Source organism: Acinonyx jubatus, chromosome B1, assembly GCF_027475565.1.
Source record: "Acinonyx jubatus isolate Ajub_Pintada_27869175 chromosome B1, VMU_Ajub_asm_v1.0, whole genome shotgun sequence".
NCBI lineage: Eukaryota > Metazoa > Chordata > Mammalia > Carnivora > Felidae > Acinonyx > Acinonyx jubatus.
The window spans coordinates 150149897-150438254 of record NC_069382.1 but is presented as its reverse complement, the minus strand read 5'-3'; the positions used below and the strand labels follow the sequence as shown (position 1 = coordinate 150438254).

Genomic DNA, 288358 nt, shown 5'->3' with positions numbered 1-288358 from the left:
TATATTGATAACATCATGGTTGAGAAATAAAAATATTAAAATAATAAAATATCATGCAATAAATGGGGAGTCTTATGCTGAACAGTGATAATAGTGTGTTATGAACTGAGATATTAAATAAACTTAATTCTGTGTACCTGAAGACACCGACAAAGAAGAAAAACAATCTATTTAGAGTAATGTCGTGGCCTAGGCTATATAGTCAAATCAAAGGTTCTTATGAAAGGAAAATCTACGTATTATCATCATATGAAGTACATAAGCTTAGTTTTCCCTTTAAAAATATATTAGCATACTTCTTCATTTAAAACATATTCAAATGACAACCAGATTCACAAACATTAAGAAATCATGAGATATTAAAATCAAAGCAGATGTTCTGCAAATGCCATCTGCAGAGGTATCACTGACAGAAAAATGGAAAGTATTCACAAAATGTCTAGCATCTAAAAATTTATATAAAAAAGTTTGTCCTCTTCTAATTTAAAGAGAAAAGAAACAAGAATGTATGTCTATGTGCACAAACAACTCTTGATGGCATATAATAACAATATGGAACTAACAATAGACATATAAGAAAATAAAACACTATTATTATTACTGGATATAAATACATTCAGTCATTAAAACTTATTTAGAAAATCTACTCCTAAATATAACAATCAATAATAAATTCTTTCAGTGTTTCCAGAATAATATAATCTAAATTTTTGGTATAATCAAATCAATGTAGATTAAGAAATGAATACCTCCCCTAACAGTTTATTCCCAACATAAATTCTATCATTTACAAACCAACCTGAAATTACACTGTGATTTCTTCTACCCATCCAAGTTCTTGTTGGTTCTGGCAAGGATAAACCTTTGACATAATCATCATTTAATGGACGTTTTTATAAGACCCTTTCCTATCAGTATTACATTTCACCCTCTTCAATATTCCTAATACTATAATATGAACTATATAAAGTTTAGAATCCCAATTCCAAACTTTCTAGATTTTTCCCCTCACAATAATCATTCATTCATCCACCTCCCCCCCAAAAAATCCAGACTTACTAAACAAAAACACAACATAAAACACACATTCCCAAAATACCTTGAGAGAACTGTCTTAAAATATTTACAATATGTATATTTAAACTGTGGGACAGTAAGTAATTTTCTTTTTGTTTTTATTATTTGTCTACCTTTGCTCTCATGATCATGTATAGTTTCACAGTAAAGAAAAATGTATTAAAATAGGTGATATTTCATTTCCTTTCAGGGAAAAAAAAACACATTAAATCAGTAGTGTTTAGAAGACTTTATTGGTTAAAGCAGTGATTTACAAACTTTTTGTATAATGGCACACAGAAGAATATATTTTTAGGGGACACGAAGTTAATAAGAAGACTGTTTAAGGCTAATGGCTGTCAGCCTAGTTAACTGGTGTTCTGAATGCTGAGGCCACTAATACTTTAGCACGATAGGTAACTTCTAATCTGTACACCAATTTGCCACACTTTGAGGACATCTCTGGGTTATTTTAAGACACACCATTATACAAATATTTCAATTACTCTTCAGAACATTGACATTACATTTTTGACAGTACAATTTCCATTACTGGTTTTTGTTTGTTAGTTTTCTTGTTTGATGATTAGGTTTTCAGAATCAACTAAAAAAAGGTGAAATAGCAGTTAAGTATTTGTCTTTAATTTTTTTAAGTTTATTTATTTATTTTGAAGAAGAAAGAGAGCACAAGCAAGGGAGGGTCAGAGAGAGAGGGAGAGATAGTGCTGGAAAACAGAATGGAGGTTCCTCAAAAATTTAATAATAGAACTACCCTATGATCTAGCAACTGTACTACCAGGTATATACCCAAGGAATACAAAAATACTAATTCAAAAGGATACATGCAGCTCAATGATTATAGCAGCATTATCTACCAAAGCCAAATTAAGGAAACAGCCTAAGTATCCAATGACTGATTAATGAATTAGGAAGATGTGGTTGTGTATACAGGTGTGTGTGTGTGTGTGTGTGTGTGTGTGTGTGTGTGTGTGTATAATGGAATATTTTTCAGCCATAAAAAAGAATGAAATCTTGCCATTTGCAATGACACGGATGGGCCTAGGGAGTATAATGCTAAGCAAAAGAAGTCAGTTAAAGAAAGATGAATACCGTATAATTTTACTCATATGTGGTATTTAAGAACCAAAACAATGAGCAAAGGGGAAAAAAGAGTGAGCGAACAAGAGGAAAAGAGAAAGAGTGAGAGAGAGATTGAGAGAGAGAGAGAGAGAGAGAGAGAGAGAGAGAGAGACAGAAAACAAGAAACAGACTCTTTAGTATAGAGGACAAGCTTATGGTTACCAGAAGGGAATTGGGTGGGGGATGGGTTAAATAGGTGATGGGGATTAAGGATGACACTTGTGATGAGCACTGGTAATGATACTACCTGGAGCATCAGTATAAGTGGGCACTACTTGCTGCCAATACACCTGGGCTCCTAATGTTACCAAGCCATTATTTCTCAATTTTTATGTAAATTTTTCTTTCTTTCATGTTTTTATTTAAATTCCAGTTCACTAACATACAGTGTCTTATTAGTCTCAGGTGTAAAATTTAGCGTTTCATCATTTACATACAACACGCAGTGCTCACCACTACAAGTGCCCTCCTACGAGATTTGCAGAATCCCCTTAAGGTTCAGATTCTTGGCAGTAGCACTTTTTTGACATATTGTGGGACACAAAATTCTAAGGATGCCCAAACGAAGGGCAACCTTTGGTTGTCCAGTGCATGATGGGTAACCAACAAAAAGAAAATGTCCACTATGGAAAGAGACTGAGTCTCAAAAAATAAACTGATACAATGTTGATAAGAAAGTTTTATACCATTACCCAAAGCTTATATTTTAAGCTTATCCATAACTGTATTTTAAGCATAGTAATCTTGTCAGAATTACATTTGAGAAATAACTTTAGTATCAAAATGGGTGCTATTACTGTAGCTCTGAGAGTCTCTTGATAGGGAATTTAGGTGTCTTATATCTGAAAATTGGTAAGTGTCTCAACCAACAAAATGGTGGTGGGGTTGGGGAGATTGGAAAATAAAGAATGGGTATAATAGCTTCTTTTGAAGTAGAATTTAGAGTTTAATAACCTACTGGATATGACAGATAATGGAGAGAAATAAGCCAGGGATATCTTATAGATTCTTAAGTTGGCTAACTGGTTAATTGGGATTCTAGCAAAAGATAATTAATTCAGTTTTGGACCCACTGTTTTTGAAGCAAATTGATCATTCAAGAATTGTAAACTATTGGTCTAGAGTCTGGATACATAGTTTTGAGAGTTTTTAACATAGGGAAAACTAATACTCCAGGGATATACACAGAAAGATAAACTAGTAAGAAGCATAGCAAAAACCAAGGTGAGAATTTTGATAGAGGACAAGAAAATAGACTTCCAAGAATTAATGGGAAGCTGGCAGGAGATGAATTATGGGAATCTACTCCCAAAGCCAAGAGCACACTGTATACACTGTATTTTAGCTAACTTGACAATAAATTATATTTAAAAAATAAAAAGAATAAAATAAAATAAAAACCAGTTAAAATCTGACTTTAAATTTGGAACTAAACATCAATCAATCAATCAATCAAAGAAAAAAAAGGTGAAGTGCTAGAGGTTCAGATACTAAGTAGTTACTAATACCTTTGATAACAATAGTTTCTTCATAGGGGTAAGGAAAAATCATGATCATAAAAATTAAAGAATGAATTTGTATTTATAAGGCTAAAAGATATTGTTTAACAATATTTGCCAGAATGAGGAAGGGTAAATAGGATATTATCTTGAAAAAGGGCGTAAGGATGAGGGAAGAGTTATTTTAAATATAATTTTATTTTTTAAGTTTTTATTTAAATTCCAATTAGTTAACATAAAGTGTGTAAAACCCTGTCACATACAACCACAAGGTACATTAAGACACATTATGAAATAGCATACCAAACTATTACACTGTTCTGATTTCCAGGAGTTATTTTCTCATTCCTATTTTAACTTAAAATGTTTCTATTCATTATCCATGAAATATTTCTTTTATTTTTATACTGTAACAACCTGCATGTGACCAAAGGCTGAATTAATCAATTACTTATTGTTATCTGTATCCTAAGTCTTATATACCATGTGTTATATCTTATTTCTATATACCTATACATTTCATGATACTTATTTGGGACTTTTACTTTCCCTACCTTTTAAACTGTACACTTTGATGGGGTGCCTGGGTGGCTCAGTCGGTTAAGCGTCTGACTTTGGCTCAGGTCATGATCTAGCAGTCCATGAGTTCGAGCCCCGCGTCGGGCTCTGGGCTGACTGCTCAGAGCCTGGAGCCTGTTTCAGACTCTGTGTCTCCCTCTCTCTTTGATCCTCCCCCGTTCATGCTCTGTCTCTCTCTGTCTCAAAAATAAATAAACGTTAAAAAAAATAAACTGTACACTTTGGTAGACAGAACTACAGGTCATTGGTGTGTGTGTGTGTGTGTGTGTGTGTGTGTGTCTGAAGATATACCAGGGCACTTATTTCAATGTAGGGATTTGATTGAATTACACAATAAAGAATTTTGTAACTTAATTCCCAAAATATTTACTGAAAAGCCACTGACATGATTACATTTAAGGAAATTATTTTATAGAATTTGAAAATTAAAGTTTTATGCATTTATTGATCATAAACTCAGGATAATATAATGTGATAATGATCATAATTATGATATCAAATTCTCCTTGCTTCATATTTCACATCTAGCCTATTGGCTAAACTATGGTAAATCTTTCTTAAGATTACTAAAAGATAATTCTTCTCTTTTTTTAAAATTTTTTTTAACGTTTATTTTTGGGACAGAGAGAGACAGAGCATGAACGGGGGAGGGGCAGAGAGAGAGGGAGACACAGAATCGGAAGCAGGCTCCAGGCTCTGAGCCATCAGCCCAGAGCCCGACGCGGGGCTCGAACTCATGGACCGTGAGATCGTGACCCGAGCTGAAGTCGGACGCTTAACCGACTGAGCCACCCAGGTGCCCCAGATAATTCTTCTCTTAAAAAATATTTCAAATATTTTGTGTACTCAACTGTTCCATAAGTTAATCAATCATATATAGGTGGGGCTTATTTCTAGGTTCCCTATTCTGTTCCATTGATCTATGTTTTATGCCAGTATCATACTATTTTGGTTACTATGCTTCATAATATAGCTTGTGAACACCTAAACAAGAATTCATTATAATCGGAGACAATAGCTAGTGAAAAAATTCCCTGTGTTGGATTGTGCCTTGAGTTTTAAGAAATATTAAAGAGTCTGGTAAGTATGACTGGAACAAAGTGGTCAAGAGAAAATGTTAATGATGAGATAAGAGATGTAACCAGGATGTCAGGACACAGGACTTTAAAAAGCAGGTAAGGGCTTGGTTTTTACTCTGTCAAAAGGAGGAGAGACTTTAAAGGATTTTGAACCTAGAGAAAACTTGATAGGATTTATGTTTTATAATGTTATTCTGGCTGAAGTATTGAGCCTAGATTTTATAAGATACACAGGAAATTGGAATATTGAGGCATTAGTTGGTTTTTGGTTTAAAAAAAATGTGTGGTCTCAGCAGTCTCTGAATGGGTGAAGTTTCTCTTGTTTTTTAAGTTTATTCATTTATTTTGAGAGAGAGAGATAGAGAGAGAGGCAGAGAGAAAATCCAAAGCAGACTCTGCACAGTCAGCATGGAGCCTGACGCAGGACTTGAGCCCACAAACCATGAGGTCATGACCTGAGCCAAAGTTGGACACTTAACCAACTGAGTCACCTGAGTTATTCACTTTTAGAGAAAGCCTCTTGCTTTCATTAAAAGCAGTTCCTAAAACCACTGATTTTTTTTTCTTTGAGAAAAGTCCATATCTTTGCAGGTGAAGGAGTCAGTTCCTAACAATGTCACAAGGAATATATTTGTCCCAAGAAATAAATAAACCATTTCTACAGTGTCTTGTTCCTGTTAAAGATAAATTGTCTTCTGATAAGATGTGTTCAGCTCCAACTATGCAGTGGGAGTCAAAAGCAACTATCAAGAGTTCTTATATACCAAGGCTAATCAACCCACTTCACAGAAAAAAGGTCTTGGTCTGGTAGACGACTTGGTGCATCTAACTCTATCCTACCTGCTGCATGCATAACATGCCAGTATTCTTTCAGACTTAATGGCATAATAAGGTAGAAATTGGCCTAGATTCCCTTATTATAAAGACAACACTAGGATTTTGAAGTTTATCTTTTTATATCTGCATTCAATTTCTAAATAAAAAAGCAATAAAAACAGTAATTTAAAAAATAATTTTCTGTAGAAAATAAAAAACAAAACAAAGGAAATGGAAGAAAATATGGAGAAATTTTAACACTATATATAAAATTTCACCCATTCAACATTCAGTTAAGCTTCAGCAACTCTGGGATTGTTAATTCAAACTTTTCATACTCTGATCAGATATTCATATATCTCCATGCCTCTGTTCTTGCCATTGCACATGTTTATGATCTCATAAGTATTTCTATATTTTGTGAATTATTTAATTTATTCCTTTTAATTTTTTTAATGTTTATTTTTGAAAGGGAGGGAGAGATGGAGAGTGAAACAAAGCATGAGTGATGGAGGGGCAGAGAGAAAGAGAGATACAGAATCCAAAGCAGGCTCCAGGCTCTGAGCTGTCAGCACAGAGCCCAAGGCGGGGCTCCAACTCAGCAGCTCTGAGATCATGACCCGAGCTGAAGTAGGACCCTTAATCAACTGAGCCACCGAGGTGCCCCTTTAGTTTATTCTATAAAAAGAAACCCTGCCCTTTCTCTTCTCCCTCTAAGCTAGAATCCATGTTTTTACTAATACTCACAACACTGCCCTATTGTTATCTTATTATTGTTCTAGCACAGACATACCTAGATCTTGGCTCAATTAAATTGTTGCCATTCATTGCAACTACGCAATTATTTATGAATTCAGTTGCACAGATTTTACAAATATTTTGTCTTGCTCCTGAAAGGGGTCTTTAAACCTGGCCCCAGGTGTTTCATTTCCCTATCAACATTCTTTCCCATTAACAAATATGAGTTTCCAATATGTTTACATTTGGCTCATCTCCTGATTAGAACTCCAATCATTGTCAACAGACTCCTTAATATTTTGCCTCAGCGAAAAAATATGGACTTCTTAATTTCTTACACACCATTAATAAATATCAACATCTGTCATTCCTTTTTATTTTCTGTTATTATGACACAGGTGTTCTTATGTAAAGTTAAGGAGTCAACTTTACTTCTGGATCTCATTCCTAACTTCTTCAAAGAAATATTCCTTCATTGAATATCCTCACTTTTCTAAATCTCTCAGCAACACTCACCAAAAAACAAACAAACAAACAAACAAACATATGGAATTTCTATCTTTGACCAGACAGTTATCTACACATTATTATCATCAAACTAAAAGTCAAATTTGGCTTGTGAATCATATTCTCTAGTTTGATGAGTTATGTAATATTCAAATAATCACGCTTAACATGAACAATTTAAAAATGTAAATTTCTATGAAAAATTTAGTTTTCCGAGATAATTTGATAAATAATTTAATAACATAGGATCTTAGGGAGACTTCCTAAAGAAGTGATTATTTAGCTCTGATAACAAAGGAGAATCAGCAATTTTGAAATGGTTTGTAAAGAAGTGGATTTCCAAGCAAGAAATAATCCTACACATTAAAGGAGCATGACACTTTAATAAAAAAGGAAAAATAATAAACAGCTCAAGATAACTGAAATGTACAAAATTAAGAGATACACGGATGTTGGAACTGGAGAAGTAGATGCAAATGTATCAAATGCCAGGTTATTTGTATAATCAAGTTTCAGTGCATCATTCTAGGTATTTTGAAACATGAAGAGAGTTAATACAAAAAAATTAAGATCTTTAAAAATTCTTGGAGTCGCTAAAGAAATATTAGTTATGCTGCCATATAGTGATACAGCTTATCTGCCCAGCAACTTTTACAAGGGCCAGAAGATTGCCACTGCCTCCAAGAGTACAACTGCCTCGATCAAACGTGTCTAGACACGAAACGCCACCACACCAGTCATCGCAAACACTGAAGTCTCTTCAAACTCATATATCAACATCATAGCATCGAGCCATTTTAAAGCACTTTACCTTACAATTCCCTTCCTTTTTCATGGATGCACATCTCAATGATAGCATATAGTTCCTATCTTAAGCCCACATTGCTAATTAACCTAGGAAATGTAACATTTAGATTCATTCATTGCAGTTCAGGAAAGTGCTTGGAACTGGGGAAGAATGGATGCTAAGTGATAATATACCATAATCTGGACAATACGTAAAGTACGTTAGCTTTTAATACTAAAGCCATAAAATCCATTATATACTTTTAGTAAATTATCTTTGCATTTTGGAAATATCACGGTTTATTGTATGGAGAGTGGTTTCAACAGATGCAAAATGGATTCTGGAAAGAAGTTTGGAAGGTATTGAAGTGTTGGTCAAGCCAAGAAATTATAGCAAACTGTATTTATGGTATCACCACAAATAAAAGAATGCACTGATTATTAAAACACTAAGGGAATAAAATTGGTAAGACTTGTACATTCATTAGTTTCCTCTTCTCTGAAGTAGATACATGGGCAAAGACTTACGTGGAAGAGCTTTTTTGATGTGATTCAAAGAAACCCTGGTCAGTAAGAAAGGGAGTGAGATGAGAAAGGGATGGAAGCCAGTTTCAGTGTGTTATTAAAAAAAATACTCCTCTATAGACATCTGGAGCCCATTGTTGCTGGTTCTCTAAGAGACAATGTTGATAATTCCTCATCATGGTCCCATGCAATGGTAAAGGTTGCTGAAGAATTAATATTCCAAATCTCATCCATATTGTCTAAAGAATGTTTCTAAATTATTCACTTTCTAGCCCTTCTAGACTGCCCCACATGTGATCTGAGTGTGTCAGAAAAAGACCTTGGATTAAAAGTCACAAGCACTTGCAATAGGTAGCCAAGAACATGGATAGGAATGGTGAGAACTATGGGACTATGGATATGGACAAGGAAGTAACAGCATTTACTGCAAGAATAGATTGGACATGAATGTTGGAGGAGAGAGTGATAGCAAAGATGACTTCAAGATTTATATTTTGAACAACTGAATAGGTATATGTACCTTTTACTAGCAAAAACGATAGAAAACTGTTTATCAAGAGAGATTAAGAGCGTAATATTAGAAATAGTGGGTTTGAGGTGCCATTGATAGAGCTGCAAAAATATGTCAAGTATGCACTTAATATATAAATATCAGAGAGGAGATATAAGCTGGAAATTTATATTTTGCAGATTTTAAAGCCATAAATATGTTCAGGAGTCATTATTGCTGCTGTCACTGTCTTCCTCAGATTTTCACAGCCAGGCCTTCACACTCCTTCCTCAGTTGTTATTGTTTTTTACAGCTAAGAGATCACAAAGGTTCCCCCTCCATAGAATGTTCCTCAGCTAGAATCAGTCTGTTCGCTACAGAATTAATGCAATGCCACAAGGATGGCCCACAACATATCTACATGGCTGCAATGTTCAGTTTGTCTAGCCATAGTTAGATTTTATTTGAGACAAAATTCTTGCTATTTTTCTTCTTCTTCACATTTCTACATTATTTTCCAATCATTTACATGAGTACTTTGTGAACAATCTCTCAGTAAATTATGTGCACTTAATCTTTGTCCCATATGAGTAAAATGAATAAGCAGGTGGCACAGAACCCATTGTCACCTACCATTATTGTACTCATACTTCAAACTCAGACAACACCTCTGGTTACATGCAGAGTTTATTTTGAATTACTGACAGACAAGGAAATATCACAGGTTTAGTTTATTCATGTGTTACCTGGGGATGTAGGAGAGGTAAGGATGGTCTGTTGCTAAAACGTAGCCACACACAAAGAATGACATGGAAAACAGTTTTGAAAGGTAATCCCTTGTGTTATCAGAGCATTAGACATTCACCTCCTCCATTTACTTTATGTGGGGAAAGAAGTAACCCAAGTTAGAGGCATACACGGAGTCATGAGCAATGGAAACTGGTCTGAAGTATGAAAGGGTAAAGATTGGAAGATTGAAGGTAATGAATCTTGGAGAATAGATAAAAGGATCATCCCACCAAAGGTGACAGAATGTATAAGGATCTTTTTCATGGTACTTTATTCCTCACTGGAGATCAGACACCACAGAAAAAAAAATAACAAAATGAACATAATGACTCACTCATATCATACCAGTTGGCTGTATCATTGGCTACATCAGTGCTTTCAAAAAGACAAAGAGCCATAGGAGAGATGGATGCTACAGATAGAAGATGGAAGAAAATACACATACTGAGTTCTGACCCTGCTCCACTAGAAATGGTCACAAAAGTCACTGATGACATCCTTGTCATATAATCCAATAATGATCCATTCTAATCATATAATCCCACATAACTACATTTCTGTTCCAGTGAGCTTACAGTCAATTTGAGAATATTTAGCACTCTGCCTTTGTTGAGTACTTCACTTTTGACATTTAATGAACTGTACAAGTTTTCTTTCTTCTTCTCTAGAACTACTTAGTTTTTTTTGAAGATGGATATTGACAATCTTTTCTAGTTTTGTTGTTGCTGTTGTTGTTGTTGTTGTCATTGTTGTTGTTGTTGTTTATTTTACTCTCCCTCTTCTGAAGGTTATTGATGGCCAAGATTTTAGTCAGATTTAATAAGATTTAATAAAATTGTAATAAGCTTTATTATTCAATATTGAGAGACTGATATGGGATAGGAAGTAGGTATAATAATTGCCATAGGAAGATAGAAGAGAGGGAATGTATTTGTGACTTCTGGAGTGGGGGTGGGTAGGGAGGTGGAGAAGTGGTTGTAGAGGTGGGGAGGTTGTGGAGGTGGTGATGCATTACTATTAAAATTTAAAAAGAAAAACATTTTGAAAATTTGAAATGAATTAAACAATAAAAAATGTATACAGGTAAATCTATTTGTTTATAAATGACTGGTTATTGTGTTAAGCAACTGAAAATTTGGAACCATTTTCATTGTGAAATATGGTACATATACAGAACATTCTGCAATCTAGAAATGCAAAGACCAATAATTTTTACAAAAATAAGTCCATTCATGCAACCCTCATCCTAAAAGGAAAAAGAACTCTACTACTTTCCAAGATGGTACTTCTCAGTCCTTTCTTAATCACTGTCTTCTCTTTTTTTCCCCAAAATTAACAAATATCTAGATTTTACGGTAATCCATTTCTTGCCCTTACATATTTAGATCTATTGACATGTATACCTAGACATTGCTTTTATTAGTATATGAATATAATCAAATAACGTTACTGTTTTATATCTGCATTACCCTCCTCAACATTACTGAGATTGATTCTTGTTGCATGCAGTCATAATTCATCCACTTCCATCTCTGCATAATACTCCATTTTGTGAATCATCATAACACTTCTATCCCCTATATGGATAGGTAATTGGGTTTTTTTCCTAATGTTTACTATTATAAATAATACTACTTTTAACATTTTCTTACATTTGTTCATATACACATGCCAATATTTCTCATAAGCATACAGTGGAAGTAGAAATTTTGGGTTACGAAGTATGTACATTTTAACTATTGCAAATAATGCCAAGTATTTCCAAAATGGGTGTATAATTTATGCTTCAACCAGCATGTGTAATTCTTATCCCTCCATATGCCTACCAAGACTTCATTATTTTTTGCTACTCTCTTACAATTCATGAAGAAGGCCCATTTTCAAATACTGTTTGGTCTTATCCAAATCACTAGTTTGGAATGCCTATTTATATGCATTTTCCCATTTTATATTGAACTTTACTATTTATATTGAATTTTTACCTTTACTTATTGATTTGTAGTGTAATTCTATGTTCTGGGTACGGATCAGTTATATTTGTTAAAAATACTGCCTGCCACTTTGCAACTTGAATGTTCACTTTCAAATGATATCTTGTGATAAACAGAAGTTATTTGTTTTTCTGTTATAAAATCTGATATGTTTGTTACATTTATATTCTATTTAAGAATTTTTATTCCATTTCACAAATAATGAAAAATTATATAATGTTTACTGGGAACCATATAATTTTGCCTTTTGAATTTAGCTCTATAATCTACATGAAATACATTTTTGATTTATAGTATGATGATAGAAGTCAAATAACCAATGTTGTATCTATCAAATTATTCTATTATAACTTGTTGAAAATATTACCCTTTCCACCTGATCTCTAGTATAATTTGTAATTTTCCTTAATTTACAACTGTATATATGCATATGTTTATATAAATATATATAAAATGTTTGTGTATATATATGCATACACACACAAATACATGCTTGTGTGCATACATGTGTGTGCGTGTGTGTGTGTGTATGTGTGTGTGTGTGTGTGTGTGTGTGTGTAATAACTAACACTTTACTTTCCTTTTTTTTCCTCCCAGGAGAATGTAAGATTAAGAATCCAAAGTCTCAACACAGCATTTATATCCTTGGGAAAATTTACTGCAGATAAAAAGAAAATGTTCATGATAATATGAAAGCCGTTAGTTCAGATTTAGTTTAGATTCTTGTGCTACCTTGAGAGGTTCCTAAACTTTAATATATTTACATAATGCTTTAAAATACCTAAATTTAAACTAACCAGATTAACTGTTTAATTATTGAGTCGATGTTCTGTTTAATTTTATTTCCTGCAGAAAAATGTTATAGAACATGTACATAAAAAGTACAAATTATTTGTCCTCTTTAAAATTCGTTATATCTTTGTCTATGCAGTACTACCTAATTGAATTAGACATTTAATTTTGACTTATTTGAAATTCTAATATGAAACATGTTAGTTCATTTGTCTTAGTATAAGTTTCTATAGGTTTATTCTGCTTTATAATAGAAAGATACCTAGTACAGAGGTTTTGAGGCACAGTGTATGTTCAATAAATTGAATTTGAGAATGCCAATAGTTCTTTATGCAAGTGTTTATATTATTAGGTTTTAGAAAAATGGAACACTCAACTTGTCAGGAAGTAATAGAGAAGAGGCTTTACTCTATAATGGACATTCATTTATTCATTCATTTGTTTATATGTTTATTGAATAAAAATTGTATTTTTAATATAAAAATAATTTATTATAAGTTACACTATACTATCTATAAATTTGTTGATATTTATTAATAATTTGTGGTATGACAATTAACTACACATTCCTATTAACATAAATACTATAGCAATATGAACTGGAATTCTCTCCCCACTCTATATTTAAGCCAATATCATTCCTCTCAAGAGTGCATAAAATAAAATAGAATAAATATAAATTTAGCTAATTAAATGTTTATTGAACATATACTATGTTCAAAGTACATATATGTACACATATATTAATGTACACATATATACACACATGAATATATATGCATATATACATATACATGTATGTGTGGGTTGTGGTGTTTGTGTATGTGATAAAGCAGAGTGTACACATAAAGGAAGGTTTTAAGGTATAAAATTGGAGTGCATTGAATGCATTAAAGCATTTGTGTTTTTCCATTAGGCATGAAAAACCATTAATCCCAGTTATATAACAGCAGAAAAAACATGATCAAAGTTCTGGATTGCTTAGCTAACTGTAGTGTATGATATCACTAATTATACCAATGATTATGTCAAAGGTACCTTTCGACTCTAACACATTGGCATGTAAAAGTTTTCTATAATAATTTACATAGAACAGTCACCAATCTACCTATTGTTGGAATGTCCTGACTGTGATAATCACTAAAACAAATACTAAAATGATTCCCTAAGGGATGGATTACTTAAGTAAGTAGGGTGAGCAGTGCTCCTCTGAAGAGCCAGGCTGAATGCATATTGTTAAAGAAAAAAAAAAAACAACCTATTCTATCACTTGTTAATGATGGTAAGGAAGACTTTATCCAAGGAACTTGTAATGGGTTGTTTTAGTACAGAGAAGATTGGGGTCAACTGAAATGTGGAGACTTATAGCCAAGGAACAGGGTGCAAGTCAGTAAATAGAAATTACTAAGAGAAAACATCAAGGGAAAGGGAGATTGTAGCTAAACCAATCTGACAGGATTCTTGTTGAAATCAGTCCAGAGTGATCAGATATCACCTAGGGGGTGAAATGTAGAGAGGGATTTGATTAGATATCTACTGAGGGTGAATCAGATATCTATAGTTGGGATCTCTTTACACTGATTTAACAAAGTTCCTGCTGAAACTGGGTGTTGCAAGGTGGAACAAGGAAAGATAACAAGGTTGAGGCCTAGATTAAATAAAAAGGAGCCTGATTAATACGTACTATTTTGGCAGCAGCTATGGCTAGAAATAAACTTATGTTGCATTAAGTCACTAGCATTTGGGAGTCCCGTTGTTAGAGATAGCATAGCCTGTCCTAGTCTGACTGAAATATTTATTGATTTATTTGCTATTTCTAAGAATATATGCTTCATGAAGTCATGGTATTTTATCTGTGGGATCACTGTTTATAGTATTATATCTGACACAATATGCATGCCATAAATATGTGTTGAATGAATAAATAAATGAAGATAAGATCAGGAATTTCCTTCACTGCAAGAAGAGCAAAGCCAAATTAGATAATAATTTCAAGGAAAGTTGTAGATTTGGAGACAGTAAATAAAATTTTTTGTTTTCAATAAAAGAAAGAACAAGAACCATATGATCCTCTCAATAGATGCAGAGAAAGCATTTAACAAAATACAGCATCCTTTCTTGATAAAATCCATTAAATATAGGGATAGAAGGATCATACCTCAAGACCATAAAAGCCATATATGAAAGACCCAATGCTAATATCATCCTCAATGGGGAAAAACTGAGAGCTCTCCCCCTAAGGTCAGGAAGGAGACAGGGATATCCACTCTCTCCACTGTTATTCAACATACTATTGGAAGTCTTATCATCTGCAATCAGACAACACAAAGAAATAAAAGGCATCCAAATAGGCCAGAAGGAGGTCAAACTTTCACTCTTCACAGATGACATGATAATCTATACGGAAAACCCAAAAGATTCAGCAAAGTGGCAGGATATAAAATCAATGCACAGAAATTGGTTGCATTGCTATTCACCAACAATGAAGCAACAGAAAGAGAAATCAAGGAATCGATCCCATTTACAATTGCACTAAAAAACATAAAATACCTAGGAATAAATCTAGCCAAAGAGGCAAAAAAATCTATACACTGAAAACTATAGAAAGCTTATGAAAGAAATCGAAGAAGACACAAAAAAATGGGAAAGGATTCCATGCTCCTGGATAGGAAGAACAAATATTGTTAAAATGTCAATATTACCCAAAGCAATCTACATATTCAATGCAATCGCTATCAAAATAACACCAGCATTCTTCACAGAGCTAGAACAAATAATCCTAAAATTTATATGGAACCAGAAAAGACCCTGAATACCCAAAGCAATCTTGAAAAAGAAAACCAAAGCAGGAGGCATCACAATCCCCGACCTCAAGCTATACTATAAAGCTGTAATCATCAAGACAGTATGGTACTGGCATAAAAACAGACACTCAGATCAATGAAATAAAAAGAAAGTTTTTCTAAATAAGGAGTTCAGTAAATGCTTGTTAATTCCATTAATAAATTAATAAAACAGAAATAAATATTTACTCATGTTTTAATGCTGAAAAATACCTAGGATTTAGTAATGTACAGATTAGGGCTTAAAACTACTTAATAATGAAGGACTCCTGGGTAGCTCAGTCAGTTAAGCATCTGACTCTTGATTTTGGGTCATGTCACGATCTCATGCAGAGACTGCTTGGGCTTCTCTTTCTGCCTCTCTCTCTCTATCCCTCCACTGCTCTCTTTCTCTCTCAAAATAAATAAACATTTTTAAAAAACTATTTAAAATTAATAAAACACAATATGAATATGCAATTTATACTTAAATGAAGTATCCATTTTCATTTTAAATATGTGATGAAACATAAAAAAGCTATAAAAATTTGTGTTTCCTAGAATCATCTCTCAAAACATGAAATATATATTTGCTTTCTGTTTGTTTTGTTTTTGTTTGTTTTTGCTTTTGTTTTTGCAAACAATGATTTAGTAAAATAGACTATTCATCTAATCCACTTCCTAAGTCATCATTCATTCTCTCTGAAGGGACAGAGTAGTTTCATTAATGGAACATCTGTTCTTTTAGAAGTAAATGAGTTCCCTGAAGGACAATTAATAAAAAAATATTGGCACTAAATGCAGCTGTTAAAGTGTTAATAAAAATGTGACAAAGGGAAAAATAACTGTGGGATTCAATAAACATGAAAATCATAAAATATATAAGTATTTTATTTGTTATAAAGTCAATTAAACTAGAATTTTCAATTTTTAACATAGATATAACAACATACATTTCAATAACAGTATTTGAGGGGCCCCTGGCTGGTTCAGTCCAGTGTAGCCAGCAACTCTTGACCTTGGGGTTGTGGGCTCGAGCCAATGAGTGTAGAGATTAGTTAAAAATAAAAATAAAACACCTTAAACAATTGCATTTTGAATACTGAAACCAGAAATACTCATTATCATTTTATAATTACAAAATGTAAATTGTTGGATTTAATAAACTAAACACTGAGGGAGTAGAAACCTGTTTAATTGAAATGATGTTTCATGTATTAGAAGAAAAATATCAGTTGAGATCCTTTTAGGTACACTCTGGTAAGTGGTAGCATAAAGCATGATTAGCTGAACAAATACAGGCCATTTATCTCTCGATTTACTTATTTGCTATCTATCTATTAATGTAAACATTGGAGTGGAAAGTAAATTTGGCTAGATAGTATGTGAAAGGCTTGAATATTAGACTAAAATATTAGAATTAATTTGTTAGTCTACTACAGTCACTGAAGATTTTGAAGAATGTAAAGCAATTAAGAAAAGTACTGGAGGAAACTAATTGGTAGCACTATGTAGAAAGAACTGGGCAGACTAGAAGAATGGAAAGAACTGAGGCCAGCTATTTTATTAAACTTAAATTTTCATTTTCAGCATCATTAAGTAACTTTAAGGCGGTGTTTTTTAGCCTCAGTACTCTTAACATTTCTACCAGTGAATTCTTTGTGGGAGAAGAATGTGACCCCCGTAAATTGCCAAATGTCCCCTTGAGTTCCCAGCCTAAGTGGGTTGGGGAGTGCCAAGTTGTCCATGGTTTGAATCACTGCTTTACAGGAAGAAAATTGTTGGATATATGTACTTATACAATTTCTAAATTTCAATTTTTCGGAACATGTATATAAGAAGGAAATGCCACCTTTCAACTCATGCTTTTTATTTGTAGCATATCTTAACTGCTACGGATTTTTTGGAAGCCTTCTGAAAATTTCACAGTTGAGTAAATTGCCTCTCATGTGCTCCCATGTAAAATAGCTTTCTGCAGATTTTCTAACTCTTACTTTCAGTTTTAAGAGTTGTAACTCATGACAAATTTTAACGTTTAAGGATTATACTGTATTCATCTACCTTGAAATTGTATTTAACACAGTGTCTGAAAATAGTAGTTGATAAATATATTCATTTGCTGAATTGAGCAATAATAGACATTTGGAAAAACAGAGAATCATATTTATCATTTTGTCCCATTGCCTAATTTTTTGATAAGTTCACTGATGACCAGAGATGTTATTTTTTTGTTTTTTTGGTTGAACATATCTGGTGACCGAAGCAACAACATATAGGGCAATGTCCATACTGCACCTTTTGTGTTCTCAAGACAGAAACTTCTTTCTTGATTCCTTTATGCTTTTTTATCTTCCACATTCAAATGAGAATCTTATGTCTGTTTCTAGCGTATAGATGAAATTCATTCATCTGTTTCTCTTAATTTTCATTGTGAGTGCTCTAATCCTGGGCATTGCCGGCTCCCACACAGATTACTGCAAGCGCATCCTGATGCGCACCCTTCCCTCCAGGCTTTCCACACTCCTTACTGTATCCAAGTGGACACTGTGCTTAAAATCATCCTCTAGCTTTTCAGAGAGTATAAGATAAAATACAAACTCTTCTATATGACTTATAATGTGCCAATTTACTTCTTTATCTCTATAATTCATGCCTACCATTCCCCATCTAAAATTCTATTTTTTTTAATGTTTACTTATTTTTGAGAGAGAGAGAGACAGGGAAAGAGCGAACAGGGGAGGGGCAGAGAGGAAGACACACACAGAATCCGAATCAGACTCCAGGTTCTGCGCTATCAGCACAGACCCCGATGCAGGGCTCAAACTCATGAACCCGTGCAATCGTGGGACTTGAGCCTAACCGACTGAGCCATCCAGATACACACCCCCACACCCCCATCTAACATTCCATGTTCCATTTTGAAATAAATTTATACGTTCTAATATTATTGCCACCTTTGCAAAAGTTAGCACCTCTATCACGTCATAGAATTATCCTTTCCTTTATGATGGAATAATGAAGATCTAGTAACTTAGCAAGTGTGATGATTATAATACAACACTATTGTCTATATTCACTATAGTGTGTGCTAGATCTCTAGGACTTACTTGTTTACTAGTTGCAAGTTTTTACCTTTAAACAACATCTCTCCTATCCCCCTACCCTGGCCCCTGGTAACCACCATTTTACTCTATGTTTTTATGAGTTTGGCTTTTTTAAATGCCACCTATAAGCAATATCATGTATTTGTGTTCTTTTGCCTGACTTATCTCACTTAGCATAATGCTCTCAAATTCCATCCATTTTGGTGCAAATGGAAGGATTTTATTCTTTCTCACAGCTGAATAACACTCTTTTATGTGTATATACTGTGTATACTGTATCTTCTTTATCCATTCATCTGTTGACAGACCCATGTTGTTTCCATGTCTTCGTTGATTGTAAATAACGCTTTAATAAACATGGATTTTGTGTATATATATTTGAAACCTTGTTTTCATTTCCTTTAGTTATATAAAAATGGAATGGATCAATTATATAGTAGTACTAATTTAACGTTTTGAGGAACTTACATACTGTTTTCTATAATGCCTGAATCAGTTCACATTCTCACCACCAATGTATAAGAATACCCTTTTCTTCACATCCTCACCAACATTTGTTATCTCTTATCTTCTTGATGATAGCCATTCTAACAGGTGTGAAGTAATATCTCATTATAGTTTTGAGTTGCATTTCCCTTATGATTAGTGATGTTAAGCATCTTTTCATTTGTCTGTTGGCCATCCGTGTGTCTTCTTTGGAAAAATGCCTATTTAGTTTCTCTGCCCATTTTTAAATAGATTTTTTTATTGATTTGTATGAGCTATTTATATATTTTTGATTTTAGACATTTGGAAAAAGAGAATCATATTTATTGATTCATCCCTCATCCAATATATGGTTTGCAATTATATTCTCCCATTCTGTAGTTGCTTCTTCATTTTGTTGGATACTTCTTTGTTTTATAGAAGCTTTTGGTTTGATGTAGTCCTACTTGTTGATTTTTGGTTTTTCTGTTTAATATCATTTTTTTGGATCTTCAGGCTTATATATTATATATAACTTCAGCTTGAATCACCCTTTTCTCTGACAACTGCTTCTTCTAGATACCTCCAACCTACCTCATGACCTCAACTTAGATATTAGTTTTTGAAGAAAGCTTTCCTCAATACACTATTACCAGGCCAACTTCCATTGCTCATTACTTAAAAACATTTGACAAACTGGTAAAATTTATAGTTAATTGTTAATCTTGTTGCATCATAACTCAGAGGGCGAGCTTATGTCTGTCTTATTATTTTTTTTAAGTCCAGTTACCTGGCATCTATTCAATTCCCATTCACTTATAAATGGGTAACATTTACAGATAACCATAAACAGTCACTTGTCCTTTGCCACAGGCTAAGTCCTGTGCTTCATTTTCCTGGGAAGAAATTGTTTTAAAAAAGTGAGTAAATTATCCAAGTCCCAGAGTTTTTAAGTGGTAAAGGCTAAACAGAAAAACAGGATCACATGGCCAGTATTGATACTCCTTACCACTGCAACAATTCTGAAATAATACTAAGCCCTAGGAATGGGTTTATTTTGGATTGAATTAAATGCTTTCAAATTTGCTTTTTCCTAAGAGGAATTTTAATTACTTCTAAATGGCATCTTTATACATTTTCCAACTTTTCCAGTGGACCCTTTTGTTCAAAAGATACAATCAAGTGATAATGATGCTTTTGTGCTCCATCTTTTGACATGCTATGTTACCAAATGATGAGCTCTGTCTCCCTCTTTACTCTGACCATACCATTAAAAATAACATTTTGTTGTGCTTATTATAGTCCATGAATCAATATATCCTTAATTGTCTTTCTAGGAACTCTCTTTCAGGTTCAAACCACAGATTTTTAAAACTGCAAATCAAATCATCTTACTTTCAACTATTCTCTGTGTCTAATCTAAGTAACACCATTAAATTCTGTAAATGCTGACAAACTTTTAACTCATATAGGTCTTTTTTTATGTTACTACAGTTCTATTTTTAGACTCTACTACCTTTATTGATATATTTTTTCCTAATCATTTTACTGTTTTATTATTTATGACGTCTTCATTTATGTCTTTGAGGATATGTCCATTGTATCTATCTGGTGAAAATACACTGTAATAGTGTGCTATTGTGCATGTTTTCACAACTTCATGTTCAGTGACGTCATGTTGGTAACTTGAGATCAGCTACTACTACCTAGTGCAATTGCTAGAACATGGAGTAGTTCTATTTATTCCTTGGGTTTCAAGGATGGTTTAATATTCACAAATAAATCAATGTGATACACCACATTAATAAAAGAAAGGATAAGTATGACATAATCATTTCAATTGATGCAGAAAACCCATTTGACAAAGCACAACATCCATTCATGTTAAAAATCCTCAAAAAACTATAGGGAACAATCTCATATATGAAAAACCCACAGCTAATATTATTCTCAATGGGGAAAATTGAGAGCTTTTCCTCTACAGTCAAAAATAAGACAGGGCGTCTACTCTCACTAATTTTATTTAACATAGTACTGAAAGTCCTAGCATCAGCAATCAGATAAGAAAAACAAAAGTATCCAAATTGGCAATAAAGAAGTTAAACTTTTCCTATTAACATATGATATGATACTTTATATATAAAAACCTGAAAAAAATGCTGCTAGATGTGGTACACCAACTCAGTAAAGCCACAGGATACAAAATCAACATACAGAAAACTGCTGCATTTCTATACAATAATAAGGCAGTGGAAAGAGAAATTAAAGAATTAATTCCATCTCCAACTGCATCAAAAGCAATAATATACCTAGGAGTGAACATAACTAAAGAGGTAAAGCAATAATATACCTAGGAGTGAACCTAACTAAAGAGGTAAAATACTTATACTCTGAAAACTATAAAACACTGATAAAATAAATTGAAGATTTCACAAATAAGTGAAAAAAATTCTACACTCATGGATTAGAAGAACAAATATTGTTAAAATATCTATACTACCCAAAGCAATCTATACATTTGATGCAATCCCTATGAAAACACCACAAGCATTTTTCTTAGAGCTAGAACAAACAATACTAAAACTTGTATGGAACCACAAAAGAACACAAATAGCCAAAACAACTTTGAAAAAGGAAAACAAAGCTGGAGGCATCACAATTCTGGACTTCAAGTGATTTTACAAAGTGGCAGTGATCAAAACAGTATGGTGCTGGTACAAAAATAGACATATAGATCACTAGAACAGAATAGAAAACCCAGAAATGAACCCACAAGTATATGGTCAATCTTTGATAAATCAAGAAAGAATATTCAATGGAAAAAAGACAGTCTCTTCAGCAAATGGTGTTGGGAAAACTGGACAGCAACATTCAAAAGAATGGAACTGGACTACTTTCTTACAACCAAACATAAAAATAAGTCCAAAATGGATGAAAGACCTAAATGTAAGACATGAAACCATTAAACTTCTAGAGGAAAACACAGGCATTAACCTCCTTGACAATGGCCATAACAACTCTTACTAGCTATGTCTCCTGAGGCAAGGGAAACAAGCAAACACAAAACTATTGGGATTTCATCAAGATAAAAAGTTTCTGAATCAGCGAAGGAAACAATCAACAAAGCTAAAACGTAATATTCAAATTGGAGAAGATATTTATAAATGACAATCAGAAAAAGGGTTAGTATCCAAAATATATAGAGAATTTATAAAACCCAAACCTCCCAAAAATGAATAATCCAATTAAAAATGGGCAGAAGACATGAATATGCATTTTTCCAAAGAAGACATACAGATGGCCAACAGACACATGACAACATGTTCAGCATCACTCATCATCTGGGAAATACAAATCAAAACTACAATTAGATATCACCTCACACCTGTCATAATGGCTACAATGAATGACACAAGACACAACAGGTGTTGGTGAGGGTAAAGAGAAAAGGGAACCCTCTTGCACTGTTGGTGGGAATGCAAACTGGTGTAGCCACTCTGAAAAACAGTGTGGAGGCTTCTCAAATGTTAAAAATATAATTATCTTGGGATGCCTGGGTGGCTCAGTTGGTTAAACGCCCAACTCTTGATTTGGGCTAAGGTCATGATTTCATGTTTTGGGCGATTAAGTCCCACGCCAGGATCTGCACTACCAGAGCAGAGCCTGCTTGAGATTCTCTCTCTCTCATTCTCTCTCTGTCTCTCCTCCCACAAATAAATAAACATTAAAAAAATAGAACTATCATACAATCCAGCAATTCCACTACTTGGTACTACCCAAAGGATATTAAAATACTCACTTGAAGGGACACAGGCACACCGATGTTTATAGCAGCATTATCAATAATAGCCAAATTATAAAAACAGCCCAAATGTCCATGGACTGATGAATGGTTAAGGAAGATGCAGCATATATATGCCATGGAATATTACTCAGCCACAAAAAGAATGAAATCTTACCATTTGCAACAACATGGTTGGAGCCAGAGTGTATAAGTGAAATAAGTCAGTCAGAGATAGACAAATACCATGTAATTTCACTCATATATGGAAGTTAAGAAATATTACACTGTATGTTAACTAACTATAATTTAAATAAAACCTTGAAGAAAAAGCAAAGTTGTGGGAGAAACAGCGGGGTAGAGGGTGGAAGTAGGTGTTTTCTTATTTTTAGATCACAAAACCAGTGATGTTATTTTGAAGTAAAAAATCCAGTGAGTCTTCTCCCAACCCTGAATTCTCCTCATCCAAACCTTTTAATAATTTGCTACTTACTTTATTATATTAAATTATTTCTCTTTGAACATCTAGATTTTTCTATTTCCTGCTCTGGGCCCTAACTGCTATACTGAGAATATAGTATTTTTAATTACAAATGATATAGTTTTAGAGAATGCACCTTGTAGAGCTAATACATTTTTTAATTCTGAATTATTCATATATAAAATTAAATAACTTTGATCTCTAAAAACTTGTACTACATTCTAGTATCTCCTCCTACAGATATAGGCTTACATCAGGGGTCAGTAATAAACCATGATGAAAGGTTTCCAGGAAACACTAATGATAAAGGAACACTTATATATGGTGGGAAGAGAATTCCTTTAGGGAAAGGTAAACAATTATTTTTTTAAAAAAGGGGAAAAAGTGAAGAGGAATAAGACTTAACTGGAATGTTAAGGGAACCATTGAGAATCTAGAATACTGAATACTGGAAGATATCAGTGTTTATAACAAAAGAAATTAAGAATTAAGGGAGATGAAAGTGTACAGATATTGGAAGCTGAAAGTGTTCATTTTCCACATGTCTGGACTATCATTAAAATGTCCTGAAATCAGTAAGGTTTAAATAAATAGCCCTTAAACTCAGAAAATCCTGAAAATATATCATTGAACCTCAATCTGAGTAATGCAGATGATTGTAAATTCAGTATACAAGATATCTGTTATATGTCATGTAACAGAGCATCTAGGGAGCATTCATTGCTCCTATTAATCACTTCCAAGTTTATATTGTGGAAACCAGCCCCTGCCCTCCTCAGCCCATGTGAATAAAAGAGGGATGAACTCACATACTTAGTACAGGACCAGACATGTGACCTGGCCTTTTAAGAGAAATTACTCAATTCTCTTGGCCATACAGAAGCAGCTGGAGATTGTCCCATGACATAATGAAATCTGTATGTCTTTTGTATTGCTTCTGTTAATTTTACACGTAACAAGTTTGGGACTTCAGGTTTTAACATGTGGAGAAACCCAAACTAGAATAAACGATAATTCAGGATGAAGTACATTAACTGCTTGGCTCTGTCATGATATTAAGCCATTTAAGGTACTAGATCTCCCCTGATGTATAGGTTTTTTTGCTTGTTTGTTTGTTTTGTTTTCTTAAGTCCATTTGAGCAGACTATTTATTCCACATAACCCAGAAATCCTGACTAATCCATTCAGTTTTAAATGATTATAGGCAACAGGGAAAGCAACAGACTCTGATTATAATTGGACACAAGAATGGATGTTGCAAACAAATTGAAACCAGGGAAGTGAATGGGAAAAATATTTCTGAACAACAAATTCATGTCAGTCACTGAAATCAGAAAACATTGTTTTCACAACATTCCCATAAGAAAGATAGCATCAGTCATTTTTTCCTCAATGTAATTATTATGGCTCAGAAAATGTATATGAAAATATAATTCAAAATTGGGTCTTTCAGATTTCAAATGCCTCATGGTCTCAACATTGACATTTATTGACTAAATCTGTCTAGTAATTCTATACAAAGCCTGAACAGATTTTTCTGCTTCAAAGTTGGCTGGCATAAAGTTCCTTTTTGTTTGATGACTTCCACTGAGAATAAAGGTCACCCCTCAGTATCAACTCAGTATTAATTTGTATCAACAATAACAGGTTAACAGTAATAGAACCCATGGAACTTTATTAGCAGTCTGCAGGATATTTTACGTAATGATCATGCTAATTATAATTTGCATCATGTTTAAACTTTACAGTATAGGTTCTGAACTATTACTTCATTTGAATTAAACTCAAGGAATATAGTTATTATTTACACACAAAATTTATATAAAAAGAACCTATAGCTCCAGTTTCTCTATGGTGAGCCCATTTCCTTTCTCACTTATCTTGTTATAATGAGTGGAAAATGAAAAAAAAATTTAAGCTTGTACAGGTACACTCCAAATAAGCCAACAGGAGGGAATTATATTGGTATTTAAAGAGAGACTCTTGATTTGAGATATTATTCATTATAAATGTAAAACATACTATTAAATATGTTTTAGAAAAATAATTTATTTTTGTTTATTTATTTTAAAGAGAGAGAGAGTGCAAGCAGGAAGAGGGGCAGAGGGAAGGAGAAAGAGAGAGAGAAAGAAGGGAAAAAGAAAAAATAGTTCTTCCTGTAAAAGGAAATCGAAGAGGAGATCAGAGTAAATCCCATTCCTAAATCATCTAACTCAAGTTATAGATTAGATGACTGTGCAGAATTATTTGAGGTATTTTAAAATATGGGACAAACAGGAATGACAGATTCAGGTAAAATTCTGTTGACAGGTAATGCGTTGGAGAAAATCAAGAAAGGAATAGTTAGAAGTATATTTTAAGCCTAATATTCTCCATTGTTGGAGGCAAATAAATAAATCTCTTCTGCTTTAATTAAGAGAACTGTGGTATTTAATACAAAATACCACACTAAATAGCTAAATAACTGTTTTTATTTAGAGCCAAAATCCCTCACAGGTCTCTCCAGGGTCTATGCTAATTTATAGGACCAGGAGGAACCAAAGCAATCTGTTAAAAGTACAAAGTTCAAGATTTATCTGACCTCAATTCTTCTTGTTATAAAATCAGAGACATCAGGGCGCCTGCGTGCCTCGGCCAGCTGAACATCAGACTTCTGCTCAGGTCATGATCTCACAGTTCATGGGCTCGAGACCCACGTCAGGCTTTGTTTGCATTGACAGCACAGAGCCTGCCTCAGATTCTCTGTCTCCCTTTCTCTCTGCTCCTCCCCTGCTTTATGCTCTCTCTTTCCCTCTCTCATTCTCTCTCTCTCTCTCTCAAAAATAAATAATTTTTAAAAAATCATACACATCAATGCCGTACAGTATTTGGAAAATTTGAAAAAAACAATAGATCAATGTAACATAATAAAGAGTCCATGAATAAAACTGCCCTGATGTGATAAATTGATCAATTGATTTTCAAAAAACCTACCCAAGTAATTCAATGTGGAAAAGAGAAACTATTCAAGTAAGGGATATGGAGGTCATGTATTAATTTAAAACAATGCAAAAGAAATGAAATGTCTTTCATTTCAAATTTGATATCATATTTGATATCATGCCCTCACATAAATGCTTTCAAGGTAGCATATACAGAAATTTGTATGTTAAATCTATAGGTTTCTAGAATAAAATCTACAAGAATATTTTTTCAGCCTGGAATAGGAAATTCTTTCTAATACTATGTGTAAAGCACATAAGAAAAATCAAATAATGTATTATAATTCATTAAATTAAAGGCTTCTTTAACTGGTAAGAAAATACACAATTCACACACTGAGTAAATACATTTGCCAAATATGTATCTGACAAAGATCTGTTTTAAAAAACTTACAAAGGACTCCCACACTCAATTCAAAGGCAGAATTCCCTCAAAAGTAAGACAACAACATTTAAAAAGGAATGAACATAGGGGGCACCTGGGTGGGTCAGTCAGTCAAGCGACCAACTTTGGCTCAGGTCATGATCTCACAGTTCCTGAGTTTGAGCCCCACCCTGGGCTCTGTGCTGACAGCTCAGAGCCTGGAGCCCGCTTCAGATTCTGTGTCTCCTGCTCTCTCTGCTCTTCCCCTGCTCACATGCTGTCTCTCTCTCAAAAATAAATAAAGATTAAAAAAAAAGAACATAAACTTTTCAAACGAATTCATATAAATAGTAAGGATATTTAAAAAGTGATCAACATTAGTCATATGAAATGCAAATGATGATGAGATATCACTATATATACAGCTTCTAGAGTGGATAAAATTTTAAAACGTGTCACCAATAAAATATTGGTGAGGAGATGAATCAGCTGAAACTCTACATTGCTGATAAGAAAACTCATGGTAGTTTGAACTGTGACAAAATATTGAGAGCTTTTAGTTAGACACACCCTAACACCTAAAGATCTATTTTTCTGTGGAAAGCACCATAAATATCTAGAAAATGTATGTATATAATTAATTTTGTGGTACTAATTTAATGTCCTTTTTTCTAAGGTTTTTCTTATGTCTTGTTAATGTTTTTTTAGCGATTGAAGTCAAGTGGTTGGCAATTCTGCATTAAAAAGTTCATTTTTAATAAGATTTGGTGTATGTAAATGACGGACTTTTTTATTATTTTAAGTTTATTATAATTACATGACTATGTCTCACTGAAACAAGTTTTTATCTATTTGTGTAAATATACAGACATATATGCAGTATCTTTCTGATTTTCGTCATGTTATTCTTTTTGATCCTATACTTGTTTTCATAATGTTAATTGTTGTTATATAGCAAGCATATTTTAATGTGAGAACCCATTTATTAAACTGTATTTTCTAAGTATATATTTTAAGGGGCACCTGGATGGCTCTGTTGGTTGGGCGTCCGACTTCAGCTCAGGTCCTGATCATGGTTTGTGGGTTTGAGCCCCACATCGGGCTCTGTGCTGACAGCTCAGAACCTGGAGCCTGCCTCAGATCCTGTGTCTCCCTCTCTCTCTGCCCCTCCCTCCGCTCACACTCTCTCTCTCTCTCTCTCTCTCAAAAATAAATAAATGTTAAAAAAATTAAATACATATTTTAATATTGTCCTCTTTTTATTTTTGATTAAGTTATATACTGATTTCTATATGTCAAATGGTTTAAATATGCTTAAGCAAATTAGTATTTGTTGCTAACCATTCATTAGTCTTTTCATGAAGCATCTCAAATTTCAGGTGTTTAATTAGAATGCAATTATATGATTTTTGCAGATTGTAATTATAATTTCTAGAGAAAAGATTAGTATTTTTAAATGAGTTAGTGGCTACACTGAAAGTTACATGGAAAAAGGAGTGTTATTGCTAATTTATTTTTCTAATAGGTATTATTACTTATCCAATTTTTTATTTTATAATAAAAGTATAATTTATCATTATTTATAATATTATCTTAAAAATAACAATAACTAAATTTTAAAAATTCAAACACAATTCTAGACATTTTATGATTCTTGTATTCTAGAAACCATGTTCCATTAGGACAAGTGTCTTACCTTCTTATTCATCATGACAGTGCTGATAAGATCGGCTGGCTTGAAATACGAAATCGTTTTACATTTCTTGAATGAATTCTCCTTTTTTCTTTTATATTCCAGTTAGTATAAATTCTGATAACTCATATTAAGCTTGCACCTTATTCTCTTTATTTCAAAAGATTTTTGAATCATGTGTTTTAGTTGTTTGACTCAGTAATTTAATTTACAGGGCTCCCTGAAATACTACTAAGTCTAAATAAACATTTCTCATTGAGTTCATCCTCCACTTAAAATAAAAAATTGTGCATGAAAATATTTTAAAAATATATAAATTAAGTTAATAAGAGGGAGTTATCATTATCCAATTAAGTCAAATGTATTTTTGTGGATGATATCATTATTAATTAATGTATCTTTATATTTAATATATATGCAATATTATTATTTTACAACTTCAATTTCATTAAGTTTCAAATGTTCATCCCCTATTTTTTTATTGAAATATATTTGACATATAACATTGTGTAAATTTCAGGTGTACAACATGTTGGCTTGATACATTTTCATATTATAATATGGTTGTCATTGTAGCAACAGTTAGCTATCATGTCAACTAATTATCATTTTTTGTGGTGGAAATAATTAAGATCTAGCAAGTTTGATAATTATTACAATATTGTTATTTATATTCACTATATTCTCAAGACTTATTTGTCTACCACGTGCAAGTTTGAACCTTTACACAACATTTAGCAGGGCAACCAAAAGTAATGCTTATAATGCTATATCTGTTGGGCTGCCCTCTTTTCTTAGGTTATTTCTTGTGAATTTAATCTTTTTAAATTAATAATAAGATTATATCTTTTTTCCTGCCTGGCTATGTGCTCAAGCTATCAATTTTAAAAAGTCTTTGTTGCATTGTTTGCCACTTTATTGCTATTCTATCTTAGTATACTAGTTCATTATTATTAAATTTGTAGCTGTTAATCTGTTCTATATATCTATCCTCTAACTTCTTATCTAAATGAGATGAATTGTGCATCCTTCCATGATCAATGGGTAAAATATTTTCTATTCCTTCTTTAATTCCATGATATATCTTTAAATTCTACAATGACTGATTCTTAGATTTATTTTGCCATTTATTTTTTTTTCCTAAGAAAAGGTAAACAATTATAAAAAGAGATACATAGGGTTTTTGTTAATAGTTTTTTCTTGGTTTATTAAGAGTTTTGAATACCTAGAGTGAAAGTAATGGACATGAAAAAGAATTTCAGAATGCTACAAGTATCTTTATTGTTTAAAGAATTGCTTAATGTCTGATCATTGGTATTAATTGTCTCAGTACTTTTTAGGATATACATGAAACAGCATCTACAAAATTATGTAGCCTTTGAAGAGGATGACTTTATTTTCCTGGAAAATAGGAATAATCTATCATTTATAAAAAAGTCATTTGTGAATTTGGTGAGCAGGTTTTTGTATTATTGGAACTAATAGCTTATAGAAAAAATAGTGCAGGACCCAAGAAGAAAGTTAATTTTTATTACTGACATAAAAGACAGAAGGCAGTCTCTCTGTTGACAAGAGTAAACAATATAGTGAAATTTAAGGTAACTTTTTTTAAAGTTTACATCCACATTAGTCAGCATATAGTGCAACAGTGATTTCAGGAGTAGATTCCTTAATGCCCCTTACCCATTTAGCCCATCCACCCTCCCAGAACCCCTCCAGTAACCCTCTGTTCTCCATATTTAAGAGTCTCTTATGTTTTGTCCCCCTCCCTGTTTTTATATTATTTTTGTGTCCTTCCTTTGTTTCTTTCCCTTATGTTCATCTGTTTTGTCTTATAAAGTCCTCATATGAGTGAAGTCATATATTTGTCTTTCTCTGACTAATTTCGCCTAGCATAATACCCTCCAGTTCCATCCATCCACATTTGCAAATGGCAAGATTTCATTCTTTTTTATTGCTGAGTAATACTCTATTGTGCATATATAACACACCTTCTTTATCCATTCATCCATCGATGGACATTTGGGCTCTTTCCATACTTTGGCTATTGTTGATAGTGCTGCTATAAATATTGGAGTGCATCTGTCCCTTCGAAACAGTACACCTGTATCCCTTGAATAGGGTAACTTAACTTTTGAATTAGCACATAATTTAAATTTATAATTTGGATATTTTATAAATAATGTTTATGAAAAAAATAAAATAAAATTACTTTCATTAAAGACTTTGGAATATTCTGAAGTACCTCAGCATAAGCTTTGGGGAGTAGTCTGGTACATCAATACTTATTTTGAGTATTTGTGAATATTATATTTCTAAATATAGTTAGAACTCTTTAACAAGCTTTTCACATTATTTTATTTCCTCAACTTCATTTTTCTTTTTATTCCTCTAGGTCTCATTACTATAATAGAAAGCAAATATTCATAAAAAGTACAGTGGTATCCACTTTAGAAGTCCAGGTTTCATACAATGGATGCTTAATATATATTGCTGAGATCTTTCACAAATTTCTTGCTGTCCATGTATTTTTTTTTAATTCTGGAGAAAACCTTCACATCAAGAAAAGTGTAAGTTATATTGAAGAATTTTTAAAAAGGCAATATATGTGAAAAAATATCACACAAATGAGGGTAACCAACATAGCTTGGTTGACTATGTATCCATTGATTTATGTTTAAACGTTCATATGTATTAACTCCTTTGTTAATTAAAAACTGAACATTTTATAATGAGGTAGACATATGGATAAAAATATTTAAATATATTATGAGTATGCTTAGTAATATTATAATTTGAATTAACATAACTAAAATTTATCATTTTTTCACAGGCCTTATTTTTATTCAGGTGTACTCTAACTAGGGAAGGGCACCATTACTATTTTATGCATTAAAAATTAAGGAGTAGAAAATTTAACTGACTTAGATGATGTCTACCTAACATCTTCTCTTGAATATTTATGAACTGCTTCTCCTGTCTATTTAAATAAATGCGTAGAGTTTTATTCTATATTGAAAACGAATATGGTTTATCTCATAAGGATGGATCATGTCCCCATGATCTTAGCATACAGCTTACTTACTGAGATTTGAAAAATCTAACGTAGATGGATACTAACACAGGGGACTGAAATTAGCTGGCTAAATGCAGTTTGTATTAGACAGATGTGAACAAGCAGATAATAGAAAATATATCACAAACAAGAGCAACAGACAAATGACAGATAGCAAAAAAGGAAATGCAAAAAAAAAAAAAAGCCTTAAAAATTGAAAAGAAAATAATGTTAAGAACTAGAAAGGTATTGTGATCAGAGGCATTTAGTGTCCTAAATATAGTTTATAGCAATTATAATACTTATGAAACCCAGGAACTGGCTATATTTTTGGTATCTCCTCAATGCTTGCCACTTTAAATATATTTGGGACAAAATTATAATAACTTGCAATGTTTTGATCAACCACTATATATGATGGGTATTGTTACTTATTTTCTTTTTTTTCTTTTTCCTTTCCTTCCTTCCTTCCTTCCTCCCTTCCTCCCTCACTATCTTTCCCTTTGTCTTTTTTTCCTTCTTTCTTTCTTTCTTTCTTTCTTTCTTTCTTTCTTTCTTCCTTCCTTCCTTCCTTCCTTCCTTTCTTTCTTTCCTTTCTTTCTTTCTTTCTTTCTTTCTTTCTTTCTCTTTCAACAATTAAATAAGTAAATACAGTCTTTGCAATGATCTACTTCAGTTAGAGTGCCTGCTAATTAACTTAGTGGATGGAAATACCCTGAATAGTCTTGCATGTTTTGGTAGCTTTGAAAAGATATTTCATTCTTTACCTAATAGGGATGAATGACCTAAAAGTTACAATACATAATAAGTATTTTAATTTAGTATCTGTTTATTGATGTCTTCCCACCCATAGTTCCCTAACGTAAACTCTGCAGTGCATGTTTTCAGCTATTTATCATCAGCGGATAGGCAAGTACCTGACATATTAAGTACTTCTTTTTTTTTTTTTTAATGTTTATTTATTTTTGAGAGAGAGACAGATCGTGAACAGGAGAGGGGCAGAGAGAAAAGGAGACACACAATCTGAAGTAGGCTCCAGGCTTTGAGCTGTCTGCAGGGTCAGAAGCAATGCTCAAACTCGTGAACCCCGAGATCATGACCTGAACTGAAGTCCGATGTTTAACTGGCTGATCCACTCAACACTACTTAAGTAGTTCTTAAATATTGATTGAACTCATAGATACAATTTTAACTGAGATTTAAAACTACATTAAAATGAAAAAAAACACATTAAAATGAAATTGTAATGAATTATGCATTATTTCATAATGCTGTAAACCTACTCATGTGATTTATTTTTCTTATATTTTATGTCCTAAAGATCAATATCAGAATAACACCAAGTCATGTATGTAGTCTTGGGCTTCTATGGATACAGACTATCTACATTGAAAGAACTTGTTATAGTTTTAATTACTTATTTCTGGCAAAATCAAAGATCAGGTGTTTGGTTTCTTTTTGGCAATAATTGTGGGCATGCATATCTGGTATAAAAAATAAAGCACAATATTTGTTTAATATTTAAAATTTTCTATATTTATCAAATAATTAAATTAGTACAGAGCTAAGGTGTCTATTGTTATTTGTTAAGTGTGTGTCAATACCATAAGTGGCAACAAATGTAATAATAAAATCAAATGGATTTGTTTCACAAACCTTTTAAATTAACCTCCATTTTGATGTTTTATTAGGAATAGACAATACCAACTAGTCATATTATTTCTGAATACTCAGTGTTTGGGATAGTATAAATTCTATTTTTTTTACTAAAAATAGTTAAATTAATAGTTTATTCTTCTAAATACTCATTTTAGTGCTATGCTATAAAAGGTATCTATATTCCAAACATATTTAAAAACATTAAAATAAAGCAGAAACAGAAGAAATTATATTTATAAAAATACTGTATATTTTTAAAAGAGTTAACATATTATCTTTAAATGATCACAGCATTAGTAGTTTTACAGGTGAATAATGTGCAGTAGCAAATTCATCCAAGAGCAATTCATCATGTCATTGAAAAAAACATGAATTGTTGCCATGTCTCCTATTATTCTGATCCAGTGTGGGTCTTTCATATGAAGCAGAGTTATTGATTCATTCATTCACTAAAAACTTACTGAGTAACATCCTGGGTTAGAATGTGAATAAAACATATATGGATACTATTGTTCTGGGAAGACACATAATAAAATGCCTGCCTTCACAGTGTGATTTTAAGCTCCAAGTAAAATGTTAGCATGTCACACAAATTAGTACATTGATAGCATATTTTTTTAACTGTTTGAAGCCCAACAAAGTTGGGGTTAAATGATTGTCATTGTGGTTATAATATCTATTATCTTAATGAAACTGAGTTGAAATCATGGTTATACTACAAATATGTACCTAATACTACAATATACCTAATACCCTGTGAACTTGCAACAGTCAGCCTCATTTATGTGGTAAAATTAAGTGGGTTTAATCACTATTACTTTGACACCTTTAAAGCATAAAATAATTAATATGTGGGAAAACACACATGTACCCAGTATGTAATTAAAAAAACAAAACCAACCAACAAACAAACAAACAAACAAAAAAAACCCCACACAGCCTCAGGTCTACTCTCCAGCTATGTGATCCTGAGATAATCTATTTTCTTCCAGGTATTCTCTAGCTATGTGATCCTACGATATTTTATTTTCTTGAGTTTATGAATTTGTACATTTTCTAAAGTGCCTATACTACATGTTATTTCCTTTAAAAAGATTGAATACAGTTCTCCAGGGTGCGTGATGAGCACTGGGTGTTGTATGTAAGGGATGAATCACCGAATTCTACCTCTGAAATCAATATTGCACTGTAAATAAGCCAATTAAAATTTAAAGTAAAAAACAATAAAAATTAAAAGAATATTGAAAAAAAGGCTATTTGTAACAGAAATGATCAGTTAGGCCAATTTAAAATTAAGAATTTCAGGGCACCTGTGTGGCTCAGTCAGTTGTGTCAGACTTCGGCTCAGGTCATAATCTCACAGTTCGTGGGTTCGAGCCCCGTGTTACACTCTGTGCTGACAGCTCAGAGCCTGGAGCCTACTTCGGATTCTGTGTCTCCCTCTCTCTTTGACCCTTCCTTGCTCATTCTCTCTCTCTTTCTTTTTTACTCTTTCTCTCTCAAAAATAAATAAACAATTTAAAAATAAAATAAAATAAAATAAAATTAAATTAAATTAAATTAAATTAAAATGAAGAATTTCTGGAGGTGCCTGGGTGGCTTAGTCGGTTAAGCATCTGACTCTTGATTTAGGCTCAGGTCATGATCTCACCGTGAGAGCGAGCCCTGCATTGGGCTCCCTGCTAACAGTGCAGAGCCTGCTTAGGATTCTCTCTCTCCCTCTCTCTCTGCCCCTCCACCTCTCGTGCTCTATCTCAAAATAAATAAAATAAACTTTAAAAAATAAAATGAAGAATTTCTATTTGTCAAAGTTATTCATAGGAAGAAAATGTAATCCACAAAATGAAAAGATATAATTACCATATACATAACTGATGAAAGATTCATATCCAGAATTTATAAATGAATCATTCAAATCATTAATAAAAATGCATAAAGCCCAATATAGAAGTGGGCAAAAGACTTCCATATTTATCCCACAAAAAAGAAAAGATAAATGGTCGATGAATCATTGAAATACATAAAAATGTTCTCAATCCCATTAGTAATCAGAAAGGCAAATAAAAAATAGCTATCAGAGATTATTAGACACTGATTAGATGGCCAAAATTGAAATGTCTGCCAACATTGTTATAAAAATTGTTAATTCTCTTTAATTTTTAGAGTGCAAACTAGCAAAAACACTCATTTATAGTAAAATCAGATGAATTTATAACCTATTAACCCAGAATTGCACTTTCTTATGTAGCTTCAAATAATTCATGCATTTAGTGTACATGGATACACATAAAAGAGTATTCAGAGTAACACTGTAACTTACAGCTGGAATCCAGCTCTCCATCTGCAGCACAATGGCTAAACCGCAGTCAAAGCTAACCATTTAATGTTACCCAGCAAAGAAAGCAGCAGAATAGAGCTAGTTACAAAATATGGGCAAATCTAGCAAACAGATGTTTTTTACTGAAAAAGCAAGTCAAAAAATACATAGTGTAATTCCATTTATATAAATTCCAAAACAGGATAAAGTACTTTATTTAAGAATTTATACTTAGGTGATAAAATGTAAAAGAAAGCCAACAAAAAAATCAGGATATCAGTTTGCTCTAAATGGGGGAGAAAGGTCATGATCATGGCTTCTGGCAATGTTCTATTTCTTGACCTGGGTGGTGAATATATGCATGATCTTTTTGTTCGGTGTAGTATACATTTTAATGTTATGCATCTTTATGTATGTGTTACATTTCAAAACAAGTAAAAAATGTTTAAAACCTGATTCAGTAAATAAACTTCACGATAAATTTCTTAAAGACTTAAATCCTTTCAATTCAAAATAGCAATTAATACATCTTTTTCCCTCACTATATAACCACACCTAAACTTTTCAGTTTCATGTTTTGCTCACATTGATCAGGAGCTGTCCAGACCATGTCTTGTCTTGAACAAGCCAAGGCTTCCCTTGGGGCATCCTTCAGCCCCTCTCTTTACTAAATCTGATTCTTTCCTACAGTCTAACTTACCCCTCATAAACCTTATGAACTTCCAATTTTGTATATGCTCTAGTATCTCTTGCATTATTCACATTCAAAAAAGTCACTTACCTCTGTAGATCTATTCAATTATGAAGATTGCTGCCAAGAACTGTGACTTAATCATTATCTCCTCTGCCTAATTTGTAGCTGGCTTTTATAGCACTGGGTCCAGAAAAATCTGAAATCCTTTACCTAGCAAGGTTAGTTTGCTTTATCAAGAAAACAATATATTTTTCAAGAAAATAGATCAATATAGCTGTACAACTTTCTAGATAGTTGCATATCTGCCATACAGGGGAATGAGGTTTGGCTGTAGGTCTGTGATCCAAACTAGACTGACTTACCCTCCATTTGCCTAAGGAAGCAACATGAATTCTGTGACTCTGAACCATTCAGACTATTAACACTCCCCAATTTAAGGCAAAGGATTGAAAGAATTGGAATGATTTAGATATTATTTGGATTTAGAGTTAAATAGTAAATACGGATAATATGAAATTAGTTGCTTGTGTCTCTAGGCATTTTAAAACAGGAATCATAGGATAATTATAGGGATGAAAACATTGTCTTGGTTAGAAAGTAGAAGCATTACTAAGTCTAGAAGATTCTAAAACACCAGAAGTGTTTTCTTGTTAGAAAGGTGAAATCAGAAAAACAAGGGTAAGAAAAATTGTATGGATGGAAGGAGGGTACTTGTAAGCATAATATGACCTTTCAGACAAAAGGTGACTGAGTTACTTCCATATATTCAGGCACAGAGCGCACACTTATGAACAGCATATCAAAGAGAACTGGGAAAGCCTACAGCAAAAATTCATCAGCAGATGCCCTACTCTGTTCAAATCTTTAGATTTTTTTAGGTAGTATTATATTTATGTTTAACATATGTATTATTATACAGTATGCTATATGTTAAATATATATTATATTTATATAAAATGAATTTAGCAACAAAATAAAACAAAACAACAACAAAGAACCTTTTAGGTAGAGTTTACACATAAAGCTTATTTTCTGAGGTTGAGAAAAGAGAAGCTTGTAATACGAAATAATTACTAAATTATCCTATATAGATTGTTCCTTTATGATTTCAAGTTTAATAATAAATTTATTATTCATAATCATTTATTCCATATCTTTTTTCAAATTTTTATTTAAATTCCAGTTAGATAACATATACTATAATATTGGTTTCAGGAGTAGAATTTAGAGATCATCACTTACATACAACACCCAGTGCTTATCATAAAAAGTGCCCTCTTTAATATTCATCACCCATTTAGCCCATCCCCCACCTACCTCCCCTCCAGCAACCCTCAGTTTGTTCTCTATCTTTTAAGAGTCTCTTATGGTTTGCTTCCCTCTCTCGCTCCCTTTTTTTTCCCTTCCCGTATGTTCATCTGTTTTGTTTATTAAATTCCACATATGAGTAAAATCATTTGGTATTTGTCTTTCTCTGATTGATTTATTTCATTTAGCATAATATATTCTAGTTCTATCCATGTCATTGCAAATGGCAAGATTTCATTCTTTTTGATAACTGAGTATTATTCCATAGTAATATATGATGCCACATTTCTTTATCCATTCATCGATCAATGGACATTTGGGCTATTTCCATAGTTTGGCTATTGTTGATTATGAATAGAGAAAGAATGTGCCTTGAGGCTTAGCTGACATAATTTTAAGCTAAAGTATTCAAATATTAATTTAAAACTTGAGGAAAAATATTTGATTCCAAACATATTTATGTGAAATTATCTAAAGGGTATATATATAGTAAGGCATATTTCAATGAGATACATCTTGAAAAACCCTATCACACTGGGTCATTTATTCTAATAGATCTTTATCTTACAACTTGATTAAAAATACATACTTTGTGCCAGCTCCTTTGCCTAGTATTATAAATTTGATTTAATTTCCTTCAAATTAAAAAACATATCCTTTGACTTGACACCTCTCTCAAGCACCTTTCTTTCTATTCTCTTTTTGTTGCATCAGTCATTCAGAGTCGTTATATTTGCTGTCTTTGCTTGCTTCTTGCCATTCTCTCTTAAACCACTCCATTTGTTTCCTTCTATCCACTAACACTAAATATCTAGGCCATATTTGACCTCAACATAAGAAAACTTCTTTCTTTCCTTTTCTTTTCTTCTCTCTTTCTTCCGTTTTTCCTTCCTTCCTCTCCCTCTTTACCCTTCCTTCCTTCCTTCCTTCCTTCCTTCCTTCCTTCCTTCCATCTCTCCTGCCTCCCTCTCTCTCTCCCTTCCTCTCCTTCTCCCTCTGTCTTTCTTTTCTTTTCTTTCTTTCTTTCTTTCTTTCTTTCTTTCTTTCTTTCTTTCCTTCTTTCTTCCTTGTTATGAGAACACTTAGGGTTTACCTTCTAAGCAAATTTCAAATATACAATGCAATGTTATTAACTGTCATTACATTGCTGTATATTAGATCTCCAAAACTTATGCATCTTGCGTACGGAAACTTTGTACCCTTAGGATAAAATTTTCACATTTCCCCTTTTCCCCATCCCCAACTGGACTCTTACTTCACACGATACACAAAATCAACTCAAAATGTATTAAAGACTTACACATAAAACCTGAAACCATAAATTTTGTAGAAGAAAACATTGTTTTGGGCAATAATTTTTTGGATATAACACCAAAAGCACAAGCAACAAAAGTAAAAAAGGACAAAAAGGATTACATCAAACTAAAAAGCTTCGGTCCCCTAAATTGCTAAATCATATTATCTAGCCATCTAATCCTCCTCAATGTATTAGTCTATTAAGAATTTCAAACTAAAAATGTGTCTAAAAATTACCTTCTTGTTTCCAAAACCCTAAATTCTTCAGCTTTCATATGCTTTATCATCTTAGTAAATTTTTCTCTTTTTTCCCTGTAGCTCAAGACAAAAAAATCAGATAAATTTTACTTTTATTTATACTTATTCCCACATCCAGTACATCAGCAAACTCTATTGGCTTCACCTTCAAAATCTGTCAAAACTTCAATAGTTTCTTACATTTTTCCATTGGACTATTTGGCCCCATTTTCTCTATACCATTTTTAAATGAACATGCTATATCTTATAATTAGTGGTGACTCACACCTCCTGTATCTCAATTTTAGCTGGTTTGGAGGACAAGTTCCTATCTTTTGTGCTACCTACTGGGTTTTCAAAGCATGTGTAGTTTTCTATGTGCTGCCTTGATTATGTTTTATATCAGACCATCCCAAATATGGATTTTACTTTCAAAATCTGTCAGTTAAATCATTTTCATATTAAGCTGTTAAGAAAAATAAAACTAGAAAATATTAATTAGATTTTTTGTTTGCCCTAGAACAGTAGTTTATTATTTGGTACATCAATCATTGAGTAACTTGAAAAATAATGATGACATACAGGCAAAGTTTTATCTTGATGTTTGCTCTTTGTTTTTGCAAATTTACTTTCATTTGACACCTTACTTCAGCATCTGTTTCTCTATTATGCATATTTTCTACTTGTCCATATTCCTGAATTCCCATTTACCTACAGTGAGTATATCAATATTTATTTAAATGTTAATTATCTATTTTGCCATTTAAATGCATATTTTTAGCAGTGAATTTGGCCTAAATTTGAATTGTAGTCCAAACATGTGCTTCATTTTTAACATTTAACTTATGCAACTTCTTAATTAGCCACATAGTCTGGATAACTTTCAGATCCCTTAAAATTAGGTTTTTTCTAACCTAAAGTTTGGGCTTAAGATTTGATGAAATAGATTTTATTTTGTTTGAAATCAAGTTTAGCCAATTACACTTCAGTCACTTAAATATCAATACTTGCATTTTAAGAGAATCTATTTTTAATGTTTTAAACACAGAAATAAAGCTATTTTTGAGGTAGGAATTGCATGAAAAAAGAAGACTGGTGTTTATTGTACAGCCTACCCAAATCACATCAACTCTGAGTTTTGGAACAAATGGAAATATCAGAAGTAGAAACTACATTAAAGAATTCCATGAGGATTGGGTATCTGAATAACAGAAAATGCTATTTTGTGGTCCAGATGGCTTAATACATCATGTTTGGGGAAACGGGTTTTTGAGTTTCTATGGAAAATAAATTGTGGTTCTGACATATTTAATACTTATCTTAATGTCATATCATCATATTTATGATTCGTAGTTTTTTTTTTTATAAGAAGGAAATAACAACATGGACAGTGCTTTATACTTTGCATAGGCAGCACCAGCATTAGTGAAGCAGCATCCTTATGAACCTTTGAGTGTCGTAGTAGTTTGCTAGAACTGCCTTAAGAAAATATCACAAACTGAGTAGCTAAACAACAAAGATTTATTGCCTGACAGTTATGGAGGCTAGATGTCCAAAGTCAAGGTGTTCCCGCAGGCTTGGTTCCTTCTGTGGTTTGTGAGGGAGAATATGTTCTATGTCTTTCTCCTAGCTTCTGGTTTCCTGGCAGTCTTTGTGGCCCCTTGGCTTATTGATGCATCCCATCTCTGCCTTCACGTGCAAATTGTGTTCTTTTTGTGTGTGCATGTCTGTATCTAACTTTCCTTTCTATAAAGATGCCAGTAACATTGTATTAGGGGCCCATCCTCCTCCAGTATGGCCTTATCTTAACGAATTGCATCTGCAACAATGCTGTTTTCAAATAAGGTCACATTCTGAGTTACTGGGGATAAGGGTTTCAACATAGAAGTTTTAGAAGTGTACAATTTGTGATGCTAAATTTTACGTGTCAACTGACTGTGTTACAGAGTGCCCAAATATTTGGTTAAACATTATTCTGGGTGTTTTTTGTTTGTTTGTTTGGTTGGTTGGTTGGTTGTTTTTTAAATTATTTTTTTTAATTTTTTAATGTTTTATATTTATTTTTGAGACAGAGAGAGACAGAGCATGAGCGGGGGAGGGGCAGAGAGGGAGGGAGACACAGAATCGGAAACAGGCTCCAGGCTCTGAGCTGTCAGCACAGAGCCCCACACGGAGCTCGAACCTGTCAACCACAAGATCATGACCTGAGCCAAAGTTGACGACCAACCGACTGACCCACCCAGGCACCCCTTCTGGGTGTTTTTGAGAGGTTTTTTTGCTGATGAGATTAATATTTAATTGGTACACAATAAAGCAGATTGCTATCTGCAATGTAGGTGGCCCTTAATCCAATTCCACTGAAAGCCGGAATAGTATAAAATGTTGAGTAGGAAAGAATTGTTTCTCTTTGCTGATCTTTGGGTAGGTTATGTTACCTTTAGACTTAGACTAGGACTGGAACTACACCATCAGCAATTTTGGTTCTCAGACCTTCCTTTAGACTTGTGAATTGTACCATGGACTCTCCTTGGTACTCAGCTTGATAAGTACAAATACTGGGACTTGTTAGACTCCATAATCATGTAAGTCAATTTCTTAACAAGTAAATACGTGCGTGCATGGGTGTGTGGGCAAACATAGACATATATATCCTATTGGTTCTCTTTCTCTGGAGAACACAGACCAGTGCACAATTCAACCTATAACAAAGTGTCATGTACATAACATCTGTCCTCAGAGTTATGTCTTCCTGCTAAATTAGTAAAATCTCACAGACCCTGTGCCAGAGAGTAAATAAGAATCGTTAAGGACTCTTTTAGGTATTCTGAACAAAGGAAAATTAACTATAAAATTATGCTATGAGCTTTTGCTAGAATGCAGTTTATTCCTCATGTAGAAGCAGATGACTTCATAATTTGAGAAGATTTATGCTACTAATTATGGAAGTAGGTGTTGAACACAAAAGAAATTATGCAACAAAAAATGCTGAATAAATAAGTTTGAAATAAATAATAGTTTCAAGTTAAAAAACAGTTTTGTAAAATATTCCTAATTAGAAAGTCCAAGTTTATTGTGTGTTTAAGAAGACATCAGAATAATGATTAGCACTTTTGGAAAAGGCTGTGGAAGAAATAAGACCATACTACATCATCTTTTTAAATATCTATGACAAAGTCTGTGAGGATATTTATACACAAAAAAATCTGTAAATAGCTAAGGTATGTAAGGGTTTGCTTTTAATAGTTTTCATTTTTTTCTTTTTATACTGAGGCAATAATTTAGTTATATACACAAACAAAAAGTGTTATTTCCATATTACATCAAAATGGTGTTATTTTTTAATACTTGCATAACGCACCATTACCTGCCTTACTTCTCAGCTGTTTTTTACTTTGCACGTAATGATTGCATGTGATTGTTTACCATGATGGCCTTTCAGGATTCACTTTTCGTTACAGAATGCTGTAGCATAGCAGAACCATCTTTAATTGACTCAGTAAACACTAAGATTATTTTTATTGTTTTCTTAGGAGATATTTGGTGAATCCTGACAGAAATTTTATGATTGTCTGATACTTCCAGATGTAATTAAACAGCATTTGTTCTAATAAAGATCCAAATTCATCATAGATTATCTTGTCCATGTTAATTGTGGATACTTATTATATTTATAGAGTTTCTTAAATTCTCATTAAAAAAATATTGCTTCTCAACAGCAGCTAAATCAAAAGTAATAAAGAAAAGCACCATTTTTCTAAAATTGTGGAAAAATTGGGTAGGCATAAATAAAAAAAAAAAGCAAGCTAGAATGAGAGGTTTATTTGTACCCAAGAAATTGGGTACAATTTCTTGAAAAAGGTTAAAAACAAGTGGATAAAAGTGCCCTTTACCAAATGTTTCTCTTTACTGCTTTTAATGACAGCTATATTTTTGTCTCTTCATACCTTTGGTGTTTTTAATTGGCTGTCAGTGTTATTTCCGTACATCTGAAGAATGCAAGGAAGTGTCAAGCTCTCCTCCTTGAACTTAGAAATAAATTATTATTTTACATAGTAAAAATATTTAATAAATTCAGAATACAACAAAGCTTTCAATCTTCAGAAAAATGTTATATTGCTGCAGTCCTGTTGCAGAAGTACACAAGGGCAAGAAATACACTGGTTGTTGTCAAGAGGCAACCAATGAAAGCCATTGTAGGTATATTAATATTTTATTTAGTTCTATGCTTCTTTATTCTCCTCTTTTTGTTGGAGTCAATTATAATGCTATGATGTCTTTAACTCTTCTGTGGCTATCCGTTATTCAGTTCCACATACATCTGTTGCAGATAATGGGAATTAATATACTCAACTCTCATTTCCACACCCTTCTAGACTTTATTTCATTTAAAGATTATGCAGCCTGTACATGAATGTTCATAGCGGCTTTATTCACAATAGCTAAGAAGTGAAAACAACCCAAATGTCCTTCAATGGGTGAATGGTAAAACAAACTGTAGTACATTCATAACATGAAATACCACTCACCAATATAAAAAGCCAAAGTATTGATGCAACAACTCAGATGGATCACAAAAGTATTATGCTATGTAGAAAAAATGCCAATTCTCTAAGGTTACCTACTGTGTGATTCCATTTATATAATATTTTGAAATGACATAATTTTGGAAATGGAGATCAAATTAGTGGGTACCAAATTATGAACAGGGGGAGTGGGTGGGAGTAGCTGTACAAGGGTATAAAAGAGATCTTTGTGGTAACGAAATGTTTTGGGACATTGTATCAATGTCAGTATACTGGTCGTGTTATTGTAGTACAGTTTTGCAAGATGTTATTGTGGTAAATTATAAAGTGTACAAAGCATGTCTCTATTATTTTTACAACTGTATGTGAAAGGTTCTGGACCACAGTTCCAATGTGTGGGTGAAGGATCTCTCTCCCATACAACCAAGCACTGCCCCGGACACCAGCTAGGTGTCCTACAATACAACTCAATTCTGACACTACCTAGATATAGCATCAGATTCCACAGATAAAGGGCTCAGTCCTATAAGACTATCTCCCCGACCTCCACTTCAGATGCCAATCGTAAATCCAAATTGTCACCTGTGCTTCTGACAACTGGCTATAGATCAGAGATTCCAACATCCCCATCCTCAGTTTCAATTAATTTGCTAGAGAGGCTCACAGACCACAGAGAAACATTTTACTTACTAGATTGCTGGTTTATTATGGAAGGATATAACTTACAAACAGCCAGATGGAAAAGATGCAGGGGTGCCTGGGTGGGTTGGTGGGTCAAGTGGCCGGCTCTTGATTTCAGCTCAGGTCATGATCTCATCACAGTTTGTAGATTGAGCCCTGCATCAGGCTCTGCTCTGACAGTGGGGAGCCTGCTTGGGATTCTCAATCTCCCTCTCTGTCTCTCTGTCTCTCTCTCTCTCTCTGCCTCTCCCCCATTCACACATGCATGTGGGCTCTCTATGTCTCTCTCTCCAAATGAAAGAAAGAAAGAAAGAAAGAAAGAAAGAAAGAAAGAAAGAAAGAAGAAAGAAAAGATGCATGGAATAGGATATGGGGAAAGGATATGGAGCTTCCGTGTCCTTTCCAAGCATGCTACTCCTCCCCAATCTCCATGTGTTCACCGACCCAAACACTCTCCAAACCCTGTTCTTTTGGGTTTTTTATGGAGGCCTCCCTTCATAGCTTTGACAGGTAAAATCATTAGCCATTGGTGATTGATTCAACCTCCAGCCCCTCTCCCCTCTTTCCTCCCAGAAATCGGGGTGTAGGACTGAAAGTTCCAATCCTTTATTCATGATTGGCAACCAGCAACTGGCAACCAGCCCCTGTGTTCAGTTGCTTTCCAACGTCACATCATTAACATAAACCCACTTGTGGAGGAAAGGAGCTTGTTATGAATTACAAGATACCCATTCCACCTTTATGATTTCAGGATCTGAGAACAGAGACCAAATATTATGACAAAAGATGTCCCCATAGTTCAGGATGTACATACAGTTCAGGAAATTCCAAGGGTCTCTTATAAATCACAAGATCACAGATTGTTAGTGTAGGGTGCTGACAATACAGACTCCATGTTGGCCCTCCATCTTCTTAATGCCCACATAACGGCTTCCCTCCGGGCTGTACCCTCCAGGACTCCTGGAGGTTGATGCATGCCCAAGCTGCAATGCGGGAAGGTTTGACCTGTTCTTCCTTCAAGTGGAGCATAGAAGGACCCAGTTTAGATAACTAGCAGAGAGAACTGGCACACAGATGGTGTCCCTTTTCATAACTACCCTTCAACCTTGCCACAATGCTCCTCATTCTATGTAAGCTGTGAGTTAATGTCTGCACAGGGCAAAGAATAGCTGTGCAGCATCTGGATCATTGCCGGCCCGATTCCCCCCTCAGTAAATTATTCTCAATAAAACTCTGTGTAAACAGTGTGGAGTGGCTGGCCTTGTTTGGTTTCAAAGTGCCTTCTCAGTCTGGAGGATACTTCATTGTCCTTAATCCACATTTGACAGTTATGCTACAGTTATCTCAAAATGCATTATTATTTTCAAAATTTAAAAATTATTAAGAATTTTTACGTACAAGTATTTTATTTCCCAGACTATCTTACACTTTGAAGTGTCCATTTCTAGCAAATGGGTTATAGGTGAACATTCCTAGAAAAATATCCTTTCCACTTTGAACTTTTGTAGTTTTCTGTTTGCACCCTGAAATGGCTTAACCTTCAAAAAACCAAACTGGAGCCACCTTTAAGGTAAGAGGGCAGGAAAACAGGAAATGTATGATTTGCTAAATACAATAAACTCCTTGCTGTTCATATTGCTACAGGTTTTGTTTGTATTTTAAACCATACGCTTTGTTCTTTTTTCTTTTTTTTTATTTTAGAGAGTGTGCATGCAAGAGGAGAGGAGAAGAGGCAGAGAGAGAGAGAGAGAGAGAGAGAGAGAGAGAATCTTTTTTTTTTAATGTTTATTTATTTTTGAGACAGAGAGAGACAGAGCATGAATGGGGGAGGGTCAGAGAGAGAGGGAGACACAGAATCTGAAACAGGCTCCAGGCTCTGAGCTGTCAGCACAGAGCCCTATTCGGGGCTTGAACTCACAGACCGTGAGACCATGACCTGAGCCAAAGTTGGCTGCTTAATCGACTAAGCCACCCAGGTGCCCCGAGAGAGGGAGAATCTTAAGGAGGCTCCATGCTCACTTGCGGAGCCCAACGCAGAGTTTGATCCCACAACCGTGGGATCATGACCTGAGCCGAAATCAAGAGTCAGGCACTCAACTGACTGAGCCACTCAGGCGCCTCTGTAGGTTCTATTCTTATTCAGGTATGGTGAGACCAGAGATTAGGAGGTGATTGCCACTGCAAAGATAGTTCGGCATTCATAGTTCTTAGGGGAGCAGAGAGCATGCTACGCCACACAAGGGACAAGGAAGCACCAGCGTCAGTCAGGAGGCCTAGGAATTAGTGGAAAACATGGGAAAGGGCCTTTATTGTGGTTTTCAATAAAGGGTAAGTAAGTTTAGGATTGGTTAAGTTGGATAATTTTAGCAGGCTCTGGGGATAGGAGTTTTCCCCAGTTGCCTGGCACCTACCCCTGGGGTGATTAGGATGATAACGGGCAAGTAAAGAGCCTTATATATGAGGCAGTTGGAAGCATATGGGCTCTAACTGGTTAGTCTGAACATGAAAGGTATGCTCCAAGAGGAGTCACTTGTTACCTCTGGGAGTTAACTATCTCGGGGAGGAGCAATCCTTCAAGGTCATCAAAGCCTCGTATATCACAGTATCAGACACATGGTTAAAACAGTTTGTTTATTTTGTTTTTGTTATTGTTTTGTTATGTCTTTTTTTAATAGCCAAATATAATGTCTGTTTTTAACAATGGGGATATTAAGATAGGAAATGCTTTTTAATTGTTCTGAATTGTAATAGAATTACATTCCAGATTAGTTTATTTGGAAATCATAAACTGATAGAATTATATTCCAGAGCAGTTTGGATTATGATAATAGTTTGGGTCACTATAATCATCCTGATTCACATCTTTCATTGAAGGCATAGTATATGTAGAGTTGGGTCGGAGCAGAGCAATCAAATGTGCCAAAGTTTGAAAAGACTCCTTTATGTAAATATTATTATTAAGAGACAAATAAGAATTTAAGCAGAAGATGACAAACACAGTTTTGATAGTGTTTTTAAAATTTTTAAGGGGCGCCTGGGTGGCTCAGTCGGTTGAGCGTCCTACTTCGGCTCAGGTCATGATCTCACAGTTCGTGAGTTCGAGCCCCATGTTGGGCTCTGTGCTGACAGCATAGAGCCTGAAGCCTGCTTCAAATTCTATGTCTCCCTCTCTCTGCTCCTCCCCGCTCATGCTCTGTCTCTCTCTCTCCTTCAAAAAATAAATTAAAAAAGTATTTAAAAAAATTAAAAAAAATATTTTCAATAAAGATCAAAATAATTTATTTTTTTATGTTTATTTATTTTTGAGAAAGAGACAGAGTGTGAGTGGGGTAGGACCAGAGAGAGAGGGAGACACAGAATTTGAAGCAGGCTCCAGGCTCCGAGCTGTCAGCACAGAGCCTGATGAGGGACTTGAACTCATGAACTGTGAGATCATGACCTGAGCTGAAGTCGGACGCTTACCGACTAAGCCACCCAGGCGCCCCTAGATCAAAATAATTTAGACAAAAACTGAAAGGAGGAAATATTATAAATGTGAAAATTAAGGCAGTAATATAATTATTTTAATGATAATAATACAGTCACAACAGTGACACCTATTACTACATTTTGATGATTATCAGCTACTCCACTCAAGCTTTAAACACATTATCCTAACTTACAAAACAAAACTGCTTTTCTACAAATGAAAATATTCTTATCAGACTGTCCCCAGAATGAGATGCAAAATTCCAACATTCACTAGATCATATCTGGAATATAAATTCTCCATTAAACTCAGGAACATCTGAATATCTTGTTATCTAAATGCTACATTATTAATTTATTCCTCAGTCTAATACATATAAAATAAAGGAAGTAGGAGAGAGAATAAAAAATATTAAATACCAATAAACACCAATGTAAATATGGATAGACAGATAATGTAAGTTACCAACAGAAATTTGAATTGAAATACACACACATATACGTAAAAATCAAGGAAGATAAGATGCATACTACCACTGTCCTCATTGCTATAGCTGATTACAGGGTTGCTATCGTATAATTGGTACTTGTAACTTTCATTTTTCACTTAGGTTCCTTATTTTGTTTACCTTCGGCCATAATTTTCTGCCATGATCTTAGCAGGTTGGATTTTTGTTTTATTTTACTATTTATTTATTTGAGATTTATTTGGTGTGGCACAAAATTTCATTCTTGAATTTCTGCATTCTTTTGATTTGGTTGCTGTGATATTCTATTAATTTTGGTATTAGATAGACATCAGAAAATAAAAGGTGCCTTTCAAATCCCTTGGACTCTAGACACTGACCCAGCCCTATTTTTTTTAAGTTTATTTATTTATTTTGAGAGAGAGAAAGAGGGAGAGAGAGCGAAAGAGAGAGTGAAGAGAGCAGGGAAGGGTCAAAGAGAGAGAAATTCAAAGCAGGCTCTGGCTGTCAGGTGTAGGGCTCAATCATAAACCGTGAGATCATAACCTGAGCAGAAATCAAGAGTCACATGCTTAATCAACTAAGCCACCCAGGCACCCTGACCCAGCTCCTGTTTCTATGTGCAATCTGATTCTACCTTGTTAATCAAGATCTATGATCCCACTCAATTAAAAGAAAAAAAAAAAAAGAAAAAAGAAAAAAAAAAAAAGAAACACCCTTCTTTAACTCTCAGTTCATATTACAAGGAGCTCAAAATGTTCAAGTGTAAATAAATGTCATTTCTAATTCAACCTGACTACCATGTGTGTCCGTCCTGGTGAAAACACTGCTCTTTTGGTCAACAAGATCTCCTAGCAAGCAAAACTCAAAGTAGCAGACATAGAGAGCAAAAATTTTACCAATGACTCATTAGGTATAATAGTGAGAGGAACCATTTCCCAACTCTATCCCATGATTCCCAAATTCACGAATTCTGTCTACAGGAAAAATGCTCTTTATTGGTCTCTGATTCAGTATTGCATCTTGTGAGTTGAGATGCTCTCCTTTCATAGTTTGCTTCCAAACATGTGTTCTGAGTTGTCTGTGGGCTACACTGTAAGTTAAGCTGTTTCTTGGAAATGTATATAGTGAGAACAATTGATTCCATGGAGATAAGCTCATATTAAAACAAAGCCATTTAGGGGCACCTGGGTGGCTCAGTCGGTTGAGGGTCCGACTTCAGCTCTGGTCATGATCTCACGGTTCGTGGTTTTGAGCCCTGCATCGGGTTCTGTGCTGACAGCTCACAGCCTGGAGCCTGCTTCGGATTCTGTGTCTCCCTCTCACTCTGTCCCTCTCCCACTCGCGCTCTGTCTTTCTCTGCTTCTCAAAAATAAAGAAACATAATTTAAAAAATTAAAAAAAAACACAAAGCCATTTATTGTGAAGTAACTTCCTTGATCAGAAACAATGTTGTGCATAACACCATGACAGTGAATAAGACATTCTTTAAGTCCATAAATGGTGGTACTAGCAGAAATATTACAGGAAGAGAACAAATCCTTTCAGAATATCTGTCTACTGCATTGATGTCCAACCTCTGCTCTGTCCCAGACAGAAAGGATCTGAAATACCACTGAGTGGCTAGTGGGCCTCTCTAGGGAATCATGCCATATTGGAGTTCAATCTTTGTCTTTAGTTTTGGCAGGATGGATACTAAGCAGTATCTGTAGTCAAGTAACTTTCTTATGTTTTCAAATGGCAAATAAAATTTTTAATAGTTGTGCTTTTGTTTCACAATTTATTTTACGTGGTTTAAACAGTTGTCGCTCACTCAACATTTCTTTTTTCCATTTTGTGTCTCACTTCAATAGCTGCAAATATTCATGATAGAGCTATGTGAAGTCCTATGGGTTTTTAGTAAAAAATATCTGTTAAAACCACAAGTGTCATTTAAGGAATAAGGGAAAGTTAATGAGGAGGAGGAGAGGGGGGAGGCAGAAAAATAAGAGTTTACCTTTACTGAAATCTAAATGCTCTATTAACTAAACTCATTTATTTTTTGAAATAATTATACAACCAGGTATTATTGCAATTTCCCATTTGAGAAATTAGGAAAGTGTGGCAGAGAGAGACTGAGCAGCATGGCCAAGATCATGCTTCATTTTCCTGATGGTAACATGAATCTCATAAAATGTAAATAGTGGGGAGGTAGTAGAATAGATATAGAAACCAAAGCTCTTTTTAATCTACTATCTTTCAGCCTGACACCACTGAACCTGATCAGGAAAAAGCTGAATGTGGAGGGAAAATTCTCTTAGACTAGATTCTTTCTGACCAGTTTTTCCATTAAAAAATATTCTCCCCCAACTTAATATGCATACCTTCCATTTCATCTTGTAATTCAGTTGTAAAACCATTAATCGTGACAGATCTAAAGTGATCATACCTAGGGAAATATTTGCTATATACCATCTTGGCGGAAATCTTCCCAAATACACACCAAAAAATGAAGCAAAGTAAGACCCCCACCACACTTTATCCCATTTGCCACCATTATTCACCTGGAACAATCCTCATCATTCCTTTTATCTTATCTTGTGCTATTTCCTATATGAACCTTATTCTCTTAGCCGATCAGGGATGAACCCTTTTCCATATTGTACTATATGGTCCTGTACATATCTTTATTATACCAATAATCTCTTTTTATGTCTGTCTAGTAAACTAGACAGGAAAAATGTTTTGGAAGGCATAAAAATGTCTGATACGTTTAATTAACAAAATATTTAATGAATTAGACCATATCTATACCCATCAAATAAATAGGAGTATAATTTATTAATGTCTTCCTTATCACAAATCTTATTCTCAAAGAAAATTTCCATATACATTGAAAGGAAGAGAACACTATTGTGAAAATAGAGAACAAATGTGTGTAAACTCCTCCACACATACACACAAGATGGCATACAAAAAGAAAATACTTCTTGCATCTGGATTCTTTTCCAGTTTCTGCTTGATTATAGTCCTTTTTCTGAGACCTGCCTCCATTTCTGCTTTTGGGTTTTTACAATTAATATTTCTGGGTGATGGTAGTAGTCATTCTCCTCCTTCCTCTACCTTTTCTTGTCTTGTTCTAGTTATTGCTCCTATTTATTTATTTATTTATTTATTTAATTTTTTTTTAACATTTATTTTTCAGAGACAGAAAGTGAGCAGGGAGGGGCAGAGAGAGGGGGAGACACAGAATCCAAAGGAGACTCCAGGCTCTGAGCTGTCAGCACATAGCCCAACGCGGGGCTCGAACTCATGGACCATGAGATCATGACCTGAGCCGAGATCAGACACTTAACTGAGTTGTTACTCCTTTTTGGGCATCTGATTGTCAGTCAACTTTGTTCACATAATGTTTTACAATGGCAAAGACATTTCCTCTGTTCCAGTCTTTTTTACTTGCTTTTGTAAGCACCAGGTTAGTTCCACAGTGACATTTGAGAAGGGGCTTTTTACCTATAACAACAAAGTCTAAAAGAAATGTTTTTTTTAAGGGGTCCTGTCAGTTGCCCCTATTCTGTTCTTAAAGTGAGTGAACACTTGTAAGTAGCAGCTCAAGTAAATACCTGACTTTAGATATGGTTTCAGATAGCTGCTGTGGACTATAATTTACAGTAAACTGGTCCCAAAGCAAAGTAAATCTTTTTAGCTATTCTTTTATATTTGATGCTTTTCAGAAGGTTGGATATTATGTGAATCAAAAATAGACTGCCATTGCTATAGCTTACATTTCTGCTCTTTAGTAATTCTTTTTAAAAATTAACTTCCTGAATAGATTGATAACTTATAAAATTTCCCTTCTTTGTTGGTTACGTTTTATGCATCTCATGGACACCATGACATATTTTCACCCAAAGTGGGACTCGAACTCACGAACTGTGACATCATGACCTGAGTTGAAGGCAGATGCTTAATGACTGAGCCACCAGGTGCCCTATTCATTTTCTAACACACACACACATTTTGAAAGGACACAATCTGGCCATTGTTGGTATGATCTAAAGTTTTTTAGGATCTACCTTATATCATAAAATAAGTAATATATCACAATGTAAAAAACAAAAACAAAAGACCCAACTTTGCTCTATAGCTTTTCCCCCAAAATTCCTATTTTCTATTTCTATTTTCCCAAAAGTTTCTATATCTTCCTATTTTAGACCTAGGTCTGCAGGGAAATACCCAGGTGTTCTTGGACAAATGAAACAAGCTCTCAGTGTTTTACTTTCTTTAAATCTACAATAGGAAATTGGCTCAGATAATATTTAATAAGGCCTGTGAAGGTCTATCTGTCTTGAATTTAAAATAATTTATTTTAAAACATAATCTGTTAGGCTGAGTCCTTAACCAAATTAATAATTGGCATATCATGTTTCTTTTAAGAAACGGAGCATGATGATAAGAATTTAAAATAGTTCTTCTTTCAGGTCGTGCTGTTCCTTCATATAAATAGTTAACCAAAGTATATAATTTTATATAAACTTTTCTGTCTGTCATTAAACTTCTGAGACAACACATGACTTCAAACTGAAATCTTTGTACATAAAAAACATGCTTAAGTATAGGACTTCAGGCTGAATTCTCAGCATACCTCCATCCACTCAAGCCCCTGAAAGTTTACTTAAGAGTATAAAAACTGCATTCCTCTATTTAAAAAAATAATTAGAGGAGATCCACCCATGAAAATGAGGCTGGAACAAATTTCACAAACACAGTAAGGAGAGGGAGTATACAGATTCCAAAAAGGCAAGGAAAGCAACAGAAGAGGAAGTCAGTCAAAAGAGGGCTTCATTCCCACCAACAGTGCAAGAGGGTTCCCATTTCTCCACATCCTCACCAGCATTTTTAGTTTCCTGATTTGTGCATTTTAGCCACTCTGAGCAGTGTGAGGTGATATCTCAGTGTGGCTTTGATTTGTATTTCCTTGATGATGAGTGAGGTTGGGCATCTTTTCATGTGTCTGTTGGCCATCTGGATGTCTTCTTTGGAAAAGTGACTAATCATGTTTTCTGCCCATTTCTTCACTGGATTATTTGTTTTTCAGGTGTTGAGTCTGGTAAGTTCTTTATAGATTTTGGATACTAACTCTTTATCCAATATGTCATTTGCAAATATCTTTTCCCATTCCATAAGTTGGCAAACTGGTGCAGCCACTCTGGAAAACTGTGGAGGCTCCTCAAAAAATTAAAAATAGAACTACTCTATGACCTAGCAATAGCACTACTAAGAATTCACCCCAAGGAATACAGGAGTGCTGTTGCATTGGGGCACATGTAGCCCAATGTTTATAGCAGCACTTTCAACAATAGCCAAATTATGAAAAGAGCCTAAATGTCCATCAACTGATGAATGGATAAAGATGTGGTTTATATATACAATGGAATGCTACTTGGCAATGAGAAAGAATGAAATCTGGCCATTTGCAGCAATGTGGATGGAACTGGAGGGTATTATTCTAAGTGAAATAAGTCAGTCAGAGAAGGATACCATATGTTTTCACTCATATGTGGATCTTGAGAAACTTAACAGAAGATCATTGGGGGAGCAGAAGGGGAAAAAATGGTCACAAACAGAGAGGGAGGGAGGCAAACTACAAGAGACTCTTAAATACAGAGACCAAACTGAGGGTGGATGGGGGTTGAGGGAGGGGGAAAATGGGTTATGGGCATTGAGGAGGGCACTTGAGATGAGCACTGGGTGTTGTATGGAAGCCAATTTGAAAATAAATTATATTTAAAAAAAATAGGACCTCAAATGAGGCTGATGCATCGTTGTACACACCCATAGGAGCTCCAGACAGCGAGCATATCCATCAGAGATCATGGGCAATCACCTGGTGAATGAGACTCATGTTAATAAAAAAAGAATGACCAAGTCAGTCTGTCTCTGTCTCTGTCACACACACACACACACACACACACACACACACACACTCACATGCATGCATGCCTACTTATACCTACACACCCAAACACTAGGACACAAATAATTTAGAGAAAGGAAGAAAATATTAAAATGTGAAATTCCCAATTTGAATGAATTACTTTAGAATGATTTTCAGAAGCTGTTAAATGCATAGAACTAGAGACAAGTCCCGAAAATTTTCAAAAATGAAGAAATTGATTTTCCATAAGAAATATAACTTCTGGTTTTGTTGTTGTTTACATTGAAAACATGAGATGAAAAATAAAATCAAGAAACCAGCTAAAAACATAACCATAGAAAATAAACACAAGGAAGAACATAGATAATGCATACAGAGTTCACTAGGGAGTTAAGCATTGCCCACTAGAAGTACCAGAAGGATAAGACAGATAAGGGCAGCTGTATAACAACTGCAAGGGCATACCAAGTGCTAAACACAAAGAATGAAAAAAAAAGATGAAGACTCACATCTATGTTCTTTCTTAGTATCTGACTTGTTAATATACACATATATGACTTGATAAAAGTAAATTTCATTAAATAAATAATTAAATGTAGCAGGCTAACCTTCAAAAGCAAGGCAAAGCAATCTACAAGTTGCACATATGTAAATTAATTAGCTATATATTAAGTGTCACATAGGTGTTAGGGCTTTATCTGAAGTAATGAAGAAATATAAAAACAAATCTTTTCCACTGCCTTCAAATAGTTCTGGTTTTCATTACATGACTCTTAAAGTATTAATTTATCAAAAGGAAAAAAAAAACAGTAGCCATTAAACATGGAGAAAACAAGGGATATGAGAGAGGAAAGCTGAAGGGATTCCATTAGAAAGGCTCTGTCTCTGCTGGTTTTCTGTTAGACCCCATTTCCTCATGTTCCATATTTTGCCTCTGAATAAGCCAAATAAGCTATGTTCTGACATCAACAAGGAAGCAAGGAAGTTAATCATTCTCTGACTTTTGTCCTAGGCCCCAAACACCTGATAACACCTAAGAGCCAGATCTCAAATATGTTTCAAGACATTAGCTTCAAACAAAACTTGGTTAATAATGACATCCATACCCCTACTTTTGGTAATTTAAGGATTAACACCTATTGTTCACCTGACAGTCTCCTTTGATTGGACCCTACCCTGATTTTCTGGAGGAATGAGTACCCTAGACGTTTTCTAATATAAACCCCTAGCCTCAAGCAATAAAGAGACTCATTTTCCTTTCCTTTCTGAGTCTCCTAGACACTCTTTCTGCTATTCTCTATGCATCACTGACACTATTCAATAAACTCTGTTTTCACTTTCTCTGGCTTTTGCTTGATTTTTATCCTGCATGAAGTCAAAGACCCTCTTGGCTGGTCCTGTGGGATCCTCCCCTGAGTTCTTGGACTCTGCTTGCCTGCATCAGATATATTTTAGAAAGCCAACTGCCCTTTGAAAATATGATGCAGAAAATTTGTTGAAAATGTCACAATTTAATTATTACATTCATACTACAAACAAATAATTCAGAAACCACTTACACTGTTGAAAAGCCTTGAGAAAGAATGAAAATTTCTACAGAATTTACAGAGCCAGCATTCAATTAAAAAATCCTGTACGTTTAATTAACATGAACATAATCATTATAAATGAAGAAGAAAAGAATATATAATTGTAACTTGAAGAATCATGTACCTTGACACAGTGGGTTTTGCTCCAGGAAAAAAAGATGATTACTATAATTCACTATTTTAGTAAGTCAGTATGAAAATTCATGTAATTGTCTTAATTATTGTTGAAGTTAAACAAGTAAAAAATCAACATGTGCTATAACTTAAAACTAGTCATAAAAATCCAGAATTATTAAGAAAAATATTAACATATATTACTACATAAAATTAAACAAAAATAGCAAGACAAGAAGAGACTCCATACATAAAAGTAAAAAGCAGTAACCTGTGGCATAAAATATTGCCAAATATAAATGCAGAAATACTAATATCCATAGTATTTAAAAAGGCCCCATATATTAATAAGAAAAAAAATACATGTTAGAAAAATGAGGAATGAAAATGAATAGTTCATAGAAGAGGGTACACACTTTTCCCACAAATATAAGAATATATCCTCTACAAAGAATCAAATAAAAGGGAAAGTGAGCCATTTGGAAGATGTGTTTTCAAGCTGGTATCTGGTAAAGGCAATTAATCTCTAGATTTCTGGGACTGTACACTTGTGAAACTGTATACACTGTATCGTAATAGAAATAAGGGAACTATTACTCCTAATCTTATACTTTTCATTTTCCATTGGTCAAAGGTTTACCACAGAGGGTGGTGCAACTCTCCAGCACTTTGAACTTGTGAATGGGTGGTGGGCACACTGCACAGCCCAAGGTGTACTACAGCTTTCTGTCCACAGGTTCATTGTGAGCCAGTTAGCAAGATTCAGTTGTGATATATCTGTGGGGAACATGAGGGCCTGGGGACAGTTGCTGCTCTGGAAAGCTAGGCCTGAAGCAATGGCAGGTGGATCATCTGGCTTGTTTAGGGTATCCAGATTAAAAGAAAAAAACAAACAAGCAAACAAACAGAAAAGGTAATAATAAAAACTTTTCCATCAATAATAATAATAACAACAAAATAATGGCAATAGTGTTAAAAACCAAAATTCAATCAAATAAATCTAAAGATCTAATTGGCTTCATTAAAGGATTCATGAATGATCAGCATCCCATCTAGCAAGCAGCCCTGATGAGCTAAACAAAAGGAAAGTTTGAACAGGCAGAGAGAGAACATAAAAGAAAGAGAAGAAGGAGGGAAGGAAGGAAGGAAGGAAGGAAGGAAGGAAGGAAGGAAGGAAGGAAGGCAGGCAGGCAGGAAGGAAGGAAGGAAGGAAGGAAGGAAGGCAGGCAGGCAGGCAGGAAGGAAGGAAGGAAGGAAGGAAGGAAGGAAGGAAGGAAGGAGTTTAGTAATACAGAATGCATTATTTACACAAGATTGCCCTAAGGAGAATGGAGGAGTCTGTCAGTAAATTTCCTTGTATTGACCAGGAAGTTCCATGTTGACTAGTTAAAGGTTACATTACTGGAGAGTTGAAACTACAGTTAGGTGACTTGAACTAAGCTATGTCATTTTGTGCCTGTGGTTTTCTTTTTAATAACAGTAACAATAAAATAATAAGCATTTATGTAGTAATTACATTATGATCTAAGTAAGTGCTTTGCATTTAATCATTCTAATAGTCCTATACATAGGTAGAATAATTATCACTTTATAGGTGAGGCTGCTAAAACAACAAAACACATTCCTTCAACAAAAACACATTTCCATTCCTCATACCTTCTTTAACCCACAACACACATCGTACTTTCCTTAAACCTTAAACTCTTTAACCCATTTTCTCAGCAATCACCATAACATCCTCCTCTTCATTCTTAAGTCTTTTGCAGAGATTCCACCCTTTAGCATCCTAATCAAGCTTTGTCACAATTGCCCGGATCTTAATCCGTGGCATTTTGTGTCCTCCTAGCATTGTAAAATAACACACTAACATCTCTGATTTATCCTGCTTTCCCACCTGTTCTGCCAGTCCTGATAGTGGCAGAGAATTGTGGAGAACAGAATGGCCTTTTCTAATTTCAGCTCTTCTTCCTCGTAGTAATTGTGTGTGTGTGTGTGTGTGTGTGTGTGTGTGTGTGTAGTACAAAACACACTTACTAATAGACCTAAATATTTTTTTTCTCACTGTAGAAATTAAAAAGCCAAAAGTAGCTAAACATTTTTAGGATTTAATGTTTGTCTTATCTGGAAATAATTTAGATATTTAATGAATATCCATCATTTGGCTTAACTTAGTATGATGTAAGGATCCTTTTACCAGCTTCTAAAAGTTATTTTGTCTTTTAGAAGCTTCTGCACACTAATCAAAGAATGTATTCTGATGTCTCTGAGAGGTTTGGAATCCCCTACTTTAAGGGTGGACTTATCTAGGTTGAAGTTTCCCTTAAGTATCCACTACAATTCCAAAAGTTCACCCATTTTCCAAAAAGACACAAAATCCTCCTGGTCCACAGACCAGATGGCGCTCATCTTAGCCTTTAGGTTCCTAAGATGTTTTAACTGAGGGGACTTGTTATCCACCAACTGTTCCAAAACACCAGGAACCATATATTTTCTCCACTGTTGACTTACTGAGAAGCTTCAACAAAAGAACGGCACTCACTAGAAAAGGTGATGCCTTCATAAAAAGAGATCTCAAATAAATCTGGTGAGCTCAAAATGCAGACAGTAGAGCTCAAAATCAGTGGAGACTTACCTTTGAAATCCAGAGTCAGCAAGAAAGCAGTGAACTGAATAAGTTCTGTGGGTACCACACCTGTTTGCTCACCAGCCTCACTGGTGTTGGGGGTCTTCTCTAGATCCCACTTCTCTGACACCATGTGATGTCAACCTGAAAAATAAAATAGCCAGCTACTTTACTAGCAAATGAGTTTATTTGGGAACAGCAGAGGAATTGTAATGCGGGACAAGCAAACTATGGGAAATCATAGGGAAGTCCATTGAGAGTTTGGGGTAGGTTGTATTTATGGGGGATATAAAAAAGTGGAGAGCTCAATTGGAGTCAGTTAATTCAAAACCAAATTAAGACCAGCCTTGAAAATGTTCCCCTACACAATGAGTACAGTTACACAAACAAATCTCAAGTCAGCCCACTTTGTGGGCCCAACCTAACCTGGGTCATCTCCCAATCATGCCTTTGGCAAAACTTCTTAAGGTTAATATGAGACAACTTAGGATCAACCGCCCGTCCTTCAAGAAAATTCCAATATTATCAATTTTTTGTTAATCAGGCACTTAAGAGAAATCAGTCTCTTAGTCCTTAAGTTTTATCTTCTTGAGCACATGTGCATAAGATTCTACTTCCAGTTCTAGTTAAAGTTAAATTTTTTTCACACTTCCTTGTGCAAATAAGCTCCAGTTCATTGACTTTATTCTTCACCGAGCAACTTACTTGGCAACCTGTCTTCTTTCATTGCTAGATGTCTCAAATGAATAGTCTCTTCATTAGTTCCTCATACAACCTTCCCCTCTAATCCCTTTTTTATCAACCATCTTACTTTTGGTTCCATTATTCAACAGAATCTTTCCATTCAAATGTCACCAACCAACAATTTATGTCTCAATTCTACTATATCCATTCTTGAAATTCCATAAGAATTAGTCTTTCTTGGATATATAAAATGAGAATAATTTAAATTGTATGGATACAGACACCCCCTTGGAAAATTAAATTAAATATTTTAATAATATTGTCATACTGAAAAAATAAAACTCAATGTAATAAAAAGAATCTAAGATGTTACTAGAACATTTTCCTAGGGGAAAAAATAGTATGCCAAAAAAAAAATCCTTTGGTGACAATTTATTTGCTCTAAGAATTAATTTATGGCAACAATGGTGAGGTCATTATGTTTGTAAATCAGATTTTTCTGTGTGTTCTCAATTTTCCCAAATTTAATAGCCAACCTTGAACTTTCATCTTGCTTATGACCTTCTGAATCAAGCTGAATAGGAGACATAATCCTGTTGTAACTCTTCTATGATTTGGTGTTGTTCTAAGTATAATAAATAAAATCTTTAACATGCTTTACAAATTTGCTACAGTTACTCACCTCTCTACTTTATCTCACATCAGTATCTCCTTTAATCTGTGTGCACCAGCCCAACGTTTCTCCAGGTTTTCAAAAATACCATCTTCTTTCAAGGATTTGTTACAGAGGTTTCTTCCTCTGCTCTCCCCCATGCCTAAGTAACTTCTATTTGGCTTTCAGAATTCTGTTCAAATTTTATTTCCTTGGGATCATCTACTCTGACTTCCCTAGATTAAATCTCACTTACATATACCCTCAACATACTTGTATAGTTCATATGTTAAATTAACGAAATAACATTGTATTATTAGCTAAAGTCCATAGTTTATTCATATTTCCTCAATGTTTTACCTTTTTCTGTTCCAGAATTTCATCACAAATACCCCATTATATTTTTATACCATGTCTCCGTAGGCTCCTCTTGGCTGTGACAGTTTCTAAGATTTCCCTTATTTGTGATGACCTTGCCAATTTTGATGGCTTTGTCAATTTTGATGACCTTGAATAATCAAGTATTTTATAGAATGTCTGTTAGAATTTTTCTGATATTTTTCATGATTAGACTGAGGTTGTAGATTTTTCAAAGGACAACCAAAAACATAAAGTGCCATTGTCATCATATCACATCAAGGGTGCATATTATAAAAATGACTTATTACTATTGATATTGACCTTTGTCACCTGGCTGAGAATATATTTATCAGGCTTTTCCACTGTAAAATTAACCAGTCCTCAGCTTACACCTAAGGAGTGAGGATTAATGGTTTACTTCAACAGAAATTATTTGGAATTCTTCTATAAGGGAGGGTTGTTATTCATTTACTCATTCATTCAATTATTTGTTATTCAGTTATTCCCTTATTCAATCCTTAATCTATATCAGTATAGACTCATGGGCATTGTATACTTTGAGTTGTAATCCAATACTACTTCATTTTGTTGCTAACATTGTTCCAGTTTTGGTCATTGGGAGCTCCTTCATTTGCTCTTATGTCCCTTTGACATATCCCTTCAATTTAGATTATGTTTGCTTTTTGACCACTTCCTTATTTTCTGGCCTATGAAATGCTTCAAGCTCATGTTGCAATTTCCTACTGCAGCCCTGGAATCAACTTCTTAAAGGAACTGTCATTCTTTTTATTGGAAAAGAATATTTTAAAATGAAGGCTTAGGAATGAGTATGCTCATTTCATTTCTGGTATTAGTAATGCGTGTCTTCTCTCTTTTGCTCCCAGTTATTCTGGCTAGAGATTTATCTATTTTAGTAAACTTTTCAAGGATGATTTTGGTTTTATTGATTCTGTTTTAAATTTCATTGATTTAGTCTCTAGTTTTTGTTATTTACTTTTCTTCTTCTTGCTTTCTTACATTGTGCTTCTTCCTCTGGTTTCCTAAAGTGGATAGTTAAATTGTTGATTTTAGACATTCTTTCTTTTCTAATATATACATTAATTCTTAAATTTCCCTGTAAACACTGCTTCTGCTGCATACTACACATTTTAAGTTGTATTTTTATGTAGTTATTTCTTAAAACTTTCTCTTGAGCCCTCTATTTTGATTTATGTGTTATGAAGATGTGTGTTCAATATCCGAATATTTTAGGATTTTTTCAAACGCCTTTCTGTTAATAATTTACAGTTTAATTGTCCCCTGAGAACGTATTTTATATAATTTATATTTCTTTTTAAATATGTTAATGTGTATTATATGGCCCCTAATTTGGTATATCTTTGTGACTGTCTCACATAAGCCAGGGAAGAATGTGTATTTTGCTGTTTTTGAATAGAATACTCCAAAAATGTTGATTAAATCAAGTTGATTTATACTGTTTATTTATGCTCTTCAAGTTAACTATACTTTGCTGATTTTCTTCTTATGGACCAAGTAATTCCTAAAGAAGATACTGAAGTCTGCATATCTAATAGTGGATTTATATAAATCTCCTTTCTTTTTTTTTTCCTGTTTTATGCACACATTTTGATGCTCTGTTATTAAGAGCATACACTTTAAAGATTTAAGTCTTCTTGGGATCTCCTTAGGGACCTATTACATGAAGATCTTCATATAATGCCTTTCTTACCTCTGTTAAGTTTCCTTGTTCTGAATTCTGCGTTCTCTGAAATTAATACAGCTACTCCAGCTTTCTTTTAGAGCATGGTATAACTGCTACTTTACTGTTGATTTTCTGTGTCTTTAAATAAAGAGCAGGTTTCTTGTACACAAAATATAGTTAGAATTTCTATTTTCATCCACTCTTTAAAAACTGTTTATTTTAATTATTGTATTTAGACAATATTCAGTGATTATTGATACAGTTGGATTCTTATCTATCATATTTACACCATTTGCTGTTAACTGCCTGGCTACACTTGTTCTTTCTTTCTTTCCCATTTTTTTTTTTTTTTTGCTTTCTCAGGGTCTAATTGAGCATTTTATGAAATATAATCATATCTCTTCTATTAGTATGTCAATTATATTCTTTCTATTTTTTTATTTTTAGTATTTGCCATGGAGTTGGAAATGTACAATTACAGCAAATCTATTTTCAAATAACATTATACTAATTCATGTGTAGTACATGTGCCGTATAACAGATTATTTCTTTGTCTTCTCTTTGAGACTTTAAAGATTGTGTTCATTTATTTCAATTATTTGTATGCTATAATTACACAGTACATCATTACAATTATTTACCTATATTTATTATGATACAACACTTTTCCAATTTGTATATAGACCAGATTTTCTGAATGCTAGTATTATTTTCTCACTGAAGAAATCTTTTAATATTTCTTTCATTACATGTAATACATTTCCTCAGTTCTTGTTTGCCTGAAAATTTATTTTCCCTTCAGTTCTTTTTTTAATTTTTATTTGTTTTAAATAGGCTTTCCACCCAACTCAGAGCCCAATGCAGGGCTTGAACTCATAAGCCTAACTCATCAAAACTTGAGCTGAGATCAAAAGTTAGACACTTAACTGACTGAACCACTCAGATGCCCCTATTTTTCCTTCACTTCTGAAGAATAATTTCCCTGGATGTAGAATTCTATTTTTTTTCTGTCAACACTTTATATTTCACTCCACCCTCTTTTGCATGCTAGGATTCTGACAAATGCCCCACTATAATTTCTAACCTGTTCCTTTTATTGGCAAAGTTTTTCTTTACCTATTCCCCATTTTCTTTTAAGTTTCCCTCTGGTTTTATTTCACTGCAGTTTAAATAGGGTATATCTAAATTTAGATTTAGATATATAAATTCTCTGGGATTCCTAGATCTGTACTTTGGGGTTGGAGATTAATTTTCAAAGCTATTGGACTTATTACTTCAATATTTTTCCCTCTTCATCTTTTTTTTTCTTCTTTACTATTTCAATTGTGGATATCTAACACTTGTAAAATTACTCCATAGTTTTCAGATGTTCTTTTTTTCATTCATGTTTTCCTCTTTTGATATTTCAGTTTGTAATTTTCTACTGATACAACTTTAATATCATTGGTTCTTTGCTCTGGTATACCCTATCCATTGATGAGCCTATGAGAATAGTTTTCATTCCCCATCCAGTGTATATAATTTCATATATATATACATGTACATATATATATATACATACTATATATATATATATAATTTTAGTCTTTCTTACTGTTTCCATCTTGCTGCTTGCATGTCTCATTTGTTATCATTACGTGTTGTCTACCTCTTACGTTAGAGTCACAGTTATTTTAAATATTATGTCCAATAATTCAAAAATGTGTATCATATTCAAATTTGATTTTGATTCTTGCTTTGTCTCTGAGGCTTTTCTTCTTGTCTCTTAGCATGACTTATATTTTTTCTATCTTTAGTTAAAAAGCCTTCATGATATATAGGACAATAGGAACTGAAGTAAATAACTATTTGATGTTAGATTTTATGTTAATCCTGAGAAGAGTAGGGCTATAGATAATGAGGGCTTCAAACTCCTCTAGTGTCCTTGTTTCTGTCTTCCCTATCATCTTTGGTTTTCCTGAGAGAATCCTAAAAAGCCTCAGTATTATAGCTCTTCCAGCTGATCTTCTGTTATCATACAGTGCCCTGTTGTGGTTGTGGTAAGAAGTGGAGGAGAGGAAACATTCCTTAATATAATATAATGATTAAATGTCAGTCTTTTAGTGGGCCTGTGTTTCTGGGCTGTAATCTTTACAAGTATTTCTTATCTTCCCTATCCTAATATTCTTGTCAGATCCCTCCCCTTACATGAGACAGGAAAGCTAGAGACAGCTGGAGTTGGGTAATTTCTTTTTCAACTATGTGAGATAAGGCTACAGTAAAGTATTTGTTAAATTTTTTATTATTAAAATATAGTTGACATGCAATTTATATTATATATTAATATATATTAGTTATATATATAATGTATGCACACATACACACACACTCACCACACACTATATATATACACACACACTATGGTGCAATGTTATAAATTTTAGATATCATAATTAAAATACTAGAAAGAGAAGTAATATATATTTTGAAACTATATATGTATATATATGCTGAAACTATATATATATATATATATACACACACACACATATATATATATATATAAAATGTATACTTGACTTGATTTTATATATATAAAATGTATACACACACACACCACACACTAAAATATACACACACACTATGGTGCAATTTTATAAATTTTATATATTCATAATTAAAATACTATAAGTAACATATATTTTGAAACTATATATGTATATATATGCTTATATATGTATATATGCTTATATATATGTTGAAACTATATATATACACACACATATATGTGTGTGTGTGTTTACATGTATATGTATAGAAAAGTGAAATGGTCAAATGCAGTGAACTTTATATGCCTGCTTCAACATGAAAAGAGCTTGCAAATTGTCCCTCCCTTGCTTATAGCAAGAAAAAGAGCTGAAAACAAACTAAGAATCAACAACTTTTTGTACCTATCAGAGAACTGAGGTAGTAGGGAAATTCAGGATAAACAGATAAGTGCAAGAAACACAAATAGGATCAGCTTACATGGAAGAGAATGCTAGGGCCATAAACTGGTAGGAGCACATAAATGGCAATGCTGTCGAATAACTAGAGATTGAATGTGGACTAGCATGAAAGTGAGAAATTAGTGGCTATGTAATTTTACAAAGTTACCCACACTTTCCTAGGTTTTACTTTCAAGAATTTTATCAGGTTCTCATGATGAAAAAGTAATCAATAGTCCTGTCAAGTCTTTGACAGGGAAAGGGGAAAAGTAACCACTTTGGAACATGCCCAGCACATTCTCTATAACAAGGCTTACTCATGAAAAAGACATTATTAGAGTTTTGTTTGTTTGTTAGTCTTCTTTGGTAAATATCCAGTAGTGGAATTACTAGATCATATGGCAATTATATTTTTGATTTTTTGAAGAACACACACTGTTTTTCATTGTGGTAGCCCCAATTTACATTCCCACCACTATCAGTGCAAGGGGATTTCCTTTACTCCAATCCTCCTACCAACACTTTTTTCTTAGTGAAGTGATATCTCATTGTGGTTTTGAATTGCATTTCCCTGATAAGTGATGTTACTCATCTTTTCATGTGTCTGTTGGATATCTGTATGTCTTCTTTAGAAAAATGTCTATTCAGGTCTGTTCATTTTTAAATTTAAATTATTTTTTTGTGTGTTCAGTGGTATAAGTTTTTAAATATATTTTGCATATTAACCCCTTATCAGATACATCATTTGCAAATATCTTCTCATAAATACAGAGAACAAGCTGGTGGTTGCCAGACAGGAGGGGGTGAGAGGATGGGTGAAATTGGTGATGGGGACTCAGAGATACAAACTTCCAATTATAAAATAAATCACAGCTTTGAGAAGTACAGCATTGGGAATATACCCAATAATATTGTAAAAATATGTTTACATCTGTGTGCCAAGGTCATCTAGGCTTACTCCTATGTTCTCTCCAAGGAGTATTATAAAGTTGCTTACATTCATGTCTATGATCCATTTTGAGTTCGCTTTTGTGAAGAGTATAAGGTCTGTGTCTAGACTCATTTGTTTTGCAGGTGGATGTCTAGTTGTTCTTTCACTATTTGTTGAAAAGATCATTTTTGCTCCACTGTGTTGCTTTTACTCTTTTGTGAAAGACCTACTGACTATATTCACAGGGTTCTATTCTGGGTTCTCTATTCTGTTCTATTGATCTTTCTGTCTATTCTGTAGTTTTTGTAGATTATGCTTACTGAGTTGAAAAAGTTCCCCTCTGTTCCTAATTTACTGAGAGATTTTATCATGAATAAGTGTTGGATTTTGTCAAAGCTTTTTTTTTTTTTTTGTTTGCAACTACTGATATGATTATGTGACTTTTTTTTTTTTTTATCTGCTGATGGGGTGGATTACATTAATTGATTTTTTTTTTAATTTTTTTTTAACGTTTATTTATTTTTGAGACAGAGAGAGACAGAGCATGACCAGGGGAGGGGCAGAGAGAGAGGGAGACATAGAATCTGAAACAGGCTCCAGGCTCTGAGCAGTCAGCACAGAGCCCGACGCGGGGCTCGAACTCACAGACCGTGAGATCATAACCTGAGCCGAAGTCGGTTGCTTAACCGACTGAGCCACCCAGGCGCCCCCATTAATTGATTTTCTAATGGTGAACTAACCTTGAATACATGGGATAAATCCCAGTTTGTCATGGTGTGTGTATGGTATATGTATAACCATATAACTGTATATAATTAGTATAGCTAGCTAGCTAGCCAGTATTTGGATGTGTTTTGCTAAGATTTTGTTGATGATTTATATATCTATGTTCATGAAAGATATTAGTCTGTAGTTTTCTCTTTTTGCAAGCTCTTTGCCTGGTTGTGGTATTAGGCTAATGTTGGACTCATACAATGAGTAAAAAAAAAAAAATACTCATTTTGTTTCTATCCTCTGAAAGAGATTATAAGGACTTGGTACAGTTTTTCCTTAAATGTTTGGTAGAGTTCACCAGTGACCCCTTCTGGGCCCGGTGTTTTCTGTCTAATAACCTTATTAATATTGATTCAGTTTATTTAATTGATAAAAGCTTACTCAAATCATCTATTCCTATGTGAGTTTTGACAGATAGCATCTTTCAAGGAATAGGTCTGTTTTCTCTAGATTATCAAATTTGTGAGCATTAGAGTTGTTCATAATATTCCTTTCTTATGCTTTTAATGTTCATGGTATCTATACTGACGTCCTGTCTTTAATTTCTGATATTAGTAATTTGTGTCCTTTTTTTCTTAGTTTGCTTGGCTAGAGGTTAATCCATTCTATTGTACTTTTCAAAGAATCAGCTTTTGGTTTCTTTGATTTTCTTTATTTTTTTTTAATTTCATTGATTTCTTCTCCAATATTATTTCTTTTCTTCCAAATTGCTTTGAATTTAACTTTCTTTCTTTTTCTAGTTTCCTAAGGTGGAAACTTAGATTATTTACTTTAGATATTTTTGTTTTCTAACATATGTATTCAGTTCTATGAATTTCTCTTTAAGTACTATTTTCACTATATCTCACACATTTTGATAAGTTGTATTTTCATTTTCATTTCATTCAAAATATTTTAAAATTTGTCTTGAGATTTCTTCTTTGAACCCCATGTTACTTAGAAGTGTGTTATTTATTCTCCATTACTTTTGCCCATTTATTTTTCTGTTATTGATTGCTAGTTTAATTCAATTGTGATTGAAAATTATTTCCTACTCCATCTTTTATTCTACTCAGGCTTAAAAATATTAGATGAGGCCTGCCCACACTAGGGGAGTGGAATCTACTTGGTCTGCTGATTAAAATGTTAATGTTATTGAGAAATAGCCTCACAGACATACTCAGAAATAAAGTTTAACCAGCCTGTCAGGTTGTCATATAAAATTAAGCATTACATTATCCTTCTTAGATTTCTATCACAATGTTTGATTCTGAAGTAAATAATCATTTTTAAGTCAAGGTAACATGCATAATAGGAGCCAACATGTGATATCAAGTTTACTTATAAAATAAGCAAAAATGGAGGGGCACCTGGGTGACTCAGTCGGTTAAACATCTCACACTTAATTTCAGCTTCAGTCATGATCTCATAGTAGGTGAGTTTGAGCCCCGCATCAGGCTCTGCACTGACAGAGCAGAGCCAGCTTGGGATTCTCTCTCTTTCTCTCTATGTCCCTCCCCAGTTCATGCTATTCCACTCCCTCAAAATAAATAAACTTAGAAAAAAAAGGAATGTATAAATACCATCTTTTACAGATTCTAAAACGTAAAAGCTTCATATTTTTTTCATATTTGAAATTGAAATGTATCTCAAATCCAATGGCATCCTACAATCACTACTAGCAGCTTTGACATAGTTGGTATTGCTCACAAACACATAAACTTGGCACTCTGAAATTTGAGGAATATATTAAGCAGTGAATTTTGCATAAGTTTTTAATCTCTGCACAAGAATGACATATGTAAAGAATTTCATGTGTTAGGCTAACATAACTTGTCCAATAATTATAAATAAAATTTTACATAAGAACAATGTACTTATTTTTTGATTGGCAGCATTTTTACGGTAATATGTAAAATAACACATGCCTAATAGTTGATGGACTCATAGAGTGATGAAAATTGAGTAGATTGGCATAATTATTTTATTTTCTATAACTGAATTGATGAGTTTTGTTTTGACTAATTATATCATAATTTACTTTTAAATTACCTTTTGTGACAGAAGAGGAACTGTGTCTGATTATGCTTTGTACTAAATCCATAGAAACATTTTCTCATAGTTTATATCCTCAGTAATAGGAAAGATCTAAATACAAAAGTTTCTCCTTTCCCTTCACTTAAGGAAAAAAAAAAGGTCATGTTGTGCGTGACCTTTACGCTATAAAAAAGGCAAGTGCACACAAAATCAGATACATTATATAAATTTTGAATATGAGAATACTAAAAAAGAAAAAACAAAATATTGTCATATTCATAAAGGTGGATATTAGAAAAAAATAATAAAAGCAGGAGTCAAATACCTGGATTAACTAGCTGTGTGATGCTGACTAAATCAAGACCACCTCATTAAACTATCTGGCATGAAAATTTTTAAAAACTAACAAAAAGTGGCTTAAAGTACTAATGGTTGAAAGGGATTAAGAAAGGAAAGGTTGAAGGAAAAAAGAAAGGATGGAAGCAAAAAAAGAAAATAAAATAAGTAAATAAAAGAAAGACATATATATACTGTTAGGGAATGAATTATGTGTGCTCCCAAACTCACATGTGTAGTCTTAACCTTCAATGTGGCTACACTTGGACTAAAGAAGTAGTTAAGGTTAAATAAGGTTATAATCCAATAGGATTATGACCTTGTAAGAAGAGACACTGGAGAGCTTGCTCACTCTTTCTCTGCTGTGTGAGGCTACAGCTAGAAGGTGGCTGTCTGCTAACAAGGAAGAAGCCAAATAGGCTGGAACTTAGATCTTGAATTTGGGCCACCAGAATAGTGAGAAAATATATTTGTTTTTTAAAACATATAGTATATGGTATTTTGCTATGGCAACCTGAACTAAGGCATATACTGAAAACAATTACCTTAGAGGGTTGTTTGAAGGACTAAACAAGATAAAAAAATACTAACAAAAAATTCCTATACTATAATACACACATAAAATAATAACTATTATTTTATAATCATATACAGGGACATTTATCAAGTATTATGTCTCCACACATCAAACAGTAAGATATACTGAAAATTTTAGTATCTACTTATATTTCTAAGAATCCTATTATAGGAGATGGGAAGCATTCATACTCTAAGCTACATACATAAAAATCAACCACCTTTACTTATAACCCTCAATAAAAATTTAATCTATAGCCCTTTAAATCAAAATATTTTGAGCCAAAAAAAGAGACAAAATATTTTGAGCCATATCAAGGTCAGGAGGCACTAAGACTAAACAAAACCTGAAAATCACAGTGACTTGATACAAAAAAAAAAAAAAAAGGTGATTTTGCTCCCACACCATATGCCTTATCTGGGTTAGCAAGGGAGCTCTATTAATCTTAATGATCAAAGGATTCCAAATGACAAGGACAGCTATCACATATTCTCCCACCATCACCAGAACAAAGGGGAAAAAAAAAACTTACATGGATAATCATGTATAAGCTCTTAAATATCCTTCCAGAAAGAATAAGAATCATTTCCAGTCATATTATATGGCCCAAAATATCACATGGCCATGCCTAACTTTGAAGGGGGAGGAAATTCTTATCACATGTCATAAAGCAGGCAGACTACTGTGGGGTGTGTGGATGGCTCAGTTGGTTAAGTGTCTGACTTCCACTCAGGTCATGATCTCACAGCTTGTGAGTTTAGGCCCCATGTCAGGCTCTGTGCTGACAGCTCAGAGCCTGGAGCCTGCTTCAGATTCTGTGTCTCTCTCTCTCTTTCGGCCCTGATAGAATACGTTTCCATACACCAGATTTGGAATAAAAAGTTTTACCACTAACAAGAAAAAAAATGTTTTTTAAGAAGACAAACTACTATGAATAGATCTATGAATACTAGTGACACTGTATTTTGCTGGACACAAGTTGCACCTGTTAGAACATTCAATAAAATTGAACATATTAATTTATACTTTTTCTGTCTTAAATTACACTTGAGAAAATATATTAAGACATTTCAATATTTCACTAAGCATACAGTTATTAACTGCTAAGAAATTACATATGCATTACTCAATTTAAAAAAAACCAACTAGTTTTAATCTGTCACTGATAATAGCAGACCATTGCTTGACAAAAGATGTAAAATAGCAATTTCTAATACTGTTTAAAATTCATGAAGCCATATCTAGAACAGACAAATGGTTATTAATTTCTAAATTGCTTTATTGACTCTAATGACAAAAATGCAGGCTTTGTAGGCTGCAATACAAGTGTAATTAAAGTGAATTTCTATTACCTATTTAGCTGTACAGGTAGTTTTGAGTAGTGTTACATTTTATTTTTTTTAAATATCATATTGCATTATTGAAGACAGAAAGCATTTCTCAAATACATTTCTCAAGAAAAGGTGCTTTCAGTTTATTACAATACCACATTATATCAAATATACGGGCCTCTGTATATTTGACTGGATAGTTGGTGTTCTGAATAACTGTGGAAAAATGATAGAACTATAAACAGTCCATCTCTTACAGTTTGCTTTGTGATTTTGAGTTCCTCAAATAACATGATAGAGTCTATTTCCCCAATTTATTCTTTTCTTTTTTTCTTTTTTTTTTTTTTTTAATTTCCCCATTTCTTAAATCTAGGTTGGACTTACGACTTGCATTGACCAATGGAATGGGTCACATTTGAATCAGTGCCATATCAGAGCCTAAAAAGGGGGTGTGTGGGTGGCTCAGTCAGTTAAGCCTCCAACTTTGGCTCAGGTCATGATCTCAGCGTTCGTGAGTTCCAGCCCCACCTCAGGCTTTCTACTGTCAGCTCAGAGCCTGCTTTGGATCCAGGACAGAGCGGTCTGCTTTGGATCCTCTGTCCCTTCTCTCTCTCTGTCCCTCCCATGCTCATGCTCTCTCAAAAAATAATACACATTGAAACAAAACAAAGAAGAAACTAAAAAGGGTAAGGCAGCTTGTGTACTTCAGCTTCTCTCTTTAGTTATCTGCTGCAGTATGGCAACAAGCCCAGGTTAGTGGGCTAGTGGATGAGGGACCACATGTAAATGGGCTGAGTCAATCTAACTTACACTTCTTTTAACCCGGTCCGCCTGTACTGCCAGGCTATAGCCAACCTTCCAGCTGACCACAAATGCATGAATAAGACTGATCAGCATTTGATCCTTGCCTACATGAGAAAAATTATCCAGCTAATAAATAAACTCCTAGGCAAAAAAAATAAACATTTGTTGTGGAATGCCACTGAGGTTTTGTGTTTGTTTGATATATAGCATTAATTGTGGCCATAAATAATTCAAACAATTTTACATGCTTTTAAGAATTTGGCTTTTGGAAGTATTTAGTGTTAGTTAATACACACGCACAGGGACATTTCAGCTATATGCACTTTCATTCCAGTAAATTTATTTTTATTAAAATATGTACTTAAATAGACCAAGCTTCATGGACTTGAAATATATAAAGCTTTATGGGCAACACAGATACATAAGGAGCAATGATTTTATTACATTTCAGGTATATAGTTCTGTCTTTATTGCCTGATTTTTTTTTTTGCTTTCCAGCATCACTTTTTGTGCATTATATGAAAATGAAACTTTTTATTTACATTAAACCATTGATTTTATTCAACTGGAAAAAGAATGACTTAATTCTATCAGATTCTCATTAGCTCCTAGAAGTATTATTTAGAATGACTTTTACTGAGTTAATTTCTGTTTTCAAAGGAATGAACAGCATGATAGAAAAATATAAATGGAAAGATGAGAGGAAGAGTTGTTTACCTTCCATGCTTAATATGCTTTAGATCAATGCATACTTTAATCCTAAATTTTATTGGAGTTCCTAACTTAATTAATGTCTCAGTCTCTAGTGGTACTCGTTGAATGTCTGACTTAAAGAATAAAGAATGAATGAATTTCAGAGATATTCATTTTTTATAGCATAACTGATACATCTTTGGAATGGTTTCCAACACCATTGTTAGCTGCAATCCACTTCATTATAGTAATTATGTCTGATATTAATTATCGTACAACACCACATTCCCATGGCTTTACAGGCATATATTTCTTAGGATTTGACTATGTTAAAAAAAAAAAAAGGGGGAGAGAAAACCAAACTTAGTTGAGGTAAAATAGGTTTATTGGCTCACGAACTTGAAAAGTGAGAAGTAAAAAAGAGACAGATACATTAAGAAAAAGTGGATCCCAGATGATTTGAGTGCTCAAGTTGAATCAACTGGTCCCAACCTCAGTGGAAGAGTTACTGTACACCTGATTAACAACCTCAACAAAATTATATATAACAGAGGAAAGAAACTTCTAAAAGTAAAATATTCTAAGAGAAAAAAATACACTTCTGCAATGTATTTATTTGATTATTATTGGTTTTTTTTTTTGGTAAGTACCTGTTATTTTCAATTTATAGATTAGGAGACTGAGTAGATAGGATTAAAATACTGGCTTAAATCTAGACAGCCCTGAAGATTACACTCAATGAATTTTTGAGGCATTAAAAAGTAGTATTAATTACTGTTATTTTATTGGAATAATGTGGAGAGATTAGGAATACATTTAGTAATGAAATTTGGCATGCATTTTAGTTCTGATAAAATTGTATCTATATAAAATATGTTTGTGTATATTTAAATATTTCAAATATTTATTCATACTTATAAAATACAATGTTACTCTTTTTTAACTTTTTTTCCTTTTGCTTGCCTTTTATTCATCTCCTCTTCCTCTTTCCTACATTATCCCCTTCAGGGAATATAGAGTGTCTTTTTTACCTTAAAAAGAGAAACAAAACCTTAAATAAGACCAGAAGAAGCACTAACCGTAAAGAAAAACAAAATAGATAAAAATACGTAAAAATTAAGAATTTTCAGTCATCAGTTATACCATAGAGCAAGTGATAAAGGAATCAAAATGCTTTTGAAGTACATATTATCAACTGATTTATTCCAGAAAAAAAAAACTATAAAAAAAGACTAAGGAGATAGACAAAAAAGTTCTTTTTTCTAACATACCAATCTGTGAAGGTTGATTGACATGGCTGAAGTCATCTAATAGTATTAATTTAGATGCCCCCACATTGAAACATGAATAAAGGAAACCAGCTTCACCTATTTGATTCCATATATGTGCATTTTATATGTGTGTGCAAGTGTGCATAAATACATATATGTTTATATATATATTTATATATTTCTCTCAATCCATTAAGCTCCCATATTATGCAAGAACATCTAATGGATGTCTATTTCTCACTTTCACGTGATAACACCTTTGAATAGCCTCCTGGAACTCTTGTTGGCCTATGTAGATCTTTCCCATAGAAGACACTGACGTGGTTCAGAATGGTACCTTATTTTAGATTTAAGAGTACACAATGCCCAAAATAAAAACAATCCATCCATCTATTTTCTTACTAAATATTTATAAATATGTTATGCTATAGTTTACATTAGAGATTCTTCAATGAAGCAAAATAATAACAGAAAGATATTCTAGTAAATAAAGTGAAGCAGGGAGAAAATCACACAAGAAAAAAATATATCAGCAAAAATGGAATAATTTATTTAAGCCAAAACACAGACAAAATGATAGAATCATTACTTAAAATAAAATGGCAGAAAAAATGTTTTGAATTTTAACTAAGAATGCTAATTTGGAAAGTAATATAATAATCCATATGCAAGTTGTAAATTCAGCAAAATAAAATGATCAATAACATATAATTAAAAATATAAAATTGACAAATAGAATGTAATTTAATGTAATTTAATACATAAGTGATGAATCCCTAAATTCTACACCTGAAACTAATATTACACTGCATGTTTAGGAACTGGAGTTTTTTAAGTTTATTTATCTTTGACAGAGAGAGAGCGAGAGAGAGAGAGAGAGAGAGTGGGGAAAGGGCAAGGAGAGAGTGGGAGAGAGAGAATCCTAAGCAGGCTGCATGCTGTCAGCTCACAGCCCAATGTAGGTCTCAGTCTTACAAACCGTGAGATCATGACCTGAGCTGAAATTAAGAGTAGGACACTTAGATTGAGCAACTCAGGTGCCCCTAATGAACTGGAATTAAATACAAATATGAAAGCAAAAAATAAAATAAAATAAAATACTTAACTTCGGTATGCAGTTGGTATGGTCTTCAAAAGTTTTGATTGCACCCACCCTAAGAAAATTTTTGAAAAATTATGTATCTAGTTAACACATTTTTTGAAAATTTTTTAATGTTTATTTTATTATTGAGAGACAGAGAGAAACAGAGCACAAGCAGGGGAGGGGCAGAGAGAAAGGAGGAGACAGATCCAAAGCAAGCTCCAGGCTCTGAGCTGTCAGCACAGAGCCCGATGTGGGACTTGAACTCACAAACCATGAGACCATGACCTGAGTCAAAGTCAGATGCTTAACCGACTGAGTCACCCAGATACCCCTCTAGTTAACACATTTTTAAGTTACTATCTAGATATTTCTTACAGATTAAAACAGATTTAATTTTTGCCAATGAAAGATACAAATTATTCAAATTTTAATAGTGGTAATAAGAGGATTTACATTTGAAACAAATATTTTATGATATGATTTCATTATTGTGTTTTAACCACCTTACTGAAATAAGCAGAAAGAATTAGAAGTGATTTGTGTAAACATTATATATGGGCTTTATCCAATGTGTCCTGAAGAATCTAGTAATCCTGCAGAAGAACATCCAAGTATATTTAATTTTTTTTAACGTTAATTTATTATTGAGAGACAGAGACAGAGCATGAGCATGGGAAGGGCTAAGAGATGGGGAGACACAGAATCTGAAGCAAGCTCCAGGCTCTGAGCTACCAGCACAGAGCCTGACACGGGGCTCAAACCACAAACTGAGAGATCATGATCTGATCCGTAGTTGGACGCCCAACCAACTGAGCCACCCAGGCGCCCCATCCGAGTATATTTAAAAGAATCACATGAGGTGGTTGCTTTGTTTTTCTGAAATTAAAGTGTCCCAGTGAACATAATACTCTGAGGCTAATGCTGAGTCTCAGTCCTTAGGTAAGTACTTTTACATTACATAATGGCAGAAAGCTTTATGAGTTTTTGTTCATAATTAGCTATCATAGTAAACATTTCTAATACTAAAATTTAATTATATCTCTTTGCTTGGCACATCATAAAATTTTATGCCCCCAAATATGTACTGCATGAAGATAGAGGAATAGATGAGGAAGAATATTTGGTGAAGAAGAGAATACTTTACTGTGGTAAACAGAATAATAACCTTCCAAAGATGTTCTAATCCCCAGAATTTATGAATATGTTATTTTACATAGCAAAGGGGATTGACAATTGTGATTGAGGATCTGAAAATAAGGAAATTACCCTGAATTACCTAGGTTGGTCCAATAGAATCACAAAGGTTTTAAATGAGGGAAGAGAGGCAAAAGAGGAAGAAAGGTGTGTTGACGGAAGCAGAGATTAGGAGATACAATTGGTTTTCCAGATAAAAAGAGGGTCATGAGCCAAGGAATGAGAACATCCCCTACAAGCTGGAAAGACATGGAACAATTCTTTCCAAAGCCATAAGAAGGAGTATATCCCTTCCAATACATTTTAGATTTCTGCCCTCCAGAACTGGAAGAAAACAGATTTGTGTTTTTAAGACTTAACATTAGTAGTAATTTGTTACAGCAGCAGTAGGAAACTAATACACTTGCTTTGATACAAAGGGGAAATGGACTACTGCGAACAAGGCTGGCTCTCAGATAACAAGTTTCTAAAAATATCATATATGGAATTGTGGATTTAGAAATTGATTTCCTCTGAAGAGTCTTTGTGTGTAGCAACTGAGCATATTCACCACAGTTTGGAGTCTCACCAAGGAGCATAAAACTAATATGACCATGGACTCTGCGGTCAATGTTCCATGGTTAAATTAAATCTTTCTAGTTCCAGGACCCAGTGAAAATTATGTGCTTTCACTCACACACTTTTTGGTGCTGGAATCTCATGAAAATTACCTAATCTCTCTGTGCCTCAGTTCCTTCATTTTTGAAAATTGGAATATTAAGAGTTACCTAATAATTTGGATAGCAGATTAAATATGAAAAAAAACCACATAAGCAAACACTTTTAAGATAATCTGCCACCTAGTAATAAGTTAATATGATTTTCTAATAACTAAAGGAATTTCTTAATAATTATTTATTATAAATGTAATAATTATTAATTATTGAAGACCTATTTAAAACATGAGATATAATGTTTCCTCCTAAAATTGGATATAGTTGAATACTTACAAACAAGGGGTGAGTTGGACAGCATAATACATCATGCTGTGTATTAAAATGGTTCATTATGGTATGGAAAATATTTATTCCCTTTGTATCATAGTTTTAAATGATAAGTTTAGACCTAGTACTTTCAGGAATCTATCTTCATGAAATATTCATACATTCAGATTACATCACGTACAATTCCATTCATAGCATTATTTTACAAAATAATAGAAACATTTTGTAAACAAGATAAGTGGGCATAGTTTATATGATGGAATAATGTACCCTTCAAAAATTGTACTCTCAGAGACATTTTTCTGGCATAAATAAAATATTTAAAATATATATTCCAGAAAGGAAAATAATAAAATATCACTAGTTGGTATGTCTCAATGATGGACTTTGTAAAAAGCAGTTTACAAAATTTTCGTGGTTTTCTACCTTTAAAATATTTCTTTAGTTTGTACTTCATTCACTATAATAAAACATTAAATATGTTGAGGGGGCTCAGTCGGTTAAGTTTCTGACTCAGGTTTGACTCAGGTCATGATCTCACGGTCTTGGGATCAAGCCCTGTGTTGGGCTCAGCGCTGATAACATGGAGCCTGCCTGGGATTCTCCCTCTCCCCTCCCTCACTGCCCTTCCCCTGTTCACACCTTCCCCCCCCCCAATAAATGAACTTAAAATAAGAAAATTAAATATGTTAATAAATAATAAATCTTTTAAAGTTCTTAAATTTAATAGGGATTCAAAAAAACATATTTGATTAAAATAACATATCTTTATGAGTAATGTATATATTATCTCATAGTAGAGCAGTAGTTTTTAACAATAACTGTGAAGCAGAATAATCTGGAAACCTTCAACAGAACAAAAACCTGACAAACAATCAAATAACTACAAAACCTTGGAATCCAGTCACATGCTTACTGAGTCAATTGGTCTTGGGATCAGATGGAGACATACATTCACATCAGTAATTATAGTCAGTCCTGAGAAGTAGCTTGTAGTTTTACCAACATTTGTAATAGAACTGTTAGTGAGTCTTCACTGTAAAAATGTTTTAAAAAGTATTTATAAATTATTTTGCTTTTACTCAGAATAATTTACTATGTATTATAATATTAATCCCCCCAAAAATCAGGAAGCTTTATTGGGAACCCCAGTAATTTTTAAAAGCATGAAAAATTTTTGAGGCAAAGAAGTTTGAGAGTACATTCTACTATTCAATTTGGTGAAATTGTGTGTTATACTAAGACTGTTCTTAAAGTGGACAAGGTAAAAATTTGATGAGTGGGAAGACTGAGAACTACTTCAAGTTATAAAGTAAATAGGTCATTTGACTAGTTAAATGTTACACAGTCTTAAAATACAAATGCAGCCAAACTAAGAACATAGGGAAAAATCAATAGAAATACTTCTAAAAATATATTTGATTTAAAGAATATGAACTATATTATCACTCCATAAAAAGCATGATGAACTCTGATAATTTGAAAAGTGCTATTATGTGCATAGCCAATTAATTGACTAAATATTTAACATTAAAGAAACGTAATTGTAAATATTTGTACATTTTCAATGAACTTTTTAACAGATGATGCTGCATAGGACTCTAGAGACATTTTGGAAAATTATTAGTCCTTGGAGTCAAAGAAATTTATTGCTCCATTTATATGAAGAAATATGTTTGATTTCTTCTCGGAAACTTAATTACTCTTATTGAGCAACCTGGAAAAGAGAACAAATTATATCTAGGTTTTTCATCCAAATGTACTGTACATTTTTGAAAGCTAATATATATGCCAAAATAACTATCCCTCAAATGAAAATAGGAGTGCAAAAATTCTTTCCCTCACAGACTTCATTCCTAAAATTAAAAAAAGGAAAAAAAATGTGACATTAATTCAACTAGTGTGTATTTTCCTTACATTCGCTAAGTAGCTTGAAATCCTTTCTTCCTTCTCTTATTTCCTTGACTTCTTTCTTTTTGCCTTTTTTTTTTCCTTTTCTTCCTTCTTTAACAAACATCTATTATGTGTTAGCCACTGTGGTTATGTAATACAGGGAAGATAGACGTGCTGTCACATATCTTAGCATCTAATGTTGGATACATACATTAAAAGGGCTATTACAACTGAGAGTACATAGAAAGTACAGATAACACTGGTAGAACAGATAATACTCTAAACATTCCTTCGGAGCATAAAGCCATCTAAAATTACAGTGGTAATTAACTAGGTGAAGCAGAGGAATGAGGCTAGGGAAGGACAGTTTAGGGGAACCATCCAAACACAAGAAGGTACAAACAAAAAAATCTGAAACAAGACATTTATGACAGTTAATTTTATGTCTAAACTTGGCTGGGCCAAGATATGCTCAGATGGCTGTTAAAACATCATTTCTGGGTGAGTCAAGGCAGGTATTTCAGGAAGAGATTAGACTGAGTAAAGAGATCTGCCCTCACCAATGAGGGAGGACACCATCCAACCCATTGAGGGAGCCAACTGAGTAAAAAGGCAAAGCAAAAAAAAAAAAAAAAAAAAAAAAAAAAAGAGTTAGAGAGGGAGGGGGCCAAACCATAAGAGACTCTTAAAAACTGAGAATAAACTGAGGGTTGATGGGGGGTGGGAGGGAGGAGAGGGTGGGTGAGGGGCATTGAGGAGGGCACCTGTTGAGATGAGCACTGGGTGTTTTATGGAAACCAATTTGACAATAGATTTCATATTAAAAAAGAAAAGGCGAAGGAAGGGCAAGTTCACTCTCTATCTGAGCTGGGATGTCAGTATTTTTCTGCCCTTAGACATCAGAGCTTCTGGTTCTCCATCCTTCTGTCTTGTATTGGCAATTACATCTTTCGCTCCTCTAGTTCTCAGGCTCTCAGACTTAGACTGAATTACATCACGGGCTTTCCTTATTCTCCATGTTGAGGATGGCAGACTGAGGAACATTTTAGCCTCTATAATTACATGAGTATTTCTTATAATTATATATAGTATATATTATTATATATAATTATATATTATATATATACACCTAATTTTGCTTATCCATTCATCTATTGATGGAGATTTAGGTTGCTTCTCTATCTTGGCTATTTTAAGTAATGCTGCAATAAGCATATGGGTGCAGATATCTTTTTGAATTAGACTTTTCATTTTCTTTGGGTAGATATCCAGTAGTGGAATTACTGGATCATTGTGTAATTATATTTTTAAATTTTTTAAGGAAACTCCATACTCTTTGCCATAGCAGCTGCACAAATTTACATTCCCATCAACAGTACATGAGGGTTCCTTTTCTTCCACATCCTCATCAACACTGGTTATTTCTTGTCTTTTTTATTTTAGCCATTCTGACATGTGTAAGGTGATATCTCATTATGGTTTTGATTTGCATTTTCCTGATGATTAATGATGCTGAGCATATTTTCATGTGGCTATTATTCATTTGTATGTCTTCTTTGGAAGTGTCCATTTGCCCATGTCTTAATTGCTTTTATTGCTTTCGGGTTGAACAAGTGTTGATTTAGCTCTAATAGTTTATTTTTGCTTTTTTTTTACCTTTGCCTGGGGAGACATATCTAGAAAAATGTCACTAGAGCCAATGTCAGAGAAATTACTGCCTGTGTTCTCTTCTAGAATTTTTATGGTTTGTGGTATCACATTTAGAGCTTTAATCCATTTTGAGCTTATTTTTCTGTATGGCATTAGAAAGTGGTCCATTTTCATTCTTCTGCATGTAGCTATCCAGTGTTCCCAGTACCATTTATTGAGGAGAATGTGTTTTCCCCATTGAGTATTCTCGCTTCCTTTGTCATAGATTCATTGACCATTTAACATGGGATTATTTTGGAGCTCTCAATTCTGTTCCATTGATGTATGTATCTGTTTTTGTGTTAGTATCATTCTGTTTTAATTACTATGGCTTTGTAGTATATCTTGAAATATGGAACTATGATACTTTCAGCTTGGTCTTTTGGCAACTGATTCTGAGTATGACATTTCCTTCATATGATGGATTACTGCTGTGGCTGTCTGACATGACCTTGAGGTTGACAATACCTTAGCTCCTGTCAAAGTAATGAACTTATTATACCAAAGTCAGGAATTCAGTCTCTGCTAGTTGTAAGGACATAAAAGAGCTGATATTTGAACAATGAGCAGATCTCTAATGTGCAAGTGATCTTGTTCTAGAATCTTGGGTGATACAGCTGTGAAACATCTATTGGGATTTGGCCAAAAATTCCACATCATCTTTATCTGCAATGGTGATTTCTATCATCATATGACCTGCAAGATCATATTTTTCAAGTATCAAGGAAACTTGCTACAGAGTCCTTTATTGTTCTGGACCTACTTAAAACTAATAGCTGTCCTAGGTACCTGATAAGTATGTCAGGGCAACATTTACTGTATGCAAAATCGAAAGAAGCCTACCAAGTGCTCTATTTATTTCTTTGTGGTGGGAAGGGCAAGGTGCAATAATGTATCATTTAACTTGTAGGGAAAATTTTAGTGTGCCTAAGAGCTATAGATCTTTACATCTTCACTAAGGTGGGGTCCTCTAAATCTTTGTATTTATAATATTGTACCTGTGGCATTTACGGCTCTAGCTGGGACAAGCAAAACACTTGGTAATTATTGTTTCTAGATCTAATTAACATAGTTTTATGCATTTTGTTCCCAAATAGCAACAAAGTTAAGAAACAGAATTAATCTGTTATTGTAAAGGCACTGCATATGGAAAAGCTGTGATAATGGTAATACACTTGGTTAAGTTTACAGTAGTCTTCTGGCATGCACTATAAATCCATGTGATATTGAAGAGTAGGGCTGATAAGTTACAAAGGGTTATGATGGGCCAGCATTATCAATAATAGCTTAATTATGGCAAGAGCTCCAATGTCCATCAACTGATGAATGGATAAAGAAGATATGGTATATATACAATGGAATATTACTGAGCCATAAAAACAGAATGAAATCTGCCATTTGCAATGACATGGATAGAGCTAGAGAGTATTATGCTGAGCGAAATAAATGAGTCAGAGAAAGACAAATACCATATGACATCACTCATACTTGGAATTAAAAAAAAAGCATTGACGGTAAAAAATACAGAAAAAAGATGAAACAGACTCTTAACTATAGAAAACAAACTGATGGTTACCAGAGGGGAGGTGGCTGGAAGATGGGTTAAGTAGGTGATGGATAATAAGGAAGGCACTTGTTATGATGAGAGTGTTGTATATAAGTGTTGAATAACTAAATTCTACACCTGAAACTATCTTAACTAACTGGAATTTAAATAAAACCTGAGGGGGGCGGAGAAAAAAACTTAAAAATAAGGGTTATGATGGGGGAACATCATCCTCTAATTATTTAAGGATGTAAGAGTGGCTAATCTCTGTAATTTCACCTATATTCTACTTAGTCCTTTTAATTTTCTACCTTGTGCAGGAGTAAGAAAGTTTCAGGAGCTTCTATTTGATGTTTTCTACTATAATGACTTTTTTCCTCATGACAGAGAACTAACTTGAGGGTTCAGCAGGCTGTTGAATATATCCGTCCTGATTAATACCTCAGGCCAACGCATGGCCATAATGTCAGTCTGTGACTAATTACTGAGAAATGGATTTGGGCCACTCCATTTATCACCTGGCTTCTATATGTCCCATACTTACTAAGGAAGATATTACAGTATTTCTGCTCTTCTGTTGTCTGTCAGTTTTGTTCTCTATGTAAAATTTCTTGAAAATGTTGGGCTTTATTTTTCCCCGATGAATAGTGACTTCGCTAAATGGTTATGAGTGCCTTTAGAGATTAATTGGGGAAACACTATCATATACATTTGAAAGGATGTTTTGGTGATCTTCTTCAATGTCTTAGCCTTCTGTTCAACTTAGGTTCTGAAGTCCTGATAATTGGAAACTAAATGAGTATATATATATATGTGTGTGTGTGTGTGTGTGTGTGTGTGTGTGTGTATGTATACACATGTGTACATATATATATACACATATGTATACATATATATACACACATATATGTGTATATATATGTATACATATATATATACACACATATGTGTGTATATATATATACATATATATATATATACACACATATATGTGTGTATATATATATGTATGGTGAGGCAGCTGAAAGCAGACTTGGGTTCATTAGCCCTTGAACAGTTTTTTTATATAAATTAAGCAGTACCCTCACTGGTGACTTATATACCTAATCCCTAGGAATCCCATGGTGTCTTAGTCATCCGCATAGATCACTGTGAGTCATTCCAGCTTTCCTACTTGTTGCAATAACTATATAAATCTTGTCTCTGACAGTTAAATGCTGTCATCAGGCTTCTGCTTTCTGGACTCTTATTATCATTATTGACACTTAGGAGCCCAGCTGCATAACAACTTCTCCTATTACCAACCCTGTCTACAAAGGAGAGAAAATACTATTTTTTTAAATGATGCCAGGGGCTCTGTCATTAGCACACTGTGTATTGTCCCAGGGAAAGAGATACCCTCTGGATCCTCTAAAGAGACAGAATTAACCAATAGGCCATCTAGTCTTATAAATCTCTGCTAGTATGGGACCCTTATCCTGAGATATGGTGACCTTATCCTCAATATTGTTCCAAGGCATATTTTCCATTTCCACCTCATTTACCATAGAGTATTGTCTTTGTGTATGTGTGTTTTGTTTTGTTTTCGTCCAAGATTCAAAAAGCATCCAAGCAGTGTATTAAGACCAGCTCAAGGATGTTAAATCATATAAGAAGGAATACCTATTAGTAAATATCTTATATTAGACATATTTGTCCCATCCCCTTCATTCTAGTAACCCAAGATCCATTTCCAATCATATTTTCCCTATCCTATATGAATATAGTAGGCTGAACTTGCAGCTCTTTGGTGGCCAATATCCTTCCTCCCGAAACACAAAATGGTTGCCATATAATGCCATGCTGAGATTTGATACTAGCTATTGACCTAGAATATCTTAGTAAATATGAGAACAACCTTTGAAGAGGGCAATTATCATTATTTGAGGCATCCACCTAGTAGAGGTTTCTGCATGTTTTCAAAGCATATTTAGGGCTTGGGGTTTAGAAATAAAGGTTCTCAAGCATGTCTAACAAGATGTCCCTATCCCAGCCATTAGGGTCTAACAGGATCTATCACAGCCATGACTTTAGTGAAAGAGAATTTTCAGAGGTTTGAGTAAGCCAACTCTGCAATTCTACTCTATGAAATCAGGTCCTATGCCCTGTTTCAGTCAATATGGTATGTAGTATCTTTAAATCTTTTCATAGAGGACTTATGGCTTTCTTAGAATTTCTGATTTTCACAGTTTACTGATTTGATAGTTGACTGGCTTGTGCCTATTATTTTCTTCCTTGAGTACCTCAATGGGACTTAACAAAACCCAACCCACCAGCGTTACCATCCTCATAACTACATGTCCATCATTTTCTCACACTCAAGGAAGGTTGCATTTCACCTATACCCTGTCCTAATTTCACACATATAGAAACCTTAAGGATTGCAATGTTATGGCACACCAGCACTTCTTAACACACCACTTATCACCAGAAGGTGATTTTTGTAGTCATCTTGCTGGCAAGTAATTCAATTCCATAATTTGAAGTATCTGCTTTCTTGGACCATTTCTGGTACCAAATTAGTATAGGCAGCCCTAGAAACAAGTATATAAGTATATAAGACCAGATTCTTATTTGGGAGGCATAGAAAAAAATAGCAGAAGCATAGAGAAGTAATACAGAGAAGGAAAAGCAGCCAAAACAGAGGAGTTATTAAACCAGCTACCACAAGTGCTGATGAGCTTAACCCTGTGGGGGGAGGAGGGTAAACACTGGCATGTATTCATTCATTCATTTAATTAATTAATTAATTTAATTCAACTAATTAATTAATAACTATTATTATCATTATCAAATAAGATGAAACAGAAATAATCATCAGCATATCTAGTAAGACACTCTAAAAATGTTTTTAATATTTTTATTAGTATAGATAAAATTAAACAAGAGCCCCATAATATTCATGAGTTGCTACTGTCTTTTGTTTCACGGAGACATTACTATGTCTAATTGTGCTTCATAAAATGGAGACTGTCAGCTGACTATGAAATTCAAGGCTTAACAAATCTAGAAGATAATAATCTATATTAAAGGGTATCTATGTACCCTCTGGTCTGGCACTTTTTTAAGTCAGAAGAAAGAGCTTAATTTCACTCTTGTCAAAAAGAGGTTGGCATTTGGAGATAATCATATTTGCTAGTTTAATCAAATGTTTCTGATGCTTTGTTTCAGAAGTATTAAGATTATTCACTTCATGTGTATGTGTGTGCATTTGTCGATGTGTAGATAGAAATAAATTTGAACATTTTATTGTAAATACTCATTTAATTTGTTAAGAAGAACACTACTTATGTGATAGTATATTCAGTATATTGATTATTATATTTTGATAAATATCTCAAGTTCTAAAATATTGAAATTCATCTCCTACTTGTCCTCTTTGTGGGCTCCTATTCTCTGCTTTCTCTCTCACTTTTTTTCTCTTTCGGTCTCCCTCTCTCACTCTTTTCCCCTAGTTCATTTTACTTGCTTTCCCACATGCATACCAAAAAACAAACAAACAAACAAACAAACAAACAAACAAACAAAACAAGAGTTACAGAATAAAATCATGGTTGTAAAAAATAGCATACAGACTGGAGCAAAAGTTTAAAAAATTATTTGTATGCATTTTTTATATTGTGTGTATTTTAGGAAGAATATGCATACTTCTTTTCCTAAAAAAAAATATTGTTCCTTTTACTCATATAGATTATTGAAAATTTGCATTTTAAATTTCTTAAGTAATTTTAATTTGGTGGTGAAACTCAGGATTTTTTTAACATACTATTAAAGAAACTATCAAATCTACATCATATTTAATATACTTCTGTCCACTAATCATATCTTAAAGAAAGCATATATAAACTGAGTTATACACTATTAAGTATGACTTATATTTAGTCATAAAAAGCTGCTTGTAAGAAGTGTCATTTTTTTGGCATAACTAATGAATTGCAAAATGCATTTTGACTTTCTGTGTTAGAAAGAAAGACAAATCTGATAAGCCCATTCCATTGCTTTAAAACCTTTTATGGCTCCCCAATTCTCCAATAATCAGTTCTAAAATCCTTAACGTGGCCTGCATTACCTGGTAAAACACTGCATTGGCTTACTGCAGCCTTGCCTCCCACCACTCACTATAATTTTGTTTCACTGAGTCCTGAGTGTTCCTTTAAAAACAAAATAAATTTAATTCAGAAGACTTTAAAGCCTTTCCAACACACATAGAAAAAAAATTCAAATTTTTTTGCCATGAACTTAAATGCTTTACATGCCCTGGCTTCTAATTCTCTTCGGTCCCCGATCCCCTCCCACACACAACTTCTGTGGCAACCACACACAACTTCTTCCGTTTCTCAAACCAATTCAGCTTCTTTTGCCAACGGGCCCTTGCATTTTCTGTTCTAACCCCTCAAATTCTTGTCGTGGATTCTTCTCAAAGGTCTAGAGAAGCTCAAAAGTCATTTCTTCAGAGAAAACTTCACTGATTACTCTATTTCATGTAGTAGCTCTTAACAACTTTTATTTCCTTTATAGACAATAATACCATAAATAGTATTTATATGTTACATGTGTACATGTGAGCATATGCATACATGTGTGTATATATGTGTACACACATAAACACACACGCACATTCTATCTCCTCCCTTTAACAGGTAAGCTCTGTGAGGATATAAGGGTAGGTATCTTCTCTATATTGTTCACTATATCTGGCCTAACAGAGAAAGATACTTGATATAATATTAGATGGGTTAAAAAAAAAGTTTAGATGCTTCTCTCTATGCATCACATCTATTGTATCACCACGTATAGAGGATTAAAGCATGAATGCTTTAATCAGTTAAAGCAGTTAAAGCATGAATGTAAAAAATATTAAAATAACCACACATTGAGGATTTATATTTTGTATTTCTCATTAACTGTCAACTAAATTATTATGATTTTAAATCAATAAGGAGCTTTATGAGGTCAAAGAATTGATTCAAATTTTAAACTGTATAAACAGAATTAGTGCAAGGGAGAGTTTATTCATTGGAAGCAGTTTATTATTACTTAGCTGTTTATAGAAAGAGAAAAATGTATTCCAAGCATACAATGTTTATTCATTAATTTATAAAAGTTAGTGTAATGGGTTTTATTATAAGAAAAAAAAATCCTTGTTAATAAGGGCTCTTTCACAATGAACATCAAAATACCCAGTCACGAGAACAGATGGTTCAATCAACAGGAAAAAAAAAAAAGTTTCCCTTATTAAATGCATCTTCAAACTATTAATGTGAATTTTGCCCTAAATCAGTAAAAGTTGTATCAATCCCAAGATGGAGATAAATTGGCAAGATATGCATTCGGAAATCTTATACAGACTTTAGAAGGCCACATCTGTTGGTGCTCTCATGATCCTATTTAGAAAGATTATCTCACAACAGATGTTCATGAGTATTTCTAGAAAATAAAATATGATGATAGCATAATGTGTACTTATATAAAAAGCTTAGGCCAAAGAAATCTCTAATAGATTGCTTATATGTCTGAAATGTCAACATAATGTGCTATAATACTTCAACATTTTAGAATGTATTTCCTACAAAGAAGGTTCTCTTCCTACTTAACTACAATGCAAGTGTTAAAATCAAGAAATTACTAACATATTGCTACCATCTAATTCTCAGATCCAACTCATATTTGCCAACTTTTCTAAAAAAGGAGAACATTCCAGACTAGAATCACGTGTTGCTTTTTGTTTTCACTTCTATTTTGTCTTACTCAAACTAATTTCTTTTCTGTTTTTATTTGGCTTTTATAACCTTGACACTTTTGAAGATTATATGCCAGTTATTTTTATTACGTTCTTCTATTTAGTTTGCCTAATATTTCCTCATGATTAGTTTTAGGTTATGCATATTTGTTAGGAAAATCACAGAAGTGAGGATTTTTTTCTCCCACTGCATGCTATTAGGTGGCACATATTTTCTATTAGGCACTTAATCAAACTCTGTTTGATTAAGATACACTTTCCAGTCTTCTCTATTGTAAAATTACTTTTTCCCTTCATCATCAATAAGTAATTTTGAAATCATATATCATGGATGCCATCCTTATTTTAATTATTTGCTTATAGACTCAAGGCATGCTATTATTTGTAATGGATTATAATCTTATAACTATCATTATTTTTCTAATGAAAGTATTCTGATTTTGCCAGTGGAAGTCCCTTAGTTCGGATTCTGTGTCTTTTTGATATCCCTTCATCATTCTTTGAGTACTTCCTAGATTTCTTGCATAAAGGGTATTCTGGATAACATACTGTTTTTCTACCAGCCTTCGAATCACACATTTCACCAAAAAGTCCTGGTAATGTTTAGTGGAGAATGATATTATGAAACTAAGATCTAGATTTTATGCATACTCATTGTTGTCACTGTTCCTAGGTCCTCTCAGCAAACAAAGCTAAGGGAAATATGTTTGAGTGCATGCACGCACACACACACACACACACACACACACACAGACATTTATATGTTTGTTTATTTATATCAGTTCTATACAAAAGAATTTTCTGTGATTATTTAGACTATGTGTACATGCAAACAGATAAAATATATCAATCAATAGAATAGCAATAAATACACAGAAAAACACTTATGTGTAATTATGTGTGTAGATATGTCTATGTAGATAAGTAAATGTGCCAGTTATCAATTCATCACCTCTAGTCTCTAAACCACCTTCCATTGTCTTTTGATGGCAATTGCCTTGGTCAGCTAGCATGATGATAAAATTTTGCCAGTAGAGGGCACTGGAGCTACACTGTAGGACGACGGGCTTTCTGGGTTCCAGTGAGCTTCTCCTTTTCTTTCTTCTGTGGGGCTCAAACACCTGGTGAGTTTCAGTGGCACCTCCAGCAGTTTCAGTGGCATCTCACAGGAAGCTTCCTAAAGGTAAATGGAGTGACACCCCCATAGGAAGCTTCCCAGTGAATTCCGTGGACATTCCACCTGGCTTCCAGAGGCTGAGTTCCAAGGTCTTCCTATTTTTGTCTTTCAGACAACTTCTGAGTAATGGTTTCTAGGTAAGCTCTGTGGGTGTCCAGCCAGCTTCCCGGAGTTCAGCATCATCCTTCCTGGAAAACTTGCGAGTAGCTTTCTGGAAAATCCAACCAGTGTCTTAGATTTCCAGAGAATTCATTACCCTATTCCCCACAGACAGCTTCCCAGAAAAAGTCATCAACACTTCTGTCTGTCAACCTTGGACTGACGACTGAACCAGTTCTTGCTCAGGATAACAAAACAGACTTCTCCACCATCCAGTGGACTACAACCATATCCTTGCCAAGAAGATCTGAATTCCAGCCTTGGAAAGCCCCCCACATCGTTTCTGAGTTTGTTTCTTTCTTGGGTACTCTCCTTTATCACAGGGTATTATTTAGAATTTTCTTTATTACCTTTATACTAAACCTTCCCCATTCAAGTTACTGTGTGGTTTAGATCTCCTGACTGAAACCCAACTGATAAAATACAGAAATCAATATAGGTCTGATTAGGTGTATTTATAGGAGTGTTTTTGTGTGTACACAAATATATACACACATTTTTATATGTACTCTAAGTATTTGAATATATATTTCTGTGCTGTCCAGTATACTACTAACCACATGAAATGGTTACATACTTGAAATATGGCTACCATGATGGAAAAGTTGAACATTTAATTTTATTTAACTTTAATTAATGTAAATTTAAATAGCCATATGTCACCAGTGGCTGCTGTACTAGACAATGCATATGTATGCATACACACAATCACAAGTGCATGAGTTTGCAACTATATTTATTTCGTATTTGTCAGCATCTAGTTGTCAGTTCAATGCAATATAGACTTCTCTGGTGATCATGCTTTCTGTATTTGCACCCCCTTGCTCCCAACACCCTTATATCTTTACTTATTTAATAAGTCCCCTTGTATGTGCTCAAACCTGTATCATTACCTCCTTACCTCACCCGTACTTTGGAATCTTGGACTGGGTTGCCACACCCCTGCTCCTTAACAGACACTGCTACTCTTTCATGCATATGCTCCCCTGACTACTCCAATCCTCCAACCATTCTAGGACACCCACTGAATTCTGTACTCTAATATACAGCCTTAGAAGCTTTTCTATGCAGATGCAGACACTCTCATTTCCAGGCCCTAATATTCCATTTACAGTGGCCTTCCCCATAAACACCCTTTTCACTGCAGTTAGGATCTATCACTGATATCAGAGTCTATGTACCAAGCCAGTCTTTTGCAAATAACTCTCCCATTCTGGGCTTTGACATCTTAGGCCAGACTCTCCATTAAGGATACTCTACTCACCCTAGTCAAGATATGCCACTGTGTTCAGTGCTATGATATGTTCCTCTTCCATATTTAACACAGATCCCTCATAGAGCCCAAATAATGGCTTTGGACTGAATTTGGCAGAAAGGACATGAAAAGGAGTTAAAAAAACAAAAGGGGAAAAAGCATTCTTGTTTTTGTTTTTGTTTTTTGGGGGGATGATCTTTGATCTATCATTAACTGATAGAATAACATTGAAATCTCAAATTATGATTTCACTGTTTATTCATTTTATTAATTTATCCCTCCCTTCATGTTGAGGTATTTTGCTAGTTGCATCCAGGTAAAAATTTTACAATATTTTCTTAGGAAACGTAACTTCCCTTATCATGTAATGGTGGTGTCCACCTCGAATAATATTTTTTTGTTGTAAAGTCAATTCTATTTCTGATATTAATTATCTGTTGTAATTTTATTATTGTTTACTGAATTTTCACTCACTTTCCCACTCTATTGATAGACTTTCCCACTCTACTGATGCTCATCTTTACTATATGGTTTGCTTTGGGAAGTGCTATTTTGTGGAAGTGATAGTGTGTCTTCAAGTAGAGTCTTTAGGTAGGCTGGCAAATTTCTATCCCTCATCTGCTTTCTATCATGAGAAAATGTTCCAGAAATAAATTGGTTCTTCAATATACACTCAGAAAAGACAAGGCCTGTGGACCAGATCTGAACCCAATGTAACATCTGGAACAGTTTCACCAGTCAGCATGCAGGCCAGTGAAATAATAGTAATTATTATTATAAGACATGGATATTTTTGGGATTTTTGAAAACAATATTAATGCACCAAATTCTGACAAATATAGTAATTAGTGGAGGAACGATAAAAGAGAAAATATCTAGAAATTCTGAGATTGGAAATATGAACTCTCAAGAAAATACTGTCACAGGTAATATTAAGATCTGTTATAGCAAGCTCTGATTGGATTGAAGTTGCCCCCAATGAAATGTATTAATTGAAAAAATAAAAAAAGGACTTAAGTAAAAAAAGAGTAAGCACATGTGCCACTGATGCCTTTTTTGTCTAAAGAATATGTATTCAAGTCAAGAAAGAAATAGCATTTCTTAAAAAGAATTGCAGGTGCGGTGTGACTGGAATCATATCAACAAATTATAATAATTAGGAAAAATCTAATGACACTTTGCAATAAACCCATGGCCAAAATTGCCATCTTGGATAAAACTTTGACAATTTGAAAGGGAAATTTACCCTTGAGCACACAATACTTTATGAACAGAAATCTGATTGAGAAAGAGACTCAGCCGAAGGTGATATTCTCTAATGCTTTTTCCAAATGTGTCCAAGTGATAATATGAAATAGTCAGAAACACCTAGAGAGTAGAAGGAAAGAGGAAGGAAGGGTGAGAGGGAGGGAAGAAGGAAGGGGAAAGAAACATTCAATACAAGGTGATGGAACAAAGTTCTATTATAAAAGGAGAACTGAAATCACACTGCAGGCATCTATAGAAATTCTGAACTCCCTTGATTAGGCCCTTGTACTACCACCTGGGAGTAGCTTACCAGGCCATTATTCATGATGCTTGGACTCTACTCTCATGTATATGTATATATTTGTGGCCAAATATATTATTTTTAGAAAAATTCACTCTTCCCTCCTGTAACCTCCAACAAAATTATATATTTCCTTTCCTTACTGATATGGATGGGTCAGGTAACTTGCTTTGACAAATAGAATATGGAAGGAGTCAACAGTATACCATCTCCCAGATAACATGTAAAGAGTCACTATAACAGACATCTTATGTGTCTGCCCAGATAGGATATGCTTTTTTCAAACTGGAACCAGGAACAAGAATACACATAGAGTAGACCCAAATCCACCATGCCTCTGAAATAGAGCCATGGCAGGCAACCGCAACATTTTGAGTAATAAATATATAAGCAATTGAGAATTTACACAAATTTATTATAGCACAAATGTATATATTATTTTATATAATCCATTTGTTCCTTCTATTTTTCTGTTTAATTTTTCATACATGATTTTTCAATTGATAATCTACAGTTCTTCCTTAATAAGAGTATTATATTCCTAAACTTAATTTGATTTCCAGTGTTTTAGCCATACCATAATTGATATCTATCTCGATAAGTTTTGATAATTTAGCATATATGATATTCTATATTTACAAATTATTAAAAAATTGGAATATTATAAAACACGAAATATTTGCACTCATGATTAATGCTTCCATTTCTAATTAGCTTACTTTTTCATTGTTTAACTATTATCTATCCTTCCTTTTGATACTATATGTATGTCTCAATGATTGACTTGTCTACTTTTAGATTTGAAGCAAAAATATCTTGAACCTATGTCACTTACTGTAAACAGTTAAAATATCTTCAGTTACATTCAGTAAAACTTTCAACCTAGAAACTCACTCTGAAAAAAAAAAGCTATGACAGACTATGCTATAAAAACATTTCAATATTACCTATTATTAATTACAATGTATGTCATGATGGGTTTTCATTTTGAACATTTATCTATAGTATAATTAATTCTGTTTATATCTTTCTCACTTTCAATTAGAAAAATCATAAGCAGGTGATTCTCATTTTTTTTTAAGTTTGACACTTAGACATCTTATGCCAAGGAGTAACACTTAACATCAGTTTATCTGTTTTATAGTGAGACTTCTAGTGGGACAATAATAATCTTTGAAACAATTAGTGCTTTTACAATACTGCAAAGAATGAATGAGACAAACATAAATTGATCTAATATACTTGGCTCATAGATCTTTTTAGTTCACAGATTTTAGAATCCACAATGAATTGCTGATTTCACTTATTTAATAAAACTTATTTCTCAAAACGTAAAAGCAAAGGAAAAAAGAAAGAGAGAGAGAGAGAGAGACAAACCAAGAAAGAGACTCTTAACTATAGACAAACTGATGGTTACCAGAGACAAGGTGGGGGGATGGGTGAAATAGGTAATGGGGACTCAGGAGTACTTCTTATGATAAGCACTGGGTGATGTATGGCATTGCTGACTCACTATATTGTACACCTGAAACTAATACAACACTGTGTGTGCTGGAATTAATATTTTTTTAAAAACTTGTTTTTTTGAAAGAAATAATGATACCATTATTGTACACCAAAGAAAATTGGTTAATGTATTTTAATATTTTATTTGTTTTTCATTATGGGATTTTAATCTATACATGGAGAGTGGGGAACTAAAGGTGTTTAGTCTCTAGACCAGAAATCCTTTTGACAACTGAGTCTATAATCTATATTCAGTCACCTTTTTTTTTATGAAATACTTGATTTATGAAATTGGACTTTCTCCTGTGGAGGCTGTGATTTTGTCAAGCTAATGGATAGGAACTGTATCTTCTTTTCTGTTCTGTATAAAGCAAACAAAGGGAAGAAAAGCTGACAGAATTTTAAAAATGTCAATCAAGTAGCAATTGCAAAGTTGAAAAGCAGAAGGCAATGGCATTCCTGACAAGCTGACAATACCTACAGTTCTTGATAGAAATCACTTTGAGTCTGAATGACTAGCACAGGGCAAAGTCTGACAGCTGATTTATACATGTAACTAAAGAAGGCAGTAGGAAGAACGTGAATGTATTGAAGACTAAGTTAGAAATAGACCATAACAAGGAAAGGTGATGGACATCTGCTTTCTCCTTGCAACCACCATAATAACACACCCCCACCTTGTATTTAAACTTCTTTCTTACATTATCTAAAACAAATAAGCCTGAGAGAAAGAAATAATAATATGATTAGTTTATTTAGTTTTTATTTATTATCTTATGTACTTGTCAATTCAGGGGCGCCTGGGTGGCTTGGTTGGTTAAGCATCAACTCTTGATCTCAGCTCAGGTCTTGCTGTCAGGAGTCATTGAGTTCAAACCTTGTGTTGGGCTTCACACTACACGTGAAGCCTATTTAAATATATATATACAATAATATATATATGTATATATATACATATATATAATTTAAAATATATATATTTCTTATTCAAAAATATATCTAATTTTAAAAATATATAGATACATATATTTTTTTATTTAAAATATATTTGTCAACTCAAATTTTACTAATTTAAATATTAATCACAGCTAAAAAATACCTACACAGTACCATCTAGAATGCTGTTTGACCAAACTGGGCATCACATTCTTTCCAAATTGACACATAAAATTTACCATCACACTCCATACATTATCAATTTGGCAGCCATACACTACTCTTTAAATAATACTTAATCTCCTAGTAAAGACAATAGCGAAGTCATACTTCTGCCTAGCATGATGCATTTATCCTGTGTACTGTCAGAGCTTCTCAACCCTTTCCCCAAAAAGAATGGGAAATCTTTGGGTGATGTTCACACTTTTGCTTGAAAACCTGTAAATTAAATACTATGATGAAAAGTTAATACTTATTATATGATAAAGTGATAAAAAGGTCAAGAAAACAAAGATGATTTGACACACACACATGCATATTCATAACAAAATAGGGAAGAAATACTGATAACTACAGCCCCGGCTTTGTAACTTGCCACCTAGCTGTAGCTGGTATTTAAAAATATCTTTCTCCACTGTCCATTCTATATTTCTTTGTGCTCAGCAGGCACCTCAGCTGATTACTCATTATTTTTTGAGTGATTTCTGATACCATGTTTTTTTTAATTATAGCAAAACATCGAACATGAAATCTATCCTCAACATATTTTTAAGTGTACAATATGGTATTATTAACTATAAGCATTATGTTGTATAGCAAATGTCAAAAACTTCTTAATTTTGCATAACAAAATATACACACATTGAACATCTCCCCATTTCCCTCTCCCGCTATGCACTAGCAACCACCATTCTACTCTCCGCTTCTAGAATTTTGACTATTTTAGATACTTCACGTAAGTGGAATATGTAATATTTGTCCTTATGCCACTGGCTTATTTCACTTAGTAAAATGTCCTCCAGGTTCATACCTACAGCAGAATATCCTTTTTAAAGGCTGAATAAAATTCTGTTTTCTATATATACCACATTTTCTTTATCCATTGACCCACTGATGACATTTAGGTTGTTTCCATATCTCGGTTATTGTGAATAATGGTACTTTGAAGTTGAGAGTGCAGATACCTGAGTTCAATTCTTTTAGATGTATACTCAGATGTGGGAATTATGGATCATATGGTATGATATGATACATAGACAAATGAGACAGATTAGAGAGCCCATAAAAAATACATACCCAAATGATCCTCAAAAAGGATGCCAGGAATGCAAAATGGGGAAAGGACTAGCTCTTCAACAAATCAATGATATAACTGGATATTCACACGCAAAAGAATGAAATTATTCTCTTATCTTACACCCTACACAAAATCAATTCAAAATGTATTAGACTTCTATGTCAGAACTTAATCTGTAAAACTCCTAGAAGAAAATATAGGGCAAAATATTCCCAATATTGGTCTTGGCAATAATTTCTTGGATATGATACCAAAAGCACAAGCAACAAAAGCAAAATAGAACAGTGGGATTACATCAAACCAAAAAGCTTTTACATAGCACAGGAAGCAACCAACTAAATAAAAACACAACCTATGGAATGTGAAAAAAACTACAAACCATATATATGATTGTGATTAATATCTAAAATATTTAAAAATTCCTACAACTCAGTATAAAAAAAAACACATACATGAGCAAAGAACTTGAATAGACAATTCTTCAAAAAAGACACACAAAGTCAACAAGTATATGAAAAAGTGCTCAACTTCATTAATCAACAGGGAAATGCAAATCAAAATGACAATGAGATATCACCTCATACTTGTTAGAATGGTTTATTAAACAACAATACATATAACATCTTGAGTTAAACAAGTATTGGCAAATATGTGGAAAAATCAGAACCCTTGCAAAATGTAAAATAGCTTAACAGATATGCATAAAAAGTTAGAACTACCAAATGGTCATGGTATTGACCTGGTTCTGTGACCCAAACTCTCATTGCTAATGGACTATTATTAGTTGTCCTGCTTGCATTGGGTTGTTATAGTTTTCCATTAACTTCAATAATGAGGTATGATGATATTAAAAGATGTCCTAGGTGATCTCATATAGTCCAAACATATCCTTCCACTTTCACTGTGTAGTGGCAGTATAATTTCCCCTTAGTAATAAGGATCAGTAGACAATTGGAATTGTCTATTCAAGTTATACATTCCAGAACTGGGGAAATAACCACAAGATATGTTCATGGACCCACAAACTGATCTGATCTGATCTGAGTTAAAATCTGTAGATCACCTGACCTCCACAAACCCGCTACTCTAACTAGTAGACGACAGTGACCTTTTGGAACTCCTGGAATCAATATCAGTAAGAACCAGTGTCCAGTAACCTTGAAAAGTTTCATCATTTCCTTTCCCCCAATACACACTCTGAAAGTTCATAGGTTCCTTTGGGGGAAGAGTGGGAATAAGATTAATAATATAAAATTTAACAGAGTAGCAGGATCCTTCCTATAGGATCCTATAGGGACTCATTTTCCCCTTCATTCAAGAGGTTCAGTGTCTTAATACTGATGCAATACACAGAATTGAATGAGAGGCTTTGAATCTGTTTTTATGATTTAAGTTATACTTCTGTTCACTTGACCTAGATCTGCTTACACAGATCAAATAAGAAATAAGTCAGAGAAAGACATATACATATTATTTCATTCATGTAGAATTTAAGAAACAAAACAGATAAACATAGGGGAAGGGAAGAAAAAATAAAACAAAAACAGAAAAGGAGGCAAATCATAAGAGACTCTTAAATATAGAGAACAAACTGAGGGTTGCTGGAGGAGAGGTGGGTGGGAGAGGGGTTAGACGGGTGATGGGTATTAAGGAGGGTACTTGTAATGAGCACTGGGTGTTAGTGATGAATCACAAAATTCTGTTATTGAAACCAATACTATACTATATGTTAACTAACTTGAATTTAAAAAGAAAAGAAGAAAGAAGAAGAAGGAGGAGGAGGAGGAGGAGGAGGAGGAGGAAGAAAAAGAAGAAGAAGTAAACAAACAAAAAAATAATTTAGCAGACTTCCCAGCTATTTCACTTTAGGGATACCACAGACAACCAGCCAACACCATAGGGCTTTGAAAATCAGAATATTCTAAAAACTGATTTGACTCTGTGTTCCATTACGGTAACCATGCCTACCTTGCATTTAGGCTTCCCAATTCAGGGGCAGTAGTTCCTGTTGTAATTTATGACCCACAGAAAAGAGTGAGTAACAAAGTTGTACAACTAAGAACTCTTTTAGTAAAAGATCGTTTGAAAATTATTAAGCATCCATTATGTTGTATTTTAAGATTCTGAATAAGATATCAAAGTGAAATTCCATTATATAATCAATAATCCCTATATTTATAACAAAAATTAGTATTTAAATATTCTGTGCTCTTTTCTTCTTTGAAAATTTGAAGTCATAATTTGGTTAAATTGAATGCAATAATTTAGTGTCATTTATAATAATATTGTTACTTTAATACAAAAATTTTAAGTAACATTAAGGATGTGGAATTCATGTGAGCAGAAAACTAAAATTAGAATTTATTTTATAAATTAAATATTTCTCTGTAATGTCCTAGCAATATATAAGAATAATTTATAAATATCAATATCAATTTTAAAACAGCAAAATATTTTAAAGAAAATCATTTTAATTTTTTCTTAATACTTTTATGGCTTTGAAATATCAAGTAATTTTTCCTGAAATATTCAAATAATCAATATATGACATATTAATTGATACCTATATAAAATACTCATAAATGTGTGTATGTACATATATATGCACACACAACTAATATATACACATAATTCTGTAAAAATTGCTGATTATATGAAGAAATCCTTTATAACCTGGTTTCCTGGGATATGTGCACATGCTTCAGGAATTCTGTAAAAATCTTTAAACTTGATGCAAATACTTGTATAGATTATTTTTTCCTTTGGAAAGGGTACAAGTTTCAGCAGTTTGCTATATGTCCATTACTAAATAAGTCTCTAAACCATTATTTATAACATAGAAATACTGATTTTTTATATCTCAAATGGGAAAACAGGATTAATGATTCAGTTTGGATTTATTACCAACTGCCATAGGTACTTTTCTTTATTCTAAATAGCTTTCTGTCCAAAGGGCTATGGGCTTGCTTGGGGTTCACATATGGCATATATATTTATCTCCACAGTCTTAAACCATTGTAAACAAACAGATCAGGATTGTTAAAGGCCAGAGTCAGAAAAAATTTCCACTGAAGCACATAAAATGCCTGTTGAAAAGCAGAACCCTGTCTCAACCGAGTCTACATTTTTATAGCCTATAATTATTTCATATGGTTAGTAGGAATGGTTTATGATGTGCTAGAATATCATTCCTTGAGCTGAAAAAAATATTCTCAAAAATTACAGAATATTATAAGCTGCATATATTTAATGCATACAAATTGTGTTTCTGTTGATTAAAAGCAGACCAAACTTTCTGCTTATAATCACTATTTGAAACCATCCTAATTCTCATGCATATTAGCAGTGGGGTACATTATTATTGTTATACAGGGCAGAGACCTTTTCAGTACTTATAAATCTAAGAGAGCTAATGCCAGAGTGATATTTCACAAAATGTGCTGCCACCGGGGAGTCTGAACATACTTCATTTTCAGTAGCGACATTGAGTATCCTAATTGCCAACACTCCCAAGCCACTATCAAGGTATTCTGTCATCCATTTTCACTAGCAGTTTGTCTGTCTCTATTCCTTGTCCTTGTTTTCTACTTTCTCTTTCTCTGTCTCTTCAGAAATGCTGACAGACTTTAGCTTACTTGTAAGATTCATAAAAATCCACCTATAGTATCACTAATCCGAACACTTTCATCTGTGATTTGAACAATTTATACCTTTATAAATGGTAATGATAACATCACAATTATTCTTCTAAAATATTTGTTTTCATATCTAACAGTATGTTTATGCATGTCCTACTTTGTCTTATAAAATGGTAAATTTACTATGGGGCAAATTAGATGGACTGCACAATGGATTGTTAGAACTCATAATTGTACTTGATAATAATGCTAAAGACAGTATTTCTTTAGGTTATTTTTCCCAAATATCTGATAATAGTAAACATGATTTAGCTATTAATAATAATGCATTAGTACACTCTTCTTCGGAGGATGATGAAATATATGCAAATAACTCCTTTTCCATTTAATGTAAAATAATCAATTCATCCGTACCTATGGAGAATTTACGTTTCTACTATAAATACATATGGAGAAACTTTCCCTAGCATTTGATTTTATTTTATTTCTATTTTATTTTGAGGGGGAGAGAGAGAGAGAGTGAGAGAGAGAGAGCTCACCAGCAGGGGAGAGGGGCAGAAGAAGAGAGAGAGAGAATCTTAAGCAGGATCCCCAGTCAGCAAGGCTCCACCTTATGACACTGGAATCATGACCTGGGTCAAAATCCAGAGTCGGGAGCTGAACCAACTGAGCCGCCCAGGCGTCCCTTTTCTTAGGTATCCCTTTTGCTATGTGTCACAAGTTTATATGTGTAAGATTAGCATTTTCAGTTAGCACCTTCTCATTTTAGACATAAATACTATTATTACTCTCCTTTAATATTTGGATATTTAGAATTTAGATATTTAGAATGTTGGTTTTTCAAATTCTATAGGATTTGATTTATGAAATTTAGGTCAGTTTTCATAAATATTCCTATATGTTTATAAAAAAATGTACCTTGCAGTTGTTAGGTGCAATGATCTACAGGTTTTCTGTTAAGCTTGCTTATTATGTGGATAAATCTGTAATTTAACAATTTATATGGGAAGGTATGTTGTTTGTACATTTTATTTTTCAGTTTCCTATTAGTATATTTAAAGAAATTCAGGAAAAAACATGAAGATAGAAGCCAACTTATATTGGGTTGAGGAGGAAAGTAAGAAGAAACATTGAGGAAATTTAGACTAAGGTTTTAGAAATTTAAGATGATTTTAAAAGATAGCCTACACTTAATTTATTTTTCAAAAAATATTTTGTTCATAATTTCCAATGATATCACAAATATTGAACATACATTTTAACTTTACTTAAAATGCTGTGACCCCTCAAATGGAAATTTAAACGCACAAAACCAGAAATACATATATCTTGTATTATTTCTCTCAGTGATTAGTTTCCTAATGATAGCAATTAATATACTGCAAATAGTATATGAAGAAATTTTGCAAAATGATCTGGCTTCTTCCTTAAGGAAACTAAATAACAATTTAATTTAAAATAGGCCACACCCTTATTCTTGTCAATTACAAATGTAAGTCTGTATATAGCATTCTCTATGCTATAGGTTCTTAGAGAATAAATACTCTATTGTATTCGAATATAAACTGGTAGGTGAACAAAGATCAAACAACTGTTTGCTTCTACTCCATTATTTGTAAGATTTTGGTAAAGATTGTCATTAATATTTTTTTTAATGTTTGGTAGAATTCATGATTAAAACCATGTAGTCTTGGGCTTTTCTGTGCTGGGAGATTTTGATTCCTAATTCAACTTTGATTATTATTATTGATCTAAGATTTCCTATATCTTGGATTCATGATTTGTGATTTAATCTTGGTAATTTATGTTTTTAGGAGTTACATGTTTTTTTTTTTTTCCCTAAATTACCTGACTTGTTAGTCCATAATTGCTTATAGTTACCTGTTATCACACTAGGTATTTCTGTGGTTATTTGCTGCATTGTTTTCTCTTCCATTTCTCATTTTGGTTTCTGAGACTTCCCTCTTTTTTATTCTTAGTTAATGTAGTTAAGCCATTTGCAATTTTATTTTTTTGGAAAAAAACTGGTAATTATTTTCAATGTTATGCTTATTATTTATTCTGATCTCTATTGTTATTTGCTTCCTCTGATAAATTTCTTCTTTTTCTGGTTCCTTGTGGTGTAATGTTGTTTATTTGAACTTTTTTTTTTTCTTGAAATAAACATTTATAGCATCAATTTCAGTGTAACATCTGCTTTTGCTACATTCCATAGGTTTTGGAATATTTGTGTTCTCTTTTTCTTTTGTTTTGAGACATATTTTGATTTGTCATTTGACTTCTTATTTGGCCCATTACCTGTGCAGTAGTGTATTGTTTAATTTTTGCATAATAAATATTTAATATTACATGTAGATTTTCCAGCCTTGTTTTATTGTTGATCTTTAATTTGGTACCATTGTGGCTGGAAAATATACTTGGTATGATTCTAGTCTTCTTAAATTTGTAATGTTTGTGATGTCTTTTTTCATGTGACTTAACCAGGGGATTCTTCTGTGTGTACCTGAGGAAATGTGTATTCTATTTTTCTTGGATAGAATATTTTATATTTATATTTTTTAGAACCATGTATTCTGAAGGATGCTTCAAGTAAAAAATGTTCTTGTTCAAAACAAGTAACTTTACTTGAGAGTACTTGTTTAAAATAAAGCCTATCAGAGGCGAGGTAGGAAGGGGGAGGGGTGAAATAGATGATGGCGATTAAAAGTATACTTCTCATGACGAGCACTGAGTAATGATGTATATAATTGTTCAATCACCTGAAACTAATAATAACACTATGTGTTAACTACACTGGAATTAAAATAAAAAACAATAAAAAATGTAAGATTTATATACTTCAGATGAGCTACTCTCAGAGGTTACTGTGTTACTGTGACATTGTATTTTGAGACAGTGAGTTATTTAGGTTGTAATACCATCATGGGTAACATTTTTAGTAAAATATGTTTTCAGGATGTAAATTTATCTCTGAGTCATAAGAACATTTGATAGTGTTAGTATAAATAATAAATTATATATTCTATAACAAATATGAATAATAAAATCTGAGCATATTACTAGAATGGGTATTTGAAATGTTAGAGCTTTTGGTTTAAGGAATATTTTAGAAAACTAGGATTAACAAAAATAGTCTAATAATTTTTGTTTTCTCCTTTTTTGTTAAGGCTGCCATTCTGTTATCAATACATGAATATTTTTTATTTTATATAAATTATCTCCAATTCTTATTCAAAATATTATTTCTACACATTAATTTAAAGAGCATGTTTATCTTGGCACAATGTTCCAAAGATCAACTTTGGTAACATTTTCTATCCTAAGAATAAAGCTCACAGTTATGTGAGGATTAAAAAACAAACACAAACAAATAAAACTGACATTTTTTTCAATTGAAAATTAATGATTGAAATATATCTAAGGATTGTCAATATATTGATTTGAGAGAAAGAATTCTGTCAGTTTTGTAAAGTTATACTGTCATTAAGTTCTCCAGTCTTAATAATGAAGTTGAAAGAAATACACTATAATTATGGTCCATTTTTCACGGAGACACATTTAAAAACTTAATTCAATTTACTGAAATAGTAATTCCATGTTTCTTTAAGAATCATGCATTTAAATACATATTTTAGCTTCCATGTTGTGTTTTGGGTTAGATCTCCTTTTAAAATTATTTCCACATGAAATTATTATTATTCTTTTTAAGATTTATTTATTTATTTTGAGGGAGAGAGAGCAAGAACAAGCAGGGGATGGGCAGAGAAGGGGGGGAGAGAGAGAGTCCCAAGCAGGCTTGTGCTGTCAGTGCAAAGCCCAGTGTGGGGCTCGATCCCAGGAACTGTGAGATCATGACCTGAGCTGAGATCAAGAGTCACAAACACTTAACGAACTGAGCCACACAGGCACCCCAACATATGAAACTGTAATAAGAGCTCTTCACATAATTGTCTCAATCTCTTAGTGAATATGTATAATGTCTTAAGAACATAGATTTTTTAGTCCAATGGGCTATTTTAATTTAACTTAATTGGGCTTAGGCACTTACTAGGTATTTAACATTAAGCACATGATCTTACCTCTCAGTGCCTGAGTCTTTTAATTGTAAAATAAAATTATTAATTTTACCTCATAATGTGAATGTATAGGTTTAACTCATAGGGATTTATGAAGTAATCACTTGTAAATCACTTGGAACAATCACTAACACTTTATTAACTATTAGTAATCATACATTATTTTACTATAAGTCCAGGGGTCTAGTTCTTCCTTTAGAGATCTACTAGGGACTAATTACTCATTTTTAAAATGAAAAAAGAAAAAGAAAAAGAAAATACAAAACTTTATTTGGTGTCATATGATATCATTTCTAAAATGATATCATTTCTAGAGTCTTTTTGCTTCTCTCTAAATTTCAACAGTTTAAAACTGGCATGTACAGCTTAAATTGTTATGTATCTGACTTATCAAGATACAAAAATGCTTTACATTATAATACAGTTTCATTGTAATTAGTACATTATAATAGTTTCATTATAATTAGTATGTTGTGTGAACATATATTTATAGACTACTAGATAGAAATAAAGCAACATCTAGGGTTTCATTAACGCATGAGTTTATTAATAAGCGTTTAATACGAGCTTGTGATTTGCTAGGTAGTATGTTAGGTGCTAAGGATACCAAATTCACTAAGATATGATGCCTCCTTTAAAAAGCTATTGCATTCAATCCCAAAGTGCAAAGAATCCTTTAATAGTAATAAAGAAAAAAAAGAGCAATAGTTATATAGATAATGACTGTTCTACTTATTTCTTTTCCCAAAATTGTGCTGAATGATTTAGAATTTTGGACAGTGATTTCTTAGGCATGTTTAGACTAATACTCCCCACGAATTATTACTTAACCTTCAAAAATTTGATATCTTTCTTTGAATACTCTTGAACATGATTGCACATCCTCATTAAAAAACAAATACAAAAAAAAAACCATAAAAAAAAGTCCACCTATCTGCTTAACTAATGTGTTGATATTTCTTAATCTTTATCAGAGTGTATCACATTGTATCACTCATTTGTCACTTTTCATAAGTTATGAGCTCCTTGGAAGTAAGTACTTTGTCTTTATCTCTTGTAGATCCCGGTTTCCAGTGTATCTGGATCATTTGGGTAATTATATGCACACAGATGTAGACAATACGCTTGTCCAATGGTGAAGCCAAAATATATAGGAGGACATGTAAGAAGTGAGTAGAATAAACATAATTTTTATTTTATTTTATTTTATTTTAATTTTATTTTTATTAATTTATTTTCAACAGGGGAATTCAAATACCACTTTCTTTTTCTAAAGTTTTTTACTTAAATTCTAGTTAGTTAACATGTAGTATAATATTAGTTTCAGGTGTACAATATAGTGATTCAACACTTCCACACAACACCCAGTGCTCATCATACGTACATTTCTTAATCCACCTATATCACCCAAGCCCCCACTCAACTCTCCTCTGGTAACCATCAGTTTGTTCTCTATAAAGAGTCTGTCTCTTGGTTTGCCTCTCTCTCTCCATCTCTCTCTCTCTTTTTCCCCTTTGCTCATTTGTTTCTTAAATTCCACATGTGAGTGAAATCATATGGCATTTGTCTTTCTCTGATTTATTTCACTTAGCTGTATACTCTCTAGCTCCATCCATGGTGTTGCAAATGGCAAGAATTCAGTTTTTTTTTTTTTTTCTGATGGCTGAGTTATAATAGTCCATGGTGTGTGTGTGCAGTGCAATTGCTGGAACATCAGGTAGTTCTATTTTTTAACTTCCTGAGGAACCTCCACACTGTTTTTCAGAGTGACTGCACCAGTTTACATTACCACCAACAGTGTAAGAGTAAACATAATGTTTTAAAATGTATGTATTTAGAAATGTGAAATAACAGAATGTTTGAAATGAAATTGGTTGCTACTAAAATCAGCAAAATAGAAGTTTGATAAGAAAAAAATCCTGTTTATCAATTTTAAAGGAAAAATTTGAACATCTCCTGAAGACATTATACTTCTAAGGATACAAAACAAAGTGACTAGGTAACATGACATGAGCCCAGACCTCACTGAACTCTCATACACATAATTAGAGAATGGTCAAGAAAGTATAAATACTGCTTTTTGTTTTTAATGTTTATTTATTTTTGAGATAGAGACAGAGAATGGGGGGGGGGGAGAGTCAGAGAGAGAGGGAGACACAGGATCTGAAGCAGACTCCAGGCTCTCGGCTGTCAGCATAGAGCCCAATGTGGGGCTTGAACCCACGAACCTGAGCTGATGTCAAATGCTAAACTGACTGAGCCACCCAGGCACCCCAAGAATGCTATTATTTTGAAAGAAACTTTAGGGAATTGTCTTTAATACAGTTCAATATCACAAAAATTTAAAAGCTGATTGCAAGTTAACTTGTCCCTGACATTAAAGCTTTCCTTTAGTATTTACATGGAAAATAAGCTTGGAGAACTTAACAAACAACCTTTAGATTTGAAGAGACGGAATGCATGGGAAAAGATGAGCAATGATGAAAATAGCTAGTGTACATATTGGTGATACAAATCACCAACATTATTTACATTGGAGCTATAGATTATATGGATGCCTGTCTGTGTCAAGGTACGATGTGGGGTGTGTGTGTGTGTGTGTGTGTGTGTGTGTGTGTGTTGGGGAGCAGGGGTGAGGTGAGGAAATAGCTTGTTATAACATAAGGCATCTAGGAATATCCTCTAAATATATGCAAGGGCAGGCACAAATGGTAACTGGAAGCCAGACTAACTGCAAAGTCTAATGAACCCTGTATCCTAGCTCATAAGAAAGAATAAAACCGAAGGGAGAAGAAAGTCCACTTCTGGGATGGCTCATAGTTTTGACTGTCATACTGGTCTACCAAATTAATAATGTGTAATGTTAATTTATGTTAAAAAGCCCCCTCAAAGTTAAAGTATGAAAAAAAGTTTAAAGTAATTCTGTTAATACTATAAATGAAATTTCTTCACATAATTGTTTGCCCTTACTACCTGCATCTTCCAACTGTCTCTGCCCACCCCCAAAAGAAAAACAACAAAATGAAAACAAAGATGAATTAAGAACAAAAAAAGAAAAATAATATCCTGAAGCAGAGCACAGAGAAATCACCTACTCAGATACCTATCCTGTAGGCACCCAACTGATAAGGGGATGGGATTTGAAAAATTCTCACTAATCTCTTCCAATATGTAGAGAGAAGTACAGCAAATTCATATCCTTATTTTCAATATCAATTTAGCATGTCATTTTTTTTCAGGACACTAACTTTCAATACCCAAATTTCCTTAGGGTCGCTACCATGCATATTGATAATTATATGTAATAGTTCCAATTTTAATGAATCATGCTCAATTATAATGACTTGTTATCCATTATCTCACTAGAATGTAAGTTATTTAAGTGCAATAGCAGTTTGGTTTACTTTTGTAGATTTCACAGATCATAAGGCATGTTGATTAAGTAGGCAAGCACAATATAAGGTGCACTTTAAGAAAAATAAAAAAAATCTAGCAACATGTTGTTAAAAGCAACATTTTAGTGTAATTACCTATAGATATAATACTGCATACAAGTTTGAAAGAAATGTATTTATATGATCATTTGTTTTTATAATAAGACCCAATGATCATGGCCAAAAACAATACTTAGTTTCCCTAAAGTGGGATTAAATAACATTAATTTTAGGTTTCGTTTACCTGATAGTAAGTTTGATAGAGGATAAAATAAGTGACGATACTTCTCTCCATAGTTGTGTTTTGCCTCTCCACTAAATTGTTGGTGAAAACAATGCATGTAAAAGATGCTGTGATGGGCACCCATTTTTCAAGTCATAGTGCTCACATGTCTAATCATCATGTATATTTGTTATATGAATAAAAAGTTATATACCATTTAAAACCAGTTGAAACTGTTAATTTCACCTTGAAAACTGAGTAAAGAGGAATGAAACACCTCTGTCATACCCATGGAGGTACAGAACCAGGAAGCAGAGAAATATTAGAAAATTTTCAAGGAGATATACCAGGTTCAGTTTCTTTACATTCAATATTTATAATCTCCATTCATTTGCTATTCAAATAACTAGATAGCCCAATAAACAATATTAGCCAAATTACACCATTTTAAGTAATCACACTTTGAATGAACAAAACTTTCACTGAGATCAAAACTTTTACAAGAGTGGAAAGTTCAAGGGTAGTGCATCTTTACCTCAGCCCCTACAAAAATGCTGGACAATAATAGTTAATGTTCACTTTAGTCTCTATTTGGAATAATTTTAGTTATAGTTAAAAGTCAAAATATTTTAAAATCGAATATTTTACTCATTATCTCAATGAATTTTATTCATCTAAAAAGTATCAGAGGGATGTCTGGGTGGCTCAGTCACTTGAGCATCTGACTCTTGATTTCAGCTCAAGTCACGATCCCATGGTTCATGGGTTCGAGCCCTGTGTCAGGCTCTGAGATGGCTTGGGATTCTCTCTTCCTCTCTCTCTTCCCCTCCCCCCATTCACACTCTCTCATTCTTTCAAAGAAATAAACATTTAAAAGTAATAAACCGTTATTAGGGCTCCTTCCACTTATTGAGTACTGTATGACCAATTACTCACACACAGATTTTGAAAATAATTTTCTGCCCCTTATTGAAATGAGAAAATTTAGGTTTAGAGATTAAAGCAAGGTCACAGAATAATTCAGCTTATAAGTAGCACAGCTTGGATTCTAATAAAGATCTTCTTAACACTAGTACATTATTTTCCCTACTATATTGTGTAAAATATATGAAATAAATTACAATTGCATACAAAATTATAATTGGAAAGTATAATAAATGTTCTTTCAACAAATTTTATATTAGCATTTTATTCTTTTTGAATAGATTTTTCATATATTACTGCTCTGTACTTAATACTCAAAAAGCAGGAAATTGTTCAGATATTTCCATCATATAAATCAGCAATTATCAGGTACTTCTTATCAGATACTTCTTATCATAAGGAAATAAAGAAATACTATAATAGCTCAAAGTCCTCTAAACTTCAAAGGATTTATGACTCTCAATCCTCTCATTAGCAACATACTTAAAATGTAACAATGAGAGTGGAGTAAATCTCATTAGCTTCAGGAAGGTACAGAATCCTTAAATTCTATTCTGGTCCTTAATTATACTACACATACTTATTGAAATAAGAGATGGACAAAATTATTTCATTAAATATGAGCAGAGCAAGTAAAGCAAATTGAGTACTGCATGTAAAAACAAACAAAATGATTTGACTACACAAATTGGGTTTTAACTACATATGTGGAACTTGAAAATATGTAACTGCTTGTGACTAGGTCTTTCTACAAGAGGTCTTTCAGGTTTTACCCCTCCCTTGTATTGAGAATAGATTTTTGCTTTGGAGCTGTCTCAAAATGAAATTAAAATCATTTAAGTCAATACCCACATTCCTCCAAAGGTTGTATGGTTTGGTCATTGTGAAATATGGGTGAAGCCAGGAACCATATTAGCAAACATCAGGAAGGAGATAATCTGCATATTTACCACAGTTCTACCATACATTTGCTTGAGAACACTTATCTTTATGTCTATCTGAGTCATATTACCCATTCTCTGCCTTTTCTAAATTTTCCAAGTCTTATTATTATCTCTTATTGTTATTATAATAAAGGGTAAATTAATCTATACCCATGCTTTAAATTCATAATTTTATGCATATGAATTACATCTTTCTTCACCCCAGAGCTTGTCTATGTCCTCAGAGCCATATATCTAACAGCCTATAATACAATTACTACTCTGATATTCTGTAAGTTCCACAAAATCACTATCTCAAAAATTGTAATACTCATCTTCTTCCCTCAAATTCCCTCTTTTTCTAGAATCCTGTCAGTGAAGATAGTCACAATCCACAATTCTTCAAACCTGAAATCAGTGCCATTTCTGTTTCTTTTTTATCACTCCTTTTATTCAATCTGCAACCAAGTTTTAATTGAACATATTAGGGATTCCTTGCGTTTTAGTCCTCCCCACCCCCAGGACCAATGGCAGTTATCACAGATCCCTGAAATTCCTCAAATATGTGCATAATCAATGGAATCTCAAATTTATTTTGGAGAGTTGGTTTCCTGGGACTACTTCCAGTACCAATTACTCAATCAGGGTACTGCAATGAAATACTTGGCATATTCCAGTTGGGTGATTTAAAGGGATCTTAGTAATGAGACCGTTCACAAAGTTGTGAAGGTGTGGATAGGATAGAGTGGAAACAAACAAAAAATAGTGTAGCCACCTCGAAACCAGAAAAAACAGAATGTCATTATTCCTCCTGTGTGTGAAAATAAGAGGGGAGTAAGGGAGAATCAGAACTTGGACAATGAGAGAGTTTGAGTTAAAGGTTTCCTGAAAGGAGATGGGACTTTAGGTTGAGGAATAGCCAGGCCACAGGAAGAAAATCTAAGGAACAAACACTTCTGCTCTTGTTTTCCATTGGCTGAAGCAGACACTAGAGAATAAAGCAGCCCATTAATTTAAATCAGACTCCCAAGCCATACAAAAGGATACAAAGGACAAAAGTTATCTGAAAGGAATCACAGGTGAACAACACAATCTTCAATCCTTATGGGAAAGAGCCTTCATGATGCCTGTCAGTAGGATTTCAGAGTTGGTATACCAGGGTTCAGTTCTTCCCTTTTTACAGAGGGGAAACTCACCAGAGTTTTCCTTTATCTTCTGCTTCACATTTGTATATTAAACATTACTGGGGGTGGGGGAAATTCCTCAGTTTAATTCTTACGTTGTCTAAGTACAAAAAGCCACGTACAGAACAATGGAAAAGACAGAATATTACCAAACATTCTTGGATGCTGACTGAATATGACTTAGGTTGCTTCTGAACCAGAACAAGTTGAACTTACTCTGAACAGAATAAGTTGTCTGACAGTAAAAGTGGTACACTTTCACTTTGCTTTAATTTTATTATCAACAATTTTTGTATATTAATTTAGGTTTTTGATGGATATCTGAGTTCAAACTTTTAATTTAAACTAGCAATTCTCAAGTTTGAGAATATATGTTCTTAATATATGTTCTTAATATATGATAAAGTAAGTGACTTCAAACAAGAGAAACAATATAATTTACTAAGTGGTTTTGGGAGAACTGCAAGGCAATTTGTAAAAACAAAAAACAATCTTTACTCGATTACACAATAAAATACATACGAAGAAAGATTTAAGGTTAATCCTGTAAACAAATTTATAAAAATGCTAGGAAAAATGGATATTGTTTCTGTGTGGACACAATAGGCATACATAAATACATAAAGATTTTCTATAAAGATTGAAAATCAAAATCCATTTTTAAAATAGTTAACTAAAAATGACCCACATAGATATAACTGTATTTACAAATAAGGAATTTAAATGTACCTAATAGATAAACTGAAAAAGTATGACAAAATTTGAACACCGGTGAAAATGCAAATTTAAACTAATTCTTGACAGTTGCCTTTTTTGCCTATAAAAGACAAATGAGAAGAGAATAAACATACCAATTTTCTGAATCCAAAAAGTCTTTTTTCATAATAACTCCTCACCGTTGGTGAGATTATGGAAAGTTGACAGTTCATATTCTGCAAGTGGCAATGTAAATTGTTACTTTTTCCCTTTGATCAACCAATATGTCAAAATGACTCAAAAGTCACAAAAATGCTCATTTCCCCCTAACCTATTATTCAGAGGGAAGATTTATTCTAGCAAAATAATTCACCAGAGGAAAAACTCTTCCTGAGCTAGTTTGTCATTCTTTTGTAGGATAATATTGAAAATAATCTAAATTCTGGATAAGAAAATGATGCTTGTTACTATATGGCATCATTGCATCTGAATTTCTTTTTATTCCAAATATAATTATGATTATTATATATACAACATAGAATACGGTATGATATAATAATAGTAATAGTTGTTTATATAGTATTGATTACTAAAACTATAAAATGAGCAATTTACTTTGAGTTGAATGAGAACAAAAACATTCAGGGTTTACTAGGAAAAAACTTTTTTTTTTTTTACTTAAGATACTTTACAAGAAAATGTTTCTTAGGTCTCTTTCCTGTACTAGTCTCTTATTCCAATAATCCATGGGCTTTGACAGGAACAGAACAATATGAAAACTACACAAAGAATAACATATTAGGGAAGGAGAAAAACATTGCACATTGAAGTTATATGGATAAGTGCACCATATTTCTCTAATTCTTACCCTCTTTTGTGTATTTATCTGTAATGTTCTATATACAGACTCTTTTGTAAATTCTGCCTTCCACAACATAGCGATATTCTCCATGTAATTCTTAGCCCCGTGTAGAAAAAGGATCTGTCAACAATAAAGACTGCAGACTAAACAGAAGAGAAATAAATCAATTTTAGCTATATTTTCAAAAGAAGCAGGTACAATCTTTTATAAATTACTATGACCCAAGACAGTAAATCATGTAATAAAAGAAACAGCTAGCAATTTTGGTCAGGGAATATTTTTTAAAAATATAAAGCTGTGTGAATTCAGTATTTTTATTTGATGACCAATAAAAGTTCTATTTCTTCCACTTATGTGTTGTTTCTTTGTTATTGATTGTCTGTTTCAGAGGTGTCATGCCAGTTAATGTCCCATACATTTGGGGGGGTTATTCTTTCATCAATTTATTTTTTGGAAACTTGGCATACATTGTGACAGACATGTGCCACTCATTTCAACAAACTATTATTTTAAACTTTGGTGGTCATATTAGTGAAAGAAAACATTTCATACAGATTAATGACTTTGGATAATCATTAAAAGCATCTTTATATAATTGATAAAATGCAGGCATTCCTGATATCTACAAGAGAATCTTGGTTGGCTTCTCTGTTTCCCCACTTTAGGTGAAAACCAAGCTACCATTGGTCCATGATGACACTATTAAAAGAGAGAGATTTCTTAATATTTCTATTTTATTGACCCTTTATTTCAGGATGGTCAATACTCTTTTTTTTTTTCAATATGTGAAGTTTATTGTCAAATTGATTTCCATATAACACCCAGTGCTCATCCCAAATGGTGCCCTCCTCAATACCCATCACCCACCCTCCCCTCCCTCCCACCCCCCATCAACCCTCAGTTTGTTCTCAGTTTTTAACAGTCTCTTATGCTTTGGCTCTCTCCCACTCTAACCTCTTTTTTTTTTTTTTTTCCTTCCCCTCCCCCATGGGTTTCTGTTAAGTTTCTCAGGATCCACATAAGAGTGAAACCATATGGTATCTGTCTTTCTCTGTATGGCTTATTCCACTTAGCATCACACTCTCCAGTTCAGGATGGTCAATACTCTTACCATAAAATAGTAATATCAGATTCATTTAATTACTAAATATGACCATAGTATCTGCCAGTTTCTGTCCATATCTTTTTTTTTTTTTTTAAAGGTCATGCGTTCAAGTCGGGGAAGGGCAGAGAGAGAGGTGAGAGGGAGAATCCCAAGCAGGCTATATACTGTCAGAGTGGAGCCCAATGCTGGGCTCAAACCCACAAACATGAGATCATGACACTAGCTGCAGTCAGACACTTAACCAACTGAGACACCCAGGCGTGACTCTATCCGTATGCTTAACATTTGATTCAATTCAGTCTTATGAGGCAGTCATGGGGAAAAGCCATATCAACCTTACTGGAAAACAAACAAACAAACAAACAAACAAACTCATTTACTCCATTATATCAACTGGACAATTAGTATAGTTCATATGTTCCCAAACATCTTTCAATAGATCTGATGCATTTTGCAATGCTCCCCCCGTTAAAGAGAAAGTTATTTATGTTAGGCCTTATCTTTTTACAAACACCTCAAAAAACACATTAAGTTATGATCAGTCCAGACCACTTTGTTATATGTTCATTTTAATCTCCATTTGCAATTCCTCTGAATAGCTAACTGGGAACAGAGTATTGAAAAATTAGTATTAATTACACTTCAAATTTATTCAATACTACACAATTTCCAAAGCACCTTAACGAATCTGTATCATTCGAAAACTATATGATCAGGGCAACTGGGTGGCTCAGTCGGTCAAGCGTCCGGCTCTTGACCAGCTCAGATCATGATGTCACCATTCATGAGTTCGAGCTCCGCATCAGGCCCTCTGCTGTCAGCAGAGCCTGCTTCAGATCCTCTGTCCCCGCCCCCCTCTCTGCCCCTCCCCTGCTTGTACGCTCTCTCTCTGTCTCTCTCAAAAATAAGTAAACATTTAAAGAATTATATATAAAAAAGGAAAATTACATGATGTATGCTAAACCCATCTCCCAGATAAGCTTCATTTGCCTCATACAATATATATTACTCATGACAATAGAACAATAGATACAATGCTACTCTCTTGTTTCAAAATAGGTGCTTTTTCTGAGATACATGCAACCTGCTAGAAATGCCGAAACAGAGGAAATGGTGAAACAATTTTTTTCATAGAACTCCAGCCTCAATAAAACAATCTTCATGTTAAAAGCAATCTTCGCGATTTGCATCAGTTAGTGAGAAAGGACCAAGTGCCTGAGATTAAGTAAGATAAATATTTTCTTGGAGAAATGTTTGTTGATTATTCTCAGGCCCAAGTTCAAGAATAGATGACTCCGTCCCTTATTCACTCTTATAACTCCCTGTATATGCCTCACTGCAACTGTCCTTTTTTAAAATTCTATATTTACATAGGTATTTGATTAAAGTTTTTCTACCAAACAAACTTCACACCTGAGGGCAAAGATAAAAATCACCATTTCACGGACAATTTTGTTCCTAGCACGTGGCATATTTTATGCATGCCAAGCAAATATCAAGACTTATGTTGAAAGAATGAATCAATAACATAAATAAATGCTATGATACAGTACTGTCTTCACTTTATTTTTTTTAATTTCAATAAGAATACACTCTGCTTTATAAAAACCATCAAAGAACCTGAAGTATTCCTAGAATACACAACATAATACCAACTATAGAGACCAGCAGACACCAAGTTATTACCTAAATGACACCATAAATTCTAGACCTAACAATAAGTCTGATTTTAGGGTCAAATTCTATTTCAGATTTGGACACAACTTAACTGGAGGCTTTTCCTCCTGTTTATGTCTGTTTTCCATAATCCTCTCCTGTCCTCAACACTCACGTCCAAATGTTCCAGACATTTTCAATTTAGCTAATTATTTACTTGAAGAATGAATATTAATTACCTGATACAATTGTTACACAGCTAGAAACTGGATGTCCAATATGTATTTGAATTCTATTATTTTCTATGTGTGTACTACCACTCATATTTAATTCTTGCCCACAGGTAACCCTAGTCATTCCTCACTTCACCAAGTATTATGATGTGTCAGTGTAGGTTCATCATTCGCAACAAATATACCATTCTGATGAAGGATACTGATAATGGGGGAGGCTATGGGTGAGTGGAGCAGGGAGCATATGGGAAATCTCTGTACCTTCCTCTCAATTGTACTGTGAATCTAAAACTGCTAAAAAAAAATAGTCTTAAAATAAATTTACCAAGCACATCAATATAGTTTTGCCCATGAAATAAAATATATGAATTATTGTGCCAGAAAAATTACCTTTTGAACTTTATCCTGCCAAATTAAAAGTGCATAAATTAATCACATTGCCTTTTTTTGATAATTTAGAAACTTTAGAATGATACGAGGAATTCATACAAAAATAAATGATAGTTTTTTTAACAGTTCACTGAGCAGAATGCACCTGTAGTACCTATGCATGGATACTGACCTGTGAAAAGGAATGATAGCAATAGTTTGATTTATATAATGTAAAACAATACATAAGACACATTGTGTCACTTTATTTTTGTGAATATATCAGTTCAATGATATATGGAATAAACTGAATAGCGCTGACTGATGTTTATAATGGGAGACATTTTCCCCTGCTGGTTAAAATTTTATTTCTCTAACAAAAAGAAAATTAGGTACTTATTTTAAGCATTTGATTTTAAGGCCTATAATTTATGTTGTAATTAAAATTGAAGTTGTATAAGACTTATTGTTCATTAATAGAAATCTTTCCAAAAAATGTTTTATGGTATAAATCTAAAGGAAATTTTAAGATGCGTGTCTTACATTTCATTATCTTGAACCATTGCTTTTTGTTGAGAATCTCATTAAGTGCCTAATAGCTTCTAATGTAATACTCACTTAACAACATGACAGTCTCCATGGAAACCAAACAGCAAGATATGGATGTAGTAACATAGGTTAATGTACTGTATTTTAATAGTGTAGGAGTTCCCTAAAGCACCACAACATTGTTTTTTCAAAAAATGTGTGTTGTTAAATCAATGTAATATTTAAATAGGAAAAGCAAATAACTTCTTTTATAAGATCTATTCCTGTCAAGAACAAATAATTCATGTCAGTAATTATTTTGAGCATCTCCTGTCTACCACTCTGAAGGAACTTATTTTGGGAAATAAAACTACATCAGTTACCTACAGTCCCTGATTTCAAGAAATGTCAAGATTGAGAGAGCAACAAACACAAATTATAATGCAAACATAAAACTAATGTGATGCCAATGCTGAGGATGGTGATGGCAACAGCCTCCTATGAACCAGGAAATGTGCTAAGGATTTTTCATAAGAAAAATCTATGTCATGCTAAACAGATAAAAGATATCCATATTTTATTATTGAAGAAATTAGGCTAAAAAGAATTAAAATTTTTTTAAAAAGTGTAGGAACTGGAAGATAGGGCTACTAACTATTTCAATGTCTCATTTATAATAGCTGAATAAATTAGATATGGTGATGTGGTAGAAACATTTCATGAATATTTACTATCATGTATTTAATATATAATAAAAGCTATCATTTGTTAACTTCATTTTAATTTTCAACTGGACAAAGAATTCTTTTAAACTTATTAAAAACCAGAGCATGATCTAACCAAACAGAGAGAACTGCTGTCTAAAATGCAATGACCCCAAGGAAGGTCATTTCAGCAACTCAACTAAGATGGTCTTCTTCATTACTTACAATTATGTGACTCTTGAATTAAACTTCATTATTCTTTCACTCTAAGAGAAATACATTTACTATTATGTCCTCACTTACAAAAACTGATTTTTTTCCTTTTAATATATGATGTTTATTTAGCACAGCTTGACCTCCAAAACTACCCTTAATTACTATTTCATCCCTCTTTCAATTCTCTTCCATATCTTACATTTTCTTGGATATTACTTCTAGACTACTATATGCAACAATTATTTATTTTCACTTTTGTAAGAGTAGTGTTTATATTTCACCGCATCATCTTACCCTGATAAGTATAATTTAATAACTTAAAACCAGGATATGATTCTGAAAAATTAGGTAACTTCATGTAGTTATGTATTAAAAATATATAAATATAAATATTTATGATGTATCTTAAAATATATATTATATGAAGACATGATAAACAAAAACATATACTATATATTTATATGATATCTATCATACCTAAATTGAGACTAACAATTCTTACCTCATAGTTTTATTATGTATATATGTGCCAAGTAAGACAATATGCATAAAATTATCAGAAAAAATTTAGACAGTTGTTGTAAAAGTCACTTTTAAAAACAAGTAAATGTAAGATAGCAATAGATCATAAATAATTCAATTTTATTGACAATGGAAAATGTTAAAGCCCCAAACGTGAAACATATTCCTGATAAGTAGTTGACAGTGAAATTAGAAATGAATAAAGAAAATAAGAGGAAAACTTTCAAAAAACGTTAAGGTATATAGTGACTATAAGATTTATATCTTCAAAAAAGAAGTAGAAATTTCCCCTATTAGGCCATCTAGAAAACCTTAGCTTCCTTTTTTATTAGGAAATATATACTATTCTTCATATATCTTTTCCTCAGTTTTTTTTAATTTTTAAATTTTTTTTTCAGTTTATTTAGTTTTAGAGAGAGGGAGCAAGAGACAGCAAGAGCGAGAGAGCACAAGCAGGGGAGGGGCAGAGAAAGAGAGGGAGAGAGAGAATCCGAAATAGGCTCCTCTCTTTCAGCAGAGCCCAATGTGGGCTCAAATTCAAGAACCATGAGATCAGGACCTGAGCCTAAATCAAGAGTCAGACACTTAAGCAACTGAGCACCCAGGCACCCAGATTTTTTCCTCACTTTATTAGAAAAAAATAATAAATAGAAAAGTCCAGAAAATTACACACTAAACAACCGTGTCCTCACTACTTAGATCCTCACATTAATTGTGCTATAGTTTTGTTTATAACCTATCTATACATCAACCCTTTTATCCAACCAGTAATGTATGTTATATACCTACAAATTTCAAAACTGTAGTTATTTAGTAGACTTTACTCCTAAACATTTCATCATTATTATTAACTATAGATAAATTGTTGTTAACTAGAATAAATATTATCTTTAGGTAGAGTTCAATATTTATTTAAAGAGTTTTTTGTAGTAAAACTCATGTAATGTTTTTAAACATATCTATCACTCAAAGGTCTTTACAAATTCATACATCTGTGTAGCCCAGATCCCTATCAAGCTACAGAATTCCCATTACCCCCCAAATTTCTCTCATACCTGTTCCTAGTTCATTTTTACCTAGAGGTAAATAAAAACAAGTTATTCCATCTTTTTTTAAATCTTTTAAAACTGATTCTGTTATAGACCTTTTATAAATGTGTTTAATAGAGTACATAGTCTTTTGTGTAAGCCTTTGTTCAGCATGTGATTTATGAAATTCATCCATGTGGTTGTATATCCTTTTTATTTCAGAGTAATATTCCATTGATAAATATGCCTTTTTTTTTAGTTCAATCTCTTGTGAACGGAAACCCAAGCTATTTCGAAGTTTTGACTATTATAAATAAAGCTTTTGTGAACATTCCCATGCAATCTTTTCAGATACATGTTTGCATTTCTCTTAATTAAATATGTAATTGTGGAATTGCTGCATCATCTGGTAGGCATATTGTAGGTTTTGTGAGACACTGCCAGACCTTTCGCATAGTTATTGTACTATTTTTTTCTTCCACAAAAATGTGCAAGAGTCAAAGTTCTCTGCTCACTTTTCTGGTGGATGTACACTTTAGCTTGACATAGTTTTAATTTGCATATCCTTAATGGGTAGTGATATTCAACACTTTTATGTGCTTATTGATCTTTTGTGTTCCATTCTTCTGTTTCATCCCACATCCTCCTACCTTTTCATAAGGCTATTACTTTAGTATTAATTTGTTGGTATGTTTTACATATTCAGGATAGAAGTCCTTTGCCAATTAATATGTTTTTTCTATTCTGTCAGTCTGTGACATCCTTATTCATTTTCTTAAAAACAAAAATGGGATGCATTTTCCTTTTATTTACATAAAGACGTATTTAATTACAGTGAGGCCCAATATATTATTTATGTTGTAGTCATTGTACTCTGGGCTCAGTTTTAGAACTTATGTCTACATCCCAGTTGTAATTATACCTGTTATATTTTCTTCCAGAAATTGTAACTTTGGTTTTTATATTTATGTTAATCTTTAATTTTTACATATGGTATCTGTTATTTTCAGGGCATATGTTTTTCTGTCCATTTACTTTCAGCTTACCTAAATCTTTATAATTAAAGGTCATCTCCTAAAGTTGTGTCTTGTTTTTTCCATCAACTTTTATAATATATGACCTTTTAAAATTAAAATATAATTAACATACAATGCTATATTAGTTTCAGATGTACAATGCAATGATTCAACAATTCTATAAATTACTCAGTGCTCTTCATGCTAACTGTACTTGTTTCTCTTTTATTTCACCATCCTCCTACCCACCTCTCCTATGTCAATCACCAATTTGTTCTCTGTTTTTAAGAGTCTGGTTTTCTTGTTTTTCTCTTTTTTCTTTATTTGCTCATTTGTTTTATTTTTTAAGTTCCATATATTAATGAAATCATAAGGTATTTGTCTTTTTCTGTCTGACTTATTTCCCTTAGCATTATACCCTCTAAGTCCATGCATGTTGCAAGTGGCAAGATCTCATTCTTTTTTATAGATGAGTAATATTCCCACATATATATCACATCTTCTTTATCCATTCATCCTTGATGGCCATTTGTGTTGCTTCCGTATCTTGGCTATTATAAATAATGCTTCAATTACTAAGGGTGCATATATCTTTTTGAGTTAGTGTTTTTGGTTATTGGGGTAAATACCTAGTCATGGAATTACTGAACCATATGGTGAGATTATTTTTACATTTTCTTGAGGAACCTCCATACTGTTTTCCACATTGGCTGCATCAATTTATATTCCCACGAACAGCGCATGAGGGTTTCTGTTTTTCTATGTCCTCACCAACACTTGTTATTTCTTGTCTTTTTAATTCTAGTTATTCTGACAGTTTTAAGGTGATATCTCATTGTGGTTTTCATTTTTATTTACCTGTTGATGAGTGATGTTGAGCATATTTTCATGTGTCTTTTGGCCATTTATATGTCTTCTTTGGCAAAATGTCTGTTCATGTCCTCTATCCATCTTTCATTGTTTTATTTCTTTCTTTTTTGGTGTTGAGTTGCATAAGTTCTTTATATACTTTGGAATTAATCCCTTTTTGGATATATCATTTGAAAACATCTTCTTCCATTCAGATGATCTTTGACTTTTAATGGACCTATTTAATACACATATTTAGATAATTATATTTAACATAAGTATCAATATGAATGGGATTTGGTGTGTCATTATAGTATTTTTGGTTTATTCAATCTTACTTTGTTATTCTATTTCTACTTTCCTAGAATCAGATTTCCAGTTATATACTGGCTTTTTAAGTATCTTAACTAAGACATAGCTGACATGTAATAATCAGCACACATTAAAAGTGCACAGTTTGATAAGTTTCGACATATGAATAGATCTATGTAACCATAACTACACTCAAGATAATAAACATATAAATCCTCCCCACATTTTTCTTTTTGTAAACCTTTTCTCTTATCCACAAGCAACCACAGACCAGGATTGTTCAAGAGCAGCACTTTCACTTTTTGGTTTGGATAATGTCTTGTGCATGGTAGGTCATTTTGCAGCATCTCTGGCCTCTACCTCTGGCCACTTTCTCATTATATTCACAATGGTTACCTACACATTTCTTACCCCAAATAATCAGTTTCCTTGAAATACTTTAATCGTAAACAATAGATCAATACAAAAGACAATCTGATAAATCACAAATGAAGGAATGAGGAAAATCAAATAAATTTGGGTTCTGCAAACAATATCAATTATTAAGATACCTTTTCTATCTGTAAGAAATCCACAGTATATAATGCAAAAGAATCCCAAAACAATGATATCATTTTACCCACAACCCACATAGCCCAGACTTAGGTTGAGAAAATTCAGGCAAATAGTCGTATGATACATACTTACTAAATAAAAAGACTTCACAACAGTGAGGACAAGATGAATCTGTAAATAAATTTATCATTTATAATGGCTTATGCATTAACTTTCTGCATGCATTTGGCTTTGCATTTTACATTTAAATAAAAACAAATTACAATTTTTGAGGGGAAAAAAAAAGATTTGTTAAATGGAATGAAGGAAATCTCATTTAAAATGAATTGGGAAGGGTCTCATGGGTGGCTCAGTTGGTTAAGCCTCTAACTTTGCCCTAGGTCATGATCTGGCCATTCCTGAGTTCAAGTCCTGCATCAGGCTCTGTGCTGACAGCTCAAAGCCTGGAGCCTGTTTCAGATTCTATGTCTCCCTCACTCTCTCCACCCATCCCCCACTCATGCTCTGTCTCTCTCGCTCTCAAAAATAAATAAACACTAAAAAAAAAATCTAATTGGGAGGCCAAGAGGAGAAGCATTCACACCCTACCAACTCATGATCAATTGCAGAACTCAAGAGGAAGAAGTCACCCTGCATTTTCCAATAAGAAGACTACTTTACTAATCCATCAGGAGGGAGGATGATTCCTCTTCTTGGTGAAAAACATCTCAGTCAGGGAGAAACTGCTACAACTCAACAAATGAGAAACTGTCACCCCTCTGAACTCTCATTTTCCTCCAAAGTACTTTCATTCAAAATAGCCCTTCCCAACTTCCTCCATATTTTTTCTATAAAGTAATATCCTTGTCCTCTATTCTCTGGACTTGCCTATGGTTTTGAGATAGCTTGCATGTCCCAAACTGCAATTCCTCTACTACTTCAAATAAAACTATTTTGCTGGTAAATAATTTGTTGTTTTATTTTCAAGTTCAACAGAATATTTTAGAAAGTCTAAGATAGGTTATTTTTTTTAACACCATGTATTCTGTGGTGCAAACTTTTAATATAAGTGTTCTAGATATTTAGTGATGTGAAATAAACTACCCCATACTTAGGCACATGATAAATAGCATTCCCTTATTTTTACCATCTATCATAATCTCAGGTTTGACTGGATTCTACTAATCTGTCACTAGTCAGAGTCTCTCATTCAGACAGTGGCTTGTGCTGGAGTCATTTAAAAAGTTCCTTATTCACTGTTTGGTGTCTGGTTTAGTAGGGAAACAGTTAGTTCAGACACCTAGCGCATCTTACTCTGTTTGCTCTCCTTAGCCCTGTAGCCTCCATGTAACTGAACTTCTTATTAGGGAAGCTGGAGGGTCCCAGAGATGTGTTACAAGAGAAACCAGCAGAAACTACATGGTTTTTTCTAACCTCATCTCACCAATTATCAGTCATCAGTACCACTTTCACCACAGTCTAACCATTAAGTCATTCAAAGGAGGGGCATTATTAACTCCAACTCTATCAAAGGTGTATCAAAGTATTAACAGGTAAATTTACATCAAAGGGCATGCAATAGGTCATTTTTATTTACTTGAACTATAAATCTGTTAGGCAGCTAGTTAGGCATGAGCAAGGAGAGAGAAAGCAGATGCTGGTACACCTGCAGAGCCACCTCAGTCTCCCACCCCCAGGGAGGGTTAATAGCCACATCTTCAGAGCCACCACTAAAGGCTAACAGAACAGGAAAGGCCTAACCACAGAGCTGGCTCAAAAGCCAAAAGGGGACTTTTAAGAGCTGAGCATGCACACAAAGGTTGCAACTTGCCCTTAAGTATTTTCAAGGTCACAGCGAAAGCTCAGCAATCATATATATACAGTATGTAAATAAGTACAATTATAACAGAATGCATCATGGGTAGGCACATATGCAGAGGCCAAAATGTTATGGAACCTCCAGCTGTCTTTCAGAAATGTCAATCAAAGCCACATTCACATGTACACAAAGCAGGCTTAAAAGGGTGAAGCTAGAGCTTCTAGGTGCCCTTGCCAATCTTATGCCGGTAATGGCCCACTTTCCTGAAAGTGTACTATCCTAACCTACTCAATGAACCCTATCTCCTCATTCTGATCTCAGGTCTTCCATTCTTTGGTGCATCTCGGACAAGAACCGAGACACCCAGGAACAAATCTATTTCTTTATTTAAAATTTAAAAAAATGATAATTACTTCAATCCTGACCTCATGAATTCATCATGAGGACTTTGGCTGTTCTAAATCTTCAGTATATCTGATTGTCTCATTCTACAGTTTTTCCATACCTGAGATATTACAGTTACATCGAACCTGTCCACTTGCATTCTGATGAGCAATAATGAAACCTTAGTTTACAAAAATTTTCTCCCATTTGTAAGCAGGCATGTGCATGCAGAAGTCAAGAGCGAGGGTAATCCATTTCCACCACTTTCATTTCTGCACCATGCATTCACCAGGCAATACACTTTATCATTATTTTGCACAAATCAAGAGACTTTCAAGAAAATGCTATTATAATATTACGATAATCTGTGGTATTTCAATTTTTTTTCACATTTCCCATGATGGAAAATATTAATTACAAAGTCATCATCTCTTTCTAGAACAATAGTTTGGAGGAACAGGTGCATGTGATCTTGGTCTCAGTTGAGCTCATTTCAATCAGCTCAGGCGGGCTGCATTTTTAAAGACAGCGCTATTAGTTGTCTCATTTATTACAACCACTCTTTGCAATTCTCACATCTGTCAAAGTCCATACAAATAGCCCCCTAGAGGAAGCAGATGTTACAAAGTTATAATTTAGATGTTTGTTTTGACTTTTAGACAAAATCTGGACAGCAAATATCCTGTTCTGTTAAGTAGCATTGTCAAATGCAAATGGGTGATGAATTTCTTTTATTAGTTTGTTACTGCTTTTGAAATGCTTATCTCTATAATTAGTACTAGGGAAAACATAATATTCTCAGAATGCTTAGCCTTTAAATAGATAGGGAAGTAGTGGGGCAGGGAGGGATGGAGGGATGTGATAGATAGCTGATAGATGATAGGTGGATATAATAGATGAGACAAATTTAAATAGATATTGATATATCTGAAAGTCAAGTGTGATTTTGAACTGTAATGGTATAATAATGCTAAATTGGTTTAACAATATTCATAAATTTTTGATTTACCCAGAAAATATTACACCATTCATATTTTAATCAAAATAAAAAATATTAGATATTGATTACTGAAGGAAGAAGATAGACTTTTGCAAAATGTTAAATTAAGTTTTGGTTTTGATTTTATCTTGATTTTTACTTTGTTTATACAGCTTCTGCAAGCATACACCTATTATTTCTGAAGAATTAATGGCAGGTTAAGAAACCCTATTAGTTTTCACACTGCGGAATCTCGGGGTTTTTTTAAGTTTATTTATTTATTTTAAGAAAGACAGAAAGCACGAGCAGGGGAGGAGCAGAGAGATAGGAAAAGAGAGAATCTCAAGCAGGCTCCACACTATCAGCTCCTTCCCACAAACCATGAGATCATGATCTGAGCTGAAATCAAGGGTTGGCCATTCAATCAACTGAACCACACAGGTAGCATTTTCATTTCGCAACTTATATATTAATTTACAAAACACAAAGAAGTAAATGAACTAAAATTAATTTTTAGTTTGATATACCAGTAGACACATTTTCTGCTTAATCCTCCTTAGCAGATGTCCTATGATGATAACATTAATGATGATAACAAAACCAAGCTACAGAACGCAATAGATAAACAAAGATCAGGACATACCTTTTACTGTATAGAATGTTTTTTTTCCTGAAGTGATTTTGGTGTGTCAATATCCAAAGGCAAATTTTTCCCTATTTTGGAATTCTAAAACATAAGTTTATTGTATAGAATTTTTACACAATTCTACATAGAATTTTTTTTCTGAAGTGATTTTGGTGTGTCAATATCCAAAAATCAAATTTTTCCCTATTTTGGAATTCCAAAACATAAGTTTATTCTGCTTATATAATATTAGCCCTATTATAAATGTAATGAAAATATTAAAGCTACAGTGAATTGTCTATATATTCTTGTTTTCCCAAGTAGAAAAAGAATACTTATTTTTTCTACTAAGTTTATAGAAGATGGCATGATTTCTTTCTACAGTGAATGAAATCCCCACTTCATTTTCTTAATTCTTCCAAGCTAGGTTAAATGTTATTCTATCACATAAAAATGAGAAAATATCATCCTCCTTGTCTGTAAGTGAATATGAAACCTTATAAAATTATTTGTGATTTTGTAAGTTACTAAGAATAAAAATTATAAAGTATTTCATATTTCTATGATACAAACCAAATCTAGATATTCATGTACATGTATGTTATGCCATATACTCAATTGCTTTTGAAAATTTTTCCCTAAAACAGGGGTTAGATTTTTTTTATTATGAAATTTATTGTCAAATTGGTTTCCATACAATACCCAGTGCTCATCCCAACAGGTGCCCTCCTCAATGCCCATCACCCACTTTCCCGCCCCTCCCACCCCCCATCAACCCTCAGTTTATTCTCAGTTTTTAAGAGTTTCTTATGGTTTGGCTCCCTCCCTCTCAACAGGGGTTAAATTTTAATAACACAAATTTGCAGAATGCTATCAATAATTGTTCACGTTCTTCTTTGTTTCTCCAAAATCATTAATAAGATCATGATTTAAATATGATACTTAAAATAATGGCTTGTATTAATTAAAAATAAAATTTGAAAAGGGGTGACTGAGTCTGTTGGTTAAGTATCCGACCTCCGCTCAGGTCATTATCTCACAATTCACGGGTTTGAGCCCCATGTCGGGCTCTGTGCTGACAGCTCAGAGCCTGGAGCCTGCTTCGATTCTGTGCCTCCCTCTCTCTTTGCCCCTCCTCCGCTCACGCTCTTTCTTTCAAAATAAATATGTAAACTTTAATTTTTAATGTTTATTTACTTTTGAAAGAGAGAGACAGAGACAGAGCGTGAGGGGGGAGGGGCAGAGAGAGAGGGAGACACAGAATCCAGAGCAGGCTCCAGGCTCCACATTGTCAGCATGATCCTGATGCATGGTTCGACTCACCAACCATAAGATCATGACCTGAGCCGAAGTAGGATGCTTAACGGAAAGAGCCACCCAGGCGCCCCTAAATAAATAGACTTTTAAAATAAAATGAAGTTATAACATTAAATTAAGTCAGTGTGGTTAAGACACTGAACTCATATTTAAAAATTGCCATTATATTGTTCCATTTCTATTTCCAACGGTATTTTATAAAGTTTTAACTATCATTTGCTAATGCTAATTTTTAAAAATCTGCACTAATTTGATCAAGTATGCTATATAATTCTTTTTGTACATTTTCAAGAACTTATTAAACACGTGAAATCCTCATTTGTTGAATGAATTGTTATATCTTGCCATTATTATTCTAAGGGATTCACATGTATTTATCTGTTTTTGAAATCCATATATTTTTAAGTTTATTTATTTTTTGAGAGAAACAGCATGAAGGAAGGAGGGGCAGAGAGAGAAGTGGAGAAAGAATCCTAAGAGGCCCTGCACATTCAGTGTGGAGCCTGATGTGGGGCAAAAATCCATGAACCATGAGATCAAGAGCTAAGCCTAAACCAAGATCAAGAGCTGGCCAATCAACTGACTGAGCCACCCAGATGCCCTTGAAATCCATATGTATATCATGAGTATTAGTATTCTAATATAATAATTATTAGGAAATTTCATTATCTTTTCATTTATTTTATGGTTAAATTTTGTATAAAGCATTTAAAATTATTTATGTTGTCTGTCATATCAGTATTTTTATGTGACTTATTAGTTATATTTAATCAATAGAACCATTTTTATCCCAATATGATACAAATGCATTTACTAAAGAGTTATTCTGTTTTTTTATTTACATTTCCTTAGACAATAATAAATCACACATTGAAAGATCATGTTTAATATGTTAAGTTAAATTTATTTTAGTCCCCAATAATTAAAATTTGAGTAAATCATTATGATGTAATTTAACTTAAATATTTGCTTATTTCAACAGTTATTATATTTCATGTGTATAGTTTTAGTATTAGTATCATGGTATGTCAAACATCATAAGTTTTACATGGAAACATTCCTTCCTGTTATTCTTTTAAAATTCTTGATGTTCTTGTCCTATAATTCCTAATTTTTTTAAGTTTATTTATTTATTGTGAGAGAGACAGAGACAGCACAAGTCAAGGAGGGGCAGAGAAAGAGGGAGGCGGAGAATCCCAAGCAGACTCCGCACGGTCAGCATGGAGCCCAATGCGGGGCTTGAACTCATGAAACCGTGAGATCATGACCTGAGCCAAAACCAAAAGTCAGATGCTTCCTGAGCTGAAACCAAAAGTCAGATGCTTAACCAACTGAGCCACCCAGGTGCCCAGTCTTGTCTCATAATTCTTATATGCTGTTGGTTCACAAACTTGTCCCTGTACATGGAGAGCAAGGACAGACTAAAGAAAGAGGCAGACCAATCCAGATTAGCAGGTAGCAGTATTCATAAGCAAGGGGACTTATTTATGGGGCTTGTCTTGGGTGGCAACAATAAAAGTAGACCTCCGTACTCACCCATCAAGTCTTAAAAGTATATGTAGAGGCCTTAACTGGGTTTAGTCACAATTCAGTCCCATTGGTCTCAATCCATCTGCTCTCTCAAGGCTCCATGGAAGGGAGCCCAGTGTGGGTACAGTAGGCAGAGCGTACGTTCCAAGGAAGGGAGGGCTGAGGAACCTCTGATTTCCCTGTCGTAGATTTAGGGTCAACTGGTAGATGCATCCTCTTGGTACGCACCTCTAACACATGCACATGAGTATGTAATTTTTTAATGTTTATTTCTTTTTGAGAGACAGAGAAACAGACCATGTGTGCATATGTGAGCGGGGGAGGGGCAGAGAGAGGGAGAGAGAGAATCCCAAGCAGGCTTCCTGTTGTTAGCATGAAGCCTGACATGGGGCTCAATCCCATGAACCATGAGATTGTGACCTGAGCCGAAATCAAAAGTCAGACCCTCAACCGACTGAGCCACCCAGGTGCCCCATGAGTATGTATTAATACATGATGCATGCACACACACACACATAGTTATATATACTGAGTGTATTATATATAAATATATTGGTAAATAAAAAAATAAGAGCATGTATCTAATATCCTATTATGGACTGAATGTCTGTGTCTCAACCAATACTCATGTGTTGAACCCCTAACCCTCAATATAATCGTATTTGGGGTAAGACTTTGGGGAGGTAATTAGGGTTCAATGATGTCATCTGAATACAGCCATTATAACAGGATTAGTGCCTTTTTAAGGAGATGAAGAAGCCAGGGCTCTCTCTCTCCCATATGAGGATTCAAAAAGAAGGTTGCCATCTGTAAACCAGTAAGAGAACCTTCACAAGAATCAACCATCGTGGCACCTTTATCTCTGGTTTCCAGCCTCCAGAATTGTAGTAAATCAATTTATGTTGGTTAATCCACCCACTCTATGGTATTTTGCCAATGCAGGCCAAACTGACTATGATATATTCTATTCCTATATCGATCAACGTAAAGAAAATTTGGGGAAATAGCACAGGTAGGTTTAAATGTATTTAAAATAAGCTCTTATTTATACTATAGTCTTACATATGTGGGATCAAAATAAATAATTTTCAACATTAAAATAATTTCATTTTATTTTATTATAAACTTTAATTAATATAATAATATCAGAAACTGATTTTAACCTATTAAGTTTCTATACAAATATATGGGAGTAAAATATAATTAACTTATATAGCAAATAGCAAAAAAAGTTAATATCAAGCCAAAATACAAAATACAAACAGAAAGCCAGTAATGAATATAAACATGATGTGTATCTATCTTGATGGATAAACTAGATACATGTTGAAAGGTTAAATGCAAAAAAATAAAATAAATAAACACAGATGTAAATTCCTTTAATCTTCCAGAGGGAAAAATGACTAATGAAGATACCTGAAAGTATTAAAAATATAGAAGACATTCTTTAAAAGCAGGTGTAGCACTGGTATTTTATAAAGAGAGCACATGATTGATATAATTAGACTAAAAGACCTTTTTATATTGGTAATGTATACATGCCACATAAACATCTATTTTTATGAGACAAAATATATCACGCTGAAATACATTATAGTAAATATATTACCAATTCTTTCTTTTTTTCTGGTTTCTTGTGTGGAATTTATTTTATATAGGTCACTGAGGTTTATTGTGTACTACTGTTACATTTGTCATGGTTTAATGAATGAAGCAGAAGTGTCCGACCTAAAGTCAGTCTGTGAGTATTTTGATAAAAATTATCTCCTTAGAGCATGACAAATGACTCAACAAGCCAGTTTCTTTCTAGAGACATATGGAAATGTCAGTTAAAGGTAAACTTTGTAGCTCTGCAAATGGTAGTGATTGAGGGAGCAGCATGACTAAGGTAGTGTGCTTATTAAGAATAACATGATAAAGTAGCCTGCATTTGTTCCTGTGTCATGAATAAGCAGCTAGGCTCCAAATGAGGTTGTCTACCTCATGTGCTGTTAATAAAAGAAAATAAATAATGAAAAGCCATGTTGCAATTAAAAAGGATAGACCACAAAACATATAAAATTGTATTCCATAGTATGTGGTAAAGATATCACTTAGTTGTGTGTTCTATCCTGAAATAATTTAGACCAATAAGTAAAGGGAGTATCATTGCAAATGAAAAACTTCAAAAAACTACAAGTGACTAATTGTTTATACAAACAAGCACATAGACTGAATATTACTATGTTGTAGTAGGTTAAATATACAACTAAGTTATAATAAATACATGTGAGATATATTTCCATGTATTCACTAATTGCACATGTGTCACCAATCTGGAGAAGCCTTTGAGAAAAGATGAGTATTTCAGGTGATTTTAAAATATAAGGAGTGGTGCCTGGGGGGCTCAATTGGTTAAGCGTCTGACTTCGGCTCATGTCATGATCTCAACGGCTCATGGGTTCTAGTCCTGCATCTGGCTCTGTGGTGACAGTGTAGAGCTTGGAGCCTGCTTTGGATCCTGTGTCTCACTTTCTCTGCACCTCCCCCACTCACACTGTCTATCTCTCTCTTGCAAAAATAAATAAACATTAAAATAAGATATAAGGAGTTTATCCAATTTTTGTATTTTAAGTAAGAAAACAGAAAAATAAAAAGTATGTATCACAGGTATAAAATATGAAAATCCAACTGCCTTCCCCCAGAATTTCTGAGTGAAGTATGCGACAGAATAAGCATGAAAGTACCTTGACAGGATGCTTGACACAGAATAGATAATTGCTACATGTTGGATCCCTCTCTTTAGATTTAATTTTCAAGTTTTCATTTCCCTTAAGTTTTTAGAAATTCTAGGAGTCACAGACTGAATTAAACTCCTCCAGAGAGCAGACAGACTACATAATGAGCAAAACCACTGTACTGGTTGTAAGAAGATAAGGAATGGTAAGGCATCGTATCGTCACTGTGCCTTCACACTTACCAAGGTGTGTGCACAAACTCAACAAATTGATAAATCTGTATTTTTTTAAAAAAAATAATGTTTCATTGATTTTTTTAAGAGACAGAGAGCACAAGCAGGGGAGGGGCAGAGAGAATGGAAGACATAGAATCCGAAGGGGGCTCCAGACTCTGAGCTGTCAGCATAGAGCCCGACGTGGGGCTAGAACTCATGAACTGCGAGATCATGACCTGAGCCGAAGTCAGTTGTTCAACCGACTGAACCACCCAGGTGCCCCAGCAAACCTGTATTTTTACTTAAACTTTTCTAAATTTCAGTTTTTTGACAATTTAATCTTAATTAAAACACTGTCAAGAACAAATAAATCTTATCTGTAGAAAACAATAAGTTTGCAGCATCTGATTTTGCTAATATACAAATTTGATCATGATTATTGTCATGTTCTATGATCTGTTTATATTACAAGTAACAGAAGGGAAAATGAAATTTTTTCTTGGTTATTATTTTAAGTATTGGCTGCTTAACAACAAAGGATGCAGGAACAGTCAATGTGATTTAAAAGAAATACAAAATAATAAGATTCTACTATAAGTACTTGTTACAATAGTGATAATATAATTGCTTTACTTTGATGTTCACTTTCCATACCTGAAAATGAAAAAATATGATTGGAAGATATGTAATACCTATTTAAATTCTCAAGTTCAAAGGTGAAAAATGGCATTGAAATTGTGTCCCAAAGTTCAAACCTTTATACTAGTAAACCAGTTAGAATCGGCTGATAGGCTTTCTGTGAGGGATAACAAAGAAACTCTTCTTAAAGGCAGTTAATATGTATTATTTATCTTTATGTTTTTGGAATCAAATACTGGCCTTTTGAAAAGGTGGTGATTCCATATTGTTAAAAATGTTAAAAATATTTAATTCAATAAGCTTTAAAGTTAAATTTTGCACTGCTCTAAAAAAAATCAATATAGGAATTTAAGGTGTCATTTATATCTCTCTGCATGCATAATTCTAAGTAAAGATATGAATAAAGTATGTAGTAAGAGAAGAATATTCTACAGAGAACATTAACTTTCCCACCAAAATTTTACTCATATTCTTCTTGACAGTATTGTATCATGTAAGGTATTTAACACATGAGTGAAAATATAGAACTAGAAAAAAATAATTCTTGACTATTTTTTCTAAATATTTTTAAAATAACTCCTAAAACAAACAAAAATTATCTCTTGCTCTTTATAGTAAAGAAAAACTGTGTATATCTATACCTATGTCTATATATCGATATCAATATTTATATCTTCTATATTTAAGTGTAACAGTCCTGTATTTCAATGAGGAAAATTTTTATCCTTAAGCACATATCCTACCAAAAATGGTATAATGATTAATGATAGAAAATGCCAGATGAATGGATATCATAAAAGCTGCCAAAACTTTGATTCTTTTGCAACTTACATTTTATCTTTCATATTCTCTTGATGTAGTTATACATTATTAATGCAGAAACCTGTTATTGCATTCATGAATAATTTAGGATGTACAAAATGGCTGATGGAAGGTTGAGAAAGAAAAGATGCCAGCACAGAGTTGTGGAAAGCACAAAAACAAATGTTACTCTTAACACTGTGTTCCATGTGTTCAATCAATTGCCTTGCAAATTTTGGTGCTAACTCTGTGATTAAGTAAAGTGAGGAGATCTCTGGCTTCACTACTTAGGAGGATATACATTTTGTTTTCCCTTTTGGAATTTTCCCCTTATGTAAATTAACTTCTACAACAGAGTGAATAGCATGTAGCTATATTAGGAATGGTTCTTATGGATAAAGCTGATTTACAGTCATCAATATTATAACAATTTACTATATTACTAAAGTGCTTTATTAATTATCCAGTTTTATTTTGCTAATGAATGCTACATTAAGATGATATATGTGAGAAATGTATGTTGACATACTTTAGTATATGTGTAAGTCTTAATATGTTTTGTCTAGATTAAATAGTTTCTGGCTAAGTTTAATGTGTGGTTCAAACAAAGGTGGACAGGGGCGCCTGGGTGGTTCAGTCGGTTGAGTGACCGACTTCGGCTCAGGTCATGATCTCACGGTTTGTGAGCTCGAGCCCCGTGTCAGGCTCTGTGCTGACAGCTCAGAGCCTGGAGCCTGCTTCGGATTCTATGTCTCCTTCTCTCTCTGCCCCTCCCCCATTCGTGCTCTGTCTCTCTCTGTCTCAGAAATAAACATAAAAAAAATTTAAAAACAAAACAAAAAAAGGTGGACAAAACCATCCCAATCTCTTTCACAAAAAAATCATGTTTTTTTAATGTCGCCCATAAAAAGGGGGATATGACTAAAACAGGCTTTGTATTGATTTATTAATCATTTAATTAGTGTAATTTTAATGAAACACTTCATGAAAACTTCTGCTTCTGGTAACAGTAGGTTAATGCTGAAGACCAACTTCTCTACTGAGGACACCAAAAATTATGAATAAAATAAAATAATAATTGAAATATGAACATCAAAGTGTTAACAGCATAATAAGGGTTTAATGGGCCACATTTTAGAAGAAAGCAAGAACCTATAGACATGTGTCTACACTTGAGTAGTTTTTGTATTCAAAGGCATTTTTCAATTCAGAAAATATCCACGTAGAAAATTGAGCTTCAGCTTTTATAGTAGAGAGAAATGGGAACATAAGTGTGCAGAGCCTGCTTAGCTAAAGAGGAGAGTCTACTCTATTTCTGTCTTAATCTGGGATCCCTTAAGGCTACTCCTTCAGACTGAGGGTGAAACAGACGTAAAACTACACCTTCAGCCTGTTCTACCTCAGGCCTAGAGTTTGGATTAAATTGTCCTTGTCTCCTAGTGCCCCCTGCCCTTCGAGTATCTAGCACAGAATTAAAGAATATATATTCTCAGAAAGTTAATATTATCCTAGGTCTAAAATTCTTACTACAAATAAAGTTTTAAATTCTATATTAAGCACATACTCAATAGAAGCCAGGCACATAAGACTTTAAATACCATGCCTGAGAAACACAGAAATAACAGACAATAGAAGCATATTCAAAAAGACAGATTTGAAAATGAGCACGTACTGTGACTGTGATTACAGATGAGTTATAACTGAATAGAGAAAATGAACTACTTTAAGGTTAGAATAAATTTTCCAAAATTTTACCTGGGGTAATAAAAAAGCTATCAAATACAGAGGAGGATGAAATAGGAATATCTCGTATATGTTTAATCTGAGTCCCAGTACCAGAAGAAAGAGAATAGTAAAAAGCGGTATTTGAAAAGTTAATGAATGAGGTATTTTCCAAAAGGATGAAAAATACAAATCGGAAAATTCTACAATCCCACAGAATCGTAAACAGAATAAATAAAAAGAAATCATCACGAGATACTTCATGGTGAAGCTGCCGAAACGAAAAAGTGCAGGAAATATTAAGGAGTACCAGATAAAATGTAAGACTTCCATTAAAGGACTGAAAGACTATAATTAATTTTCCAAAAGCCAAATAATTGTCTGCTTAAGATATTGAAGTCACCAATGCACCACAGAAAATTGACTGTATTCTGTTATTCTACAATCCACACGCAAAAAATAAAAGACACAGAAAGTCATGGTCAATTGTGTGTCAATAAATCTGTTCATTGTGATAAATCTGAACAATTTCTAAGAATAATATAAATTATTAAGCCTAAACCAATAGTAATTACCAACATAATTACTCTTCCTTTTTCATGTCTTACTGTACTTCTATCCTTTCATCTGAAGAATGTGGTACAATGTTCTATTTTTAGCAGCCATTTTAAAGAATTCTAATGATAAATTCTTTCAAGTTTCATCTAAACATGTCTACATTTAACCTGCATTTTGAAAGATAACTTTATTGAATATAGCATTCTAGGTTGGCAAATATTGTTGTTTTCTTGTTATATTCAAAGATGTAAGATAATATCTCTTTATCCTTTCGTTGTTGTTGCTGAAAATATCATCGGCTTTATTGTTGCTCCTTTGGAAAAAAAATGATCTTTTAACTAGAGACTTTTTTTATGTAATTATTCATGCTTAGTGTAAATATTGATTTATGTATATAACAGGATGATAAATTTGAATATTATTTCAAGTTATTTACACTCACTTTTAGTAAAATCAAATGACCATGCTCTTCAGCCTTTTTAGGCTTTTCGGTGCCTCCAACTATGATCGGAATGATTTTTTCCACTGCACTGGTAGTATGCTTTACCATAGGACTTGCTTTGTTCTACTGGACGTGGGCAGACGCCAAGTCTGCCAGGGTTAGCCAAGGACAATGATACGTCTTTGAAAGACATTGCAGAAAAAAAAATAAAACATATACCTACATGCTGTCCATATAAATACAAACATAGACATAAAGATATAGATATGGAAATATATATATATATACACACAAAAGAATCTAAATTATGTATGTAATTATATCATATATAATTTACATAATTAATTTTTTTTATTCTTAAGTTAGTTAATATACAGTGTAGTCTTGGCTTCAGGAGTAGAACCCAGTGATTCATCTCTTACATATGACACCCAGTGTTCATCTCAAAAAGTGCCCTACTTAATGCCATCCACCCCCACCCCACCATCAGCCCTCAATTTGTTCTCTATTTAAGAGTCTCCTATGGTTTGCCTCCCTCTCTGTTTTTATCTTATTTTCCTTCCATTCCCCTATGTTCATTTGTTAGGTTTCTCAAATTCCACGTATGAGTGAAATCAAATGATATATGTCTTTCTCTGACTGACATTTCATTAGCATAATACCCTCCAGTTCCATCCACGTTGTTGTAAATGGCAAGAGTACAAAGAAAAATTGAGAATGATAAATGAACTCATGTTTTTATCAGAATATAATACCAAATGGTATTGGTCATGTTGTAGTTTCAAAATTTTTAGTGCTCTTCATTTAGATGAGATCATTTCTAACTGACATACATGGATTTCATTCAGGAATTCTCCATACCTTTTACAGACTTCCATGAGAGCAGTTATGCTTCCCAATGGACTGATACGATCATCACTCAGTGAGTGTCAAATACAAGTTTTGACAGTATTAACTCTAAATTTTGACTTATTTCTTCATGTTTCTCAATCCTCTCAGTCCTTCTCCCTCTTTTTCATTATGAGATCCCCATGGATGAATCTACCCAAATGACTCTGCTTTTTCAGTAAATCGTAGGTTATATTAAATTCAATAGGATGTTACAGGCAAATACCAATTAATCAAATCTAGTTCAACAACAATAACAAGAAAATATTATGGAATATCAACCTCTGTGTCAGGGCTCCAAAAAAAAGCTCTCTCTTCTCTTAGCCAGGTGCAGATACCTAACTCTTTTGGTAAGTCAATAGAAATTTAATTTCAGTCGTCTAATATTTAGGTGGATATGTCTTATCGAAATAATGGTTAACAATTTTGATATAACACTTGAACCATTTCTAGTATGTGAAAATTGATTTCTAAACTGTTAACCTGTTCAACATCATGCTTTTACTTTTATACATTCTAAAATTAAGTTTTTCTCCTAATATATCAGAGATAAAATATTGAATTCCCATATTGCTATTAATCTCTTTAGGAGTGCTCCTAGTGTAAAACCACTTAAAACCATAAATGGCATAGTGATTGAGAGGAAAGAGAAGTCATATGCAATATATTTGGTGATTCCCGAGTCAAACTTAAATGTTAAGTTAAATTAAGTTGACTATGATAAATTGGCAATATTAAAACAGGCGGACATGTTGTAGGATGCTGTAAAGTTAATGAATGATCTTAAGGCAATTAATTTGAGATAAAGTAACAGTGTGGTCCTTAAAAATGACATGTGATTATTTTACAAAAGGGAAGAGGATGTAGACATGTAGAGAAGTAGAAGTATTATTACATCTTTCTTTAGTTATATAGAGTCTAATCATTATGGAAGAAATTGTCCTTTTATGTGTTATATAATTCTCAGTTTTTCTGGAAATTTCTTTTTGTAACCTTTTATTTTGGTATGGATTCAAGTTTATAGCAACGTGAGAATATGGTAAGAATCTCCTGTATACCTGTTAACTATATTCACCAATAAATTCCATTTTCCCAGCTATTTGTCTTATTAATCCTCTTATCTGTTCTCGGTCTCTATCTCTTTCATTATTATTATTATTTTTAGTTATTATTTATTATTTATTATTATTATTTATAGTTATTATTTTAATTTCCCTAATGATTGTTAGTGTTTAGCATCTTTTCAAGTGCTAATTGCAATACAAATGTTTTCTTTGTAAAGGATTTTCTCAGATCTTTCACCTGTTCTTTATCGGGTTGCTTGTCTTCTTACCATTTGGGTTTTCTTATGTCTATATAGTCTTGATGCAAGTTCCTTTATCTAATATGCAATTTGCCAATATTTTTTCCTAGTCTGTTTCTTGTCTTTTCATTCTTCAATTAGTGTCTTTGGAGTAGCATTTTCTTTTTTTAATTTCAATGGCATATTGTTTGGGGCATGATATCTTAGAAATCTTTTCCTAATTCAAGGACATAAAGTTTTTCCTATGTTTTCTTCTAAATTTTACAAACAGTATTTGTTAGTGTTTTGGGTTTTTTCATCATAAATTTGCTGCATATCATTAAGGGATAAAGACAAAATATCTTCAATATATAATTTGACTAACGTACTAGTGACTGACATTTCAGAAAGTTGTGCACCACGAAGTTAATGAAGTTAGTATATATAAAACTTTTAGAATGGAGTTTGTTTCCTAATTGGCACAAAGTATCATGCTGTGCAATCAAACATCTTAATATGCTAAACTGCTTCAATAAAAATGTGATGCATGGTATGTATGTAATGAGACATATTAACGAGACTGTAAACACATACCAACATGTAATAATCACTATACAAGTTTGTTTCTGTGTTATTATCCTTTTTTCGAATTTGTAAATTTAGGTTCCTTTAATGGTATTGGCATTTATGAATCCTTAACAAATAGAATGCTTATAGCAGAAAAACAATTGGCTAATTTAGTAATACAGAAAAATGAATGGTAAAATCACTGGTACCATAGCAAAGTGGCAAATTACTGATTATAAATCATTTTAAAGAATTTATGTAAACAGTACTAATGTTCTCAGTGGTTATATATTTGGCTAATTAAAATATTTACATTTTCTATATTTTCTACCTGGATTTTATTTAATTTTTTTAAATGTTTATTTATTTTTGAGAGAGAAACAGAGGGCAAGCAGGAGAGGGGGAGAGAAAGGGGGAGACACAGAATCCAAAGCAGGTTCCAGGCTCTGAGCTGTCAGCACAGAGCCGGACATGGGGCTCCAACCCATCCACCATGAGATCATGACCTGAGCCAAAGTAACTGACTGAGCCACCCAGGAGCCCCTGGATTTTATTTAATAGCTGATTATACTTTGGTATAAAAATGTACTCTTAAGGATTCATAACTTGAGGTTCTGAAAAATGGAATATTTTAAAATTAAAGTGGTGCTAACACTGCCTTAAGCTAGAAAAAGATTGATTTATAACACATTTCAATTGTCAATATTTTATCAGATATTCACTCCATTCATATAAGAATGAACAATATTAAAAATAAGAAATGTACTTAGCAGTTAATATCTTTGATGTGATTTTCAAAAGTAACTATTTTAATTAGGTCTTTTAAATTATATGGAAGTCTAGTGTAGCATTCTCTATTAAAGTTAAATGGCCAAGTGAAAATTTTATTTACTCAGAGCAACACTTTCAATGGGAGTATATCTGTGTGTGTGTTTTTATATTTTTAATATAGATTTTGAAGTATTCTCTGATAAGTGTGAATGCAAAATCTACCACCACTGACACAAATGTGGAATAAATATTTGTTCATTATATATTTGGTTTCCATTATTGTCCACTACATTTCTCAATTTTATTCTGTTTAAATTATTTACTCATTATACAAGAATTCTCATGATGAATCACAAATGCCCAAATATAAGAATCACATATTCAGTACTTATGAGAAAATGATGCATAATTATTATTACTTTTTGATGTATATTCATGCACACACAAACCTTAATGACTAATAGACACCTCTACATGAAAATATGTGAAAACTTGTATTTTAGGCCAAGGATTTTTAAATATATGTTTTTTTTAACAAAAATAAATGTGATATCTTATTTTGGATCTTTGAAAAACCTCTGTCAGAACTTCAGAAAAATGTGAACAGAGTCAATATGTGAAATTATAGGACTGTATTAATATCAATTTTGGATTTTGATAATTGTTCTATGGTTTAATAATATCTTCTTGTTTTTAAAGTATATTCATTGCAGTACTTACATAATAGTTTATATATAAAAACACATGTATACAGTCAATATTAATGCTAAAGAAAGAGGAAAGGGGAAAAAGGAGATAAATTGTAATTAAGTAAATACACATCATTTGGGGAATCTGTGTCTAATACTTATTCAGAAATTATTTTTGTAACTTTTAAAATACAAATTTTTCACAATAAAATATTTTATAATTGAGACTAATTCAGTGCTATAATTTTAAAAGAATATAAATATATCATGTTTTTATAAATTAAATAGTAATGAACATACAAATGAACATACAAATCTTCCTCATAAGGTTCCATAGCAATGCAAGAAACCAAATCAATACCCTGGCAAATGAAAAGTGACATGTATATCCTATATTCAATGAAAATTTTAAGCAATTAAGTTGCCTTTTATAACCTTCATATGCTCAATCCCCTAACTAACCTTTTCTCTATCTCTAGTGTTAGCTGATTTTAGATTAATGTATCATTTGATGTGCTTACCCTATACCAAATGTTCTGTGACAAATTATTTACAAATGTCAATGTTCCAATTTAAATCAGGGATGTTTTAATTTAAGTCAGATTTAATTTTCATTTAGTTTCCCTTGTGTTTTTATATTCTTACTGCAAGGATCAGATTACAAGTTTTAAATTAAAAAAAAACAAAAAGCAAACTATGAGATATTGATTAAACTAATGAAATGGTCTGTTGAAAGCACATCATCCATAATTAGCTACATTACTTTAATTTAATTCACTTAGTATTTTCCTATTTATGTTTTTCTATGCTTGTTCAAATAGGACACTTAGGTAAAAGCAGTAAAAAGCCTTAGATAGCTATGTTAAAAAGAAACTTGGAATACAGAATTAACGGAGACTTGATACTTGATTTGTATCCCAATCCATGATAATATTTACTATAGGTGCAAGAGATGATTTTACTGTTAATAAAGGGAGAGTAATTCTGTATTTTCTACTGATTTTGTAAGAGATTAGTCTGTTTGCCACACTTCCTTTGGTAGATTCACCTACCCTCAAAACCCCTAACATCAGACCAACAAGTATTCTTGGGAGAAATTAATCAATAGTATCATCACACTTAGGAAAGACTTCTTCTCAAATGTAATTAAAATTGTGATATTTGGGGGTAATTTATCTACTATTTCTGTGTAACAACAGGACACCTGCCTTGTTTCTGCCTACTGTATCCTTTCCAGAGATAAATCTAAATACATTTAATGTACATTTGAGTTAATCTCATTTGACCTCTTTGTTATTTATTTATCTTTACTGTGCACTTTTGTTGAATTTTATCCAGTCTCATCATTTCCTTGGTATTTATGTTTTATTTTACAATTATTTCAGTGCTTAATCTAAAAATCACTAGTTGCATTTTGATGAAAGGCAAATTTACATTTCCTAGGAAACGCAAAGACCTTGGAAAAATTCAACTGCATATAGTTCCCTTTTGAATTATATGTTTATTATGTATATTGGGGCGCCTCTGTGGTTCAGTTCATTAAGCATCTGACTTTGGTTTATGTCATGATCTTGCAGTTCCTGGGTTCTAGCCCCACATCAGGCCCTGTACTTTCAGCTCAGAGCCTGGAGCCTGCTTCAGATTCTGTGTCTCCCTCTCTCTCTGCCCCTCCTCTGCTCATGCTCACGCTCTCTCTCTATCTCTCTCTCTCTCTCCCTCTCCCTCTCTCCCTCTCTCTTTCTCTCTCTCTCTCAAAAACAAATAAACATTAGGGGCATCTGGGTGGCTCAGTCAGTTAAGCATCCGACTTTGGCTCAGGTCATGATCTCATGGTTCATGAGTTCAAGCCCTGCATCAGGCTCTGTGCTGACAGCCCAGAACCTGGAGCCTGCTTGATTCTGTCTCCCTTTCTGTCTGCTCCTCTCCCGCTCAGACTCTGTCTCTCTGTCTCTCAAAAATAAACAAATATTTAAAAAATTAAAAATAATAACATTAAAAAGATTTATGTTTATTATGTATATTTTAATTATTTCTGTATGTTAAATTCACCAGACATTGTTACCCCAATATAGTCAATATTCATCTACATTTACTCAAATATGTAGCTCACTTTGCTCCTGAAGAATTATCTGTATCTGCTTTCTATTTACTTTCCTCCTATACCATCACACTTTACTCCAAACTATCTTACCCTTATTATCAAAAAAAATGATCAAGGACTCATTAAATAGACCTCTCATATGCAAATTACAACTATTTACTAGCCACCCGAGTTTTTAGCCATCTCATACTTAGAGTTTCTATGCCATAAGTGTCTCATCTATGTAGTGAGTATTGAAAAAAAAGTATGTACCTTATTTCTCATTCCAATAAATAAGTTAATATATTTAATGTGCTTAGAACAACACCTGCACATATTAGGTATTATACTCGTGTTATTTTTATCACCACCAATGAAACAGTTCCTTCTAAGGACAATACTAAACAAGATATCTATTTACCAGTTTTTATCTTTTGATCAGCATTTTACACTATGGTTGCAGCATCACTTTGGATACACATTTTTAAGCTTTTCTGGCCCATTTTCTCTTCCTCTTAGATTGTTACTTCCATGTTTCTTTTACAGAATTAATGTCTTCTTCCCCAACACTGATTGGATTCCTAAGGATTCTGTCTTCGTCTTTCTTCTCAATATATGGTGAGAAATATATTTGCCTAAGCAATCATATTTATGCCCACATGTTTAATTGCTGGGTATACACAAGCATTTCACTAATTTATAAATATTTCCCAGTTATATTACTTCTATATCAGACATATATATCCAAATGCCTACCTGGCTTCTCTCCTTTGAAATCTCAAAAACATATCAAACATCAAGTGTACTCTTCCCACAAAAATAGACTTAAATTTTCTTTCCAGTATCTTCGCAACAACATAATCAACAATCCAGTTATGTGATGGTAACAATTTGATGACATCTTTAACTTACCCTCACTCTCCATACCTAACTGGTCACCAGATGCTCTCAATAGAAACTTCTGATTATATCTAAAACAATTCGGGTTTCTCTGGATCCCTGAATATTTTCTTATCCCAATATAAATCTATATTCTTCATACCAATTTACAGTGATAGCCTCTATATATGATTTATTGTCATTCTGTCCCATCAATTAGAGGCAAATTCATTAATTTAAATATCCAAATAACTACTATAACTAATATTTTAAACTATTTTCTACTGCCCTGTTAACAAAGAATAATTTTTAAAAAACTTAATATGCCTTTATATTTTGGTACCTATCTCTGCCTGTCTGTACCTTGCAAGAAACACACATCTTTGGTCTCATCATCGCAACTATATTACCCATATAATTCCTATAGGGCACCATGTTCTTTCCTATCATAGAGTCCTTGCACATGTTGTTCTGTTCTGTGTGGAAATCTCTTCTTTTGCCAAATTTGAGGCTACTAATACATAAGATTTAAGTTATTTCACTTCATTAGAAAAGACTTTCCATACATACTTGACTAGATCAAATTCTCCAACTGTAAAATTTCCTGTTACCACATATCTTTGTTCTTGTAACACCAGTCACAATCTGTACATGGCTGATTATTTTCATATTTTTCTGTGTATTTCATGGACATCTGTTTTTCCCATCTTTGGGTCTTTACGTCCTAGTATTTAAAAGGTTTATGAGGTTTATTGGATCCTGATTATGTATTTTTAGATCAATTAAGAGGTCTTGATTGAGATTCATCAAGTTATAAGTGAGAGAGAAGACAGGGGTTGAATGTATCACCACAGAGCAGAAAGCAAAGAGTATACTGACAGTCAATAAACTATTGGAAGAAGATGGGTCCACAAAGGATATTTGATAAGCCATGATAGAGAAAAAAAAATGTAAAAAGATGGAGTGGTTACATCAATAAAGTAGAAGATATTAAAGAATCAGTGAGTACAATATCCAGTGATCCTGAGAAATCAATAGACATGCAGAACATTTTCAGTGGAATTAACAATGCAAAAATAATTGGCTATCTTTTTTAAAAATAATTGTCCATCTTAATCACAGCATCGTGCAATGCTATTTCACAAATAACACTGTATGAGTTTGATTACTAAGTAGGAAATTATAAGGGAAATATAGACTCCTATTTAAGAATATTATCAGTGAAGAAAGACCATATAAGAGATGAATGAAGAGGAAAATTTTACCATTGTTATTTGAGATGTTCTATTTTTATATTAAATCAAAGAAATATAAAGATGAGTCTGAAGTTAATGAAGAAGAGTGATTCTGAAAGAGGAAAGAAGAGAAATCACAAGCTAGACACAATTAAGGTACATATGTGTGAATACAAAAACAAAAACAAAACAAAACAAAAACAAAACAAACAAAAATTATATGATGGTGGAATTGGGTAGTTGAAAATTAAAATGGAACTGTATGTCAAGAAAAGGAACTGATGCGAGTTTTGCTTATCGTTATTGATCTTCTGTAAATTATCAAATTTCCCTACTGAAAATTAAAACAGAACAAGCTTAGAATATGCTCATGATGTTAGGATTGTAAAATTAATTTAAAAAATTGGATTAGCAGATGAGGATCTTTAGAAGAAGTTAAAGGGAGGCAAGGTCATCACTGACTACTGAGGAGCACTCAAAAGAAGTAAGAATATATCAATTCATAATGTCACATCTATATATGTATATCATCTATATCTTTATACATATACATTTTCCATTTGGTTGTCTATTTGTGAATTTATTTAGTTATACATTTACTTACTACTGATTTATGCTTATTTGTAGTTATACTAAGGATAGTGTTTATAAGAACTGAAGGCCATATTTTACTTGATCCAAAGCTGAAGTGTCTTATGGTGGAGAAAATAAGTCTATAATAGTAAGAAGAAAGAGGATAATGGAAGGTGAGTGCAATAAAAGGTAATGAAAGTGGCGGAATCATCAATTTGTTGTGTGTGTAGGCCATGGCTTCCCCTCCTCCTTGACAGCTTAGATTCTTCTTTTTCTCCAGGGTGCTCTTTTATTCACCTCTGTCACATTTCTCTGTCTTCATTATACCACTCCCACTGAAAGCCTAAGAGAACAAGAAAAAGAGAGGGAAAAAAAAAGAAATAAAAAGAGAGAAGAAAGAAAAAGAGGAAGGATTGAGAGATGAATAACGTATTTTGAGGAAATATACAAATATTCAAGATCAGAAATTCTTATATATTGAAGGTTTAACATGTTAAGTAGTTAAAAGTGAAGTCCTGAATTCAAGTGCAACTGTGATGGTATAACCCCGTACTGAGAAAATACAGGAATAATAAGGATTAAAACACTGAATGAATGTAGTTAGAAAACTAATCAAAGTGTTATAGTAAAGTAATAGAAGTGATATTTTGCAGTCATCTAAAATCATAAAATGTGTTAAGGACTGTAGCACGTTCTGGAGCTACATCTCTGAAAAATATACAGTTTTCTTACTTTTTTACATTTCCTATTTCTTTAAAATGGTATATAATCTGCAAGAGAAATTATTCAAGAATATTCATACTGAAATATTTGGAAGCATTTTGATGATTTGGGAAAATAAAAGAGATTATTGAGAATGATAGTCTCTGAAAATTATTGCCTAATACAGATTTTCATGGGTAGACAGGAAGTAAAAAAGGAAAGATAAATTAAGAAAATAAGGGAAGGAGAAAGAGAAAGAAAACATGTAAATCTAAGAAAAATAACAAATGATCACAGTTGAAATATGCAAAAAGTTTTATATTCAGTTACTTAGAAATGAGACACACTGATGTATATATTGTATATGCCACCTGTTAATAAATATTTAATGTCCAATGTGAGCTAGCTGGGGATTGCCAGTGGAGGTGTCTAGCTAAAGCGAAGGGTAATAATGAAGAATGCAAGGTAGATAGTCTTTGGAAGGAAGAGATTAAGAGCACAACACACATTTCTCCTGTCATTTGCAACTCCATGTTTAACTCTTCATATCATTTTAAATGTCCATTCAAATGTATTCACTTGACCAGCTGTTTTAAGTTTAAAACTGGGATTCTGTTAATTCCACCTGTGGAATCCTCCACATCCACTGTTAACACTTAGCTACTCTTCTGCAGCAGTTAACTCTCTGATTATGAACATGACTACTGAAGAGCATAATATTCAAAAGCCTGTCTTTTATCATGGTGATAAAAGATTGCGCAATATTAATTTCTTGAAAAAAATTGTTGATTAAACTAACCTTTATTTTAAAATCTCAATGGTCTGGTTGTTTGGTATCTTGTTTTGTTTTGTTTTCATAGGTTTGCTTTTTTTTTTTTGCTGTTATTTAGGGAGTGGAGTTTCGTTAGTTGGCGAGTTTTCCTTACAGAGACAAAAAAAAAAAAAAAGCATGAGCTTAAAAAAATCACTTAAAATCTTGGCATTTTAAATTATAAAAATGAGTGTGTAGTGAAGCAATGTTCTCTAAAATGTTCAAAAGGAAAGCTTCAGAAGTAAATATTGTTCATTTCATTAAATTAATTGTCACAATTTAATCGTATATTTTATTACTATAGAGCATTTATAACTCCTCCAAATATACCTTTAATTGTGTCATATTTCCATATATAGAAAACACCGAATGTCACAGCTATGTGGGGAAACCTTTGTCATATCAGGTAACTTGACTTTAATAAAACTCAAGAAATATAAGAGTAAGAAAAGAACTATGAAATATAAAATACAATAACTAATCATTGCCCATAGACGACAAAAACAGACACACAGATCATGTTAAAACTAAAATAAAAAGCTCTTGCTGCTCACTAACTTGAGGGCAACAGTTTACCACAGGCAGCATATGTATATTTGTTAAGTCATATATCAGCAAAGCTCGGTAAGCAGTATGTGATGTGTGCAGTTTTCTATGTAGATACTGCACTGTAGATATTGTGATGGTTTATAAAGCAATTGAGCTACCAAGTTATGCCACTCCTACTTACAATAATATAAAATAATTGGCTTATTTTAGTGGCATTTCAAAGTATTATACTGTGTTCACATTATGGTGTCTTAATGAATAGAATACTGATAATCAGGAAAATGATATGCCCCTTTACTCAAATTGATAGGCAATAATTCATGAAGAATCACCAAAAATGAAGTTGCAAGTCACATTTTATAGTAATTAAAATAATCTATATTGACATGAGAGGAAATTGCCATACTAGTCATATGCTTAATACTTACAAGTATAATTTTTTTTCTGTAAGCCTTTAATAAAAAATAAGGAACAAATATATATGGAATATTTTCTGAGATAGAGAAATCAATGGATATAAAACAGGCATGCCCTCAAAGACATTTCTCTCTAATTATGTAGTCAAGATATACACCAATGTTATCTTTAAGAAATATAGGATTCTAGGAAAAGGTGGAAGAAATATCACAGGACAATATGGATAGAGTTTATCATTAATAATTTATAATGATATTTTTTTATGTAACCTTTAAATGACATGAGATATAAACACTGGTGGAGATGTATTGGGAAGGTTTAACAGAACAAGTGGGATTTGTTTGCAAGCTCTTAAAACAGGAAATGCTTTGTGAGTTGGAAGAAGTGTTTAGATATGTGAGAAATACTGAGGAAAAAGCTCAAAGGTACAAAAGTTCACATTTTAGTCCAAGTTGTTAAATAAATCAACTGCTTCGTGTTTAAAGAAGCAGTGTGTAATGGAACCGGATATTCAGTTTATGGCTTTCCTTTGTGAAGCCCCAGGAAATGTAGTCTAGGAAATGTTAATCATTTTCTAGACTTCACATACATCTTCACATACATCTAGACATCACATACATCAAATATAAATATATATATTTGATCCTACAGTGTCACAAAATTCAGCTATGGCAGCACTGCATTCCTTTTCCTAAAGTATCCTGTTCAATATAATATGCTGTAAAAGATAATAAAACACAACTATACATTAATTTATTCATTAATTTGATATTTACGAGCTGTCATTTTGATAGATACTGTAAGTATACAAATATTGTGACTCAATAAATTAGAAGCATTTTTGTGTTAGAGTGGGAACACAAGGGAACAGTATATCAACTCTGAATCAATAAAGGTCTCAGAGATGTGCTCCCCCATGATCAGTCTTGAAAGCATATATTACCACACAAGGGATATTGACAAGAATACATTCACAGCATTGGTCAGTGACTGAAAATAGAAAGAAGATTACAGGATGTCCTCAAAGTTAACTGTACTACTTTGAGATTCAGAGAAATTCGGTGTCATTGAGTAAAGGGAGTTTTAAGGTAAGAGAATTAGTTCTAAAAATAATTACCTTTCACTTATGTCTTCTTTTAATGATAATGAAACAAAGAGATATGAAATTCTTTATTCAGACCTGAAAAAATGAATGATATGTATGTTGTCAAATAATGTTATCTATACTTTACATTGAAAATATGTTTAGATTAGCATAAATATATGCAAATATAACAGCCATCTACTTAATAGCTTAGTTAGCTTATATGTTGAGGTTTGGGCAAATAAAAAGATCTAACCTTGAAAAATAATTTTAGAACTAATTTGGATATAGACAAAAATCAGTAAGAGGCAGGTCAAAATGTGGACTTTATTTTCTGATAAACCTGATTACAAAAATTGTCTTCATCCTTTCATATATTTAGTTACCTTATTTTTAAAGCAGACATAGATTTACCCACTCTGAAACATACAAAACTACAACACTGCTGATCGATTCTACAGGAGCAAGCAAGCCCCTTCAAATATGGCCACAAACCCACCAAAGGCAAACAACCTAAAAGAAGACTGAAGAGGTATTGTGATATAGCTACCTAATTCCTTACCCCAAATCCACTCGTATAATTCATTCCTGTGCCACTAGGGAGAAAGGTGTGAGAGGGTAAGACATGAGGTCAGTGGGGTAAATCTAGTAGATGTTCCTCCAGATGAGAATATAAGTATGGAACTATCGTCTTCTTTCACGTTATAAAAGTAAAATTTAAAAAGAACAGTAATGGGCACCTGGATGGATCAGTCAGTTAAGCATCCGACTCTTGATTTTGGCTCAGGACATGATCTCAGTCATGAGATCGAGCCCCACATCCAGCTTTGCCTCTGAACTGAGTGTGTAGCCTGCTTAAGAGTCTCTGCCTGCCCCTCCCCCGCTTGTACACACACACTCTCTCAAAAAAAAAAAAAATTAAAAAACGAAATAAAAAGAACAGTAAAAATAAAAGCAGAATGTAAGACAATTATTTGCAACTGGGCCTTTGTGCATGCTATTGCTTCTCTCTGAGATTCTATGACCTTGTCTCTTTCCACTTGACAGACAAACATCATTTACTAAGGGAAGATTTCCTAGGCAACCGCCACCCTCATCCTGCATACATACGCACTTAGAACTTAGTTTGGGTATCATTTTCTCCCTTTTGTACATCATAAACATTTGATTGAATAGATGTCCCCACTGGCATTTACATGTACAATAGTGTTTTATTTTTATGTTTAGTTATTTATTTTTCGAGGGGGAGGGCAAGCCAGGGAAGGGCAAAGAGAGTGGGAGAGAAAAATCCCAAGTAGGCTGTGTGCTGGCAGAGCTGCCACGAACCACGAGATCATGACCTGAGCTGAAGCCAAGAGTCTGACGCTTAACGAAGTCTTGAGCCACCAAGGTGCCCCTACGCACATAGTGTGTTTTTTTTTTAATCAGTGCAATTCTAAGCTGCAGGAAAGAAGAAACTGAGGCTTTTGCTCCAAACCCATTCAATTACCAACACTAATAGATTGCCTGACAAAGAGAAATTCTAAAGTAAAAAAAAATTGTAAAGACGTGTTAATGAAACATTCAATAATACAATATTAAAATTCATTTTCCACAAGTTAGGACAACATAAATAATTGGAAACTATATTTTTATGTCAAAATTGGCCTTTGAAGTATTACCAACCATTCACAATGACAGAAAAAATAAACGGCCTTATGATGAAGAAACATGGATGAATCTAAGGCATAATGATGAGTGAAAGAAGTCGGATGCAAAAGGACACCTACTATTTCTGTTTATATGAAGTTCAAGTGGAATGCAAAATTAATCTATGGTGATTTGGGGCAAAATACAGATTACAGTGGAAGTAACTGCTGAGAGGAGGCTTGAGGAAATCTGTGATGCTGAAAAGTTATTTACCTTAGGTTATACATATGTAAAACTTCAACAAGCTGTACATCTAAAATTTGGATACATGTTGCCTATAAGTTATAACACAATTTTTAAGTTAACTTTAAAGAATGAAAAATTACCTTGGATAAACTTGGATATTTTCAATTCCATATGAATTTAAAATCAACTTTTCAGTTTACACAAAACCATCAATTTATAACAGTACTAATTGAATCAAGGAATGATATTTAGGCAGAATTGACATATTTTACAATATGGCACAGAATCAACATTTAAAAATGTATAATAATTAGTCTTCTAAGCAATGCACTTGATGCCTTCCTTTAAATTTTCTTCAATTTGACTAATAAGTCTATAATTTTCTGTCTCGAAATCTTGCATATATTATGTTACTTATATACATTTTTGTTTTCAAAGCTATTGTAAGTGACACTTTTCCTAAAACTATGTTGTAATCGCTTATAGTTATTGGGTATCAGTAAATTTATTTTCATATTGAACCTGTGCATTATAAATGTACACTAATGTACTAAATGTACAATGTTACACTATTGGATTATCTAGATAGAAAATTACACCATTTATAAACAAAAATAGTTTATTTCTATTAAACTTTTAATTTCCTTTTATCTTATTTTATTGTCAATGTACTTCAACCCAGTGTTATACTGATGCAGTGATAATGGAAATGCTTTTCTTATTTCCCATTTCAGTGGAAAATACTGAAATTATATATGCTGGAGGGGCGCATGGGTGGCTCAGACAGTTTAGGGTCCAACTTCTCATTTCCGTTCAGGTCATGATCCCAGGGTAGTGGGACCCAGTCCCACGTCGGGCTCCACAGTGTGTAGAGCCTGCTTAAGATTCTCTCTCTCCCTCTGCCCCTCTCTGCTGCTTGCATTCACTCTCTCTCTCTCAAATAAAAAATAAAAATAAAAAAAAATAAAAATCATATATACATATATGTATATATGCATATACATATTAGACTGTTATTAGCTAAAAATAAACTTAGAATTGTTAAGTCTTCTACATAGAGTGATTCTTTTATCATTATGAAACATCCCTTTTTATCTGTCATAATGTTTCTTGCTTTAAAATCTACTGTTCCCTTGTGGGAAAAAAGTTATAGCAGATCTCTTTAGCTAGTGTATATATGCTATATACTTTGTCCTTTTACTTACTTTGTAATGATACTTTGTGTCATTATTTTTAATTTGTACCTTCTTTTAAGGTAATATGCATTTTTTTTTTTTACTGACTCTTGTCAGTCTCAACCATTGATTTCTTAATGGAAATATTTGTTTTTGTTTTTGTTTCTTACAATACAATGTAATTGTTGATGCATTTGGATTTATAAGAAATTTTGCCATCTATGTTCTAGTTGTTTTATTTATTCATTTGCCTCTCCTTTTTGGTCAGCTATTAAATTAATGTTTGTAATATTTTATATATATATATATATATATATATATATATATATATATATATATCATTAACTAGCTAATCCTATACTATTTTATTATTATTTTAATGATTACCCTAGAGATTTCTATATACATCCTTATCATATTGTAACTAAAATTATTATTTTACCACCTACTGGTCAATGTGAGAAATTGAAAGGTTACCTCTTATTTATTTCTCTCTCTTTTCTGATAATGGTGCTTTGTCTTATTTCTATGTATATTTAAATTTCTTAAGATAGTATGGCTATCAGTGTAGACTCTCTATATTAATTTAATACATATATTTAACCTTTGTATTTCTATTCATTTCTTCTTGCATCAATATGGAATAATTTTCCTTTTACCTAAAAAATTGTTTTTTATGTTTTCCATTGTAATGTTACACTAGTGACACATGTCCTTAGTTGGTTTTTCTAAAATTGTATTTATTTTCTCTCTTATTTAAAGAAAAATTTTGCTGGGTTTAGAGTCCCATGTTGGCATTATTCTTTTTTTCAGCATGTTGATGACATAATTTGATAGCTTTCTATTTTTTATGCCTTATTTTATTTTTACTGGTAAGTCAACTACCATTCTTACATTGTTCTTTGCTTTCTAGCTACTTTTAAAATGTTGTTTATTTTATATCATCAGTTTTCATATAATACGCCAGATGTATTTCTTTTTAAATTTGCGGCACTTTGTAAACCTTCCAAAAGCTGAATATAAAGCCTTTTTTCAATTTTGGAAATTTTTCAATTTTTCAATTTTTTTCAATTTTTCAAATTTTGGAAAGTTTTCACAATTATTCCTTTAAATATTTTTTGTATCTATTATCCTGTATCCTTTGCAGACTCCTTATGAACCCTTCTATTGCTATTTAAATTCTTATAATCATTTATTTTAAAGCATAAATCTTATTCATCAATCACTTCTGTATTTCATTCTACTGTCTTATTTGAATTGCTACTGTTTTATCTTTCTGAAAATCTCATTATTTCTTATTGAATGCTGGGTTATTTTTGTTTCCAAAGAAAAAACTCAGGAACAATTTATGGTTCTACTGAGGTTATCTTCCAGAAAGAAGTTAATATTGCCTTTGGAAGCAAGTTTAATTATGGTTGATCATCTTAAACTAGTTAGTTTAAACCATCTTAAACCAGCTCTCATTAGGGCTTAGTTTTGTTGTAGATAAGGTCATGTCTATTTCTCATTCATGCTTACTGCTATGTAAGTTTTAGAAGGGCCCCAAAGAAGAGACATGGTATGTTTAACCAGGCCCCTCTTAATTGACAGTTCTAAACTCCAATTTCACTGCTGCCCTACATAACTCAGGATAGTTCAACTTAACTTACAAGGTTCCCATTAACGTCTTTCTTCTCAAACTCCTACAATTCAGCTGTAGTTTTTTGGGTTTGCCATTTACTCAAGAGGAAAATTAATGCCAAAAATGTGTTTAATCTCTCTGAGTTTCTAACTCTCTGGGATCTTGATCAATAGTCCAAGGCTTTGGTAACCTTGAAGAACATTTGTTTCATACAATCTAGTCTACCATAGCTGAAAGTGGAATTCTTTATAATGATAAAAGAAAAAAAAATACTCTTTCTGAAATTGTCTGAATATAGCAGAGCTTAATATTTAAATATAACATATTAAATATCACAAGCTAATCCATTTTCTTACTTGCAGATCAAAAAAAAAGGTCTAACAGTAGATTCATATGTATGATGTAGGAAAAACACAACACACTAACAATAACAATAAAACATGCAACATAGTATTGTCATGCCTCTGGATCTTTAAACTTCATTATTGCCTAGATCTGGATGTGTGTCCCTTTCAACACTTGGTATCATTGGCTGCATATTTCTGAGATTATCATCTATAAATATCATCATGTTTTGTGTTTCCTATAGTATCACCTTTTAGAAAGTTAACTCTTTTATGTATGTTCCCAAAGTACTTATTTGTTTTCTTGTTGTTGACATTTCAAGTGTTTATTTAAATTCTAGTTAACATATAGGGTAATATTTGTTTCAGGTACAGAATTTATTGATTCATTATTTACATCCCAACAAGTGCCTTCCTTAATGCCCATCACCCATTTAGCCCATCCTTGCCCACTTCCCCTCCAACAACCCTTAGTTTGTTTTCTATGGTTAAGAGTCTCTTATGGCTTGCCTCCCTATCTCTTTTTCTTTTTTTCCCCTTCCTCTATCTTCATTTGTTTTGTTTCTTAGATACCACATATGAGTGAAATCATAGGGCATTTGTCTTTCTATGACTTATTTCACTTAGCATAATACACTCTAGCTACATCCACTTGCAAATGGCAAGATTTCATTCTTTTGATGACGGAGTAATATTCCATCACACACACACACCTCATCTTCTTTATCCATTCATTGGTCGATGGAAATTTGGGCTCTACCAATAATATGGCTATTGTTGATAGTGATGCTATAAACATTGGCATACATGCATCCCTTCAAACCACCATTTCTGTGTCCTTTGGGTAAATATCTAGTAATGCAATTGTTTGGTCATAGGATAATTCTGTTTTTTAACTTTCTGAGGAACCACCATACTGTTTTACAAAGTACTTGTTAACACATGCATCCACTAATGCATTTATCCCACTGATCAGAATTTTTTCATTGCCATCCTTTTGTTTTTTGTTTGTTTTGTTTTGTTTTCCCGCTAGATGATGAATTCCTCTAGAATAGGAATTATCCATCAGAATAGCAGAGACATCTATCACAGTGAAAAATCAGGCACTCAGTATAATTACTGATTCTTAAAACAGGATCCACAAGCCACCAGTAAAAAAAAAAAAAAAAAAAAAAAAAAAAAAAAAAAAAAAAAAAAAAAAAGCTCATAAGTAAAATATCAGACCAGGAATTTAAAACAACAATGATTAATATGCTAAGAACTCTAATGTAAAAAGTACACAATTTGGAAAAACAGATACTTATGTATGGAGAGAGACGAAAATTCTAATAAAAGAATCCAAAAGAAATGCTAGAAATTGAAAACAATATAACAGAAAGAAAGAATGCTTGTTGCAAAAAAAAAAAAAGTATCTTCAATAAAAACATTTATCTTGAGGCGCCTGGGTGGCTCAGTTGGTTGAGCAGCCAACTTCAGCTCAGGTCATGATCGCACGGTCCGTGAGTTCGAGCCCCGCGTTGGGCTCTGTGCTGACCGCTCAGAGCCTGGAGCCTGTTTCAGATTCTGTGTCTCCCTCTCTCTCTGACCCTCCCCCATTCGTGCTCTGTCTCTGTCTCAAAAATAAATAAACGTTAAAAAAAAATTAAAAAAAAATTTATCTTGAATGGGGAAAAAAAAATTCCATAGAGAGTGAGCCCATGATCTTGGATGAAAAACAAACAAAAAATTACACTTTATTTTCACTAATGTCTAAGTGAAATGTAGTATTTTATTTAGCTATACATATAGGTAAGAAATGATATTAGTATTAGCAGTATCTGTGATTTTGTTACCACTAAACACCCAAGATAGTTTCATAGCAAATTATGGGATTTATTTCAAGAAATTTTGAAATACGATTTAATGTCCCTGCTTTGCAATGATGGTAATTATTAATAAGTCACGAGATCATTTTATTTACTATTTTAATGGAGAATGATAGACACACAGACCAAATGATCAATAGGTCAGTAGACAGAGAGATAGATGACTATTTCAATACAATGTTTGTAATTACATCTATTTTAGATATTTAAAAATATTATTCTGAGAAGATGGTCCATAGACTTCCCAAGAAAAAAGAGTTCATGACAAAGATGTGTAAGTACCCCTGGAAAACATGTTTTTTGAAGAAAGAATATCAAAAATGCTTTATCGGTGTTAGACAACAATTTGTTTTCATTTATATTAAAAATTAAATTATTTTTCGCAGGATATAAATTCTGTTTTAGTATAGCTTGCTTATTTAAAAAAAATAAAAATTAACTTTAGCATTCCACTACTTATTTGGTGCTTTGAAAACAAAATTTAGGCCATGGTATTCACTTTCTCATGGATGATATGATTACACATTCAAAATGACAACTTTAAGCAGAGAAAGTCCCAGAAAATTCCATGTGTTAATTTATTTATTTTTTGGCTTGCCTAATTTCCAAGACAGATTAACCCAATAGTGAAAGCTCTTATCTCTTAAACTATTCTATTTTCAAAAATGAAAAAGAAAAGTGGAAGTCACATACTGGGCAGTTCTGTCTCTCTCCCTCTCCACCTTCTCTCCCACCCAATAAAAAAATACAAAAATGTTGGTTAAACATTCCTCAGATCTTATGGCCTTAATTTAAGAAGGTATTTAACTGCACTAACACTAAATAAGAAATTTTATCCAATTAAACTGGGAACTGAAAAAAAATTAATAATAAAATAATAATGAATATTTTCTTAAAACTATTGTTTTCCAATTGGATCGTAACCATGCAAATCCAAAAACCTACATAAAAATAGAAATATTTACCTGTAATGTTAAAATGTTTATTCGTTATTCATTTGATAAAAACATAAATACATCCTAGTTCAACCCAGTAATCATAAAAATTTGAAGATTCACATCGAATATGAATAAAATGGTGACTTAAAAATGATACCAAGTTACACATATTTTAATCAGACCACAATTCAGTGTATTCAAATTAAATCACACAGAACGTGTAATCTAAAAATGGCCAAGAAAAAAATAAAACTTACTTCAGAAAACAATTTTCTTTCAACTTTAGACTACCAAAATAAAAAAAAAAAAGGAAAAGAAGAAAGAAAAGATAGAAAGAGGAGGAAGGGAGGGAGACAAAAGCAAAAGCAAAAATCAAGTGCTGAATGGAAAAAATATATTAGTATTTTCTTAACTATTTACAGGAATTGCAACTTTACTATCTTGAAATTAACTGGTCAAGGCCTGTATTTGTCAATTCCTTTACAGTAAGACATAGTTTACTGAAGAACAGAGCATTTTTCTAGAATCAGTTTTCATTTATTAGTGGGTTAATAAGGAGCTTATTGTTACTATTTTCTCTTCCGTAGAGGTATTCTTAAGAACTAAGACATTATGAAGAACTAAGACATAATGATCCTAACACTTGCTTTAAATGATGATGAAGCTAACTTTATTAAGACCAAAAGAAAAAAAAAAAAGGAATCAGATTCATGTGTAGAAAATATTTCTCAAAGATATTAGAATTCCAATGCATACTATGCATCTATGTGAAGCCAAAGGCTGAATTGTTGCACGTGAAGTTCCTTTTTTCTATTATAATATCTTATCTACAAATTGGATATGGTCATGTGTCACATAAATTCTGAATAAGAAGCTAGAATGTCAATTTTATCAAAGTTCCATCTGATTACAATGCAGAATAGCTTTAAGCAGAGGCCTTTGGGGGCCCTGCTTCCACTAATAGAGATATGGATAAATTATAAGCTTGCTTGCTGCAGAACACATAACTTATACAGTAGTCTCTTTTGTAACAGAAGCACTAGAATAGAAATGAGATTTCACAACAATTTTTTTAGTATATCAAGGTTATTACACTGTGTGATTAAACTCATGTAAAATTAGCAATCAAATACATTTGTTAATTAATTGTCAACGTTAAAAGATCCCCAACCCTCTCACAGACAAGACTGCCCATGCAACATAATCATAACTAATCACAAACGCCCAAATACATTGTTACTGTTTTACCCCAGAAGTGGAAGTCTTTAGGGGCTGAGCTAGGAACCTGGGGAGGGTTTAGCTTCCCAAAGAATAAAGAGGAAAAACACCCAATAAAGACAGTTTGTGTCTTTCTGATCTATTCTGGCCAGAAATGTGAATGTAAGGCCTAAGGGATAAAGGAGACTCCAATAACATGAGAATAAAGTTGTATGCTAATGACTGAAGGACCTAGTTCTTTGACAACAACGTTGACTTGGAATACCAGGTTTAAACTCTTAGCCTTTACCATCTTTTCACTTATTATAAATAAACCCATCATCTGTTTCTTAAATTTTTTTAATGTTTATTTATTTTTGAGAGTGGGGAGAGACAGAGAGAGGGAGACACAAAATCCAAAGTAGACTCCAGGCTGGCAGCTGGCAGCACAGAGCCAGGCACAGGGTTCAAATTCACAAAACATGAGATCATGATGTGAGCTGAAATCGGACACTTAACCAACTAAGCCACACAGGGCACCCCCCCCCCAATATCTGCTTTTAATTATCCTTAGTGGATTAGATTTCTAACATATAATTTACAGATTCACTTATTAGTCTATCATGTAATAGATCTCATAAACCATAGAAATTCTGAATTCCATAATCATGTATATTAAAGTACCTCAAATATCAAATAATTAGATTTATTGTAATCATGCTATACTTAAGTCCAAATTATATAAAATAATAATGATGTTAATAAAGACTTTATAATTAAATATACATACACATATGTAACATAACACTGCTTGCCATTTTAAGTACCAGCAGTACCCATTAAAATAGCAACTTGTATACATAAAAACATTTCAAATTCATATACAATGCCATTTCCTCCTTTGAATTATGTTTATATCCTCATTATCATTACATACACTTTATTATTTTATAACATATGTTATAAATATTAGAAATTCTAGGACAAATTTTCTTGCTTTAAAGTATCCATTTAAATAAAAATAGTTCTATACATTTGTTTAGCATTCTCAAATATTTTAAAAAATTGTATTCAGTGCATGATATTTCATGAAATTTTCAGTTAATTTAAAAATTGACCAGTAGTTACAGATGAATACTATTTTTCATTTTGCTCCTAGACACATTAATCAACTGGCAGGCATGTTGGGATCAATCAATTGCATCAGTTGTGTTCATTCATCTTTGTCCTGCCATTCATTCCATGGCAGCAAGGAGCACACTGTGTAATTGAATTTGGTTGAAATCTAATATAAGGGCAAACTGTGACACAGTAGCAATAATAAGTTTGATTCAAAAATTTTAGCAGTAATTTTTGTTTTCTGCGTTCAGCAAAAGGAGTATGATATTTTATTCTGTATACTATCATAAGTGAGAGCTCTGGGGAAAAGGCACACAGCAAGCTTTAGGACACATCAAGTGATCATAGATTCTCAGCTGAAAAATTAGAGATGGTTAGAGGAAGGAGAGTACTAAATACAATAAAATGTGTATAGAAAACAAGGGAATAAAGCAAAGGCTTTGAGGATTTCTCAAGATATGTAAGAAAGTTTATGTCTTAAAATTTTCTTGTTAACTATACTGGAATTAAAAATATTTTTTCCATAAATACAGTCATGAATTTAGAGAAAGTTATGTGATACAATAAAGTTCCTTGTTTTAGAGATTTGGAGATTCTGAAAATTATATCTATACTATATATCTATAAGGCTAAGGCTACATCCATATTTATACATAATTGCGTTTAAAGCAAAGCTTTCTCTAGCTCTTTTTTTTAAGTTAATTTTAAAATGTGATCAAAACTAGCCTATGTGAATGAGAATAATCATCTGGAATTATCTGGTTTTATATTTTAAGAAAGTAACAAGTTTTCTCCATTCCACTTCTAGTCTAGAATTAAATTTTTGGAGAGATTTGAGTCTACATATTCTACCTATTTACTCTATAAATTTTCCATCATACATTCTGGGTTATATTGAAATTTTCATTATTAATTTTTAAATGTCATTTCCTATATCATTATGATTTTCCCACAACTAGGTAATTGAAAAAGTTTTTATCTCAAAATGATAAAGACTAAATTCAGAGACAAAAGATACTCAGACAAGTTATTCCTATGGCTGGTTTCAATGGAAAATGCTCATTTTTTTCAGTTTATTTTTTATTTTATTTATTTTTTGTTTCAAGTTTTCATTGAAATTCTAGTTATTTAGTATATAGGGTGATATTGGTTTAGGAGAATTTAGTGATTCATCACTTACATATAACAGTCAGTACTCATCACAAGTACCTTCCTTCATATCCATCACCCATTTAACCCATCCACCTGCTAACCTGCTCTCCAGCAATCCTCAGTTTTTTCTCTAATTAAAAGTCTCTTTGGGTTTGCCTCCCTCTTTTTTTCCTTTTCCTCTATGTTCATTTATTTTGTTTCTAAATTCCACATGAGTGAAATCATATGGTATTTGCTTTTTCTCTGACTTATTTTGCTTAGCATAATACATTGTAGCTCCATCCATGTCATTGCAAATGGCAAAATTACATTCTTTTTTATGGCTAATATTCCAGTGTGTGTGTGTGTGTGTGTGTGTGTGTGTGTAAAGACCACATCTCTTTATCCATTCATCAGTAGTTGGACATTTAGACTCTTTCCATAATTTGGCTATTGTTAGTAATGCTTCTAAAGCATCAGGGTGCATGTGCCCCTTTGAAAAAGGTAAATACCTAGTAGTGCAATTGTTGGGTTGTTCTATTTTTAGGGTAGTTGCATTTTCAGCTTTGTGAGGAACCTCCGTACTGTTTTCCAGAGTGGCTACACCACTTTGCATTCCCACCAACACTGTAAGAGGGTTTCCCTTTCTCTGCATCCTCGCCAACGTCTGTTGTTTCCTGTGTTGTGAATTTTAGTCACTCTGGCAGGTGTGCAGTGGTATCTCATAGTAGTTTGGGCTTGTATTTCCCTGATGGTGAATGAGTGGAGCATCTTTTCCTGTGTCTTTTGGCCACCTGCATGTCTTCTTTGGAAAAATGGCTCTTCGTGTCCTCTGCCCATTTCTTAGCTGGATTATTTGTTTTTTGGGCATTGAGTTTGATAAATTCTTTATACATTTTGGATACTTAACCCTTTATCACATATGTCATTTGAAAATATCTTCTCCCATTCTGAAGATTGCCTTTCACTTTTGTTGATTGTTACCTTCGCTGGGCAGAAGCCTTTTGCCTTGATGAAGCCCCGATAGTTCATATTTGCTTTTGTTTCCCTTGCCTCCAGACATGTGTCTAGTAAGAGGTTGCTATGGACGATTGAAAGAGGTTGCTGCCTGTGTTCTCTTCTAGGATTTTGATGGTTTCCTGTCTCACATTTAGGTCTTTTGTCCGTTTTGAATTTATTTTGTGTATGGTGTAAGAAAGTGGTCCAGTTTCATTCTTCTGCATGTTGCTGTCCAGGTTTCCCAACACCAATTGTTGAAGAGACTGTCTTTTTCCCATTGGATAGTCTTTCCTGCTTTGTTAAAGATCAGTCGACCATATAGTTGTGGGTCCCTATCCCGTCACTTTCAATCTGCAGGTGTCTTTAATTCTAAAATGACTCTTGTCAGCAGCACATAGGTGGGTCTTGTCTTTTTATCCATTCTGATACCCTATGTCTTTTGATTGGAACATTTAGTCCATTTACATTATTGATAAAAATTTAGTGCCATTGTATTACCTATAGTCCATGTTTCTGGAGATTTTCTTTTTGTCTTTCTAGTCTTTGTTGCCTTTGGTCTTTCTTTCCCAGAGTCCCCTTTAATATTTCTTGCAGGGCTGGTTTAGTAGTCACGAACTCCTTTAGTTTTTGTTTCTCTGAGAAACTCTTTATCTCTCTATTCTGCATGATAGTCTCGCTGGATAAAGTATTCTTGGCTGCATATTTTTACCATCAGCATGTTGAATATTTATTTCATGCCTCTCCCTTCTAGCCTGTCAGGTTTCTATGGAGAGATCCACTGCTAAACTGATTTTTCTTTCCTTGTAAGTTAGGGATTTCTTTTCCCTGCTGCTTTAAGGATTCTTTCCTTATCTCTGTGTTTTGCAAATTTTAATACGATATGTCTTGGTATTGGTCTGCTTTTGTTGATTTTGATGGGAGCTTTCTGTGCCTCCTGGATTTGGATGTCTGTTTTCATTCCCAGATTAGGGAAGTTTACAGATATAATTTCTCAAATAAACATTTTGCCCCATTTCCCCTTTCTTCTTCTTCTGGAACTCCTATGATACAAATATTATTATGCTTTATGAAGTTGCTGAGTTTTCTAAATCTACTTTCATGATCCAATATTTTTCTTTCCTTCTTATCACTTCATTATTTTCTATAACTTTGTCTTCTGTATCACTTATTCATTTCTCTGCTTCCTCTATATCTGTGGTCATTATGTACAGTCAGTTTTGCATCCTGATCATAGCATTTTTTTTTATTTTGCCCTGACTAGTTTTTAGGTCTTTTATCTCTGTGGTAAGAGACTCCCTGGAGTCTTTCATGCTTTTCTCTATCCCAGCTAGTATCCTTATGATTGTTGTTTTAAATTCTGGTTCAGGCATATTACTTATCTGTATTGATCAATAAGTTTTTTGGGGAGATGAATTCCTCCATCTTGGCATTTTGCCTCGGTTTCTGTCTTCTGTGTGTTTGAAAGCCATTTATGTTTCCTGCTCCTGAGAGAAATGGCTATATTAAGAGGAATTCCAGAGCCTGATGCTTCACGAAGTGTTTCTGGTATATGCCATGTGCATTCTGGTGTTGTGTTTTGGCTGTTGTTTCCCTCAAGTCAGTCCTCTGCAGAGTTTCTCCTTGACCACACTGGAGAGTGTTTGGGCCTTGTCCAGTGTTTGGTGAGGTTTAACTAGGTTTGTTTTGGACTGATTGTTAAAAGAGGCTAGATCCTATTTCCCCTAGAGCTGAAGCTTTGTACCACTCTATGGTCAGTAGACTTGGTGGGTGCAAGGGCTTTGTGCTGGTCTCCTGGGGCAGGGGCATGCTGCACTGATTCTCAGACACTTTGCCATAGTTAAAAAAAATAGCACCTGCAGAGCGCGGGGGTGCAGGGCTTGGTCTAAGTGGTCCAAGCCTCCACTGGCTGCTGTGCCAAACAAAGAGGTGAAGTCTGTCCACGTTGATTGCATCTGCTGCTGTTCAGGAAGCTCTCACAGAAGACTAAACCATCTTTCCTCATTTGTCCCAGACTTCCCTCAGATCCTTGCCTTCATCTTGTCTGTGTCTGAGCTGTTTGCTCACCGGATGGCATAGTGCTCCTGTGTTTTATCTCAGGCATGCAGGCTGGATTTCAAAAGTCCAAATTTTAAGGACGCAGTGTTCCACAGAGTAGTGCTGATCCTCAGCAGGAGGGTTTTGCCACATTGTGGCTAGTGACAGTCTGAGAATGGCAGTCACATGAATGCACACCGGCTTGGAGTATATGGTAAAGTGCAGCAAAAAGCCTGGGTCCAGGTTAGCTGCCCTCAGCAACTGCTTCTGCTCCTATGCTAATAAATGGGGAAGCTCAGTGGTACCCACTAGCTCTTTGTCCCTGGAAAGTCAGTGCCACTTCTCCCAAATCCACTCCAAGAAGGGGAACTGTCTCTCCCTGTGTGACCTAGGGGTCCTCAGACCACACTGTCTGCTCCCGGGCCTCTGCCCTCCTTATCCACTGGAGAGAACCTCTTTGCCTGCCAGGATCCACCCTGGCGATGGGCGAACTTCTAAAAAAATTTCAGCCTTTAGCTCCACTGCTTTTAAAAACTTGTTATTCACATCCCCTCTCATTTTCCCAGTCAAGGTTTTGGGGATATGTTTTACGTGTGCAAACTCTGTGCCCTGCTCACACACTCTCCCATGCTCTCTCTCTCTCCTCTTGGTGATCAGGGCGCCCTCCCCTGTGTAGCACCAGCTGTTCTTTTCTCCCTGAAATCATGTCTCCACACCTCCTACCTTCCACAGTGTGTCCTCTTTTCTCCCTCCAGTTGTGCAGTTTGTTCTCTCAGTCCTCACATCGATTTCCTAGTTCAGAATGATTTGATATATAACTAGCTGTGTTCAAGGGACAATGTAATCATAAGGTCATCCTACTACTCCAACATCTTAATACCTACACTCTTTGCTTAGCACTTTTAACTCTAGAAACCACCCTGTGCCTGTTTCAGAATAGGTGTTCCAAAATGTATCTAACAAAGAAAAGCGAAATATATATTGTTTCGCTTTTCTTTGTTAGAAAATATATACACGCTCTGTTGTTATTGTGTAGAGTGTTTTGTATAGACTTTTAGGTCTAGTTGGTTTATAATGTTTTAAATCCTCTATTTCTTTATTAAGCTTAAGCCAGGATGTTCTATCCACAATTGAAAGTGAGAAATTTAAGTCTCCAACTATTATGGTGCAGCGTTTTGTTTCTCCTTTCAATCCTGTCAAGTTTGCTTCATATATTTAAGGGCTTTGTGTCTATATGTTTATAGTGATTATATCTTCTTAAATAGCTGACTTTTTTTTCAACGTGTAATGACCTTTTTGTCTCTGGTAACAATTTTTGATAAAGTCTGTTTTGCTCAATATTGATATATCTACCTAAGGTCTCTCTTGGTTACTGTTTTCATTGAGTATCTTTTCCATCCTTTCACTTGAAACCTACTTGTGTCCTCGAATCTGAAATGAGTTTCTGGTGTATAACACGTAAATTAATCTTTTTTTTTCCTTCTGCCAATCTCTGCCTTTTAACAATAAGTTTAATATATTTATATTTAAAGTAATTACAAATAATGAAGGAATTATTTCTGTCAATTTGTTGTTTGTTTTCTCTCTATATTTTTTTTTCTTTATGGTTGCTTCTTCAGTTTCTCCAATAAGTCTTTCTTCTGTGCTTTTTTTTCATTGTTCTATTTTGATTTTGTCTTTAGTTAGTTATAATTTTAGTTCAGTTTAGTGTTCCTTTTGTTTTGTTTAGCAATTACCACTGAAATTATAGTTAACATTCTAAATTTATACCAGTCTAGTTTGAAACAATAACATCTCAACTTTAATAGCTTGTGTTAACTGCATTCCTGTCCACCTCTTCTTTTCCCCTTTACGTTGTTATTGTCACAAATTACAGTTTGTGTTGCCACAAATTTAACCTGTACACTGTATTTTCATTAGTATAGATTCCCATTACTGTGAAATAATAATTAGTATTTTATTCATTTTAAGGCATATAGGAAACACAAAGAGGGTTAGAAGCAAAATATATATATAATGTTAGTTCTTATATTTACCTAATTAGAGATCTTTATTTCTTCATGTGGCTTGCAGCTAACACTTAGTATCCTCTTCTTCTAGCATGACAGACTTAATTTAACATTTTATATGGGACATTCTATTAGCATCAGACTCTATTGGCTTTTGTTTACCTGGAAATGTCTTGAATTCTTCTTCATATTTGTAAGATAGCTTTGCTGAATATAGAATTTTTGGTTGACAGTTTTTACTTTCAGCATTTTAAGTATGTCTTCCTCCTTCCTGGCTTCTATGGTTTATAATTTTTAAAAAAGCTATTAATCTTATTGAAAACCTCTTGTATCCAATGAGTCACTTTTCTCTTACTGCTTCCAAGATTTTCTTTGGCTTATGCTTTGGGCATTTTGATTATAATGTGTTGCAGGGTGGATACCTTTCTCTTTATCATGCTTGATGGTCCTGATCTTGAATATGTAGCTTCATGATATTCACAAATTTTAGGAATTTGGGGGCATTTTTTTATTTAAATATTTGTCACTGCTTACTTCTGTACACTTTATGAATCTTCCATAATGAGTGTGTTGGTGTGAAAGAGAGGTTCCACAGGTTCCTTAGGCTCCATTTATTTATTTTTTTCATTTTTCTTTCTCTACCTTTATCTATGTGATTTCAATTGCCCTATCTTCTAGTTTGCTTATTCTTTCTTCTACCTACTCAAGTCAGTTATTAAATACCTCTAAATGAAAATTTTATGTCAACCACTGTATTTTTTGAACCAGAATTTCTATTTCACTTATTTCTATAATTTCTTTCTTCATTATTGATATTCTTTACTTTTTAATTTTCTTGACTTCCATTATTTATTTGTCCATGGTTTCATTTAGCCTTCTGGGCATATTTAGGATTGTAACTTAACATCTTTGTCTATGATGTTCAATATCTGAATTCCTCTGGGACAATTTTTGTTAATTTCTCCCTTTCTTTCTTTCTTTCTTTCTTTCTTTCTTTCTTTCTTTCTTTCTTTCTTTCTTTCTTTCTCTTTCCTTTCTTTCTTTCTTTCTTTTTCTGTCAACGAGCTATGTCTCCTTTTTATATGATTTATAATTTTTTTTCCTTGTTGAGAACTAGACATTTTGAATAATATGATATCTCTGAAAGTCAGATTTTCTGCCTTTCCCAGGAATTGCTAATATACCAATGGAGTGTTTCAGTAGTCCATTTGTTAGTGACTTTTCCAAACTGCTTCTGCAAGGGCTGTATTCCTTGTTCTGTATGGTCACTTATCTCTCTTCTGTTATCTCTATAGTCAGCAAGTGACCTGACAAGAGATTTCCTTCAATTCCTGGGTATAATAAGGAAAGAGAAAGATAAGAAATATTCTGTTTTTTTTGAATTCCCTCTAACAGTTGTTACCAAGAATGTTAGTTTAGACTGAGGAGGCAGAAACAATGGGCATTTCTTGTACTAGTCCCTCAGTGAACCACCAGGCAGATCAAAACAAATAAACTTGATCCTTAGAGGATAAAGTTATATTGCCCAACCTTGCACCAGCAAGCCACACAGGAATTCAAGCCAAATCCCTCATAGCTGCCTGACATGAGTCTGGGCCTTGGACGATAGTAGTTGCTATACTAAATACTGAAATTAACCAAAATTTACCAACTTTTTTCTTCATCAAGTACTCCTTTTGATGCTGGAAGTGTTCAACTGGAATCAAAGGTTTTGAAATAGTTGATTTTGATGATTCTTGCTTATTTCCTGAATTCTCGCTTCCAGGGGGTTGTGATTCCTGGAACTTCCTACTCTGTCATCATTTATTTGATCCTTTTCAATATTTATGTAATATTTTCATTAATATAACAGAATGAGCAATATTACATTTTGGTTTTTTTCTTTATGTTTTTATTTAAATCCAGGTAGTTGACATACAGTGTAATATTAGTTTCAGGTAATATTACATTTAAAAAAATAAACTGATTTTAAAACAATTTGCCTGTTTTTAAATTCGCACAATGTAAATATTAAAATAAAATAACAAATAGCCAAATTACATTAACAGCCATTCTCCAACATAAGAAGAATTAGTTCCTAAATGTTTCAAGGCTACATTGCTATACAATGTTTTTTTTATAGTCTTTATAAGTATTTTTGCACCCATTTTGAAAATGGGTTATTATTTTCTCTTTTTTCATATATCTCTTCCCCCATGAATCCAGATTTTCAAATATGTTACTAGATCCACAGTTAAAGGTTTTTTTTTTGTTTTTTTCTATAATTATGAAGAAAGTAAATTTCACTATATTGAAGTAAAACCTGATACCCACTCTTGATTCTTTTCTGTGTGTTTGATAACTTTATCTGCTAAATTTAATACTAGCCTTTTATTGTTGCTTTTTCTAGGAATGTTTATGCATATTCAAGTTACCAGGATCTTTAATTTTTTAAAACTATATGGCTGTTGACCATAGAAATGCGCCCCAGACAGGAAATATAATTCAAGTTCGTATAATATCTTTTGCTCTCAAGACTGTGGATATTGCCTAAAATTCTGGCTTTAAAAGTGATTTTAGAAGGAAAAAACAAGTTTGTATTTTTTCCGCTATCAGTGGCCTCCCTTCCCACCCCTTCCATGCCCTCACTTCTGTGGAAGCCAGAAAAAGACTGTAGTTTTGAGCACCAGTAATATAATTAGCATATATTTTAAAATCAATTATGTTTTTTTTTCCTTATGATAAGATATACCCTGTGAACTGAAATTTAGTCCTCTCATTGGAGTTCCCAATGGAGGGAATTGTTTCTCTGTTTTAGCTTAAAATTTTCTGTTCTGTCCATTTAGGTTCTCAGCACAAGGGGGAAATACATGTATTGTTGACCTACCTATATGGTTCCTCCATAGATTTTGTTTTCTCAGTTGTTAGTTGAATTTTTTTTTCTTTCTTTCCTGCATTGCCTATGACAATCTCAATTTTGCCCTCTCTGCCTTTAATTTGATTTCCAGCATGAAGCTTACTCTCCCTTGTTATTTATGTTATGGAACAGATAGTGTTATTTCTTAGCCATTAAATCTCTGTTTTAATGTATCATTTAATAAAATACATCTCATTTAACATATTTAATATTTGCACATTTTATTAGGTTATTGTACCATACAAAGCAATTAGGGAATATTTTCTTATGTTGATTAGATTTTATTTTTATCTTAACTGAATTCTTCTGAATCATGTGTGATGGTTAATTTTATGTAATACATGCTTACACACAATGTATGGTACCCTGTTGTTGGTCAAAAAACAGTCTGGATGTTGCCATGAAGGTATTTTTTAGATGATTAACATTTAAATCAGTAGAGCTACCTTCCATAGTGTGCATGGGTTTCATCCAATTGGTTGAAGGCCTTAAGAGGACAGAACAGAGTTCCACAAGGAAGAAGAAATTCTGCCTCCAGACTGCCTTTGGAATCTAACTTGCAACATCAACTCTTCCCTGAATTTCCATCATACCCAGTGACCTATAGATTTCAGACATGCCAGCCCCCAGAATAAGATGAGCCAATTCCTTAAAATAGTCTGTCTGCTGATGGATAGACAGTTTGCTACAGATACACGTATATAGGTATATTAACATATATGTACACATGTATATGATGTATATATACATTTACATATTATTTGTGTGTGTATATGTGAATACACACACACACACATACACACACATGCATATATCTTCTTGGTTCTGTTTCTCTGGGAAAATCTGACTAATACAGCATATCTCACTCTTTCTCCTCCCTTCCTCTTTTCTCTCCCTTTCCCTTTCTCCTTCCATGACATCAGCACTTTGCTACTAGCTCTATAGATTATTATCTTAGATTGAAATTACTCTGGAATATGACAATCCCTGATAATTATTCAGTGTGTTGTTCAGTGAGCTGCTGCAATAATATAAAGGATTCTGAACTAGAGTATAATTGAGTAATTTTACTTAAACTATTCAATTATAGTATCAGTTTCCTTCAGATTCTGTTTGATTTCCTTAAAATGACTTTTTTTAGTCCTTATAAGGTTATTTCTCCACAGTGCTCTAAGGAATAGGTTTAGGCATTTTGCTACAATATGCCAGAAAAAATTATTTTATACTTTAGCCAAAACTTTTTGAACATATCACCAGATTGTTTTACTTACACAAAATGTGTGATGAATGTGTCTGTATTTGAGTTTCGTGGCTAAGTGTGAGAATAAGAAAGTCAATAATAGAATCACTCCATTTTGAAAAAAAATCATTATAAAACACATGACAGCTAGTGTATTTGAAATATTGCCTAATTTACCAATCAGCTTAAGAAATGGAGCATTTATTTATTGAGCCTTTGCTTCTTTAGAATTGTGTTTTAAAATTTTCAAATATGTGGGGTTTTCCTATATATTTATTGTTATCTAATTTAATTCACTTTTGGTCGGATAACTCCATATGATTTTTGCCCTTTCAGATTTATTAAAACTGATTGTTTTGCCTAGCATATGTTCTAACTTGGAGAATATATTATGTACACCTGAAAAGAATATTTAGTGTCTTGTAAATATCAATTAATTCAAAGGGATTGAAGTTAAATAGGTATTTGCAGGTGTGCCTGGGTGGCTTGGTTAAGCAGCTGACTCTTGATTTCAGCTCAGGTCACAGTCTCACAACTGGTGATATGAGCCCCATGTCAGGCTCCTGCTTGGGATACTCTCTTTCTCCCTCTGTCTCTGTCCCTCTCCTGCTCTCACTCTTTCTCTCTCAAATCAATAAGCTTTAAAAACATAGGTATTTGCACATGTGTATCTAATTGTTCTATTAATTGCTGAGGGGGGTGGTAAAATCTTAACTATGATTTTGGAATTGGCTATATCTCCCTTTATGTCTGTCAAGTTTTGTTCCATATATTTTTGAGTTCTTATATTAATTTACATATAAAGTTTATATCTTAGTAATAAATTGACATTTTGTCATTGTTAAATGTTGCTCTCAATGTCTTTAATACCTCACATTTTGAAAACTGATCTAATATTTAAGTAATGACTTTCTTCTTCTTATTCCTTGTATGATACACATAGGATCCATTTTATCTTTATATTTAAAGCACGTCTCTTACAGGCATCATGTAGTTGAGTTTTGCTTTTTTTCATCTGTTCTGACAATTTCTGCATTTGAATTATGATGTTTAGTCTATGAACATTTTTCTTTTGCTTTCAAGCAACATTATTGAGATATAACTTACACACAAAATATTCATTAATACTGAGTGATCAGTTCCAAGAGTTTTGACAGATATATACAGTTGCACAACCACTACCATGATCATGATACAAAATTGCCATTACGGTCTCCCTACCCCAATCTAGCAAGGAAAACTTATCATTTGCTTTCTGTCAAAATAGTTTTGCTTTTTATAGAATTTATTATAAATGGAATCATACAGTATGTAATCTTTTATATCAGACTTCGTTCACTAAAAATAATGCTCTTATGATTTATCTATGTTGCTATATGTAACAATAATTTATTCTTTTAAATTTTGAGTAATATTTTAGTGTATGGATATGTAAAATTAGCATATAAATCAATACTTCAGTTAGTGTATCCTTTTGTTGTTTCTAACAATGACCATTATGAATAATTTTTTTTAAAACAGGGATATTTGAATACAAATCTTTGTGTTGATGTATTTTTATTACTTTTAGGTAAGTCCCTAAGAGTGGAACACATGGGTCATCTGACACATGTAATTTTAAGAAAACTGCTAAACTGTTTCACAAAGAGACTAGATTTCTTTTTTCCATTCTTGGCAGCAGTGTGTGAACATTGTATCTATTATGCATTTTTGCAAATACCTGATATTTTCAACATTTAAAATTTTATCTATTCTGTGTACAAAGTGATACTACATTATGGTTTCAATTTGCATTAAATGTTGCTTAATAATGTTGACCATATTTTCATGTATTTACCATTGAGATATACTTTTTGATTAAATGCCTGTAAAGTTTGTACCCATTTAAAAATAGGTTGTCTTATGATTAAATTTTAGAAGCTTTTTATTTATTCTATATACAACTAATTTATAAGATATATGATTTGCAAATATCCTCTTCAAACATGTAGCTTGTCTTCATTTTCTAGCACAAAAATTTTAATTTTTATGGAGTCCATTTGATGAAGGTTAACTTTTTAATGTTTATTTTTTTGTATGCTCTTTAAAGTATCTCAACCAAATCCAAGGTTGCATTTTTTATCCTGATTTTGTTCCTAAAACACTTGTATTTTCTTAGCTCTTGTATAGCCATATGAAACATTTTGAGACACTTTTTATATGGTGTAAGGATTGAGGGTTGTTTTTGTTGTTGTTGTAGTTGTTGTTTTATGTATGCATATTTAATTGTTTCAGTAACTTTAGTTGAAAGCATTATCTCTTTCAATTTGAATTACTTGGTATTTTGTTAAAAATCAGTCCATTACCTATGTGATGTCCATCACCAAAAAAGTCTTTTAGGGCTTTGTTCCAATTTTTACATTTCCATCCCAATACCAGGAAAACAGTATTGGTTACTATGATTTCATCATAGGTCTTGAAATCAGATCATGTAAATTCATCAAATTTTGGCAAGGGGGATTATTTTGGCTATTCTAAGGCATTTCTACATACATGTATATTTTAGAATTAAGTTGTGAATTTATACCAAACAAAAACTTCTCTCTTTTTATTGGGATTTAGTTGACTACAGAACAATATAGGATTAACTGACTTTTTACCAACACTGTGTTACCTGTCCAATGAGCATAGTATATTTCTTAATGTATTTAATTCTTTAATTTCTTTTAGAATTGCTCTGTGGCTTTCAATGTACAGATTGATGTATATTCATAAAGTTATATATAAATTTATCACTTTTTGATGATATTTTAAAAAATATCTCAATTTCTAGTGTTCTATGTAGTATGTAGAAATATAAATGATAATTTAGATTTATCTTATGTATTTTGACCTTGCTAAACTCACCTATAGTTTTGGTAACTTTTTTGCAGAGACCTTGGAATTTTCCCTAAGATCTTCAGTTGCCTGCAAATAGAATGTGTTTTACTTATTCCTTTCTAATTGGTACTTTATTTATTTATTTATTTATTTATTTATTTATTTATTTATTTTTCTTTGTAAAAATGGTTATTGCATCCAGTACAATGAGTAATAGAAATGGTGAGAATGCATATCCCTGGCCTACTCTTAATCTTTCTTTAAATTTTTTTTCTAATGTTTATTGATTTTTAAGAGACAGAGAGAGACAGAATGTAAGCAGGGGAGGGGAAGAGAGGGGGGAGGCAAGATACAGAATGTGAAGCATGCTCCAGGCTCAGAGCTGTCAGCACAGAGCCCAGGCCGGGCTTGAACCCATGAACCATGAGATTCTGACCTGAGCAGAAGTTGGATGCTTAACCAACTGAAACTCCCAGGCGCCCCGGCCTACTCTTAATCTTAAAAAACATTCAGTGTTTTTACCGTTCAATATGGTATTAATAAGAATTTTAGAGATACACCCTTGATTTGTTTCCTTTCTTTTATGAATTTACAAGGCCTTTTTTTTGCATTTATCATGAATGTTAAATTTTATCTTTCATTTTTACATCTATTGAGATGACCATGTGGTTTTAGTTTTTTAGTATATTAATATGGTAAATTAAATTAATTGATTTTCAAATATTAAAGCAACCTTATATTCTGTTAAATGAAATCCGTTTTGTCATGATTGATTATCTTTTTTATATTTTCTTAGATTTTATTTGGTAAAAATTTATATTTCCCTGTATTAAATTTGCCATATATTTTTTTACTTTTGTATTTAATAACTTTTTAACATGTTATTTATTTTTGAAAGACAGAGAAAGCATATGTGGGGGAGGAGCAGAGAGAGAGAGAGAGAGAAACAGAGAGAGAGACAGAATGCAAACCAGGCTTCAGGCTCTGAGCTGTCAGCACAGACCTTGATGCAGGGCTTGAACCCATGAACTGTGAGATCATGACCTGAGCCAAAGTCAGTCGCTTAACTGACTGAGCTACCCAGGTGCCCCAATTTGCTATAACTTTATTAAGGTTTTTGTTTGTTTGTTTGTTTTTATGAGAGATGTTGTCTGTGGTTTCGTTTCCTTATATTGTTTTTTTGATTTTGTTATTAGGGTAATATAGGATTTATGAAGTCAAGTTGAGAGAATTCTCTCCAGTGTTATTTTTGGAAGAAATTGTGTAGACTTGGTATCTTAAAAGTGTGATAGAATTCATTAGTGAAGCCATATGGCATAGGGTTTCCTTGAAGGGCTTGAAAAAAATTTTTTTTAAGTTTATTTATTTTGAGTGACAGAGAGACAGAGAAAATGCAAGTGGGGGAGGGGCAGAAAGAGGAAGAGAGAGAGAATCCCAAGCAGGCTCCACACTGTCAGTGCAGAGCCCTATGCAGGGCTTGAACTCAGGAACTATAAGATCATGACCTGAGCAGAAGTTGAATGCCTAACCAACTGAACCACCCAAGTGCCCTGAGGGGATGTTTTTAACTACATATTAAATATCTGAATGTATGTAGAGGTAGTTTGGTTATTTATTTTTGTGGGTGCTTTCACATTTTATATCTTTTAAGCAGTTTGTCTACTTACATTAAGTTATCAAATGTGTTGGCATAATATTATTAGTGATATTCCTTTATTATACTTTAAGTTCTTAATATCTATAATCATGTCACCTCTTAGTTTTTAAGATTGGAAATTTATAGCTTCCTTTTTTTTTTTTTATTTGCCTGGCTATCTACTTGCTTCACTGATGTTATTTATTTTCAAAACTGACTTTTATTCTCTTCTTTGGTGTTTTTATTCATTGATTTCCACTCTGATGCTTATTGTTTCTTTCCTCTTGCTTACTGTGAATGTAATTTTCTTTTTAAAAGGGATCTTTTGGGGCACCTGGGTGGCTCAGTTGGTTAAGCATCTGACTTTGGCTCAGGTCATGATCTCACAGTTCATGAGTTTGAGCCCTGCGTCAGGCTCAGAGCCTGGATCCTGCTTCAGATTCTGTGTCTCCCTCTCTCTCTGCTCCTCCCTCGCTCACACTCTGTCTCTCTCTCTCTCAAAAATGAACGTTAAAAAAAATTAAGGGGCGTCTGGGTGGTTCAGTCAGTCGTGTCTGACTTCAGCTCAGGTCATGATCTCATGGTCTGTGAGTTCAAGCCCCACGTCGGGCTTTGTGCTGACAGCTCAGGCCTAAAGCATGCTTCAGATTCTGTGTCTCCCTCTCTCTCTGCCCCTCCCCAGCTTGTGCTCTCTCTCTTGCAATAATAAATCAACTTTAAAAAATATTAAAAAAATTTTTTAAAGGAATATTTTGATCACATCAGGTTAGAAATATTTCAGGACATTCTTAGTTATCACAGTGATGTGTGATTCCTATTGTCTTGTATTGACCTGATTCAGGAAAAATAACCATGCAACTTCCTATACATTGAAACTTTATTAAATAGTAAGAAACCATCCATATGTTAGTACATGTTTATCAGATTGGTATGTTCCTCTATTACTTGAGACACAGAGCAGTACAGTTTGCTGGGGAAGATAGCAATCAGTCAAAATATAATTTGGGTTACATGAAAAACTAACCTGCATGTGACAAGAGTCTACAGAAAGTAGTGACAAAAGATGGCCATGTGAAGGGACCAAAAATAAGCTTCTGCTTTCTTAATCTTGAATTATGTTTGTGCTATTTTTGATAATTTTCTAAAACATTACACAATGTTTATGCCATTATAATAAAGAGCAAATATCAATTTTAAAGAGCAAATATCAATTTATAAACCTCAAGAAAGGACTAAAAATAAATATTTTTAATGCATTGTCTTGGCAAACTCCTTCAAATATAAAGACTCCTAGCACACTGAACTTATTCCCATGAGATTAGTTTGGGAAACACTTTTATGTACACCGAAAGCCTTTTATACAGTCTAATACCAACTAAATCCTTGAAGGATTCTGCATAATACAGCACTAAAAAGTACTGATTTCATACTGCCCATTTCTATGCAAAGAGACAGAAAATGGATCATTTGGAAGAAACTAATCTCTACTTATTCCTAAGTTTAATTTTCTGAAGGCTTTGAATCATTTGTATTTAAATTGACTGACATTTCCAGTTTATCCAACTGTTAGCAATATAAAATTGCAGATCACAAGAATCGTGTTTTCTTTAAAATATAAAAAAACACATATTTGGAATCTTCTCAGAGTAAATATATTTCAAAAAGACCTTTCTGCCATTTCCACTTTTTTCTCAAGAAAGTGTTTTTGGATTTATACCTATCATCTATCCCTTGCTTTCACCAACTTACTGATTCCTAACAAGGGTTAATACATGAAGGTCTGTCCATTCCACTCATTATGAAGCACCTGGAAACTGCCACAAATAAAGTTGAATGAATCTTTTATATTTTACAGTAAAGATCTTTGTAGTTCAAAATTCTTGCATTTATAACTTCTTGAAATTTATCTATGTCATTCTACTTGTTTTTATTTTTAAAACTACAAAATGACACAATTCCAATAGTGTCTCTCTCTCTCTCTTTTTTTTAAGTTTGTTTATTTTGAAAAGGATAGCTAGTGAGCAGGGAAGGGGCAGAGAAAGAGGAAGAGAGAGAATCCCAAGCACACTCTGCACTGTCAGCCCAGAGGCCTATGTGGAGCTTGAATTGATGAAGTTTTGAGGTAATGTGAGATTGATGTGGTCCAAAAGAATTCTTGAAGAAGGCTTTGGAGCAAAAAGGTGATTTGATTAAAGCCTGGGGACAGCACCCATCGGCAGGAAGAGCTGCACTATAAGTGTGTGGGTGGGTGGGACATTTTATGGAGGTGGGGAAATAAAGTCTAGAGGGAGTTTCCAAAGAGACTTTCACATGCTAAAGACTTACTGGAGGCCAAGCTATTGTTAAGTTAAAGTTGGTTTTTGCTCTAGCAAGATGTGGGGTTTTCTGGTAAACTGGTGGATACTCTTATTGATTTGACCTTTTGTTTTTAGTCCTTTCCCATTTTGGGGTAGCCAGAAGTGTCCAAAGAATATCATACATGTCCCACAGCAGGGGTGGGGCAGGGGCTGTTCACCTGCACTTGACCTTCAGTTTGTCCCATGCTCCCTCATCATAATGACCGGAGCCAAAACCAAAGAAATGGATGCTTAAGCCACTGAGCCACCTAGGCACCCCTCCATTAGTATCCCTCCTACACAATGCTTTGCCTTTTATGGCCCATAACTACCACTGTAATCTACATGTTACATTATTGTCTTTTCTCAATTTTATAAAATTTATTTTAATCATTTTATTTTAACTAGTTAAAACATGGAATGAATGTGAATATTGTATCAGTAAATTTTTGTTCATCTTTCAATAAAATACATTTGATACAGACTCAACCACTACAGAGAGATCTAGACTAGATTTGGAATAATTTAAGTACACAGTCATTTTTAAATTGAAGTAATCCACTAATAACTTGACCAACTTAACCAATATTGATCCCTTTGATATTACCCACCAAAGTTAGAGAAATCAGAGTTAATTCATACTGATACATTTCCACAACTAATGGGATAATTTAATAAATTATATTCTGAATACATTATGAATGGAAAATTGCCATTACACTTAGCTCTGGGAACAATAGCAGTTAATATTTTCTAATATATTTTATCTCATAAAAATAGTTTGCATACTAGTCTCACTTGAAATCTCATCAGAATTGATATATATTCCTTACCAAAATTACACAGTTCTTGTAAAGTGATTCTGAAGAATCTTTTTTTTTTTATGAAAGGAGAGACCTCATAGATCAAAGTGGAAAAGAAATATAAAAAACAGCAAACAAAAAATATACACAGTACAGCAGAATAAAAATTTCTAATCTAAGCAGTTCTTTCAGTATATTCTCTTAGAAGGTCAAGAAGTGGTACAAAGGTCTAGGTATATTTTCCTTACATATTTTTTACTCCCAATAAAACCTTTACTTATCCCAAGAAGGTAGGGAAAAAAGGACACAATTCATTTTTAATAGGTTTCATAAAAAGAAGAAAAGTGTAATTATATTTTTGTAAACTCTACTTTTCATTTGTACTCCATAGAAAACCAAATTATGGGATAAAAATGCTATCTGATATGGATAAAGATGATTTATATTAACTATATTATGAAATTCAAAAAAAGAAAACATCAAGCATAAAACTTGAGGTAGGGAAATCACTGAGCAGTAAATGAGTTAATTTATGTAATTACATATTCATAGACTCACAGAATGTTAGAACTGGGAGAGTTTTGAAAATATGTTATTTCACAGATTAGGGAATTTTTGCTATGTGCTTAATAAAATTTTGGTGATTAATTTGATACGTTTTTTAACTTTAATAAGCAACTACTTTTTATTATTTTTCATGGTAAGTAACAGAAAGATGAGTAGAAAATTCCAGTGGCTCCTCTTTAAAAAAAATATTATTCAAATTGTCTTATTTTACCTTATAAAGATAGTGGTGGGTGAAGACTAACCCAGTTAAAAATGAGTCGTTTTCAGGGGCAACTGGGTGGCTTAGTCAGTTGAGCATCCAATTCTTGATTTCTGCTCAGGTTGTGATCCCAGAGTTGTGGGATGAAGCCCTGCATTAGGCTCTGCACTGAGAATGGAGCCTGTTTGAGATTCTCTCTCTCTCTGCTCTTCTCTCCTGCTTGTGCTCTCTCTCTCTCCCTCTCTAAAATTAAAAAAAAAAAAAAAAAAAACAAAAAACCCAAAGCATTTGTCCTCATCAAGACCGTATGGTACTGACACAAAAACAGACACATAGATCAATGAAACAAAAAAGAAAACCCAAAAATGGACCCACAACTATATGGTCGACTGATCTTTAACAAAGCAGGAAAGACTATCCAATGGGAAAAAGACAGTCTCTTCAACAATTGGTGTTGGGAAACCTGGACAGCAACATGCAGAAGAATGAAACTGGACCACTTTCTTACACCATACACAAAATAAATTCAAAACGGACAAAAGACCTAAATGTGAGACAGGAAACCATCAAAATCCTAGAAGAGAACACAGGCAGCAACCTCTTTCAATCGTCCATAGCAACCTCTTACTAGACACATGTCTGGAGGCAAGGGAAACAAAAGCAAATATGAACTATCGGGACTTCATCAAGGCAAAAGGCTTCTGCCCAGCGAAGGTAACAATCAACAAAAGTGAAAGGCAATCTTCAGAATGGGAGAAGATATTTTCAAATGACATATGTGATAAAGGGTTAAGTATCCAAAATGTATAAAGAATTTATCAAACTCAATGCCCAAAAAACAAATAATCCAGCTAAGAAATGGGCAGAGGACACGAAGAGCCATTTTTCCAAAGAAGACATGCAGGTGGCCAAAAGACACAGGAAAAGATGCTCCACTCATTCACCATCAGGGAAATACAAGCCCAAACTACTATGAGATACCACTGCACACCTGCCAGAGTGACTAAAATTCACAACACAGGAAACAACAGACGTTGGCGAGGATGCAGAGAAAGGGAAACCCTCTTACAGTGTTGGTGGGAATGCAAAGTGGTGTAGCCACTCTGGAAAACAGTACGGAGGTTCCTCACAAAGTTGAAAATACAACTACCCTAAAAATAGAACAACCCAACAACTGCACTAATAGGTATTTACCCAAAGGATACAAAAGTACTTATTCAAAGAGGCACATGCACCTGGATGCTTTAGCAGTATTATCAACAATTATCCAAATTACAGAAAGAGCCTAAATATCCACTGACTGATGAATGGGTAAAGAAGATGTGTTATACATATACAATGGAATATTACTTAGCCATCAAAAAGAATGAAATCTTGCCATTTGCAATGACGTGGATGGAATTATGCTAAGCATAATAAGTCAGTGAGAGAAAGACCAATACCATATGATTTCATTCATATGTGGAATTTAAGAAACAAAACAGATGAACATAGAAGAAGGGGGAAAAAAAAGAGAAAGGGAGGCAAACCAGAAGAGACTCTTAACTGTAGAGGAAAAACTGAGGGTTGTTTGAGGGGAAGTGGGTGGAAGATTGGCTAAATGGGTGATGGATATGAAGAAGGTACTTGTGATGAGCACTGGGTATTATATGTAAGTGATGAATCACTAAATTCTACTCCCGAAATCAATATTACTCTACATGTTAAATAACTAGAATTTAGATAAAAACTTGAAACAACCAAACAGAAAATAAAAAAAGAAATACACACACACACACACACACACACACACACACACACACACACACACACACAACTCAAGTAAGCTAGCTAGCTAAGCAAAGGGAGCAGGTGTCTTGGAGGGAGGATGATGGTGGGAAAGAAAACAATGTAGAAGTAAATAAATATTTTTCAGAATGCTAACTTGTGTGAAGAAGAAAAAAACATGGTGGTGAGAAAAATATTATAGAGAAAATGACATTTCGTGAATCCTGACTGACAAGAAGGAGCCTACAGTGAGAATGTAGAGAGTGAGAGAATTTCAGACGAGAGGCTGAAAAACTGACAAGATCTTAAGGTCAGATACATTTAGAGTATTCAAGAAATGGAAGGGAGCTTTTTGGTTAAAACACACTAACAGGAATTGTATAGGATGAGGCTAGAGATGTACAGGACCAAACAAATACCACTGTAATATTGACAATGTGGAAAATTATCTGAGCCCTGTGATACTGGAAAATCCTCCTGCTTGTTTGTGTTAAGGAACCTTCTTTCAGCATAGAAACACCCATGTGACTTTAATAACAGATGACTAGGCCAGGCTCAGACCCTCCAAATTCTCATTTTTAGCTCCATAAATGATTGGGTGAAGTACATGTATGTACTGATAAATCAGAAAAATATGATTATTAATCTGACCTGATGAAACTTTACTTAAGGTTCCCTCAAGTCCCTGACTTTGAGAAAACTTCAGCCTTAACTCCTCCTGGGAATAAACTGACCTCTGAGTAAAACAGTCTCTAATCTACTGTCTGATTATGCCCCATCAAACCTGTTTATTCCACTTTCCTACACAAAGTTGTATTTAGTGTTGTTTACGCCTTCTTGTAGAAGAAAAAAATCTTTTTTGACTAACCTGGGACACCTTTGCAGTCTCAGGGTCAGAGCTTTCCCCATCTTTCAATAGTCCATCCCCCTATTACAACTCCTTTTTCCATTCTTATAATAATCCTTTTGAACATAGTGTCCCTTACCCAAGCCCTGATTTTTTTTTTTATTTAATAGACATCCATGTTATGCATTTAGGATTTTTTAAATTAAGTCCTTGGAAATCCCTGAAATATATAAAATAGGAGACATATGTGATCCACTGGGTTTTACTATATTTCTCTGACTGAGCCATGAAGACAGACTACAGCAAGGCAAGAAGGTCTCTTTAGGATATTGTTGCAAGAATGGAGACTAGAATTTATGGCTTGGGCTGTACTAGGCACAATGGAGGAGGAGGGTTTTAGGAATCAATGTGGAGGTTGTGAAAACAGGATTAGGCTAATGGGTTTAGGCCTGAGTTGTGACAAAAAAAAAAAGAATCAAAGTTGATTTCTGGGTTCTTGGAAAGAGCAATGGATATAGGAAATTGGGGTTCATTTCTAATGGAGATATCAAGTGACTTATTAAATTTTTAAATCCTGAACTCAGAGGAAAAGAGAAATATGGTCAGAAAATACAAACCAGAACATCCTTAGCAAAGACATTAAATGACAGCCACGGGCCAAAGAAAAGAATGAAAACAAAGAGAGGGGACCTATCCCTGAGCTCTAAGGCACTTCATTTCTGTGAACCTGATGAAAACGAATCAGCAATGAAAACTGAGGCAGCCAACTCTGACATAGGAGGGAAACCAGGTGACTTAAATGTCATGTCCCACAATGGAAAATCTTTGTAATTTACTTCTTTATTTTGTTCTACTGTTAGAGTATAAAGTACTCCCACCTACTGTTGTGACTAAAGCTAGGTATCCTTTGTTTCATTGACTACTCCCTTTCTTCCCAGTAGTCCACTCTAAGTTCTGATCTAATTTCTGGATCAGGTGCTACAGAAATGTGTTCCAATAGTCTCTGCCTATATTTAAAGTTTATCTAACTCTCCTTTCTACTCATTCAATGGCTATATTCTGTATTCTTCACTACACTTTGAACTTGCAGTTCTGTTCCCTCACTTAAGAGAACATTGCAAATACTTGTATAAATTATTAAAATGTAGAAAGATAAACAAGTTGAAAGGGATGATAAGAAATTCTATTTGTGGCACAGTGAGTTTGAGACACCCGCTATACTCAGGTCAAGACGAAGTAATGGAAATTTTAAGATGCTTCAGCCTAAGTCCCTAAATACTTTGGGTTAATGCAGTTTTTACAAAGAAAGTTGAGTCTGAGTGTTGTGGCTGAGAAAAGTTCTCACTTTAGAACTAGAAGAAGGTATTGACCCTACTGAAAGTTAAATTCTCCAACTACAAGAGATGGAACTCTTCAGAATTCATCACTTTAGGGTGTACTTCCACTTCTTCTATAAGTATATTAATATAATTTCATGGGTGGGAAACAAAAAAAAATGAAAATCCGACAGCTAAGTATCTGAGACCTGATACATATTCTCCATAAATATTAAGACTTCTGTCCTTTCAAATTTATAATAGAACATGAAATATTTATCTGTGCTTCTTGGAGTTTAAGGAAATGCTTGAAATGGAAATACCTATAATACATTTACTTTTTATTTTATTAATGATACTTTAAAAATAATTTTGAAAGTTACATTAATACCAAATTATTATTGTGGTCCTTCAGTTCAAACGGGTGTAGAATAATTCTTTATATAGTCAAGTGACTATTAATTATCATGGCTGAAATTTCAAACATGTTTAACATATATAAATAAAACTATATATTATACAGCTTTATATTTATAAGTAAATTATTTTATGCATATATATATAATATGCATATATTATAATTATATAAATAACATAAACTTAAATAAAAAACTCTATAAGTAGTACTTTGGATATCCACACAGATATCACCAACGATGCAATTACTGACTTGAGGATATACATTAAATCATAAAATATTTAATAATGTTTATTTTATACAAATTGGTTTTTGCCTACAAAATAAATCATGAATTTTTAATTCTCTTTACTGTTGATCATCATCTTCCTATATCAGGATTAGTTTGTAAATGTGTCATAAAATAATCAGGTACCTACTGTTTAGGACACAATTTTATCTCTCATTAAAAAATTGTTACCATTTATACCATTTGGGAGAAAATTTCCTAAGTTTTTTTTTAAATTAATCCTTTAAAAAAGTGAAATGTTTAGAAAAAGGGAAACAAATAATTCAATGTAAAGAAATAATTTACCTAACATGACAGTAAAAAAGTTAAATTTGATGTCATGCTGGGAATCTTTTTTAGGTAGTTGATTATGTGAATTTTTCTGAAGGCTGATTCATAATTTTGTCTTGATTCTTACAATGTTTGTAGAACAATAAAAGCTACTAAATTCAAGACAGTATCAACTAATCTAATTTGAACCTTTCATTATTTATATACATATTGTTTTCCAACTTCTCTATAACTTTTTTTAATCCTTCACTAATCTGGTACTTAAAATTATTCAACAGAACTTGGTTTGATTAGTGCAGATTCTGTACCTAAAAGGCAAATTCCAACTGCATAACAATTTGTTAATCTGTCTGGAATGTCCAAAGAAAGAAGAAAAAGCTCTTTTCTTAATCAAAATAAAATTTTAGACCACTGGGCCCTATTTGTTCGACAAGTTTACCCTTTGGACTTATTTTTTAGGATTTATTTAATGCTTCCATTGAATGGTCTGGCATTTGAAAGGTTTTAAAATGTGAATTGTCCATTCTACAATGTGGAAAAAAAAATCAATGATTTCTACAAGTGCTAAGGGCATAAAGTATTGACCCATTTAAATCAAGCAGTATAGAATAAATCTGCAGTTTTAATACAGAATTAATTTTGTAAAACATAATTATGCTGATTTTTTTATTATATTGTTAAAAGATTAACTTAAAATTAAAATTATGCTTGGGGCCCCTGGGTGGCTCAGTCGGTTAAGCGTCCGACTTTAGCTCAGATCATGATCTTGTGGTTTGTGAGTTCGAGCCCTACATCGGGCTCTGTGCCAACAGCTCAGAGCCTGGAACCTGCTTCGGATTCTGTGTCTCTCTCTCTGCTCCTCCCCTGCTGGCACTCTGTCTCTCTCTCTCTCTCTCAAAAATAAATAAACATTTTAAAAATTTAAAAAAATAAAAAAATAAAATTATGTTTAATCATTTTATCTGTCAATTTTGTTTTGGTTGACAGATTATCAGTCTGACAGAAGATAATTTACTTATTTTAGCAAATGACTAATCTTTTTTTGGTTTTCATTCAATTCTATTTTTATTGTCTGCCCCAACCAATTTAAACTGGCTAAATCAATGTACAGATCTGTTGCATTTCTAGACATCAACAATGAAGCAGCAGAAAGATAAATCAAGAAACCAATTCCACTTACAACTGCACCAAAAACCATAAGATATCTAGGAAGAAACTTTACCACAGAGGTAAAAGTTCTGTACTCTGAAAATATTTCTGATAACAATGCCAGATACAGATTATGATAGATAGATACACAGATATATTGATAGATATCAGTCTTAAAAGTCTACCTAGTCAATGAAATTACTTAGATACAATGGCAGCTATATGGAAGAAACTAAATCAGTAATTGATTTGTCAAATATGAATAATTTTCTATATTTTTTACCTTTGATGCTTTTATCAACATAATCATCTATTCTTTTGTTTTGGGAGAAGTGATTTGTTTCACATTCTCTCTCTCTCTCTCTCTCTCTCTATCTCTATCACACGCGCGCATGCACACACACACACACACACACACAGAAAAGGGAGGGTTGATATCTGAAAGTCTCTTAAAGCATTTTTTCAAAGTATATATGTCATTATTTAGAAAACAGTGAAATGTTCCAAAATATTTCATATCTCTTTAAAATTACTAGAATACAATTAGAGCTATTCTACATATTTTTTGAAATAAAAATTGCTAAGATCTTTGTTTATACATTGGCTAACTGAATTTGCTGTTTAAATATACATATATTAGCATACGATAACACGTATTATGTACTGGAAAAGAAGTACATAAGTCAAACTGGAAATTTTCATTTTTTTAGAAAATTTTCCTGGAAGTGAATGCATTAAAATAAAAATTCAACCAAAATAAAAGGCAAGGAAAGATAATTTAAAATAAGTAGCAAAATGTCTACTTACTGAAATGAAAGAAGATAAATTTAAATAAGAAATGACAAAGAACATATTTTAATATACAAAGAATAAGATGTTTTTGATAATTTGTCATATGATTTTTTAATATTTATTGTGTGAAAGATTGTATGGTCAGGGGTGCCTGGGTGGTTCAGTCAGCTGAGCAATCAACTCTTGATTTTGGCTCAGGTCATGATCACAGGGTCTTGGGACCACATGGGGTTCTGCACTAGGTGTAGAACCTGCTTAAGACTCTCTTTCTCTCTCCCTCTGCCCCTCTCCCTTGCTCTCTCTCTCTCTCTCAAATAATAATAAAAAAGATTGTATAGGATTTTTGAGGATAAAAAGGAAAAAAATAAAAAGCGATCTTTATTATCAAGGAAATTGTTATAAAGAATATTTCAAAAGTTAATTTTAGATTGATTATATAGTAACTGATTTTAACCAAAGAATATGTCAACTATTTTAGGGAAATTTCTAAATATATTTAAAACTTCAATTGGACCTTGAACTTGGAAAAGTAGAACATGTTTCACACTAATGATAAAGTAATCTTAAGTGTTTCCATAGTGATAACATTTACAGAGAACCAATGTTCCCATTTCAACAATGTTCATGGTGACTACAATCCAGATTTGCCAATTTACCATGTAGACTTTTTAATTTCGTTTCATTTCATTTCATTTTTTTTTTTTTTTTTTTTTGCTTTTGGCCAGATTACCCTAACTCTCAATAGGTTCCTTGGTTCTTGATGTCCCTCAGAGCTTGACCGTCTAAAAGCAGTAACTATAATGTTAGTTAGAGGGAATTTGAATATCCGTTTAAATGTAATGAAAATGTGTGACTGACTAGAGTTGGTCTGGGTGCAAATACAGAGACCATGCATATTAAATTAGAAAGTATGGTATCCTTTCTTGAAAATCTTATAAGTACTAGAATACAAATGTTTCACATTTTCACATGAAATTTGCCTAAAATACATACAGCTATGTACTGAAGGTACTTGCATAAAATAATATTGATCATACATTTTTGTTATATACTATCAATAATAGAGGCACAAAGAGAAAATGATTCCAGTTTTTCCATTTTATTTGGGCAAACTTAACACTACCCTACCTTAGTTATGTCATCTAAAATATAGGAAAAATAACAGTAGGTTGCAGCTAAAAAGACACTTGTATTTGTTAGGGTTAAACCAGAAAAACAGAATCACTAGGAGAAATATATATATATATATATATATATATATATATATATATATATATATACACATACACACACACACACACACATATATATTGCAAAGAATTGGCTTTCTCGATCATGGGGCCTGGAAAGGCAAAATCAAAGTCCTTTGGGCAAACCATAAGAAAGGGCAAGCTGGATGAATCTCAGGCATGAACTAAAGCTGTTATTCATAGGTGGATTATTTTCTTCCATCAGGAACCTTTACTTCAGCTCCTAAATCCTTATACCTAATGAAATCAGGCACACCCAGATTAATTGGGATAATATTAAAGCCAACTAATTATGGACTTTAATCACATATACAAAATACCTATGGGGCAAAACCCAGATTAGTATTTGATTGAATAGCTGGAAACCATAGCCTAGCCAAATTGACATATAAAACTTGCTATGGTAACACTGAAGACACGCTGTAAATTTCAGACAATAAGATACAATACAGAATAATTAAATAATTATATTTATCTTTAGTTTTATTCTTACTAAAGCTCCATTAAATAGATATAATTTATTACTGATATAACATAAGGAAGCTGAGAAGAAGTACTCGGTGTTGCTAACAAGCAAAAAGCAGGAATTAAAATCAATGTTTGAGATAACACATGCTTTCTTTATTTTACACTGTACTGCTCACAGAAATAATGAAACAGAAATAATGTGGACCATTACAGTGCAAGAAGTTTATTTAGAACTATTGTTTTCTGTGATGTATGGACTTCTTTTGTCTTTACTGACTACCTTCACAGTTTACAAGTCCTCAGGTACCTTTGCCATCTTTTCCATTTTAATTGTGAAGTATGCAATTCTATTTCATCTGAAACACATTGATACACTTAAAACAAGTAACTGAATTGCCAAAATTTCACAATTTGCATTGTTTTCTCCCTATGAAGTAAAAATAATACAGATTTTTTCATTAATTATTTTCCTAATATAAGAGGACACATCATCATTGTGTCCATTGTATATTAATTTCTTTTTTTGGTAATAGAATAATATTTTTGAAGGATAATGTGATTTCAACAAATAATCAACTGAAAATACATATAATTAATGTGTTGTGATAGCAGTATTTTACAGAATATATGTGTGTACCTATCAAATATAACTAAAAGGGTATAAATACAAGATAAAAAATATTTCACAAAATGTATTAAATATATTATGCTATAGACTATGTGTTGATAACACATGAAGTGCATCTTACACATAGAACTTTAATAAATACTGTTGATTATGTAAATAAATATTTGTACTGCCCATGATTATTATTATTTGCTGTAAGCTGGTTCAAAAGGCAAGCATAAACATTATATAAGATGGTAAAATGAAATTATGAAGTTAACAAACTTTCCAGAGCTTCAGGACTATCTAGAAATATTTTACCATTATTAGATCAATAGACCGTTAAATATCTATAGCACTTATAACTAATGGACTATTTCTTGATACTGGTGTAAACTTAATCATTTATATTCACTCCAAAGAAGCAGTGAGGTATAAATAAGCTTCAAAAAGTACTGACAATGAAAAAATGGAAAGGTAGCCATTTAGGTAAAGATAATGTAAGTAACTTCTTTGTGCAAGATGAGTTTCAAGGTTGGTTTGAAGACATAATCTGAGTCTCGATACTAAAAGACATCATTTGAGAGAAGAGCACATGTAAGAAAATAATTCAGGAAAATTTGTAAAATTCTATTAAAATCCCACAACTTTAACATGTTTTAGCACGCATTACAAAATTTGTTGGCTTAAAACAACAGAACTATAGCCCACCATTCTGGAGGCCGGAAGTCCAAATTCAAGGTACTAGAATGGCAGCACTGTCCAAAGTCTCTAGGGGAGAATATTCCCTTACTTCTACCTTCTAGCAGCTCTATGTGTGGCCTCCGCCCATAGCCACATAACTCCAATCTCTTTCTCTGTCTTTATACAGTCTCCTTTTCTCTGTCTCTGTTCTGTAAGTTTCTCATATTGATATCTGCCCTTCAATTTAGTGCCCACAAGAATGGAAAAGAAGATATCTTCTTGACATTCTTTTTTTAATTTTTTTTATGTTTATTTCTGAGACAGAGACGGAGCATGAGTGGGGGAGGGGCAGAGAGAGAGACACAGAATCAGAAGCAGACAGAATCTGAGCTGTCAGCACAGAGCCCTACATGGGGTTTGAACTCACAAACCATGAGATCATGACCTGAGCCGAAGTCGGTCGCTAAACCGACTGAGCCACCCAGGCACCCCAACATTCTTAACTAAATACATCAGCAAGACCTTTTCTCCAAATAAGGTTTCATTCATACCTTCTGGAACATGTCCACATCCTTAATGGGGACATTATTCAACTCATTACAATACATCTACTGCCTCCTCCCCACCCCAATTTATACTCCACATATCAAATACCTTTAACCCATCTAACATCACAAATGCTTCAACCAATTACAATATCAACTCTAAATTCAAACTCTCATTTTAAACATAATCAGCCCCAAAAGTCCCCAATTTCATGACTTAAATCAGATACCCATGAGAATGAGTATGATTCATCCTGAGACTAAGTTAATCTCCATCTATGAACTTTTAAAATTAGAAAAAAAAGTATCTGTTTCTATAATATAATGGTGGGGCCAGCATAGGTTAAAGATTCTCATTCTAGTGGTGCCTGGGTGGCTCAGTCAGTTAAGCGTCCGACTTTGGCTCAGGTCATGATCTCACGGTTCGTGTATTCAAGTCCCATGTCAGGCTGTGAGTTACAGCTCAGAGCCTGGAGCCTTCTTTGGATCTGTGTCTCCATGTCTCTCTGTCCCTCCCTACTCATGCTCTGTCTCTCTTTCCTTCAAAAATAAGTAAACATTAAAAACAAAACAAAAAAAAGACTCTCATTCCAAAATATAAAAATTGGAAGGAATAAAGTAGCCACTGATCTGAAGCAAATTTGAAATCCAGCAGGATAAATTCCGTTATTTTTCAATGTCTGAGAATAATCCTCTGTAACTCCACGTCCTGACCTCTGGAACCATAGCAGCCCTGCCTTCTGCTCTGCCCATGGCAATCCTACACATCTGTGCAGTGCATGGAGGCTCCGCTTTCAAACGCAGTCTTCCTTCTTTGAAGGGTAGAACATTTTGCAGCCAAGTAGGTCTCTGAATTCATTCTCTACCTTCAGAATTTTTGGAATCCCCACAACATTCTCTCATTTCATCCTGCAGCAGCAGCATTCTCTCATTTCATCCTGCAGCAGCAGCATTATTATTATTATTATTATTATTATTTCTTCTTCTTCTTCTTCTTCTTCTTCTTCTTCTTCTTCTTCTTCTTCTTCTTCTTCTTCTTTTTTAAAGTTTATCTATTTATTTTGAGAGAGAGAGTGTGCAGAGAAGGGGCAGACAGAGAGGGAGAGAGAGAGAATCCCAAGCAGGCTCCATTCTGTCAGTGCAAGGAGCCTGACGCAGGGCTCAAACTCACGAACCCATGAGATCATGACCTGAGCCAAAACCAAGAGTACAACTGAGCCACTCAAGTGTCCCTATCCTGCATTTCTTCTGATATAGAATCCTCAAAATTCTGATCCTCCTGTGTGAAACAGGGGTCCATGCCATTAGATCAGAAGGACCTCTACACATCTTTCCTTATTAAACCCATCTCTATTCCTGGCTTCTGTTGAAATGGTTCAGTAGATCCAAGTGTCACACAACTGTTTTCTTCAGCAAAACATTTAAGCCATACCTTTGGTCCTCTGTCCTGAGCATGATTTTCCAACAATGAATTTACTAATTTTAGTATCTTTTGCAATCTGGATAGGCCAAGAACTTCCCAAATCACCAGTCACTAAAAACCGCATTTGTTTCTTAGGGCTTCCTTAACAAATTACCACAAACTTTATAGCTAAAAAATAACATAAATTTATTTCTCCACAGTCTGGGTGCCAGAAATCTGAAATCAAGATGTCCCCAGGTTTTTGCTTCTCCAAGAGGCTCTTGGAGAAAATCTTTGTTTCTTTCAGTTTCTGGTGACTCCAAGTATTTCTTCTCATGTAGCTGCATAACTCCAATCTTTGCCTCTGTCTTCAGATGGCTTTCTTTTCTCTGTAAGTGTTTCTATTCTGTGTCTCTTATAAGAACACTTATAATTTTATTTAAACTTCGCTGGGATAATACAGCATGATATCATTTCAAGATCCTTAATTTTGTCTACAAATATCTCTCCCCACCCACATTCCAGATATTAGATCACATTCATAGGCTCTACAATGTGAATGTATCTTTGGGGAGCTAACATTCAGCCCAATGCAAGAACAATAATAGTGTCCCCGTTCTAATCTTATTAGCTGTGTAAAATATAAAACTAGTTATGTGCAACAGACCCTAAATATTTGAGGTTAATATGATCCACAAGAAAGATTTTTTTTTTTTACATCCCTACTGGATAAATCTCTACTACATGTTTAATGTTGATCAAAATAGCTAAGACAGGGACACCTGGGTAGCTCAGTGTGTTGAGCACCCAACTTCAGTTCAGATCATGATCTCACAGTTGGTGAGTTTCAGCCCTGCATCTGCTCGCTGCTGTCAGCGTGGAGTCGGCTTTTGATCCTCTCTGTCCCCCCACCCTCTCTGCCCCTACCCTACTCACACTCTCTCTCATAAAATAAATAAATAAATAAATAAATAAATAAATAAATAAATAAACCTTTAAAAAATAGCTAAGACAGACTTTGTATAAATGTGACTTTTTTAGATTTCAAATATATAAACATAATTGAATATAGGTCGATATATAATTCAGATCTGTGGTAGTGAGAAATCACTCTGTCGGCTAAATCCAAATACAAACAAGGCATGAATGATACAGTCAATGAGGTGGTTTTAAATAAATAAACAGAATACTTTGCAATTATTGTATTTTGCAACAATGTTAAATATAATGATATTCAAAAAGTAAACCACGATTCCAGGCAAACATATAAACTTAACGTAGGTCAATTACCTGATTAACAAAGAACCAATAAGATGCTGTGACTGGCTCAAAAATCATCTGAAAATTCATGATATATCTAGGTAATTTAGCACAAAAATGGGTGGATGAGATTATTGTGCAAAATATAAAACTGGTTATGTCCAAAAGACCCTAATATCTGAGGTTATATGATTCACCAGAAAGATTTTTTTTTAATCCCTACTGGATAAATCTCTACTAATTAGCAAGTAACTTCATTAACCTTAAGACCTTACAAAATAAAAAAACAATGACACGAACTGAATAGAGTCCCCTGAGCAATATTTGGGTATCTTGTTTTGGGGTGTTTTTTAAACATGTGCCACCATATTTTCAAAAAGTTTTTTTTTCCAAAATAGGATAATTTTTCTGACATATTAAATTGATAAATGAACAATTACAAATTACCAGGGATTACCATAATCATATTTACTACTACATAAACTTCAATATATCAAAATGGAAATGCAGTCATGAAAAATAATTGTAATTTTCATTATTTGATTGTAATGCAGATAACTTGAATGTAAGTTGGAAGATAAAATAATGGTAATGCAAACATATCTATTTCAGGGATTTTGAAAATTATAATTATAAAATAAATTATTAAATTAATACTTGAGAAAAAGGAAAACAGCAACAGTTATAAACTATATGAGTATTACTGAGAATATTAATATGAATTTATAATAAAAATCTACTATTTATATGTTAATGCATACATGATTACAAATTATACTATTAAGAATATTATTGTATAAATTAAGATAAATGTAGCTTCTATGACAGATAACCTTAATTCCCTTTTATGAATTATATGTTAAGCTATTTTGTCATCCTTTCTGTTGGCCTAGTTATCTTATTACCAATGAATTTTTTTTAATTTTTCATTCAATATAGTGTTCTCATCGTCACTATTAAAGTCACCTGTGGGATTACAATTGTTTCTTCATAAATGTTCTCAGTAAAAGAATTGCTTCAATTGATGAAAGAGTGGAATTTAATATTCAAAACCTAAAACCCTGAACAAAGGAAATTATACACTTATATTTGTATTAGAATATTTAAAATGAGCAAATTATAAATACACAATTTTGAAACATTATTATGAATCATTTATTATAAAATCATAATATATTCAAAGTTAAACAAATAATGTACAAGTATATAAGTGGACAAGTAGAGCTAAAAATAAATTGTAGCAGTAGAAATGCAGGGGGAGTACAATGTTTACTCTATTTATTTAAAGGTAATTTAAAGCATATTCCTAGGTTTTACTTGTATTATTTAGGTTAGAGTATAATTTTACTTAAAGTCTGTAAGTAGATGATACAAAATGATTTACATCTGAAAATCTAATTTTTTTAATATGAAGATTAAAAATTTTAAATAAAACTGTTATCTAAGGGATGCCTGGGTGGCTCAGTCAGTTAAGCGTACAACTCTTGATTTAGGCTCAGGTCAGGATGTCACCACTCCTGAGTTTGAGCACCATGTCAGGCTCTGTGCTGACAGAGTGAAGCCTGCTTGGGATTCTCTCTCTCCCTCTCTCTCTGCCTCTCCTTTGCTCTATCCCTCTCTCTCTCCCTAAATAAATAAACATTAAAAAAAAAAAAAAGACATTCTGAAGACTCGATAATCTAATTTACAAAGAAACTCAGAAGATAGGAGACATGAAAATATATTAAAAATATATATTTCTTGGATGAAAGACCTAAATGTGAGACGGAAAACCATCAAAATCCTAGAGGAGAACACAGCCAGCAACCTCTTAGAAGCTGTAGTTGTAGCAACTTCTAACAAGATAGGTCTCCTGTGGCAAGAGAAACAAAAGCAAAAATAACATGGCTTCATCAAGATAAAAACACTTCTGCACAGTGAAGGAAATGGGTCAACAAAACTAAAGGCAACTTTCAGAATGGGGAAAGATATTTGCAAGTGACATATCTGATAAAGGGTTAGTACCAAAATCTATGAAGAATTTATCAAACTCAATGCCCGAAAAAGCAATCCAGTTAAAAAATGGGCAGAAGATATGAAGAAACATTTTCCCAAAGATACTCAGATGGCTAAGAGACACATGAAAAGATGCTCAACATTACTCATCATCAGAGAAATACAAATCAAAACCTCAATGAGATATCACTTCACACTTGTCAGAATCACTAAAATTAACACAGGAAACAACAGGTGTTGGTGAGAATGTGAAGAAAGGGGGACCCTCTTATACTGTTGGTGGAAATGAAAACTGGTACAGCCACTCTGAAAAACAGTATGGAGGTTCCTCAGAAAGTTAAAAATAGAACTACCCTATGATCCAGCAATTACACTACTTTGTATTTACCCAGAGGACACAAAAATACTTCTTCAAAGGGATACATGCACCCTGATGCTCATAGCAGCATTATCAACAATAGCCAAATTGTGTAAAGAGTCCAAATGTCTACCAACTAATGAATGAATAAAGAAAATGTGGTATAGATATAGATATAAATACAAATATAGGTATAGATACAGATACAGATACATATACGGATATTATTCAGCCACAAAAAAAAAAAAGAATGAAATCTTGCCATTTGCAATGATGTGGATGGAGCTAGGAAGTATTATGCTAAGCAAAGTAAGTTAGAAAAAGACAAATACCATATGATTTCACTCATCAGTGGAATTAAGAAACAAAACAGATGAACACAGGGGTAAAAAGAAAAAAAGACAGGCAAACTAGAAAACAGACTGTAAACTATAGTGAACAAACTGATGGTTACTGGCAGACAGATGAACAGGGGAATGGGTTAAATGGGTGATGAGTATTAATGAGGGCAGTTGTGATGAGCACTGGGTGTTGTATGTAAGTGATGAATCACTAAATTCTATACCAGAAATTAATATTAAACTGTATGTTAACTAACTGGAATTTAAATAAAAATTTGAAAAAGAAGAAAATGTGTACGTATATATATTTCTACCTTATGAGTTTGGACAAAAATATACATATATATTTCATACTCATATAAACAGTTTATATCCACATATATCCATATATATGTAGTTTTTGAGTACCCCAAGACACTAAGATGTATGTGTATACATTTTAATTAACTTATTGTGATGCTAAAGGTTTTTCTATAATCTGAAAGTTATAATAAACTTTACAATCGATAATTTTTTAAACAATTAAGTGTTTAAGCTCATTTTGAGAGAGAGAGAGAGAGAGAGAGAGAGAGAGAGAGAATGAGCACACAAGCATGAGTTGGGGAGGGGCAGAGGAAGAGAGAGAATCCAAAGCAGGCTCCACACTGTCAGCACAGAGCCTGACTCAGGGATTCATATCCCAAACCAGAGATCATGACCTGCGCTGAAATCAAGAGTCTAATGCTTAACCGACTGAGCTCCCCAGGAGCCCCAAGAATTAGAGTTTTTAAGGTAATCCATAGACCAATTATCATTCAACCCTTCCATTATTCAGTAATACAAATATGGAAATAAAAGCTAAATAATTTAACATCCTTCACAGAATTTTTTTAAGCTTCATTAATGGCTTGTGATTTGGTCAAAAGGTCTTGAATGATTAAAAAACTTGAAAAACTAATACAACTCAAATAACCTGATGATGTCTTTTATTTCTTTTTCTTGCCTTAAATGCTGTGGCTAGGACTTTCAATACTATGTTAGATAAAAGTGGTGAGAGCGGACATCCTTGTCTGGTTTCTAGTCTTAAAGGAAAAGCTTTCAGCTTTTCATCATCAATTTTGATGTTAACTGTGGGTTTGTCATAGGTGGCCTTTATTATGCTGAGGTACATTCTCTATACTTTTTTTGAATCAATGCTTATTTAAATGAAAATTGGTAGAGCTATGCCATGTCACTTTTTTTTTTCAATAAAAGAATAGTGTGCATGTTTTAGGTTATAAACAATCCTTCAGAAATCAGTTTCACACAAAAATTATTTTTATGTAGTGTAGATATATACACATTCTGTAAATACACTCACACATACATAGATATAAGTGGGATTTGTCTACTCCTTGTGGTTATTGATTTTAAAACATGTTCAGTTCAGGGCGCCTGGGTGGCGCAGTCGGTTAAGCGTCCGACTTCAGCCAGGTCACGATCTCGCGGTCCGGGAGTTCGAGCCCCGAGTCGGGCTCTGGGCTGATGGCTCAGAGCCTGGAGCCTGTTTCCAATTCTGTGTCTCCCTCTCTCTCTGCCCCTTGCCCACTCATGCTCTGTCTCTCTGTGTCCCAAAAATAAATAAATGTTGAAAACATGTTCAGTTCACTTCAACCTTGTGTAGATTTTATGTAGAGATTTTACTGCTTTTCTGGTTACTTTTCTCATTATTTTTAGTTATAATGGTACAATTATTATCATGGTACATGATACATGGGGCAATTTTTCAAGTGTCCTAAGTAGTAGGAATAACTTTGCTTCAATCATTATAAGGTATCTAAGATTGATGACACCACTACAACCAATTCTTTAAATCTGTCACTCTGGAATTCTCAAATGATTAGGAATTACTCTTCTGTGGCTGTTGTTTGCAAAGAGCAGCTAACCAAAGCATACAGTGCATAGTAAAAGAGAAAACAATGATAAGAGAATAAGAATTCAGACACTGCCAAATGTAGTCTTCTTGACATTGAAAAATGATCCCCCACTTTTGTAATGAACGTAATTTTAGCAATCTTATGTGATTTAGTGACTGAATACATGGTCCAAAACTAATATTTTTCTGACAACAAATATGGATCTTTTCTGAGACTCATGAGCTAATTAGACACGTATGACTTTTTGCTTTATACAGAGCTGGGACTTGGTTCTTGTTCAGAGTGATGTCTTCAATTTAAAATGGGATAGAATTAGCTAAGGAAGAAATATGAAACAGGTGTCCAAATCAAGAAATGGGTGTTGTTGGCTCAAGCTGATCTAGAAAAGTGTGTGTATCTGACCAGGATTTGAGGAGCAAGTGAGAAGAGAAAAATATACAAGTAGTCTAATGTGGAAAGTAGATTGCTGCCAAGGATTCCTAGGAATAAATTTAATGCATTTGTGAAATTGTGTATATATTTTAATGGATTCTGACTTTGATGGGTCAGAGAAGAGATGATTAATGCATCACTATACTACCCATACATGCTGTGGTAAAATATCAGAAAGCTTAAGAAAATAGATAATAGAAATAACAATAATAATAATAATAATAATAATGGAAAATTACTTTTTTAGTTATGTACTTCATTGCATTTTATCAAAAATATTCTGTAAAGCGTAGAATGGTAAAAATGGAAATAATGAATTCACAGAACCTTGAATATAAAGATATTTATGATAAGATATATTTCTAGGGGTGCCTGAGTGGCTCAGTCATTTGGGCATCCGGCTTTGGCTCAGGTCCTGATCTCACAGTTTGTGAATTCGAACCCTGTGTCCAGCTCTGTGCTGATAGCTCAGAGCCTGGAGCCTGCTTGTGATTCTGTGTCTCCCTTTCTCTCTGCCCCTCCCCTGCCTGTGCTCTGTCTCTCTCTCTCTCAAAAATAAATGAAATGAAAAAAAAAAAAATAAAAGAAAATACATTTCTATACAAAGAATTAACAACAACAACAAAATTCTTAACACTACCAAGTGTTTACAGCAAGTTTACAAGATGCAGGCTGATAAAAAAGTGTTCATTGTTGTTCTATATATCATCAATGAACAACTGGATTTTGAAATTAAAAACACAACACCATTTACATTAGCACATACACATAAAACATGAAGTGCTTTAGTATAAATCTAACATAATATGTACAAAATCTATATGAAGAAATCTTTAAAAAGAAATGCTGATGCAAGAAATCAACAATCTAAATGAATAGTAAGATATTCCATGTCTGTGGTTGAGAAGAATAAGTATTATTAAGATGTCAGTTCTTCTCAACTTGATAGTCAGCATAATCGCGGTCAAAATCCCAGCAGCTTATTTTTGATATCAACAAACTGACTCTAAAATTTAGATGGAAAAGCCAAAGACCCAGAACAGCCAACATAGCACTGAAGGAAAAAACAAACAACAACAACAACAAAAAACTCAGAAACTGACATTGACTGACTTCAATATTCGTTGTAAGTCTAGTAATCAAGACAGTGTGGTATTGGCAAAAGAATAAGCAAATGTATCAATGGAACAGAAGTGGAAGTTCTGTTAACTAACTTTGACAAAGGAACAAAGGTAATTCAGTGGAGAAAGGATAATCTTTTCAATAAATATGCTGGAATAACTGAAAATTCACATGCAAAAAAAAAAAAAAAACTAATACAGACTAAGATTTTACACTCTTCCCCATACACACACACACACACACACCCTCAAAATGTATCATACACCTAAATTTAAAGTGCAAAACTTATAAAACTTGTAGAATATAATAAAGAAGAAAACTGATTACCATTTTTTTCATATTTTAAACAATTAAATTAACATTTATTTCCATTTGGATTGAAATATACACATCATAAACTACTTACTGTTCCCTAATTTCAGAATATTATATAATCACCCAAGCATTGGGCTAATGGATGGATTCTGGATATGGGCAGTGAAGAAAGAGGAATAAAGAACTCAGGAACCTTAAGATTGCTTTTTCGGGGCGCCTGGGTGGCCCAGTCGGTTAAGCGTCCGACTTCAGCCAGGTCACGATCTCGTGGTACGGGAGTTCGAGCCCCGCGTCGGGCCCTGGGCTGATGGCTCAGAGCCTGGAGCCTGTTTCCCATTCTGTGTCTCCCTCTCTCTCTGCCCCTCCCGCATTCATGCTCTGTCTCTCTCTGTCCCAAAAATAAATAAACGTTGAAAAAAAAATTAAAAAAAAAAAGATTGCTTTTTCTATTTTAAAACAAAACTGACTGACGAGCTACTTTAAGTGCTTTTCCTTATTCATAATGGTGATGACTCTTTAGATACAACACCAAAAGCATAATTATGAAAAAAAATGAGGGGCGCCTAGGTGGCTCAGTCGGTTGAGCGTCTGACTTCTGCTCGGGTCATGATCTCATGGTTCGTGAATTAGAACCACGCATCAGGCTCTGTGCTGACAGCTCAGAGCCTGGAGCCTGCTTCGGATTCTGTGTCCCCTTCTCTTTCTGCCCCACCCCTGTTTGTGCTCTGTCTTTCTCTGTCTTTCAAAAATGGATAAACATAAAAAAAAAATGGTAAGTTGGGACTTCATTAAAATTAAAAACTTCTCTGTGAAAAAACAGTTAAGAGAAAGAAAGGACAAGCCACAGACTGGGATAAAATATTTGCAAAACATATTATTTAAAAAACTGGTAACTAAATTTTTAAAAAGAACTCTTAAAACTCAACAGTAGAAAACAACCCAATTTTAATCTTTTTTTTTTTTTTTTTTTAATCTGGGGTTCCTGGATGGCTCAGTCAGTTAAGCAGCTGACTCTTGATATTGGCTTAGGTCCTGATGTCACAGTCATGACATCAAGTCCCATTCAAGCTGCATGTGGAGCTCCGCTAGAGATTCTCTCTCTCTCTCTCTCTCCCTCCCTCCTTCTCTCTGTCTCTCTCACTCTGCCCCTCCCCACCCTTGCACGTGTGCTCTTGCTCTCTCAAAAAAAAAAAATAAATAAAAAATATATATATTATATTAAAATAGGTAGAAATCTGAATAGGTACCTCACCAAAGAAGACATACAAATGTCACATAATCATATGAAAAAATACTCAACAGCATGTGTCACTAGGAAACTGCAAATTAAAACAGTAATGAGATATCACTATACAGCTATTAGAATGGGTAAAACTCCAAACCCTGACAATACCAAATGCTGGTAAAAATGTAGATTAAGAAGAACTCTCATTCATTGCTGGTGAGGATGCAAAATGGTACAGCCACTTTGGAACACAGTTTGACAGTTTTATACAACACTATTTATAGAATACCAACATGATTGGGCAATCCTGCATCTAGGTCAAATGACACAAAGGAGTTGAAAACTTACATACACAGAAATCTGCACATGAATGTTCACAGATGCTTTATTCATAATTGCTAAGACTTGGAATCGGTCAGCTGTCCTTCAATAGGAATATGGATAAGTAAAGTGTTATACATTCATACAATTGAATAGCATTGAGAAGAAAGTAATGAGTTATCAAACCACAAACAAAGACGTGGAGGAACTTTGAATGGTATTGCTAAGTGAAAGAAATCAATCTGAAAAGGCTACACATTGTATGATTCTAACTATAAGACATTCTGGAGAAGGCAAAACTATGGAAATTGAAAAAAAAAAAAACACAAAAACCAAAACAGTGATTGTCAGGAGGCTGGAGAGAGTTGGAGATAATGAATAGATGGAGCACAAAGCAATTTTGGGCTGTGAAACTACTCTGTACGACACTTTAACAGTACATGTGTGACATTATGCATTTGCCCAAATCCTTAAAGCCATGTAACACAAAGAGAAAAAGCTCTTATGTAAAATGCACTTAATAATGTATCAATGCTGGCTCATCAACTTTAATATAATTACAATTACTGTGCAGGGGGACAAGGGGATTATATAGGATTTCTCTGTACTTTCTTTTTTTTTTTAATCATTTTTTTAATGTTTATTTATTTTTGAGAGAGAGAGAGAGACAGAGCATGAGCGGGGGAGGAGCAGAGAGAGAGGGAGACACAGAACCCGAAGCAGGTTCCAGACTCTGAGCTGTCAGCACACAGCCCGACGCGGGGCTCGAACTCACAAACCACGAGATCATGACCTGAGCTGAAGCTGGACACTCAACTGACTGAGCTACCCAGGCGCCCCTCTATACTTTCTGCACAATTTTTCTACAAACTTAAGAAGTGCTCTAAAATTAAAACCTATTAAAATATAATTTTAGACTTTTTATAATTGTTAATGTTTATTTATTTGTTTTTGAGAAAGAGAGAGAGAGAGAGAGAAAGTGTGATGGGGGAGGGGCAGAGAAAGAGAAACAGAAACTAAAGCAGGTTCCAGGTTCTGAGCTTTCAGCACAGAGCTCGATGTGGAGCTGAACTCATAAACTGTGAGATCATCACCTTAGCTCACAACCTGACCTGAAGGTGGAGACTTAACCAACTGAGCCACCCAGGCACCCCCAATTTTTTGTACTTTTTAAACACAGCTTTTTCTTTTTTTTTTTTTAATCATAGGTAATTGTAGCAGATTCAAAGTAAGGAGAAAATGTACATCTCCCTTGGCTTTGACTTGCATGTCATTTTATTTTTTTTCATTTGGTTAAAAAAGGCAACCACAGATTAATTATATTTGTGACCTCTAGTGTGTAAAACACTGGTTTTAATTCTGTCCAGAACACCAGGTATTTATAATTTCATAGAAACATGTATGGAATCAATCAGAGATGTGGAGGCTTTCTGTAAATAAATGTAAGGCACAAATAGTGACTTATGAAGCAGGGTCTTTAATCTAAAGCACTTCCTAAATATTTACTGTTGTGATGTTACTCCATCTCCTACACCTTACTCTGAAACCATATGAGAACAACATGCTAAAAAAAACACGGAAACTATCACTACACTTACATCAGTAACATGAATTGATTCTGAAAGCCTGACACAATTGAAACTTTTACAAAGTCATTGTTTTTTTTAGACATCTATTTCTTTTAAAGACTGCTTCATTTCTTTAGTATGGCAATTTCAAATAATATGTTGCTCTAAAATAATTATCTTGTTTTTAACATATATGAAGAATGCTTCAAGGACACCAGCGTGGCTCAGTAGGTTAAGCATCCAACACTTGATTCTGATTCATGACCTCACAGAGGTGGAGCCTTGCATCAGGCTACATGCTGACAGAGCATAGCCTGCTTGGGATCCTGCCTCCCTCTCTCCATCTCTCCTGTGCTTGCTCTCTATTTCTCTTTCAAAATAAAATTAAAAAAAAAAAAAGATTGCTTTAGAAATTTATATGTACAAAGTTTATTTATTTTGAGAGAGAGAGTGTGGGAGAGAGAGAATCCCAAGCAGGCTCCATGCTGTCAGCGAAAGAGCCCAACAATCAGATAAGTTGATTTACCTTCACCTTTCCTTCTTTTACTCCATCCCATTTTGTTGCAGTACTAATCAGAAATCACATTCAAACAACGATAGTTAATAAATACAGAGCTTAATGCAATTTATCTGTTCTCTATCCACTTATATTCATTAAATTGAATGGTTTCATTTTTATTAAAAATGAGGGTATTCTCAGAAATATGAACCTTTTGGGGTGCCTGGGTGGCTCAGTCAGTTAAGCGTCCATCTTTGGCTCAGGTCATGATCTCACGGTTCATGAGTTCGAGCCCCGTGCCAGTCTCTGTGCTGACAGCTCAGAGCCTGGAGCCTGCTCTGGATTCTGTGTCTCCCTCTTTCTTCCCCTGCCTCTCTCTCTGTCTGTCTCTCTCTCTCTCTCTCTCTCTGTCTCTCTCTCTCAAAAATAAACATTAAAAAAATTTTTTTAAATAAATACGACCTTTTTAGGTTTCCCATATAAGCATAAGTTGAAAATCAATTTAAGGAAGGGTATCTAAGCTTGTACATCCTAGCCTTCATATCCTTCAGCAAAAAGTCTTGCTGGAATAACATAGGTTAAAGACGTGACAAAATAATCTTAATAAAATTATAACATCTCCAAAAATATTTCTTTGAAAATAATAAAAAGAAAATAAATTTGAGTGGCTCAAGTAGAAAATTATGCTCTTATAGAAACAAAAGGTAAAGTTAGAGATTATTTACTTGTGAATATGAACTTTAAAAGTAATAAAGTAGATAAAAGGACAGTAATATATTCACTTTGGAAGTTCTAATAGAGAAAGCATTTTTATCCCATTAAAATTGATAAAATTAAGACTTCCATTAAAAAATAATAACATTTGAGGAAAAATAAATTTATTTCTATCTTTAAATAAAATGCATTAGTTCAATATTTAACAGAGCTTACCTTGACCTGCATTTGGAAAAAGAGATATATGTGGTAGAAATATTATGAAAATATTTTTTTCAATATTTGCATCTGAAATATAGCAGGAAAATTAACAGAAGAATATACCTTTTGCTTCAGGCATCCCTTCCTTCAGGCATTCTATATACATTTCATTATTCTCTTCACATACACACAAGATACACAAAAACCTGCATTCAATTTGTTTTCATTTGCATTTAGTTTTCTTCCTTTTATAAATTTAAAAAAATATCTGATAAATGTATTCTCTATGCTTTTGTGATCTGATATTATTTGACTTAGCAGCAACTTTTGAGTTAAGACTATTTAATACTGGAAGGCTCTCTATAAACATGTTTATGCAACATGGCAATGAAATTTTATTTAGTTGATTTTTAAGTTTACTTATTTTGAGAGAGTGAGAGAACAATCAGGGAAAGAACAGAGAAATAGGGAGAGAGAGGATCTCAAGCAGGCTCTGTGCTGACCACACAGAGCCCTATACGGGACTTGAACTCACGAACCATGAGATCATGACCTGAGCTGAAATCAAGGGTTGGACACTTAACTGACTGAGTCACCCAGGCATCCCAAATTTTATTTAATTGTGATTATGTTTTTAAATTTTATTATACATATACTCAGACCACAAGATACTATTTAGAAAAGAAGCTTCACAACTGTATTAAATACAAATTGGGGTTTGATGATTTCATATCTTATCAAAACCTGAAAACTGTATTAAACACAAATTGGGGTTTGATGATTTCATACCTTATCAAAACCTGAAAAAAATGAATCTTCACAATTCTTAGATGAACCTGTTGTGCTAGGTAGAGTTTGGAAAGCTGCATGCCTAAGCCAACAGTGGAAAACTTTAAATACTGCCTATCAACTTCAAATGTCAATGGAAGATTATTAGTAATAAATATCCTGGGGAGCTCTAATTACCTCCTACTGCTCCACTGCTTTAGAGAAGATGTTCTATCCACACAGGTCATGCTGTGTAACATATTCATCAAATATTTTCTGTGCTAATGAGAATTTGTACAGGAAAACAAACAAAAAATAATGCTTTATCAAAAACAACAGTGAAAGAACAGCACATACCAAAGCAAAGAATTCTTGCCATTAAGAAATAAAATCTCCAATTTACAAAAATCATACTGACTGGTATTATACCTTCTTTATATTCTGTCTGGAAACAAACAGGTAAAGAGGTATTTACACACCATTAAGGCTATTTTATTTGTCCTCCATCCTTTCAGAATGAGGTACTACATTTTTGCACACTTGAAAATCACTTTAAAAATGCATCTCGGGGCGCCTGGGTGGCGCAGTCGGTTAAGCCTCCGACTTCAGCCAGGTCACGATCTCGCGGTCCGGGAGTTCGAGCCCCAAGTCGGGCTCTGGGCTGATGGCTCAGAGCCTGGAGCCTGTTTCCGATTCTGTGTCTCCCTCTCTCTCTGCCCCTCCCCCGTTCATGCTCTGTCTCTCTCTGTCCCAAAAATAAATAAACGTTGAAAAAAAAAAATGCATCTCTAGTGCCACAAGTTTCTCTTCCATTGTCATCATATGAGTTATTTAAATATCTAGTATATGCAAAATGCTATTCATTTATGGGGATATTTTCACAGTTATGACATGAAAAATTTTAATGTGCCAGTTCTTTTAAATGTAAGTCTGTTTCCCTAAAAGATAACTTTCCAGAAAAACAAATGGCATTAAAATTTTTTTAATCCAAATTAGGATTTGAATTTTAAAATTTCATGGGTCTATTTTAATGTTCTTTACATTTTAACAAAAGACAGAAAGATTAACATAGATTTGAACTGTGTGGGCCCACTCATAGGTAGATTTTGAACAGTACAATACTATAAATGTATTTTGACTTTCTAATAATTTTCTTAACATTTTCTTTTCTCTAGCTTCCTTTACTATATGAATACAGTGTATAATAAATATAACATACAAAATATGTGTTAATCAATATTATGTGTTTATGCCTTTATCTGTAAGGCCTCCAGTCAACAGTAGGCTAACGGTAGTTAAATTTTTGAGGAATCAAAATTCAGATGTGTGGGACATCACTATGTCTATCCTCCATGTTGTTCAAAGGCCAACTGGGATTGAAAATTATTTTGGGGGCACCTGGGTCGTTCAGTCAGTTAAGTGCCCAACTCTTGATTTTGGCTCAGGTCATGATCTCATGGTTCAAGTTCCGCATTGGGTTCTGTGCTCACAGCGCAGAAACTGCTTGGGATTTTCTCTCTACCTCTCTCTTTGCTCCTCCCTCTCTCTCTCTCAAAACAAATAAATAAACTTAAAAAATTATTTTTTAAGATCCTTCACTGAGTTATTACAACTATCTATGTTCTAGAGTTTTTAAACAACTGAACATTCTGCTAATCATCTGGATTTCAGTTGGTTATTTTTTCATTGGTTCCATGTCTGCTGCTTCCTCTCACACCAGGTCCTTCAAAAAAACTGTGATGTCTTTTTTATCCCATAACCTTCCTACTGCAGAATCCACAATCTCTTCAAATTCCTTTTTTAAAATGACAACCTTAAAATATGAGATTTCTATAATTATAGTTATCTTAATTATTCTCTTCCTACAATTAGACTTCCTGATCTACTTCACTCGTTCACTATATGAAATTATAGTGTATCTGATGGACTCTCTCCCCTGCTATATTAAAAACAGCATGAAAGCAGTGTCTGACTTCTTCCCCAAGGTTTAAGTGTTCTAGGATACAGTAAGTATGAAAATGGATTAAGTCAACATTAAGCATTTTTAATTTCATTTAAATTTAATTAATTTAATTGTCTATAAGCCTACCTCAAATCTCCAGATGATTTTTATTTAAATGTATTCAAATAAATTACTATAAAACATATTATTTATGTCAGTTTTTATGAGAATTAAATGAATATATATGTATATGCATACACACATACTAGAAAAGTTCTTGGCACACAATCAACATTTGTGAATTTATTTAATAATTTTTTTGTAATTTATCAAAGAATTTTTTTACACAACTATCTGTGAAGTTCTAATATACTATATCTAAAACTTATTATTGGGACAATTAAAATTATACAGACCACTCTTTTATAGAAGCTATTTTGGTAGTGGGAAAAACAAACAAAACACTTTAAATTCTAGAATTTAATATCATCATTCTTAAAACATGGATCATTATTTTGAGAAACTTTATGTTTTCCAAATTAATATTTTATGTCTACAGTCACACAACACACACACATACACACACACACACACACACACACACACACTCATCTCATCTTATTTTGGATAAAATTATTCTATATCCTGGCAACCAGGATACTAAATTATACCTTATTAACTGCCTGCCTAAGAGTACTGAGAGTACTGACTTTGGACTCAGAATCCTGGATCATTTTTACCATGTTCTTCCATTTGGTAATGTACCTTAAGCAAGCTATATACACTTCTGAGGTTCTATTTCTTCCACTGTGAAATAAGGAATATGATTCTATTCCTCAGAGTATGGTTATAAAGATTCAATTAGATGATATATGAATCAATATGCCTAGAATTCAGTAAAGATCTAATAAATGCTACATAGATGCAGTGTTATTTTTATTTATTACTAGGTTCCAAAGCATTCACTCTTAGAAACATAGGTTGAGAGGAATATAGCTGGAATTTGAGATGGTGATTCAAAAGGGGGTAGACACAGAAACCTTAAGACAATGGAAATCAAATTCTACAAAAAAATTATTTATAACTCCTAAACATATTTGTGCCTAAGACGAATTTAAAAATCTCGGGGCGCCTGGGTGGCTCAGTAGGTTGAGCGGCCGACTTCGGCTCAGGTCATGATCTCACGGTCTGTGAGTTCAAGCCCCGCATCGGGCTCTGTGCTGACAGCTCAGAGCCTGGAGCCTGTTTCAGATTCTGTGTCTCCCTCTCTCTGACTCTCCCCCCGTTCATGCTCTGTCTCTCTCTATCTCAAAAATAAATAAACGTTAAAAAAAATAAAAATAAAAATCTCTTTGGGGGGTGCCTGGGTGGCATGCACAGTCTATGCAAGCAAACTGAAACGTAAGCCAGAGTAAACTCCTATAAATGCCTCAAGGCTAAGAAATTAAAACCTAAGAACAAGTGGGCACCTGGGTGGCTCAGTAGGTTAAGCATCTCACTTAGGCTCAGGTCATGATCTCACAGCTTGTGAGTTCAAGCCCCATATAAGGCTCTCAGCACAGAGCCAGCCTGCTTTGGATCCTCTCTGTCTCTCTCTCTCTGTCTCTCTCTCTGCCCCTCCCCGGCTCGTGCTTGTGTTCTCTCTCTGTCAGAAATAAATAAATATTTAAAAAATAAATAAATAAAAATAAAAATCTCTTTGAAATCTCTTGAGTTAAGTTCATCTTCTATGTGAATAATTTGTAGTAGTAAATGTGTGGAAACCAAGGATCATCATTTATAACAAAAACTATATTCATATTTACTTTTAAAATCTGCAGTGTTACTCCATGTTTGGATACCTGTTTTTTTTTCCATATATTTTCTTTGAAAATATTTCCTCTCCAGTTTAGAAAAGTGGATTGGAATGAAAGAAACTTTTTTACTATTTGTATTAATCTAAAATTCTACAACCTAAGTAAATAAAGCAAATACGAAGTAAGTTCTACTCTAAACCTAAAAAGAAGTTTAAATAATTGCTTAGGATTCTAGTTATTAGTTGAAAGTATAATTGAGGACAAATAATGAAAAAAAGGAGCCTCATTATTTTAAAATGAAAGCTTAATGTTTTATTTTAACTGATATGTGAATATGCAGATTTTTAAATTAATTAAAAATATGCAGCATTTATGTTTCTGTTTCACAACTCAGGTAAACCAAAAGCTACTTCTCTAAGTTTTTATGTAAACTCCAGTTAGTTAACATACAATGTAATATTAGTTTTAGGTGTAGAATTTAGTTATTTAAATTAGAATATTCTTATTGAACTCATCATGTCTCTGATCAAGTAGTGATGAAATGAGATAGATTTAATTTACAAATTAACATTGTAAGTTTGTCCAGGTATATATTATTCCTGGGTTTTGGATTTTTCCTAAGAATTTAGAATGCCTAAGCAAGAATGTGTCAACAAGCAGTAAGTAATCATCACAGTTAGATTTTGTCTCATGTGTCAGTCCTCGTAAGAAAATATATTAAACAGTAATATAGGCCAACTTTTGAGGGTTAGCCTATTGGAGAATCCCTATTTATACATGACATTTCTTTTTAAAGACAATTGTAAACTAAGTTAACATACAATCCATTACTCTTCCTGTTATAGTTTTTACTTATTCTGTACAGAAAATAAATTTTTTAATATCACAGACTAATTATTAAATCATCTTTTTTGCAGTTAAATAATTGAAAACAAAGGTGAACAAGTATAAAAAACATGATACAATGGAGTGTACATGTCTACACATAATAGAGATACATGTATTATGTGTATACATATACATATATGTATATATATATATGTATATACACACACATATATTGTATACACACGTACATACAGTAAAGCCTTGGTTTCTGAGCATAATTCATTCTAGAAACATGCTTGTAATCCAAGCACCTATATATCAAAGCAAACACTCTCTATTGGCTCAATGGAATCTTTTTCTTTTCATTCAATGTTAACAAGGAACCTATCCAATGACACTTGTGTTTGCCTCCTTTTGAGAATTTCACGTAAGTATGACACTGCATTGTCATTAAACTGATCGATCGCTTGCACTGCTACAGCATTATTCCTGTGGTGCTTTTCTACAAAATTTTGCACTGTTTCCCAAGATATAAAATCTTGCAATTTTTTCCACTTGCATACCCGTGTTTCTCGATGATTTCCTTCTTAACTTCCACCGCAATCATCTCCTTATCACCTTTTTTTTCAACTTTTTTCTGCATGGGGATCATTGTATTCGCTCCACAGATGTTGACTACAGTATGGTATTAATAAACTCTTGTTGTATACTGTATTTAATGTAACTGGCAATAAGGCAGGAGAGGAAAAGGTCTATATCTGCAGGCAGCCTGACCTAGAATGAAGCAAAACATACCTAAGCTTACTCTCGTATGGAAAATAAAGGAGTGTCCGTAGGTGTTCTGCAGTGACAACAAATACACTAGTGCCAGTCGTGAGCACCTTCCAACATTCCAAAAAAATCACTGATTTCTGCGAAACACTGCGGACTGAGACGGAGCACCTGAGCATGAGTGATGATCACTCACAATACCACAGCAAGAGACAGAGAAGAATTATTGGCTCAGTTGTGATGTAACATTCAGTGTCACATCACATACTACTCGTATTGCAAGACACTGCTCATTTATCAAGTTAAAATTTATTACAAATGTTTTCTTGTCTTGCAGAACACATGCAGAAGAAGTTACTCATAATCCAAGGTTTCACTATATTTGCCTACATACATACATACATACACACAAGTATATACACACATACACAAAGATTATCATGGATATATGCATATGCAATTGAATATTCTGTCCTCTGGCATGTAGAGAAATGCATGACCATATATAATGAATATCAATATATATATTTCACATATATATTCCAAATCACATACTCCTAAACAAAGTCAGCTAGCTACACTCCAAATCAGTGCATATTATAAGTGGATTCTAGCTCACTTCAAGCTTTCTTTTAGTGAATAAGCATTGAAGTGGCTTTGCTTCATCTTTACAAAATTGAAATTTAAAACAATATGTAACTCATAGGGCATTTGTAAAAATTAAGTACAAAAATGCAAGGTAAATGATTTTCATAATATCTATATATGTTAGCTAATATAATTATCACGATTATAATTACCAGTAGGGCCTAAAATAAGAATATACTATATTATAAGATATTGGCTCACAGAATTTTATATCCTCCAATGTCTATAAACTATAAAACATTTCTATTCTGTTAATGAGTTTAAGAACTTTGTAGATACTTTGACATTTATAATCCAAAGCTTTGAAGAGCATTAGCTCCAGAAATCTTCATTATTTTTAAAGATAAATATTTTAGAATATCAATATTAAAATATGTCAAAGTATTTTACAATTATTTAAACTGTATGGAACATTATAAATAACATTTTTCTTTTTAAAATACATATATTCGAGGGGTGCCTGGGTGGCTTAGTCGGTTGAGTGTCCGGCTTCGACTCAGGTCATGATCTCAGGGTTTGTGAGTTCGAGCCCCGTGTTGGCTCTGTGCTGACAGCTCAGAGCCTGGAGTGTTTCAGATTCTGTGTCTCCCTCTTTCTCTGTTCCTCACTCACTTGTGCTCTCTCTCTCTCTCTCTCAAAAATAAATAAACATCAAAAAAATGTTTAAATACATATGTTTGAGTCTATGATACAAGAAACAGATATGCATGAATGCTTTTTCAAAGTCTAATATTTTACTAGAGCACTGAAATATTTCAATTGTTTGTTAAAAGATAAACTGAGGCATATTAAAAACACTAAGGGTTTATTTGAGCAAAACTGATTCAATACAGCAAATAGAAAGAAGCTCAGAACGCTGTACAAAATGAAACTTTTATAGACAGAAGGAAGCAGGAAAAAGGAAGTTATACTGGCAAAAAAAGCAGGCTTGTTATTGCAAAGTAACTTTCCTTTAGACAATGGGAGGGATCCATTAGGCAGATCATCTAACTAGTGTTGATTGGGTGATTCCTGATTGACAGGTTTTAAAACTTCATTTCTAGGAAAGCTGTAACTGTCAAATCTGTTTGGTGACATGGTACTTATTATAAGTGACTCCATTTTGGGCCTGTTTTATTTTCAACATGTTGAACATCTCTAAAAATGTCTATAGAAATGTACCGCTAGTTATATATATTATGTATATTATCTTTTCAACTTAATACATCAATGAAAATTATTATATTCCAAATAAATTTTACATAATTGGAAACAGAAGAGTCAGGTAATGTATACTCAGTAAAATTTTGACTTGTTTACTGATGTAGAATCTTTTGGAACATAGCTTCTAACCAAGGGACCCATATGCTGAAGGATGTGTTCTCAATAGCACATGACCCTGGGATACAGAATTTTTCCCATACACCACATCACCCAGAGGTACACAACCTGAAACAACACTGAAATGTTGTGTCATTCCAGAGTCACACAACATTGGCATACGAAAACCTTGGCTATAACCCCTGGAGGGTTGGAGTGTCATTTTTCAGGATGCAGCATAGGCACTGACACACACACAAAAAATGATATACTGTATAGAGATAGAATCGATTCATCCAACCATCATTCCCAATATCCTACTTGCAAATTTTTTGTTTTCATTCCTCCTGGAGGCTGTATCAAGTAGAGGACTGTTCAGTAAATATTCAATTCCCATTGCTCCCAACCCACTCATACACATGCCATGGAAAGATTATATTTTTCTGCTCCGTTGATGTTGAATTTGGCAATATAATCTGCTTGGCTCCTTAAAGTATATTTCCCCACACTTTGACTTTGGGCTCAGACAGTGACTTGCTTTAATCAGCGGTATGGTAGCAGAGATGACTCATGCAAAGGCTTGATGTGCACTAGCATAGTTAAACAAGGACGTGGGCCTTGTCTCCCTGTGTTTCTGCCATTATGAGAAGGTAGCCCACTTGATCCCAGAAGAACAAGAGACACATGGAGCAGAACCAATCCAATCAACTAGCAGACCCACAGCTTAAAGAGGAGCTTTCCCAATAGACCTCTGAGCATCGTAATAAATGCTTATTGTTTGGAGATTTTAAACAAATAAATAAAATAACCTTATCAGGTTATCTATAGACTCTACCCTAGTTGTTGTGACAGACAACTTGATTTCAAAAATTCAAATAAAAAATGAAAATTTCCAGAAGGCTAAATCTACCTCTTATTTTTCTACTATTTCCTTCTACACTCTTTTGATAATATTAGGTATTTGAAAACGTAATTGTGTAATTGCGGATTTCCTATATTTGGCAAAAACATAGGAGAACCTGGTTAAGCATATTTTAATACTAACTATAAGAGGAGACATTATGCTGAGTTTTTTCCCCTGGTTTTAAAATATATTCACTGTTGCAGTAAAACACCAGTGTACTTTAAAAGTGCCATTATAGCTGACCCCATAAATATCAAATTCACATTAAAGTAAGTGCTGAAGAATTCATGAATTGCTAACAATCTACTATGAAGTGTATTCTTTGTCTTTTTTCTTTTCCCCAACAAGGATGAAAACAGAAATCATCAATTTAATTACAGTGCTTGTATTCCCTCCTTTGTTATCCAAAGGAAGAACATTGTTATTTGTGACTTATTCAACCTACCACAAAATGTGCAAGTTAATTTCCAACTTTATTTTGTAACGTGAAGTAGGGAGTCTTTAAGCTGTCACAGCCCATGACAGGTATTTAAAACTTGTGTTGCTAGTTCTAAACATATTCAGAAAGCTGACATTTCTGAACAGACTATGTCTCGATTCTGACTGGCAAGAATATTTAATGGAAAAATTTATTATTCTTTATTGAATAAAAAACAGAGTAAAATTGAAACATCTAGAAAAAGTAACTTTTGCAATTAATGTAGTATACTTTCAATTAAATATCAAAACAAAATGCTATTTACTGAACATAATTAGGCCAAACCTAACTCTTAGGCTAATACTTTATAACATCAATCAGCCTTTCTCTTGACCTCCAAGAAATTAATCTATTGTTAGAGCTAATACAATATTGGTTGTAGAAAACAAATCAATATATTCTATGTCTGTTTTACCTATATAAATAAAATCATGACAACTATGATACACTGTCATTTGGCCAATAAATTGAATTTAAGTGATATGTTGATTAGGAAACTAAATTCCTACAAAAAATTGTTATGTTACAATTCCTGTTATGTTACAATTCTTAAGAGGTGAAATTCTCATAAGTAAAACAGAAAATCCAAGATTTTAACTTAATTAGTACTGATGGTACAACTTATGTTAAGAGTCTTTAAAGTCATGAACTAATTATTTACCCCAGCTATTTTATTATGCTCCAGATGAACTGCATAAAATGTATAATATATGTTGTATTTCTTATAACTATCATATATACAATCACATAATATATAAAATACATAATATACAATTGCAAAATAAATATGATAATAAAACCTTTGCACTTTAAAAATTTAATATTAAAATCTTTTATCTAAATTCACTTAATCTGTAAAATATAACTGTAAATTTCTTTGTTTATATTTATTTGTATATCTGACACAACAGTGCTCTAAGTCAATACCTTTTTGAATAGTGACAATAATTCAGTACCTTTCCATAAATTTCCCAAGACAAGGATGATTGTTTCTGGCTCCAAAAGAATAAAAAATTAGCCTAGACTCTTTAAAAAAAAAAAAGTTATTTTTTATCCTCAATTAATTTATAATGGTCTATTCTCTTATGGAAATATAGCAAATAATCAACAACATGGAATTAATATACAGAATAATAAAGACAGATGAAGAAAAAGATACTGGGAAAACAAACTATTCCAATAATAGCAAGTGTAACAGACATCTAATGTGTTGAAGAACTTATGAAAGCAACAATAATTATTCTTAAATATGATACCAACTAATAGACCAGAGACAGGGGTTATAGGACTATGGAGAGGAGAACACAAATACTCCTTTTAACAAGATAGATTTAAAAGGAGAACTCCAAAGTATATTCAAGTCAAATCAATCATGCTCCAGAAAGAGCTCCATGAAAGCAAAAATTTTACTCTATTGTTCATAACCATAATTCTTAGTACCTAGAACCCTGCTTGGCATGTGGTTAGCACTTGATAAATATTAAATGAATATATGGATGAATGAACCTCTTGAATAGAAGCCTTTTGTAAGTTAGACAAAGAAGTGAAAATAAAAATTCCAAAGGCAAGGGGTGCCTGGGTGGCGCAATCAGTTAAGCCTCCGACTCTTGGTTTCAGCACAGTTCATGGTCTCATCATTTGTGGGATTGAGCTTGAGATTCTCTCACTCCCTCTCCTTTGGTCCCCTCCCTGTCACGTGCTCTCTCCCTCTCTCTCTCACAGTAAATAAATAAACAAACATACAAACATTTAAAGAGACTAAGAAGGGCACCTGGGTTGCTCAGTTGTTTAAGCCTCTGACCTTAGCTCAGGTCATGATCTCACAGTCCGTGGGTTTGAGCCCCAAATCGTGCTGTGTGCTGACAGCATGGAGCCTGGAGCCTGCTTTAGATTCTGTGTCTCCCTCTCTCTCTTCCCCTCCCCCACTCATGCTCTGTGCGCTCTTGCTCTCAAAATAAATAAATTAATTAAACAATCATTTTTTTAAATATTAAAAAAGACTAAGAAATAAATTTATAAAAAAAAATTCGAAAGGCAGGAATGATATCCTGAACTTGAATGGTTAAAGGGATAAATACTATAAAATGGTATAAAAAGTCAAAATGGTATTTTAAAGTATACAAATCCCTAAAGAATCTCCACGGTACTTGGGGAAAAAAACTGATTACAGGTCTGGTAGAAAAGGTACAAGATGTGCCTGGGATATTGTGCAAACAACAATGCAAATGAAACAATAATAGACAATTTTAGTGATGTCAAAAATATAAGGATCCAAATTAGAGAAACCTCCACTGGTTAATACTGAGATATATGTGGATGAAATCATATAATATCTAAAACTGGCTTAAAAATAATCCACTGGGGTGGGTTGGCGGGGTGCTTGATAGGATCTATGGCTAAAACACAAACAATTTTGAGTTAATAAATAGAATCTAGGTAATGACTCCTTGACGGTTCATTATACCAGAATACATTTTTCCACGTGTGAAAATTTCCCTTAAAAATATTAACTAGAGTTTAAATGTAATGTATCCTGATATACAGGTAGTGTTTTGCAAAAATGAAATACACTGTTTTAACAAAATGACATTTCTTGTTTCATAAAGGTTTATATTTCATATTCTTTTTTTTTTAATTTTTTTTTCAACGTTTATTTATTTTTGGGACAGAGAGAGACAGAGCATGAACGGGGGAGGGGCAGAGAGAGAGGGAGACACAGAATCGGAAACAGGCTCCAGGCTCTGAGCCATCAGCCCAGAGCCTGACGCGGGCTCGAACTCACGGACCGCGAGATCGTGACCTGGCTGAAGTCGGACGCTTAACCGACTGCGCCACCCAGGCGCCCCTATATTTCATATTCTTAAGTAAATGCTTAAAAAATAAAGAAATGATATAGAAAAAGAAATATGTAATAAACATACAATTTTGTATTTCTAGAACTCTGATCATCTTTTGCTTATAAAATGGTCTCTCCTTAACACATAATTAGGCTTGCATGTCAAGCTAGACCAAGCAGACAACTCCTCTAGAATGTGTGCCACAACTTTTAGATAAGAGTAAGCCTAAAAAACTTGTAGGATGTAATATAAGGACATCATGTCCAGCAATTAGCTGGAATATGTCTAAGAGATAAAGAGATGAACTGGTATCAGAGATCTCTTAAGCATTTAGTTTCAGCCATACCTAAACTCCTGGGTAAAAGTAATGTCCTTACTTTTTTTTAAGGTATTTTAAGTTAGAATTATTTCACTTTCAATCTAAAATATGTTAATGAATATAGGCCAATAATGACCAATGATAGAATCAGATGATAATTAAATTGAGATAGTTTTGTAAATCAACTAGAATGGATACTATATGTATAAGAAGTTAGAAGAATGGTCCCTATTAAATCAGATACAGGACAGTGAAAAAAATCTAAGGTAAAACAGAGGATCATGCCCACAGTCATTGGTTTAATGGCTTGATAAGAAGATTGCCAGTGAGATAACCAGCTGCCTTAGGATACTAGATAAAGAAAGATGGTTAGGAACAGATTTATTGCAATTTATATGCAAATACCTTCAATATATTAAATGTGGAATTACTGAAAAAGTAAAGACTGAAAAGAATAGCCCTGATACATATAGGAGAAGGCAGAAAAAAATTAAAATAATAATAAGTAAAAACTAGAAAGAAGACTACTGACCATATTAATACAATTTATTAGTCAGAATCTGTGGAGAGGAGGACCCAGTGAGAGTTTAATATAAGAATCATAGCTTAATGTATATTAATTCTTTTGAGTCTCAGGACATTTTGGAGTTAAATATAAAAACAGTTTATAAGTCATTTGTCTTTACGGGCACAGTCACTCTTTTGCTGTTCATGTTTTTAGTATACGGCTTAAAAGCAAAACTAAAAAAAAAAGAATTTCCAATTAATTTTATACATCAAAACATAGAGATTTTGAGGCTTTTATTTCATAATTAAAGTCAGAATTTTGGTGCCAGTATAAAGTATATTCATGCAAATATCACACACTAAGGGAAAGTAACTTTGTTATACTAGGAAATACAGGAAATATAAGAGTAAACTCCAATTATAAGAGAAGGCAAGGAAGATTTGCTTGAATAAATAAAGTAACATTTCAAAGAATAGATGATTTTATTCAGGTTGCTCTGTGAATGTTTGTTTTATTCCAATGGTATTCAGTATTTGCTCAGAAAAAAAAAAAAAAGAGAAATAAATGCTTCTAAAAGAAATAATGTTTCAAGTATGAAGTTGTCAATGAAATGCATTTCTACACCAAATAAAAAATGTATTTGTATTTTACTTAGTTTTATATTCATAGAAATTCTCATTTCCAATGTACAGATAAGAAAATCTACACTTCATTCAATTTTCTGCATTTCCCACCTATTTCAATCAAAAGTAAGCTAAAGGGTTTTTATTGCTTCTTCAAAATTGTTCAGAGTTACCATAGCAAGTTTTTATAGTTATTTCACAGTCCTATTTTAAAAGATTATTGTATATTGATACTTCATTTAATATAGTTTCTCAGTTAAAAAAGAAAGAAAAAAAATCTTGGTTTTAATACTGTGAAGTCTCTTAAAATCTCATTTAAATGGCTTAAACATCACTCTGCAAAAAAAGCAAAAAGACATACATTTCTCCTTATGTAATTATTACCTAATTTTATTTAAGTTTATGTATTTATTTTGAGAGATAGAGAGAGTGTGTGAGTGGAGAAGAGCAGAGAGAGAGAGAGAGGGAGAGAAAGAATCCCAAGCAGGCTCTGCACTGTCAGCTCAGAACCCAACACAGGGCTCAATCTCACAAATCGTGAGATCATGACCTGAATTGAAATCACAAGTCAGACGCTTACCCAATTGAGCCACCCAGGTGCCCTAGCTGTTGCCTAATTTAAAAAAAATAAATAAATAAAAATAAAGTACTTAAACTGAACACACAGCATTCTTTTATAAACTTTTAAATGATTTATTAAGTTGTAACTAAATCACATAATTAATTAGTTAACATACAGAGATAATGATATTTAGGAGACATCATCTCTCAACACTGCATTAAAAATTTTTTTTTAATGTTTATTTAGTTTTGAGAGAGAGAGAGAGAGAGAGAGAGAGAGAGAGACAGAGAATGAGTGGGGAGGGCAGAAAAAGAGGGAGACACAGAATCTGAAGCAGGCTCCAGGCTCTGTGCTGTCAACAGAGCCCAACACATACTGTGAGTTCATTACCTGAGCCAAGGTCAGATGTTTAACCACCTGAGCCACCCAGGCACCCAAACACTGAATTTTTAAAATGCACCTGACAGGGGCGCCTGGGTGGCTCGGTAGGTTGAGCGTCCGACTTCAGCTCAGGTCATGATCTCGCAGTTTGTGAGTTCAAGCCCCGCGTCGGGCGCTGTGCTGACAGCTCAGAGCCTGGAGCCTGCTTCAGATTCTGTGTCTCCTTCTCTCTCTGCCTCTCTCTCTCTCTCTCTCTCTCTCTCTCTCTCTCTCTCTCTCTCTCTCTCCTTCAAAAATAAATAAACATTAAAAATTTTTTTTAATAAAAAATAAAAATAAATAAATAAAATGCACCTGACAAACATTTATAAAAGTCGATACATGCCTAGCTATTCTATATTCCATGTATATGATAGAATAGATATAATCTGTCTTCTGAAATGGGGTGGGAAAGGAGGCAATGGTTTAAAAACCAAATAAATGACAAATGTACAAAAAACACCAAATGTAAAGTTCGGGTGGAAGAAAGTTACCAAAAGCTGTTACAGAGAATGGTGTGAGGGGGACATTCAAAGTTATCACAGAAGGCTTAATTGAGATGATATTTAAGGTGAGCCATCCAGGATGATTTAGAGCCACAGCTCCATAAGAGCATAGCCTGTTCAATGGCCTTAATCCTGGAAAGGGTTTGGTATATTTGTCGAATGAGAAGCAGTCCTGGCTGACATTGGCTACTAGGGCACAGGTGGTGGAGCATCATGGGATTTGACTGGCATAATAGGCTGCCTCAGACTATTATGTGTCAGAGCAGGAACCATAGAGTTTACTCTGAATGGAAAACTCCCAGAACATAAAGCTAGTGGTTGGGGTAGGGTGGGGAAATGTGGGCTGATGGTGCTATCATATAATGTGATTTAGGTTGTGAAAAGAACACTGGGCTATTTATGAAGAATACATTGGAGTTTAGAATTCCAGTAATGATTCCTTGTGCATTTTACCTATAAAAAGCAAATACTGAAACTTCTTTAAAAAATTAGGTGAGACTCTCCATATAAATATAATTACATATATTTCTTTACAGTGGTACCACTAGATTACTATTCAATTTTTCAAGTGTGTGATTTTCCTGACAAAAGCATACTAAATTACATATAAAAATTCTTTTAAAAACACTGCATTTGAATTTCCCCTACAACTATATTTTTGTATTTGGTATTCTATATATATACATATATATATATATATATATGTATTTTATATATTTTGTATATATGCCTCTGGTATCATGCGGGTACTAAACATCACAATGTGCACATGGCAAACCCCGCAACAAACAATATCGTAGCCTTAAATACCAATAGTGTTGTATCTGAAAAAGCCAGGCTTACCAAGTCCCTGTGAGTAACATAAAATGACTAGGAACCAGAAACATTACAGAGAGCAAGATGGAGTCACTCATGTCAAGCAGGGAACTGTGTCAAGCAATGATGCAAGAATTACGGGCATTGCAACTACCAGATATCCCCAAGATCAACACCAGATGATGACACAGTCTGAACTGTTAACCAGCAGAAACACAGGAGGTCTGAAAAGGCCCAAGACTGATTAAATCCTTTAAAAGAGAGGATTTGTGCAGCAAACTGTCAGACTCCTCAGACACTTACCCTTCTAAGTCTGTCTACTTCAAAAAGTAGTCTCTGAAGACTGAAGTCTCTGAAGAATCTGCCTCATCTCTGAAAAGAACAGAGATCCTTCACTGCTTGAACATTGCAAGCAGTAAATGCCGAGAGAGATCACCCGGACCCCAGACCCAGGCCTTATTTCAACTGTGCACCCGCAGACTGACTTCTAGTTTAGCTCCTTAACTTCCTACCTGCCTCCCTTTCTATCTTATTTGTGTGACTTGTCTTGTGCCTCGCTTTGCGGGAGGTGGGAGAAGCCAAATTAAACGTATGGTGAAATATCGTTGATTTCGGGATCCTGAACAGGCATTGTTAACCTTGCTTTATGACTGAATAAACATGACATTATAGAAACACACAACACGTGTGTGAGCCTTCATAGCCTTCTTATAACAAACATACAACTTTGTCCCCCGTCAATTTACCATTGAAACAAGATGCAATCACAAGGATAAAAGGAAACTGAAATTAACTTGGCAAAATGGTGGAAGGAGAGGTGCCCTGCTCTAGTCCCTCCCACAGAAACTCCCATTAAGCAACTCTCTATGGGGCTTTGGAAGACTTCTGGAACACAGGCGAAACGTTACAGTTCACCTGCCAAACAAGACAAACAAAAGACCTGAGAAACACTGCATTAAAAGGATAAGAAAAGCAGTGCCGCTTTTACCGCCACACCCCTCCCGGAAGTGTATTAGCACAGCGCTGAGAAAGTCCCCGCCCACATTTCCTCCTGTGAGGGAGAGACCTAGAGGGAGTCCAACTCCATGGACTTCTCCGACACTGACAGAGAAGTCCACTTCTGATTCAAGTGTGAACAACGTGGGGTCCGGCACGTTTAGACCATCTGCGGACAGTGAGGAATGAGGAAAATGGTCGGGGTTTTCTGTGACCAGTCCCTGGAATCTCAGTGATGCTGGCCCCTCGCCCTTCGAGCCAAACACAGAGCACAAGGGTTTGCTCTATCACACAGCTTTCCCAATGCCACACACAGATGAGGATCCTGTCACCAAGCTTGCTCTGCCTCATCCTCAGGGCCTCCCGCAGCGGAACCCACACCTGGAGCCCTTCTCCACGGCAGACCCTGCCAGTGACCTGACAATCAGAACCCCACCTACCAGTCTGTGAGCGGCACCACTGGCAGTCTCATCCCCCTGAAGAGCCTCACCAACAGCTTTCGCCCAATGCTGGAGCTTGTCTGGAGTCCGCCTTCACCGCGAAGCCCTGCAAGTGGCTTCCTGAACCCTGCGCGCCACCCACGTCAACGTCGACGTAAAGCCCTGCTCCTGGCCACGCCCACCCAGAAAGCCCCGCGGGAACCGTAGCTTTACAGAGCCCAGTTAGCGGTCTTGCCTGACAATTGAGCCCAGCCAGCCGCTTCAGGTGACCTCAGCGATTTACTGGTGGTGTCCTCACCAGAACTCAGAGCTCAGCAAAACAGCCCTGACGAACTGCAGGGCCGTGGCAGTGTATCCTGCCCAATTGTGGACCCTGAGACCCCAACCCTGATCCTTATCCAATTGCAGACCCTGGCAACAGGTCACCCACTGGGCAAAGACGGGTCAGCTGGCCCTCCTGAAACTCTGAACCCACCAGGCAGCCCCAGCCCCCTCCAGAATGGATTCCAAGAGAGGGAACTGGCTCACTATGGACACCACCAACTGATGTGCCCAGAATTGTTGGCTGGCTGATGTTGGCTTGCACCCTCAGGAGTTTCCAGGTGAAATCTGAAATTGGCCCCATACATGGAGGACAAGAAGAGACTGAAAAAAGAGGCAGACCACTCCAGATTGGTAGGTGGCAATTCTAATAAGCAAGGAAACTTACTTGGGAGGCTTGTTAGGCATTTGCAAGATAAGTAGATCTCTACCCCAGCCTACCAGAATTTTAAGTTTATATAGAGGCCTTCACTGGGTTCAATCAGGTATACAGTGTAGATGGTCTCAACAACACATTACTATCTTAACGATATTTCTTTGAAACAGCGTCTAGTATGGATAAAGCAAGTGGAATGCATGTTCCAAGGACAAGGGAAGGGGTGTAGAGCTTCCAATTTCCTGGGTCCAGCCTGTGGGTCAAATGTTGGTCATGTCCTCTTGATAATGTCCTCCAACAATCCACCCCTCTTGAGGAGCTCTTATAATCTTACACACACCTCATTCCCCTTCCACTCTGTGCCCTGAGAGGTCAGCAAGGGCTTTCACTGGCATAGAAGTTGCTTGTTTGGCAGCTTTCTGGCTGTATTGGAAGCAGATGCTACACCGACAGTACAGGCATATGTAAGAGAAAACACAGGTTAAAATAATGATGCCCAAAATAAGTAACATTTTTTCCCCAGGAGCTCCAAGATCTAAACCACTAATTTATTAAGTCCCCTAGGCTGAGAGTTGGATCATTCAGGGCATTCAATTATTGACTAATGTGATTTAATAAAGATAATACATTAGCTGACTCATGGGTGTGAACACACAACATTCTCTTTGAATGACAACACAGTTGCTTCCTTGCAAGGTAGTGATAATGTCCAAGGCCCTCCTATTTTGGAGGACAGCTTGTCTCCTTAGACACATTTCCAGTGTTCAGGAGAGACTGGCTTTATCAGCTGTCATTCAAGCCTTGCTTGGCGAATGTAGTAAGGACTTCTATGTACGCTATAACATCCTCCATGCCAATGGAGGGGATAAAGGTGGTGTCCTGAATGACTGTACCAGTGGAACACAGGATGTGCTCATCTGCCATTGAGGAGAGGGAGGTTGGCAATGGTTACCATGAGGCAGATTCCCCTTTGTGCCCAGGGTAAACCCAGAGTGCAATGGTTCAACCACCCAAGTGGAAGCTAAGCCCAGTGCAGAGCCCAATGCAGGGCTTGAACTGCCAACCCTGAGATCAAGGCCTGAGCTGAGATTAAGAATTGGACACTTAACTGACTGAGACACCCAAGCACCTCCAGCCAAACTTTTCTTAGTTCAGGTCACTAGCTTCTGTGGTTCATAATTGTTTCCATTCAGATGGTGTCAGTGTTGAGGTGAATAGTGACTACAGTCCTTGTGGGCAGATTGTCCTGACAAGATTCATCTGTATTCCAGGCATCGATGGGAATTTCCCCCAGTCCCTCTCTGCAGGACACAATGGCCACCACAGAATAGGGGTGGGGGCATTTGGAGTATCTACCCACTCTGCAGGGCCTAGTAGCATCTACATTTCTAGAGCCAGTGGTTTGGAAGACAGGATACTCCTCTGTTGGAAATAGGCATGCCACTTAGTCAAAGTGAGGGTAAGTCATGGCTCACTTTGTCTCTGCCACTGTGTCCAGCACCATTACTTCCAGAGTCACAGACACATCTAACTGAAATGGTAGCCCTGCTTTGGAGACGGCCAGAGCTTTAATCTACTTCACCAGTATTTTTGACTGCTCAAAGGTGACTTGCTGCTCTGATCCCCAGCCCCACACTTGCCCTTTATTTATTCAGCAATATAAGTGATAAAGGCACAATGCTAGGTAGGCAATAAAAGTCCTCTAAAACCCCCAAACCCTACAAATACTTGCACCTCTTTCATACTCTTAGGCTTGCGCCTAATCAATTATAGTTTCTGGGTAGGCTTACACCTAATCAATTATGGCGTCTGGAACACACATTTCTTACCTGACCAAACAACTCCCAAAAACTTTATGGCGGTACCTAAACCTTGAATTTTCTGGGGGTTCACTGCCTGTCATCTCCCTTGCAGATGTCCCAGCAAAGTCTGTAGAGTGTCCTGCAGCAGAAGCAAGTCTTCACATGTTATCATTATATCATCAATGTAATGAGCCCATTTTACCGATGTGTGGAAGGAGAACAGGGGCAGGTCATGGGTTACTATCCCATTACATACTGTGGGTTTATGCAGGTAACCCAGAGGAAGCACTTGAAAGATCCATGATGCTCCTCCCACATCAAGGTAAATTTATCTTGTGACTTAGCAGCCAGGGATATATTTAAAAAAAAGTATTGACTAAATCTAGCAGAGTATGGTACATTTCTAGGACTGTGGTCAAGGTATCTAAGATGGTGGCAATGTCAGGCACAGCTTCATAGATGGGAGATAACACGCTGTTCAGTTCTTGATAGATATCATCTATCATGAGCCATGTGACTTTTTTACCAGCCAAACTGAGCTGTTGGAAACAATATGGGCAGAGTGTACGATACCCAGCTGGTGCAGCTCTTGGATATTTCTCCTATTTCATTGTGCCCCTGGGCAATTTATATTGTGTGACAGTTACCACTCTTACTTGGGGGGGGGGGCAGGTTTGGCAGCTTCTCGTTAGTGTTTCCCCCAGAACTTGTGGAATTTACCAATCAAAGTTTGTAGAGCATGACTTTATAGGATATCAGTGTTAAGTATGTTTCTTGGTATTGGAGAGATAAAAATCTCATATTCTCATGGAAAAGAATGCCCAGTTAGCAATGTCAAAAAGACCTTCTTGACCATAACTATTTGTCCTGTATAACCATTGGTGGCACTGAGGAGGCCAGAAAACTTTTGAGGGCTAGTATCATCTAGAGTCATCATCTTTTGTTTATTTCTGGGGAACCAGTGAATATTGAGCTCAACCTGATGTCTGGTCACCTCCAGTGGCCCTCTCCTGCAGGCAGTCTTGGCTTAAATTATATAGTCAGGGCATGGGAGGCACCTACCCTGAGTAGGACTGTATTCCTAAGGTCTTTGCTGAAACAGGAGGGGCATCAGAGAGGGTAGGGGCAGGTGAGAAAGGTCTTAACTGTTGTTAAGGTTTTAAGGCTTTACACAGGCCACCCAGCATAGTGTTGCGATACTGGTCTATCTTTGTAGGTGAGGTCATGGCAACAGTGAGGTCAAGCCACATATGCTTCTATGTGACTTTTATTGGACCCTTTACACATGATTGGAATAGCCTTTTCGCTTTTCAAGTTCCCTCTGTGTTGGGTCTTTCCAATAGCCTGTACCCATTCCTAGGATTTGTGAAATTACCCCAGATGAATCATGGATTTCCCAACATTATGTATGCTTGCCCATGACTGGCTCAGGACATCTATTCCATACTATGTGATGGGTGTGGACTGTAGTGTCTCACTTTCATTTCTACAGTGAATGTGACCTAATCAGGGCCTTGAAACATCAGGACATAGATGGTCTGTCTCATTCCCAACTCCCTAAGAATTTTTGTACATTCTCTATAGATTTCCAGGGTCCTACATGCCCAGGGAGAACCCCTTCATTGGACTCAACCTCCCTGAAGGCTAGAATAATGCAAACTATAAGGGAATGAGTATCTTGAACCCCCCAAATGCAGTGTGGGTGCTGCCAGAGGACAGAGAGTGTGGTGATGTTCCTGCCTGGTCAAAGAAGTACCATTGCTCTTCCACATCCCATAGCTGCACTAACCCTCTAACCATGTCTGGATACTTTCCCTGGCCTTTTACTGGAATTTGGCATCTATTATCAGTAAGCTCAGCAGGAGTAAGCTCATCATGAACATTTCCTGATTTAGGGCCTACCCCACTGGGTGGCATTGTTGTTGTTGTGGTTTTGCTTTCCTTTTTTTTTTTTTTTTTATAAGTTTATTTTTGAGACAGAGATAGAGCATAAGTAGGGGAGGGGCAGAGAGAGAGAGAGAGAGGGAGACACAGAGTCCCAAGCAGGCTCTAGGCTCTGAGCTGTCAGCACAGAGCCTGGCGCAGGGCTCGAATCCACAAACTGTGAGATTATGACCTGAACTGAAGTTGGACCTCCAACCAAGCCACCCAGGCGCCCCTACTTTCCTTTGTATTAGGAATTGGATGGCATGGTCCCATGAAATTTCATCTATTTCACTGTCAATTATCACAACATCCTTCTCTTTGCTCTCCTAAATCCCCCAGGGATTCCACCTCTTAGGGTTCTAATTGGGCTTTGTCAAAGCACTTAGAACTTAATCCAAGGCAACTTGCACCCTCCTACCTTTGCAAAACAGCATGCTAAGGTCTCCAATTTATATTATAATTCTATTCTCCCACCTTATCTATTAGACCCAAAGCTAGCAGAGTAGTGGAGAGCCACATGTTCTACTCTAACTCAGCTCTTCTTTCAAATTTCTAATTTGAACTTCAGCCTCTAATTGGACATCAGTGGCCAAACTGACCACAGCAGGGGCCAGAACACTGTGTCAGCTATTTGTTCCCCTCTTTGCTTCAGTCCAATATGCATCAAACCAGCCACTGACTTGGGAGCATTCCCATACTAACATGATACACAAGTATCTAACAAATGGATCACCCCTCCACACATAAAGGTCAATGGCCAACTCAGGATTTCCCCCATAAATGTTTGTTTTGTTTTGTTTTTCCTAAGACCTATTTATCTGGTCTTCTACTAGCTAGCCAAGTGTTAGTGAGCTCCCTCAGCAGCTTCCCAGATGAAATCTGAGGCTGACCTTGCACATGAAGACTAGAGAGAATGAGGAAAGAGGCAGGCCATTCCAGATTGATAGGTGGCAATTTTAATAAGCAAGGGAAATTACTTATGAGGTGTGTCTTGGACAGTCACAAGATGAGTAGATCTCCACTGCTCTTCAACAGAATCTTAAAAGTTTATATAAAGGCCTTCAGTGGGATCTGTCACATATACCATCCAGATGGTCACAACAGCACATTGTCATCTCAAGGCTGTGTCATTATGGGAAGGCAAGGGAAATGCACATTCCAAGGATGGGGAAGGGGCGAGGAGCCTCTGATTGCTGGGGTCTAGGTCATAGGTCAATGGGTACTTATGTCCTCTCAGTAACCTCATCCAACATCTGACTGGTGAAATCTTTCCTTTGCCAAAGCCAGCCTGTCAGACTGGAAGAGATCTTCAAATGTGCAGAAATAAGGCAAGAATGCAAGGATTAGGAAGAAACAGGAAAACATGACACCTCCAAAGGAAGCTAATAAATCTCTAGCCACTGATCTTAAAGAGATGGGGATCTATGAAGGCCCAAAGAAGAATTCAAAACAATTCTCTTAAAGAGGCTCAGTGAACTACACATAATGGAATGAAACAAGATATAAATAATTGTGAGGAAGACAGGTATTCACAAACACATTAAAATTAAACAACATATTTTTAACTACTTTTTGGTTCAAGAAAAAATCAAGGAAGAAATTAGAAAGTACCTTGAGAGGGGCACCAGGGTGGCTTAGTCAGTTAAGTGTCTGACTTCGGCTCAGGGCATAATTTCTCAGTTCGTGGATTCAAGCCCCACGTTGGACTCTGTGCTGACATCTCAGTCAGGAGAGTCAAGGAGCCTGCTTGGATTCTGTGACTCCCCCTCTCTCTCCCTCCCCTGCTCATACTCTGTCTCTCTATGTCTCTCAAAAATAAATAAATGTTAAAAAATATTAAAAATAAAAGGAAGTACCTTGAGAAAAATTAAAACAAAAACACAGCATACCAAAACGTATAGGATGCAGCAAAAGTAGTAAGGGGGAAGTTTATAGCAATAGATAATGACCTCACAAAAGAGAGAAAGCTCTCAAATCAACAACCTCAACAAACAGGAAAAAAAAAATGAAGCTCAAAGTTAGCAGAAGAAATGAAATTTTAAGATTTAGAGCAGAAATAAATTAAAAATAAAAATAGAAAAGCAAAATTGATGTGATTTTTTAAACATAAAATTTTTAAAAAATACTTAAACTTACTAAAAAAAAAGAGTGAAGTCTCAAATAAGTAAAACCAGAAATGAAAAGGGAGACATTACAACTCATGCCACAGAAATTTTGAAAACATCATAAAGGGTTATTATATATCAACAAATTGAACAACCTATATGAATTGGATAAGTTCCTAGAAACACAATTCACCAAGACTGAACCAAGAAGAAAGCTTGAACATTGCAGTTATAATCAAGGAGATAGAATCATTAATGGAAAACCTCCCAACAAATAAAAATCAAGGTGAATTCTACCAAACATTTAAAAATAATAACAATTCTTTTTTAAAAAGCTTCCAAAAATATACAGAGGGAGCACTTCCAAACTTATTTTTGAGGCAGCATCACTTCAGACAAAGAATTGAAACCATAGAACTAAAAGAAAACATACTAGAAAAATAATTCTTGATATTGGCCTTGCCAGTGAATTCTTGAATGTGACACCAAAAGCACAAGTAAGAAAAACACAGACAGACAAATGAGACTAGATCAAGCTGAAAGGCTGCTGCACAGCAAAGGAAAAAATCAACAAATGTAAGGCAAACTATGGAATGAGAAAACTATTCGCAAATCATATATCTGATATGGGGTTAATATCCAAAATATATAGGGAACTTTTATAACTCACTATCAAAAAAACCCAAAAACTCAAATTAAAAATGAGCAAAGGACTTTTATAGACATTTCTCCAAAGAAGACATACAAAATTCCAACAAGTATATGGAAAGGTGCTCCACATCACTAACGATGAGGGAAATGCAAGTCAAAACCATTGGAAGATATCACCTCACACCTGTTAATATGGCTATTATTAAGAAGATGAGTCATATATAATAAGCTTTGAGGAGAATGTGGAGAAAAGGGAACCTTCATACACTGTTGATATGACTGCAAAATGGTGTAGTCATTATGAAAGATAATATGGACGTTCCTCAAAATTAAAAATAGAACTACCATGTGATCCAGAAGTCCCAGTTCTGAATACTTATACAAAAGAATTGAAATTGGGATCTGATAGAGATATTTGTACTTTCATGTTCATTGAAGAATTATTCACAGTAGTCAAGATGTGGAAACAACCGAAATGTTAATTGATGGATGAATGGGTAATGAAAACATGTAGATAATGTGTGTAGACATATGCTAGAATATTAGTCATCCTTGCAAAAGAAGGAAATCCTGTCATTTGCTACATTGTAGATGGACTTGGAAGGCATTATGCTAAGTGTAATAAACCAAACATAGACAGATACTACATGATCCCACTTCTATCAGGAATCTAAAATAGTCAAACTCATTGAAGCAAAGAGGAGAGTAGAGATGACCAAGTTTGGGGAAGGGGAATCAGAGTCATTGATCAAAGGGTATGTAGTTTTATTTATGAAAGATAAATAAGTCCAAGGGATCTACTGTACAGCATAGTGCATATAATTAACAATACTATACTGTATCCTTAAAAATTTAAAATGATCATATATTAAATGTTCTTAAAGAGGAGGGAAGGAAACTTCTAGAGGTTATGGTTAAGTTTAAGGCATTGTATATGGTGACAGTTTCATAAGTGTATTCATATCTTTAAATTCATCATAATGTCTACATTAAATATGTAAAGCTTTTTTTGTATGTCAATACTTCCTAAATGTTTTTAAATAAATAAAGGGGGCTCCATGGTGGGTCAAGTGGTTAAACATCTCATTATTGATTTTGGCTTAGGTCATGATCTCACATTTCCTGAAATCGAGCCCCGTATTGGGTTCTGTGCTGCCAGCATGGAGCCTGCTTGGGATTCTCTCTCTCCTGATGTCTCTACCCCTCCCTTGCTTGCACTCTTCCTTCTCTCTTTCAAGATAAATAAGTAAAATATAAATCAATCAATCAATCAATCAGGAAAAGAGCACACTGAAATAGAGAAACTATGAGATGATAAATGTAGTTATTTTTATGCCCCCTACCCCCTCCAAAAAATAATAAAAGAAATAGAAATAGCAAAGGACAATATTTACGGTCTCAGGGAGTCAAAGGACTCAAGTGAGCTAGAATGTCCTTTGTTCAGGTTACAGGGGCTTTTCACTTCTAGGACACTGTTTCTAGGCATACCCTGACATTGACATATCTTCTAGAGATAATAATTGTGATGTCTTAATCTTTAATTTTTTTTAATATTTATTTATTCTTGAGACAGAGACAGAGCATGAACAGGGAAGGGGCAGAGAGAGAGGGAGACATAGAATCCGAAGCAGGCTCCAGGCTCTGAGCTGTCAGCAGAGAGCCCGACGCGGGGCTCGAACCCACGAACTGTGAGATCATGACCTGAGTGCAAGTCGGACGCTTAACCAACTGAGCCACCCAGGCACCCTGTGATGTCTTAATCTTTAAATGTTGCCAATAAAACTTCACTTTTTAAAAACGTGGTATGAGCTAGGAAAGTATGATACAAATTATGTGTAGGCCTACTTTGGCAGAACTGTAATATGGAAGTCTTTGGTGATGATCAAGAATGGTTTCAGTGTTGTATTGGGACTGAAGGTACTGGAAGTTATTTAGGGAGGTAGTGATGTGAGGATGCAGAGTGACTTACTATAAGATATGCTTTTTAAAAAATTTTTCTGTGAGTTTATAGCTGAAAAGGGGTATGGATTGAAGTTTGGAATGTATGTATAAAGAGATACATAGTTGGATAGATGAAGATATATTTTGAGATTGAATTTTAGATCTCATTAGTATGCTATAGGAATGATTTAATAGAGAGAAATAGAAATTGATCACATATAAGAGAAAAGCAATAATTGCAATAATGAGATCTTGAAAGAAATGTAGACTCCAGAGTGAAAATTGAAGCCTAGATTTTATAAAAAGAAACTAAAAATAAAAAATAGAGAATACTGTACAGCAGGTATAAGAAGGATGATATGTTTGGAGATGAGATGAAAAAGTGCTTGTTTCTTTTTAGGTCAAAGCAGCAGGGATTGGCTAAATAAATATTACTTAAATATATACACATCAAATTCCATTTGCCCTGGTAGTCTGAGAATCACACTATATGCCTGAAGAAGTAAACATTCTATGTGCTTTGAATTATTCTGTAGTATATGGACGTTACTAACACTATCAATGTGATGTCTATAACTTATTTCCTTAATCTTTTAAAAAAAAATATGTAGTAGTACCTGGACGAGTTTATTAGTATTTATCGTATGCAATATCATACATGTCAAATCTAATTATCATTAATTTTACATGTGTGGGTATGCTTTGTTATGAAAGACCTGAAAAATTTTTGTTCGTATGTAGAAAAATCTCCCTATGGGTAAAAGTACGTCTTATATATAAATGGTATATTTATATTATACATTTCTATATGATATAAAATATATATTTACATATTCATATATTTATATATGAATGTACTGTTAACAGTCATTTAAAAAAAGCAACTTGAGGAGAAAAAGTAAAACTGAAGTAATATTGAAAGGCATGATAAGTAATATCTGTTTATACATATAGAATTAATTGCTTAGTTAATATTATTATAGACAACAGCATACAATTTCATTTTGAATCATGTTTAACAACAACAAAAAAAACATTTGAGTTTTTTGCTATTTTCTTTAGCAGTTGATTTCACACACCTACATGCCATTAGTGCTTTAATCTTCTAATCAAAATAACTTGACCCAGAAAAAACTTGCTTCCAATTATCAGCAATATAAGAAATATTATTGATTAAAATTATGTGACAATGTCAGAGCCACAACTATTTGTAAGGTCTATAAAGCTGTTTAGCCTCCAACAAAAGGATTTTCAAACTGTGTTCAGCATCATACTGTGTCTATCATAATGTTAATAGTTCTCTTTCAAAATGCTTCCATTGCCCATAAAATTGACAAGTTATTATTTTTACCTTTCTAGATATTGTCAGTTCAAATTAGTATATTAAAAATATGACAAATCCTACAGTAAATAAATGATAACTTTTTATTGTATGTATTATTTTAAAGTTTATGTATTTGGGGCACCTGGGTGGCTCAGTCAGTTGAGCGTCCAACTTTGGCTCAGGTCGTGATCTCACAGCTCATGAGTTCGAGCCCCGCGTCGGGCTCTGTGCTGACAGCTCAGAGTCTGGAGCCTACTTCAGATTCTGTGTTTCCCTCTCTGTCTGTCCCTCCCCCACCCATGCTCTGTCTCTCTCTGTCTCCCAAAATAAGTAATTAAAAAAAAAGTTAAAAAAGATAAAAAATATGGTAACAATGGCCTTATTTATGCTCAAAGGTAACCTGCCAACATACCCTGAGAAATGAGACACTACTGTTCTAGGAATCAGATAGAAAAATGTTATTTTAGGATATTCACCATACCTCATGTTTAAGGGAAGGGAAAAGATTTTGTAATTATGCCTGTTAATGGCAAAGGCGTGTGTGTGTGTGTGTGTGTGTGTGTGTGTGTGTGTGTGTGTGTGTGTGCTTTTACTTATGTCTTCGCTTCTCTGGTGAGCCAACATCATAATGAAGGATAAAATAAAAGCCATCTGACTTAACCATTCTTGTGAGATGTCTTTTATTGTTGTTAAACAATTCCACCATTCCAGCATAAATCCCTCTCTCTCTGTTCTCCCAGGATCACCTCATACCTGACTATTTTCAAAAAGAATGGCAGGGGCACCTGGGTGGCTCAGTCAGTTAAGTGTCTGACTTCGGCTCAGGTCATGATCTCACAGCTTGTGGGTTCAAGCCCCATGTCGGGCTCTGTGCTGACAGCTCAGAGCCTGGAGCCTACTTCGGATTCTCTGTCTCCCTCTCATTCTCTGTCCCTCCCCCACTCACACTCTGTCTCTCTCTCAAAAAAAATAAATAAACATTTAAAAAATTTTTAAAAAAAGAATGGCTATTATCATTCCATTAGAATGACTATTATCAAAAACACAAGAAATAAGTTTGGCTAGGATGTGGAGAAAATGGAAAATTTGTGCACTGTTGGTAGGAATGCCACTATGGAAAATAGTAAAGAGGTTCCTCAAAAAATTAAAAATAAAAAGACTGTATGATGCAGCAATTCTACCTTTAGGTATTTATCCAGAGAATATAAAAATACTCAAAACAATGTTTGCACTCCCATGATTGTTGCAGCATTATTTACAATAGCCAAGGCAAGATATGGAAACAATTTAAGTGTCCATCAACAGATAAGAAAGAAATGATATATAATTGAATATTATTCAGCCATATTAAATAAGGAAATCTTGCCATTTATGACTTGAGTGGAACTTGAGCACATTATGCTAAGTGAAATAAGTGAGACAGAGGAAAACAAATACCATAATACAGAGAACTCATAAATACAGAGAACTTATTGGCAGTTGCCAGAGATATGGGTTGGGAGGTGGGTGAAATGAGTGAAGGAAGTCAAAAGGTATAAACTTCCAGCTATATAATAAATGTCTGGAATCCAATATACAACATGGTGACTATGGTTAATAATAGTATTTCATACTTTAAAGCTGCTAAGAGTTTGGGTCTTAAAAGTTCTTATTAAAAGAGAAAACGTTTGTGTAACTATGTATGAAGACAGATATTATTTAGGCTTCTTGTGGTGATCATTTCACAGCATATGCAAATACCAAATTATGTTGTACACTTGAAACTAATATAATAGTACATGTTAATTGTATCTTAATAAAAATCGTGTGTAAATGTAAAGGGCTTAAGTAGCCAAAACAAATTTGAAAAAGATAAATAATATTGGAGCACAACCATACAAGATTTTATGATTTATTATAAAGTTCCAGTATTAAAAAGAGTGTGATATTGACATAAATAAAGAAATGGAACATGAATCTAGAAATAGACCTACACATATAGGGACAACTGATATTTCATAAAGATACAAATACAATTATTGGAGGAAAAAAGTATCCTTTTCAAAAAATGATGTTGGAACAATTGGATATCTATATTCAAATAATAGACTTCAATGGATACCTTACAATATATGAAAAAGTTCAAAATAGATCAAAGATAAAATTATAAAATCTAAAACTATTACATTTCTAGAATAAAATAGGTAAGAAAAATTCTATAACTATGGGTTAAGCAAAGATTACTTTCTTTTGATAGCAATGAACGTGATCCAAAAAGAATATGTTGATAAGTTGCACTTCATCAAAATTAAACCTTCAGGTCTTCAAAAGACATTGTTAAAGATTAAAAGTCAAGTCATAAACTGGAAGAAAATATTTGTAAAACATATATCAGATAAAGGACTCATATATAAAGAACTTTCAAAACTCAATTATAAGAAAACAAATATCCAAATTAAAAATTGACAAAAGATTTGAGCACTTAACCTGAGAAGATACAGAAATACTGGAGATAGAGATTTTAATCATTGTTCCTTTGCGTGGAACACAATGCTAAGATTTGTCAGTGGAGAAATATTCTAAGAAGGGTTTTCATCATTTACTTCTTGCTTGTTTTGAACAGCTGTCAGGGTAAGAGTTATGGGGATATTCAGCGATACCCTATTGAAGCTGCTCACTCAGAGCGTTCAATCCCCTTGACTTCACAATTCCAGCTCCAGTAGAGTGAACATCTCTCTTCAGTTCTCCCACTTCAGAGACCACAGAGCCCAGGTCTCATCCTGCATTGCAGATGAGAACTCTCCCTGTATACAAAGCATTCTTTCTGGGAGTGTAGACTGGTAAATGTCCACATATGAATCGCTTTTCAGTAACCAGCTTCATCCAAAGGAAAGAATGTGATCCAAAAAGAATATGTTGGTAAGTTGAATTTCATCAAAATTAAAAGCTTCAGGTCTTAAACATCACCCTCCCCAGGATCATATCAAATCTAATGACTGGTGGATGTGTAGGTATGAAGTCCCAGTCTCCTTATCTTAATTTAGGCAACTTTGAAGGACCTCCCAGCTCCAGAACTTTCCATGGTATTAGCTGAGGCCTTTCTTGCGAATTGTATCACAGTTCAATTTCTCTCTCTCTGATTTGCTTTCTTACTTTCTCATCAGTGTAGTTTTCAAGAGCAATTCCCAACAAACTTTTGGCATGAAAAACTCCATCTCATAGTCTGGTTCTACCTTGAAATTACGGCTCTCAGTAATTACCTTAAAATAATAGACTCAAATTTTATTATACTTACTTTTCTAGAATATTTGATAGCAGTATATTTTGTAACATGAAAATATTTGTTCCTTTTATCTTCTTGTGTATCAAATTACCAAAAACTTACTGGTTTCAAACAACATATATTTATTGTCTCACAGGTTCCATAGGTCAGAGTTATAGATGGAGATCACTAGGTCCACTGCTCAGGGTCTCACCCAACTTTAGCGAGGTTCTTGGCCAGATCTGCAAACTGATCTGAGGCTGAAGGTCACCTTTCAAGCTCACTTGTTGGCAGAGTTCAGTTCTTTGTGGTTGTGATAGGAAGTCTCTCTCTCTCTGTTTTCTTTCTTTTCTTTCTTCCTTTTTTTCTTTCCTCTATTCCCCCTTCCTTCCTTCCTTCCTTCCTTCCTTCCTTCCTTCCTTCCTTCCTTCCTTCCTTCCTTCCTTCCTTCCTTTCTTTCTTTCTTTCTTTCTTTCTTTCTTTCTTTCTTTCTTTCTTTCTTTCTTTTTCTTTCTCCTAGTTATTGGCCAGAGATACTCTTGGCTCGGAGGTTGGCAACCGATCATTGCCACATGATCCTCTCCATAAGATCTCTTACAATGTGGTAGGTCGTTTCCTCAAGACCAGGTCAGGTGAAATCATCTGATACTTTACTTTCTTTAAGGGCTCATCTGATAATCTTTCTCACCCAGGATAATATCACTTTCGATTTACTCAAAGCAACTATTGGTAACTGCTCATGGGAGTAATAGCTCATCATATTCAAAGGTCTTGCCCACCTCCAAAAGGGAGTGATTTGTAAAATATGGCAATAAAGGTTTGGGCCACTGGGTATCAGTTTAACATTCTACCTACCATGATATTCATATAGCATCTTCCTTCATGTGATTATGTAACTTTTAAAAAGTGTCCATAATACTTTAGTTAAAACGTGAACTACAGATTGCAGTTTCGTAGGCATAATTGAACTGTGCTGGTGAATTTCACTGAGAAAGAAGTAATGGAAGAGGAGTTAAGGAAAGGAAAGAGGGAGGAGAGAAAGAAAAATCATTGGACTGATTTATCTTTTGTAATGCAATCCAAAGTCTATTATGAATAAGAAATTGCTTAAAGTAGGGACACTTGGGTGGCTCAGTCAGTTAAGTGTTCAGCTCTTGGTTTCAGCTCAGGTCATGATCTTGCAGTGAGTTTGAGTACCATGTAGGGCTCTGCTCTGACAGCACAGAGCGTTTGGGATTCTCTCTCTCTCTCTCTCTCTCTCTCTCTCAATCTCTCTCTGCCCTTCCCTGCTCTCTCTCAAAAAAAAAAAAATTTAAAAAAACTTAAAAAAAAAGAGAAATTGCTTAAAGTAGAAATACAAAAACTAGAAGTGACAACATTTAAGTTTTAAGATGTAATTTGTAATGTAGTATAACTTCTTATCCTTTCCTTTTTAAAGATTATTCTTGCCGAGTAGGAACCAGATGAAGTAAACTTGGAAAATTCCACTTTTATCTGTGCCCCTGTTATTCATTCCTTACCTTAGGAGAAGAAGCAATTTCCCAAGTGAATGAGTTTTGCATTAAGCAATTGTACATGCTCCACCCATCTCTTTTGAGCACATCTTTCCAGATTTACCAGTAGAAAGGACATCACCCTGCTCTGGTTTCCAGCCCACAGAGTTCCCTGTATCAGAGGTTTGTGGTTGTCTGTTTCTCTCTGATTCTGAATTTGGGCAGGGGAGGAAGAAACACTAATCACTGGCTCTCTAAAATATCAGCAACCATTAAATGTATTTAATGCATGTGCATTTAGAATGATGAAGGGCAAGTGGAAAATCCCTAGAAGATCAAGTTCACATGCTTTACAATTTTGAAAAAGGTTAATGGCTTTAATATGTGGTGCCCTTCTATATTTGAATTCTGTACTTTGGTTAAAGGTATGCATTTTAATCTTTTAATAGGTTTTTTTTTTCAACTTTGTTAGTTATGCATGCTTTGCACCTGCTTCCACAGCTGTTAACCACTATGTCCTCTAAATTACTTCTTGGATTTTTTTTAGAACTTTATTTTTCTATGCTTCCTATTAGTTCTCTAATTTGGTGTCATGGAGTGGATTTCCACTTCTGAATTGATGATATGCTGATTTGTCTGGAAAATAATTTCTGAAACCCCAAGAATTTTTGTTCAGTTCCATATTTACTACAGAGCATCAGTTTAAACATCAGGCAATTGGTTATGTCTTGGTGTCAGATAAGGCTGATTGCTTTCAGAAAGCTTTTGGCATAGCTTCCACATCGACATCCTGATTGTATCACATTCATAGGGAGAAACACATTGCCATCCTACTGTGTTAACCAAGTTATTAATTATAGATTTCCAGTATTTCCACATCAGGCACAAGAGTAAAGGTGACAAACCTGTAATTATGCCTATGGAGTGAATGTATTGCTATAACAAATTAATATTTATAAAGCTCTTTCATATTATTTTAGAATGCTTCCAAAATCTTATTTACTACATGGGTTTTAGCAACATTCTAAATCACACAATCACACTTCATTTTCAGAATTTTTTATTTCTAAATATAATCCTAATCCTTCTCTAGGCTTAGAAAATAAAATTAATGTGGTTATATATATTTCTATGTGTTCTCCCACCTGGTTAAACTGATACATTAATCAAAATACCTGATAGTCTTTGATATCTTACAACCTCAGTTTGTGCCATTTGGGGACATAGGCTTGCTATACTTGTAACATATAATTTCGAATGAAATATAATGTGATATTTATGAATAAGAAATTATTTTTTTAAAAAATTAACATGTTATGTGACATGTGGATAGCTTATAGTTTTAAAATGTCCACTTATGTGTATTTAATATTTTTAATGAGGATTAGGGTTTTCCTATATTAATATGTCATTCATGCCATAAATACTTACTTTAGGCATATGTATGATGCTAAAACTGAGGGAAATCATAATATTCTATTTCAGATTTTTTTATATCAAGTAATAGATTTATCATGCTTATTTTATAGAAGTGTTCTCATGTACTTCTATTGTTAATTCTAAGTGAAATATTCATAGAGACTTCACTGCACTTATAAAATTCAGCTTATATAACACTCACAATCCTAGAATCTATGGTGAATTGCTTTAGTTAACTCTCATCAGACCCTATTTATTCATTAATGCATGTATTCATTCAGCAAATATGGAGAGTCTCATTCTGTGCAAGGTATCCTGCTAGACCTAAAGATACAAGAGTAAACTGCAGAGCTGAGGTACCCAAGTCCATGGAGCTTCAAGTTGATACTTTAAAAACTATATTTTATAGTGGCACCTGGGTGGCTCAGTCAGTTAGGAGACTGACTCCTGATTTCAGCTCAGGTCATAATCTCCTGGGATCAAGCCCCACATTGGGCTCCACACTGTCAGTGAAGAGCCTGCTTGGGATTCTCTCCCTCTCTCTCTATCCACCCTCACCTCTCAAAATAAATAAATAAACATAAAAAAATACATTTTATGGATATAGAAACTTTGGTCTATATATAACTCTCTGTTAGAGCCACTCTGCCAATCTCCAAACCTAAATCATCCCTACTTATAACTGTATTTTAATAGCACTCATACTGCTGTTGAGCCGACTGCACAAAGGAATATGCAATGTAATCAATACAACTGTTTTTATTTTGTTCCTAAGTCCACTACCTTTTAAAAATCTTCAGAACATTTTCTCTCATGGAATATAGCAAATCTACACCGATAATATTTACTAACAGCTATTGCCTTGCTTATAAATTCCCCAGGAGTTTTACATAAATGTGTACCTAGGGTAACAACCTTTTGCATCTATACTCTACCTAACTCTATCCTAGAAAACTCACTTCCCCACTCCCCTGTCATTGCATGAACAGACATTTCTCTTTCCACATAAGTCCCATCTACTTACCCCTACACAGATCCTTAATTTTTGTGGAGTTTCTTCACATCTTAAATCTCTGCTTTCAAGAGATAGTCTATGGTATGTGTGTTAGTCGAGAAATCAGGGTTTCAGGATAAAAAACAATTCCAAGTGATCATGGACATATTCATATCCAAATGTAGTTTTTCATATATCTTTCTCATCCATGTGATGTATTGATAATCAATACATAAAATCTTAGTGTACCTAAAACTACTTTAACATTCATCTATGCATATATCCCTTTCATTTTAGTATTGCATTCGAACAGTTACCCTCACATGTAAGTGTGGATTCATTCATTTAGCCTGAGAAATATTCCATAATTTATACTTCCAGTTCATATCCTCCAATTCAACCATTATATCTATATATAGCAATTAGCATAATTTTCAATAAATTCAACATAAAACTCACAATTATCTTTCTTGACTATCTTTTTACATCAAAGTCATATTTGTCAATAACATTTACATGCTTTCTGTTTTGACTAATTTTCTTTTATGTCTGAATAATAGTTGGCACCAAAATTTGAAATTCCTTCCTTTATGTGTCACACCTAATTTATAGCCCTTGGGTTAGTATAGAATAAACAACTTATGTTCCACTTTACTAGATATACTTAATCTTAACAATACAATTACATTTCTCCTATCATAATTTGAATTGTTCTGTCATTTCCCCATTAAATTAGATTTTATGGTAATTATAAAGAGACATTTTACATATTGTGAGTTTGTTATAAAATGAGAGAGTAAATGGATTGAACACATATTTTGTATTTAAGGTATTTGATTTTCGAAAGAAGACATATAAAAACAAAAAGGAAAAAGAAATGATGAAAATGCATTTTCTTTTTTCTAAATAAACTATTATAAATATATGCCAATTATTTTTCAAATATAATACCTAATATATAAGACATACATAATATACATATTTTGTTTGTTTGTTTGTTGGTCACGTTAAGAAATGTTAATATAATAAGGAAAATGCCTTAACTCCTGGGATTTACTCAGTAAAAGGTTATAGATCTTCTGAGTTCCTGTTGTTCTAGGTTATTCTTTGGGGAAAAATATTTCAGGTACTGCTTAAGGAAGGGGGAAAATATCGGACTCTGAGCTTGATTCCTTTTAAGAATCTGGCTATATATATATGTATACATATATATATACATATATATATAGCGATAATCACTACATAGCTGTTATGTGGGCACATACATAATAGATTGCTATGAAGCCAAAGTGGGATGGAGCAAGGATAGAATGACTATTGCCTCCGAAAAAGTTATGTTACATTTAATGGAGTAGTTTTTCTCCCTGTGTAAGCATGTTTGCTTGTAGACCTCAAACTACAACTGGCTTAATGTTTACAGACTTTTAAAAATTTTTTTTAATGTTTATTTATTTTTGACAGAGAGAGAGACAGAGCATGAGCGGGGGAGGGGCAGGAGACAGGGAGACACAGAATCCGAAGCAGGCTCCAGGCTCTGAGCTGTCAGCACAGAGCCGACGTGGGGCTCGAACTCACAGACCCTGAGATCATGACCTGAGCGAAGTCGGACCCTCAACCAACTGAGCCACCCAGGCACCCGTATTGTTTACAGATTAATAGCAGTATCTGTTATTTTTGTTGCATAAATTGTGTTAATATAGATTTAAAAAATCAAATAACTTCAGATAGAAACTTTTGAAAGAGTCTTAAAAAACAGCAGTTATAGACTGAATGTTTGTGTCTCCCCAAAATTTGTATGTTGAAGACCTAAACACCAAGGAAGGGTTATAAGGGGATGAAAGGAGAAGGCAACCCAAAGGGAGAGCCCTCACCAGATATAGACATTGCTGAGACATTAATCTTAGACATGCAAACTCTAGAATTGAGAGAAAATAAATTGCAATTGTTTAAGCCACCCAGTCTAGTATTGTGTTATGGTAGCCCAAGATGACTAAGACAAATATGCAAGTCAGTATCTATACATGTCTAAATGTTTGAATGCTCATGTGTTTATTTTACCATAAGTAGGAATATGAAAGAAAGTTTTAACATTATAAATAATACAAATGTATTCAAGTATTTTGTAAAAATATTTTTAAGTGAGAAACATTCAATAATGCATTAATACAACAATTTAAATCACTCTGTGGGATTTTCAACTATGAACAGATTTTCAACTTATAAAACAACAAAATTCAGAATAGTAGTATAAATGGAAGTTGTGAAAACATATGGTAATAAATACCAATAAGGATACTCTGAGAAGGGCACCTGGGTGGCTCAGTCAGTTGAGTGTCTGACTTCAGCTTAGGTAATGATTCATAGTTTGTGAGTTCAAGCCCCACATTGGCTCTCTGCTATCAGCACAGAGCCCACTTCAGATCCTCTGTCCCCCTCTCTCTTTGCTCCTCCCTGCTCATTCTCTCTCCCTGTCTCTTTCTCTCTCCCCGCCTCAAAAATAAATAAAACATTTAAAAAAAGATACTCTGAGAAAACAGGCATTAACATTTGATCTTATTATTTCATACTTCATTATTATCCTAAATAATACAATAAGTACATATGTATGTTTTATAAAATAACTTGACCATGTGGTGGAGGTGAATTTATAATAGTAAAATAATTTATTATTAAAATATAAACCTATGTTTAAAAAATGAATGTTACATTTATAAGTATGTATAAGTATACATTTATAAGTATACATATTTGTATACATTTATATGTTTATACATTTATAAGTAAATATTTATACTTCTATTTATAAGTATATATACTTGCATTTATAAGTATATATATTTATAAGTATATATATTTATATACTTTTATAAGTATATTTAAAAGTATACATTTATAAGTATATATATTTATAAGTATATACATTTATAAGTATATATATTTGCATGTACTTAATAGTTAAAAGGTTGTTTAGACATATTATTATGTACATGATACATTTTATGTATGTATGTACAAAATAAAAAAGTAACTGGTAATATTCCATTATCCCATATTAATGTCATAATTTAATACTCAAATGAAAATCTTGTAATATAAATTCTAAACTATACCAAGTCTTCTAGCAACCTTAATGCAAAATAAAATCTTATTATTACCTAATGAATTCATAATTTACATTAAAATATCAAAATGTATTTAAGACTCATGGTTTAAAAGTTTGCAGCTATAAAACTTATTATATTGTCAGGTTTTAAATGTGAATTGACCTACGAAGTCAAATGAAAATACTTGAATACTCAATTAAAATGCTTAATGTCACTTGAAGAAGCTAGAGAATTAGTTAATATGATTAGAAATATTTTTTTAAAAGCACATTTAGTAATATATTATTGTGATGGACATAGATAATGTTCTTTTTTTGAGAAGTAGCATAAGCAGTTTTTTACTCCCTTTTAAAACTGTGTCTATGGGGCACCTTGGTGGCTCGGTCGGTTAAGCGTCCACCTTCAGCTCAGGTCATGATCTCACGGGTCGTGGGTTCTAGCCCCGTGTTGGGCTCTGTGCTGACAGCTCAGAGCCTGGAGCCTGTTTCAGATTCTGTGTCTCCCTCTCTCTCTGCCCCTCCCCTGTTCGCGCTCTGTTTCTGTCTCAAAAATAAATTAAAAAAAAATTAAAAAAATTAATAAAAAAAACTGTGTCTAAACACTTTACTCCTACCTACAATTCTGATATAAAAATTAAATCTGTTTGTTTTTAATGTAAATGATTACTTTCCACAATTACAATATTATAAAAGGACCATGAATAACAGACAAATAATCATGAATTTGACACCATTTCATTAAAAAAAAAAAAGGTTTCTTGGTGCATTCTAAAATACTGTCAAATGATTTAGTGACTTTTCTATTTTATTATGCATAGAAAAAATATCCAATATAATTATTTCAGTTGTAAAATAATGTTAAGAAATTAAACACAGTTAAAATATATAACTTATATTTAAATGGATAGCATAGAATAGCATTTTTAGGTCTTAGTTATTTAAGGCCTTGTTTACCTTGTAGTTATAAAAAAAAGTGTTTTACGTTTTTCTACAATAAAAAATCTACTGAATTTAAATATTTAATGGTTGCAGACTTCAGTGTACCACTATTTTTTTAATGATAAAAAAGTATATTATTCTATGTACAGTTGATCTAGTTACATAGATCATAGGTTTATGGAATTAGAATACAAATAATTCTTTCAAAAGATTTTCTTTCAATAAGCCTTAAAATGATAAAACATGCAATATATCATGATCAAGTATTATATGTGTTTTAATGACATCTGGATTTATATCAATTTAAAAATAGAACTTGTAGAAACATTGTTTATTAATTTTAATGAAGTATTTTAGTAAGAATTTTGACATTTAATTCATAATTTGACTTAACAAAACAACTAAACAAGAAATATTAAAATTATTTAATATTTTTCCCACAAAGTCTTCCCACAAAGATTTGGGAAATTCAATACTTAAAAAGGACAATGAAAGCTAAGTTAAAGGAACACACACACACGCTCACACACACACACACACACACGCATCTACAACAAAGAGCCTTTAAAATTAAACATGAAAATCTAGTGTATCATTATTATAAAATCACTAAGAAGGATAGTATATCAGTGTATATCATTGTATACATACTTATGATCATAAGTGATGGAGCTTCATCAATTTATCTCTCCAGGATTCATCTCCTTTTCTTAAAAAAAAAATTACTACAAGGAGTAAAGTTTCTTTACAGTTTCACTTTTGGGTTTTGTTTTTATTGTTTTTTCGGGTAGTTTTTTCTCTGGTTCTAAATAATGGTCTTGATGATGATATAAGACATACTAGATATATATTATCACATAAGTATTGCCAGGTAGTCTATAAGCAAAAAATAGAGCCAACCTAAAATTAATGAGAATTTGGCACTTATTTACCCTAAACAGAAATCAGAAAGTCTTAATAGATTGCAAAATCTCTGATTAAAAAGATAAAATTATTACATAGTATGGCTATTAAATGCTCTTAGAGATATTTTGCATTACTTTTTGAGTTGTGAGGACTTTTTTTTATAACAGGTAGTAAGATATAATTACCATGACATAAAATCCATCCTTTTAAAGTGTACAAATCAATCTTTAGGTATATTCAAAGAGTTTAGCATGCATCACCACTTTGGGAAATTATCACTAATAAAAAAAACTCCACACTGATTAGCAATTATTCCTCATTTTCCCTTATGCCCAGACCCTGGAAATTACTAATCTACTTTCTGTCTTTATGGACTTTCTATTCTGGACATTTCATATAAATGGAATCATGTAATATGGGACCTTTTATGTCTAACTTCTCTTCCTTAGCACAATGTTTTGTTTTGTTTTTCTTTTTAAGATCCCTCCATGCTATATTATGTATAGTTACGTATCACAGAGTTCAACTTATCTGTTTCATCCTGCTTTCTTCACTCCTTCCTAAGTACTGTTGCAGAGTACTCTCCAATAAACACTGTGTATGTGAATCTCTTTCTCTGAATTGTTTCCAGGGAACTTGGCCTTGGACACAGAGTACATAGAATTAACCTGACAAAAAGAAAACAAGGAGTTGTCCCAGTAGCCATTAGCCACCTCAATATGCTTTCTGTAACACTTAGCTTAATTTGTTTTATTATTACAGCACACCAGCCCTACAAAGCATGTGTTTACTTCATATTTCAATTCACTTTAGTGTAGTGGTTGAGGGAACTGGCTCTGAAGATAGACAGATCTGGGTGTGAATGCCAGCTGCACCTCTCACTAGATCTGTAGTTACACACTGCCTTCATGAGAATTTGATGGCAACCTTTAACATATATAAACCTATCAGCATAACACCTGACATATAAAAGTAATAAAATCAGTGTTAGTTGTACCTATTATTAGTAGTAACTAAAAATGAATACAACAAAGTATTCATAATTTTAAAAATTAATATTAGTGGACATAAAATCTCTATAGTTAGATGAACGGTCTTTCCATTACATACAAGGTATTTGCCTAAGGAAGTTAATATATTTTATTCAGATTTCATATTCCAAGGTTTTTAAATTTGCTGTTTTAATACAATTTTAATTTTAAAATATCCCTCTGTGCTATTGGGGATAGAAGAAATGCACTAAAAGTACATGATAGGGTTTTGCAAGTATTGGCCTCTCCTAGCCACGTTTCATAATTACAGGCTCCAACTTAATAAAAGTTTATTGCTGTTAGGTTTTCATCCAAAGTGTAATATTTCATCCAGAGTGTAGAGTGTTACAGTTGGCTGGTTTGTTTGAAGTATTTTTTGTTTGTTTTGTTTTGTTTTGCTTAGATTATAACATTAAAGCATAGAATCTTTGGTATAATGTATGTCATTTTCCCTCTAATTTAAATAATAGACAACTAAAAATCCATGGATGATAAGGAAAGTAAAAGATCACAAGAAACATAACAGCAAGGGAAACTGTTTAAGAAAATGAGTTGTCACCTTCGGGCCCTCATTTTAAGGTTGTTCTGATAATGGAACCAGGAACTTGTAAAAGACTAGATCAATCATCATTTCAATTAAATTTGTAACTACCTGGTTTAAGAAGTATAGTCTTATTATGTTTCAATTATAATTATGTCTACTTGATGCTTAAAATTGACACATTTTGTTAAACAGTAAAAATTGTATTTTCAAATTATTATAGTTATGAATTATTCTAGTTATGCAAGAAATTAGCGGGGTGCCTGGGTGGCTCAGTCAGTTCAGTGTCAGTTAGCTCAGGTCATGATCTCATGGCTTGTGGGTTAGGGCCCCACATCGGGCCCTGTGCTGGTATCTCAGAGCCTGGAGCCTGCTTTGGATTCTGTGTCTCCCTTTCTCTCTGCCCCCTCCCGTGCTTGCGCTCTGTGTGTGTGTGTGTGTGTGTGTGTGTGTGTGTGTGTGTGTGTGTCTCTCTCTCTCTCTCTCAAAAAGGAACCATTAAAAAAGTAAATTAGAAAAAATTTTCTTTATTTTTATTGAAATTATTCTGCATTATAAAATAACAATGCATACCATTTTTATAAGTTTAATCACAGTATGACTGTACTTTCAGTTGTATTAGAGGCATTGCTGACTAAAAATAATGTTTTATACCAAGACTAAATTGAAATATTTAATTAATTAATTTAATTTAATTGAAATATTTTCTCATTTCTTTCTAATTTTTTCATCTTTATCTTTTAAATTTTTTTAACTTTTTTTTATTTATTTTTGAGACAGAGAGAGACAGAGCATGAACGGGGGAGGGGCAGAGAGAGAGGGAGACACAGAATCGGAAGCAAGCTTCAGGCTCTGAGCCATCAGCCCAGAACGTGACGCGGGGCTCGAACTCACGGACCGTGAGATCGTGACCTGAGCTGAAGTCGGCCACTTAACCGACTGAGCCACCCAGGCGCCCCTCATCTTTATCTTTTAACTTATAACTTTAATCTTGTAATTTTAACTTTTTATATTATAGTCTAACCTTTTTATTTCACCCTTTTTGTTTCAACAAGTATTTCCAAAACTGCTCTTACTCTTACACGTTATTTTCAATAAATATGGAGATGAAAATATGAAAAAAAATGGTGCCTAAAATGTTCTTATTTGTTCTGAATTGGATTTCTTAATTATAATTAATGAGATATCAGTTGTCATTACAACCAGATAGGTAAGAAAGTAGAGATTAGATGCAAATAAAATATAGATAATTCAAAGCAATGTGACATTTTAAAATTGTCATTTTTATACATCATTTGAGACTTTTTTATAAGAACTACTAGTAGGTATAAATATGATTTAGTCATTCATCATTCAAATATTTCTGCATGATTTTTTAATTCGAACCTTATATGTTTGAATGTTACATTACATTGCTACGACATTTGAAAACTCAACACATCTAACTAAATATGTTGGTTCACTTGAAACTATATCCAGTTCTTGACTTAATATGCCCTAATTAATATGATGACATTAACTTATTTTCTAAAAACATTGGCTTACTTGGGGATTAGGAAATATATAACAAGTTGTTATATCAACTAAGCATTCTTATACAAATACAAAAATATTAAAAAATACATGTAAATACCTGGCTATCTTATTATAAGCTACTACATGATGTACCCAGTGTAAATTCTAATTACCAAATTCAGTTATATTTTAAGTTGTTTTTAATTAAAAAAAAATTTTTTTTATGTTTATTATTTTTGAGAGGGAGAGACAGAGAACAAGCAGGGGAGGGGCGGAGAGAGGGAGACACAGAATCGGAAGCAGGCTCCAGGATCTGAGCGCTCAGCACAGAGCCCAACAAGGAGCTCCAATTCAAAGACCGCGAGATCATGACCTGAGCCGAAGTCTGCCGCCCAACCGACTGGGCTACCCAGGCTCCCCAAGTTGTTTTTAATTTTTAAAATAAAATGCTACATTACTTTTATGAGATGGTATACAAGGATTTAGCACTACTTTTCAAAAGGATTATAAAATTTGATAATGTTTGTATAAAGTAAACCAGTTATACCTAAAGTTACTTTAATACAATAGAGATATTAGTTTGTTACTCAATTAAATTGAGTTCACTTATTTTATTTAATCAGTGTGCTTTAACCATCTTGAAGCTTAGGTTGTGCCTTTTGATGTCCATTGGAGTTTCCAATAACTTGAGATTCTATCCAGTTGTTAAAGGTATATGTAAGGGTCATATTTTTAACTTTTATTTCCATCTCCAATTTTATATGCAATAAGAGTGTACAGGAGTAATTTTATTGCTTTGTCTTACGTATTAATTGGGCACATTTTGATTCTTTTTTTCCATGAATTGTGTGGGGTTTTTTGTAAATCTCATTGATAATACATTTTTATAAGTTTATATAAAACTCAGTAAAGCATAAAATATTTTGATAACTTTGAAGTGTTTGATGAGGCTATTCTTTTCATTTTCACTGAGTTTAATGGAATATCCCTGTAATCTTATATTTTCATATTTGTCATTTTTCCTTACATGTTTTCTTTACTCATTCTAAGCCACAAAGTCAAATTCTGAGTAGACTGAATAATTCAATTTTAAAGTATTTTTTTATTCACTACAGAATGCACATAACAATATTTGCTGAGAACATATTACTGTCAGAAACTCATTTAGGCATTAAAGATAGAATTGTTAACATTTAATTAATAACGAAATTTTATGGTTTCATTCTATCACAGAATTAACAAAATATTTATTTATAAATTCACTGAGGGGTCACACATCACTATTCTCTACATCAGTGAAAATAATCTAACACCTGCTATTGGTGTCATGGCACACATGAGTGAGAATTTCTATTTCCTTTGATTTTTTTAAAAATGAGGTCCCATAATTCAATTGCATTTGTGTATCATTTTTCCAAACTCTTTTTGAAATGAGCCCGTATTACTTAGATTATTTAGTCATTCCAGTCATGATGATTAAGATAATTTTTTATGTAAGAATACTGTTTATTTTCTAGCTTCCCTTTTGTGTTTTTATACACACAACTTGGTGCTTGCTATTTTTATTACATTAAACTGTTCACAAAGTTTTCACATGATGTCTTAATTTGTGTGTAAATATGTCCTCTATAACTTTTAATTTTCTTTTCTGTCATTATGCAGAATTTATATCTCATAATGTGATAGAAACACCCATCACAGAAGAAGGTGAATTTACTTACTAGAGATACATCTAACTAGATGGATTCCCAATATTCAAGCAATGTTAATGGCAGGCACTGTAGTGCATGACTGCTGGAAATCAAACAAACTCATGTTTACATATTCATTTCCAGAATTCATCTGCTTAAACATCTTGTCCCTGATTACATAAACAATTTAATGTCACAAAGTTTTCACAGATATATTCCAACTGCTATAGATGTGCACATTATGAAAATGTTAACATTATCCCCTGGAAGGAAAAACAGCTCAATTATTTGTTACAGTCTCTTTTAAAGTAAATAGTTGGCTTTTACTTTTTTTCTTTTTTTTTTGAAGAATTTTCTGGGGAAAAAAAAAAACAGTGAACAATGAAGAAAAAGGAAAATGAGAAAGTATTTAATGTATATTCTCAGTTTTAAATATTTGTTTCATTGAGGTATGAAAATTGAATATCATTAACAGTATCTTTTCATCTGGTTAGTATGTATTACATTTTCTTATTTTCTAAATCATAGTATTATCAATTCTAATGTGATTTCACCTTTCCATTTAAGTCATGATGTAAGAATCTTGGCATCTGGTGCTTCTTACTTTATTCCAAGTTAAGGTCAGAGTTCAGTGTTTCTCAAGCAATGTGTTTAGCTTCTCTAGAATTCTGCTTTTATTCAAAAGGTAATCCTAAAAAAAGACATTTTTAATCAGTTATGTTCATTAAATCATTTTCATGGAAATAACTTAGTACTACAAAGTAATTTAAGGACATACGTTAGTTTTGACCGAGTGAAGGCCAAATACCATAGCATAATTTTTTTTAATAAATAAATTATTGTAATTTAAAAAGGGTAATATAGGGATGGTTTGTTCTTTACTTAGTATATGTTAGATAAATAAGCCACAAAATAAGTCACTTTCTATTCAACACAACAACATATATCATATATTTTTAATGTTGTATTTTGCATCATTTGTACTAATTTTGGATATTTTTATTAATTTTCTGTTAAAGTATAATTTTTCAGCTATATTTATGCTTTCAGTTATATAAATAATATAGTAAGAAAACCTAATTTAAGACCATATGAGCGTTCAAAATTTTACTTATTATTTAAAGACACTCATGCATGATTCAACTTATTATGAACTTGGAAGTTATCAGTGTTGATTTGTAAGTATTGGGCACTTCTATCTTAAAGGGCATCAAGGTTGTCAAGTCTCAGAAATTCTGTATAACATATTATCTACTTCTTTAGCCATGTAGCTGGGAATGGGTAAACATGGATGAAAAATGGTATGATGGGGAGGTCTATTGCATTCATAATCTGACAATATCAGAGTATACACAGAGGAAACTTGTTTTTCAATATTTTTCTGATTCCTCCTTACCATCTCAACTGAAAAGTAGTAGATTTACTGAAATCTTCTATCAGGCTTTATTTTCTAAACAAGGAATTTATTATAGAGCCCCATTTTTAAGGGGAAAGATATCATGATAGGAACTTGAATGTATGACCCCCTCTGTGTATAGCATCTCTTCTACAATTGGCTCCTGAGAGAGGGGATTTTACATGAATAGAAGTTTACAGGCCTCTAAACAAATATGTGCTCTCTAAGCAAATACCTAAATAAAATTAAATAATCTATTTTTAGATTTTATGTATATTTTACTTTGCTGTCTTTTTTAGCTCTTCTACGTGTTCATCTCACAGGATGCAATGTAGCCAAAGTCAAAGTGTTCACTCTAACAAGCCCCTGCTCTCATGACTTTTTCTTCACTTCATAAGTGACAGACAACTAAGAAGTCCTTTTCTTCTTTGGATTTTTTCTTTATATATTGCACCCTCACAGCATATATATTTAATTTCTATTAATAATACCAAAAATAATAAAAAAGAACCCAGAGGTGAGCATGATATCTTGAAAAATGAGTGTTTAATATCCTTTTACCTCAGTCAAGGACTTTTATGTTGACATTCAGAGGAGTACTTAAGACATTTACAGAAATGAAAAGTTATGATATTTGTGTTAGTCCGCTAGGGCTGCCACAACAAAATACCATAGACTGAGTGACTCAACCACAAAAATTTATTTCTCACGGTACTGGAATCTAGGGATCCAAGATCAGGGTATCATCAGAATTGATTTCTCCTAAGCCCTGTCTCCTTGACCTGCAAGAGTGCTGTCTTGTTGTGTCTTTACATGGCCTTTTTTCTGGGCATACACATCCCTGGTATCTCTTCCTTTTCTTACAAGAACATCAGTCATCTTAGATTAGGGCCTCACTCCTATGACCTCATTCAACCTTAATTATTTCTTTAAGGTTCTATCTCCAAAATAGTCACATTGAAGTTTAAGCCTTCAATATATAAATTTGGTGGTGAGGAGGCATAATCTATTCCAGAAAAATACTCCTTCAGAGTTAATGTGACAACTGGTTAAAGGATGAGAAAACATTGAGGTGATATTTTGTGTTGTATGCACATGTGTTTTTCTTCTATGTAATGTGGTCAGAACACACAAGATGCTCAGAAATCTTTTTTTCTAACTGTAGGCATAAGAATATTACATTTCCTAGTCCCCATGACATTTAGGCAAATTCTTTCCAGTGAACTTGGGTAGAAGAGATGTATATCACCTTGGACTAAGCTAATACATCTTCTTTTCTTTCTCTCTTTCTCCATAGACAAGATCAAAGCAACATATCCAGTATATGACTAGAAGAGACCTGGGAAGATGGAAATGCCACAAGAAGGAGGACACAAGAGTCCCTAAGTCTCCATATAAAGGTGCTTGGCAATTCCCTATTTGACTGTGTATATATATGATGACATCTCATTTTGAATAACAACCAAAATTTCACGTGGTTTGTTATGTTATTTTTACCTTGAATTATAGTACTTTTCTAACAAAGACTAAAATGTGTGGTATTGGTTTAATATTCAGAAAATTGGCAGCAAAGTAAGTTTTAGTGTTTTAGTGTTTAGAAAGTTTTAGTGTTTAGAAAGATGGCAGTCCATGTTATGTGGTGATAATATATTGCTTAAAACCCCTCTCATCTCCCATAACCTGGGAAGTAAACCACATACATACTGAATTGGTGGATATATAAGAAGAAAGTGGAAAATTAAAATTCATAGTGTTTTTGGATTATTATTGGTTGTACTTGGCAAGATATTCCTATGGAAGATGAGTTCTGAAAGGACCAACCAGTTTGTAAGCAGACATGAAAGGGAAAGATCTTCATGGTATTTGCAAGGGTGGTAATGTTAACTGAATCTAGATACAGCAAAGAATTAAAATACAAAGTTTGGTACAATAAAAGCCAAAGAAACATTTTGTTAAATAATGTGACTGAATGCAAAGATCCAACTTTAAATGGTTTCTCAAAGTTAGGTGACTTCAAGGTAGCAGTCATTATGTTGTGGAAAAAAAAATACAAAACAAAACATAAGGGCTAAAGTTCTGCCTAACCAAAAACTATGAGTATGATTTCTTAACTATGGAGCCAGATGGAAGGAAATAGATAAGTTGCAGATTAAAATTTTGGAGGGTTTGCACCAAGTGTGATTTATACCTGGTATGCAGGGCTGGTTCAATGTCCTCAGAACAATCATATTGATTCATTACATCAATAAAAGAAAGGACAAGAACCACATGATCCCCTCAATAGATGCAGAGAAAGCATTTGACAAAATACAGCATCGTTTCTCGATAAAAACCCTTAAGAAAGTAGGGATAGAAATATCATACCTCAAGATCATAAAAACCGTATATGAAAGACCCCCGCTAATATCATCCTCAGTGGGGAAAAACTGAGAGCTTTCCCCCTAAGGTCAAAATTTTGGAGGGCAAATAAATAAGCCCAGAAACAAAACAAAACAAAACAACACCTTAACTCTTTCAAACTTGAAACAACTCTTGGTTCTTCAATCTTACAAAATGTTTCAAAGACTGGGAACTCAGCTAAGGGCTGTGAGGAACAGTGGAGAGGAAAATTTCTATTAGAGAGAAAAATTAGGAAACTTCCTATACATCAAGAGTAAGATTCCCAGAATATTAATGGACTATAATATACAATGTCTGGCCATGATGATGAGAATCACATATCAATTGGAAATCCTGGGCTTTGAATAGCATGTAATGACTGTATGGGACTTTGTGGTATCTTTAGGTTAGGGATAATGTATCCCGTATGTTGTTGAAAGAGTAAAACAGTAATTAGATTATCAAAAAACTAAGAGACTGGCTAGATTTTTAAAATCTAGGACTTCAGTTTAGTCTACAGATATAATAAGATAGTGGTGTTAAAAGTTGAAATGAGTAAGGACTACTGAATCACTAGAGGGGGTGTACCTGAAGACCTAGACATGCTAAGAATTAAAACAACCTTTATTTTATTAAGCCACTAAGATATTCGGTCACTTTGTTCCATCATCTACTGTGAATCGTCCTAAAAAATATATATTACCAAATTTTCTAGTATTCATTTTTCCATCAAATACTTTTCTTCCTTTCAGTGTTAGTTTTTTTTTTTTTAATTCATCACCTCCCCTACAGCCATAATATATTATCCCTAGGGAAAATAGAGAAAGAGACTTCTATTTTACTTTTTAATTATTGACTTTTGTTGAGAAATTGTCAACAGTTGTTCATTAGAACCATGTATCTCTAGACATTGACTCATTACAGGTTCTTTAATATCATATATGCAGAAAGAATAAATTGGAAATAAAGTCTAATTATAACTATAATGAGTGACTGCATTGACTTAAGGAGTTGTCAAAATATTTAAACGGGGCCAGAGAAGAAAACAATATGCATACAGTCTTGATGGATACTGGGGAAAATAGTCAGAGCTGTGTGGTATTTTTTTTTCTTTGTTAGTATGTACTCAAGAAAATTCCTTTTACCTGAAGAAGCACAGCTATTTAAGAACAATACATGACCCTTAATTTTTGTTTGCTCTTCCGCAGTATACACATGGACTGTGTCAAACTGTGAAATAAAGACAGTTTTTGTTTTTGTTTCATAATACTTGTATTGGAAAGAGCAGTGATTTACTGCTCCTTCAAGTTCTTGAATGTGAAGAGGTGTAAAAAAGTTGAGAAAGAAGAGGTGAGCTGCTGGGATGAGGTGGAGGTTGCAGGAGGTTTCTGGGAAGGCCCACAGGAGATGGAGTCCTTGCCATGCCAAATCATATTAAAATTAGTCCTGCCACTGCTTTTTCTTTTCTCCCTTTCTTCATGGGAGCCTGAGCCAGCCATGTTTTTTTATGTTCTGTGTTCTTCATGTGGAAATCAGAAACCTTTCTCTGTGTCCTTACTGTAAGGGGTACATTTCAAGCTCCCTTAAGAACTTTCTTTTCGTCTACTATTCCATTGCAATGTAGGGTTTTTTGTTGTTGTTGTTTGTTTGTTTGTTTCCCTCGTAAGCCAAGAGGGAGAAGAGACGGCAAGTTCCTATTCTTCTAGATATGAAAATTCTTCAAGAGCAGGTATCACTGAATCATCTTCACTGGACCAATGTAGAGGAAAGAGAGAAAGTTCAGGCCAACTTACAGAATATAGAACTTTCTTTTGAATTTTCAGATTTTTCTTTCTGTGGGCTGATTCTGGTAGTGGACTGAGTGATAAAGATTTTTACTGTGATCATTTTATAAACACAGGAGTGGGGCAAAGAACTTGCAGTTCTTTAGGACTCTCTTTGGAATATGGAGATGCTAATTGCCTATTTTCCCCAATTTCGTGGCTTTATCTGAAATTCTAAAATAAGAAAAAAATAAATCTTCTTATTCAAAACACTTGATCTCTCACAATACCGGCGATTAAATCTGCAGACACTTCTTGAATCAGATATTTCCTCCAAGATTCTACTTATATGGTATATCTGGGTTTTGTTTTGTTTTATTCTTATTTGATTTGATTATATGTTTTTGTTTTGTTTAGTTTTCCTTTATGCATACAGCCATGAGAGAAGTATTTGTTTGATTTGTTTGTTTGCTTTCCCAATTAACAGTGAATAAGTTATTTAATTCTCTGCCTTCTCAGTTGTAATATGAAGATAACATGTATGCTAAAGTGTTGGTATGAAGAGAATAGAAATAACCTGTGTGTAGTTTCTGCTAAATAGTACAAACTTCATAAGACAAGACCAATATGATTTATTTTGTCATGGTCAGTTTCCCCCCCTCATCATCTGGCACAGTACCTTCTACAGACTAAGTAATCAATTAAAGGCTGGCAAATGATTGAATGAATAACAATTCACGTATGTTTTATTGGAGAAGTAACATTATCATATTATTACCCCTTATAGATTGTTAGGTTTCAGCTTAATAGCCTACATAAGACTACCTTTACAGGACAAGTAATGTCTTGTAATATAAATACTTAAAAGCAAGAATCAATGAAAGAAAATACTGTTACTTTGGACTCATTATTGCCAGGGCGTAAAATAGGTGTGCTTCGTGGGATTCTGCATATCCCAGGGTACAGGGAGTAGCTTGGACACAACACAGTGCAAAGTGAAACAGAATTTGAAGTTAAAGAGTTAACATCATCCCCTTTAATTTTCTATTTTCTTTCCTATAGACTAGCATCACTTGCAGACTTTTTATTGTTATATTAATATTGACGAGATGGAAGGACTGGAAAATCAAATGCTTTGCTATTAAAAAACAATAAATTTGGTCATTTTAAAACAATATGGCACTGTCATGATTGGGTTTTTAGTAATTTGGTGCTTCATTCTTCACAGTGTTTATTTGAGGTTCTCCTTAAAATTCCATATCTTTCAGCTAATAGTAAAGAAAAGTAATTCAGATCTCTTAAGAACACATGTATGTCAAAAGCAGCAACTATTGCCATGTTACAGCCAGCATTCCAGTGATCAGTTAATATAACATTAAAGTTTCTCAGAAGACTGAATTGTTTAAGAGGGATAGAGTAAGAGTTAGCAATAGCTTTACTTTCATGACATTATCTTTCCAATTCAGTTTCACCAAACTAGAAGATGAATGTGTGTTAAGGCAAATTTATCAGATTATCTAACCTACAAACACCAACGGGCAATGACTACTACTTCTGGAATAATGTCATGGTACCAGTATGGGATCACTCTCTTTTTTTTCTTACCGTGTTTTAAAATTACCCCTGGATTTGAAGTTGAATTTTATTCTTGTGCATCAGTAAAGATTTAAGTACAAAAGCATTTTTAAAGTTAAGGTTCTTGTAGTTTTGATTATTTGAGACGTTCCTATTCCACTGTCTAGTTACCTAGGAAACAACCATGTGACAGAGTTGGACTCCTATTATCTAAGTCCCACTTGCTTTCCTTATATTTGTTTAGTACTTTGTAATACAGACAGCTATTGCTAGTTTGCTCCAATATTCATATCAAAAATGGTTTAGGTAGCTTTGTGATGTTTGTATGCTCTGACTACTCATAGGTGTATTATAATTTCCAGTTATTTTGCTTCTTTTTATACTGCATTACTGCATATTGATTTGCATCAAAGTAGGGTTTATTATGCAGGGTATGGTTTATTATGTTGCTGATGCATCATATTTAAACAGCAATGAAAATTAACTGCAGTGCATGCTCAGCAGCTAATTTTCAAACTCAGAGCTTTTGGGGATATGCTGGTCACCCATATATTTATAAGGCAAGAAGATTTAGCCAGTTTATTGCTGACCTTTCATGCTATTTTGTGAATGTTTTTACGATGCCATTAAACTAGTTTGTAAATACTGGATTGAATACTAAAGCTCAGTTGGCTGTTCCTTTAGGGCAGAGAAAATGCATTACTGACTGGGGAACTGAGACTAACAATGCATGTGGTCAACTTTTGTACATCTGTAGAATCAGAAGAAAGTGTAGATAACTTAAATATGTGTAACTAGAGATACATACACGTTTTGATTTAAATTTATATGTTTCTGAAATTCAAAACATGTACTACTTCAAGCAGAATATTTAAATCTCTCTCTAAAATTTCTCTAGAGTGTTTGTGTCTTTGTAGTCCTGTTTAGTATCTTTACCAAACCTGTTTTTAGAAAGAGATCAATTAATTAACTATCAAAACAGATAATAGGGGACCAGCATAATGCAAAGATCAAAGACATGTCAGACTTGCTGACTTTTATAATGCACATAACAAGTGAGTTATTTCTATATTATGGTAAGGTTTACTTATGCGATTGCATTTCCACAAAAATGCTAGCTGACAATGAGCTACCAAATGCCCTGAAAAATATCAAAGCAACCGTATTTGCTTGAGTAGTCCTGCTGTATAAATTGCCATCTCCTTCATTTTCTTTACTGGCTGTTACCAGTTTACATTTCCATCAAGAGTATACAAGTGCTCCCTTTTCACCACATACTTGCCACACATACTTGCCACCACATACTTGTTGTGTCTTGTCTTTTTGATAATAGACACGCTAACATGGTGAGGGAATATCTCATTGCATTTTTTAAAATTTTTTAAAGTTTATTTATTTTGAGAGAGAGAGAGAGCAAGAGTACGCATGTGTGCATATGCATGGCGAGGAGCATATATAGAGAGAGAAAGAGGAAAGAAAGAATCCCAAGCAGGCTCCCCACTGTCAGTACAGAGATGGGTGCCAGGCTGAATCTCACGAACCATGAGATCATGACCTGATCCTAAATCAAGTGTTGGATGCTTAACCTAATGAGCCAACCAGGCACCCTCACTGTGGTTTTGATTTGCATTTCCCTGATAATTAGAGATTATCATGTATCATATAACTGTTCATCATTTGTATGTCTTCTTTGGGAAAATGTCTATTCAGATTCTTTGTCCATTTAAAAAAATATTTAATGTTTATTTACTTTTGAGAGAGAGAGAGAGAGAGACAGAATCTGAGTTTACCTGTCTCTCTGCCCCCTAAAGCACACTCCAGGCTCCAAGCTGTCAGCCAAGAGCCTGATGTGGGGCTTGAACTCGTGAATGCATGAGATCATGACCTGAGCCGAAGTCAGATGCTTAACCAACTGAGCCACCCAGGCGCCCCTGCCCATTTTTAATTGGGCTATTGAGGTTTTTGTTTGTTCAGTTGTATGAATACTTTGTATGTTTTCTAATATTAATCCCTTATTAGATAGATGATTTGTAAATATTTTCTCCCATTCCATAGGTTGCCTTTTCATTTTGTTGATGATTTCCTTTGCTATAAAGCATAATACCATCTAAATCCATGCATGCTGTCACAAATGGCAAAATTTCATTCTTTTTTATGGCTAATATTCCTTTCAGTGTGTGTGTGTGTGTGTCTGTGTGTCTGTGTGTGTGTGTGTGTGTGTGTACATCTTCTTCATCAAGTCATCTATCTGTGGATATTTAGGTTGCTTCCATATCATAGCCATTGTCAATAGTGCTGCAATGAACATAACGGTGCATATATTTTTCAACTTGGTGTTTTCCTTTGATCCAGATAAAAACCCAGAAGTGGAATTGCTGGATCATATCGTAGTTGCATTTTTTTTTTAGGAAACTTCATATAGTTTCTATAGTGGCTGTGCGAATTTACATTCTAACAAGCAGTATACAAAAGTTCCGTTTTTCCACATCTTTATCAGCACTTGTCTCTTTTTTTTTTAGTCTTTTTGATTATATCCAATCCATGATATCTTCATTCTGGTTTTGATTTGTATTTTCTCGTGATTAGTGATGTTGAGCATCTTTTATTGTGCCTGTTGGGCATCCATACATCTTCATTGGGGAAAAAATCTATTCAAGTCCTCTGCCCGCTTTTTTTAATCTGGTCGTTTCTTAAATTTTGTTTGTTTGTTTGTTTGTTTGTTTGTTTTCGAGAGAGACAGAGCGTGAGCAGGGGAGGGGCAGAGAGAGAGGGAGACACAGAATCTAAAGCAGGCCCCAGGCTCTGAGCTGTCATTATAGACTCCTACACAGAACTCAAACTCACGGACTGCGAGATCATGACCTGAGCCAAAATCAGATGCTTAACCAACTGAGCCACCCAGGCATCCCTAATTGGGTTGTTCCTTTTGCTTTGTTTGCTATTAAGTTGTGTAAGTTTATAATGTATTTTGGATATTAACTCCATATTGGATGTATAATATGCAAATATTTTTTCCCATTAAGTAGGTTGCCTTTTTATTGTTGATGGCCTTTGGTCTATGTTGATAATTTAGAACCTCTTCCATTCTTATATAGATTCCAGTTTTGAAGGGTGAAACATTGACCTGTAGCATAGATTTAGATGTGGTTTTTTTTTTTTTTGGTTTTTTTTTTTAACGTTTATTTATATTTGAGACAATGTGAGAGACAGAGTGCAATCAGCGGTGGGGCAGACAGAGGGAGACACAGAATCTGAAGCGGGCTCCAGGCTCTGAGCTTTCAGCCCAGAGCCTGACACGGGGCTCAAACCCACAAACCATGAGATCATGACCTGAGCTGAAGTCGGATGCTTAACCGACTGAGCCACTCAGGTGCCCCTGTAGATTTAGATGTGGGGAATAAGTTTAGGAATCCCTTTGGTTTACACCAATGGGTTAACAAGGCACCTTTTCTTTTGTTAATCAGCTCTGCTCTGGGCAACATCACCCGCAGCACAGCACAGGGTCTATAGCCCTATTTACCTGCTTACCTAACTTAGTCCTTACCTCCTGTGAAAGCAGCTTTCTGCTGTACTACTAAATTGGGGGACACTTTTGCCTTGAATACCTAATCTTGCTTACCTCATATACATTTGAATTGGGTGCTTTTGCACCCCTCTTTTTCTGGGACCTTTGCCCTTCCCTCTCTATTCTGGGAGCTCTGCACCCCCTCTCTATTCTGGGTGCCTTTGCACCCCATTTCTGTCTTGTGGTCCTAATCTTGTTTACCTACACTCATGTGTGAGCATCCTATGGCTTTGTACTTCTTTATGCCTTGTTAACCCATTGGTGTAAGCCAAGGGAGTTCCTAAGCTTATTCCCCATACTAAACTATCACTATTAGAACATATCCTTATCCTATCTTAAAATTCGTATCAAAATAACAGGATTTTTAAATATAGCAACAAAACTATCTTGTAGTTCAAAAGAAAGTAATTAATCATTTGTGGTGCAAATTTCTTTCTCTTTTTCTTCCCTTCAGTATAACCAGTTCATCAGAATAGCTCCTCTTTTAGCCCCTTACTTCTTCAAGATTGAATTATCAAAAGGGACCATCCAATACAACAGCAGTACACTAACCTCATCTCTTACCTTCCAGGAGATGATTCTTCATAATTCTCCATGAAAGGCTAACCATTTCCCTATGTAAATATATTTAAAATTACCAGAAAAAGTTTTTTTTAGAATTTTTATGTTAAAGTAATTTCCTCATAGAGGATCAGACTGAGATGGGGTATTATCATTAGGAAAACAAAGGCAATTGAGTTAAAAAGAGGGACTGTTTCAAAAATGTGAGCCATGAAGTTTCATAGAATTTTTTTCAGCACCCCAGAATGGCCCTAAATCCTGGTTTAATTATACTTCTTTAGAAATATTTATTAAATTTTCTAAATTCATTCATTTTTTCAATGGTTTTCATCTTTGTTTTAATGTATCATATGTACATTTGGGAGAAACTTTGAGTCTATATTCCTTTTCTAAACTTACTGGCATATATCAGTAGACTTACTGATCTACATCAGAAATGCTAAATTCTGGTTAGCAATAAAATATTATTTTTCTGGCACTGTATATACCTGTCGAATAGTAAATGATCTTAATTTAAATAGAAGGCATGTTCTCTACTCAAGTTGATACTTTAAAATGAAAACAATTTTGGTTCTTTCCTGGCAATCTCTATTCAGTGCCTTGTCAAAAATGTAGAAATAAAATATTGAACAGTCACAGCTAATAATTTACATTGCTTAAAAATCTATTGTTATTTCAGCAGTGATTTTGAGGGTTAGCTGTAGTTAAGATGAATCTACTACAGTTTCATACAAGGTATGGACATCAAGACAGGAATCTATGCAGAGTTTCACAAGTGGAAGTTGCAGAAGATGAATTTTGTTTCAGTGCATACAAATACCAAAGACACAAAAACAGTTAATACAGAGAAAGAAATGTGACTAAATATTTCTAAATATTGCATTTTCATAAATGGGAAATCTATATATGATAAATTATATATTTATGATATGTATAATATATTCAATATGTATCTTTAATGTATATAAAATATGCCCAACTGTGTATAAGTGATCATTTCTAGTATTATTATTAAAATCCTTTTTCTTGGAGCACCTGATGGCTAATTTAGTTAAGCATCCAACTTAACAAAATAAAATAAAAATAAAATCCTCTTTCAGGGGCATTTGGCTGGCTCAGTCAGTAAAGCATGTGACTCTCGATCTCAGGGTTGTAAGTTTGAGCCCCACAGGGTGTAGAGATTAGTTAAAAATACAATCTCAAAAAAACTGAAATAAAATTATCTTTCTAAAGTGAATATTATTTTATTATTTGGTAACTAACACAGGAAACAACTCTGTAGTCGCTTCCACAAATTCCATTCAGCCTGATTCATTATATTTTCTCTCTTTATTTTTTTTATTTAAAAAATATTTTTTTAACGTTTATTTATTTTTGAGACAGAGAGAAACAGAGCATGAACGGGGGGGGGGGGGGCAGAGAGAGAGGGAGACACAGAATCGGAAGCAGGCTCCAGGCTCTGAGCCATCAGCCCAGAGCCCGACGCAGGGTTTGAACTCACGGACCGTGAGATCGTGACCTGAGCTGAAGTCGGACGCTTAACCAATTGAGCCACCCAGCCACCCCTATTTTCTCTCTTTATTTAATCTTATTTATTTATTTTTAATTGAGGTATAATTAACATAGTGTTATATTAGTTTCAGTTGTACAACATATTAATTCAATAATTCTACACATTTCAGTGCTTGCCACAATAAGTGTAGTCACTATCTGTCACCATACAACACTCTGACATTACTCACCATATTCCCTATGCTGTTGTGCTTTTTTCATTTCCATAACTATTTATTTTATAACTGGAAGTCTGTTTCCTCTCTATTTCTCCCATCTCCTTACCCATCTCCTCTCTGGCAACCATCAGTTTGTTCTCTGTATTTAGTCTGTTTGTGTCTTTCTTTTCTCTTTTTTTTTAAGTATATATATGTATGAAAATTTAAACATGACTGTTCTAGATATAATTTCTTAAGTTTCATATGTGTATTATAGAGTCATATTTTAAACAATAATTTCATTAATAAAAATGTATGATTAGTTCTATACACACAATCCTTTATAGTGCTTTAAAAATCATATATATGTACTGCCTAGAATGCATACATTTTGTAAACATAATGAGTCAATCTTCATTCACATTTTATAGAAAATGTAATTCCAGCTCCATCTTGTGGTTTATAATTGGGTTTCCAAAGTGATGCATTTTTTTATTATACTTTATTTTTTATTGTTGTATCTTTTTATTCATTGAGTGAATATTTAATGGTTACTTGAAATTCTGTACTCTAAAGAAGATTCTATACCTTTTATCTGTAAGATATGAAATATATCTTAATTTTTGAAGTTCTCATATTTACTATTTTCACTTTTATTACATACAAACATATAAAAGAAACACATATACTATACTAATCAAGTGCCAAACAAGTACTTATGCTAATCAATATAATAAGACTCCTTGAAATATAATCCAAAGGGCTAATTAAAATTTCACTTAAATTTATTGAGATGTAAAAAGTCAAAGCATATATTATTTCCTTTAAAAATATTGTTTTGATTCCTAAATCTCAGTGTCTATAGCCTTGATATTTTTGCTAGGTAAAATAAAGAGTGTTACATTAAAAAAAAAAAGAGCATTACATTTCAAAAATGCACTTTGTTTTTTTGTGTTCTGTAATAAAATAAGTTTAATTTTGACCTCCTTGTCTGATGGTAAGGTTAATTATTTCCTACCAGATTAATCTTCCAAGAACTTTTGAATAGTTAGTATTTATAAAATATCTATTTTAGAACAAAATACAAGTGTTGGAAATAAAAATTAAGCTTTTTTTTATACTAATTTAATTACCATTTAAATTGATTTCAGGCCCCCATCCAAGCAAACCATGATTCTATGACTGACACAGTTTAGTGTGCCTCATTTGAATTTCAATGTGTATTTCACTAATTCAATTGATCATGTTTTCAGCATGCAAAAAATGGCCAATCAGAATCTAAGATCAATCATGCAAACTTAACCTTAATTTAAATTCAAAGGAGAAAACATATGATTTATACAACACTTTGTACAGTGTTAACTGTTTATGTAGGTTGCCAGGTCATCAGTTTGGGTGATAAGGACCACCAGAACTAATAATGGAAGATGCCAGAAAGAATAAAGCCACAAACTTTGGTCAAATTTGTCATTGAAATAGCTAACGCATGAGATAAATATAAAAGCAATCTAAGATATGTTTTCTCTAGTTTGTTTAATATAATATGTGACATTTATTGTATATTGATTATTTCTCATTTATAAAAATTTAAATATTAATGAAAGGAGGAGACCAATTTATAACCTACTAAATAGATATTTTGAGATAAATTCAGCTGGCCAACTATAAAGAGTATAGGGCTTTACAATTTAAATATGAATACACACAAAGAGATGAAAAGGTAAGAAAAACCTTTTTTAATACATCAAAAGTACCAACTTGCAACACTGTTCACAATAGATGAAATATTTGGAAGCTCCTTTTAGCCCTTAGTTCATACATAAAATGAAATCATTTTTATATGTAATGGTTAGAGAAAAACTGTCCTGGATCTTAATATATTTTCATTAAATAAATTTACATAGATTATTGATTCCCAAAAAGTAATAATATAATTGAGTATAATAATACATAATAAAATGCACATAGACTATCATGAAATAAATAGGATTTTCCTCTTTGCGTATAGTTTCTCCTCCTAAGGAACCAGCCCTTTGATGCACATCCTATTCCCTCTTGTAATGGCTCTCAGCAAGAAGGTCTTATTATATAAATTGCTTCCAGACCAGAGAGTTGGGTTCGCTATAAAGCACTCTTAAAAATCTTATAAATTAATCCCATGTCTCTTTATTATTATGATGTGAATTTGAATTAAAAGTATGGCCTGGATTTTTTTCCCTGGCTGAAAGAATATGATATCAAGTTAAAGAATTGCTAGAATCCATGTCCCTTGCACTATCAAAGTAGCATAGAAAGAACATCTCTATATGGGTAAGTAAAGAAGGACATTCACAAAGGAACAGGATAAGTGGAGAAAAGGTCCTTGGGTCATGCAAGTTACCAAATTCTAGTTGTTATTGTGACCCAGCCACATTTCTACACTTGTGTTTGATGTAAAACTTCTGCATCTTTTTCACAATAGTTTATTTTTGCTTATATCAATTTAAATTGCATTTCAATCATTCAAATATAAAGATACCTAATTTAAAAGAAAGCTAAGTTGTATCCAGTACAATATTTTAGAAGACAATTCAGGACTGGCACAGAATCTTGAACCATCATTAATCCAAATTTTTGAAATGTGATGTACTCATAATATCTGAGTACTAGAATTTACTAATAAAGATATTTGTTTTTCATAATTTTATTTTTCACATTTTACTATTTTATATTAAACATCTTTCTCCGTATTGACTTGCAGGTGCTTCAGATCACTACGTGCTCACTTTCTGTACGTTTTCTGCGTTTACACTGTAAGAGCTTTTTAAGTAGAAACACGCATGTCCCACATACATATAGTTGTCTGTATATATGTATGTATAAAATGATAGGAGCAAATTTACTTGTTAATCTATCAACACTTTTAGTCTTCAAAGCAATACATTATATTTCTTACTCAGGAAATACTCTTATGAAAATTTACTCAGTTTAAAGGACTTGAGACATTAAAAATGATAAGTTGTTTATCAAAATATAAGACACAACTACTTTCTCCTTAATCTTATCAAAATCCATTTGTTAGTATTTGCATGGTCCATTTATGTCAGAATATGTATTGACTAGTAGTAGTTTTGACCCTTTATAGATACATGCCTTCACTTGTCTATGAGTATCTTCATTGGTTTGTAAACAAAAGCAAAATTTGTCCTTTTAATTATTAATAATTATGCTCAGTTAGTGTTTTAATAAAAGAAATTGTGAAGTACTCCTAGAAGTAAAAGAAATCTAAAAAAAAAAAAAAAGCATATGACTTTTTTCCACTGTACCTAATTAAGCTAAATACTAGCAAACATTTTAAAAGTAAGAGAAGGGGTGCCTGGGTGGCTCAGCCAGTTAAGCATCTGACTCTTGGTTTCAGCTCAGGTCATGATCTCGGGGTTTGTGAGTTCAAGTGCCACATCAGGCTTTATACTAACAGTGCAGGGCCTGCTTGGGATTCCTCTCTCTCCCTCTCTCTCTGCCCCTTCTTCACTCTCTCTCTCAAAATAAATAACCAAACCACTAAAAAAATAAAAATAAGAAAGAAAAGTGATTATTCAAATTATAAAAGAGAACTTTGCAATAGTTTTGATTCCATAATTTGTGAATTAATCAGGTTTTTATACAGATAAATATAATTATTAAGTCTTCTCCAGGGGAAACCATAATTTCCCTAATTTTCTAAGATATTTAATATAGAAATAGAAATCTAAAGCACATACACCCATTTAATTTCAGAAAATAACAATGAGCAAAATTACTTCCTGCCTTTTATGATTCCATTTTCTTTACTTTTATTCTACATCATCCAGTGCATATGATGGCAAAAAATCCCATTAAGAATTGCTTTGAACCTGATAATGTATCACATTTTGCATTTGGTTCAAAAAATAGGAAATGTAAAGGTATAAGACAACCTACATAGCATGGCTAATAGTTATAAAATGCTGATATCTTTAAAGTTTATTTATATCTTTATGTGTATCTTTGTGCGTGCGTGTGTGTGTGTGTGTGTGTGTGTGTGTGTGTGTGTGATTTAATCATCACAAATATCTAGGTTTTTATTTTTCTTCTCAAACATGGAAAACTAGCTCCATAACACCTTTTACCTTAACCTTTTACAAAGAATTTTTGTTCCTGTATGTTGGTCAAATCTTAAATATTACTTTCTCAAGAGAACTCTGAAAATTCAATTAGCCACCCAAGCTCTGTTGTATTATGTGTCAAATTACCTATTAAACCACACACTTGCTTAATTCTCTGCATCATCACAGCTACTGCTATATGTTTTTATTGCTTTACTTATTTATTCAACTAGCATACAAGATATTTTTATTAATCACATTTTCAAGGTTTCATACGTGAATGAATTCACATCCTGATTTCACTCATTTCATTCAGCCAGCATTGGGCTTGACAAAACAATGTTAACGACAAGTGTCTAATGAATTGAAATGAATTTTCTAGTCTTTCCACCTGTCATAAAAAGAACACTTTTCAAAAGAGATAGCATAAAGAAAAAGGATTTATGGTTAGATAACAGATATTTAATAGGGATTAACTGTTAGTGTTAGCTCAGTTACCTAAGCATTAGCCTTGATTGAAATTTGGAAAGTGTATAATAACACTCAAACTGAGGTTTAAAATGAGAAAAAAAACTGTGAAAGATAACCTAATAAAAGCATCTGCAAAATGAAAATTTGTAGTGAAGTAAAATGTAAGTACTTTCTCACAATCTTTATTCAAAAATATGCATATAAATAAATATTTATAAATATAAATGTATAAATATATCTATGAATATATATGAATAGGAATATATATGAATGCATATTGGTATGTGTTTGTATATGTATATTTTATAAATATTATATAAAATATGTGCCCCAAATAATGATTTCAGTGCATGTATTTTATATTCTGTTTATTTATATTTATTTAAAAAAATTTTAATGTTTATTGATTTTTGAGAGATAGAGACAGAGCACAAGCAGGGGTGGGGCAGAGAGAGAGGGAGACACAGAATCTGAAGCAGGGTCCAGGATCTGAGCTGTCAGCACAGAGCCCAATGCGGGGCTCAAACTCAAGAACTGTGAGATCATGACCTGAGCCAAAGTCTGACACCTAACTAACTGAGCCATCCAGGCGCCCCTAGTTTTTAATAAAGAGTAAATGCAAGATTCAACTGTAAATAAGTGATAAATAAATGTATTCAAATCTGTGAAATATACTTTTTCCATAAATTAGAATAAAGTTATTATAGCTTTAGTTACTCATTATAATTTTAATTCATATTAACATATGTAAATATTTAGAGTTAAAGAGGGACTATTTTAATAATCTTAATTTGATTTTATTTATTAGAAATATATATTACAAGATTTCAGAGAGAATGTTTCATTAGTGATTTTCAAACAATGATATTAAATAAAGAATTATACTTTAACAATTTTAAGGTTTTAGTCATCATAAAGTGGCAGTATAATTTGAGAAATAAAATTAAAACAAAGAAAATAAAGTGTATATTGATTAAATGTGATCATTGGTTATGCCAAGAGTTTTATATTGTTTGGCTCTGAAATCCCAAATTAAGAAACACTGTACAAGCATAAGATGCCATGACTCGCTCATGGTCTTAATGAGACAAATTATGGTAGATATAATGAAAATATTTTGATCCTCCTTTAGGGATACCTAACCTTTCAGATTGATTTTCATATATTCAGTATGACCAATTAGAAGTAAATGTCCATGGACCCTGTTAAAATAAGCTATTGCATTACATGTACAGAATATCTGGTTTGCAGTGAGCCCCAGAGGGGTACTTGACAGTCCATAGAGACCAATTTATGAGGATTGTAGAAATATTAATTTTGGATATGACAGAAGGTAGAACAATTCAACAGTGCAGCATATCTCAGTGCTGATGTCTTAGGGTCTAGGTAATTAAATATGTGGAATTTGTGTGGAATTTGATTTAAACTCTGCTTTTAACATGACAAAAATATTGAATCCAAATTCTAGAGAAAGAACATAAACAACTGGAAAAAAATGAACTAATATTATAAATGGATTATATTTGCCTAGAAACAATATAAATTTAACAGTAACAATACATAGTATTGCAAATTAATCTGAATATCATTTTTAGAAAAGTTCAAACTATATATATAAACTCTTTATCATCATATGTCCAATTGTTGAATTGGAAATTATATTTAGTTTACTACTGATAAAATTTGCCTCATGGGGGCACCTGGGTGGCTCAGTCAGTTAAGCTTCTGACTCTTGGTTTCTGCTTAGGTCATGATCTCCTGGCCTTTTGGGTTCAAGCCCCTCATTGGGCTCTGTACTGACAGCATGGAGTCTGCTTGGGATTCTCTCTCCCTCTCTCTCTGCCCTTCCCTCACTTGCGCTATCTCTGTCTCTCTCAAAATAAATAAACTTTTTAAAAAAAAATTTGCCTCATGGTTTTTTAAAATGTATTTGAAAACACTGTGTGAGGAAAGCTATGCCAGAAACATCAATTTATGCATTATTTCAAAATGCTGTGTACAAAATACTTTCTAAAACATACTATGATATTACAACTGTTACAACATTCCCATAAACAGAAGTTTCTTAAAAGAAGTACATTAAATAATTTTATAATTTTTAGGATTTTGTGATTTTCTGTGTATTTATTTTATGATATTTCATTATATCACTATCTTTTTTTGAATTATCTTTAAAATATAAAATAATCAGTAGCAAAAGGATATGTTAAGAAGTTTGATTATCAGGACATTCAGTTGTTTTTATGTCAATTACATGGTGTGCCTGGGTGGCTCAGTTGGCTAAGTATCTGACTTGGGCTCAGGTCATGATCTCATGGTCTGTGGGTTCAAACCCCATGTCGGGGTCTGTGCTGACAGCTCAGAGCCTGGAGCCAGCTTAGGATTCTGTGTCTCCCTCTCTCTCTGCCCCTCCCCTGCTCATGCTCTGTCGGTCTCTCAAAAAATGAATAAATGTTAAAAAAAAATTTTTTAAAGAGACGCTTATCCACTGAGCATTCAGAGATCAATATTGCTTACACTCCTACAAGAAGGCAGAGCTCATTAATATTTTTTTCCTGTTCTTTTGAAGAAATTTTCACAAAAACCCTTACATAGGAATTGAAGAAATATTTTACAACAATGAAATTCATTTTTTAACTACTTAAAAATTGTTTAATCCAATATCATATTTCTCTATCTCTAGAATTAATTTGAATCATCTATTACCAAAACAAATTCACTTTGGGTCTCCTGCAATTTTACTTAAAACAGATAATTTCAGGATACCTTATGTGCAAAAATAATTTTTGAACAGTTTTTAGAGTCATTCACTTTTATAATAGAGGCACAAATTATTGCCAATTTTTCTGGTGGTTTTTATACTTATGAGTAATCAGGTTTTGAATGGGTAAATGGTAGCTTTCTTCGTAAAGTGGGAGAAGGGAGATTGCAAACAAAATTAGAAACGGTGTCACAAAGCCAAAACAACATAAGCACAGCCTCAGGAAGATACATTTGGAAATAGTAAATAAAGATTTTGAGTTTTTGCAAATTAATTGCTTTAAAACTATGCAATCCTTTATACCCCTTGGGGACTGCTCTTGCATAATCTAGGTTCTATGTAATCCAATTGCAAGATTACTTTTCAAGTGTTTTCTCTTATACTGTAGTTTTATAACAGGAAAAAATCGAGAGAATTTATTGAGGAAAATAACCACTTTTTCTTCAGGAAAAAAAAATTTATTTGTGGTATGTAACAAGAACATTCAACTGATCGATAAAATTTATAATCTGTTAATTGTTTTTGCAGTTACTTCCTATTGTTACAGAAAAAAACTTCTATCATTACCATAAGCATATATATTTTTCAGAATTAGACATAATTGGCATCTCATTTTGTGCCTTTGCTTTCTATGTTTTTGTAATTTTAGTATGCTCTTCTGACCCATGTACTCCTTTCTTAATTTGTTTCTGTATCCCAAAGTGCTACTAGTTATTATTCCCCACTTCTTTCTCAATAATTTATTTGCATGTAGTATCATTATATATTTTTTCACTATATAGTATCATGCATAAATCATATGTCATCTTATTCTAAAAAGAAATTGTTTAATGTAGAAAACGTAATAAAAGTAAAGAAAAATCACATTACTCCCTACTCCTAATACACAGAAATGGCAACTATTAATAATTTGGTATATAGATTTAATGGTTCTTTCTATGAATATATTATTTTCATAGTTTCACAACAATTTTAAAAAAAGGAAATGTTGTATTTTATTTTGTAGCTTGCCACTTTACCAAACTTTTTATTAGTTCTAGTAAGTTTTCATTTCTCCTTCTGGCTTTTCCAGGAATACAGTCATGCTATCATGAGAAAAAAAATATTCTTCTCTTTATTTCAGAAAGCCTACTTCATTTGTTGGCAATCACTCCTAAACAGACAACTGCCATGTTATTTTACACATGCTCACCTTTCCTTCAGACTCCTGCAATCACATAAACTATATATTCTCCTTCTGCTCCTCACTGAACATATCATTTCCTTGCCCCACCTTAGCTCTGATTGGACTTCAGGTAAATAGTCTCTCTTAATATCATTTTCCATTTCTGAGTCCCTCATTTACTTAAGCATTTATGTACTTGGTTGTCATGTCCACTATTAGTGTCCTTTTAATTCTTTTGGCGCTATACTTGCACTTTTACTGTCATACCTTAAGTGAACCTTCATTTATCCCTCTACTCAATGAATTTAGTGTATTTCCTTTACCAATTACAGATATTTATCAAGAAAATTCATGCACATGATTAAAAATTCATATACAAAAAAGCTAAAAGCTAACCACACAAACAAGCCCTCCATCCCATCCTTTCCCAGACTTTTTTTTTTCCTTTGGGAAAGACGATTCCTATCAACTAGATGTGCATTCCATTATTTAAAAGAAACTATACCTGTTAGAAAAAATGTAAATAGCTCTATTTACCAATTTATCAATTTCAGAGATACTTTTTTCTTTTCTGAAACACAATATATAAAGATCTGACACACTGGCAACGTTGCCTGCCGCCCTTGCCTCCTTGATTGTCAGTTGACACTGCAGTGTCATATGATGTTCTAAACTTCCTCTTCTTGGTTAACAACCAACATGGTATCTCTTACCAGAGTACTTTGTGAAATGACGTTTGGACTCCCCAAATCTAACTGCCATGTCCCTACTGTCTGTTTTCACAGGCTCTGTCATGTGAACCTCTGCATTTACACTAAAAATAAGAACATATAAGAACTTGCTTCCACCTTAGAAGCAAGTTATAGTCTATATGATTTGGGTACAAAATTTTAATCCAAAGTTAGAAAATGTACATAGTTTTTTTTTTTTTTTTTCTAATGATTACAGTATAACTATTGTTTACCATGGATCCAAGTAGTATTAAAATACCTAAAATATTTGAATCATCAGATATTCATATAGGGAAATCTGACAAACCATTCTTTTTCAAAGGGCTCACAGGTTCCATGGGTCAGAAATTTTAATAGAAATGATTTGTCATCTTCTGCCCTGGTGCCACAGCTGGGGAGACTTGAGTACTTCAACATGACTAGAATGGCTGGAGGCTGAAACCATTTAGCAGTTTCTTCACTCTTATGTGTGATCCCTCAGTTGTGATGAACTAAAGGCTGAGCTCAAGTGGAAGTGTTAACCAATGGCTATACGTGACCTCTTCATGTATCCATGTAGTTTAGAGTACGTCATACCGTGGAAGCTTCAGAGTTCTTGGACTTCTTTCATGGTGGCCCAAAGAGAACATGTTCTCTCAAAGAGAAGAAAACAGAACTAGAAGGAAGCTACAAGACCTTTTATGATTCAGTCTCAGAAGTCAGAAAGTATTACTTGTATACTCTTGGGGGAGGGCAGTTATAAGGAGAGGGGATACAGACCCCACTTCTTGATAGATGAAGTGTCAAAGAATTTTTCGCTGTGTGTTTAAGATAGCCTTATGGTCACATGTTAAAAGTGTTATCTAAACACATGAATATGTAAGCAAAGGGGAACATTTTTGCATGCTAAATGTACAGAATATTTTGGAGTACACATTCGATAACACTCTGCACTTCAAATTTGGAAGACTGCAATGCCACATGATCCTAAACATGCAGGAAAATCATAATATTCATGGACCTGATATTGTAGCTAATTGATATTGTATGATATGTCCAACAACCTTGCCTATGTTTTCTCTTAATATTGGCAAAATTGGCCAAGGTCATGAAGTAGTAATAGTCACAGAGCTTATGGATGAGTCTCCTCCCAACTTAGATAAGTATTTCTCAGTAGCTGAGTATATTTATTAATAACATTCTGGAGAGTATCAAAACTAAGACAATCCTGTAAGGTTGGACTGTAGTAATGACTACAAACTGATTTCTGCTTATGTAAGTTTCTCAAAGACTAATGTACATGTGCTTAAATTCAAATCTGTTAAATGACAGGTTATTAACAAAGCGTCAAGAGAAGAATGGTGATATAATTTACTCAATTCAGAATGATCAATTTTTGGAAGGTGTGTATGAAAATCATGGGTCTTACCATTATAATAATGACTATACTATACATTGGGTTATAAAGAAATATGAGAAACCAACAGCATATTTTCCTGAGCCATACATTATCTTAGACCGTTTCAATAATAAAATAAAAAGTCATGAAATAGCATTATTGTTTTCATTTTGTTGATTGCAAAGTTTTTATCCTGCAGGGGATGTTGGAAAAATTTATGGTTTCAACCTTTAGTTTAGAATTAATGTTATTGCTGAGCTTTGGGATTACAAATAGCTATCTATTCCCAACATAACAACAGACAACCTTTACAAAAGCCATTTAATAAATACTGCCTTTGCTAAGGAAAAAAAAAAGTTCATTGTGTGAAAGCTATTGACAAAGGGCAGGTAATAATCTAATGGAGAAAGGTTATAAAATTAACAGAGGGAAAAAAAACTTTAATTCTATTAATAATGTTCTATCTCTTTGGCAAAATAACAGTCAAAAATTTCTAGCACACATCATTTTTTAAATACTCCTGAAAAAATAAAAGGTTCTCCATGCATTATTTTCTTTTCAAAAAATTTTTTAATGTTTATTTTTTGAGAGAGAGAGACAGAGCACGAGTGGGGGAGGAGCAGAGAGAGAGGGAGGCACAGAATCTGAAGCTGACTTCAGGCTCTGAGCTGTCAGCACAGAATCCGACACGGGGCTCAACTCAGTGAGATCATGACCTGAGCCGAAGTCGGAAACTCAACCATCTGAGCCACCCAGGAACTCCTCTATGCATTTTATTCTATAAAGTTATAAACCATTTAAATATTTTTAAAGAGCAAGGAATGCTAGTTCCTATGTTAATTCAGGATATTTAAAAATAAACTTCAATATTAGTTTTATATATTATTTTGCAAATGAAAATCTTATAACAATGCCAAGGAAATTTGTCTTCATTGCTTTCAATGATCTAAGCTGAAATATTGAAATTATGCATGAAATTGGGCTTTGGGATAAAAAAAGTTTGATCATTTGGTTATCATGCAATGCAAATTTCCGGTTAGTATATAATCTTCATTCGCATAGGCTATAATTCTAGCCTAAAATATTTTTTGTTTCTTTATTTGTTTTAGAAGATTTAAAATACCTGATAAACTAACTGCTGTCCATACATAAGTAAAGTTTTCTCCTTGTAGCTGAATGAAAATTTCACAAAATTAGTTAAATATGCATTGCATGTTAATTTCTTTATGAAATCTATTGACTCACTAGTGCACAGATAGTGATGACTGAGTTCAAGTGTTAAGTATGTGGTTTTTTTTAGTACAGAAACAATTAGCTCACTGATTGTGTGATTGCTCAATATACAGTTTATGTGAAGTGACACCAGGGCTCTGAATATGGTGCAGGAGGCAAAGCATGAATGCCCTTTACTCTGGCCAAGGTGATTTGTTTAAGAATGGCATAATTGTGTGCTCTTTATGAGTTGTCTACATAAATTTAGGTTTTATTACATTTAAGAAAAGAAAACTTGCAAATAAGTCTATAAAAGGTATTATTATTCAAAAGAAGGTGCAGGAATGAATATAAGGAAGAATGTCTTAGTGCTTATTATTGTTACTTTGTCATGTTCCATTTTATAGAAGATTTTATGTATTTATTCAAGATCCATTTAAAGCTAGTAAATAGGATAGATATAACAAAAAAGTGTTTTTCCTCTTTAGTATTTTTGTTAATAATTTTAAACATTTGATCTTTCTCCAGTATAATTCAATAAAGAGGCTAAGTAAAGCTAAGTTTTGATCTTAATAGAACAGTTTATTCAGTACAGAGAGGTGATGTGGCTTATATGTTTCGTATATAAGTATAAATATACATATATAATGTAATATATATTTAATATATATGTGTATTTGTATATTTATGCATATATACAAACATGTTGTTACTATATTATATATTAAATGGGGTTGTATAAGGTATATTTGAATTGTGATTATAATTCAAAATAAAGGCATTGTAAATTACATGTAATTTTTTTTCAATTTTATTTTCAAGAATGTTACTACTTATTTTTGGTGCAGGTACAAATAGAAGAGAAAATATATGTATATATATATTTAAAACTTTACATTGACCCAAGCAACAATAAATTACATAATTTTACTTCTGTTGATTCAACTCATTTTTGCCCAGTTTTAAGGAAACAGATTAGTTCATAGAAATGTATTATTTTTCAATTTTAGTTATTATTTTTATTTTTTCTAATTTTGTAAATATTTCAATACTACTATAAGAAAAAGTAAACAAAAAAACACTTAAAATATAATACAAAACAAATTTATATTTGCCCACCACTGTGTATAAGACCTAAAATTCTTATGATTTTTAGTTTGCAAAGTATTTTCATATAAAGCAGTTAGATGAATATTGACACCAAGAATTGACAAAAAATAAACTTACAAAATAATTTACATTCAGAGGATTGATTTTATAGTAAACAACTATCAATTAATTATAAATATACTAAAAACTAAAATTCAACTTTACTTTTATTTGTGATTGTTTTGGCATAAGCATGAGTATAATCTATTATTCTACTTCAGTCTATTATAAATTCTATCAATTATTAATTTTACACAGAAAGACTATAACCGAGAAAGAATGTATAATCTCTATTACTCATTTATTTTTAGTAATTACAATCCAACACGTATTTGATTAGGTAATATTCTTGGTTCTGCAGATAATCTAAAGAAATATAAACCACAAAGATTCTAGAATCTGAATGTTTTGAAACAGTGAATAAAAATATAAATGTGTCAGAGTGCATTCCGATCAGCGACAGACTCCTAATTATGATTGGGTCATGATCTCACTAATTCCTGAGATCAAGCCCTGCATAGGGCTGTGTGCTGAAAGTGGGGAGCCTGCCTGGGATTCTCTCTGTCCCTCTTTTTCTGCCCCTCCCCAACTCATTCTCTCTCTCTCTCTCTCAAAAATAAATAAATAAATAAATGTTTAAAATAACGAGAAATGTGTCAAAAACAAGCGCCACAAAGAATGGATGGCACAATATAGTATCTTATTACTTTTAATTGGCAATTACAATTAATAATTACTTACATAATCAGAGTAAGAAGTGAGCACTATACGCAATTTTGTTTTTTTCTCTCTGGAGGAGGTGAACTTCCAGATACTATATGTGATATTTTTATTTGAAGACTTTCAAGATGATAAGACTTCAAATAGTTCTTAAGTAGAATAATGGTTATTTTGGAAATTGGAAATGTGCCTAGTGAGGAGACAGAAGTTACTATAGTATCATAGAATAAAGACTTTTGAAGTAAGAGTAAGTATAAAGCATATACACATTAAATTCCACAATCTCTTAAGGTGAGGAGGAAAAGGAAAAGGAAATTGAAATAAAAATGAATACAAAACTCAGTTTAGGGGAGTTAAGTGATTTGCCAAATAATACCATTAATGGTTAGAATAACAGGGCCAAAACGATATTTCAGAAGATGAGTATTTAAAGACAACTAGAAGTACAGTTTAGTGCTATAGCATTTAATGTAATATTTCTTAATATGTGTGGGGAAATAGGTTCAAGAATTCCTTATACTTAACCTAAATGTGTTCAAAAAGCTTAGGGTGGAAAGCCACCACCACAGGGAGAAAGCGCCCAAGGTTAGTTAATGAGATATTATAAGGGGATCACGAGTAACTTGTTATATCACCTGCAGGAAACTACTTTCCATCTGGCGCCAATATACTTTGATCACAACCTCAAACTCCCACTTTCCTCCCAGACCCTTTGCTTCTTATGCACACAAGTTAATGATTATTATCTGATTTTCTTCACGTTCACCACATGTTAGAGCTCAATAAATACAGAGATGAAATCTCTACTCAGGGCTCCTGTCTCCTCCCAGATATTAGCTTCTCTCGTTTTCATTTCTGTGTCCGCTCTCTTGCTGGAGAAGAGAGAAATCCAGACTCATGGTCTGAGACAAATATGGGTTTGCAAAAACTCTTCTGATATCCATTTCAAAAAGTAGTCTCTGGAATATACCAGTTTCAACTCTTATTTTTGTTGTTGTTTATTTTTGAGAGAGAGAGAGAGAGAGTGACAGAGTGTGAGCAGGGGAGGGGCAGAGAGAGAGGGAGACACAGAATCTGAAGCAGGCTCCAGTCTCCTAGCTGTCAGCACAGAGCCCCATGTGGAGCTCAATCTCAAGGACCACAAGGTCATGACCTGAGTCGAAGTCAGATCCTTAACTGACTGAGCCACCCAGGTGCCCCTAGACTCCTATTTTTAAGCAACAGCTCAATCCAAAGTGACTTAAGTTAAAAGGGAATATAAAAAAAAAAATCTGCAGTAACTTACTTTCTGGTAATCTTAAATATTATCACCAGAAATCAGTATCTTGCTCTCCACTTTGGCCTCATTTTCAGTTTCTATATTCTAACAAAGTAGCCTCCAGCTCTTCCCAGTATGCATTCTCCTACTTTCAAGTCCAGTGAAAAGAATATCATTCTCAGGTTGTTCCAACAAAAATCCACATATTAGCTCATAATAGCCTCATTAGGCCATATGCCATTATCTAACTCAAATAACTGGCTAAAGAAACATGATATCTGAAACATATGCCCATTTATGGAGCAAGGACTAATTTAACATTACATAAACACATGGTTTAAAATGTGTTTAAAAACCTGGTTTAAAGCTAGCTCTGCTTAATCAAAGTCAAGCTTCTATTATCAGAACTAAGGTTCTGATATAAGTTTAGAAAATTGTGGATCCTATACTCTCCTCTGAGAACAGAACACACACAGTATCCTGTAAAAATCTTCAAGAAGTTGTATAGGAAATAAATATGCTAAATTTGTTGAATCCAGAGTCTTCCACGTTTAACTGACCACTACCACAATTTCTCTGAAAAATTCTTCTATATCTCTTTCAAAGTTTGATAGAACAAGTGTTTGCAAACCAAAACATTTCCCAAAATGTTCTGGGAAACACTGATACATAATTGATTTTGAGAATGAGATTTTATTTTACTTGGTACCATGATGTAGTATTGAATAGTTTCCTAATTGGTAATGTGATTGAAAATATATGATCTGGAATTATTGGACTAGCAATGTTACACAAGCTGGGCTGTGGTAAGGATAGACAGAAAATGACAGGCTATTTGGAGGTGTGCACAGTTGCGTCTCAATGTCCACATCATTGACTCATCCACAGAAGCCAGTGTTATGTTAGGTAATCTAGAAAAGCCAATGTAAGTAGATTTATATTGTGTTAATTCAAACTCAAAGAATAAGGGCAAGGATTTGGGTGCGTATGAGACATTTCAAAGGAAAAATTCATAGGCAATAATGCCTTTTAAAAAAAATAAAGGTAAGAGATGATTAAAATTAACAGATTTTAAAATAAATAAACAGATTACGAAGAAATTAGAAGAATTTACAGTATATAACTGGTTTAATAACTTGAGCCGGTTTTCATCAAGTGATAATTGGAAGAATATGTGCAGCTTGTTTGGTGCGTGTGTGCGTGCGTGTGTGTGTGTGTGTGTGTGTGTTGATACATTATATGCAGAGTTGTTTCAGAGAACTCAAAAGACCAAGTAAAGATTGAGCTAGTGGAATGTTAGAGATAGTTACTATGTGGAAATAATACTGATATTACAAGGCTAGGTAACAATTAAGTGGACTTTAAGAAAGTGGAGAGATGATGGGGCACTTGGGTGGCTCAGTCGATTAAGTGTCTGACTCTTGATTTTGGCTCAGAAATCAAGCAGCACAGAACCTGCTTAGGATTCTCTCTCTCCCTTCCTGCCCCTCCACTGCTCATGCCTCTTTTCTCTCAAAATAAATAAATAAACCGACTTCAAACAATAATAATAACGGTATATTTATAATACAAGTATGTTACTAAAAATAATAGATTTGGGGGCTCCTGGCTGGGTCAGTAGGTACTGAATGTGACTCTTAATCTCAGGGTTGTGAGTTCAAGCCCCACATTGGACATGGAGCCTAGTTAAGAAAACCATTGCTTTTTTTGATTTTGCTTAACTGGGATTTAAAGTTAATATTTCCTACTATCAACATTGATATTATCAACATTATCAACTTTGACAGCATGTAAGGTCATAAAGCAATTTGACATTATCTGTGATTCTGGAAATGAAAGTTGTCGAGATCACTTTACTACAGTGTAAATTCATATATAAGTGCTGCTTTGCTTTGTATGTTTAGCATGAATTCATTAAGAAATACTTTCGGGTTAGCAGCAAAAGCTATTTTCCAAAGCCATTCAGTATACAACATTGGTGGTTGAGGGTGGTTCTCTTAAAAAAAACAAACAAAAAAAAACAACCAAAAACTCTACCCTGAACTAATTCAATCACAGTAAAACTTCATGATTTCAAAGTCAAGGTTTTATGTGGTAGGGGCGCCTGGGTGGCGCAGTCGGTTAAGCGTCCGACTTCAGCCAGGTCACGATCTCGCGGTCCGTGAGTTCGAGCCCCGCGTCGGGCTCTGGGCTGATGGCTCAGAGCCTGGAGCCTGTTTCCGATTCTGTGTCTCCCTCTCTCTCTGCCCCTCCCCCGTTCACGCTCTGTCTCTCTCTGTCCCAAAAATAAATAAAAACGTTGAAAAAAAATTAAAAAAAAATTTAAAAAAAAGATTTTATGTGGTAAATCAAGTAAGGATATCTACCTTCTATTTCTGCAAAAACTCTTGGAATTAATGAAGTTTAAGTTCATGAGAAAATGTGAAGCTCATCATTTACACGGTTAGTTCAGTAACACATGATAGATTCACGTATTTTTGACAAAGTATGCACTCAAGAATAATTCACTGCTTAACTGTTAATATGCTATAAACACCTACTATTTTCAAAAACTTTGAGAATTTGTTCAAATATGTCATTTTTTTCCACATATATTTTCCATACAAGCAGTTGTAGCACATTTTAACATATTCCACTTGAATTTGTACTACATTACTGTTTTCTCAATTTATTTGAAAATATTCTCACATGTAGCATTCTGTGCAGAATATTTTGTAGAGGCTAATTCTTCTGTCATTTCAAACTTTGCACTGACTCTTCAAATAAACATTTTAGTAGTATAGGTACCACATGTCAACTTTTTAACAAGAAACAAAACAAACTGCTGAAAGGCACTTGCCTTGTTTTTAAGTGAATATTGATGTTGCTTCTAATGTCTTCAACTCTTCAAACAGCTGTTCTCACCAAAAGGCTAATAATATTAAAAAGTAGCTTTCTTTTAGATACATTTGTCTGGCTGTTGCAATCAAATACCATTTCAAGAAATCATGAGCAAATATCTTTCCTCGCTTAGCAAAAAATGACCTGGTCAGAAACTTGGTTTGTTCTGTGCTCATTTTCTTATATCTTTCCATTTCTTTTTCTTTTTCTTTTTCTTTCTTTCTTTCTTTCTTTCTTTCTTTCTTTCTTTCTTTCTTTCTTTCTTTCTTTCTTTCTTTCTTTTCTTTCTTTCTTTTCTTTCTTTCTCTCTCTCTCTCTCTCTCTTTCTTTCTTTCTTTCTTTCTTTCTTTCTTTCTTTCTTTCTTTCTTTTCCTTCCTTCCTCCCTCCCTCCCTTCCTTCCTTCCTTCCTTCCTTCCTTCCTTCCTTCCTTCCTTCCTTTCTTTTTCTTTCTTTCTGTTTTAATTTTGTAAAGAAAAAAATTTTTTTCAGGTTATTTATTTATTTTGAGAGAGAGACAGGGAGAGAGAATGAGCAGGGGAGGTGTAGAGAGAGAGGGAGGGAGAGAATCCCAAGCAGGCTCCATGCTGTCAGCCCAGAGTCCAGTTCAGTGATTGATCGCACCAACCCTGAGATTAGGACCTAAACTGAAATCAAGAGTCGATCGTTTAACAGATTGAGCCACCCAGACAACCCCAGAAATTTTCATATAATAAAAAATCCCATTTTAACTTTCTAACTTTTCTGACTGCTGCTTTCTGATGATCTGGTAATAATGTGATGAGTGCTATAGTGTCCAGTTTCATTTCATAATAAAAATAACATTCAACTGTCAAAAATTTATGACAAAATAATTCACATGTCCATGTTCTTAAAAGTGTGATGTTGAAGTCCACTTTTATCTTCTTTTCCTATTTTGACATGATCAGGGAGGTCTGGTGATAAAAAATAAAATACAAATTCTATTGAGTTACAACCACATCAGTGCACTATCCCATGTTCTATTACAAGTACTGAACACTGCTACTGTGGGACTAAAACAGTCATTAAATACATAAATGAATGAATGTGACTGTGTTGTAGTAAAACTGTCTGGAAATTTGAATTTTAATTTTCTATAATGTTTATTTACATGATACATTATTCTTATTATTCTTTTTCAACCATTAAAATTCTTTTAAATATTTGCCCTACCAAGAACAGGTAGCCAACCAGTTATGGTCCATGGACCATAATTTACTGACCTTTCTACTATTATATATTTATATACACACATACACACACACATAGACACACACACACACAAAATGCTTTAACCCAGAAAAGTTAACTGATCATTGGCATTTCCCAAGTGATAAAATATATTTTCAAAAATATTTTTCACTTATATAAACTATAATTAAAAGACTGAAAATAAAGTTATTTTAAAAAATCCATTTAAGAATCATGGGTACAGAAAGACAATGAAGTATGAAATTTTGAAGTTTTGCAAAATCAAGTGAAACAAGATGAGAAGAAAAGCTTTGATAAGCCTAGCATTCTTAAGTTTGTGTGGGTAAAACTAGAATGAGAAAATAAAAAAGGACTCACTTTCAATGCACAAATACTATTTTAAATCATAATTTGTTTCCCAGGAAACAATGATGAGTAATATTTGGTCTTCTGTCAATTAAGATACTCATTGTTTATATTAACAGGTCATTTTCATTCATGTTACAATTAATAATGTTTTGCTTCTTTAAAAATCGACCTATTTTTTCACTTTTTCACCAAAAGTGAAAAAGTGACTACATACTTTTTCATATGTAGTAATCCTTCAATAAATCATTAAAGTTGTATAGTATATCATTAATTGTTAATGAAATGATGAAAAGCACAGCATTTTCAATGAAGAGCCTTGACCTATCTCTGCTCATTAATGTGTGATCTTAGTCAATCACTTAGGCTTTCTGTGCTTAGTTTCCTTAGGTCTGGTCCTCCAGGAACAGATCCTCAGATGAGAATTTGAATACAATTAATTTATTAAGGAAGTGTCCCCAGAAGAATATTGTGAGGGAGTTGAGTTACCAAAACTGGGAAGGGGAAGTACCCAAGTAAGGATGTATTTTGAAGCAAAGATTGAACCTCAGAGTGTCACATGGGAAGCTCTATAGTGTACCCTAGACCTTGGAGTTAGACTCACTTGAAGGAGAAGGTGTGGGACTTTTCTACTCTGTCTACCAGTTAGTGATTGGCTCTATCACTAATGACATGTAACTTCACAACACTTGGCCAGAGAAATGCCAGTAGCCCAAAGGCGGTCCTCTGGAGAAGTCTCAGAATAGGCCATTAGGAGCAAAGCAGTCAGAAGGTGGGAGATAGGCACTCCTATGGCAGAACTGAGGCCTTGTGGGTGAGACATTGCCTCTCTGCTAAAGCTGAAAATAGGAGTATAATATAACCTAATATTGTTGAGTACTTACTTTATTACAAATCTTAAGCAAAGCACTTTATTTTTCTTTAAGGTTATACTTTTGCATAGTATACACTCAATTAATGTTACCCAATATTTCTATTTTTGTCACTTACAGAAATTCAGCTTTGTTGTATGTATATAGAAGTTAAAAACTTGAATTATATATCTTTTTATTTAAATATCAGAATGTCTTCAGTAATCATAATTTATTATTTAATCTTATGTATTGTCCCGAATGTAAGAGTATTCCAGTTATTATTTTAATTGAACTTGCAAAATTCCCATAACAACAGCAGTCAAGTTCCTAGTACTTTAAGTTGGAGAAAAATGAATAGGTAGCTTGTGAATACATTAGAGAATTGTATTCAAGTTAGTCTTGTTTTTCTTTCAGGGCATGCTATTTGCCACATATGTGGTATTTTTTAGCACTGCAGGGAAGAAACAGGGCGAGAATTATAGTTGCTGGAAATTCCTGCCACCTGGCTTTCTAATACCTTAAATTACATGTTATAACTATTTTTCTTTGACTGCATACATCTTAACCTTTGGTTTTATACTTCTGGGAATACTACATTAACTAATCACTCGAAAAAACACACGTATGGCTTGTGTGTGTATGTGTGTGTAAAAGACATTTTCTTATTCTTAACATGACAACATTAAATAATCCATTTCCAACTGCAACATATTTTATCAAAGATAACTGCCAAAGTACAAAAGTTTTGTTTCTCTATTAAATTCATATTGTTTATAAGTGTCTCTTTCCAATATGGAAATTTTAGTAATTGTGCATATTCTGTTTGCTAATTGAAAGTTTACTTATAACTATAACCCATATTAATATATCCCCTTTTGGGGGGATATATGTCTAGTCATAACATTATTAATTTTGGATATCAATAATAGATAGTATCCATAAGAAAGTATTTGTTCTTTCTGTAGAATGTCATATGTTTCCAGTTATTAATTGGAATAGATTTTTAAAATCTCTTATGCAAATTGAAAGATTATACCATTTCTTGCTATCTTCAAATATTGTGAATGTGTCTGTGTGAGGCAGATTTTGAAAGATAGGAATTTACCATAAAGGGAAAATTAACTGCACCATATCTACAATGGTTTGAGTATATAAATTGCATTGCCTTTTTATTCTTATTTGGCACTCCTGTGTGGCTCAATCGGTTAAGTGTTCAACTCTTGGTTTTGGCGCAGGTCATGATCTCATGGTTCGTGAGTTTAAGCCCTGCATCAGGTTTTATCCTGACAGTGCAGTCTTCTTGGGATTTTCTGTCTCTCTCCCTCGCTCTCTGCCTCTCACCCTTTCTCACTCCCTCTCTCTCAAAATAAATAAATAAAAGACTTTAAAAATAATAAAAAAATAAAAGGTAAAATGTATTCTTATTTAATTATTTGTATCTTACAGCAGAATGACGACAGCCTATGATGGTAAGTCACATGCATGGGAAAAATAAGACTAGACGAGCCTACAGAGAATTTTAAATATATGAAAGTTGAAATGATGCATAAAAGCAAATGAGTGGTGCTTATGAACAAAAGTACACAGGAGGTGGAGGTCAACAACACCAAATAAGCACTCAGGTTATCAGACATTGAGAGTACACACCAGTGAAATTGATGTAATACCTACCATGGATACATAGACTTTTGAACATTTTATGATATTGAAAGTACAAATAAGTTGTTATATATTGCAAGTGCCTTACAGGTAAATTTAGAATACCATCATCCTGCTGAAACTATGATTTCTCAGAATTTCTCAGAATTTTGAGATCCCTTTGAAAGGCTCAGTCATTCTGCTTCATCTTCCTGAGTCCCACCTTCCTCCTGTGTACAAAAGTGAAATGGGAAATGAGAGATACCCTTCTTACTGTGTTTTAAGGATTTGTATATATGTTAAAATATCCAGTGATTGAATAATATACAAGAAATGTTACTTTCTTTAATCTTACATAAGTCACTTTAAAATTCAGCAAAATTTTAACAATCTGTTTTTGAGAACGACAATGTAAAAACTAGAAAAAAAATAAGGCTAGTGATATTGAACAAGATAAAAATATATATCTGTTTATCTGGTGTCTCATGGATTGTGAAAAGTCTAATGACTAAATCCTGGTCTTTTAACTATAGATAATGACAGGAGTTTTTAAAGTGTTTAAATTTCCCCAAACATGGAAAATGATACTATCTTTCTTATGTATTTGCCTTAACAATAAATTCTCCTAATGCCCTCAGATTGAATAACAATGATACAACCAAAGGTAAAGTGGAAAATAGCATAAAGGAGCAAAGAAAGGGTAGGATGTGTTGTTGTTGTTGTTGTTGTTGTTGTTGTTGTTGTTGTTTTGCTTATTTACTGGTGTTTAAGACCAATAATTGGGTGACATACAAAAAGAAAAATGTGGCCTAAAATATGCAAACCCCTTAGAGATTTTCTTTTGTTGGGACATGCCCAAGCATAATCATATATATATATATATATATATATATATATATATATATATATATAATACATAGCAATACTATCTGCTAAGATCATATCTGAAACATTCCCCAATATTATAAAAAGAAAAACAAAATTAATCCATTTCCTTTTCTGCTACTATAAAGCATTTTATCTTTAGATGTTTCATTTATTTACAAAATTATGTGCTTGGAAAACTGAGCCATATATATTTATTATAAGTGATAGCTTGGTGAATCTGTGACAAAACATGGTAATAACAGGAAGACAAGTATGCCCTTAAGAATAAATCAATATAGGGGCTCCTGGGTGGCTCAGCCAGTTAAACATCTGACTCTTGATTTCAGCTCAGGTCACCATCTCACAGTTTGTGAGATCGAGCCCCACGTGGGTCTCTGTGCTGACAGTGTGGAACTTGCTTGGGATTCTCAGTCTCCCTCTCTCTCTTCCCCTCCTCCACTTGCACTCTTTGTCTCAAAATAAATAAACATTCAAAAAGAATAAGTCAATATAGTTATTTTTAAAAGCACATTCATAATGATATATAAGTGTATATGTATATTTCAGATTGTGGTAAGGAAATTTAACATGAAACTACCCTCTTAACAAATATTTAAGTAAGCAATGTAGTATTGTTAACTATAGCATCATGTTCCGTATCTCTGGAACTTACCTGTCTTTCATAACTGAAACTTTATATCTGTTGAACAATAATTTCCCATTTTCTCCTCCTCACTGACAACCATCAGTCCACTCTCTGCTTCTGTGAATTTTACAATTTAGGTACCTCCCATAAGTGGAAACATACATTAATGACTTTTTCTGATAAGCACATTTCACTTAGCATAACATCCTCCAGATTTATCCATTCTGCATGATGGCAGAATTTCCTTCTTTTTTAAGGCTGAATAATATTCCATTATATATTATATATAATATATAAAATGAGTTTAATTAGATTTTAATAACTGATGATTACAGCTATCCATCTAGGAATCTAAATAATAATTGATTTGAGAAACAAAGGCAAAAGAAAAAACTTAAATTTCCTTACAACTTTTACAAGCCCTTGAGACAGAGTGACTTCCTGTAGGAACTCAGCTGTCTCTATGTTAATATTTTGCCAAGAGCAAAAGGCAATTTTAGTTTAACATTACCCCAATTTCCAGATCCGGTAAGTCTACTTTAACATAAATAAATTCCTTCAGGGTGCCTGGGTGGCTCAGTCAGTAAAGCGTCCGACTTCAGCTCAGGTCATGATCTTGCAGTTTGTGAGTTCAAGCCCCGCATCGGGGTCTGTGCTAACAGCTCAGAGCCTGGAGCCTGCTTCAGATTCTGTGTCTCCCTCTCTCTCTGCCCATCCCATGCTCGCACTCTGTCTCTGTCTCTCAATAATAAATAAATGTTAAAAAAAAAAAAAAGAAATTCCTTTGGAAATTTCCTTTATCCTACTGCCCAAGATATATGTATATGGCCCACTGATATACATCTGAAGGGTCTCATGACAAGTTTTTATTAAACAGTAATAAATGACATTTATCTAAAAGCAGCTTTTAGGTCCTGGAAACCTTGCTCCCAAAATTCCTTAGAGATCTACACTATCCCTAATTCCCTCCCAACTTGAAAGTATATAATCAGTCACCGTCACAACCCCAGTGCAGCTCTTTCTGCCCACGGGTCCTATCCTCGTGTTTTAATAAAACCACCTTCTTGCACTGAAGATGTCTTGAGAATTCTTTATTGACCATTTCCTCCAAACCCCAACATTTCCAAATCAACCCCTATGGTAATTGATATCTTTTAACTCCTAAACTTGCCTGACCTGTAGAAAATAGCAAATTTATATTCATAGATATTTTTACTTCATATTTTTTAGCACAGCAGATTTCTGAAAAGAAATCTTATTAAGCATAGAGTATCTGTTAAACATAAACATATAACTTCACAATTATGTAACTACATTCTTTGTTTAATAAAGCCATGAGATATTGGACATGATAATGTGGATAATCTATTCACTAAAACTAGTAGCATGCAGAATTCAAACTGACAATATGACATTACTATAAAAAGCAATTCTTTCATTTCTGTTAAAAATAATGATAATTTAATAATGCTATACTAGTGGAATGACATATTGGTATATTTCCTTAACACAGTGGCTTCCTATCATCACACAGAAATGTCAGTATTAAATCATGTATTTGTTAGTATAATAATAGCTTTCATTTGAACAGTGCTTTATAATTTTCAAAGAACATTTTAATACATTATTCCTTCTGTTCTTCAAAATAATTCTGTAAGGAGTCAGATAACAGGTATTCCTTTTTTATATGAATGAAGAAATAGTGGCTTAAAGAGCATTTACAGCATGGCTACAGCAACTTAATAGCAGACTTGATCATGAATCCATGTCACTTGTCTCTCAGTCCAATGTTCTTGCCTCTCAATTACACAGAAGTCAAATGTTAGAATAACTGCAAAATCAACTCAGTAAATATCATAACAAATTAGACTACATTTGGATAACAACAGTAACAGATTAAAATGGCCATATTTCACTATGTTCCAAACATTTACAAACATCTGATATTCTAAATTATATAGCTCTCCCTCCAGCCAGTCCTTTAGAAAAGAAAGCTATCAGAATAATAAAGATAATCCAGATAATTAGACCTCAAATGCCATTTGCCTGAATTTAGTTTGTAGCAAGTCAAAAAATGATAATTATTTTAGTTTCAAAAGACCACATTTCCAAAATAGAATTTACTAATGATTAATCCATCTTATGGAAAATCCATATTTTTCCTAATGATCCTTAGAGCTACTCACTATACTGATTTCACAGTTCAAATAACTTTCATGGCTGTGGCAAGGTTTCCGGAAAAATGTGACAAGATTCAGACACAATGAATGTTCAGATGGTACCAAATAATCCTATGTCTGCTGTGTGCTTCAGTAGAGGAGGAATCCCATGCCATACCTACCTAATAGATTTGTTTTTGGAGAAAAGAAAAACTCTTCAGTCTCACTCATCTCTTGCTCCTTTTCAAAGATGCTTAGGAAGCTCCACATCAGGAATGCATACTTGGTTTGCCTTCTGACTGGAACGCTCTTCCCCTACATGTGTCTGCATAGCTTACGTCTCACTTCTCTTAGTTCCCTGACAAAGTCTCACTTTCCTGAAGAGTATAACCTTTACTTTTACCCTGTGTAAAATAGAAGCTTCATTTCTTTCTTTCCCCTATAATATAAGCATGATAAAATAGGGACTGGGCCTCTTTCTTTGTTCACCACTATATTAGTAACACCTAGAGCAGCTTGCACATATTAACTGATTTGAATAATTGATTTATAACATTTTTACTTCATTCATAGAGACTCAATATTCTATTAATGCTATTATACCATTGAGATTCATGTTCTCTGGTACCAAAGACTGGCTATTTCCAAATTCACTTGGTCAAATGAATGCTCTGTTTTGCTCTTGTCATATACTCTGTGGAGAGCCACCTTTAACTTTTCCTGCACCATTCAAATGAATGTAGCTGGCTAAAGTTACTTCAGGAAGCTTGGTGGGGATCAAAAGTATACAAGTGAAATTAAGTTGAGTTCAAGGATTTTAAACAATAAAGATTTTAATGCAATACCATTTTTAAATAATGAGATCTCAGTGATTAAAATAGAGTTTCATTTTTTTTTCATATCTCCACTGATGGCAGCAACTGGCAATGCCTTTGTTTTCTATTTAAATATTGTTTTAAACATAAAAAGTCTCCCTTGTGAACTGAGGTTATTTGATTACTTATAACCAACATTTGGAAAATACCCACTCTCCCTCTAGACTGACAGACTTTATACAATTTGCTCCAATTTTTCAGTCTTGCTTCCCTCTATTTTTGTGTTTCTCTCTTGTGACTGTTGAATACAAAACTTGTCTAGTGCCATGGGGCCTTTTTGTTGGCATTGAATTATTCATATTTGGATAAATCTGCTCAAGTTAAAATCATTAGGTGAGTTTCTCTGATCTCTTTTATTCTTTTCCACTCTACTATCTAATACATATGTATTTTTATTTCAACTTTTTTTTTCCTTCTCAACCACCATTTACACTCAACTCCAAGAAATAAAGGTGAGTAATTCTGGCATATTTCCTAATGCTTGTTATATTTTTTATAGTTAAATTTTATTTATGTAATATTTTAATACAAGTACCTATGTCATGTATTTATTACAATAAAAATACAAATAATTACATGACACCATATTATGTATTTCTATATATATTTATATTTGAGGGTTTTTTTTTTAATGTTTATTTATTTTTGAGAGACAGAGAGAGAGAGAGACAGAGCGTGAGTGGGGGAAGGGCAGAGAGCAAGGGAGACACAGAATCCAAAGCAGGCTCTGGGCTCTGAGCTGTCAGCACAGAGCCTGAAGCAGGGCTTGAAATCACAAGCAGTGAGATATGACCTGAGCCGAAGTTGGACACTTAACCAACTGAGCCACCCAGGCAACGCTTGAATTGTTTGAGATGAGGAAACAGATCTTTTTTTTTAAATAAACTCCTAAAGCAGCAAGTAATATGTATTGCAATTACTTGGCAACAAAACATAATCATTTGATAAGTCAAAAAAAAAAATGAATTACTTAGATCACATCAGTGAAATTCTATCGGACTGTTTTACAGTAGTAACCTTGAGCAATTAAGATGCTTTGTATGTGATGATATCTACATGAAAATTTGGAATTAAATTATTTTAGTATCTTTATTTACCAATTCATCAATTAATTGTAATAAGGGTATAACAGATGCATTTCATTGTTTTTTGGGATTTGTTACTAATTTTGTAAATTGAAGACTTATTTTTCAAGTGATTAGATTATTTTATTTTAATATGAAATTTATTATCAAATTGGTTTCCATACAGCACCCAGTGCTCATCCCAACAGATGCTCCCCTAATGCCCATCACCCATTTTCCCCTCCCTCCCACCCCCCATCAACCCTCAGTTTATTCTCAGTTTGTAAGAGTCTCTTATGGTTTGCCTCCCTCCCTCTCTAACTTATTTTTCCCCCTTTTCTTCCCCCATGGTAATTGAAGACTTATTTAGACTAATGTCTGGTATAAGATTTGCTAGAGAATATCTTCTATATCAAGAGCTTCAAATAAGGAAACGAGTTAGAAAAAATTTACCATCATTTGATACTATATATATTAAAAGACAATGAAAACAACATAAGAATTGACATTTTCACCAAAATATTTAAAGGTATTAACCAAATAAGTAGCGCTTTCAAAACTTGGAAAAGGCTTTTGATATTTAACGGAGAACCCAAATATTTACATATATTTAGACAGTGTTGGTGATGCTAAAACACATTGTTAAATGTGAGAAAGAGCCGCTGATTATTTACATTTTTCAATTGTTCCAGATTTTTCTGCCACTTTTTTATTAATAAATAGAAAATATGGCACCTTTTATTTCCAACCCTCAGACTGATATTACTTAAGCATAACTTCAGCGAATGTAATATTTGAACAAGCTTTAGACTTCTGCTAGCTGAGGCTTATTAGCACAGCACTTTGCAACACAAAAAAGTCATTTGTATTCCAGTCAAAACCAGCTGTTTACATACATAGTTTTGAATTATAATGTGGTGTGATTATACCCAAATATGTTTTATTGAGCCAAAATCAGATTCAAAACTTAACTTGCAAACAAAATTACTTTAGTACTGTTAATGACTTTTTACCTAATAAGACAAAATATAATGTGATTGCTTAATATGTGTAGAGGTTTACAGGAAAATACACTCACTGGCGTGAAATGCTGTTAATTCAGGGCCGGTACTTCTAGAATCAAAAAGCAGTAAACTGAGACTGATAAATTTGGTGGTTAATATCTTTCTCTACAATAGTTTTCTGAGATCACTGTTCAATCCTGCAGTCATTGAGCAACTTTCAGTCACTTAACCACCATGAATACTTGATTCTTTCTGTTCTGTGTTTGTGCAGACAAATATTATTATTGGCTCATCACAAGTTGATCCAAATAAATACGGGACTATATTAAACCAGTGCCTGATGTTGTGTTAGTTATATAGGGTTTACAGTGAGCCCAATACATTTTTAAGAACTTCACATATATTAATTCAGTTCACCTTTAAAATTACCTTCTGCTGAGATAGGTAATCTGTCCAAGGTCATATGGAGACAGGGAGACCAAAGGGACTCCATGAAAGAAAAAGCGGTTTTGTTTTGTTTTATTTCTTTTGCTTCTTTTCTGGCTTCTACTCTTGCTAGGACCTGTACCTCTGCCCTGCATATGCCTAAACATATGTACTTTAAGGGACTCCAGTTAATGATATCTTTGGAGTCGTCCAGCATAATAGATAATATCTAAGGAATGACCAGGCAAAACCATTATGTGCATATTCCAGACCACTGGCGCTAGATAGCTCAATGCCAAGACCCCTGGCTCACCAAAATGAGTGATTTATGATGGCCACCTGGACCCTATCTTAGTTCCAATCAGTTCCTGGATGCCTGAGAAGACACGTGCATCAGACCATAATCGTCAATAAAATCTCCAGACCCCAAGCAAAGAAGAGACTCATGCTCCTTTCCTTTCTATGTCCTGACATTCCATCTGTACCTGCTCTCTCTCGATCTTCAATAAACTCTTCTCTCACTTCTTTCTGGCTCCCATTTGATTCCCATCCTACACAAAGCCAAGTACCCTCTTGGCTGGTCCTATGGGACTCCTTCTGGGTCCTTGGACCACCTGCCTGCATCAATATTGCTTACAAACATCAAAGCTAGAATATTAACCCAGTGAGTCTGGTTCCAAGATCTTTTCCTTATTTTAATGACTGCTCAATACTGTCTCAAGGGCTTTCTTGGAGTCACTGCTTTGACTTAAGTTTTAAAGACATGGAAAGAATAGCATAGATATAAACTAACCACGCCCTACCCATCATATTATGTGTGCTTTTGTTAAAAGATGTCTCATATGGAAGTCAAATTCATCACTTTGAGCAAAATGACTTGGTCTTAGCCACTAGCATACCGTCAGAGGTTTTTCTCTCAATGGGAAAGTTATAAGTATAGGCACTGTAGGTAGTCTGCTTAAAAATTATTATGAATATTATGAAGCACTCGTTACATTTTATATTACTAATTATTGAATTAAATGACTGCAAATACCCTCTCTCTAGAGAAAATTAAAAAAAATAAAAACTGGTGTTCTATGTGTGTCTCAGCATCTTATGAATATTTTCAATATGACTCAAATCACTGTTAAAACTTTTACCTGTATCTGAGTTGGTTACATATCATTATATTTATGAAACTATAAGAAAATATTTTAAGTGTCTCATAATTGTTACCTATTGGTTTGGTAAATAGGATTGCACTACTTATATCTCAACAACATAATCGTTACCCATTTCCAGAACATGCATTAATCTTTAAAGTATTAACAATTTAGGGGCATCTGGGTGGCTCAGTTGGTTAAATGTCCAAATTCGTTCAGGTCATGATCTCATGGTTTGTGAATTCGAACCCCGCGTTGGGCTCTGTGCTGACAGCTCAGAGCCTGGAGCCTACTTTGGATTCTGTGTCTCTCTCTGTTTCTGCCCCTCCCCCGCTCACACTCTACTTTTCTTTCTCTCAAAAATAAATAAACGTTAAAAAAGTATTAATTCAATAGGTTAAATATCAGTACTTTAATTAATATAGACTATCTAGTCAGTAATGGGGTTCAATTTCCATACTCTTTTAACATTCTCCAGATGATTCTAATTAATGTACACCAAGGACTGAAAGCAATTTGTGATTTGGAAAGCTAACATCCGGTATAATTCTGCTGGACTAAGTTTTAATCTCCTACTTCCAGCTTCATGTCTCTACACCCTGCTCCTTAATTTTTGTAGTTTTCATTAATTTTTGTCAATGTTATTTTTAGACTATACTATACTACCATCATGCCTTCCTGCCGTCCATTTTTGCATTTTTTCCCTTTTCTGAAGGTTGAAGTCAAAAAAGTTTAATACCAGAGTGAAAATCTAGATATAGGTTGAGGAAATATAATC

The 288358-nt window shown here is 33.6% G+C and overlaps 2 long non-coding RNA genes across 2 annotated transcripts; one reads left to right on the top strand and one right to left on the bottom strand.

Annotated features, from left to right (window-relative positions):
• Positions 1-143330: 143330 nt before the first annotated feature.
• LOC113598843 (uncharacterized) lies at positions 143331-217386 on the bottom strand. Its single transcript, XR_003419588.2, has 4 exons — positions 217232-217386; positions 146911-146973; positions 144816-144937; positions 143331-143657 (listed from the first exon to the last, which is right to left on the bottom strand). It is a non-coding gene; the product is annotated as an uncharacterized LOC113598843 (long non-coding RNA).
• Positions 217387-217433: 47 nt separating this feature from the next.
• LOC113598842 (uncharacterized) lies at positions 217434-247424 on the top strand. The gene is made up of 2 exons (XR_003419587.2): positions 217434-217906; positions 247244-247424. It is a non-coding gene; the product is annotated as an uncharacterized LOC113598842 (long non-coding RNA).
• Positions 247425-288358: the final 40934 nt, after the last annotated feature.